Here is a 246,726-nt window from a genome sequence, read left to right as displayed (position 1 = left end):
TGAATGATTGCTAAATAGGCGTTTTTTTTTTTGTATTGTCTCTACATGCAAGATTAATACAATAATAAATCAAATCTGTTCTAAGTATCATCCTACCAGCACCCAGTGATGCACTAAAAGCTGTAAGCAGAAAAATTCTAAAAAATAAAATAAAAAAATAAAAACTGAGCTAAGTCCAAAGCAGCCCTCTTAAAACACTGTACATGTTTCTGGTAAATATGCAAAAAAAACAAAAAAAACAAAAAAAAAAACAACAACAATCAAACAAAACAAAACAAAAGCCCGGAAGACGACATCCATTTGTAAAAAACCCAATGGGGAGGATGCGTGAGCTTTTCCCAACTGACTTTTTCTACCAGGAGGATCAATACAAACTGATGGCTCGTCGTGGCTATACTGTACAGTACTGACGGGATTTTGGGTGGGATGGAGTGAGACGGTTTGCGCCCCTGCAAGTGGTGTGCTTGAAAAACAGTGCTGTCAACCAAAGACCTACAGGAAGTGCGTAGAAAAGATCCTGACGATGCTCTCGGATTCCCTCCCGCCGTGTCCCCGTGGCGCGTCCTAATCTAAATCCGGTTATGCTGCTCCGCGTTAGGCTGGGTTAATATTCTCAATGTCAGCACAGATATACTTTAGAGAGGGTACCTTGGAAGCACAGACAGACATCGCAAACACACGATAGAAAACAGGTCATCTCCAGTTCATTTTTGAATGTCACAAGTCTCTATTATTTGAGGTTATACTTCTACTTTTTTTTTCTTTTTCTTCCAGTATTGTCTATCACTGTCGTCACACCGCGGTGCCGTCACGATCGAGGACCTAAAGAGTGTCTCTACCGTAGCGAGTTCAGCTGTTCGAACACACTCGGGGGTCCAAAGAGTTGCTCGTGGGAACAGAAAAGAAGAAACAAAAACTTTAGACCTCTATTCTACAGCACCACAAAGTTAAACATAGCACCAAGTCGTAATGTTTCAAAGCAACTATGCCCTAACGCACCTTTTTTTTTGTATTTATTTTTTTCCTTCGGCAAACTAATGTAAACACAATTGTTCCTCCGCAGCACGCGGTTATTGTACGTGACTAGATCACGTCTCTCCGGACAAAAAACAACAAAAACAAGTTTCCTTCAGTTTGTTCGCTTTGGACACGTGACGGCGAAGAGATCTGGAGTGAGTCTACATGTGCGGGCAAAAAAAATACAGTATTACTTTGTTCCAGGAATATTATAGAGGGTAACACACTTGTTCTGCTTCTAAAGCTGTTTCCAGTGGGCATTCACGTACTATACACCAGAGAAAATACTACTCCACTTGTGCAGCCAGCGGGCTATGGCGATAATACACTGTACGGTACTAACATTAAGTTTTTCTTTTCAGGTAAAATAACGTCTGCTAAAGTATGACAAATTAGGCACCTTAAAATGTTTGAAAAACGTTATCCACTTAAAGCCGTACTGTAAGCAAATACTTTCATATATAATCTAATTTCTTTTTAGGTGGGATCCTTCCCGTCTTTGTCGTTTTCATACATCCTTCGTACAAGAAGGTCTTCCTGTAAAACATGGTTCGGTTTATCTTTACAAATACAATACACACCATGTACAGTACATAACAAATATAGAGGGTTTTCTTTTTTCTTCTTCCTATCTTACACTAAAACCAATTCGTTGAAGTAGAAGATGCACTTTTGTCGCTCACTTTCAGGCAAATCACCGCTTTTTGAAAAAGATTTCAGGTATCAAGACGTCGGAGTCGATCCGTTGGCGTGGACGTCGGGAGGAACGGCTTCGGGTTCGTCGGGGCTCTGTTTGATATGTCTTTTGGGGTGATTGAACTGGCTTTAACAACACAAGGGGGGGAAAGAAAATTTTAAAAATTAAAAAAAAAAAAAGGAACCTGTCTGGAACCAAATGCAGGAATTTGGACTCAACGTGCCGACTGGTCGGATCGCAGGTGAGCAACGCACCGGGTCATTCAATGTACCGTGACATTGGGACATTCATCTCCTGTACAGCAAAACGTACATTCATTATCGGTTAGTGTCAAAAAAAAAAAAAAAAAAAAAAAAAACATACAGAGAAGTAGCTGGCAAGTAATACACAGGTGTTAAAGATAAACAGTCGGGCTGGCCGTTGTTTGAGTATTTTCCCATTGCTTGAAGCTGCTGTTAATATCCTCACTTGCTCTTTTCATGTGCAGCGCTTCAGGATTTTTCCACTACAGCAACATTTATTCATTTATTTGTCTTTTTTTCTTCCCCAAAATCTAAACATCTGTATTTTTTATTACTTATTTTTACAGGTTTTCTGTCTTTACTTAATGTGGTTATACACAGTTGAAGCAGGAACTCGTGTTAAAAAAAACAACAACAACAAAAACATGAGTTATTTGCATCTTCTGTAAGCTTTTTCCTCTCATGTTGTCCTTGGCTCAGAAAGTAAAAACCACACACAACACCGGAGTCCCTCACTTCCCCCAGAGAGACACGTATGAGAAGGCGAAGGAAAAGGCAGTTCATGTTAGAAAAAACAAAGGCAAAAAAAATTTAAAAAAAAGGCACCTCGAGAAGTGCCACATTTCACAAATGATTCCTTGATAATGAAATACACGCTACAGCACATTTCACGCGTTCGTCTGACCCTTCGAGTCCAACCTCTGTCGAGCATTTAAGTCCCAAATCCGTTTGAGAGATCTTAACGCGGCGCCGCAGTGATGAGTGTAAACGCACCACGCACTCAAATTAAGACACTGAAGTCCCTCTGGTGGTTGGCATCGGATCACAAAATCAAAATAAACACAATATGCCAGCTGTTACTGATCATAAAAAGCTTCTAAATTAGGCCATATCATCTGTTTGAATGAGAGCGGCGTGTGTCGTAGAAACCTTTTTCGTCCACACGTTTGCGGTGTGAACAAAAGGTCAAGTACGTACAGTATACCACAAGAATTACAGCAACTCTGCGTTTACTCTGAGGTATATTTTGTGGTAAGAACCCTGTGTTGAAATACTGACACTATTTGTATTGTAGGAAAGGTGGACTCATGTCCGAGGACGCACCAGGCTTAACAGTACGCTGCATCGCTGAAAAACCTAAAGATATGGACCCCTCTACGACCAGTGAGTGAAAAATCGTTAACGTGTTGTGACGTACTCGACCAACACAGTTTTATTACTGGAGGAGGAAGCTTAATTCCCTTGTTTTGACTATTTATATACATTATATATTTTCAAGTGAAATTCCTCAGATACGAGTCGCCGCGGCGACTCAGAAAAAAAGCCATTGTTCTTGTCTTCGGGTGATATTTCCGACCCCCCTCTCTCCCCTCCCCCACCCACCCACCCCTGGAGTGTCCCGCTCGATGTTTCCCCCGCTTCCCCCAAACGCACGCGAACTTTTAGAGACGATCGGAAACGTATCGGTTTGGTGCGGCGGTGGAGCAGGGAGGGCTGAGGCGGAGGTCGGTGTCGTACGAGTCCAATGGCTTGGTGGGCAAACGGGTCAGCGTAGAGTCCCATAATTTGGGCCCTCGGAGTCAGCACCGTCCAGGATGCCTGTCTGGTCCTCCTCGGACTGCCTGCGGCGCAGGAAGGACGCCAAGTGGAGATAGGGGCTCTTCTTGTTTTGCTTTTTCCTCTTTCTGTGGAAGTTGAGGTCCACTCCCTCCTGGGGTGTCTGAGATTGCTGCTGGGTCTGAGAGGGAGACGCACCTGAAAGGGAGGCGCAGGAGTAACACACCAGCCACGCATTTTAACACGGGCGCTCCGATCTACCGGCCAACGATCACAACCGGCCGATATTAATATTACAAGTTTGAGAGGCCGATCACAGGACGCGAAACTGTGCGCGCGGCTAAATTCACCGGTTTCGCCGGTCTGCTGGAACATCCAGGTGCCTGGAAACGTTTTTATTACTCTTATTAATAAATTAAAAAAATAAAAAGTATAAAGAGAGATGTTTCCGTGGTCTGTTTGCCGACATCCTGGCAGATGAACTTCAGCAGCAGAACTGCGACGTAACTGAAAGGAGCCACAGAGAAAGCTCCACCAGCTGCTCCTTCACGCTGCTCTGTATGCTGAATTGTTGGATGACGGTGGGGAACAGAGTGTCAGCCACATCAGCAGCAGATGAACCTCTTAACTATCGGAGCCGGTGGTCACACGAAGCCGACAGACGCTTGGGTTTTTTTTGTGTGTTTTTTTTTAGCGCGACAATAAAAGCCGCGAGCGAGCGACTGTTCAGCGCTGCAGGGAATATAATCGATGAGAAGAGGAACAAACCGTCTGCAGAGACGCTTGTATTCGTACAGAACAAAATGCATCGACGCTGAAGAAGATGTCTGTGCGTCCGTGCACCCTGTGTGTCTCTCTCTACTGTCCCCACTGAGCTCTGGCTCTGAGGCCGGAGATATACTCGCTTTAAACCATCCTGCGTCTGTTTGGAGCGTTGGTTCGCGACGCAGAGAGTTGTTAACGTGAACGCCCGGTTCAACAGCCAAGTGTGTTGCCTGTCAATAAATATAACATCTGTCAATTCATATTACTTTATTATCTCAGTGTTGTTAAGAATACTTGAATAAATAAATAACGCTGCACGATGAATCGAGAGTTTGAAATAGACCCTGCGACCGGTGGACAATCCTGATCGGAGCACCCTCACATTTTCACATCTTTTGTGCGTCTTCCTTTTTACCGTCGGACGAACCTGTTCTCCTCGCGGAGGTTGCGTTGTTGTTGTTGTTGGCAGCCACTCCCTTGGCTTTAGTAATACAGTGGTGTAGCAGCGCTGGTAAACTCTCAGACCCGGCAGTATCGCTAGACGCACCTAGAGGTTCCCTGAGAGGACGAGACACAGCACAGCACACGGCGTTCTGCATTAACCCGGCACTCGCGTTCGGCCTCGTCTCACGAGTGAACAAGACAAAAACAACACTCTTTCATTTTTCTATCTCCACATGATTGGATGAGCTCTTGAACTTCTACTGATTTCCACTTTCTATCTGCGGTGATGGATGATAAAAGTTAGACACAAAGAAAGACAGACGAAGAGGGAAAGAATGGCAAAGAGAAAGAAAGGAGGGTTGACAGAAGGTGACAGGTGAAATTGGTGAAATTATTGAATATACATTTGTTTCTTAAACAATCAGTATGTTAAAGACCCAGTCCAGGATTTATCAGAAATACGGTGATACGGAAGACATCTTTATTCTTAAGGTTTATTTGCTGTTTGTATAATTTGAGGTCCAAAAACAGCACTTAAAATGGGAACTAACACATTTCAGGTTTCGACAGTGATCATTATACCTCATTACTCATCAGGGTTTGGGTCTTTAAATAGTGACTGCTTCAGAAATGCGGGCAGTATCGGCCTCTCTGCTGTATAAAACTCATGAAATGAAAATAATTTCTGGAACTGTAAAATGACTGTTCCCATAACAATGAATCAACAATTTCTCTTCCAAAATCCTCGGAGACCATTATTTGTATTAAACTGTTGGTCAGGGGTCGCCAGCCTTTGACACAGGAGCCTAAGTGGAGTACGAGGAAGCAAATAAAACAATAAAATATAGATATCAAAGTCGAAAATATATTTGTGGTTTCAAGGAAAATTTAAAAAAGAAAATTCATCTCAATTTAGTTTTACATCTCCAACCTTCGCCTTTCTCTGAAATTCGACCAACGACCGTCTGTTTTGCGGCCGTCTCTTTAAGGCGCCTTAATATGAGTGATGCTCTCTTCTGATTGGCTGAATTTTTTTTTTTTTTTTTTTTTTTTTCTTGAGTGACACACGCCCAGACCAACCACAGGCTTTCTTCGGTCTCGCTATCTCCGCGACTGAATGAGCGCTTGGTGTTTAAATCCACGTTGAAAGGTTGGACCGCGGGCCGTACTGAGGGTGGACACGTGACGTGACGCCCGAAGTCCAAACGGCTCAGGCGCCAAACACTGAACGTTTTTAAAACCTTGACGGTAGTTGTACAGCACCCAAAGCTGCTCAGTGATCAAAACAGAAGTCTGATTTTGTACGACACGGGACCTTTAAAGGAGGCTCACGTCAGCATGAACTTCAGCACGCGTCATCATTACGTGTGTGAATTAGTACGAGAGACGGGATCCTGTGCATGCAACACACCTACAACTTACTGCAAATGAGCTCAAATTTAAATTTCCCACGAAACTAACTACCGCCGCGGGCTTTTAAAGCCGACGTTGATCCCAGAAAAGGCTGCCGACCCCCTCGTGGTCTGCGCGTTCAGCCAGCGCCTCTCGGACCGTTAGCTCAGTGCGCCAACGTGAGACAACTGTATGCGTGTAGGAAGGTGTTTCTGAAACCTGAAGAACTATTTTCATTTCATGAGTGATACATGCTAAGTTGGATGAAAATAATCAATGTTTAATCAGCACAAAATAATCACATCCAGTTGAAGAGTGTTTTCACTTTCCGTGGTCTGTTTTAGAAGCAGTTTTACCTCGTACCGAATACTCAGGTTTTGTTGTCCATCTCTCATAGAAAGATGCAAATAAAGTTCAATAAATAAAAGTCCTCACAAACTCTTTGACATCTAAGTTCAGGTTCATGAGGCTCAGTGTTGGATCAATGTCTTTGCCTTTCAAAGAACTGAATACAAACAGCTTCATAAACCTGACTTAATGCTTTCATTGAGTCATTGAGCCGAACATGAACTGTTTCAAAAGGAACACAACGCTTTAGAGATGCTGTCCATCATTTGTCGCTGTGGAGAGAGAGATTGAGAGCCATTAGCAGAGAGGGGGGGAGACAAATCTGAGAATTACAGTCCTGCACAGATTGAGAGCATTTCCATTATCACATGGACTGTGTGCAGCAGAAGCCGCAGCGTAATAAGGTACATTACATATCCATAGACATAAACACCGTACAGCACACTTTCATAAACATGAACACTGCGTACAGAGGCTTCACCATGCTGACGGGAGGAGATGGCAGGAAGAGGAAATGGCCGTTAAAGAACAAGTCACATGACAGGAAGAGGAAATGGCCATTAAAAAACAGTCACATGACAGAGAAAACGAAAGCACTAAGGACAACAAATGTGACAAAGAATTTAGTTTGAGAATCGTTGTTATTTGTTTGGTCGTAGAGAGAAGTTTAGAGAATGCATGCATGGCATTTTGCACATGGAACAAAACTTTAAAGGGGAATACTCTAGTCTATCATTCATGTGCATCCTCTATTGATTCAAGGCTTCTTTTTTTTTTTTTTTTTTTCTTTTCAGTTTTTTGTTGTTGGTGCGGGGAAAACATGTCTGTCTTCAAACAATGATTCTCCACAGTCCAAAACCACTCCTCCAGCTTGCTCACAAGCCTAATTACTGCAGCCTACGCCACAGCAGGCTACTTACTGTGCCTGGGAACTGTATTGACAAATGTGTCCTGCAGTCATTATCACCATTAGTTGTAGTTCACTTGAATCCAGCACAGAGGCACAACCCAAAGCGATTCCCCTTTAAAGGAGAGAGTGATTAGAGCCCTCCCCCTGCTGACCCCTCCCCTCTCAGACATGGGTCCGACCCTTACCTATTGCGGCGTAGGGGACCGGGTCACAACAACGCTGCCCAGATAGCTGAGATCAATCAAAAACAAATCAGGTAAGACCCTTACCCTTCTATAAAGCAGCAGCCCTATAAGCTACTTTCCCTGAGAGGCCGGTGACGGCGCAGGAGCAGGTCTCTGCTCCGTGGCTGTAGCTACCGTATGACTGTAGCTGCTAGGGTTGTGAGGTGGGTGTGAGGGGGCGCAGGAGTGTGTGCAGTGCAGAAACTCTGCGGGGCGTAAATGCAAACGAGTCTCAGCTGTGTTTTTATGGAGGTGTAAAAAAAAGCGTAAAACATACACAGGGGCCATTGATCTGTCAACGTGTTGGATGTAATGGGGGTAAAAACAAAATCGTCTTAGTGTGTTCCCTGTTGAAAAGAGTTTTTTATCTCTACGGGTTTATAATAATGCACTCTTTGTTCAGGGTTTATAAGTTGTAACTAATTTGTTAGATAACTTATTAAGTTACTGCCTTAATGGTTGATAAATCATGAACTAATGCTGTCGAGAACAGTTGCGTTTTAGCTCTTAAATTTCATGGAGAAGGCCCCTCCCTCCAATGGATCGAAAAAGGCTCGGTAGCGCCTGAGCATGACTACGAGGGACAATCAAAAAGCGCGAACGGAGCGCAGCACCGCGACGCAGCGGGAAGCAACAACATTCGCGAGTATGTATTGTGACCTGCAACCGGCAGCTTCGGTAAACCTGTTTTTGAGACCACTGGTACTTGTGTTGTTACCGTGGACCTGAAACTTCAGCAGAGAAACAGAACATTTCCTGTCAAATTGTTGGGGAACAGAAAGAAGTCGCAGGAGCCAAATCTGGTGAGTACGATCGTGTTGCTTAGAAACTCACCTGTTTTCAACACAGTGAGCGGTCGTGTTCACATGTTGGAGATCCCTGTTGCCATGGCGCCACAGTTCAGGTGGTCTGCAGTGAGTGTTTTCCCTCAGACGCCTCAGAAGGTCCCAGTGGAACTCGGTGTTGTGACAGTCTGACTCTGAGGGGACGAATTCACGGCGACACAAAGAAAACCCACCTGGTGTCTCCTGACCTGACGCACCTTCTTGGGTCTTGGACAGTGAAGCTCCGCCCCTCTTGAGACGTTGGACGTCACTCAGAACTTTCAGACTTTCTGAAGCATTTCAAGGGTCTCTGTCGACCGTTTACACAGTTTGACCCAAAATCTGATGTTTCTCTGCTCCAGTTTCAGGTCCGCGGCGAAATCACAAATGTTCACGAACCAGTGGTCACAAAAACGCGTTTAACCAAGTCGTTGATATTTATCAAGCGACGTTAACTTGAAATAATTCCCCCTGCTCCGTCAACTTCTCCGTGCTGCGCTCCGTTCGAACGCAACAGGAACTGTCTCCGACCCTCGTGTGTAACAGCTTTATCTTTGTTTTTAATCAAAGCACAAACAAAGAAGCTCCTCTTTATGGCTTACTAACGTTATAAATTTTTTTTTAAAAAAGATCAACATTTACAGCTACAGATCTGATGGTTTGTTACCGAAGCTTTATTAAGCATTTATGAGCTGTAACTATATTAACGGTTTATAAAACTGATAGGACCTGTTTATAAAAACAAACTTTTGGGTTACTAGTTTGAATGCTGGGTCAATAATTAAGTGAATGCATTAACTAAGTCATCAATTAACAGCAACAAACCATGAGGTCAGCAAGTATTCATATTGACATTGTATTTAAAAAGGGTCAAAAGTTTCTTATTTGCTAACAAGTCGAGATACAAAGTTAATAAATCATTTGTATGGTATTTATAAATGTCAGTAAGTTGTTAATAGATGGCCAACAATAAGTATACAATAGTTCAGCTGTTAATAAATAGATTTTGGTCAACATGCCAGAAATAAACTTTTCAAAAAAGTGAACTCATAAAAGCCATTAATGATAATAACAGGTCTATACAGCATTAGTAAACAGTTTATTAACCATTAATGACTCCACTAGTTACACCTTATGTATTCCTTATAGTAGGTGACTTATCAGAAGGTAAAAGTATAAATCTAAAGATGTAAACATTAAATTATATTATTAGATTAATAAAGTTGAGCCTGAAAAACTTTTACTTGTGTCTCACATCAGGTTTTCACTTCTATCAGTAATAAATCTGATCAAATTTTATTTATATCCAGCTGTGGAAAATATTTCAGTGTTTTGAGGTTCGAAATGAGGGACAGAAAAAAATGTAACAGTTTCAAAAACAGTAAATTTAAAAGGTTTCTTTCGCTAGTAGCTTTGGTTTTCATCAAAATCTTCCTTTTTAAAGTGGATTTTAATTTGCATTGAGATTAAATATGTGTTATTAAATAATAAAGACAAAAATACATGATCTTAAAATCAAATTGAGCTTTCACATGCCATTACAAGTTTTAGAGAGCTGTAATTTTTGAACTGACACAATGTGTGCTAAATGCAATTACATGCCTTCTGCATATTAAAATACAATATGCACCTTAATTATTCCTAAATGGACACATCAAAGTAAAACTGTGGGTAAATTACTGAGGAAATTTGGAATAAAGAGCAGACGAGGAGACAAGTCTCCTCCTTAAATAAATATGTGACTATTCTCTACTGGAATGGATCACCTACCCTGAGGCTGATATCTGGAGCTGGGAGGGCTCTGAGGGTAGCATCTCCTCCTCTGTCCTTCTCTGGGATGGCCTCTGCCCGAAAACATCCCTGCCCTCCAGAGGGGGGGAGGGAGACTGGGAGGGGTAACTGGCTGCAGTGGAGGCATAGGACATGTGGGCGTGGTAACTGGGGCTGTGCTGCCTGCCGCACTGGCTCTGAGTGGGGGAGGCGGTCAGGGAGGACCTCCGCGAGAAACTGACAGTGGTCGAGGGCTGCAGGGTGATCTCCTGCATCTCCAGAGACCGAGAAGTGCGGAGGATGCTGGGCCGCGGAGGAGGCCGGACTAGAATATCTGGGGAGCCCGGCTGGGTGCTCAGGGGGCTCTGAGACAGCGGAGAGAGGCGGGAGGGCTGGAGGACTAGCGGGGGTAGGCTGGGGTCTGCCCGGCGCCCCGCCCTCGGGCTGAGCCAGGACTGAGGGCTACTACTGGGGGCTGTGCTTGGGCTCCCTGAACGGGCTGCCGGGTCAGGGTAAGGCAACACTGGTACACCCACTCCGTGGGCCGTGTGTCTGAGCTGGCCGAGACTCTGGGCCTGTTGCATAGCTAAACGCCTAACCGGAGGCCCCGGGGGCCTGTCTCTGCCTGGAGGAGCCACAGGGACCTCCAGCTGCAGGAGTCCAGGGCTCATTGGATCCTTCAGAGAAGGGTAGTGCAGGCGACTGGGGGGGAGGGAGTGAGGAGGGTATGGGGGCGGGTCGGGGAGGTCCTGTGGATGATGTAAGGGATGGTGAGGTGGGTATATAAAGCGCGGGCCCTCTAGACCCAGGAAGGGTAACTCATGGGGCTGCCAGCTTTCAGGCGAGCGAGGAGGAGGGCTGTGTGTGTGAGACAGAGAGTGGCCAGAGGCGGTGTACTGATGGTGCTCCATCTCTCCGCTCTCCTCGGGGATGGAGGGGTAACCGAAGGGCCCCTCGGCGGTGCCTGGGGGGGAGGACAGCGCGGAGCTACGCGGGCTGATGTCAGGCATGTAGAATGGAGGTGGAATCCCTGATTCACCGCGGCTGCCTAGATACCCATAGAACGGGCCCTGGGGAAAGCCCCTGTAGCGGGAGGCCGGCGCCTGCCCTGAGGCGTGAAGTGCACTGCCCTCTGCAAAGCTCATACCTTCCATGGCCCTGTGTAGGCGGGGGCTGTAGGTGGGGGGCTGCGTTGACTCCAGGCTGGAGGACGTTGGGGAGAGCTGGGGCCGCAGCGTGGGCATGATGGGCGGCAGAGGCCCGGGATCAAAATCATTCTCCTCATCGGACTGCCGGAACTCAGGGTACATGTCAGACTCCTCTGCGAAGGGGAAGCCCTGGATGCGGCGGGGAGGCGGGCTTATCTCCATGACGAAGCGGCCGTCGGGACCGCGGCTTATCAGCTCAATAGGCGTGGTGACCTCCGCCTCGTGTTTGGACACGCTGTATTTCTTGCTGACTATGGCACGCTTGGTTTTCTTGTAGAAGGAGAGCTCTTTGTCTTTTTCTCTGTGAGGGCTGGGCAGCCTCCTGACGTACAGGCCGGGACCGTGGGAGTCCTCCGATGACAGAGAGCGAGGCCGAGACGGAGGGGAGCTCTCCGGACTTATCTTCCCCGACGATAACCTGATAAAAAAAAATAAAAAAAAAATGCAGACACAAGGCACTGGCTGTATTTAAAACACACCAGACAAAACTCAAAGGGAACGTAGGTTAAATATCTGAACCCCCCCCCACCACCCAAAAAAAAACAAAAACTGATGCTGAAAATAAAAAGGCATGATTTCATTCTTAAACTAAACAGACACAAGACAAAGCCGAAGCGCTCGATCGAGGCAGCCGTAACAAACTACATTATGATAATGACCAGCAGCATCCGGGTAGTGCGGCAGCTAATGAACCAAGCCACAGTGACGGGATGATGAGAGGAGAACCAGCGACGCAACCATGACAACCATATCACAGATCTATTGAATCTACATCCTCTCGAGCAGACCAATCTCCATATGCTGCACCGAACTGTGATGTGGGGGAAAGCAGATGACATCTAACCAGGCCTCATCTTGCCCACACCAGGAGCAGCATACTCGACACTTACTGTACCGGGTCACTGAGGGTAGACATAGATCACAGTGAGTGCATATACACAGTATTGTCCTGTACATGCAGCCGAGCTAATGCAACTTAAATCCCCGCGCGGCGCATGAGCGTCTGTGCATGCAAATAGGCCGGGAGTGGGCTCCGACTACAACTACAAGGAGTCATTGTCAGCTGATCATTTTCTATGCAACGCATAAACCATGCAGCCAAGCCGGTGCAGTGCAGCACGCTCTGTATTTCTGGTGCAGGCAGGCACTCACAGGGGGCTGGCCGGCGGGGGCAAGAAACTGCTCCTGGCTGGCTCGTCCCAGCAGGGCTCTACCCCTGGCAAGGGGGTGAGAGGAGGCCTGCGGTGGGAGACAAACGACACGGGCCTGGTTCATCTCTAACTACTGTATTTGCCACTCGCAGGAAGAGCCGAGCGTAAAAAGTCCCTGACCTGCCTGGACCATGTCATGAAAAATAAAAAAAAAACAAATGATTTTACCGAGAAAAAGTCACAAGCAAAACATCGACTCTGAAATGGGATTTACACAGATTATTGTCAGGAATGGGCTTCTGTTGAGATTGAAATGCAGTCATACATGTACACGAGATTTACACACAGACAGACACACACACACACACACACACACACACACACACACACACACACACACACACGAGGAGCTGATACTGTACAGGAAAACAGCATCGTTAAACACCGAGAGTCATGCAGAAAGCACACAGCGTTTGAGGTTAAAGAATACAGATGGATCAAAAATCAATACACATACTGCAGCTCGGGCACTCTGGGTAATGTGCCTAAAAATGCTGACTCTGCTGCTTTGTACTCTCCGTGATATGCCCGTGATCCGCTAGAGGTGGCTACTGTGCATGTTCTCCAAAATTTCAAGAAGCCCCGACGTGTAATCGGTGTTGTTGTTTTTTTTTTTGTTGCCGCGTGTCATAATCTGTTCCGAATGTATTGTTTGTGTGTTTTACCGCCTCGTCGCAGCGTGCGGGGCTTCGGCAGAAGGTGTCAAAGAAGATGAACGGCGGTAGCCACCTCTGGCCGACTGCAGCAGGCTCCGGCGCGGCTTTACTTACGGCGACTCAATGCTTTTCCTGAAGTGTGTCACAGACAACGGAGGATCTGAGAGGACAAAACACATTTACATTTAGCATCGCCTCCGCTGGACACCACAGGCAAGAAGTCAAACATGTGGGCGGTTTGTGTGGAGAAAGGCGTCCCCACCCACCAACACAGAAGAAGCAAGACAAGAAATGACTATAAAAAAAAAACCTTCAACTTCTTTTTGTGGTCTTTTTGTGTCCAATCGAGAGCCTGCGGGCGCTTCCCTAACCCGTCCACCATCATGCATGAAAGACTACGGATGTTAAAAGCCGCAACAAACCTGGTTTACGCTTGAGTTTGCGGCGGTGTTGCTTATTGACAAAGCAAGCTGCCAGAGTGCTGAACAGCACGGCCGCCGCCAGGAAGCAGATCGTCGCCACGACGCCGGCCACCACCGGCCGCGCCAGCCCCTCGTCAGGCAGCTCGGCGGGAGGGAAGGGATCTGAAGGGGCAGACGAGACGACGAGGCGGTGAGCTCGGTCACAAACCTGACCCTCGCACGGACCCGGTTCAGACGCTGCAGAGACGCTCACCTGTGCTCGACACTCCCACCACGTTGCTGCTCTCGCTGATCAGGTCGTCCATGACCGCCATCACTCTGAACTCGTACCAGGACTCCTGTCAGAGAGACGCAGCCGTGATCGGATCACACTCTGGCGTGTGAGGACAGCTCACTGAGTCGTGGCTACGCAGGCGTATATCCCAAATGCTTTTGAGAAATGGGACGTCATCGGATAATTTTATTCTTTTATTTATTATGTTTGCATGATAATTAGAGAATTACGATTCCCACCAGTTATGAATCTACTAATTAAAAGACAAAAAAAACCCCGACCTTTTTATAGTTTTGAGCTCGAACTGAACCCTCTGAAAACAGGACAGGCGAGCCCTTACAAAGAAAACACACGAGTTTCCCGTGTTTTCCACACAGGACACGTGATCACATGTGTAACACATGTTTATCACATGTTGCAACATGATAACATGGGGGAAGTATGTGGAAAAGTTTGCGCGTGGGAATCTACATGGGCTTCACACGATGCACCATGAAAATGTTCCCAAACCGTTTCACATGTTCACAATCACACGAGTTTAGTTTAGAGTTTTTACACGTGAAATTCCCGTGTTTTTTCTGTAATGTCAAAAATTAAAATTCTTTTAAATTAACTTTTCAGTTTGATGTTTCTCCATTTTTGCCCGAAGTGCCACTCAGCAGTCACAGAAATAAAAAGCACTGCGCCACACACTCCCGTGTTTCCACATCCAAACGTGTGTGTAGCTGACCTGAACCAGGTCTCTGGCAATGAGCTCGGTCTCAGTGGACGGGATCAAGTCATCCAGAACCTCCCACCTCTCCCCGAGGCGGAACTCCATGATGTAGCGGTCGATGGGCGAGGAGTGGTTGGCCGGCGGGAGCCACGTGAGGAGGACACCGTGCTGCGTGCGGTTGGCTGTGAGGCACCGTGGTGGAGTAAGAAGCACCAGTGGTTCTGGGGTACCCAGAGGAGAGCCTGTGGACCACAAAGGTTCTGATTACAGAAACCAAATTCACACAAAACTTGAGCTGCTTTGAGCTAAATGCGACGGTAACGTCAGCATGGTAACCACATGGTGATTGCCATACATCCGCTGGCTGTCATCAGGGCGTGGGAATTAGGTCAATGTTCCACTTATCCTTTGTTGAATAAAGAAAAGCGACACGATCCACGGCATTTAACACACCCGTCATTAAAATCCTTCACATGTTTTTCCGGGTTGATTTTACGGCTTCTCTGATTAAAAAAGTAGAATCGCGGTTTCTCCGACAAACAAATGTTGTTTGGTTGGTAAACAGACAACTTGATGAGTTGATTTTCTGTGTCCAAAGTGTCTGAATTAGTGAACATGAGCAGCAGCGGTCTGTCTGTCCGACCTGCTGCAGCCCTTCAGCCCGTCATTGGACCGTCGGCTCTTTGCCGTTATTAGATGTAAACTGACCACCGGGGCTGACCGAACTTTCTCTGTTGAAGCTCCAAAACTTAGGAGGCACCTCTCCCTCCAGATTAGAACATCAAATGCTCAAATCCTATTTAAAAATCTGTTTGTTTTCACTGGCTTTTCCTAGCAGAATTTTAGGGCCAGAAAGTTTGACTTTTTGTAGATTTTTGTGAGTAAAATCACATTTGATGATGAAACTTAAATTATTTAAAATAATAAAGTCATTATTTTATGTCTTTATTGCTCATGTTCTTCGGTTCAAGGCTCTCTGGTGGTTTAATTCTGTTAGATTATGTGCAGGACTCCTCTGTTGTGATTCGGAGTTGACTTGTTTCAAAACATGGTCTCGCACTTTTCTCTCCTCTGGCTGAGACATCAAACGCTCAGAAAGAAATTGAATGAATTCTTTGTGGTATTTAGAATCAAAGACTGAACAGGAAACAAAAAAACAACGCTTCATTTCAAAACAAGGATTTGTTAACCGCGGCTGAATTCGCAGACGAGCTGCTCTTTGAAACCATCTTTCTCTTGACAAACACAGGTGGAACTAATGACATTCATAATCCCTCCGGTATTTTTACAGGCCGCCTTACCGGCACACCTAAATGAAAGCGAGCCAATCATTAATGTCGTTCGTCGTCTTTCCCTTTGTGACAATTCAAAAATATTTACAGTGGGAATTATCTCTGGCATTACTCACTGCACTCTCTGACACAACCTTCTTTTCTTACTGAGCCTAAAACCCTCTGGCACATACCAACATGCCATACAATCTTTATAATGGTGTTGAATATAAAAGGTTTTCTGCTCTGATCCTTCCTGACAGACGAGCTGTTTGTAACAGGAAGGTGGAGAGGACTCGATTTATGAACAGTTTCGATGTGTAAATATCAAATAATGATTCTTAAAGGTTTGAATCTGATTCTTTTCCTTTAATGTGGCGTGGACGATAAAGTGGAAAATAATGCATTTACGTACATTTAAATCAGACTGTAATAAAACATCGTCTGAAATCATTTTATCCGTCGTTAAAATCAAACAAGCAATTAAAAAATGATAAAATTGCTCATCTTGTTTTTCATTAATAATAATAGAAGATACAAAAAAAATACCACATAATGACAACATAAAGAGATCTGTGCTTTACTACATTGTATTTGGATGATGTTCTATCTGTTTAGGGAGAAAACAACTGTAAGTCTCTAAAATGCAAATTATATTATGATTCTTTTAATTTGAAAAAGGGGAAGGTGGGAGAACGGTCAGCGAAGAATGTTTACAGAAAACAACCTGAAACAATAAAAGTGAAGTTTGCACTTTATACACGAGTTTAAAAATCAATAGAGGGCGGTGTGTTCAGGTCTGTTGATACTCTAAAATTGTATTGTTTTATAAGCTGTGTCTTATCAGCTCATTGGACCAGCAGCTTTTAAGCCTTGTTCAGACTCACAGCCCAGATCTGTTCTTTTTTTGTTTTTTTTGGCAAATCAAAATCGATTTTTTTTTTTAAAGTCTGGACAGAAAAAACCCCAACATCAATGTAGTTTTTTGCAAAATTAGATCCAAACCACATTTTGAGGTGGTTTGAAATGTAATTCCAATCGTATTTCAAGAGATGTGTCTCGGTCCGGACGCTCTGCTGGCTCAGATCGGATTTCGTCATTTTCAGAGCGAGCAGGATCTCTGCTTCCGATAGCAGAGCTATCAGAGAGTGGACAATTTGGCACTGCGGAGGACAACGACGACAACAGTCGGTGGACAGACGCCGAAATAAATTGGGTGTGTACCTCGTTACCGCAGCAACCCACGCAGATACGTTGCTGACATCTGGACACTTTATCCTACAGATCTAATCTGAGAAACAAATCCTGCAGTCTGAACAAAGCCGGTCTGGTTCCTGGATCCAGATCGCCTCAAATGGCCGACCAGGTTTCCTGAGTCTCCTCCTCCAGATCAGGTCGTCATCTTCACTATCAGTGTTCACATCTCGATTGAAAACATATTTATCCTCAATGGCATTTAGGCCATATAAGGCCCAATCTGATAAAAAAAAAATTAAAAAAAAATTCCCAGCAACAATTACTTCTCATGTATATCCATGTGTGCTGTTTTGGTTTAATATTGTTTTTTATTTAGTGTAATTTGTTTTTAATGTCTTTACGGTTTCAGCCCCATCCTTGTCTGTTTTAAGGTGGTGCACATCTGATGTTGTGCAGCACTTTAGCTTATTTGGGTCTAAACGTGCTCTATAAATAAACCGACTTCATTTTAAATTATAAATAGCTTCTCGGCGCATCTCGGCGCGTTGACTTTGAAGTCAAGAAGCAGCGAACGCGGATGGAAGGGCCTCTGACGAGCGGCACCCACCTGCAGTGTTGACTGTCACCACTTCACTGAACGGGCCCGTGCCCAGCTTGTTCTGTGCCAACACACTGAATTGGTACTCTGTCCCAGGCTCCAACCCTGGCACCACCAACCACGTCTGAGCACCAGAGACCGGCATGGAGTGCCAGTCGTGAGGGCCGAAGTCGATTCTCTTTGACCTGAGAGGAGGAGCGAGACGGACAAACAGTTTTTGTTTTTTTATTAAAGTAGGACTGTGAAACCATGAAGAAAGTCGCCACTGTGATTATGACCGTTTGCAGTTAATTCTGTGTCAGGAGACAAACAGAACATATAACACTTGTTTAAAGCACTTCACAGTCCTGGACCAGTCCGACACGGTTTGCAGTATTTGAGCCAGGACGGCCCCTCGTGGATCCGCTGCTCGAGTCTTTGACTTGTTTGAGTTGCTACCTTTCATTTTATGCTGCGAACCGTTGGGGCCGTCTGTCAGCGGATCGCAGAGCAGCTGAGAGTCTGGACGTCCTTGAACGCCTCCTCATTACACCGGCTTTTTATCATAGTGCTTAATACACATGATTCAATTTGTTTAATCTTAATTTACTAGATCAAATTCAAATTTTCAAATGGTTTATTACATCCTATCAATTCTATTTATTGTAGTCTTTTTGCTATTTTATTGTTTTTTATCCAGATTTTAATCTTTTTTTTTGGTTGTACTGCCACATTTTCATCATTTCATTGATGTCATGAGTCTAAAGCTGTTTAATTATTCACGTTTTTACTCTTATTTTCAGCTTGTCAGTCATGTGAAGAGCACTAACCTGCACAGACTCACTGGCATGTTCGAAAACGAGTTTAAAAAAAAAAAGGTTAAAGGTTAAAAAATATTGTGATATTCAGTCTGGAGTTCCCACTGTATACTAGTTATCAATATCCTCGTAAAAACTGGACATAAATAGTTTGTGCAACTGGATTAAAAATGTCTACATGCAGCGTTTTCCATATCTGTTGGAGGGTTTTATTGTGAATATTATGCTCCATTTCCGCCAATAGATCTCCTGAATCCTTCACGCCGGTCCTATAAGCTACTTCAATGATACACTTGGAAAATTATGTCACTGGCGACATTTTAATTTGATGTTTTATGTTTATTTTTTGCATTTATGTTCGGTAAGTGTAAAACTCTAATTTAAAAAAAAAAAAAAACATTTGACAGGATGACAAAACCGTACGAAATTAAACCACCTTCTTTTGTGAGTCACTGTGATTTTGTTGCATTCATATCCACTTTACTTTTATCATCATCATCATCAGCGATGAAGGGCTCCAACTCTGTGTCAGACTCGGCTGCAGGTAGCGTTTCCAGCTGCTGCGGCTGTCATCGATTGAAAAGGAAACGAAGAGCACTCACACTGGGCCGTACCACACGGAGAACGTCTGCTCGAAGCCGCCATCGTAACCCGGTTCCCAGGACACATTAGCAGAGGTCGTCGAGGGCAATACGTGGATGTTTCCGGGAGCGTGCGGGCTGGTGCCTGAGCGGTTCAGAGACAAGAGTGGAAATAAATTCATAATGCACACGTACTAATTCATTCATCACATAAATAACTACTTACACTCGTCTAAAGCCGCATGCAGTAATTAAGCTACAGATATCCCGCTAATAGGAATATGGTACAGATGTGTATTTATGTCTGACTGACTCGTACTGATCAGGTTTAAGTGTAACAATGAAAAATGATGAGAATTGTGTTGTGGAATCTCGTGCTGCGTGACGTGTCTCCCGGCGCTCGGCGGATAACGTGACGCCGGCTGAGGTGGCGACCAGCGTGGGGGTGAAGTTCGAGAGCAGCAGCGCTTCCTGCGGCCCTGCTCATCCCACCGAGCGGATGTGCTAAAGCGCGGCCCGGAGACGGGTGCTTCTCCCAAATGAAGGAGAGACCTGAGCCCGGTCCGAGGAGCGCAGCCGTCCTGCGTCACCCGTCGGCTGAGCGCCGCCAGCTGTGCAGCACCGGAACGACTGCGCAGGAAGTGAGGCCCTGAGGCAGACTTAGTGACCCCACAGACTACCGGGTTTAAAGCAGTAGTTCAACATCCGGAGATTATTCATTTGTACAACTGCTCGCGAAATGTTCAGCCAGAACTAGTTAGCATCGTAAACATGTGCATATTTATTTTTCACTAAACAAATTTGACATAACATGTCAAGTGGTGAGCTGATTTTCAGCTTTTTGATTGCTGAACCTAACAATATGTTTACTGAGGTTTGGAGGCACAGCGAGGCGAACATGAACTGTGAAAAAAACATTTGCAAGTCTTTTATTAAGATGCTATAGTAGTAAGAGCATTTAAGAAAACAACAACAACAATATTGCAGTATTATATAAGCAGGGCGGTCTGGTAGCCTCGTGTGTGAGGTACAACGCCCACAGTTTGATTTCTGACCCTTCTTCATGTCATGCCAGTGTCTCTCTACCAAAGGCAAATTGCCCCCCCAAAAACTGTATCTTTAAAAAGTTACTGCACAACTACTGGTTTTCTCTGTTCAGATATTTAGTGAAACTGCATCTACTTTAGCAATTTTATATAAACTATATGTACGCCACCTTTCTGCCCCTGCAGTAAGTTGTTGTTTACTCTTTTTTTGGTATTCTTTAAAAAGCCAGGACTATAAAATCTGCAAATAAGACACTAGTCTACTAAATATTTTAAGAAATGTGAGTACAGTGAGTGATAATGCCAAGCAACACACATAACCTCACAAGTTTCGTTAGAGAGTTTCGTTACTCTCATTGCTATCAAGTGTGATTTTGCGAAGTATATTTTACATAATCCTCAACCTTTCCCATCATAATTATAATATGTATGCAGTCCATTTTGTGCAAGTTACTCAAAATGGCTGATATTATAGCAGTAAATATTATGTAGCAACAAATGCAAAAAAAAAGGCGTAATTGTTGTCACAATATCAATTTGCATCACAGAAGGCCTCAATTATAAAGGGCACTTAAAGGCTACACGATCTGTTATTAAAATCGAAATGCTATAAACTGCGTTTTGTACATTTACACACACACACACACACACACACACACTGGTTTTTCCGAATGAATAAGACAAAAAACTGAGGATGTGAAGATTGCTCTAACAATGTAATCTTTTTTGTGCATCTGGACATTCAGATCCCCATCTCAACTTCATAACCCTGTTTGCCTTTGTCAACACTTCAGTCAATCAGTTTAACGGTAAAAAGATGTCCTTGGTCTGATGACTCAACAGACAATGGACTGCAGTGGCAGTGTCTTCGCAGAGGGGTGAAAAAAATGCACACCGCAGCTACAGATTCAGGCTTTAAATTAACAGTGTAAAGCTATTACAGATAAGATCAAATTAAATTTTAATGATGCCCAAAGGGAAATTGGGTGGAGGGCGAGGAGTTTGAGGGATGAGGGTCACTTCTTCTTCATGCAAATCACTCAAAGCACGCAGCAAAGTGGGATCCCAGAGAACTCAAAATAACTACAAAAAGGTCAATGGTTGAGGAAACTGAGCAAGCTGAGAGCGGCTGTGCAGACAGTCTGTACCGATGACTAGGATACGTGTGCTGGCAGTGATGCTCGTGACCACATTGGTGGCTACACACTCCCACTCTCCGTGGTCCTCCTTGCTGAGCGACAGAAACTGTAAGCTGCCACTGGGTAGGATGTTGTGCTTACTCCTGCTTGGCTTCCCCACCTTCAATTGACATGAAAATCACAGTAACACGGTTAAGCAGTGGGCAAATACATATTTTAGTGCACGACAGGTAAAAGAAAAAAACAAACACACGAAGGCCCTGTTCAGACCTGGCAGTAACATGTTTCCTGCCCATTCCTACTAAGGAGAGGTGTAGCTGCACCGAAGACACATTGAAATCTGATGTACTCAGACCACATTCAGAGGTGGTCTGGGACGTATATATGACCACATTCTTTCAGCAGTGTGAACGCAAATGTGTCCTGTGCTACATTGACAGACCACCTACTAAATTGAAGCCCTCTTAATAAGCAATACAAATAGAAAATAGCAAAAAATATCCTGCGTGAGTCTGCCGAGCTCAGCTGAATAGAACAGGAAGTACTGCATAAGAGGTTTACCTGCAAACTAAACTAGTGGCTATAAAGCCGCTGAAAAAAAAAACACAGGTTGTCCACCTGACGCTTGTTTCACCAGAGCCTCCTCTTCATTAATCTACCGCAGTGCAGTGACCGACCCTCTCAATCCTGCTGGAATAACTAAATAAAGTGAGCCTGAAGTGACGTGGTCAGGTCGAGTCTGACGGTTCAGGTTGTGAATTATAATCTCGAGTGTTTAGACATTTAGAAATTTGCAATATGTCATAATTTCAAATTAAATTGAGGCTCGATGAGAGAGGATGTCCCATTTTGTTAAGTGCCTGTTGCTTCAACTCCACTGCTTGTGTTTGCTTACTTGTTTATTGATGTTTATTTACGTGGTTATTTGCATTTATTTGACATCCAATCAAAAGTGGGCACATGGAGATGCTTGATAATAGTGTGAATGGACGTACTGATAGCTATCCCTTTGTGATCGGATCACCCAGAATGCATTTAAGTACCAGGTCTGAACGGAGCCTCAGATATGATTTACTTTCAGGACATTTGTAGGTGTGTGTGTGTGTGTGTGTTTCTACGGCACCTTTCTCCAGGTGATGGTTGGTATATCAGGGTCTCCAGAAGCAGCACAGGGGATGACGAGCTCTCTCCCGGCCTCCTGACGGTACTCCCCCCCAGGCCTCACATTAAAGTAAGGGGGATCCTGGATAAACACACACAAGCTCACATCATACCGATTCATTCGGAAGGAGTGAGAACCGAACGACAGACACGACACAACCTGAGCGGCGATGTACCTTTAGCACCAAAGTGGCAGGGGGGGACATGCCCATGGTACCCAGGGCGTTGTAAGGCACACAGGTGTAGGTGCCCAGGGAGTCTTCTGTGGCCTCCGCCACCCGGATGCTTCCATCTTGCATCAGGCTCCAGCCGGGGTACTGCAAGACAAGGGGGGCAGCTGAAACGCTTGATTTCAGAGGTTCTCCTGAAGCCAAATGATTTTTAAACTGCACCAGAAAAACAAAGATCCCCAAAGTTTTTTTTAAATCAGATGAACAAGAGATGGATGTTTATTTAATACAGACCTGCCCTCAACAGTGGCAGAATATCTGATAAGTAGAGCAACAGATAGAGAGCAGAGATACACTCTTTACACAGACAGGACAATACTGCTTCAATGATTAAAAATATAATGTTAATATATGTAGCTGTTGTATTTGTTGTATAGATTGTGGTGAGAGTTTGACAAAAGTCCTTTACCGCAACAATGCAACAATGTAAAAAGGACGCAACTGAAAATCCTACTTAAGTAAAAGTACAGAAGTATTATCTGCAAAATGTACTTAAAATACGCAAAGTAAAAGTAATTATAATACAGAAAATGATCCCTAAGAGTGACCTGATATATATGATTATATTAGTAGACAGTTTATGCTGCTGCATTAATGTGCAGTCTTTAAATCAAGATTAAAAACCCATCTTTACTCACTTACTATCGTTGTTTTAAAATTTGAATATTTTATTGTTTGTTCTTTGAACATTGATGTTTACTGTTTTATTTCCACTTGTTTTAACTGCCTGCTGTATGTTTGTACGATGTGTTCTTTTTTAGGGTTTTATTTGTATCTAACTGTATTTCACCATCTTCCATAAATTGTAGGTTTTAGTCGCTTTCATTAATTCATTGTAGAATTGCCTTTTTTCTGTTTGTTCATCTCCTTGTTTAAATAAACATTTTCTCAGTCTATGTAGTTTCAAATCACTGTTAATGAGTAGAAATAAAAGATGATGATGCTAACACTGAGTTGAACCTTCACAGGCGGAGATTTGTGAAAATACGTGAAGTGCACGTTAACATGTGACGTTCGTGTCTTTTTTGTCATCGTGGTTATTTTCCAAAAGATTGTCCTGTTGTAAAATAATAAAAATAAACAGAAGATTATGAACCTGAAAGTTTGAAAATAAGAAAAATATATGATATGTTCGTAACCTTGAAAGCAGCCTGTCAATCAAACAGCGTAATAATCCTGTAAATGTCCACGTTCGTTGGAATAAATCTCCTTTAAATAGCTGTCAGAATATTTAAAGATCTGCTGTGTGTGTGTTAAAGTACAAATAAAACACAAATCTAAATTTAACAACTCAAACTGAAAAAAGTTTTCAGATAAAATATCACCCGTCGGGTTAAATTCAGACTAAATTGATCAAATTCATCAAAGCTGAATCAAACCGCGCCTCGTGTGAAACTAAAAACAATTTTAAACAGACCATTTTCTTAAATTTTACAATCAGGCATATGAAACTTAAAAAAACAACAACAAAAGACTGACCTTCTCCACTCTGAGCGAGTAGCCGTCTTTCTCCCACTTCACTGATGTCACAGGCGGGTTGGCGTCCACCGGGCAGCGGATGATGCCGGGCAGTTTCCGGGGCACATAGATGACCGGGGGCATGTTGATCACCCGGGCGGGGTCTGGATGTAAAGGATGGATCAGGGTTACGCAAATATAAATGTGTCTGAGCAGAATGTTTGTGTGAAGAAATTTCACAACCACTCGTTGGAAAAGACTAGAAAACGTTTCTGAAGCTTCTTGCAGTCGGGAATCAGTCCTCCGAAAATGTCTCCAGGACCAGAAGGATTAGCGTCTTATCTTAAATTCAGGAGCGCTGCATAGGTATCCTTCAGATTCAGAGAGTCTGAGGAGAGATGTTTGACTGCAGTGAGCTTACTATCAGATGTTTTTCATAAGAGTTTTAAACAGACTTTTATATGATTTTTGGAAAACAGGAAAACAAATTATGTTTTCTGTCAAAACTAAGATCTTCTGCAGTGAGAACAGCCCACGCCGTCTGCATGATGAAGAATATTTCAACTTAATTACAACAAACACAATTCAAAATCCAGTTTTATCTCCAGCTAAATCGTTGTTTTTTTTTCAATTGTGTTAAAGAACAACACCTCCAACATTTTTGGAGATACGATCGTGCGGTTACAGAGAATTTTTTCAAGACCGGGTGACACTGCGGAAATATTAAAAAAAATTCCTTGCATGCAGGAAACATAAAAGAGGTGCTGAAAGGGGAATTAGTGGGAGAGGAGATGAGGCAACAGCCAGCGAGAGAGTGGTGCAGTAGTGCAGCCTGTAAAAGGTGTTTTTTGGGGTCTAATACAAAATCGCCAAAAGGAACAATACTAATTTGAAATCTGATTAATGTTATCATCATATTTCTGCAGATATAAACTTTGTAATGTACCAAAGTTATTAGTCTAGACGTATAAAACCCATGAAACTGTCAAAAAAGGCGTCTTCATTTCTACTCTGCAGTATCGCCCAGTTTTGCATCCGCGACACCGGTTTGATTTGGGTCTGCTGTACAGTATGTGAGACCAGTGATGAAATCAATGCCTGCAGTGCTGCGAGTCCCTCTTCTCTCTCTCTCTCTCTCTCTCTCTCTCTCTCTCTCTCTCTCTCTCTCTCTCTCTCTCTCTCTCTCTCTCTCTCTCTCTCTCGTACTGTAGCACAATAATCAATGACCAGCAGCAACTTGGGAGCAAATTAGCTCGTACAGTAAGGGCTGCCGACGGAGCGTCAGGTGGCCCGGAGCGGCGTTCCTCTCTCTCATCAGCCGCAGAGGAAGCACAGGAATGTCACTGTTTCAGATTGAGGGGGACCAGAATAAAAAAAATATTTAAAAAAATGGAGTCTGTCTCCATCTTTGTGCACAGATTATGATGCAATGATTAGGGTTAAATGTAGGGGCTGAGTCAAAGCGTCGAGGGGCCGAACTCTGCCGCCTCTGAAACACGTGACCTTGAAATCCAAGAAGGTTACTTCCCGTTACAGTCGCGGAGCAGCGCTGCCAAATTACTACAGCAGCCTCCATACTGCTGCTGCTGCTGCTCCCTGTGCCGTACCCCCCCCCCCCCCACACACACACACCCTCCTCCTCCTCCTCCACTCGGTTGCCGTGGTAACACTCACACTGAACAGTCAGGTAGGCTGATGCTGAGGGCGAGATGCCGAGGCTGTTGCTCGGACTGCAGGTGTATTTCCCGGCATCCTCCGGCTTGACCCGGAAGATGATGAGGGTGCCGTCGATGAGGATGCGCACTCGGAGCTTCAGGTCGCTGCAAGAAACACACAGATGTTTTGTCACATCGTGCTGCTGCTGAAACAGGACAGGGAGCACATCTAGTTTTTGGTTTTTTTTCTTTTCCTTTTTGTTGTGTTAAATTACATCAAGGTGCCATAAGAGAGCAGCAGAGAGTCAAACAGCAGCCGACCGAGAGGGATTCAAAGAGCACAGAGCCTTCCGGCCTGACACCCTATAAAATCAAACACACTGATGACGAAGCAGAGAATCAGTTTGAGTTCTTTCCTCACTGTCCACGCTGTATTTCCACATTCATCACACAGCAGAACTGAAGCTCAAACTGAAAACATCTTTAAATAAAGCGGTAACACTTTCCAATGACACCCCCTCTTATGTTGTAACTTTCATATCAATGCTTAAAATAATGAATTCTGCACAGATGTTATAGAGCTTATTGAACTGATTGTGAAAAGGCCTTTGCCAAAATCCATTCATCAACAATTGTCATGTGTAAAAGGTATGAAGCTCCCCCACCACCTCTACTGTTCTCATATAGAAGGGCAAATCCCCACATCTTTCACATTTATATACCTATATATTGACTTTATTTGATCCGTTTCCCTTGTGTTGCACAGACTTCAATTGTTTTCTTTAATTTCGTTGGACCCTGTACAATTCCAAAAAAACAGAATTCTGCATTTACGCCAATGAAACATCAGTAAAGGGAGGCGAGAACCGCAGTGAGATATTGAACGCGCTCATGTCATAACAGGCTTTGTACTGGATGGTTTCTTTTTTTGGGGGGTATGAGCATAGCATGCATGGTGTTAGCATAGCATGCTGTGAATTAGTGAGGTGTTTGGTAGGTGAAGGCAGGAAGTAATATGGAGACAGTCCACCCCTGCGGTGTTATTCTCAAATAATATGGCACGATGTGTATCTTAAAACTGAATGGATTACAAACATATTTTTCACACGCTGCCATCACAAAGGATTGTTTATATTAAATTTCACGAGCTACCTCCAGCCTTTAGTTTATTTTACTTAATGAGGATGGAGAGAGAAATGCAGTACCACCTGTCAAAAATTGATGTTTGGTGACCTTAGCCCCCTTCCCCACCCTTGTTAGCCTCACCACTTTCTAACCCCACCCCTTGGTAACCCTGCCCCGACCAATGGGAGCAAAGAGGTGGAGTTTAAACCAAACCAATGAGAATGAAGTGGGTTTGATCAATGAGGTCGTATCAGATTCACAGTTCAAACCCTGGACACCTGAGAAAATGCAACTACTAGGAGGTCAGAGGTCAATTCAGATGATAAGGAGTCGAGCATCTAATTATCTTTTCATACAATCTGTCGTCCGGTTCAACTAAAGGTTTCCTTGGGAAATGAAACCACTGGGAGGTCAAAGGTCAATTTACCAAACCCTAACCCTAATAAGTGATGGTGTCTAACTAACCTCCAGAAGAAAGGTGTCAGGGATCTGAAAGTTGGTGGGTGTGAATGTCTTTAGGCCTCCCTTATGCCTGTAAACTTTCTCGTGTCTAGCGCCCTCCGTTGCCTGTAACCCTGAACCCAACCCTAGAGTTAGGATTAGGCCTGATAACCAGCCTCCAGCACCATCCCATGGCATAGCTGCCTTAGACACCCATTCAAATAACAATACCAGGGATTTATTAGAATCGTTTGCATGTGTGCTGTTGTTAACATTAAGCTGATCACAGGTGTGCTGGTTTTGTCTTCTACATGAAATCCTCGCTATAAAGAAGTAAAGCAATTCTTTACTAATATTCAAAGCTATCAAAACTTTGAATTTAAGAGCGGTAGAGGGGCCTCTGATATCCATCCTGGATGATGGTGAGCACACACCTGACACGTGTTTTGTTGCTCACAAAATATCAGGCGTCAGCTGAAGCAATGTGAAACCCTGTTTTCAAAAAAGTTATGACACTCTGTAAAATGTAAATAAAAACAGAATGCGATGAATTGCAAATCATGTTAACCCATATTTAATTGAAAATAGAACAAAGACAACATATAAGATGTTGAAACTGAGTTTCAAAAAGTTGGGAGGGTGGCATGTTTACCAGTGTTGCATCACCTCTTCTTTTAACAACACTGTAAATGTTTGAGAACTGAGGAGACTAGTTGCTGCAGTTTTGAAAGCAAAATGATGTCCCATTCTTGCCTGATATAAGATTTCAGCTTTTCAACAGTTCAGGGTCGTATTCTTTGTTTCATGATGTGCCAAATGTTTTCAATGGGTGACAGGTTTGGACTGCAGGTGGGACAGTTTTCTGAAGTGTTCCTGAGCCCATTCAGTGATTTCCACTGCAGATTCATGTCTGTTTTTCATGCAGTACCGCCTGAGGGCCCGAATATCACGGCCATTTCTCCCGATTTGCTAAATCTTTTAATGATATTATGAAATCCTCAAATTGTCAGTTTCAACATTTGATCTGTTGTCTTTGGTCTATTTCCAATTAAATATGGGTTTACATGATTTGCAAATTATCACATTCTGTTTTTATTTACATTTTACACAGCGTCCCAACTTTTTGGGAAACGGACTTGTACAACTCAGAGAGAGGAGAACGTTCAGCCTCTTATTAATATCTACTTTGAAGATTTGATTGGCTGTTAACCCACTTTTTCTTTTGTTTTTACACATATCCAGGGTGCCACTGCAAGAGGATAAAGCGCCGATGTACCTCAACTACCAGGATATGTACAGACATGAATAGGAAATAAGATATTTATTATTAAGGATTAAAATCACATACAGTAGGGTTTTGTAGAAAAAACATGTCACTGAGTAAAGTAAAAAAAAAAAAAAAAAAAAATCAAGATTGACGCTACAAAAGGTCTTTAAAGTCACTTTGCACTCTTCCTCTCTGATAGTCCCTCTGACGCTTGTTTTCACCACCAGTCTAAACCCCATTCACTTGTTCTTCCTTGCTGCTTGTTCTGTCTGTCACTTGTTTGCTGTAAAACCCTCTGAGACTCTAAAGACTTGCTTTGGGGAGCCCGCGGAAGTCCTGGCTACGCTTCAGATCATCGCCGCATGAGAGGCATACGATGACACAAGGCCTGAGTCATGCGATGCTGTCATCAGAGTGCACTAACTCGCCTGGCACGCTCCAGACGGACCCCCAGCAGGCCCACTCTTACTGCCCACAGGGCTGCAGCAGGACAGGGGCGCACACACAGATATGGACACACACAAACACACACTCATACCCTTGGACAGTCACTGAAAATACAAAACAGCAAAGGGCTCAGAGACACACAATGTCACTCACATCACAAAAGCTGTGGGATAAAGGCTGCTTGGCGATGATTTAAATGAGTCTCCAAGCGAGGGGCTCTTAGGTCTTAAACCTCACCAACATGCTTAACTGAGAAGTTCCCACACGCAGAGAAACACTGCAGCTACAGTACAGAAGTGAACCCGATCATAACTTTACTTCTTGAAGTAGACGTTGTCCTCTTCCCAAAACCAGGTGTAGGTCAGGTTGCCGGGATACGCCTCCGCTTGGCAGGTGAAGAGTGCATTCTGGGATATGTTTACAGTGATGTTTTCGGGTGGTGACACGATGTATGGAGGCCCTGAGAAAAACAAAAACAGGTGTTGGATTATTTTAACTCTGTAAAGCTGCAGAAACAAACTTTTGCTTTCACATTTTAAGTTGATATCTTGTTAGCAAACAGTTGCCTTTACACATCCAGCAGTTACATTATAATTCATTTTGTCATTTTTCAGGCAACCTAATCAATGTTAGTGCATTTTTAACTCTCTTTTTGATCTCCAGAAGAGTACCTCGTATTAAAAGCCAGTAGAGTCGAGTGGAGTAGAGCCAGCAGTGGGAAAGGGGATACTTGTTATCTTTGTCTGTATGCTGTTTGGTGATGAACAGATCGTATTCAGTTCAAAATTTATCTCCATAGAAACAGCTGTCCCGGTGAGAGTGACACAATATAATAAAGCTGGGATTCATAAAACCAAAACAATGAACTTTAAGATGCTAAAAGGTTCCGTAGGGTTGAGTGCAGCTGCAGAAGCAGGTGGTAATTATCTATGTTCCCTTTTGCACATTATACAGCGATTTGATCAGTTACCATTTAAAAGAAAACACCAAAAAGCAAAACATACAGTATATTCATATTTATTAATTTGATAGGCGGCCAAAAAGATTGATTTTAATTGAATTAAGAACTTCTAACATGTGGGTGTGATGTCCTTTTTCAGTGTCCAGTACATAAAAAAGTATATACGATGAGGATTAAACATTCAAAAACTACCAAATGGTTATATAAAAATAAAATAAAAATTCATAATGTGAAGAGTATTCTTTGTAAAACTCATATTATAAGATTAATTTATTTTGTGGTTTTCTACAAACATTTGCGGACTTGTATCTGACTTCCTGTTTATTTCAGTTGAGACAAATGCTTTGCATTACCAGCAATGCTCATGGTAAAGTGACTAAAATCAAAAACGGATCATTTTTACTATACATTATGTCAGGATTTAGCTCATTACTTTTATTTGAAACAGGGTCAGATAAAAAAAGAACAGTAATCAGTTCAACAAATCAACAAATACTGTATACATTGGAGCAAAATTATTGTTTATCATATTGACAACAATTAATTAACAGAAAACCTTTGTAAGGCATTAAGACACTCAGCTTTTGGTTTTAAATGCAGTGTCCTGGAATCTTTTGTTTGAAGTGAAGTGTCTGAAACTCTTCTATATGAAGGAATAAAGGAGACAGTTACAGTGATAAAAAAAAAGTACTATTAAATTAAGATGAGTTCTGCTCTATGTACCGGCCTCCCCTGCTTCTACTTTTTTCTTTCAGGAACACATCAGGGTGAGAAAAAGAACACGCGAAGCATTATTTACAATATATCACCACAGTGTGATGTAAAACACAGCGAGCAGACAGTTATCGTAGCCTTAATAGTAGCCGGTGTTGAAGCTCATGCGTGCTTCGCATTGCCAGCCTCTCATCCCCCGAGGTGCTCGAGGTTTGCTCCTAACTCTCAATAAAACAGCAGAAGTCATGAAAGGTAAGCTGTCTTTTATGAGCGGGCCCAGATACAAGCCTCCTGCTTATTTCCCTCTCAGCGTGCACAGCTTTATGTACGTCAGGTGGGGCCTTTCACAGAACAATTAAAAACAGATCATCGCAGTGAGAATCATGACTCCACAGATATCTGCGTGTTATTGCGCGTTGAGCGTGAGTAGTAATCATATCTTTTATTTCACAGCCATTTACATGGTAATAATCAACCCAACTCGAGAGTAGATTGTTTTTTTTGTGGGTTTCTTATTCCTAGGCTCCTGATTTCTGCATGTACAGTCAGCGGTGTATCAATATTATCCTCCATCACACACCCTACTGCCATTATTCTGGTATTAAATGAGCACTGTGTAGGATATAGTGGCATCTAGTGGTGGGATTACAGATTTGCAAACCACTGGACCCCTTTACCTTTCCAAGCGTGGAAAAGGATCGACGGTGGCCACCATTGGTTTATTAGCTAGTTTCACCATCTTGTTTTTTGGAACCAGAAGTGACCATATTTGGACGAGCTGTGGAGGAGCATGGGGGGGATATGAGACCCCAAAGACACAACCTGACTGCACCCCAGGTATGTCAATAGAAACCAGGCACACCCCTAAACATAGCTCTGTTTGACACCTAAAACCTAATTAATGATGAAATTATTATCTGAAGGATCAACAGAACACTGATCAGAAGGAGGGAATTTATCTAATGACACCATAATGACCTTTATGAATGGGAGTCAATGGAGCCAGGGTTTTTTGACAGCCAACCCTAGTGGCCTTCACTTCTGGTTTCAAAATAGCAAGATGGCGTCGGGCAAAACCCAAACTCGAGACTTTGGAACAGCAGCTCACAAACTGATGGGTGACGTCACTGTTGGTTGCCTCTCGGTTCAATGTGATTTTACACTAATTAAAACATTACATTCCAATAGATGCTCCTAAATCCTACAATATGAATGGTTAATATGACAGCAGGTCATGTTCACATGGCCAGAAAGACCTCTGTGAAAAGGCGAGAACACCTTATAACATTAAGAAATCAAGTCGCTCGAGAATAAACACCATTACAAAACCTTAATTTTCCAAAAACTTTCCCTCCGTGCCTTAATTTTAAGATCAATAGAAAGACAAAACAGCTGGATTTATTTCTACCCGTTTTCTCACTGTATACAAACCGACTTCTCCGTCCCTGCAGATTTCTTTTCTGAATGGTTGGTGGACAAATTCCCTCTCACATACAGCTTTGATGACGGGAACACTGCTGGTCAAGAACTGACTTCTGTTTGACATTTAGAAGTGAAATAGTTCTAGTCCCCGTCATCCAGGGCTGTCCAAAAACAACCATAGGTGCCCAATAAAACTGATAAAGAAATCAAATTTGACCATAATACTCAACCATATATAGACCATATATTTCTACAGTATCAGGGCCGCAGTAAGGCAAACATATTGTGATATCTTCAAGAATGATGTTGAAACATTAGGAAAATAAATGTAGTATTTTCATTAGAAAGTTGAAAAGTATATCTTTCATTTATCATAAACAGGTAATTCAGTCATCTTAATCCACAACATACATCAATAATTAAGTAATCTATGCAACATTATCCTTCTCGTAATATCTGTTATAACTTTGTTACTGTTACAGTATCATGACTTTTTTCAAATATAATCCCTTTATTCTCTAAACATTTTCTTATAATTTATCAATGTATAACAAAGATTTTTCTTGTTTTTTAATCTCAAAATGATTTTTTTTTTTCATAACATTATCCCTAACACTGCAACATTACTGCCAGTACAACGGCCCAGTTCCACAGAATAACGCAAAACCAGACTATATCTGGTCATGCGGTCCAAACGTCGTCAACAAAACACTAAAAAGGTTTTAGTTGACTAATATGTCGTCGCTTCATGTAGCTGGAAATCAAAGTGACATAATCCTGTTTTTACGAGACGGATGCCTCACACCCGAACAGCCCACAGCTGCAGTGTGTCGTGGTCCAGGGTGCAGGTATCGACTCGCTGCAGGCCGGAAACCTTAATGCAGCTGCATCACATGCATCAATAGTTAAAGTCCTCACCGGGTTACAGACAGTAGATGTGTGTGTGTGTGTGTGTGTGTGTGTGTGTGTGTGTGTGTGTGTGTGTGTGTGTGTGTGTGTGTGTGTGTGTGCATTTACTGCACTGTGGAGGAAAAGAGGAGTAATTCCTTCGCTGTGTTTCGACGTACAGAAGTCGAGCGTTAAAACAGACCTCACTCTCAACGCCACCGTAAAAGCGAGATGCTCTGCTGCTTGTTAAATACACACTGTTAACTCCCCGTGGCCTTGCTGTATCAGGAGCCTGAGAGGACCTGGAGGCTGCTATCACAACCATCTATCTGATCTGTGTCGAGCAGAGAGAGTCTGGTTAATGGACCGGAGACAGACAGTGACGTTCTCGCAGACGGATCCCGCTGTACACACATGCACGCACACACCGAGAGAGAGAGAGAGAGAGAGAGAGAGAGAGAGAGAGAGAGAGAGAGAGAGAGAGAAGCCCCAGACTGAGCTATCGACTGCCTGATACAGACCCAGAAGGTGTGTTACATACATCAGTACACCAGAGCGCTGCATGCCTGTAACTATAAATAATGAAACTTAACTGCCACGTCGATGCAAATGCAACATTAGGGCCGCAGGTACCGAGTGGGAAACATGTTTTTCCATTTAAAAACCCGGCGATCCGTGCAAACGCATTTGTCAACTTATTAATAAACGGCTCGGCAGCGGCTTAGCGGATGAAGACGTTACCTTGAACCAGCAGACGGGTAGTGTGGAGCACTTCTCCCTGGTCGCTGTGGGCCCGGCAGGTGTACGCCCCTCTGTCATCTCTGGTGATGCCTAGGATGGTCAGGCTGCCATCGTGTACCTGCAGTTCAACAAGCAGGGGTAAACATGCAGACACAAAATGATGCGAGAAACTCAGAGAAACTCAACGCTGCAACGACGAATCGACTGAGAGAAAATCAATTGGTAACGACTTTGGTTCATTTTCTCAGAAGAATACCCAAACTTCTCTAGTTCAAGCTTCTCAAGTGGAAAGATATGCACGTTTTCTCTGCCTTTTATGATAGAAAAATGATTAATTTCAGAGCTTTAGACGTCTTTTAAGAAATCTTTGAACTCTGACAAATTACAATTCTTATTTTATAGGCCAGAACATTTAATATGTTGAGAAATAATTGGCAAATTAAGGAATAATAAAACGTCCTGGAATGAAAATGTTTCTAAAAGTACACAATCAAAACTCAAAACTGCAGATAAATGGTAAAACAAATTATTATAGATAACTTTTATCCTTTTATTTCATACGTGAATTATCCTATTTTAGCTTGTTTTTGTTTCTTTTATTTTAATGTTTTCATCACTATTTTTATTGTTTGTAAAGTACTTTTATGGTGTGTTTCTTTTGCTTGGTGCCTTTAATGTTTAATGCATTAAAGCACTTTTAATTGCCTTGTTGTAGAAATGTGCTATACAATTAAATTTGTCTTGCCTAATAATGTATAAGCACAGTTTTGCTTTGGGTCAACCTGATTTGTGCATCGAATAATTATTTGAATTATTGATTAATCAGTTTATTGTTTGGTCCAAAGCAGCAAATTCTCCCATTTGAGAAACTGGAAAGTATTCAACTAAAAATTACTTCAACTGATCAAATATAAAAATATTTGCTGATTATTATTATTATTATTTAGTGGTCGTCTGTTAGGTCGTTTATTTTATAACATTATTTTTCCAAGCGTCTCAGGTCAGTATAAAGCACATTGAAGCAACATATATTGACAAAACTGGTGCACAACATCAAACAAATAAAACAAATCGAACAGACTTGAAACAATCGATCTATTGAAAACAAAAAAAAACAGCAATTAAACAGAATGTAAAGAAATTAAATACAATGTAAGCATCTATATGTTTTCTCTGTTTGTTTGTATTTTAACTTGGACAATAAATGTAGAGAAAAGTCAGTATAAAGTAGCAGAAAATGAAAATACTAATAATTTGTACTTGAGAGATTCTTAGTTAAACTCTTCAGATAAAAAAACACCCTCCGTTCCTAAATAGAGTTTGTGGTGACAATCTAATCAACAGAAAATAAGTCACACGCTTTTAAAGTCACAAATGTGTCCCGCTTTAATTAACTCAAGGTCTGAGTGGTGCATATGGTAACTATGGAAACATGTATCTCTGTGCCACTGCGCGTGTCCGCGTGCAGGCTCTGATGAGAACCGGTGGGAGCGGCGGGGAAACGCATTAACCAAACCTAATAGAAACGGCCTCATAAATTATGCAGCAGGTTGCAAAAGGCTCTGTCCATTCAAGTCACACACAGCTGTAGTCGGTCCATTCACACAGCTGAAGGCCGAATCTGCTGCGCCGGCACAATTATTCCTCTTCATCTGTCTCTCAGACGATTCGTAGCCAGGGAGACGCTTCCAACGAGAAGATCAAGCGAAGCCGCGTTGAACTTTTGCTCGTCTGTGGGCTTCATCGTGGTAAAGAGAGGCTGTCCGATGACACTTGGTGTGTCACTGCTGATGTGCGCATGCTGAGCGAAAAACTCATCCCTGATTTGTTGTGAAGCAGCAGTTTGAGGTTTGGAAAGCCGTTTGCGCTGATTAAAAAAAGTTGGAAGAGATTAAAAAAAACTGTCATTATTTAAAAGAATACTGATTTGTTTTCTGTTCTGTGTAAATGATCTGCTCTCATTGAAGGTTCATGTCAGGCCTTTCAATGAATTATATTCTTGGTGAGAGCTTCGGAGTGAGATACCATGTCAATATATATATAGTGTTACAGCACACACGCTGCAAAAACTGTTGGTCTAACCCAGTAAAATTATTTTGTATTATTATTATTATTAACTTTTATTTTGATTTGAAATCCAGTTACCCTGGTTTTTAGTTTAAACGGCTCATCTAGTTGTGTTTTAGGCAGATTATTTATCTTAATGCATGTAAATATAACTTGTCTTTTCCTGATTTGCATCTTTGTCTTTATTTAAGTTGCTTTACTTTAGTTGCAAACACCAGCAGTGTAACAAGGCGCTGAGCATTTATTCTCCGTGAGCGCTGAACGTTCGGCATTTTTTTCCAGTCACAGAGTTGAATAATATTCAACTTTGGGCAAAACGCCGCAATCGTCACTTGAATTTTTTTTTTTTACCCAGCCGTCCAATCACAGCGACGGAGGGGCGGGACAAAGCACTCAAGCACCGACAGTGGTCACTGATCGGCCCGCCCTTCAGTGTGGCTGAGCGAACACTAATACGAGCCGCGTACCCAGGCTGTCATCACAGTAAATCACAGTATATGAACTGAATTCAACTCATCCGATCAACACCAACACCAACACCAACACCACCACCGGCGCACCACCTCAACCCTTTAACCCTCGTGTTGTCCTCGGGTCAAAATGACCCGCAGCTGTGTTCAATCAAATTTTATTTTATTTCTATATTTTCGGGGATCATTGGTGACAAGGATGCTGTGAGGGTTTCTTTAAACCAAAAAAAAAAAAATCACACACACACACACACACACACAGCTAACTTGACATTGCTAGTTAGCTAGCACAGGGATCATCCTGTTTTTCAAATATTGAGATTTAAAGTTGCATTGAATCTTCCATAAGTCAAAGAATCGCTGTTGGATCAAGTCATAATACTGAAGTAAGTGTAAGTAACAGATTGTGATGGTATGTCACAGTCATCCGTCTGTTCCAATAGTTTTTCAGCCATAGCTGAACTCAATTCAAGGTGAGGGAGAGAAGATTAAGGTAAAGGAGAGAGAGGAGGAGGAGGAAGGAGGAGGAGGAGGAGGAAGGAGATAAGGTGAGGCATGCGTTGGAGGCAGAATCTCAATTTTATGTGACGTGCACTTCACTGACACATCCAGCGGGAATTATATCTGGTTCTGTTGTTTCTGTCCTCTCCTCAGCTGTTTCATTTCGTGTCAGTTTTTTTCCCGTGCATGTGATGAAGAAGAGTAAAGAGAGGAGGAGAAGGAGGAGGAGAAGGAGGAGGAGGAGGAGGAAGAGGAGGAGGAGGATTCCTGCTCCTCTCTAACCCTGTCTGTCACATTCCTCCCTTTCTCCATGATGTCTCCATGGATCTGAGTATGTGGGTGAGAAAATATGCCCTCATGCGCGCGCACGCACACACACACACACACACACACACACACACACACACACACACACACACACACACGCACACACACGCACACACTGCTCACCACGAGATGGGGCTTTTCCCCAAATTTGAGAGGAGACTCGCTGAGAAACCGATGAGGGAAGAATGTAAATTCATATTAGCACTCATGTAATATTGATGCACGGGGGGGGGGGGGGGGGGGGATTAATAATGCATCAGAATGTTGTCTAATCATTTACTGAAGGCGACGGTGTTAAAAAGAGGCGACTGGAGGCAGCAAAAAAGGCAGAAAGCGAAAGCGAAGGAGCCGCTCAGCAGACGCTCCCGTACGCTGCCGTCGCTTCGTCTGCAGCGCATCGCACACGGCGAGTTGATCGCACCCGCAGCAGACTGCAGCATCAGGGACATATGAGAATGTGAAAAGGCACGCAGAAAAAAAGGAAGGCGGCGAACCACCTCTGAATAAAAGTCTCCAAAAAAAAAAAAAAAAAAAACTATTACGAGCAGCATGAAGGATGCCCCCTCGAAGCTCTCGTACGCGGTCGACATATTCGCCAATCTGTTCCAGCCGAAGCCTTCCAGCAGCTCCTTTTTTCTTTTTTTTTTTCATTTTCCCGTTTCTCCGCGCCGCCCTCGTCTGCTTCCGATTGCGAGTTCTGCACGACGAACTCGTGACGCCCTCCCCGACGTGACCTCGTTGCATCCAGCCGTCAGCGAGACGTGTAGGTGGAGAGAGGAGACGTGTTTCTGATCGCACAGTGAGTTCTCCAGACGAAGTGACACTCGCAGCTTCAACTCGGGACGCAACAGCCCGCAGCTGCGATGCATCAGCGCTTGTTTCTGAGTCACATGTAATGGAGCTGCACGTTAAAACGACTTTTGATTTCGCTGCAGCGGAATCAGCACCGCGAGCCTGAACGTTTCGGGATGTTGGAGACATTTTTCTTTTGCCGTTATAAAACCACGCCGCGGCTGTGCCAGAAATATCTCGTCGTGACATCAGACTGTCCACGTTCAGTCTACGTTTGGGAGTTTATCCACAGGATTAAAAAAAAAAAAAAAAAAATCAGCCATCACCACGCAACAAAGGAGGCTCAGAAATGTCCTGAAGAGTGTGAATGTAAAAGTGACTCAGGGTGTGTTTTTAATTTCTATTTAAGACATTACAAGGAAGCAGAATTAGCCTGATATTCATTCATCCTGGATTGGTCACAAATTTGGGTCCTAATTTCACCAAATATCTGCAATTTTTAACTTCTTTTACACCAAAAACTCCCCAAAAAATTATTTTTTCCCCCCCGTCATGTTGTTTAACGTAAAATAATTTACTGCTGATATTTGTATTGTTTTTTGGACAAAAATCAACTAAAGTCACATCAATTTGAACGATTAAAGTACTATGTGACCAAATTCAATTTAAAAGAAACGATATTTCTGCAGCACAACAACAGAATGAAGGGATATAAGTCCGAGAGAGATATAGTCCATAACATACTGGCGGTGCAGATGGACTCAGTGGATGACACCATCTGTGCACAAAACCCTGCTTCTATTTTTGAACACAATCATAAATCGCAGTTATGTTACGCCACTATGCGTTTCTTACCGAGTATTTTGTGTTGGTGGCCAGCTCCTCCCCCTCCCTCAGCCAGCTGATCATTGGTTTTGGATTTCCCTGGGCAGAGCAGCTGAGCAGAGTGCTTCCCCCTTCCTTCGCCTCCACATACTGCGGCGGCGTCGCAGTGAATGAAGGCGGAGCTGTGGAGAAAATAAAGGAATCATTTTTTATAAACGACCACAGTCACACTTTATATCGGCGTAAAATATCTCAACAACTGTTCGCCGGAGTGCCATGAAATGAGGGTTCGCTTTATTTTTCTCGGTGGGTCAAAGGTCAAAGTTTTTACTCAACATGCACAGAGGGGGAAATGAAGGATTCTCAGATGATATTTTTACAATCCCGTCAGCGATCGTCTGACTTCTCCCGTGGTGCCACGATGAGACCGACAGCTGTTCGATGCTAACTGAATGTCAGCATGCGCAGTTGAACAGCTTCCCATTTCAATGGAGGTATTGAAGTAAAACTAGATCAGACAGGTGTTGTTGCTCAGACACTGCGTGATGCGACTGCCGGTTTGCGCACCAGCTGACATTTACCAGTGATGACAACAACCTCCCCTGCAACGCTGCTTTTCTTTGTTGGTTTTTTTTTTAAAACCTAGAGAAACCACTTTGCAAAATCGCTGCATTTCCACCTGATGTTCCTGAGCTTCACGAACAGCCACGAGGGAGCTGTTCACCACCTCCTACAGGCCAGTAAACGGCAGCTCCCCGAGCCAGCTGCTGTCGGTGTTTTCAGCATGATACTTTAAATATAAATAGTGGCGCTGTGTTTAGTTAAATCGAGAAGAAAAAAAAAAAAAGGCACCGATATTCAACTGGGTCACTGTTCGCCGCTGGGAGTCCTGCCATGCTTCAGACTGCACACAAGCACCTGGCATGGAGCAAACAAATTGCCCAATTAGCACATTTAGACATCTGTCTGTCCACGCTGCCCTCTCACTCCCCAACACTCATTACATTATATGATACGGCAGATTAATGAAGATTCTAATAAAACGCACGACTGATTTATGCATCCCGAGCTCGTGCGGCTGACGGGTCAACGGCTGCATTAAACGGATCATGATGCATCGTTTTAGTTATTAAGAGGCAACGTTGTGCAGCTGCTTCAATAAGAGTTGGAAGCTTTAATCTCAAGATTTACTTCACTGATTTACTGACACAGCAACATGTACGTGTTGAGTGTAACCAAGTGCCTTTACTCAAGCACCGTGCTCAAGTACAATTTTACATAATTATAAACTCTATTGATACGGCACTCTTCGAAACAAAGTTACGAAGTGATTTACACGGAGGAACCGGGATTTTTTTTTTTTAAAATTCAAGATTAAAGCAAATAAAATCATACAAATAAAATGGGACAACAACAAAAAAATCCCCAATAATAAAAGTGTAAGGCATAAACAGGAAAAGTAAAACGTCTAAAATGTGCAGGGAATGAAAACGACTTTACAATAGAATACAAAGCATTTAAAAAAAAATGTAACTAGTGGATCCTTAACAAAACAGGCGTATAGTTGGGGCTTCTTTTCACGTTTCGGAGTTGTAAAAAGTTCCACCAAGAAGAAATCTCACCTCTAAATTATCACATATTTCAGATCAGAATAGGGGAAAAACTGAAAAAAATTAAGTTTTTATAGCAGAACATGAATTATGTCATGACAAATGACAAATGAAACCTGACTGCGTCACAGGCCTGTCAATCAAACAGATCAGATAAGTGAGGCACTGGTTTATGGTACATTATACGATGTCTGCACTTATGTCTACGAATAAATGATGGAATTATTTGCAAAGGGAAGAGGAAAGACTTTAGTGAATGTCACCATTATGATTTATGGAAAACATTTCTTGACTTTTTATTTCAGGAGAGAAGTTGAATGGGAGTCTATGGAGCCAGAACCTTCTTGAAGCCAGCCCCTAGTTGCCCTCAGTGGTCTTGCAGTTCATGGCTCTTCGGCAACGGCCTCATTTTTTACGCGAAAGCTACGTCCTCTTTTATAATCTGAGAACTGAAACTGTTTCTTAGACATTGATGCATCAGTATTACATAAATAACACCGTATATAAAAAAATATATCGACCCCATAGACTAATTATCTGTACATTTTTGACGTTAATTTGAATACTTTCAGTAAAAGCTGATAATATTTTTGCACTTTTACTTCACTGGACTTTAAATGCTGGACATGTTATGTCTAACACGTTCGTATATATATTTTGTTTCATTCATTATTTTCAACTGTGTTGTTTCGTGTTTAATTTGATCTGTTCTTCTGCATTTTATCTTACATTCTAAATGACCTTTTAACATGTTTTAATGCTTCTTTAAATCTGTTATTAAGTGAGGCACTTTAAGTGCATGCAATTTTCTTGCTGCAAAGCAATTTAAGCTGCATTTCTTGGAAGAAAGGTGCTACGTAAATAAAGATTATGATTATTATGTATAATGTTTTGTTTGTTTTTTTACATTGTGTTGTTGATTTTCCTTATAAGTACAGGAATTGAGTGCTTCTTCCAACACTCTCAGTGCTGTTATTAATTCTAATCCTAATTCAGATTGTTCTCGAGGGAATGAGCATCAGTTGACAGGAAGTAGGTGTCACGCATGGCGGCGGTTGCTGGTGACGGCAGCAGCCTCGTTGGTCATCCTGGGATTTGTTTCACACCGTCAGGTATTGCTCATCACACAGGAAGTGTCACCACGGTTGGGAAACCTGGGAGTTGCTCTACAAAAATGTAAAGTAAGGTGAGCATTAAATTCTCGCCCTACTTTCTGCAGCTCTTCATCAATTATATACATTAAAAGATGCTTGAAGATCCCAACCCCTCCCACTGCTCTCCTCTGCACACCAGGCAGCACGTCAGCAGATGGCCTGGATACTAAGACGCAGGCTTCGGACTGCTCTTTGAAGGCTTTCGTTTTTCTGTAATTTCTTCACTAACTGAAGTGTGTTTCCGTGATTTTATTCCCTCGCTCGGTTTTTCTTTTCTTGTCTCCGCTCCTCAGGGAACGCGACTACATAGAGTACACATTTTTCATTGATTTCACATCATAAGCCTCAAACGTTTCAGTGTAAACTGTTAGCGAGAGAAGAAAGAGCCACTCAAGGACACTTTCCTCCCTCTTCTAATGTTGGCACACTCAAGGTACTCCACAGAATCTCGATTAGAATAAATTATAATTAAGGGAACAAAAAAGACTTATTTATTCACTGCCACATTTGCTGCCTCCACCTTTTCTTACAGGGCTGGTTTAGATCACTCTATGACATCAGGCAAACACAGAGTCATAAATTCTTATAACCCAGTCAACAAAAACTCAAAAACATCACAGCCTCACCCAAAGGTTTGTTAACTGCAGTTTTAAATCCTCCTTTCTGTCATTTTGGCTGTCGCCATCTTGTTTTTTTTAGCCGTAGAAATCATATGTGGATGAGCTGCGAAGGATCTGACCATTCACTGAATATAAAACTGGACGTAACTTTTGGGTCTTAAAAAATTAGGCCAATGTGGAAGAGCTATAAACTGCAATATCACCGAGGGCCACTAGAGGCTGGCACCAAAAAACTTCAGGCTCCGTAGACTCCCATTCAACTTCAAAGTCATTATGATGTCATTAGCTAAAGTCCCTCCTTCTTATTAGTTTTCTGGTGGTCCATCTAAAAATATTAATTAGATATTATGAGTCAAAAAGCATCATTTTTGGTGCCGTGTCTGTTTGATTGACAGGCCTGTGGTGCAGTTAGGGTCGTAGTGTCCTCGTGATCCCAATCAAGTGGCGACCAACAGTGACGTCATCCATTGGTTTGTGAAAGGCTGTTATGAAGCCTCGAGTTCGAGTTTTGGCGGTCGCCATCTCTCTAGTTCGGAGCGGTTCGAAGCGGTTTGGAGCAGGAAGTGACCATATTTGGAGCAGCATGGGAGGCGCGAGCGGTGGACTGATCTGATTGGAAATCCAGCGATACTACGTCCACCCCACTGATAGCCGTAACCTGACTGCATCACAGGCCTGTCAATCAAACAGACATGCCTCCAAAAATGGCACTTTTTGATGCTTGGAATATATGGAGCTGCCATTTGGGCCCCTGTTACGTCGACCAAACGGGACAGAAATCCCAGCCCATCACTAGCCCGGTGACACAGTTGCAGAGTTTAATTTCTTACGTCCGACTATGGATGGTTAACTTAAAATAATTTCTTAACCGATGGTGTGATGTTAAATTTTGTTTTTAATGCTTGAGACGTAAAAAGAATGGGCGGACAAGGGAGATGAGGCTGGTGAGAGGGAGGACGGAGAGAGAGAGAGAAAGAGAGAGCGAGAGAGTGGCCTCAGTGTCTTTTTCGGGCACAAGGCCTTGCCATCTGACACCTGCCACTGAGTGGGCATGAATCCCCCTCTCCGCTTGGCAGGAAGTTAAGGCCAGCGAATAGGAACTCAAAGGAGGAGTGTATGCAAATACCAACGGCCAAAGGAAACGAGTGCGTAGTCGTCTATGTGGACGCCAGACGAAAACGGCACCTGCTTCCTTCACAGACTCCCATTTAGAGGACAGCAGAACCAGAAAGTCTTCGTATGAACTCCCCTGTTAGATTGTCTAGACACCGAGACAGCTTGTGATATTTCCACCAACGTCTGTCTGCTATTTACATAACAGCCCCAGAAAAATTTAATATTTGTACCAGTTCGACACGTCCACCTGCTCGCGAGACGTTACACACGAATGAGGTCACGCAAAATGCCGTAAATTAGAAAACGGGGAACGTATGCGACGATATTGTTAGTTCTGCTGCAGCCCAAAGAGCTCGGTTTGTGTTGAAAGGCCTGACAGGAGTGGAGAGCAACAGTGGAGGGAGGGAGGGAGGGGGAGCGAGAGAGGGAGGGAGGGAGCAGTTAGGAGTGAATATTGATGAGGCAGCCACAGAGATGCAGCATGCCTCTGCAACGAGACATTCACGCACTCGCGACTACAGACGTTCGCAGACTCCGAACATGAGGAGAGTGTGCAGGTGACACTCGGCGGCAGAGTGCGGCCTATTCAACCCATTCAGCGTTAACCGGCAATCAGAGATCTCCTTTAGCGGCACACAAACACGCGTAATGAGACGCTCTCATGTCAAAGTAATGCGCCGCACACAAAACCCGGCAAAGTAATTTGCAGTGTGCGTGTGTGCTGGCGCACAGGAGAAAACATGATGTTGTGCATTTGGTAATAACCATTCATACACATCAGCATTTTTATTCTGCGGTGATTATGCAGCGCAGTGGACTTTATAAATGGTTCTTTACACTGTATTTCACACGCCGCGCGTTCCAATTATTAATCGAATACGAGTATTGCAGCCATCGTAAAAACATGCGCTTGGCGAAAAATGTAATATTCATGAGTTTCACGCAGCACTCGCAGCAAATTTACAGACCTCAAAAATATACATGGGAACGAGCCCTGACAGTACTGTGTTCCCAAAGTCTCACAGAGGACTACAGCTTTCTGAAGTTTGACACCTGTGAAGCTCTAACAACAGAAAAATCATCACTTTTGGCCTGAATATTTCTTCTTCAAACCTGTTTCGGGAATATTCCAGCCCTCACGTTAACTAGTGACCAAAAAAGACAGCTAGTAGAATTGCAAATAAGTTCAATAATACAACAAAATTTGTCTTATGGCTGCAGTTTCTTTACTGAATCATGCATGTGCATGAGGCAGCGGCTTAGCACGGTATCTTTCTGACATGCAGTCCTCATGAAACAGATACAGGGTTTAAAAACATGAAACACAAAGACATCATTGTCAGCGGTGCTGTGCAACAATATGAAGACACACTTCCCCCAGGAGTCTCTGAGCCAATGGGGCATTCCTGGGAAATGCAAAGGTGCAGATTTTTTTTCCGCCTGGTCATCAGTTTGATGGCTCTCAGACTATCGCAGACGATCCCTGCCGGAAACTGCCTCAAACTAGCCACGATCAATTCTCTTCTAATCGGCCTCTCATCCTTTCCTACCCGAGGAGCTGCAGGTGTGATCTAAAACAGGGCATGGTGAAAACTTACCACAGACAAACAACTGGACCAGAGAGGCAAGTCTTTCACCTGAAGAACCCACGAGACTGAAAGGCTTATTATCAATTTCTTTATCGAGTGGTCAATTCATTATTTTGTAAATATAATCTCAGTAAAAGAAGATGGTTTTGGCCAACTAAATGACAATAAAAGGGGAACGCATTAGGATCCACTAAGTTCAAAGTTTAAATCTTTAAATCAAACAAGAGTAAAATAATTGACCAAGAAAAGATATTTCTATATAAAGTCTCAGGAAAGAGTGGGGATAATCAAAGTGTATTGCAATTTCCATTTGTTCTGAAAGTATAAAAATCCAAATGAGATGAGTAAAGCTGCAAATCTTTACATTTAAGAACCAAAGAATAGTTAGCATTTTCCTTTAAAAGGTAACCTAAACAAGAAAATGATGAAGCACTAAAGAAATACTATATTTCATCCTAAAAATCAGGAAAACATAATAATAATAATAATAATAATAATAATAATAATAATAATAATAATAATAATAATAAAAACTCGGTCAATAATCGTTAAAAACGTCTATAATAGACCTGATTAAAAATGTTTTTTAAATACATGCAAACAGTAAAATAAAATAATACAATTATTTGCATCTCTACTGATTTTTGCAATAAATTAATAAATGTTAATGGAATTTAGTTCCTTATGATTGATTGGAATTAGCTGAAATCTATTTAATGAAAAAACAAAACAAATCCCTGACACTGAGTTCGGCTTTAAAAGGTTTGAAGCTGTGTCTGAAATTCCCTCAAATAATACGTATGGATTAAGTGTGTGACGCACGATTCTTCGCCCAGACACCCCGGTCAGAGAGGAGGCTGTAGGGCCGGATGACTCACCATTGACGGTGAGGTGGACCCAGCTGCCATTGTGGAAGGTGTCGTACTGTTGCTCCAGCATCAGGACCCTGCACTCGTACCAGCCCTGGTCCTCCGAGCGCACTGGGTCAATCTGCAGGGAGGCCTTCCCATGCAGAGAGGCTCTACCTGCAGACAGAGGGGACAGAAATGAACCACTTCAGTGCTGTAAATGTATCTTTTAAGACATGCTCTTTTCCTGCACACATTTGCACACACCTAGCGGCTTCGCTGGTCGCCACGGAGATCCATCATAGCAGTTGGGGGTTAAGTATTTCAGGGCAGCAGCGCCGTTTGGGTGAGGGCTCCTTTTGCACTAAGAGTAGCCTACAGGTCGCAGTGGTGCAGCATTCTCAAATGTGGGCTAGATGCTAAAAATAATGCATCATTAAGTGCAATGAATCCTTGCTTCTGCCAATTTTTCTTTTCTCAGGAAGGGCTCAGACTTTGAATGAGTCATTTTTAAAATATGAGCACAAGCACCAGCCTATTCTAATGCACAAAGACCAAATTGAATGTGACAAACAATTTCCTTATTTGGTTCTTTTTTTTTTTTTTTAATGACTTGTTCCTGCTCAGGCAGTGCAACAGTCTGGAGCCTTTCCAAGCACTGGATAGAGAGCAGGAAAACACCCCGGGACCGGCTGCCAGACTCACACAGAGCTAACAGAGACAGACAATCCTTGACGCTGACTGTACATTCAAACCTACAGGCAATTTAGAGCCTTCAATCAACCTGACTTCCACGACTTTGGACCATTGGAGTAGACGCACACAGTTACAGACAGCCTGCACAATCTACATACCCCACAAACGCACAGGATTACTTGCAAAACTGTAGATTTAAAAGCAGTTCATTTGGGAAACGTGTGTATTTGCTATCTGTGTTCGTGAGTTTATGTGTTGGTTTAATCGGTCGTCAAACTGAAATGCATCAGGTTTTGTGGGTTAGTGATGCACTGGTCTATTTCTGTGCTTTTCTGTTGCAAGATATATGCTAAGCTAATGTTAAACTATCTGCCTCCCAGCTGTAGCTTCATATCTAACAGACTTCTCATCTCACTCCACGCAAGAAAGGAAGTGAACACATCCCCAAAACTGAAGTTTTTCCTTTAATTGTTAAAATGTCACAATATTTAAACATAAATGAACTCCCATCTGGCTCGAAGTATTCGGATTAATGCATGAAACTGCCTGACGGCCACACCTTCAGAGGAATTAAAAGTATATTTGGTGTCAAAGTGGAAAAGGACCAGCCAGCCTTCTAACTTCCCGGAAATCATATTTCTTGTAAAACTTCTCCATCCCCGGCTCTTTTTTTCTTCAAGGCTCAGGATAAATTGGAATTCTAAAAGGAGGAAATCACAAGGGATGAGAGACGTTCAGGAAACCAGGCATGGTGAAATCTTCAGCTGCTAGGCTGTCTGCCTTCAAGCCTCCAGCCCGCTGCTCACATGGCTGCCTCTGACAGCCCAACAGACTAAAACATTCGCTTCTGCTCTGTCTGACAAGTATTCAGAGATGGAGCATTTTTCCCAACTTTGATGTGTAGATGTACTGTAAGCACTGTTTCCTGTTACTGCAAACTGAGTGTCAGGCAAATAGATTGACGTTGAGGGCGGGCTAAATTGCTCCACCAGCACCGTAAATGCAATAGATAGATACCCAACCCCGGGATTGCTGCCGTAGTTGGGGTAGAAAACTGACGTTATTTTGTGAGCAGAAAATCAATACAGCAGCAAAGAGGAAGTGGGGGGAGTGAGGACTGCAGTCTTGCAGTAAAAAGGTAGCTTGTCTTTAAAAAGTCAGGTCTATTTCTGCCTGGGCATTGAAGTGCTGAGTGGGGTGGGTGATGGCGTGAAGGGTAGGGATCAACCTTAGCTTCCATTTGTCAAGGAGTGAAAGGGGTGCTGCTGTAAACAGAGTTAACAGCACTGTATCCACGTCAGGACAGGTCTCCTGGGCATACAACACTTGCACTGTACGGGGTTCTGTCTACTGTGAAAACACAGGGGCTGACGCCTTGTTCAGATCACATTACAGGCTTTGTCAGATAGGAAAACTGTGTAAAGTAAATCCTTAAGATGCAAAGTGACAAAGTTGGCAAATACAGTGTGAAAAAAAAACCCACTTTTAAACCCAAAGAGTTTTAATTAAAAGAGTGAACAAATGTAGCTAATAGGCAAAGTTCATGTGCTTTATTCAAAGAAGCGTTAAATAAAGACACATTTTCTTCATTTAGTTTGAAGTAATTATGAAGTTGTTAGCAGACATGTCGACTTGTTAAAAGGAAAAAAAAGTTTTAAAAATAACTCGCACTCAATACTGCACTCTTGAATCTTATATTGCACCGTGAGATTGTTAGAAAAAAGCAGCGTACATGCCGTGTTGTTTGTGGACTGTTTTTATGCACAAGGTAAATACAACCCCATTTGAACGCAGCATATGTGACATGAACTCCTTCTACGACCGTGACATTGATACGGTACCCTCCAATGGATATACGTGAAGAAGAAAAAGGAAAAGGACGAAGAAAAGGGCAGCATTTTTCAGTCTGCAGCCTTCTCAGGTGACGATAATAACATTAGCTACATATCCATATGATTCATGTGCAGGCTGTGGATAAACCTGGTGGCAAGAGAGATATGACTTAGTTTTCCAACAGCTTGTCCCAAAGCGGGAGGATCTGACACTAAAATTTCACAAGCTGCACATCTGAATTATTGATTGCATCTTTGCAAGAGCAGGCACAAAAATAGATGTTTTTAAATGTTATAATTTCCATATAGCTGCAGGACAGACTGGCAAAACGATCCAGCGTAGCAGGGAGATATATAACATTTCTCATTTTGCATGAAATTAGACAGGAAAAATACACAGTTGTAATGAGACCATGTCTTCTCTTAGGTTTAAATTACACACTAAAATTAATATCCTGATGCTGACATACACAGACAAACTAATGCAATAAACTTGAATGGATTTCTGAAATCAAAATACAATCTGCACAGTGAAAACGTCTGGATTTGTGGATACTGTAACTACAGTATTCATGAGTAATCTTCTCGGTTTTGGTCGCAGCTGTGCAATGGAATAATCACACATTTAGTCTATTCATCAATTTTGTTCATACCGAGTGATAACAATTCAAGGGAATAGCCTGAATGAGCTCCGAGACCCATTAGCCGCCCTGACGGGCTTCTCATAGGCTACAATCCTGTGTCATTATCACACTGTCAACATGCACATGCAATCCCCAGAATACACTTTAATCTATGTAATGACACCGGCCATATTCATGTTGCATCTGTTCACTGGTAATTCCTCAACTGGGGACTTGAGGCCACATGGCAGCGGGCTCACCCGCAGAGTCCAAGTTAGCGCAGCCGAGTGTTTAAAAAAAAGTGCTGTTCGTTTATGTCCTGCTGATAGTCGGCAGGTTAAAGTAAACACTGAAACGCTCCAGCAGCTGCAACATCCACTGTGGCCACTACAAAGCAACAAGGAGGGCTCCCACAAGACCGAGTCATCGCCATTAGGCGTCTTTGCAGTAAAGACCCTGCCTGAAAAGCCCACAGAGAAAGGGATTTAGCTGAATTCCATGTCATTCACATGCCTTTCACACAATTCATATCAATAAAAAATAAAACAAAAATAAAAAATGTGTTGGGCACTCACGCTGGGGATCTAAATCCTCCAGGAGACAAGCTGTGAAGTGCTTTAAGGTGACAAAGCGCTGTATAAATGCAGACCGTTTCACGCTCGCTGCTTTCAGAGCATCATTTTGACCACAACATCACCTGACATCTGAACCCCACTGAAAGCTACCTGTCCAGCACCGAACAGCAGACTGACACCGCTAACAGTGAGCTGGTGTTCACCTTGTTAATGCAGGTTTAACAAATCGAGTCAGTCATTCATTTCTCATTTACATGCCAATAATTTGTTAATAATTGTAAATAATAAACACACAAAAAGGATTTTCATGGTGCATCACCTCCATTTTTCCATATGTTGGTAGGATGTTTCAATACAATCCACGGACTGTGTGTTGTATGTGCCCTGTGCTATGGGAAGGCATATACAATGCAGTAGTAAATTGCTGAGACACGGTTATTTCCTTCTATGCACTCAGACGCAGCGGATGCAGCCCTGAATGCTGTGTTGGAACAGGAAGAAGTGCAGTTCAAGAAGCAGAACGACTTCATAAAGGCAGCAGAGTCCTTTTTGTACACCACACAAAAGGCCTCAGTTTACCGTAATCGCCTTCTGCTTACAGCTCAAACACATCCGAAGTACCGTTCTGGGGTGGGGGGGGGACCAGTGTGGATCAGGCAGAAATTGCAGTACAGTCTTCTCAATAAAATTGGATTTGCACTGCAGTCTATTTAAAAACCTGGTTGTCAGAAACGGTTCTGCTCTCAGCCATAAGCTCATAATTAGGTCTGCAGCAGTGCGGTGAAATCTGCGTCCAGTACAATCACAGAAATGTTTACAGGATGATTATTGTTATGCAGCTGAACTCTGTAATGCTACTGTAGTAATATATCATATCTACTTTTTGAGTCAGATGTCGGGTACTTGTATTTATATTATATCATATTTAATAGAATATTGTCACTACTTATTAATATACAAATATATACCTCACATTTTATTTCATACTATATTCATTTTTTTTCTGTATATTCATACTATACTGTATAATATATATATACCCTATGCACTTTACTCATAAAGCAATCCATATCACGGATGTGCAATTTCTGTGCACTATACAATATACCCTACAATTAACAATATATTTTGTATCACCGACACGCAATAATTGTTATTTTTTATATTTCTCAGTTCATATCAAGGTGTATTTATATATTTTGTGTATATAGCTTGTGTGTGTGTATTTATACAATTGTTGTTTTTTTTTATTGCATCCTCATTTGTAATTTTTTCTTCCTGTGTACGTATCTTTTTCCTACCTGTATTTTCAAGTCGTTGTGACAACTACATTTCCCAATTGTGGGATTAATAAAGTCTTATTTTATCTTATCTTATCTTATCACTGTAACCATCAGTTTGATGGACTCACAAAGGCAGATTTACGATGGATTGAGACATGCTCCTCACTTCACTGGTTCCTCAATCCAATCCGCACTGAAACAAAGTCAACATCAGACATAAAGGTGTATTTCTAGCAGGGTTGGCTAAGAAGATAGCAGAACCACTGGAAACTAAAAGAGAAAGTCAGTTTGGTAGTACCTACATCAAGGTAACAAAATCTACCTGCCGGCACCGCAACAGCTCACTAATTACCACGTTATGTCTCGTTTGTTTAATCCCAACTGAAACTGAAGTGTCAGAAAGACACGTGGTGGTTATGTGAGGGATCGTGTGAAGGACTGTGTCTTTGAGAGGGAAAGTGTCTCACTGTTAGCATGAAGTTTCCAGGCACCCAGCAAGGACTCTGGAAGTTACTGTGCCTAACAAAGAAACACTCAATGTTTCTTTATGCCTTGTTTTTTGTTTTTATGGGTCATAACGTGTTATTTAGCGAGTGCTAGTATGTGGATATTTTTAAACTAAGCAATGTGTTTCATGTCTTCAAATTGATATTTAATGTACAGACATGAGAGTGACGTCAATCTTCAAACAATTAGAAAAATGCCAAACTACTTCTTAAGGTTGCTCAGATCTATTTGAAACTTTTTGTTTATCCTGTAGAATGATCTATTTATTCAACTATTCTTAATAACACAAGATTGTGTATTAAAATCAAGAGATAATAAAGTATCATGATTTGACAAATGTTTATTTATTGGCAGGCAACATGTGCAGCATTATCCACTCTCTAAGCAGCATCTGCTTGATGACTTGATGCTGCCACCATGTTCTCCATCTTTATCCAACAATTCAGCAGACAGAGCATGAAGGAGCAGCTCGTGGTGCTTTCTCTGTGGCTCAGAGGTGTTTCTATGTAACTCATGTCACCGTTCAGCTTCTATAGGGTGTCAGAAAGCAGTCCATGTATCTGGGGCTTGAGTGCGATGGGGAAATATCTCTCTATATTCTTTTATATTAATAAGAATAATAAAAAAAAAAAAAAATCTGACACCTGGATGTACTGGCAGACCGGTGACGCCGTTCAGCTACGCCCAGAGACTTTTATTTTTTTTGATTTTATTTTTTTTGATTTTATACACTTTATTAATCCCCGAGGGGAAATTTCTTCACTACAGCAGGGGGGCTCTCAGGGGGGAGATGCTGCAGCAGGCTGCCACTAGCGCGGCGCCAGGTAACCTGACCTGAGGTGCATGTTTTTGGATGATGGGAGGAAGCCGGAGAACCCGGAGAGAACCCATGCAAGCACAGGGAGAACATGCAAACTCCGCACAGAAAGGCCCAGGACCGGATTCGAACCCGGAACCTTTTTTTTTGCTGTGAGGTGACAGTGCTAACCACTGCACCACCGTGCCGCCCTACTTTTTTTTTTAAACTGAACTTTTTTTTTTTTTTTTTTTTAACATCATGTGCTTCGAGATAATATCTCGGTGTCCGATTGATTGGAGCACCCCAATTATTTTCTACTTCCATTATTAAAATCTGAAGGAAATGTTATGCATCTTTAATTGTCATTTTACCAGCTTTCACAACTTTTGCCTGAGCTGAAATCCAGTTCAAACTGTAGTCACATCAGGTTTTCAGCAGTGATAGGTGTAGCTGTACAGTGTTGTACATTATATGCATTTTAGTCCCACTTGATGTTCCTCTATTTGGCCATGGTTTATCAGTATGTCGTGTGAAATTCTCTTGTCAACTTGGTTTCTGCTGCCGGGTCAATAAGACAAAGTCCTGTGGATTAACTGTGCTTGGCAAATAAAAATTCATCCCAAGATGCATCCAAGTCCTCATTAATTCAAAAGTGTGAAGGCTAAATCCGCTACAGATCAAACTATCTTATTCACAGTGTCTCTGTGTTCTCTCGGCGCTGGATTACTCTCGTCTTACCAGTGTACTCTGGATCCACATGAGGAGGGTAGAAGCGGAAGTTGATGAAGAAGGGAATAGGCACTCCGAACTTGAACCACTCCACCACATAGGGGGGCTGCTGGCCGTCCAGGGGAGGGGACACGTCACACCCCAGGATCACGCTCTCTCCGGCGCGCGCCGTCACAAACCGGGGCTCCTCTCTCACTCCGTGGGCACCTGCGGGAAGGAAGAAGCAGCTTTGAGTCCGACATGGCAGAGATCAAGGTGAAGGAAAATCCTCACGCAAACCAGGCAGCGGTATCTCATTGCATTCAAGTCATCCAAGACTAATCGAGAAGCAATAATTAAGTGGCAATTAAAGGTTATCGACCAAACTAATGGATTAAAACTACATTTTGCTGAAGGTCTACTGTGCTGTACATTGAGATGGCAGTGGACACTCTGAATGGGTAAACCCTCTCCCTTTCATCCGCCTCCCTCATTCCGGCGGCCTACCGTCATCTGTCACCTGCATCTGCCGGTGAGTGTTTTGTGGCGGTGCCATACTGTACTATAAACGAGCTGCCAAGGGGTTCCATTGATCATCCCTGGCTGCTGCTCAGATGAGCTTTACTATGAGCACCACCAGGCCTGGCGTTGAGCCACGAAATGTCCAGGCACGCTGCCGAGCGTTGACCTATCAGATGACTCAAAGGTCGGCGTACCTGCCTCAGCAGAACGTTCACCCTGGGAATGGATTTTCTCCAGCTGCCACCCCCGCTCTCATTGAGCCGGCCACGTCTCCACCGTCAGAGGGAGCAGGACCGCCCACCCTCGTCCGGGGGGGGAAATCGCTCAGGGGATCAAGAGACGTGCTGACGTTTCACTCCGGAGACGCACCAGCTGAATAACTTAACGCTTTCATTAGCAGTATCATTTGCATTATCAGGGATCATCTTTACGAGGGGAACAAATGCGGGAGGGCTTGGAGGTATTATGGCTCAAAGCAGCTGCCGTTAGTGCCTCTGAAAATGTGCGGCCACCGTCACTGTTGAAAAGTTGCACGAACGGCAAGCGCCGTCTTTACAACTGCACACACTGAAATCATAACCCACATATTTTCACCCAGTTCTTCTGTCTAAAAAAAAAAAAAAAAGAAGCTTTGGCTCCGCCCCTAGGCCGTATGCACCACTCAGAGATTGTGTTTACCAGTTTAATCTCCATTATCCTGTGACAGACTTAATCCACTTTATTCGTTTCAGCACAGATTTGAGACTGAAACAGAGCAGATTTAATCAAATTACATTTTTTTTTTAGGTGGGGATGTGCTCGGCCAGTTACGGGCCTCACTGCTGGAATCTGATTTGCTATTGTGGCTCTTTAATATGAAAAAACAGCCATGGTACTGTACCCTGAGCTCTAATGAGCAGCACAAATTAAATGACACAAGTGTGCATGACCCAATGAAACCCACGTGACCGCTGAACGGCCTCAGATTGACCCGCACAAGAAGTCTGAACAGCAAATATTCTATTCGATTGACCGCCACAACAAAGAACAAAACTGAATGCACCTGTTTGTAGCATCTAAATCCTGCCAGTAATAAAAGCAACGTTTTCCATGAAAATGAAACTGAGGGGAATTCTGTGTTTGCACATTGCAGCATGTCTAAATGCTAAATATAAAGATCACTACGACTGAATGACACCGGAGCTGATTGTTGTAGAGAGATTCTGTCGGCATGACGCTGCCCTGCTGTTCGTTCCTTGTGAACTCTGACCTCTTAATGCACTCATGAGCAAACCTGTCCCATCCAGCTACAAGCCCAACAAATTCAATTAAACTAAACCTTTCAGGCTGAGCCGAGAGCCTGAAATTCACACCTGAGCACGCTCCATTGCAGCCTCTTTAATAACACCTTTAAAAGCCATTATGATAATCAACACCTCATGAGGTGCTGATTCATATGACACTCTGTTTACTTGTTAAAGTTTATTTAGGAAAGAAACAAAAAAATTAATTTTGGATCAGTGAATCCCAAAGTGGTTTGCTTAAAGGAATAGTTAGACATTTGACAGTTAAACTAACTGTCTGCTGGCTGTAGCCTCATATTTATCACACAGATCGATCTCATCTGACTTGTGGCAAAAAAAAAAAAAAAAAAAGAAGCCAATTAGGCATATTTCTCTGCGAAATGCAGCGAGACATTTTCTGGACGATTATCAAAACGTGTTCGTGAATCAAAAACAAGTCAATATTTACAAGCAACACAATTTTAACACCGTGTTATATTTTGAAAAGTGTCAAAATGTAATAAAAAGAAAAATAATTTTAAATGCCCTGCTAAATATACAGCTATGACTATTGATGACAACTCATAGTTGGCTGTTGTCATAGTAACGCAACATGCTTTTCCAATAGTTTTCTGTTGGTTTGTGAAGTGCCGCTGGGTATTTTGTACATCACCATCTTGCTATTTTTGGAGCCAGAAGTGACCATATTTGGACGAGCTGGGCAGGAGCGAGCGGTGGATCTGACTCGATCTGATTGGGTATCCGAGGACACTATGCTCCGCCCACCGCAGGGCGGTCAATCAAACAGACAAGCCTCCAAACATGCCACTTTTTGAGGCCTAATATCTGATTGATGATGGTATTATAATAAAATTGACTGCCAGAAAACCAATAAGACGGAGTGACTTTAACGAATGACGCCATAATGAAATGTCCTGACTTCATATTTCATGAGAAAAGTTGAGGGAGAGTCTCTGGAGCCAGAGCTTTTTTTGGAGCTAACTTCTAGTGGCCCTCGGTGGTATTGCAGTTTATGGCACATCAGCATCGGCCTTGCCTTTCAGACCTGCAGGCTACGTCCACTTTTACATACACTATGTTTCCAAGGTGTAAAGCTGCCAGAGCCAGCAATTAAAAAGTGTACCAGAAGTCTGGGAGTCTGTGACCAGCTGTTTTCAGGAGACACATCACACACGAGCGGGGGTGTCAGATAACAAATGATGGCAGAGACGTCAAGTGTCTTTTGTGTCAACTTTTTTGGGGGTCCGGTACTTTTGTTTGGGCCGGCTCCCATCTATAATGAAACACACTGGACACATTGTTTGGTTTGAGTAAGTAGAGTCACTTGACAGGAAGCACAGGCTCAGACCCTGTGGAACAACACGCTGCTGAAATCCATTGTTTTTCTCTGCAGACGGTTCAGGTTGCAGAAGTTTAGCAGCTCAAGTTACAAGCTGACATTATTTTTGGATCCTCGTGGTGGAGGGAGACGCGTCGTGGACGCAGCACATACTTTGAGGACTTGAGATAATATATTACGGGGCTCATAATTCTCCCATTTTTTTAAGAGATCCTCATGGAGGGGGGTGGGGGGGGCAATCAGCACAGGCTTGGTTGCCGCTTTTCATTTCCTTAATGGAGACACAGTTACCCAACAAGGTTTATGGGAGCTTATTCAGAGGAAAATATTTATGTGCTCAACAAGTCATAAATGCAATACATGCTCAAAATCCTCCAAACATCCCTGTAGAAATAAAGGGATGAATGCAGTTTGAGAGCTCAACCCATGATTGCTTTGGCACCGTAAACATCAAGACGGAAACTCTTCAAAACCCACAGTGGCAGAGATGTGTTGAGTAAGATCTGCATAAATCAAACATCTAATAAATCCCGCGCAGACACACCCATATGTTTTGTGTATCTATCCTCGGGCCTATAGCGGATTTACTGCCATGATCATGAATTCCTGAGGGGTAACAATTCAGTCACCTGTCAGATAATTCACCTGGATGGCCTGCAGTTCATGTACGAAAGCAAAGCACAGAAGGAAGAAGACCTCACTGTACTCAGAGTGAGAGCTGCGGCTGCATGTAACCATTATTATCCATCAATCTGCTAATTATTTCTTCAATTAATCATTAGTGCAATAAAATGCATGTTTGTCACACAGCCAAGGCTCATGTCCAACAACATCTCGATTTGTCCACAATATCAGGGCGTCCCAGGCCTTGGAGGTTGAGAGTTTAGGATTGAAAGGTTCAATTCTGTGGACCGTCAAAGAAAGATGTTAATGGTTAAGGTGCCCTTGAGCAAGGCCTCAATGCCCCAACTGTTACCAATGTGTGTGTGCGAACTAAAACCTGAATACACACCAAACCATGAGGACATGTGCCACTGTGGGGACAAGAATTAAGGTCCTCAGAGGTAGCGTCTGCTTTTTGAGGGTTAAGATTTGGTTTTCGGCATTTATTTGTAATGGTTGAGGGAAATGCCGAGGTAAAATTCCTGCTAGTAAAAACATGTTTTATATATAAAACATGTTTTACATAATAGAACAAAGCAAAACAGTCCATTGCTCAAAATACACTGGAGAAAAACAAGTGTTTTTGAAGTTTATAGCTCAATTAATTTGAGCAATCCACATGTCAATAATACAAATGGCAATCCAAGTTAGTTTAAAAAAATTATAAAATACTTAAAATTACCTTTTGTGACTACAATTCACCCCCCTCAAAACATTCCAGTATTGAGGGTTATTTTTCAGGCTGTTTGAAAAATGAGTCTTCAATCTGAAGAAAAATCTGAACTAGTAAACCAACTGGGTTTAGAAAAAATAGTTGCAACATAACTAGGAAAAAAACAAAATGAGTTTTCCTTTTCTATCTAGTGTCCCAACCTTTTTGCCACATGACACTTTGAAATAATGGTTCTCAACTGATGAGCCCAAAAGTGATGTGCACTGAAAGAAAATGGAGGAGAAAAAAAACACACTTATATTTTGAAGTCTACAAAATGTCTGATACTGTGCTGTTATTATGAAGGACATTCGCTTCCCATGATGCAGTAAGTGTTTGCTACCAAACCAAAACTAACGTCTTCACATCAGCAGTTAGCTCTAATTTGTGAACAGGGTTAGAATTAGATAAGTCTGACTTAGTCTGTCATTTTTTTTTCATACAGTTCAATTTGGATTCTTGAAACTTGATGAGCATCACCAGTTTAAACCAGCGACTGTATATAAAAGTGTTTGTTGCTTCCGGGACTGGAAAAATGAGGCAGATGTGGAAGTGCCTTAAATTGCAATACCACCGAGTGCTTCTAGAGGTCGGCTCCAAAACGTGTCCCGCTCCATAGGCTCCCATTCAACTTCTTGTGAAATTCAAAGTCAGTAAATTTTTTCAACATGTTATTTATGTCGTTCTAGCTATAGTCACACCTTCTTATCGGTTTCCTGGTGGTTCATCTGAAAATAATCACGTCATTAGTTAGAAAATACGCTTCAAAAAGAAGTGTTTTTGGGGGCGTGTCTGTTTGATTGGCAGACCTGTGGTGCAGTAGGGTTACAGCTATCGGTGGGCGGGATGTAGTATCGTCAGATTTCCAATCAGATCAGTCAGATCCACCGCTCGCTCCTCCCCCAGCTCGCCCAAATATGGTCACTTCCTGCTCCAAACCGCTCCGAACTAGCAAGATGGTGATGGACAGAATCTGAACTCGAGGCTTCATAACGGCCGTTCACAAACCAACGGGTGACGTCACAGCTGGTTGCCCGGTATGAAAAGCACATATATCTGTAGTTCAAGGTAATTCTGCCTCTTTATCTCACAGGATTTTTGGCCCTATTTGAACTTTTTTATTTGATGTTTTTAAAAGTGAATAAAGGCATTGTGTGATATTGCACTATTTTTTTATTAAATAAATTTGAGTGGCTAAAAACTTTTAAACAATTTTGGGTCACCACTTAAGAGCCTTAACTCAGATTTAACTCATGAGACTTTAAAAGGGTCTCAACCCTCAGGTTGGGAAACAAGAGCAAACAAAAGCATCAAACTGCCACATAATAAGCAGGAACCATTAAAAAAAAACAACTTCAATAATAAACTAATTACAGACGTAATTGCAAAGAGGTAACCAATTATTTTTCTGTTGACTGGGCTGATCGATTGATCAACTAATTCTTGAAGCTTTAAATGCTTTTCTAACGGTACAGCAGTCTTTATTTTTAGAGAGTGTTTTACAGCGCTTTATAAGATAATCCAAAAAATATTAGAAAAAAAACATAAAAAATGGAGTGAAGCAGCCGGTACCAAACATCATCAATCAATAGCTGTTATATCATCAGAGCAGAACATCAGGCAGGGTTAAATTCACGAGAGATTTCAACTTGTTTTTTCTGTCTTAAAATGGCCCTTTGCACAAACACCACGGTACATCTTTAGAAATGATTACAGATCTGTGCAGTAAATATCCTCTCAAGGCAATTTTGGCCAATAATCAGGCCGAGTAGAGCTGGTACTTAGATCCAATAACACCAAATATGAAAGCTGAGGGAGTTCAGTGAGAGGCACTTTCCATCCAGCAGTGCTGGGCTTTTCTGATCCAGGCTGCCTGAAAACAGAACGATATTTCACCCAGTTAAAGTAAAATCTAATATTTGTCTCCTGCTTGGATTTGATTCAGAGCATGAGGGATGATAACCGCTGCTCACTGCTGTTAGAGATTTTATAAAGGATACATTAAAAGTTAAAACGCTGTGTGTGTGTGTGTGTGTGTGTGTGTGTGTGTGTGTGTGTGTGTGTGTGTGTGTGTGTGTGTGTGTGTGTGTGTCTGTGTGTGTTTCACACAGCGAGGGTATGAGTGCTGCCGTATGCCGGACAGAGCTCCTGATGTGGAGGATGTAATGGAATATAGACTGGACGGAGGCCGGAGAGAGAATCTCAAGGACGTGCAGCCACTGGGCTGGATGGGCCACTGACAGGGCGGTAATTGAATGCCAGCCTGCGTGTGCTGAAGGTCAGCCTGAGTGTGTGTGTGTGTGTGTGTGTGTCTATACATATCTGTGTATCACTATTAATGTAAGGGCTGTAAAATGAAAACGAGCAGCACCTGAACAACACAACAAAGAAATACACACAACACTTTGTTGTCCCATTTTTCAGGAGTTTAAAGTAAAAGATCTGAGACTTCTTTTATGCACACAAAAGGTTTAATTCTCTCAAATTTTGTTAAAATCTGTGTTAGTAAGCACTTTACCTTTAATCCATCCACCTGACAGGTGTGGCACATCAAGATGCTGATTAACCCTTTGGACCCTATAGGCTATTTTCAGGGTAATTTCACTATCTTCACCTTTAAGATCATATCTTGGTCATTTTAGGGGAAAACCCTTCATGCTTTATCTTTTTTTTTCAGGACAGTCTAGGCTATCCAGATCTTTCACCATTTAATTTGTTAATAGTTAGACCGCTTTAATATTAGCTTTTATGTCAAGGAAAAAAATTATAAATTTTTTATGTTTTCACATACAAATTGTATGACAAATTGTTGTCAGTAGGGATATCTTGATTGTCTAGAATGTGGCAATATCTGAACCATGTTTGTGGGACACTGTATGACTCAGCAGTTAGAAAACAAAATGTGCTGAGTGCCTGATGGAAAAGGAATGTCATGAATGACTCCGGGTAGCCAGGGGCCCAATCGGGGACTAACTAACTCCGGAGAGGTCCATAAATGCGTTATTTATGTATTTATTTCATACAAAGTGGGATGTAATATCACCCCCATGTTGAAGACAATGCAGAAGTCTGCTGTGATTTCAAAACCAGATCAGTGGAAAACCCTTTGTCGTACAGATAAACGAAGGGTGTCATCAGAGAGTGTAAGTTCTGTTGTTTATTTCGATATACAGTATGTTGTGAAGCGATCGGGACTTCTGGTTATTTCAATCAAGAGAAGCGGGGGTGGAGACGGATAAAACTACACCTTTTAAAGTGGCCTTCTATTGTTACCAGTCCAACGTCCCCCTGTACAACAATCCTGCTGTTTATTCAGCATCTTGATGATCCACCTGTCAAGTGGACGGATTATCTCGGCAAAGTTGAAGTGATCTCTAACACATATTTTACCAACTTTGTGAACAAAATTTTAGAGAAAATAAACCTTTTGTGTGCACAGAAGAAGTTTTAGATATTTCACTTCAACTCATGAAAAGTGGAAGCAAAAGTTTGTGTTTATTTCATTCTTTTGAAGGACAAAAGCCATGTAAACTGCACTCTCTTAAAAGAGAAAGAAAAACAAATATTTTTCACAAACTACAGGTATTCAGACAGCTTCAAGGTCATCCATAATTAATCACCACTGGTCAGTTTCCTCTCTTAAATCTGACAGAGAACACTATCTCCACAAAACTACTCAACTGCAGAGACTCCATTCACAACCAATATGTTCAAAGTGTCCTCTGAAACATTAGCACACAGTAGTCAGGTTTAAATGTGAATGTCATGCAAATATTAACTGAATTTATGTGCACCACTGTTGAAATAGAAATATAGGAAGTTTGTGGCGCTATCAGTTTAAATTCATCCATGAAGACAGTTTTAGTGCCGAGTCTGTACAAATATGGTCCCAAAGCAACACAACACAAGAACCACAAGTACTGGAAGGAAAAACTGCCTTTTAACAGGAAGAAACCTCCAACAGAACCAGACTCAGAAGTGGGTGGCCATGTGACTCGATCGGTTGGAGTGAGGGGAGAGGAGGAGAGAAAAGAACAGCATAGAGAATCCAAGACAATAAACTGTTGACTACCAACAGGTGAAGCCTCGATTATCTCTGGTATCTGATGCTGCATTCAAATGAAACTTGCTTTTGGTTACAACATGGAAAGTCGTGTGCGCCGAATGCTTGTCCTTCAAATGGTGAAGTCATAAAAACACTGTTGCTAGGCAACAGCAACATGGACGATGTCTAAAAGCCACAGAGGCTAAGATGTTAGCAAGCCAACGGGAGGATAATGTAATGTAGAAAAGTCAAAGGCACAGAGGGAAAAGACGAGGCCGCTGGGAACATTTTCCTCTGACGTAGGATATTATCGAAGTTATGAAGACACACTCTACGAGGAAAATTACAATATATTAGCTTAAAATCTGACGAAAACGTCCATGTCCTCTGCTATTTCTGTTGATGTCAGCAAACACGTCACAACTCATGAACTCGAGGTTTATAGAAGATTTCAAGTTCTGATGTTGTGAATACCAAAAGAGGCCGGCGTTCATATATATATATGGACTTTTCTGTTGTACACGATAAATACGACGTCCATTTGAATGCAGCATCAATGCAAACCAAAACCTGTCCATTTGTTGTGTATTATTTCCTCCTAACCTTTTAAACATCTGGATTAAACTTCTATGAATGCTCGTGGTTGGTTTCCTTTTCCAGACCCACGGTCTATGAGACCAGTCTACTGATAAACACTCCACTGAAGAAAACATCTGGAAAGGACATTGAACTATATCTTTATCTGCCCAACACGACACACCACCTTGTATGCCTAAGCCAAGCATAAAAACGTTGTTACGATAGTTTTATTTCTTCTTAAAGGTGGATGGAAACGCACCTTGTGTCTACGTTTGTACAGTAACAATCCAAGATAGATCTGATCTCTTCATTATTTGATTTGACCCTCTTCAATGGCAAACTCCCTCCACCCACCCACAGACAAGCAATGCTCAGTCAGGGATGCAAAGGATGTGCTGACACCTGCTCGAAAGTGCAGCGAGGAGAGAGAGCGCAAGGGATGTGTGAAATGGGGTTGGCTTGCCAAAGGCACGAAAGGGCGAAGCAACACTGGTGGGCACTGCGCTGCAAGAGGTGCACATTATAGGGTGTCTTTGGCAGGAGCGGCAAGTCATAGAAATTCCTCAATCCGGACGTGATTCAGTCCTTTTTAGAGTCGCTCGCAGCAGTTTTTAGACGACTTATAAACGCTTCAGCCAAGGTGTTTAAAGTTAATTATACAAAGAGGCATAACAGCGCTTATTAGTGCTTTCACACAGCTCTTCTAATTACAGCTGCTTATGAGATTGTTTATTCAGCATCAATAAATCATACCTAAGCTCCCCGACTGCACACGAGCTGCTTAGAAGTCAACCGAGTAACATCGGCTTCACGTATCAACACATCTACTTCCATGTTAGTCCCGTTCGCTTCGTCGTTCTATGACGCTCACGCTGAAGCTGCAGCTCGGAGCGACACGAGTGCGCTCGCTGTGGGTTCAACAATTTTCTCGGGAAAGAAACACTTCTTGGACAGATGTCAAGAAATCTGTCTGACCCTGAGGTGACGTACATCGAGCAAAGTGCTCGGACAAAAGACAGAAAAAGTTATTATTGTATTATATTATATATATATATATAAATAAATACAAATGGTTTAAAAAGTAAGTTTATATTCTTATAGAGGAACAAGTAAATCAACTCATTAGCATTATTCAACGTCTGCCTTTTTTTTTGTCTTATTCTCTTTTATTAATTAGTGTTTGGCTATTTTCACACTTTTAACACATAATTAAGGTTAAATACAAAACACTAATTCTATTTCAATTCCAAAAAGTTGTATTCCATCAATCGAAAACTAACTAGATTGACTGATTATCAAAATAGTCAATTGAGTAATCGAATTAACTGACAATCATAACTTGAAAATATACAAACAGAGTCTAAAGTAAATTGGCCTTAATCATGATTAAAAGAAGCAAAATTGGCACTGAGTCTGTGATTTTATTGCTGTTTTTTATAGGTTGTGAAATTAATCAATATTACACATTGCATTTAGGCTATACAACTAAATAAAATATGTAATCAAAATGTATTCATATTGTGGAACAATTCGCTCTCAAAATATAAAACTTTTTGTTAGTGTGATCTACGTTACCATGGCAAGTAGTAGGCCGACCCTTAGTAACGACCTAGCAACAGAGGATTTCCAGTCTGTTTTAATGTATATACATTATATATATAGGAACACAAAATTGCTTAGCGAGCTCAATCTTGTTGTAACTAAGATATGTGTAAGATAAAATTCTTCAAATATTAATGTCCATGTAAAAGACCACTTTAATGTATAAAACTTCATACAAGTAAACTGCACTACATAATCTGAATTACATGACAGTAATCCACAGAATATTGGATTTCTCTCAGTTTAAATCATTAATTAATTTTTTTTTGGTTTACTAATTAATCACAAGTCTATGCATATGTATTTTTTACTGCCTGTGAGGATAGACCGACTTTAAATCTTTGGTGTTCAGATCATTTAATTACTGTGCATGTCATATCAACATGATATAGATGTGGATCTAGACGCTGTATTAATCCATCCAACCAGAACCACATGATCTGAAATACTGGCTTTCCCAGAATGCTGCAGGCTTTATTTGCAAGGAGACTCTGCTGGGACTGGACTGGCTGAGAGAGGAGAGAGGAGAGAGGGGAGAGGGGAGAGGGGAGGAGGGATCACCAAAAAGAGCTGGCACATGCCCAGTGCTGAGAGTCTGCCATCCACAGCATGAGCACAGCCCCTCTCCTAAGCTCATTACTGAGCTCTACTCTCACAATCGTGAGCGACGAAGTACGGCGCACCGAAAGAAATGAGTGCCAGAGAGGAAGTCGTACCCTGTGTCTGCTGGAAAACTGTAAACTGTTGGTACTAGATTAGATCAGCCACAGGAATGCCTGCTCCAAACTGTAGGCTGCTGTGATTGGTTGATTTACGGTCTCTAAAACGTAGTCCTAACCTTAACTTTAACTCTCCCGTTTGGTGGGCATGTTAAATATGTTGAGTACACCTCCACTGAAATCTGGACAGGTGAGCACAGAAATGACACAGTGCTGCTAAAAATTAAAATCAGTCAAACTGGCTGATATGCTTTCTTAAACACAGTTAACTGATATTAAGTCTTAGTTCTTGCAGCTCAGGTGAACCACAGACTGTCGAGTGACCTTGTGTTCTTAATTTTTGTCCAGTTATCCATCTGTCCAGGATGTTTTAACCATTGACTGTATGTTAAAGTGGACGTAGCTTCAGTGCATTAAGAGAGGGGCGGAGCTTCACTGTCCAAGACCGAAGAAGGTTCCTCAGGTCAGGAGACACCAGGTGAATTTTCTTTGTGTCACCGTGAATTCGTCCCCCAGAGTCAGAGATTATCAACATCGTGTTCCACTGGGACCTTCTGAGGCGTCTGAGGGAAAACACTCACTGCAGACCACCTGAACTGTAGCGTCATGGCAACAGGGTTCTCCAACATGACAACACGCCCGCTCACAGCGGTTGAAAATGGACGAGTTTCTCACCCTCAACAACATATCAGATCCCCACTACCCGTACAAACCAAATCTGGCTCCCTGCAACTTCTCTCTGTTCCCCAAAATTTGACACAAAATCTGATGTGCACTTTGTGTCAAATTGGCTGTGGGTCGGGACCAGCACTCAAAAATGTTTGTAATATCAAAAACTTAATCACATCAAGCCAGAATTGAAATCCAAACCAAATGCATTCTACAATTATTGTTTTATCTATATTAATTTGCTGCATTGATTGCTTTTAAATACATAAATCATCAAGTGGCAAATCACCAAATTGTGACTCAGCCAGGGCCTTCGTTCTTGTAGATGTTGAGGGCCAAACAAGAAGACATGTCAAATATTTCTAAAAGAAATTTCCCAAAAATGTCCATCTGATTGTGCTCCATAAAGAGTAGATCTGTTGAGAGTTTCTATTGCTGCAGTTTTATACGGTTTGCAATTTACTTCTTAACAAGCCCCGAAAAGCAGTCATCACATAAAACATCATTAAGCTGCACTGCAGCAGAAGTTTAAAGAAACGCCACTCATGTCCCTCATCCATATCATTAAAACTTCTGAAAACACTGCAGATGTCAGACAAATTAAAACTCCGCTGTAAAACGCTTTCTCAACCATCTCGTGAACAGCAGCCTCACTGAATGTCCCAGACGGTCCCAGTATTGAGACAAAAACCGAAGACAGACGCATTTATCTAAAGCTGGACCCACAGAAGCAGTAGGAGGGCTTTCAGACGCCGCCTCGCTACCACTGGGAAGCCTCCGATATGACGTGAGTGACATTTCTGACACCTTCACATTTCCCGTCTGCTTCTACACATCTCTTTCTTTTGGGAACAAGTGTGCCAAGCCTACGGCTCACGAGGGAGCTCCAGATCCTGTGAAAACATCAAGGAGGCGGCTCACAAGAAGGGAATTACAGATGAATACCATCTGGCCAAAAGCCAGCGCGACAAACGCTTAAAGAAACAAAAGAATCCGAGCACCGGACCTGAGGAGAGTCGGTCTGCCGTCAGTGACTCTGCCTGAAAATAGTCCTTCAAATGCACCACTCCTCGACACTTGCCAATGACATTTAATTACTTCTATAGTGCCATCAGCATCCCTCTTGCTTTACCTTGATTGGTGGCCAAGTCACAGTAGACTTTGTTGAACTAACCTCGGGTCTCCCTGACCATATGCTGCCTCCCCGATGGGCACTTGGCACAAGAAAACTTCTTTAAATGTCCATTTACGGTAACTGATCATGCATCCATCACTGATCTGATGTGGTTATGAAAAGAGTTCAACACGAACATTTGCATGATGAGGGCCATATATCTGATATCTGCTTTAGGAAAGTTGTAACTTATTTCCCATCTTGAAAGTTAAGCTCATGTTTTAACCAAACACCTACTCTGCAGGTTAACACAACCGCCACCTCCTCACTGCCCACCAAGAATATAAACACTGACAGATTCATGACATTATTGACAAGGCCAACAGGACTATTCACGTCACGTTTACAGCTAACACGGTCCAGATTTTAAAGAGATGCAATGACCTGTGTGGTAGTGAGACAATGAAATAAACTCGAGAAAGGTTGCTTTGAGTCATAGATCCCGGTATTTCAAGTCTTCTTATATGCATAAACAATGCACAGGGATTTATAATACTATGAAGAAGAGTTTTACAATAGTGGATTCATTAAATAAATTACTACTTTTTATAACTCTGTGCTGTTTGGCCTGATAACTCTGCACACTGCAGCAATCACAAGCAAATGTACAGTAGCATTTCTTTCAGTTGCAAACACACATTTTTGTCAAAAACACTCCAACAGCAATGCAAAAAAAGAAAGCGAAAGAGTTGCCGCAGCGCCTTTCAGTCATATCACAGGCGTCTGACAGAAAAGACACACTTCGGTTTAAAACAATACATCCGTCTACACGCATTTTACTCGAACGGTACGAGCCCGAGTGCCACCTGAAACATGTTCTTGTACTTTGCGGTGATGCAGTTTTGGGCTCTGAGCACTGCCACAACGCAGGTGACCTACAACATAATACTGAGCCTGAATGCGTCCTGTGTTAAGACACAGACGGAGGACTGAAGCTTCTGCTGCTGCAAACGTGCACCAAAGATGGACAAGGTTATTTGAATACCATCAACCCTCTGAGCATGTCTTACTTTTAATATGACATTTCCACTGCTTAAGCCTCCTGTATCCAGTGAATTTGATACAGTCAGTACAGATTACTCTGGGCTTTACCTTCCACTTCAAACACCGTCGTACAGCAGCTTCACAAGAAATAGTCCTACTTTAACTTTACTGTTTCGGTGACTTTAAAGTTTTCTGACAGATGATTTTCCTTTGTTTTTCCAGAACAACTTTGATACAGACTTCCAGCTATTTAATCTGAAAAGATATTAAATGTTTTCTGTATTAAGGGTTTTATCAGCTACTCGTCGCAGGATAATGAGCTCCTCCGCTTCTTCTGTTTCATTTAGATCACTGACTGTCGTATCCTCACACAGACTAAACATGTTTGCAGATGACACCACGTTTATGGCTGTAAATGATGATGAAAGTCAGCGTCACATCATGTCGTGCCGCGAATAAAACTCAACGTCTTCTCTAGTCCAGCTATCTAAAGCATCTTTCAGTGCATGTTTGTATGAATTTTATGACCATTTTTAACTTAAAAGAATGAACACAGCAATATTCTGAGAATTAGATGGTAGAATTGATACCACCCTTGTGTCTCTGTGAAATCTGAGCCAGCAGCTGGTTAGCTTAGCTTAGCATTAAGACTGGGAACAGGGGGAAACAGTTAGCTGTGCATCCTACCCTACAACTCTAAAGCTAAATAAATAACACATTCTATTTTTTTCTTGTTTAATCTGTACTGTAAACATTATTGTATGAATGAAACGGCTTTAAATGTCCTGCTGGACCAAACCAGGCTAAATGTTTCTCTCTAGTCTCCAGTGCTTATGCTAAGCTAGGCTAATTAGCTGCAGGCTATAGTCTCAGATCAACTGAGCTGCTTTAATCGAACCTTCTTCTCTTCGTTTTGGAGCGAGATCGTTTCTGACCATCTGTTTTAATTTGTGTCCATTGGAACCTGAAATCTGACGCGCAGCTCCCACGCATGGAAAAAAAAAAAAAAAAAATCCCATTATCCACACCAGCAAACACACAAACTTGTTCCAGGCTGACCAGGTGGGCCAACAGGTCAAGTTCAACAGGAAAGCATTTGGTTACAGCTTTGTATAACATAGCAGCTTAAAAGATGAATATGCCATTTTTCAGAAAAATAAATACACTTATTTATTTTCCCTCTGAGAATTTGATGTGAAGATTGATACAACTATCGTGTCTCTATAAAGCTAAATAAATGTTACATTTTGCTTGTTTAATCCGTACTAAACACATTTTTGTTAGGATGAAACAGCTTTAGAGGTCCTGCTGGGCAGATTTTAGGAAAGCCGGGCTCGTTGTTTCCCCTTGTCTCCCCCAGTGTTTATGCTAAGCTAAGATAATTAGTATGATTGCATACTAGATGGACAGACATGAAAATAGTTTTGTAAATTGAGCTACTCCTTTTTTTAAATTATTATTCTCTAGTGGGCTGCCACAGTAAATATTTCATCTTAATATTTTAACACGCAGCAAATAGTTTTGAACTGCACTATTTTGTACTTTACTTACTTGCATCGTCTCGTCTTCCCTCCGACTTTAAACATTTATGACAATAAAATTGCATTACTAATGCCTGAAATCCTTAAATTCTGATGACAGGTTTGTGCGCTGCCTTTACCGTTAGCAAAAATGGATTAAAAATCAGCCACAGCTGGTGTTATCATGATGTTTTCGGGTTCTGTGTAGCACCACGCTGAAATCAGTGCCGTATATTCCGGGACTCTATAATATAAGAAGTAAACCAGCTCTCGTTTGTGACTACTAATAGGCCGTGTTGTGATTTGTGGCTCTGTGGTGCAGCTTGTAAGACTTAAATCACCATCAGTGTCGTGCCGATAACAGACAACACCTTTGAATTTATATCATTGAAGAAGGTGGCTAATTTGTGCTTTAAAAAAGTGACACCCCAGAGAGGTTCTCTGCTCCTAAATCAAATACTGCCTCCCTGCACTGGAGCAAGTTTTTAATACTGTGCTCATCTTGGACCCGGCTGGCACCACAGGAGGAGCCAGACCTGTGAGTAGACCGGTTTTGACTGGGTATGTGGGGTCATTGGGATCAGTTACTAGGCGACAGCTTGGCACATGTCTCCCTCATCTGGACACAAGTGGGAAAGCAAGGTTAAATAAGTACATGGGTCAATACGGAGTGCTCTGAAAAAAATATGAACAAAAGGGATATTGTGCAGTTTGTAGCTGCAGGAGTGACTGGTTTGTGAAGCTCTTAGATCAGCAGCCTGTAGGTGCTCTGTGCATCACACGCAGCACTCTGACCCCATCCATCCATGTGCAGTGTGGAATTTACAGCGTCTGAATCCCGTGCATGCAGCATTGGAGGCTCTATCAAATTCAAGAGTGCATTTTATCTGACATGTGATGCATTATTTAGTTACTTTTCCATCTTGAGGGCTGACACAGTCACACCCCTCTCTGGAGAACTCAAATGGGACTGCTTGCTATGATACAATGCACACATTTCCTCCTCTTCCATTCTCCAATTACACCACTATTTTATCACACAAATGAGCCTCTCTCACACACACATCACACACACGCCGACCTTACCCACAGCCACGCCGATCAAGCTATCTTCGTCATGATCAATCACTGTGGACACGTGGATTTGTAAAACTGACATGTGAATTATCCCATTTCAGACATCAAGCATACGAGCCAGGCCGTTTCTAGACAGTTGTCGTTTTCCCTCATACGATTTAACCAGAGCTGAACTTTCACGTGACTATATGAGATATGCAGCCATTTGTTAGAATGAAATTGCCCCACAGTTCATATGACCTAACGTGCAGAGGGGGAAAAAAAAAATGTCATGCGATTGCAAAAAAAAAAGAAGCAGCAAGCAGCACACGAAGACACAAATCATCAGCTATGTGCGGCACAAGATATATTGCACTTCAACTCACCTTGAGCGGCCGTTCCTCTGGTGCTGAATACACTTGCTATCAGAGTGGCCACATACCAAATCATAGTACTATTGCCGACCAGCTATTACCACGCAAAGTGCCCCGTTCAACCAATCTCTCATATTCGACCTTGCACCTCGCGGTCTCTTAGCAAAAGCCCCTTCTCATATCCTGTTTGCTTTCCTGGTGGCGTTTCCCTTCATCCCTTCCCTCCCCCGTCCTTCCATCCGCATCCTCTCCCGAAGAGACAGAGCACCTGCACCGCCGCGTTTGTAGTAGACGGAGCCGTTTTACGAGCGCATAGTGAAACCAAGTGTGAGAATGCAGCCACAGGTCCGCCTCTTCTGTCATTGGATTGGCTGCTGATTGAGGCTTTGGGGCGTGTATTGGTTCTCCGTACGGCCCCGCACCCGAATGACAGGATAGCGGGCGTGCGCCGATTCAAGGTGAGTTGGAGCGTGCCGTAGTAGTGGAACCGCAGTATCATGCGCATTGACAGAGAACCGCGTCCACATCTTTAAATACCTCTCCTAAACTGGCCCCACGTGCACCGTCGCCGCCCATCATCCATTCATCCACACAGCCCTTTTGCGTTATTCCTCGTATCGATATTGGCCCCGTGCAGCTGTTTAAATTGAGGGTGTCGTAATGAAGGGGGTGGGTACGCTGGTGGAGGCGTGTGACTCATCCACCCACAGCCCCGCGGCTATTGTCATGTCGCTGTCGCCGACGTTAAACACTTTTATTTTTTTTCCGCCGACGCGCCGCGTCTGGCTTCATGCGTTGGGTGTGGCGACACATACAATACGCCTGCTTTTTTTTCCTCGACGGCCGCGCGAGCGCGAGGATGCGGCTCCGTCGCGCTGCCCACTGCGCACACATGGTTACCGCCGATAAAGGCTGCTTCGCATTGCCTCCCTGTGTTTTCTAAATGCATGACCACAGAGGATTCATAAAAAAAAAAAATTTAAAAAAAAAACTGCGCCTCTGGCTGCTCGACATCAGCCCCACAGCTCATCCAAATAACGCCGCTCGCACTGCCTGCCGCTGCCGCTGCTGCCTGGCTGGAAAATAAACATGTAGGCGATGCATCATTTGAGAGATTTGAGTCTCGGATCATATTTTTTCAAATCCAGCAGAATCGGTCTCATTTTTGTCTCAACATTTGTGTCAGTCTGTCTGTATATGTCTGTCTGCCACCCCCCCCCTCCTTCAATTTTTTTTTTTTTTTTTTTTTTTTTGGGGGGGGGGGGGGGGAGGGGGGAGCTGTCACGTCTGAAATCAAAGGAAATCTAAAAAAATGTCACCAAGAACCTAAATAATTTCTGTCTGCAGACATTTATCAGTTCTGCAGTTAACTAGTATTGTCAGACAGTTTAACAGTTAACACTAGATATTTTTCAATACATTGGGACTAAAGTCAGAGTCACAACTCAGGTTTCTGTAAGGTAAGGATGGAAGGACACTTTAAAGAAAGAAGTGCCCTAAAGTATTTTTGTGAGGTGCAACTCCAGTGCTCCTTGACATTTAATCTCCAAGACTCTGGACCTCCACGGGGGGGGGGGGGGGTGACTACCATTCCTACTAAACATATTTCCTCAGTGTATGTGTTGATGGTGGGTGGTGAGCGCTGTCAAACATGTCGGTCCATATAGGTGACAGTTTGAGGTGACAGTCAAGGCTACAGAAAAGGATTTATGTCATTTTCATGCCACTCAATGACCCCTCTTGTGATGGTGTGGAAACATTTGCAAACATAATTCTTCAGGTTTTTCTTTCATATGTCGCCTGTCTGTGTGTTAGAGTTACTGTTAACAACCTCTCCTTAAGTTGATGCCCTATGAATCTAAAGGGGTTACGACAATATGATTTACAACATAGGAAATAAAACCCAGTTTTCCAAAAAGCTGCGTAAAACGTAAAAAAATTTAAAAATTTAAAAAACGGAACACTGATTTGCAAATCATGTAAAAACATTTAATTGAAAATAGACCAAAGACAACGGATCATTCACTGAAAACTTGTATTGTTTTATGAATATGCTTATTTTGAATTTGATGGCAGCAACATTCCAAATGATGCACAAGGTCAAAAAAAGACTGGAAAGGTTTTGTAATGGTTCAAATACACCTGGTGTAACATCTCACAACTAATTAGGTAACAGATCAGTAACATGATTGGGAATAAAAAAGAGCATTTTAGAGAGACAGAGTCTCTCAGCAGTGAAGATGGGGAGAGGTTCACCAATCTGTGAAAGACTGAGTGGGAAAATAGTGCAACAATCTAAGAATAATGTTCCTCAACGTAAAATTGTAAACAATTTGAGGATTTCATTATCTACGATTCATAGAATCATGAAAAGATTCAGAGAATCTGGAGAAATCTCTGTATGCAAGGAACAGGGCTGAAAACCAATATTGGATGGTGGTGATCTTCGGGCCTTCAGGCAGCACTGCATTATATACAGACACTATTCTGGAGTGGAAATCACTGCATGGGCTCAGGAACACTTCTGAAAACCATCGTCTGTGAACACAGTTCATTGCTGCATCCACAAATGCAGGTTAAAACTCTCCAAAGAAGAAACCAGATAGAAACATGATTCAGAAACACCGCCGCCTTCTCTGGACTTGAGATTATTGAAGATGGACTGAGGTGAAGTGGAAAACTGTCCTGTGGTCTGACAACTCAAAATTTGAAATTATTTTGGGAAATCATGGACCCCACGTCCTCTGGGCTACAGAGGAGAGGGGCCATCCAGTTTGTTATCAGCGCACAGTTCAAAATCCAGCATCAATAATGGTACAGGAATGCATTAATGCACATGGTGTGGATAGCTTGCACATCTGGAAAGGAACCATTAATGCTGAATAATATATTCAGGTTTTGGAGCAAGATATGCTGCCGCAAAGACAACGTCTCTTTCAGTGGAAGATACAATTCAAGCTTTTAGTCATAAATTATGAATTATAATTATGGAAAGCTGTGTGGCAGGGAGTTCTTGTTTAGTCATACCCTTACGTTTTAAACTCCTCTCCACAGAGGGGAGGAATTGTTGCCGTCACCAACCGAGCCATTAGGAAGGCGGAGCATCCATCAGACTCTCACTGTTGTGGCTGCTGCACGGCAAAACAAGGTCATATTACCGACTTACCCCCCTCCAACCCTCACCTAAAGTTACAGAAGTGCTGACACAGCACCAGAATACACTATTACTTTAGCAGCCTGAGCCTCGATGAGCCGTTTTACATTGACACACACATGACATTTGCTTCATAAAACCACAGGGGCGGTCATTTTCCTCTTTTTCCCCATGGTAGAATTAGATTTAGTATAAACCAGTGCAGAGAACAGATAAGAACAGTTAAGATAATCTCTTATGTAACACGACTTCTATTAGTTTTACAGCTCTGTTCGGGGCGTCCGGGGACGGCTGTTACTAAAGAGCAGGGCATGAAATGTTTCAAAAATTTCAAATGGAGCTGGGACTACTGCAGCTGGCCAGAAAAACAACTTTGGGATTTTTTTTTTTTTTTTTGTGGGAAACACTTACATCCCTCGTTAAACGTATGACTAATCAGATTTCTCTTTTGCTGTGCAGGATGTTTGTGCTTGCGAGAGCCAGTCATTGATCTGATGAAGGACATTCCCGTGATGAACAGGATCTGCCTGGTTGTTTTCATATTTAAAGGGATGATCAGTTCTTCTTCTGCTCCACGACATTCACAGGGAAATAATGGACAGTTTTGAACCTTTGAGTTCCACTAAAGTCAGATTTCCCCCTCAGATACTTTGTCAACAGTTTTATTTGAGTAAGTAAATCTCTCCAATGTTTTACAAAGATCAGAGTAAAATCCAACAAACAAAAACAGATTTGTATACCAGAACTTTATCCTCATTTCATGACCCTTCTGATTTGTCTTCTGACTTTCAGGAGGGGCCCGACCCCTAGCTGGGAGACTACTCGGCAAAGATTTCGGACAACATAGTATGACTTTTTTTTTTTTTTATCATATTTTGGACAATATACTTTGGATGATTTTTTTTTTTTTTTTTTAATCACTCTTTATCACCTCCATGAACCACATGGAGTATGACCTTTTTCTGAACTGACATGTATGCCTCGAGTTATACTCAAATTATACTCTCACTGAGGAGGCAACTGCTCTAACCAGTGCACAATGAAAAAAAAAAAAAAAAAAGTCTCTTGTTTGAGTTTTGTACTGTTGTTTGGTATTAGTATGACTGCACGTACAAACCCGAACCCGTGTGGCTTACCCTTAGAGGGACTTGCCTTAGGAGGTCTCACCCTCCGTGAACCATGTGGTTTACCCTTAGAGGGATTTGCCTAAGGAGGTTAAAAATATATTTAAAAGGTTTAGGCCAACAGAACGCAGCACAGTAATAAGAATGAGTCAGGGGGAACCGGTTACCATCATGAGGAAGTATTCAGATCTTGATCAACATCAGCACCTGAGTTCCACACGTTAACGTGACCACTGGTTTGTGAACATTTGTGATTTCACCACGGACCTGAAACTGGAGCAGAGAAACATCAGATTTTGGGTCAAACTGTGTAAACGGTCAACAGAGACCCTTCAAATGCTTCAGAAAGTCTACGGCAGAGGTCTCCAACCTTTTTCTCCTCGGAGAGCTACTTTGACAAAATGAAAGTGTCCCAAAACTACTCATGTTATGTAACATTTATTCACATAGCTGAGCTCCACCCTGACAAAAATAATGAAATAAAACATTAATAGATAATTTGGTTGTGACTGAAGTCCATTTTTGTTTTTAGGGTCCTCATCCAATTGTCCATAATTCCTACTGTTCAACCAAAACCACAGTAAACTCTCGCACTGCTCCCTTATTCCTGTATGCTGTAAATCCATACATAGGCCTCCACAGCCTCAGATGCTTTGGTGACAGAGACATATGGATGTACAGTATACAGTGAGAGCCCCATGCAGCATCAGTCAGTCATCCTGCAGCTCACTGACCTGCCCAGCACCATAGCTGCTGAGCAGATGTGCTTCTGCATATCTGTTTATGGTGTTTTTATAAGCTCTCAACATCTCTCTGAGGACGATTTGTGCTTTCGGCCGGTAGTGGTCAGCAGCGTTTTACACCACAGAGCAGCTCTGCTTTCCTGTTTCTGTATGTTCTGCGAATGTTGGTGAATTTTTGCATTTTTATGTTAGTTTGAGCAAATTAAAGCTCCATAAGAATATGCATTGGGCAGGTGATTTGGACCAGATGGGAGGATTATTTTTCAAGCTATTCATCTTTTTTTGGTTCTTTGTTCTGGGTGCTATACATAACAACCAATTCAGAGTACTGATTATCCTGCCTTTCCTTTTCATTTTGATATACCTATAATAATAATAATACAGAACTTTTTTTAAAGTGTAAACATTTTCTTTATACTATGGAAGAAATTTGTTCTTAATTATGACATTGTGGGTGAATCATTAGATTTACAGACTAGCTGCTGGGGCTCAGAGTATTTACTGCAATTATCCAAAATATAATTATATCTATCTATAATGTTTGTATATAGACCTAAAAGTAACTAACAACTATTTTAAAAAGAATCGATGAGCTGAAAAGTGCCAAAAAATGTCATCATTGAATGTCATAAATATCTCAAATATCTTTGGGACTCGGACCATTGCGGGGATAAAACAGGACATTTTCAAGACTCCAAATTGCATTTTAACATTTTATCCTTCGGGCTATGTGAATGGGCTTGTCATACGTGCGTGTACTTTGCACGCCTAGGTGAGACATTGGCATGGTAACCTCTAGTTGGCTGACAGGCTGGAAACCTGGTGCCAGGCTAAACTTAAAAAAATATTATCAACGTGAAACCTGAAATGAGAATGTTTGGATTATGATAAAGGGAAGGAGTGTCAGTATCTTGGGGTCTTTTTCAGGAGTAAGGGTAGGATGAAGCGAGAGACTGAAAGGCGGATCGCTGGGGCATCATCAGTGAATCATTGTACCGGACTGTTTCCCAGAAGATTTCGTGATTTACCAGTCATTCGACATTCAATGAGTTTTGGGTAATCAACGAAAGAACGAGATCGTGGATACGAACGACTGAAATGAGTTTCCTCCACAGGATGGACGGGCTCAGCCCTTGAGAAGGAGCTCTGATATCTGGAGGGAGCTCGGAGTAGAGATGCTGCTTCTTCACGTTGAAAGAAACTAGTTGAGGTGGTTTGTGCATCTTATTAGATTGCCGACTCCCGGGCGCCTTTAATTGTTTTTTTTGGGGGGCACATCCAGCTGGTATGAGACCCTGTGGTAAACCCAGAAGATGCAGGAGAGATTTTAGGTCTCATCTGGCTTGGGACCGCCTCGGGATGCCCCAGGGACGTCTGGGATAACATGCTTGACCTGCTGCTACCGCAAAAGGCCCCAGATCAGCAGAAGAAAATAGTTGGATTATGATGTCCAACCATAGACTGTATAAATAAATAGGCCTAAAAGTGTTCATAGCTTCCGAGTCTGAAAAATGAGGCTGATGCGCAGGTGCCTTAAGCTACAATACCTACCTACGAGAGGTCGGCTCTAAAAAGCTTCTGCCTCCATAGACTCCCATTCTACTAGTTCCATAAAATTCAAAGTCAATAAAATAATAATATATTATTTCGGTTTTGCCAGATAAAGTAAGTTCATCGAATTGTTTTTTCCATCTGAAAATAATCCTGTCATTAATTAGAAAGTAAACTCAAAAAAAGCCTGTGTATTTTGGGGCGTGTCTTTTTGATTGACAGGTCTGTGGTGCAGTCAGGTTAAAGCTATCGGTGGGGGGGATGTAGTATCGTCAGCTTTCTAATCAGGTCAGTCAGATCCACTGCTCGTTCCTCCCCCAGCTCGTCCAAATATGGTCATTTCCTGCTCCAAACCGCTCCAAATTAGCAAAATGGCGCCGCAAAAATCTGAACTCCAAACAAAAGTACTATCTTATTGGATACAGTCCTTCACCGGTATACGCTCCTCTGACATGCAGAGTAAAGGTTTTTGGCGCTGACGTCAACAGTCACACCAGTCTGCAATGAATTAATTCACACATTCAGCTTTTCATCCGATTCACTGCTGCAGTTACATTTTGGAAGAAGTCATTGTGCATTAGTATGTAATTAAAACGGAGCATCAAATGTTAAAACATCTAACGCCGAGACTAAAACGAGGTAACATCACTGTTTCTTTCGTCCCTCTTTGTCTACAAAGCAGCAGATGCGAGTGACACATGCGATTGTCGGCAGCAGAGCTCAGGGCCTCAAAGTCACTTTGATTCTCCGCCGTGCTCCTCAGATGAGAATCACCTGTCATGTTCGGTGGTCATCAGTCGAGTCTGTGAACAACCCAACCAAATGGTGGATGTGTGGTATAAATGAGTTGTGATCCCCGGTGTCCTTTGTCTTTTTAAGTGCACTGCATGAAATAAGTGGTCCTAGAACATGTCATTATTTGTGGCGGTTATAGGTTTGGTTGTCATGGTTTCATATGTCTCTGCAGGGTTTGTGGGATATAGAAATAGCCCCTGTGATTGCTTACAAGGTAAAGAGAAGTGTAGAAGTTGAAGCAAAAAAAAAACAACATTTCAACCTGCCTGCCAACCTCGACACGGATATCTTGCTCTCCTGTGCATCATCACCACGTCTTTCAGCTCACTTGTGAAATCTATAAATACCTCGGTGCCAAAAGAGCTGAAGACGCTGCGCCTGTTGCCTCTTGATGTGATCTGTGCTCTCAGAGCATGATGGTCCTCAAACTCTGGTGAGAATCTGTGTGTGAAGGAAAGACAAAGAGAGAGCGTGTTTAGAGTCAGTTACCGGTTTAGACATTTTCTAATCACTTTCAGAAAGTTATTCCCATCACAGCAAATATGGAGACCTACTTCTGATTGAGCCAGCAGATCCATACACTCCATTTCCAAGTGGTTAACGTAGTGAACTGAGGTTAGACTGGTTCTGTTTATTACAGCTGAATTTAAACCGCCACCAATCACCGACTCAAAATTTACATTTATACTCAGCGATTACATTTAGTGAATTACTCAAATTTGGAGATGGTGTCTGATTACTTACTGTTGATACATTTATATTTAAACTTACTCAGATTTATTAGAGTAGAAACAAATGTGAGAGATTATATTTGAGAGGGAAACGAGAATTGCTTCGTGGTGGTATTCCTCCGCCAACCAGTTTGCATCCATGTCTGTTTACACTCATATAGCATATGAAATGAAGACTTTGAAGGAATCCTTAATGTGTCCACATGTTTGGCCAATAAAGCTGAGTGACAGTAGACAATGCTTCAAATATAATGTCTCTAGAAATTCCTGAAATCATTGTCTGTTTGTCCTTGGCATATCTCCACAAGCCTTTGTCCCACCTGCTTCAAACTCAGTAGGAGTTTTGTCGGGGACCCGATCTTGTGCCTTTTGTGCGATTTGGACACACCACACAATAGGTTCGATATTAATACATTTTCATAAAAAGGCATCTGCAAAACGCATGAAATAAAAGCAAACCTGGTAACCCGCTTTGTCTGGATGTGTAGGCGGAAATTAAAGGACGAAGAGACACAACCAAACGACGAGGAAAAGACAGAAAGACAAAAACTAAACAATGAGGACAGACTGAAATGAACAGGAAAAACTGATAAGACAGAAAGACAACAACAACAAGGACGAACGGTGATGGCTTCATACACATCCCTGCACTCCGTTTATACACAACAGGAGCAGTCTCTGAAATGTTTGATCACACCTCATGAAGCCTTAGCAATACTGTGAAAGTGTCAAAACAACTCATACAACAATTTACATATTCAGACCCAAGTTTGTGATGTGACAAACACACTCATATCACACGTCTGCCCTCAGTACGGCCCACGGTCCAACCTTTAATTTGAAAGAGGACATAAAGTGTTAAATCTGTCGTAGATTGCAAGCTACAAGACTGAAGAAAATAACCAATCAGAAGACATCAGTGGGCCTTTAAGAGGCAGACGCATACCAGCCTGTTGTTGGTAGAGCTCCAGAGACAAGCTAAATAACGAGATGGTATTTCAAACCACGCAAAATTATTCTTATGGAGATCAAGACTGAAAAAAAAAGCATTAAAAAAGACACAAAAATAGCTTAATCCCTCACTCAGCTACTATGGTGTGATACTGTGACCTCCTCTGCTTCGTTAGCCTTTCCCATCTGATCGTCAAGTCCAGGAACTTAAGCCTCCTTCTCATCTGAACCATAAAGCCCCCCCCCCCTTGCTCCAAGGAGCCTCACTGACTCTCCGGGCTGCAGTTTTTTTTAGTTTTTTTTTTAATGAAAGCTGCAGCCGAATGTGTGTCAGCTGCAGTCTGCAATATGTAAAATACAAATCAAAGACCCCTCCCCCCCCAAAAAAAACCACATCCAAACACATCATGAGAACTCTCCACAGTTGTAGGTGCAGACTGCAGCTTACACATACTTACATTACATAGATACTTGAAGAACAATGAGCAGCAGAAATAATGAGAAGAAGAAGAAGAAGACGACGTCGCAAGCACACTAATACATTCTGCGAGGAGGTGGGGGGCTTTATGGGAATCTTCAAAGGGGAGGTTTTTTGCCTCTCGCAGAAGGTTACTTAGAGATAATAATATCCATCAAAGGAAGTGTGACAGTTATGACCAATATATGGCCAGATATAGTAGACATTAGCATTTCTTAAAATCACTTAGGACGACATGGAGGGCCATTATCCATATATCCAACCTGCGTGTCCTTTGTTTTGAGTGTGGAGACCATGCCACCAGAAAGCCCCGAATCACATATAATACATGTATAGAAAAGAATAAGTTGATAAGGTAAAAAGTTTAGTTGCAGTTGTCCAATAACCAGAAAAGGTTTATAATGATGCACCTCTGTGCAGACGTTTTGTTGTAGTTCTGCCGCAAAGTATGTTCTTCACCTATTTTTGACAATAGATTCTACAAAATAATAAACATTACGCGGATTAATGAGTAGGATTTCAATTATTTGGAAAAAAAAAATTAAATTAACAATGTTAATTTACTATACAACCCCCCAGGAGTGTTTCCTAAATTATTGTCCCTCCTGGTTGGATTTATACGCAAAAATGTCATGGTTACTGAAAAATAATGGTTTAGATTAAAATGATGACTTGTACCATGTTGTGCATTATGTTGAAACTTCCTTAAAATTTATGCAACCTTCGTCATTATGGCAACAGTTTAAAAAAAATAAACGGTCTCCATTCACTGTTAGAAACGGAAAGCTAACAGCCTGCTGTTGTAACTGGCCATCCACCCAACCAGGAAAACTAACATTCGCAAACAGCCACCTCTTCATGTCCCCCGATTGTCACTATATACATGACCACTAGATGGCGCTTCACTTCAAAACTGTGGGTTGTGATAAACTGCTTGTGCAAAAGACCTCTGGAGTGTTCTTGGGTGTTTTTCGCTGGAAGCACGTTTTTATTTTTTATTTTTTTTGCTTCATTTCTGTGGCATCAAATTGATCAGAGTTGCCGTTCAGAATATTTTGAAGGGGTTCAACAACGTCAGTCTTTATTTTTGATTAGGTCGATGAAGAAAATTCTCCCACGTGTCTTTTATCAACATCCAAGGTTGTTAATTTTGTCCTAACAGTTCTTAAACTGTCAGTGAAAAGGCTCAAACATTATTTTTTTTTTAATCATCTTTGTGTGAGCTCCATTTAATTTATCAGACTTTTTCCCACAGTTTGCACTGATAAAACTCCACATTTAAAAAAAAAAATTGTATTATGTTTCTTAATATGCTGCAAAAAAATGTTGAAACTCATATAGCACCTCTACCTGCTGCACCCGAGTGTCATAATCATCTTTTATGTAAAAGAAATTTGCTCTTTCTATTCAGCGAAGGTTCGGAATAACGTTGCCGGCTGATATAATTTAATATCCTGTGCTTATTTCAACACCTTAAATAGCTCGGCTGACGTTAGACCCGTCTGTTAGGCTTGCAGGAGCGGGACTCATGGGTCAGAGACCGGATAGACGAGTGGATATTAAATCCAAAACTAACAGTGCGTCAGTCACATACTGTACATTTACAGTGCAAATGATGCAGGAACAAACCGTCACGACCTCCTACGACAACAACATACCACAGGACATGTAGGTGCCAAGAAGCAACACTTGTAATATGACTCACTAATTCACCTCAGTTCCCTGAACAAACTGAATAGTCACCATTTCCTGTGCACAGTTTTATTTCTCCAATGATCACATTCAATTTATGTCCTTGAATGAAAATTGCAAAAAGCAGGACAGGATGGGTCCGATGATGCAGGAGGAGTCGAACAGGGCAAATATTTAATCGATATTATTAGCGTTTTATTTCTCTTTCTAATATTTCAGATGATGAAGCAGAAAGAGGACACGTTTTACTCCAAACATCACGACAGGTTTACTTCACTGTGACATGCCATTCAGCTCATAGTTTCTGATTATGGTGAACACTCCCTCAAGGAATTTTGAGGAATCACAGAACAGACTACTATGAATATCACAATACATTTACATAAGATGGTGCTGTTACTTGGATGTGTCTGATGTACTGACAGATGTAATGATTTCTGGTTTTACACTGCCACCTGCTGTTCATTTGCAGGACTACAAACAGCTGCTGATTTTTTTCAGCAATGACAGCAAATTAAACTCAAAAATTGCATTAATTCAAATTACAATCTCAGAAGGGTGTCTTCATGTCAGTGGTGTAAACCTACTTACAGGTGATATGTGCATAATTCTAGATTTGCAAAAATGTCTCCATTTGATTTTGCATCCTCTGATTGTAGGAGTGCCTCTGTAATATTTGTTTTGTGAATGAGTGTTGGTCCAGGGGAAAAACTACACTGTTGACTTAAGAAATTAAAAAAACACATTGCTACTATGATGTGCAGACATCTCCTGTCTGTGAAGGGTGCATCTTCCCTCCTGATGCCCTTGTAATGATTATTTATGCAGCTAGGGCCCTCAACGTGGTCTTACAGGCAACAAACTTTTTCCATAGATAGATAGATAGATAGATAGATAGATAGATAGATAGATAGATAGATAGATAGATAGATAGATCTATCGATCGATCGATCGATCATCAATATCCACGATCCATTTCCTATGAAGAGTCAGAAATGAATCTGCATGGACGACCACAGGCCAAAAATAAATGTTGTGTTGTGGTGGGACAAAACAAAGACAGCGAGGGCCAAACTTGGCCCGTGGGCCCCAAAATGGGCTGCTCTGTTTTAAATTCTTAAATCTCACATTAACACTGTGACTATTCTATAACTGAGTAAGTTGTTAGCAGTTCCACAAAAAAGGTTTAATTTCATTGAATAGTCACGGGACCAAAGAGGTAGATTATCCAGGAATTGAACCCCAAAAGTGCAAAGAGAAACTCTGAACGTAGAAAATATAGCCTATATGATAACTTGTAAATATGGCTGTGCCTCAAGTTTTCCGCAGAACAATGCTGACTACCCAGTTTTGTGATAGTCTGAAACAAAAGGCGTCTGAGTGGAAGTGTCAGAAGTCAGATTGTTATTCTGAGCAAAGAGGGGCTTTCTCAGCATCAAATCATGGCCAGATTGAAGGTTTCTGAGGGACCAGTGCATGACACTCTGAAACGCTTTGCAGAAACTACGTGTTTGTTTTCAAAGCACGATCGAGCAGACCAACACCATCAGAACATCAATACACCAAGTTTGTTTACTGAGAAATGGAGAATGTTCTACATGAAGAACACGAGACTCCAATTAGCAAAAAGTCCTTGTCAAGTGAAAGCTTTCTAAAGAGAACAAGTAGCATCTGTAAACCACTTTTCAGGAGGGTGAAGATTGTTATTCATTATAAATGGGTTGTTTACATACGTACAGAGGCAGCTGCAGTGTGTTTATGATTCAACTGATGACGCTGACTTTGCGTCAACGGGCTGCTCGCTGCTCACGGCCCGCATTACCTCCTGGTTTGGAAGGATTTGACCGTCGAAGCTCTGCTGTGTCTTCGTCTGATCGTATTCGTGTTTCTTTGCGCCCTTTTGGAGGCAATCCAGCCTTATTGCGAGGGTAATGTAACGTTACTAGACCCGTTAGCCACAAACAGTGAACAGTGGACAGGTGAGGATGTCGTAGTGCTCCCTGGGTAATGTAGTTTATTTAAGAATTACCCAGATAACTCCATATGGAGGAAAAAGCAGAAAAACAGCTTCAGAGAAGTGTCAGTGCTCAATAAAAAAAAAAGTCACGATACGCAGAAGGAGTAAAATGTAGAAGAGCCAGTACAGCACACTGACATTCAAAGGCTTTGAACAGGAGCATTGACTTAACTCTGCTGTTAACACACTGCTGGAGGATACTGGAACTATAGGCCTAATTATTATTGTGGAAGAAATATTCAGATCCTTTACTGAAGTGAAAGTAGCTACCAACACAGTAATGTAGAAATACTCCATTACCTAAAAGGCCTGCATGAAACTTCTTACTTAAGTAAAAGTACGCCTACATAACCATTTGTAGGAAAATATAGTCAATGCATTAAAGTTAAAGTATTGGTCCTTCTCACTGATATATTATCATGTATTACAATAGATTGTTAATACTGACGCATCAGTGTGTAAGCAGCATGTTACTAGCTGGTGGAGCTAGTTAATATCCAGGTTTATATCAGGGGACAGCAGATAATTGGGATAGGTTCTCAAATGATTACTGGGAGAGGAAAGAAAAAACAAAGTTGTGATGCACAAACGTGTTTTCAGTTTTTTTTTTACTTTTTCTGTAATCTCTGAAATCACAAAAATCATAGAAACCTGAAAAGTTACGCCTCCCGCATACTGCTTTATTTAAGACGTCTGAAGACAAATAGGTTGGAGACAATTGGTTTAATCTTCAACAACGTGATGCATTTAAAAGCTTGTTAAATGATCAATTGTGTCAAATTCAGAGCCATATAATCATTTTAAAAGTAAATCTGTCAAATAATTGTAGTAAAGCAGAAGGCACATATTTCCCCCTGAAATGTAGTGGAGTGGAAATATAAAGTACCATCAAATGGAATTACTCAAGTAAAATACCTTAAAATTGTACTGAAAAACATACAAAATCTCTGGCATTGTCCTTTAAACTCCCACTGAGACACAAAACTACTAGAGGGTGTTCGTTGCAACCGCACGATAACGTACACCCCGGGTTGCAAATGGAGCACAGAAACTGCCAAAATCCGAAATGAAAATATTAATCATTAAACGACTTAATAAATAAATCCATCCGCCATTAAATGCGTAAAAAAATTAATGTAGCCATAACTTAATTGAATTTTTGTTCACATAAATTGATATTTCTGTTTTAATGTATCCTACTTGTATTCATTTCCTGTATTATTGACTTTTCCATTTTAATTTTTCCATTAATTAATTTTTCAAATGTAGCCTTTTTTTATGGGGGGAGTGGCTTTTTGGAGCCAGCCCCAATGGCCCTCGCTTGTATTGTACTTTATGGCAACTTTTGAATTGGCTTCACTTTTCTGACCGACAGGCCACATTCATTTTTTTATGTACAGTTTATGAAATAAATAGGGGATTGATATAAAAGTAAACAAGTGCAAATTACAACAAAGATACCAATCTATATTGCATTTTATCAATCAGTAATACCTGCATACATTTAAAAACAATATTAGCGGTGCATTTAATGTCATATACATGTATTTATTGCGTCTCCTGTTTTTCTTTATATATATATATATATATATATATATATATATATATATTGGTGGTTTCAGTCCTTGATATAATACTGTATAGACTGTATATGCTGTGCATTTTATATTTAATATTTAATATTTTTTACTGCTATTTTATTGCTTTTCTATTCTTCTATTATTATCTTATTGCTTTCTGTATGTTGCTGTAGCGGAAAAAAAAAAAAAAAAAAAAAAGTCCCCTCGGGGATTAATAAAGTAACTACCTAACCTAACCTAATGAGTGTTTTCTGGGAGGACACAGGCATGTTTGGCACCGCCTACCGCCTGTCAGACAGCGCTCAGGGCTCCCCCCCCCTCCCTCCCCTCTCAGCCCTTGTAGCTATGGAAACTCGTCCATGGCAACATCCACCAGTCTGCTCTGCCCCCATCCTCAAACCTTTCAGGAGGTGCCGAGTGTGTGCAGCTGCAACCGACTAATGATACGCTGCAAGATGGCGATTGCGCGACTCGTGGCTTGTTTTATTCTGTACAGCAGCCTCGGTGAGTTGTTTCCCCCTTTTTTGGGTTTGGTTTTTTTTGGTTTCCCGCCCCCCCCACTCCCTCAAAGCCGTTACAGAAAACCTAACGAGGTGCCGTTAAATCCGAGCCGTGACGGAAAGCTGTCGGTGCTAACGTTGGAGCAGACGTTAGCTTCCCCGCAAACAGGCTGAGGGTGTCGGGGAGGAGGAGGAGGAGGGAGCTGTGGTGTTTTAACGGAGGGTTTAACTGTCGGGGAGAGGTGTTTTTTTGTTTTGTTTTGTGTGTGTGTGTGTGTTTTTTTAAAAAACACCGTAGCAGACGTTACATCGGAGCCGGAGTTGTGAGAGTCACGTTTTGAATTCACCGTCTGCTAAACGTTTCAGCGGCGCTTCGTAGAAAGCCTCGACATGAGCTAGCTCATGTCTTTGCTTATTTTCTCAGGAAATGTTCTGGAATAAAAAAAACAAAAAAAAACAAAGCGATACTTACTTCAGAGTAAAAAAAAAAAAGAAAGTGCAGCTGTCATGACCTGTGAGGGTTATCAGACGTGCAGGCCTTGGATTTACTCTGTGTGCAAACACACGCTTTAAAAGCACTCGGCTTAAGTTGTGCGTCTCTGACAGTCAAATCCAAAGTACAGATAACCAGCTGGAATCCCCATATTAGTTCAAATTGACCTCTCCTGATCACGTGGTAAATCATCATCATGATGATGATGATGATGATGAGTGGGGTTGTTATTAGGGAGGCAGGTGGATCAGCTGAGCTTGCGTGATGAAGATGTTTGGCCACAACAGCTGGAGATTTGGGCTGACGTGATGCACCAGACTGTCCGGTGAACCCTTGACCTCGGCGGTCATCTCTTGACGGGCAGAGCTTCATTTGTTGTGCTCTGAAACTCACCTCACGGTATCGATGCAGAGTAAACTAATACCGCAAGCTCACAACAGCAGAAGCAGGAGAAATTGTGAAAAATGAAGGTGTTCAGACTTCGCGTCACCGCTTTTAGGCTCGAATGATGAACGTGAAGGAGAATTAGCTTTGTTTAATTGGAACATTAAGCTGAATTGTTGTGTTTGTAGTATTATATCTATATATTCACATTTTCCCCTTTATGTAGCTTGAAGTCATGTTATTCCCGTACAGAAAAAAAACCAAACATGTTTCCCATGTTTTCTACATATGGCAATCACATGTATGACACATGTTAACGCCACTTTGCAATATATCATAAAATGGGGAACATTGTGTGGGAAAGTTATCACATGGGAATTTACATGGGCTTCACACGTTACACCATGTTTCACCATGCAAAACACAAGTTTCACATGTGCACGATCGAATGTGTCACATGAGTTTTTGCGCATGTGACATTCATTTGTTTTTTTTCTGCAAGGGATTCCACACCGACAGTATGAGGTAATATGATGTTACTGCAACTAATAATTGTTTTCTTGCTCATTATTTTTGCGATTGTTGAATACTTTTTTTTCATTTAAAAAATCTTAGAAAACTTTGAAAAATTATTGTGATTATTATTTCTCACAGAGAATTTATATGGTCCAAAAACCTTAATATATTCAGTTTACAATCATACATGACAAAAAAAAAAAAAAAAAAAAAAAAAAAAAAAAAAAGGCAGCAAATAATGTTTAAAAGTGTTTAAAAAGATTGTCTTTGCAGACTGATTATCAACTCAAAATTCTATGAAAGTGAAATAATCCCACTTTAGACTCGATGTTCTTGAATAAATGATAAAAGCTGTTGATAAATACTAATAGTTTGGTGTCATGTGTCCGTGCAGCCTGGTTTCTCACCAGGACAACAACACTGCAGAGCTCAAATGTGCTGAAGCTTCATTTTGTCTCTGTTTTTTTTTTTTTTTTTTTTCTACACCCGTGTCATATAACAGTATGAAAAAACAAAGCACAGTTCACGGGTCCCTTTTCTTACATTTCCCACACGCTCTTGTGACACCACGACTGCCTCCGCTGGAGCGATCGTTCTTATTTACTCGGCCGCGCCGGTATGCTGTGAATCCCAGTGGTCCTCGCTCCATCCCTCCGCCTTCATCATGTTTGCAGCGACAGCACTGGAATGTCTGGGAAAAAGCTTTTTATAGACGCACTGGATCAACAACTTTTTGTTGCAGTGACGAGGTGCTTGTTTTCATATTTAGCGCATAAGAGGATTGCAGAATGTGGCTATTTAAAAGGAGCACGTTTCCCCCCCAGAACGGGCTATAGACCTACTTTGCTTAAGCGTTACCATAACAGAGGGATTAACAAGGAGCCGGTGTTTGCTTTCCAGCAAGCGCAGACATTATTTGAATAATTCCGAAATATTGTCTTCTCCTCAGCCTACGTTGTCACATGGGCGACGGAGCATTGTTGTCTGAATGCTTTTATAGCTCGCATCAGTAATTAGTTACACATTGTTTCGTTAATAGACTGTGGTTATTCTTTCCCACGGCCCACATTTGGTTTTGTTTGTGAAAAGATGAGACGAACCTCAAATAAGGTCACGGTAACGCTTCTTCGCCTGCTGGTGGAATTGGTGCATTTACATCAGGTTTTGGTTCCGCTGCAACCGCAGCATCTGCTTTTAATGCAAATAAGAAGGGCTGGAAATTGTTTACCGTGTTTGTTTTCTGTCCAAGTGGACATTTGGGGAGGTGACGTGCAGCAGAGGTCATCTCCAAGGACCTTCTGTCAGTGTTATGAAACCGGATGTACTCCTGCAAATCTTCTCTGTTAACTTGGAATAACACATTACACACACCGTGATGTTGAAACAGGGAGTGTGCTGGGTGATTGCAGCAAATTTAATTAAAAGAGAAATATGTGAAAGAGCTGTAGCTGTTATTTTGTTCCTGAGAACCAGCTCCTCTCCGAACCAGTTCACGGAGCAGCGTTAAAGCCCAGCGTACGTCTGGGGGGTGGGGAGCATTTGTTGGATGTCTCTAAGGATGTCCAGTCACAGCGGGGGGCGGTAAAAATAGCCCTTCCATTTCCAGGGTGGGAAAAGTCAGCAGCAGAGACGGAAGCCGAGACCTGGGAGTCGGATCTCATCAGCGTCCGCAGCTGCGCTCGTAGAACCGGACGCTCCGGCAGGATCCGCGTTTTCACCGTATTTCTTTTTTCAGGCCGGAGCGTCGGCTATACGCTCGCTCCCTCCGGCTCAGGGTCACACCGTAACGTCTCAGGGTCACCCGCAAACGCCTCGGGGAAACAGAAGGGAGGGACGTCTCGTCGTATTCGACGGCTGCTCCGATGGTTATTATTATTGTCTAATCAACTGCAACCCTTCATCCCGCCCCCACCGGGAGCGGGCAGGCCTTCATTAATCAGCGTGGGTGCTGTTGGTTTCATGTGCGCCCAGCAATTACTGCGTGTGGAAGTGGCACAGACACAAATTGTTGAGTATAGTGTATCAGTGGAAGGCAGAAACACCACAAAGAATCATTGGCACACGCTGAACTGTAATTTTCACATTTTCCTAATTTGTTGCCCCCCCACACACACACACACCCTCAGACTCACTTATTTTCTGCTTAAATTGGCATTCTGCTGGCCGAACATGGTACAACTTGTGAATTGATGCCTGTTGCCATTTAAATGTGACATTTAGAAAATAACACTGATTGCTGTAAGGAGCTCACTCGAGCAGGGAACTTAAAAATAAATGCATCTCATGTGTTGTGTTTATGCCAGAGGGAAACCGAGACGGTTGATTAAGTGCAGTTCAAATGTAAGCACATTCCCACTGTTACGTTAGTTTTCTGCCTCTGACTTGATTTGTTTCGGGATGACGATTAATTATTTATTTGTAAACTTCAGCATCAATTAGTGTCACAATTTAGCGAAGAAGCTTTTCCAACCAAACCTGAAAGAATACATTAAAGAATAATCATATTTTTTTTTTAGGGTGTTTGGCTTTAAAACAACAGTGTTGTAGCTAAGTGGGAAAAACTGCACAACCCTTCAAACACATCTTTTCTTTGCTTTAAAAGCACTTTGGCCCAAATACTTCACGAGATTTGTTGGGAGAAATGGATGCTCTCTGCTCTAATGGGTGACACATCATTGACCAATTCCTGCTCTCCCTCAGAGGCGTATCGTCATCCAAACACAGAGGTTCAGAGAGCTAGTGATGCAGACACTCACATTCAAGCGTGGACTTTGGTTTTGGGCAGAAATCAAGCATCCCCACCCGCCCTCTGTCTGGTCTTTGGTACCGGGACAGTTTCCAGCATCAGTCGTTGAAAGTGAAAACTCCCGTTTTCATATCAGGTTAAATAATTTAAAACCCTCTTCACTAACGTCAATAAAATACCTTATTGCAGGATTTGGTTTTGGTGGAGAAACAAAATTTAGTTTGAAGACTTGAACAAGAAAAAGTTCCTTGAATTGATTATGCATCCTCGTGTAGAACAGATTTTATGTAATCTAAAATGGTTTTTTTTTAGCTACTCCTTTTTCTCAAATTTTTATCTTTGTGTATTATTGACACGTTGTGTACTTAAGTTATTTGTACTTTATTCTTTTTCCTTCTCACCCTCAAGTTAAAATGGGAACGTCATGTAACCGTGCTTTACAGGAGGATATGTACCAGCTTTGTTCCAAATGAAGATTTTGAAACAATTTTTTTAAAGTCCCTTGTTGTACTGCAGTTCTGAAGAATGTAGTCTTATCTGGACTTGTAGCCTGTTTCCAAAACTTTTGGCCTTCAGTCCTGGTCTTCACTAACTCAAACTGTTTGACTTGAGGCCAAACAATCCAGCTGCATTCTCGTAAAACTGGACGCAATCACCCTCAAACAAAAACCAAAACACTTGAACGTCATTCTGGGTTTCATTTGGGTCACTGTCCGAATATTTCATTCACTTCTGTCTTAATCTTTTTATCGCGGCAACTTCAGATTTAGAACTTATTGTCTCCCACTGATGATTTGTCACCACCCAAATTATTTTGTTAAGTACTGAAGTCAGAGTATTTGTATTGGGAGTTTATTCTATTCCAAAACCGGTGCTGTTGGCTGCACGTGTTTGATAAACTTAAATGTTTTGGCCCGGGGCATCAGTCTTCTCAAATAGAAAGGGAGGGTAATTAATTAGATGTGTTCACCCTAAATCAGGTCCCTCTAATCTGCTGTTTATTAGGCAGCATGCCCGCTTCATAATGTCTGCTAATGAAAAAGCGTGTGTGTTGTGTGTTGTTGTGTGTGTGTGGTAAATCATGGTTACTCAGCATTTAGAGTCTGTTTTCCTTCTTCCTCCACAGGCCACATTCCATCATCACTTGGGGTAATCCTCCGAACCATGGACAAGATTGTGTGGGCAAATGAGTTTGAGCGTAAGTAGCTGCAACATCCGTCTCTAACCTATTAAACCAAAGCACCTTTTCCTCTTGCTGATTTGGGCTCCGTCTCTCACGCACTCTCCTGTTTTTTTTTTTTGTCTCCCCTAGCCATCGAGCTGACCTGTTTAATAGAGTCCATCTCAACAAACAACCCGAGGATTGAATGGAAAAAGATAAAACATGGCGTCCCCAGTTACGTGTACTTTCAGAACAGAATAGCAGGTAAACCTCTCGGAAACTCTCTTTGTGAAAAACCCCACCAGCCAGTAGACCACAGCGTTTGAAAGTGCCGTCTCCGGACTGAGAGCTCAGCTGAATGAACAGTACCTTGAAAGAACTTGGCTGTGAATCCTGTTTTTGAACTGTGAAGTCACGCTATGTGTTTGAATGGGCAATTGTAAAGTGGGTTTTATGTGGGGTTTTTTTTTCTTCTCTTCTCTCTAAAAGGGGACTTGGAGCACAGAGCTCAGCTCAGAGAGCCGGCCAACATTCTGATCTACAACACCACTCGATCAGACACCGCCGAGTACCGCTGCGAGGTGGCCGCCATCGACGATCAGAGGGACTTTGACGAGATACTTATTAGTCTGGCAGTGAGAGGTGAGCAGACGCTGTGTTGTGGTGCCACATCACTGACTTGCCTGTGACTGACTAAGATTTACTGCACACCTGTTTTTACATATGTTTAAGACAGACTCCACCTCAGAGATCTGAGATTCAGCTGCTTGTCTTTGTTTTTACGTCGACATTCTTAATTACTCTCTAACTGATGAATGAAAAGATCAATACTGCTGTCATATTTATCCCTCAAATATGAAGCAACAGCCAACGGTGGTCGTCGCTGTGTGGTTGCCAGAGTGGTTTAACAGCCAGCCCTGCAGCCTCTGAATTCACCCTCCAGTCTCAGGAAACACAACATTTCAGAAAAGACTCAAACCTTTGTTTATTTCTTGAAATAAATTATACAAATGGAGGGGAATACCCGGGGCCTGCGATGATGTTGTAAGTATTTAATTATTTAAAAAGAGGGCAGCAGTTAATGTGACTTTAAGTAGGAAGGGAAGGCCTGGGACACACCGCCCAGCCTGCATGCCGTGCGTGGCGGCTACCTCGCTGTACTGCTGCGGCTCATTCATGTGCCTGCAGGGGGGCTGCTACTGCCAGCCATATCTTTCAACATAGAGCTTTCCTTGGATGATGACCATCAGTAATCGAATGTTTGAGGTCCAACAAGTGAAGAGTTGTAACCCAAAAGCAGTAATGTGGTTTTAGTTCACCGTCGTAAAGAGCAAGACACAGACAGACAGACAGACAGAGAGCACCTGGAAAATACTGCACTTCCCCTGTTAAATGACTGATATAATAAAAACTATTACATACTAATTGATATTGCTTTTGCTTGAAACGCGTAATGCGTAAAAAAGCAAGGAAGATGCTGAACTCCAGGTGACACACTGCAGCAGTGAGCTCTAACTTGTTAACATGAGAACTAAAATTAAAATCAAAAGATGTTCTGTGACTGCAACGCACATGCAGGCAGCATGTCCCGATGGTAAACCTAAAGGTCTGCTGCACCTCAGGTTTGCCTCATCACGGTTAGTAGGAAACTTTTTACATAAGGAAGCCCAATGTTGCCAGGAGCAAACACTGCAGCAGACACTGCAGCAGACACTGGAGCAGACACTGCAGCAGACACTGGAGCAGACACTGGAGGAGACACTGGAGGAGACACTGGAGGAGACACTGCAGCAGCCACTGGAGCAGCCACTGGAGGAGGCACTGGAGGAGACACTGGAGGAGACACTGGAGGAGGCACTGGAGGAGACACTGGAGGAGACACTGGAAGAGACACTGGAGCAGACACTGGAGCAGACACTGTCCTGCACACACAGAAACCCAGAAGATGGAGGTCCCGCAGTGTTCACTGGATGTTGCATAAACAGACCACACACATGACCACAGACAATCGGTGTCAGGTAGGTTTGATACAGGTCCATCCAGTTACAGTGATATCAGTCCTCCAACTCCAAACAAAAAAAAGTAAAAAAAAACCACATTTCCTTTTAAAGTCAGACTAATTTATGACAAAATGGAAAAATCTAAAGTTTCTGGAGAAACGCCACGTTATTGTCGCTGAAACAATACGTTTTGGTCCTTTAGAAGTAGTAACAGTAGTCGGATGTGTCATTAACCTGCTGTAGATTGATGACTCTGTGTCTGTGTGCAGTGAAACCTGTCGTCCCACGGTGCAGCGTGCCGGAGGCCGTCACAGTCGGCACATCGACGGAGCTGCGATGTCTGGAGAACGAGGGCTTTCCCGCTCCTCAGTACCGCTGGTTCCACAACAGCGAGGAGCTTCCCCAGGATCCCAAAAACAACCCCAAGTTCGTCAACTCCTCCTACAGCATCAACGCCGACACCGGAGGCCTGGTAAGAAAGACGGAGGGATTTATAACTTCTTCACTTTGGATAGCTATCAGTCAATATTCATTATTACTAAATTATTAGAAATCAACATCCTCTCCTTGGCTGAATGTTCTGTTTGTGCATGGGAGTCTGTTGGTGTCAATCATGATTTATGTTATGTAAATGTGAGCAGCTTAATCTGAATAAAACCTTAACCACCATATGACTAACAGCAGGATTAATCCCTGCGTATAAAGATAGCCAGCAAGGAGGCTTAACCAAAGAACTGACATATGAAAGGAGGATCATGTTGCAGGCAAAGCCAACGGACATGTTTACGGTTTGCCTTAAAGACAGTAACCAGGTCGAAGTTTGATACTGAGAAGAAATACATAAATATGATCAAATGTCACGACACGTCATAAGGTTTATTTACAGCCTGACTTTGGCATTTTGATGTCAATCCAGCTGCGTGTCACCGCGATGAAGATTTTTTTTTCAACATGTCTCTGCAGAAATTTCGAAGGGTGAGGAAGGAGGATGCGGGGGAGTACTACTGCCTGGCAAAGAATGACGCAGGACACGCACACTGCTCCCCGCAAAACATGGAAGTCTGTGAGTGACAACAAACAGAACAATGAAAGTGCTGGCTGCTCTGCTCTATGATCTGAATATGATTTTTCAGGGTGAAGTCCAGGACAAAAAAAGACACGTCCTTTGTTCCTCGAAGAATTCGGCTGCCGAACAAGCTCCGATCAGACAGTCGAGATTTCTTGAACGTCAAATCAAATCAAATCAAATTTATTGTCATTTCACCAAACATCTCAGTGCAAGACAGAATGAGAGAGCATTTCTGAGATTACGGTGCAGTAGTAATAATAAATAAGACTCATCACATAAAACATAAATACAGCACACTAGTCCTTGAGCCTGCAGACCTAAGATATAAGTAGAGCTTTTAAAAATAGTTGGAGTTCCAAATGCTTAACTACAATAAAAAACATAGGAGTTTTCAGCCATGAAATGGAAGGAATGAGTCAAATGTAACAAATAGATTATTCAGGTGCAATGCAGTCTGCAAATCTGCAATTTATATGCAATTTAAGATGCTGATAGTTTGATTGTTCAGCAGATTGCTCAGAATGTGTGCTTTATGTCTTATTGATATCCCAAATGATGCCTTTTATGATGTTTTGATTGATTATGTGTTGTTGTGTGTGGTTATTGTTGTGAAAAGCAAATTCCCCCTTTGGGCAATGAAGGTTTCATTCATTCATACAGATATACATTGTTTTCTCTGCACAAAATCCCTGTTTCATAATATAGTATGTTTAAGATGTCAAAATGAATGACTGTTTTCCATCCGTGATAATCAATCAATCAATCAATCCAACTTTATTTATGGAGCACTTTTCGTACATTTTGGTGCAGTTCAAGAGTGTGTTACAGATGATTGACAGGCCAATAATAAGACTGTATACCAGAAAAATAAAATAAATTTGGGAACAAATTCAAAACATGATTAAAAGGGAAATAAGATGATTTATAAACCACTTTGAGACCAATACACGCAAGACAATAGAAATAAAAGAAATGTAGAAGATAGATTAAAAGGTAAAACGACAATAAGACATTAAATAGAGTGAGATAAGAACTAGAAACTAAAAACGAGTACAGAAATAACAACAATGCATTAAAAAGATAAAAGTTACAGTTAATCAGAAGCTCGGATAAAACGATGGAATATGGAATAGGTAAGAGGAATTAAAAGTATGTAAGAGCAGCTAAACGGATGATAATTGGTAGGAAAGTGTGGAGGACATGCATAAAGAAAAGCAAATAGATAAAAAGACACTTATAAGAGAAGTTATAATAAAATTAAGATATGTCTAAAATCCATTAAAAGCAAGGCTGAAGAGGAGGGGTTTTTAATTTAAGTTTAAAAAGTTCGACACTTTCGGCATCTCCGATGAAAAGATATCAGAGAAAGTGTATTTATATGAAGCTGTCTGACTTTTGATTACTGAATATAAAATCCTTCTCCTGACACGAACTGAGCTGTTAATCAAGTTAGGATTTCAGCACCATAAAGACTAAACGTAAACACAATATACAAAAGCTAAAATGTTAATGTTCTACTACCGGAAGTCACAGCATAGATATGTTTCAGGCAACCGACCCGTGTTCGGGTTTCCTCTTTGTGTCCCCTCGCAGACGACGTCGACGTCCTCGGGATCACCCTCAAGTCGTTTGGCGCCGGCGTCATCATCTTCTGTTTGACTGCTTGGACCTATCACTGCTTCAGACACGGATGCTTCCACAAGAAAAGTCACAATGAACCTGAGTGAGTAAAACCTGCAGCTACGAAGGAGGTCAGAGGGATCCTTCATTCTGTGTGTTATATTTTTGTCTTTCTTCTTGTTTATTTCAGCTACAACTGGCCAGCACAGACTAATGCTGTTGACTACGGTGATGCAGATGAGGTAAACAAAACTGCAAAGCACACATATCATTTATTGCCTGAATTACCGTAAACAGTGGCGGCTGGTGATGCAATCAAACTGAAGCCGGATTTCAGATAAGCCAAAAAAAGAAAATGTGAAAACAACACAACACACTAATGTTGCCTAATCACTAGCCAGAGGCACTTCTTGAAATAACATAAATTTGACCCTCTTCTCCTTCTGGCCTCCCAATTTCTCAAAGACTTTCTGGTTAAAGTCAGTCATCTCAGTCAACATCTTCTTTTCCACTGACAGCATGGCCAGTGTGTCCCAGTCGGTGGAGATTGTGTGTAGCTCCCCCGATGTGTGCACACAGCTAGTGTCTGTTAGAAGCCTTCATCAGCATTTACTCCGATGATACTCGTACTCGTCAAAACCTACACTATCCGTACCGGATACTCGGTTCAGCTGAGTACTCGTCTCATCGTTGTCGTTCCACTGCCGGTCAGATAGAAAGAAGCAGGAGTCACCGTGTGATTACGTCATGGCGGATGTGAGGCAAACCTGAAAGACGCCATCGAAAGTTATCCAATCACATTAGATAAAGAAACGTAAAACAATACCGATTCGCTGCCAGTTAAAGAGGGAGGGCCTGAAACAACCAATGGAAGAGCATCCTCAGGTTCTGTGGTTGACAGACGTTGAATGACTTCATTAACTGTCTTTTGTAGATGTATTTACACAGAAATGAACGAAATACAATTTGCAAACAGTTTTTATTAACTGCTCACAGACAGACTACCAGGTGCATTTTACCAGCAAACTATTATTATATAATTAATTTATGTTTCACATGTTAAGGTAGTATTTTTTTTTCTCTCACCGTTGGAGGGGGCGGGGCCCCAAATTTACAAACCGCCACTGACTATAAACAAAATAAAGGTTCTTTGAACTCATTTTCTACATCCTGTTTCTCACAGGGTCATTTCCGCCACAAGTCTTCATTCATCATTTGACAGCTGACACGGAGGAGAAGACAAAAACAAACACCGTCAAGGTTATCAAGCAACAATGACGCACCAGTTGGGAAAGTTTGAGGTGTAACATGGCACATTACTCTTGATGCACATCAAAATTAAAATCAACCAACTTGCCAAAGTAATTTTAACATCTTGTGGCACTGTTTTCTGTCACAGAATTTATAAAAAAAATTTCTCTAAAGATTGGTTTTTGTTCTTACACCTTATTTATTAATTTATTTTACTCATTTTCCAGCAAAATTTTATCCTACAGTAAAAACCATTTCAAATCTGTGTAATTTGATATTTGGCCCACAACATGTGTGTCATCACAACAGAAACTGTAAGCTACATTCCTTCACGGTTTTTTGGATGAATCCTCTTTTATAACTCCTGAATTTTTTACAGTGTACACTGAAATTATTTTACAAAACTCCTCCACTTTATCTTTGTTCATAAGATAACATGTTCTTGGTTTGTTTCACATGCAGAGGAGTCGACACTTGTTTTTGTATATACTGTAGTTATACAGGCAATAAGTAGCCGACTGCAAAAGGCTGATCAGCTCAGATTCATAAGGCACAATTTATCAGCCTTTTATTATATTTAAAGTACAGACGATAACAAATATGTACAAGATTAAACCTTGAATTTGAATATCATATATCCCACTATGCTGCAGAGTCAAAATGTACTATAAAGGTGGTGAAGTATGATTTTTTAGAGTGCTGTTTCTGTTTATAAGTGACCTTTTGTGCTTTACTAATTATTTTATGAGTATTGGACATATTGTCCAGTTTTGGACTCCGTGTTAAATGTACATACTTGCATACATTTTTCGATCTCTTCATTTTAACGCGTGGCACTCCATACCTTATTGTAAATACTGCAATAAACGGTTTGTTGGGAATAAATTCACAGTATTCACTGTTTGGTGTGTATCTGCAGTGTTGAGCCTGTCTGTAACAACAGTGTGTCATTTCAGACATTAGTGTCAATGATTTGTGTAACAACTCAGGAACTGTTGTAAACTGTCCACTGTTCATTTGATATTAATGCTCTATGTTCATGTTATTTTGTTACTATTAAATACATTTGAACTGTACTTGTTTTTGGGACCGAAATGTTTTGTTGTGAGAATGTATGCGTAAAATAATTTTTAGAATAATTAACTATACCGAGGGAAATAATGGTGAAAACATTCATTTATAAAAACATAATGAGGTTTCTCTGCAGTGAAGGAAAAACGACACAAAAACTTTTCAACCAAATCTCGATGTCGACAATTTTTTAAAGACAGGCTTCTCTCTTGATGTAAAGAAGGCCAGGTTTAACACATTTTTGCACAGTTATTGCAGCCTGAAGCATTTTGTTAAAAACACGTCTCACTTTATGGTGAAATAATTATTTAGACACTTGTATAGTAAAGATACTACATTAGAAAGTCATGCTTTCAAAAGTGCACTGCAGTAAAACACACGTATAACCAGAACAATTGACCTATATGTATCAGTAAATGTCAGCAGCATTTTAATGTTCATATTAATGTACAGAAAGATATTTAATATCACTGCAGACCCCCTTGAAAACATGTATATCTACTATCCAAAGAATGTCTGCGGCTATTTTGGTCACATTTGAATGAATATTTGTGGACGGTGGAGTTATAGATTGCAGTGAGCCAAATATTTGTCACAATGCTAATAAATTCCTGGGAAGATTGGTGGTGCAGTGATTAGCACTGTTGCCTTTCAGTTGGAGGATAAAGCCCCTCCTTTCCATGACTTTTTTTTTTCATAAATATGTACATAATTTATGTATATAACATGTTGTCCAAATTATGAAGAAAAAAAAAAAAGTCATACTTTAACAAAAAGTGACCCAAAAGTCATTTTTGGTGTGGCGCACATGTCCACCGAACTTCGTGCATGTAGGTAAATGTAGCTGCCGGGGCATCTCTTTAGGGGGCGCTAGCGAGCCATTTGGCCACGCCCACTCGCGACTCCACTAAAATATGCAATTTGTCGCCGGGAGAGACGCGTGTACCAACCTTCAGGAGTTTTTGAGTATGTTAAAGCCGCTAAAAATGCAGTTGTTTACGGAGAATAATAATAATAATAATAATAATAATAATAATAATAATGATAATCGCGTGAATAACAACAGTGCTTTCGTTTTTTTTTTTTTTTTTTTTTAAATTTATTAATATCAAATTATATAATGTTTATATAAAATAATATAATTATATATAATTTTTTATAAATAATAAAAAAATAATGATATTTATTAATATCATTTTCGGGTGCCCTAAAAAAAAATAGTTGTGTCGCTTTCCACTGAAAAAGCACTTTACGTCCGGTTTTATTTTGAAAATCGTCACCCGGAAGCAGTTACGTTAACGCAGGTAGCGAAAGCTAACGGTTTACATCCCGGTCGCTTGACCAACATTCGCCGTTTTCTCGAACAAACATGTAATATATATTTACGCAGCGAGGGTTGTGTCCGCTGCTGACTGATTGTTCATCGGTCACGTTTAAGGTCAACGGAGGGACACGGAGACACGGCCGATCAGCTGACGGGACATATTATTGTGCGTTTTCGCGGTTGCCATCGTAATGCTAGTCCGCGCGGGTATGGACGCGAAGCTAATGTGGAGTTTTCTGTGAAATATCTCCACACTTTTACTCGTGAACCGAGCTTAATGTGTGTTTGTTTTCTACTTAGAACCAGCAGCAGGGTTTGTTGTGTTGTTGTTGTTGTTGTGGATTAGTTCGCTGACAAGTCGGGAGTAACGCGAAGGTAAAAGGGGTTTAGCGCACACGCAGCGTTAATCATGAGTTTCTTCAGTTTCGGACAAAGTGCAGAAATCGATGTGGTCTTGAATGACGCCGAAACGAGGAAGAAGGTCGAACACAAGACGGAAGATGGAAAGAAAGACAAGTACTTTCTTTTCTACGACGGTGAGACCGTCAGCGGGAAAGTGAACGTGACGCTGAAGAACCCCGGCAAGAGGCTGGAGCACCAGGGCGTCAAGATTGAATTTGTCGGCCAAATAGGTAAAATTAATCTGGTAACAGCTGAATATAGGCAAATCCAAAAATGTTTTTATCTGAACAACCACACAAAACATGGGAAAAGGCAGATCAATTCAAAAAGTACTGGTGTGTGTGTGTGTGTGTGTGTGCAACAGGGGCGTTTCTAGGATGTTTTTAGATAAGGGGGCCACGGGGTGATTTCACACCTACTTGCATCGTAAACACTTAATTGGTTCGTTTTTTTTTTTTTTTTTTTTTTCTAGCTTCACGTCATGTTGTCATCATCTACGTGGGCTGAGGCTAGCCATAGGCTACTTATTTTTTAGGACATTACTAACAGGCACTTATTTTCAGAAAATACGAAAATTTGATGTTTTTTTTTTTTTTTTCTAGTTTACTTTCGTAAAAGTGGACGTAGCTTCTGGGTCCATCTGATAACAATCCCATTATTAATTAGGCCCACAAAAGCAGCAGTGTGTTTTGGGGTGTGTCTGTTTGATTGACAGGTTTGTGGTGGAGTCTGGTTTTGGTAGTAGGTGGGCGGGTGTAGTGTACTCGGGTTCCCAATCAGATCAGTCAGATCCAGTGCTCTGCTCCCCAGCTCGTCCAAATATGGTCACTTCTGGCTCCAAAATAGCGAGATGGCGACGGACCAAAGGCCGAACTTGAGGCTTTAAAACAGCAGTTCACAAACTGACGGATGATGTCACAGTCGGTTGCTGCTCAGTCAGACCCAAATTACAGCTCATTAGTTTTGTCAAATTCCTGTAGTTGATCCGAAAGTCCAAATCATCGAGGAAGTGTTTTCCCGCTGCAGACGGATTAAACGATGGTTTATTTTTTATCCGAACTCAGAAAATAACTTTTCGTCTGACCAAACTTTGGTCCTTTAGACTGGACTGTGGTCCAAGGCTTGTTTCACATCTGATATTTTGGATCACATATAAGAGTATATAAGTATGTAAAAGAGAATTCAGAACTTGTGCTTAAAGTTAAAGTTAATGCCTGGTGCACATTAGAGGATTCTCAAATCTTAACTGGGGAGACCACAGATACAGAGACAGATTTAACCGACTTAATTTTTCAATCATAAAAACGCACAAACCAGACGATTCATAATAGTAGTGGAATCAGTGATTAACAAAGTTATTTGACCTGTTTGCTAAATATTCTTTATTATTAAACCAACAGCTGTCACTGTCTCTTTATTTGATCTGTAGACATTTATATTTGTTTGATTTTACTGCAGTTATGCTTTCAGGGGAAAGTTTGTTCCTACTGTCAAAGAAAACTTAGGTAACCCTCTCCCACTAATAATTTAATACAGTTCTGTTAAAAGTTCTGCTTTTCCTCTAAAGTAAGTGAAATTTATTTGATATGATTCCAAGATTTCCCAACACACACACACACACACACACACACACACACACACACACACACAGTTACTGTTTCATTCAAATTAATTTTTAATCCCTTTTGTCACATTTGAAACAGAATGCCCAGTTTTATTAAAAATCAAATGTCTAAAACGTCCTTGACGAGCAGCAGTCATGACACCGATGAACAGCCTCCAGACTTCGACTTGAAAATGTATATTCATCATTTAAATCAAACAGATGTTTTTGTTAGTTAAGGAGAAAACGGCATATTTCTTTTAATTTATCTCTTAACGTGTGTTTTTCTAGAGCTGTATTATGACAGAGGAAACCATCACGAGTTTGTGTCTCTGGTGAAAGATCTTGCGAGACCCGGCGAAATAACTCAGTCGCAGACCTTCGACTTTGAGTTCACTCATGTTGAGAAACCTTACGAGTCGTACACAGGCCAGAATGTCAAGCTACGGTGAGTTCGTTCATTCACTTTTTTAAGAATTTTTTTTATAGGCAGTGAAATGTGCGACTGTAAGTGTCACTCTTTAACCTGCCCGTCGTGCGGTTACACTTCAACCGAGCATTTCCACCCTTCGTGTTGCCTACATCTCACTGCAGTATGTGTACTTGGTGGAAAGAACGCCTTTGTCAGTCTGTGTTTGTTCCATTTTCAGATATTTCCTTCGTGCCACGGTGATCAGAAGACTAAATGACCTCAGTAAAGAGCTGGACATTGTTGTCCACACACTGAGCACCTACCCTGAACTCAACTCCTCCATCAAGATGGAAGTTGGAATTGAGGACTGTCTCCACATTGAGTTTGAGTACAACAAATCCAAGTAAGACTTTTAGGGATGCAACAAACCATTTTTTTTTTTAAATTATTCACTTTTTATTAAGTTGATTATTTTAGAGTATATAATGTTAGATAATAGTAAAAAATGTCCACAGTGGAGTTTCCAGTTAGTTATACCTGACGAATCGAAAAACTGTCTAAAACAAAAAGTAATTGTGTGAAGGACATGATCTTCTGCAGACAAAAGGAAAAAAAACAGTTTTTTGCTTTTGTTTAATACATAATTTTAAGTTGGTAAATTAAAGAAACTCAAAACTGTTGTTTTTAGCCTGATTAAAGAAATAATTAACTAATCTTTCCAGCTTTTAAGACTTGGCATTATTATTTCATTTATTGTATTTTTTAAAGTAAACACACAAGTTATAATGTTTACTTTACGCACTTAATTTGAAGACAGGAAATCAGTGGATTAAAATATAAATGAACCACATCCAGGCAATAAATCAAATTAAAATCCAACAAATCTCCGGAATTTTGCAAAATTCCCACGACTTCTGTCAATTATGGTCCTCAACAGAAGCTCTGCTGAAGGCTTTACAGCACAAAGTCGTTCTAAAACAAAATCTGCTTCATCAACAAAAATAACTTCCTCATTTATAGTCAGCAAGGCTCGTCTGTTTTATTCACAAAACAGTCACTGACTTTTTGTTTTGGGATGTTAAATCTTTGTAACTTTGAGCCAATGGTTACACTAGACAACCACAAAGAAACAAGGAAACATGGGCGGAGGGGGTGTCACAAAGGAAAATAATTTCCTGTTGATGAATTAATTAATTAATCGATTGCGTAACTGTTCAACGGCAAAGTGTCCAGTCACTGCAGAAACCATCAAAGAAACAAAGCTCTCTCATTTTTTATTATTTATTTTTTTTAACGTTTGTCGTCCTCTGTTTTCTCACAGGTACCATCTGAAAGACGTAATTGTGGGGAAAATTTACTTCCTGCTGGTGAGGATTAAGATAAAGCACATGGAGATCGACATCATCAAACGTGAGACAACGGGCACCGGGCCGAGTGTTTACCATGAAAATGACACTATTGCCAAGTACGAGATCATGGACGGCGCTCCGGTCAGAGGTAAACGTCACTTATTCATGATATCATAAAGCAAATCCTTACCCAGCCAAAATATGTATCGTCAAACCTCTAAGAATACAACATTTGATATCTAAGGAGAGTCCATTCCCATCCGATTATTCCTGGCTGGCTATGACCTGACTCCCACCATGCGAGACATCAACAAGAAGTTCTCTGTGCGCTACTACCTGAATCTGGTGCTGATTGATGAGGAGGAGAGACGCTACTTCAAACAGCAGGTGGGCTACAGATAACAGATTAAAAAGTCCGACTGACTCGAGTTTAATATGTGCAGTTGAAACCTGAGTACGCAGGCTGGTGTAATACTCCTGGCGTGGTTTTGACCATGTTTTCTAAGACGATGCATGCACGATAGGACAAAATACAGCCTGGTCCCAATTCTATGCTACATGCTAATTTGGAGTTTGCAGTTTGGACATAAAAATGGACGTAGTCTTCTGGGCTAAAAAGTGAAGCCAAAGCAGATGTGCCTTAAAGTGTAATACCACTGAGGGCCACTAGGGGCTGGCTGCAATAGACTCTCATTCAAAGAGTCAACTTCTCATGAAATACAAAGTTAATTGTCCTGATTGACAGGCCTGGGGTGCAGTCAGGTTTCTGCTACAGGTGGGCGGGGCATAGCCTTCTCGGTAAGATCCACCCCTCGTTCCTCCCCCTGCTCGTCCAAATATGGTCACTTCTGGCCCCCAAAAAACAAAATGCCGACGGCCAAAATGCCAGACTGGAAGCTTCAAAACATCAGTTCACAAACCAGTGGGGGACATCAGGGTGGGTCACCAATTGCATTTGACTATTGAGCAGTAAATAATCAAAATAAATGCAGGGTAAGATCTAAGATACAGGAAAAAAAAAAACTGTATGAAATACTTTGGGAAGACATTTAGCTTTCTCTTGAAGTTTAATTGCCATAAAATGGTGAAATATATTTTTTGAGAGGGTATGAACTACAATTACTCAATTATTGGATTGCAATTGGAAAATTAACCCTCAACAGTCCTTTATGAAGTTATTTGCCAACTAAAAATACCAAACTAAAAAGTCACTCTGGGGATTTTTCTATTCTGGATTACACTCGCGTCAACTTTCAAAAATATTTGCATATTTATGTGTTGGTCCGCTCCAGTTTTAACACGCTGCCAGTTTGGGTAAACACACTGCAAGACACAGAGCGGAGAGACAATGTGTTCATTACTCATTTAGAAAGACCGATCTCCAACAGCACCCAACTGCCGGTCGCGAGCACACGTGCACCTCGGCCCGGCGGGACTGCCGAAGCTGTGGCCGCTACATTATGTGCCTGTTGTTGGGACTTTGGCTGCTGCGGTTGAATTCGGTGCTGCGGATGTCCGGCTGTCGGTAATCGAATCTGCGTTGCCAACATACAGCAGGAGTTCAGGAATACAGCAGCTTCAGCACGAGGCTCAACCGTCGCCGCACACACAGAGCCGCCGCACGCAGTCAGTGTTACGAGCGCTCGTGTGGACGGACGCGGACACAATCGCAGTGACAGCTGTGTCATCCCAAGGCTGCAGTCAGAGCCGGAGCTGCAGCCTGTCTCGGCAGCAGTCAGCCAGAGAGCTGGTGACCCAGCTCCTCTAGTTTTTATTTAGGAATGCAGGAGTGCACGTAGGGCTGTCACAGTCATGACATTTTAAACATGGATTCATTCTCGTACCAAAAAAAAAAAAAAAAAAAAAAAAAAATGGGGATTAATGATTTGATTCTCTTTTTCGGGTTCATTTTACTTCGACAAATCACCGTGACGTTCTTGAGATCTCCTTTTTTCCTGGCTTGAAATCAAACACGGTGCTTCTACAGTGTTTGTCTTTGAAACTAAATCCATCAATGCGGTTGGGTAAATATTAAAAAGTTAAGCGCCTTGTGGTAAACAGTTGGTTTAACGTGCCATTAAATCAAAGCAGATGAAGGATGACGTTATTAAAAGAGCACCAGTCAAACCTCAAATGGTGGAAAATGACATGGAAACAGTGAAGGAACTATTACATCTCTATTAGATTTATCCTGCTGGTATTACACAGATGAATAAAAATGATTCAAAACATTATCCAAAATGACTGCAGTCGGTTTCAAATAATCGCGATCTGGCGATCGTGTAATAATTGTGACGGGTCTCGGTACATGTTTCTGCCTGACAGACACAGCAGAGGGTGCGCTGACTCTCACTGTAGTCGGAACTCCTGTGTCATAATAACACAGCTCTGCCTCTACGGCTCAGAGGAAGTGCAAACTTTACTGTGAAGTAACACAAAAATAGTCCAAAAATAAAATCCCACAGAGACTCTGTTGGTTAACAATTTGCTTCTGTTCTGTCGTTTGACCATTTTTAAATAATTGTGAAGATGTGTCCCTGGACTGCGGGTGTGGCATATTGGATCGGTCACAATAATCACATTTTTAATATGATTAAAAAAAAAGGTTGGGTAGGACACGACAGTCGTGGCTAAACGCCGCTCCAAGGCGGGGAGGTTAGTTTCAACATAATAGTGACTTCAGTAATGCGGGAGTGGTTTGGCGACAGAAGATCAGATGATCAACAAACCACAGCGATGTGTTAAGTTTTTACTGAACATTCGACGGCAAACCGTCCCGTTTATGCCGACATATAAAACTATAACACTTAATTATTCTGCAATTTCTGTCCTTTTGAATGAATAATATCATATTTTTCTGTATTTGTCGTATCTTAAATGATGGGAATAATATATGGACAAAAGATCACGATAACAATAATTCCGTGACCACAGATTGTATGATTTTCTCGTCCGTCTCCCCCCTCCCACCCTCCTCCCCTCCACCCGCGCTCCAGGAGATCACACTGTGGAGGAAAGGCGACGTGGTGAGGAAGAGCATGTCCCACCAGGCCGCCATCGCCTCTCAGAGGTTCGAGGGCTCTGCGGCTTCGGAGAGCGCCCTGGAGCAGGCGGCGAGGGAGGAGAGCGGATAGAGCAGCTGCCGCCGCCGCCGCCGCCGCCTTCCTCCCACGAGGCTCGCCGGCGTCTGCGCTTGGAGGGGGTCGGTGGAGGGGGGTGGGAGGGGCTGAGGTACCCGTCAAACTGTGCAACATCTGGCCGAGGCAGCTGTGTTAATGTGCAGCCGCTGCTGATGAAGGGAGGAAGAAGGGAGACGGACGTACGGTGAAACTGTACGAGAACAATGAAACAGTTTGCATGAGGCATTCAAAGTGGCTGCAGGCTGCTGGTCTTTGTCCCTTCCTTCGTTCATGCATTTTGTTTTTCTTTACGGGAATCAAACTAGTCATGTCGCGGTCTCCGCTCGGTGAGATCAAGTGAAACTCAAAAACATTTTTACGCCTTCAGTTCGTTACATTCTAACGCTTTTGGGATAAATTGATTTCTAACCTCGTAATTTTGCAAGTGAATTGTCACGAAAGTTTGTTTCCCACATTCCACGTTTAATAAACGCATTCCTAACATCGTTACAAGGTGGAGAAATCCCAGATAACTTTGCACTGCTTTATCTTGCTCAACACATTTTTCTCTCTTTGTTCGTGTGTGTGTGTGTGTGTGTGTGTGTTTGCACAAAAAAAATGGTGGAAACTGGAATCTCTTGCTGCTACGTAAGCGAGAGGGCTAAAGTATTATCCCACGGTTTGTTTTGTTTGTTTTCAATCTGTAAATAAGACCAGTTAAAACCTGTTAAACCCTTCCAGCTCATGTACGTTTGATTATCCAGTACACGGCGCTCCAAAGTGACCCCTCATGTGCGTATGCTTCACCTCAGCGTTCCAGTGGTGTTAGGAAAGAGTGTCCAAGTGTTTGTATTAAGGTCTGATAGTAGGAAGTCTGCTGTATCCTCTTCGTTAGAGACTTGAAAGTTGTGCCTACGTGTATCAAGCAAATGAAATCCTCCTGCCTCTAACATGATTTTAGTCTTTTAACCAGAGAAAAGTTACAAGTATCTATCTTTTGCAAACTGCTAATCAATAACTCTCCCTTGTCCCCAAATTGTTGAATAAATTGATGCCAAATGGAGAAAAAAAAAACCAACCTCTCAGCGGGTTTTGTGTTGCAGTCGTGAGTGTTGACAATCTGACATGTTAAGCCTGAACACACTTGAAGAAGCACTTCTATTCAGATGATGTCGTTAGTATTTTTCTACACTCGTCGGTATGTGTGGATCGTTAGTGTCAAAATTGGTCAACAGAAAAATCAATTGTATCAGAAAACCCTCCAAAATGTAATGTTCTCTTTAAATGTGAATAATTAGGGGTGGGAGTCACCAGAGGCGCCACAATAACATATGGCAAAACCCAAATTACAATATTATTGGGATTTTTAAATGTAAAATTAAACGGCCGTCATGTTTCCATTGATATTATCAACGGGCTGCATTCGACCCAATAATGGAAATTTCGCAGAGAATGTGAAGTTATTTAACGTTAAACTCGCGTCGAGTCTTGAAACGAATCGTCTCTAAAACAACATTACACACTTCAGTTATTTACAGTTTCAAGATCTCCTATGAAGTTTTCCGACAAAAAAGAAACTCAGATAAAAATCAGAGTGATAATTTCACACAAAAAAAAAAACCCTTTAATATTATTAACACATAAGATTGCCACAGTTAAATTTGACATAACCTCTGAACTGACTAAGTGGCTCTTTGATGACCTCCCTGCATCAAGATCCTCACAGCGGCTCTTCGTCCTCCAGACTCAGGATGAAGTCGAACTCCTCTGCAGAGGAAGAAGAACAGAGTTCACGGTTCGGGACATCAGAATGAAACGGAGCGACGGACTCGTTCTGCGCCGGTCTTTACGTACCGGGTGTGAGCGGCTGGACGGAGAGCCGGGCCCTCGTGAAAAGCGCCGAGTCCCTCAGAGGCCCTCCGTCAGCGCGGTGCTGCAGGTGGAGCTTTTTGAGCTCCGACAGCGGAAGAAAACGCTTCATCATCCTTTGATACTGGACATCCACCTGAGAGAGAGAGAAAGAAACAACAGTTCAGCCTCCGAGCTTCGTCTCTTCCAGCGGCTGAACTTCACCGTGTGTGTGTGTGCGTGTGTGTGTGTGTGTGTGTGTGTGTGTGTGTGTGTGTGTGTGTGTGCGTGCGTGTGCGTGCGTGTGCGTTTCACCATGCTCCACTTGGGGTTGTCCGGTTTGCTGCTTGCGTCGTAATGAACGTCTTTCTTGTCGAACTGAGTGTGGTCCACGTAGGCTTCCTTCACGATCTGGGAAAATGAATCCGGCTGAACGTGTGGTCTGTCTGGAGATGTATTTAAAAGGAGAGAAGAGGCACTCACTTTCACGACTCCCGCTATCCCCGGCTCCTTGCAGTTGCTGTGGTAGAAGAAAGCCAGCTGCCCTTCTTTCATCTGCCTCATGAAGTTTCGAGCCTGCAGGTGACGGAACACAACAGAAACAAATTCATCGTGTTGGCGAGAACAAGACAAGAAAGAGCTTTTTCAAGGGAGGCATTGCGTTGCAGTCTCACTTTAAACCGGAGGTCTCCAAACGGTAGCTTGCGAACTACTTTCTTCTGAGGTTCTGAGTGGATCGTGGAAGGTTCGAACAATCTGCAGCGCTTCCCGCACATTGACTTACTTGGGCGGGACGCGCAGGTATAGTCAGCGATCCACTTCAGCATTTTTTTTTTTTTAACTATTTCTTTTTGAACCTGTCCGAGAGAACGACGCTACCAACGCGATGGATTAACGAGTGGACATATATATATTTATTATATTAAAATGCTTTTTTTTTTGGCACTTTTCAAACCAATTTGGCGACACAAGAGTTGTGTGCATTACAGTAGCCCCCCCCCCCCCCCAATTTAAATGTAAAGAAATGCATATAGGAATAAAAATCACGCACATGCTGTTGAATTGAAGCTGTTGTGATACAACATGTGTTTGTTTCGGTTTTGTGTCTCTACCTGATAGTTGCGGACGCCGTCCCAGCAGTCGGTCTGGTCGGGCAGAGCCTTCAGATCCTTGATGCCAAACTGCAGAACGGACCAGGAGCGTCAAGACAACAGCGGCCGACTCACATTTCACAGATCTGCTGCTCCGTACCTTCATGTCGACGCCGGTCTCGAAGCGGCTCTCGGGCTCCGACTTCATCAGCCAGTGGCAGAACTGTGGAGGCGACGCCGAGCTCTCCTCGGGGGCTGCGGCTTTCCTCTTCACGGTAACCGAGGAGACCGTTTCCCCGCCGCCGTCTTTGTCTGTGTTGTTGTTGTTGTCGAGGCGCTCATTAGAAAATAACATCAGACAGAGAAGTGTGACTTGTGTGATTTCTTTTGGCTCACCTGCAGCTCTTTTGCTGACTCTGGCCTTTTTCTTTGGTGACATCTTTCACACTCTGTTAAAGAAGCAAAACAAGTCGTGGTGACTTCACGTTACAAACAGGGACCTTTCTGTCAATTGTGTTATGATTGAGAATCGCTTTTTCGTTTATATTTCTGGAGATTTGTTTACATTACCACGAGCGGAATAAAAATTAAAATGGAAATTCAGGCGGTCTCAGTGTCTTCTGTCTCTTCATGTTAATCACAGACTGTCTCTCATTACGCTGAACTCATTGCTTGGTGGGGTTTAGGACTCCCTGTCCTTTATGCCCTTAATGCCTCTGATTGTATGTTTGAGGTCGTCGACCTTGCTGCAGGATAAATCAGAGACCGTCCAGATGCCTCCCTGATGGTATCGCACCAACTGGGACATCTTCGGTGCCTGAAATGTTTGCACAGTACTTTATATCGACACAGTCATGTGATATGACATTCACTGTGAAACAGAACTGGATATTTGCTGCAATTAAAGCACTCTTTTAACGATGAGGATTTCTGCATTGGAGAATATTTTCTCTAGTAATTGATTATTTTGTCTATTAAATGTCAAGAAAAATAGTTGTCCTAGGAACAGAAATAAGAGATTGAAAACCCTAAACTGTAATTTTATCAGCCACATTGATCAAGCTAAAAACCAATACAACTGCCCTGCAGTAAAAATCTGTGTATATGAAGGTTATAATCTGTAGTTGTTTGTTGTTGTTGTTTTTTTTTTGGGGGGGGGGGGGGGGGGGGAGAGAGAGACTGCAGTTTACTGAGAAGTGTTACTGATATTTTGTCCAGGTCATTTACATCAATGATGTCAGATTAAATGTCCAGAATGAGATAAAACAGGACATTTTAACATTTAATAAACTATCAAACAGTTAAAATCTAAGCTCCTGAGAGTCTTACCTTTAGCTTGGTGGCGACCGGTCCCTCAAAACCCCGCGAAAAGAACACACCGCGTGATGTCAACAAAGTTATCGGCGCGCTTGATTTAAGTACCGGCGACCGCCGTCTGCCAACAGTTACCTAACAGTTCCTTATGAAGACTCATTGGCCGCTGCCGTTCAGTGCAGCGAGCGTCTACGCTGGTCCGAGGTTGCCTAGCAACGCACAGGATTACTGGGATAAATTAATCAAATTCAACACGTTTGGTTTAAAATGTTGTAAAATACTTTTTCCTCCGCTGTTTTATTCCCTTTGGAATTTCCTTATGTAGAAAAAGAGACACGAACGTCGGACATATTCTACTTTTCATTGGCTGAGGCGCTAACAACAACAACAACAAAAAAAAAAACCGGGAGAAAACTCCAATACCCAGCAGCCTCCGCGGCTGAGTGACGTAACTCGCCAACTGTGGAGGTAAACATGGCGGCTGTCGGACCTCTGGCGAGAGTCGCCCGGCTGGGCCCGAACATCTGCCGGAGCCGCCGTTTAATAGTGAACAGAAGCTCGCAGAGACGAGGAATAGCTTCAAGCATCGACCGTAAGTCCCGGAAAACACAAGCGTGAGCGCCAGTGTACGTGACAAGAGTGCTGTTTTAGCTGAGAAAGTATGAAACGGCGCCTCATTTTAACTTGACTTCTAACAGCTCTGCGGCACCCAAAACAACAACAACAACAAAAAAAGACTTATCGGTAAAACAAGATAAAATACATTTAAAATACCCTTTAATATGAGTTCTTCGTCAGCGAGCTGTCATTGGATGGTTTTGGTTCCCTGGTCCTCCAGTAGAGAGGCAGGGGAGGAAACACACCCCTCCTTAACACCGCCCCTCTCCCCAGGAAGGATGTTTGATTTGTGACATCTAAACTAATTTGATTATTTAATCCTTTAAAAAAAAAAATTTTTTTTTTTTTTTTTGGGTACTCTGTTTTAATAGTCTGCAAGTTCTCTTTATACGTGTTACAGATAGCATCCAGCTGTGTGTTGTTTATTTTGTGCACCCAAATGCTTGTATTTTACAGTCAACTTTAAATGCTCCTTATTATCTTATTTCTGCATCTGTTTGTCTCTGCAAAGCACTTCGAGTTGTCTTGTGTCTGATTGGTGCGACACAAAAACAACGTAATCTGTATCCGACTGCTGTTCAGAAATAGGTTCATCGGCTTTAACTACTTTTATATCCAGAGACAGCAGATCAATCCGAGAGGTCAACCACTGGTTCTTTTTGTGTGTTTTTTTTTAATCTCTAACAATATGTGGTAGATTAAAAGTAATCTTCTTCTTTTATCGATTGTGTCAAACCTTCATCTGAAAAGTAAATAAGTTGTCAGATATATGTAGTGGAGCAGAAAGTACAATATGTCCCTCTGAAAGTGGAAGATAAAGTAGCATCAAATATAAATACTCAAGTACAAGTACCTTAAAGCTGTAGTTAAACACAGTCCTTCGGTAGATGCGCTTATTTACCGTCCACCACTGGACAGATTGCATTTCCTTTACCTTGTGCTTTATGCGGCGTCATTCACTCTGTATACCCTCTCTGTCCTCTGCTCTGTGTCCACAGCTGCTCACGGACTCACAGATGAACAGAAGGAGTTTCAGAAAGTGGCCTTCGACTTCGCAGCCAATGAAATGGCTCCTCACATGGCAGAGTGGGACCAAAAGGTACGTTTCAAAGAGGCATACGGGATTGTTATTCATAAAATGTGAAGGCAGCGCATGTCGGGCTTTATAATCCGTTGTTTTTCTTAATTAATCACTCGGTCAGTGAGACTGTTCCTTGTCGGGCGTCCTTTGGGACAGAGTGACCATGCAGAGCATCTGTAGAAGATCCAGTGTCCGAGATACTTTATTAACTCCTCAAAGGGAAATTGTTTAAACAATTCTAAGCCAGTTTGTTTCACAGTGAAAGGTGTTTTTCAGGCTCATTGTTCTGTGCAGGGTGATACATTTCAAGAGCTCGCTGCACATTAATACCAACTTTTCCAGCAGTTAACACTCATGTCGATTTTTAAACTCTTAAATGTCCCAACGTACGGATAGATTTAAGGAAACGGCGTCAAGATTTCTTGAAGTTGATAGATTGTCATCAGATTTTTAACCCCGAAGCACATCAGCACCTGCCTCGTAAATCCAGCGACTGGATAGACTTTAATTGTTTTTACTTTTTCCATTTTTTTTTTTTTTTTAACCCAGGAAATCTTCCCGGTGGAGACGATGCGGAAAGCCGCCCAGCTGGGGTTCGGCGGAATCTACGTTCAGCCGGACGTCGGAGGATCGGGCCTCTCTCGTTTGGACACGTCGGTCATCTTCGAGGCCTTGTCCACGGGATGCGTGAGCACCACAGCCTACATCAGTATCCACAAGTACGGACCCTTCATGTAACTTCTGTTAATATTTGACGAAAGGATTCGCGGCTTATTAGAGGAGAAGATGGCGCCCTTCGATGGATGTTCGGGTCGTCTCAATTAACAGACTAGACCTGTTTTGTTTTTTTTCCCCCCACTTTGCGTAACATATTTATTACTTTGCTTTTCGTGGCCGAGACCGGTGAATAACATTCAGCCGTGACAGCGATGACATGTTTTCTCTGCAGCATGTGTGCCTGGATGATCGACACCTTCGGCAACAATGAGCAGAGAGAAAAGTTCTGTCCGGATCTCTGTGCGATGGAGAAGTTTGCGTCCTATTGTCTCACAGAACCAGGTCAGTCTGCGTAGCCTCTTCTCCGCTGACAGCACCGGCTCGGCTCGCTTTTTTTTTTTTTTTTTCCCAGTTTTTCCGTGGTACGGTGGCAGGGGACCGCAGAAATCGGTCATATCTGCCATTTTGTTTACGAAACCTAAAAACAAACCGAAATGTCATTTTTATTTACATGATAAATGGCTCTCCTTCTTCATAAGCTGTGTGTTTATGAGTATGATTAGACTTGTATTATTATGGCGGCCAAACATGAACAGGAAAAAGACAAAATGAATTGGTAATCACTATTATTTGTATGGCAGTTAATTTTCAACAAAAATGTCGCGGTCAAGACCTTTCTGTGTGCGAAAATGAAAATAATTATAAGAAAAAAAGTTCTCTGAAAAATCATTTCAAATTCAGAATCATTTTTGTAAAAGTGTAAAAAATAATTCATCGTGGTTTGTGTGAGATTTTTTTTTCTGATGTTGTTCCAGATGTGCGAAGTTCAGTACAACAGCTGGGCAAACCCGTGACGTTTGCGTTTGTTTGTTTCAGGAAGCGGCAGCGACGCCGCTTCGCTCCTGACGACTGCTCAGCGGAGAGACGACCACTACGTCCTGAACGGCACGAAGGTAACTCAAACCTGCGCCTGCGCTTTTAGACCCGCAGAAGTCGAAGACGTTTCTTTTTGAAAGATCACTGAAGATAATTGTAAATCCTTGTTGTCAGGGTATCCAAACTTCCTCATTAAAAAGCCCGCAGCTGATCCAAAATGCCGCGGCGAGAGCACTGACGGGATTTAACGAGAGAGATCGTATTAGAACAGGATGGATGTACGGAGCTCTTCATGGCCAAGCTCCATCTTGTCTCACAGAGCTTTATTGAACCACATCATCCACGCTGGCCTGATTCTGGTTCCCAGAGTTTCCAAAAGTAGAATGGCAGACAGACTCTTCATCTTTCAGGCCCCTCAGAGGAGCCAGCTCCCGGTTTGGGTTCGGAGGGCAGACACCTTCTCGAGCTTCCAGATTAGACTTTAAACTTTCTTTTTTGATAAAGCTTACAGTTAGGGCCGGCTCAAGTGACCCTGAATCAACCCCTTAGTCGTGCTGCTACAAGCCCAGGTTACTGCCTTTAAAAAAAAAATAATGGATGTTATCAGTGTTTTTTTTTTTTTAAATTGTTTCCTTGCTGTGTGCTGTATTGTGATTGTGAAGTGTTTTGAGATCACGTTTTACATTTAAAATAAAACTGCATTGAATTGAAAAGACTTTGTGATCGCTCAGGCCTTCATCAGTGGAGGAGGAGACGCGGACGTGTACGTCGTGATGTGCAGAACTGGAGGTAAAGGCCCGAAAGGCATCTCCTGCCTGGTGGTGGAGAAAGGAGCGCCGGGCCTCAGCTTTGGGAAGAAAGAAAAGAAGGTAAAAGAGTTCAGATTTGATTCCCCGACCTGGTGTTCAGCTGGAAGTGTTGGCAGGTGACCACTAGATGGCAGACTTAAGTCACGGTCGCTGTGCTCACCAGGTGGGCTGGAACTCTCAGCCGACCCGGGCGGTGATATTCGAGGACTGCGCCGTTCCAGTGAGCAACCGGCTCGGGGAGGAAGGACAGGGCTTCAACATCGCCATGAAAGGCTTGAACGGAGGCAGGATTAATATCGGTGAGGAGCAAGACGCCGTCGGAGTACTCGGGAATCTGCTGCGCAGCGGTTCAGTGCGCATATAGATTCTATAGCGACGGAAGTCCTGCCAATCAGAGCACAACGCATAAACGATGTGCACATTGTTATAGGACAGTGCAGTCCCGGAGGTGGTCAATGCATGACGAATGGTCTCGGTAGCTTCGGATGAACACATTCTTCCCTTTTTTTTTATTTTTTTTTTTTTACAGATGAAATGTTTGAATTCCAAAGCAGTGAAATGTTTCAGTTCAGTGCACTCGAAAGCTTCTGCAGCTGTTTACACAAACTCCTCGGTTTGTCCTGCTGTTTTACATTCAACACGTTTTCATAATCGCCGCTTGTAGGCTCGGTGGCTGGTGTTTAGAAAAAAAAAAAAAAAAAGTCACGCACCGGAAACCAAACCAAAAAAAAAAACGTACCCGTGTGACGGAGGCCTTTCTGTGCCCTCAGCGTCCTGCTCTCTCGGGGCAGCTCATGCCTGCGTGCAGCTGGCGAGGGATCACCTGCTGGTGCGCAAGCAGTTCGGAGAGACGCTCTCCAACAACCAGGTCGGTCGGTTCGCTCGCGGTGGTCTCGCAGCCCGCTTCAACGTAGGAATCTGAAGTGTGAAGCCAACTGATAAACGTGCTCCCCCTCTTCCCCCCCTCCCCCCCCATCCCCCGCTCCGTGTTGTGCAGTTTCTTCAGTTCAAACTGGCAGAAATGGCCACCAAGCTGGTCGCGTCGCGCCTCCTGGTGCGCGAGGCTGCGACGGCGCTGCAGGGGAAGCGCGCCGACGCCGTCTCCCTCTGCTCCATGGCCAAGCTCTTCGCCACAGACGAGTGCTTCGACGTGAGTGACCGCGCTGTGCCGGGACGGCCCGTGACACATTTTTCACAATAAAAGTCTCGACGTGATCGCCCTGCTCGTCGCTCCCAACAGATCTGCAACCAGGCCCTTCAGATGCACGGCGGCTACGGCTACCTCAAGGATTACGCAGTGCAGCAGTTTGTCCGGGACATCCGAGTCCACCAGATCCTAGAGGGTGAGCTTATAACACTGACCTCCGTGTTTGTCTTCACTTAATCCATCAAATCTTAATCTTTGTCTACATTTAGGAAGGCTGTCACGCTTCACTCTTATTTCCCTGCTTTCGTTTCCTTCAAAAGGAACCAACGAGGTGATGAGGATGATCATTTCCCGAAACCTGCTGACGGAGTCGTGATCGATCTTCAGCCGACCCCGTCGTTACGGTCTCCACATCGAGTGTGTTGCTGCATGACTGGTCCTGAAATGACCCGTTCATTATAGTTTTTTTCAAATTAATTATAGAATTTGGGGTAAAACGTAGGTTTTTCTAGTGTGACATCGGATCTTTGTTTCATTTTTAGCCACACCAGGCTCTTGGGAAGTCTGACATTGATCCACGGTGAAATATCTCGGTAACAGCTGCACGGATCTCCAACAAAAAAATATATATATATATATACACTGTGCGCACAATTATTAAGAAAGTTGTATTTTTGAGGATTCATTTTATTATTGAACAACTACAGTGCTCTCGGTCAATCCAAAATGTTAATAAACCTCAAGCCTGAATATTTAAGAAAGTAAAAGTGAGGTTTTGACTTTCTTCGGAGAATATCTGTGTGCGCACAATTATTGGGCAACTATTAGTGTGCACAATTATTATGCAACTGAATGAAAAACGAAAATTTTCCCATCTCACTTGTTTATTTTCATCTGTTAAAGTGAGAATAATAAACAAACAACTCAAAATTTACAAATGAACATTTCTGATGTTCAGTCAAATATATCCATATATTATATATATAGGAACAAAAGAGCAAATCATGGCCTCAATCTAGTGTTTCTGCGCACCCTTAGGCCGCACCCTCCCTCATTACACAAATACACATCACCTGATCTGCTTCAATCCAATAGGCATTCAAGTTTATACAGCTTGGAGTTGGAAAATATGCATAAAAATGATGACATGGTCAAAATACTCACTTGCCTAATAATTGTGCACATAGTGTATTCATAGTTCATAGAGGAGGAACCCAATCACTGATACTGGAAATCCCCTGGTTTTTTTTGGTTTTTTTTTTTATTTGGTAGCGCCACCTGCAGGCCAAAACGTCCACATACGCAACCATTTAAGGTCGATGGTTAGCGTTTTACACTGGCATGCCAACTTTAGCATTCAGCTTGTAAGTCCAACAAAAAGTAGACAAAGCACTTCGCTCTTCAAGATTATTACGCAGTTTACGAACACTGACGACGAGTCTCGTAACGCCGAGTACGAGATCTTATATCATGGTGACGGCAGGACAGAGAAACATTTTTTATTTCTGTTACTACACCAGTATTTCCTCAAGCTAAACCTGCAGCAGTGGGAAGAATCTAAATATATGCTTTTTTTTTTTTCCATCTATAAAACGTGACTCCCGTGAAGCCTTTAATGCAGAAAAGCTTGTTCCTTCTTTGCAACGGGTTTCACGCATTTTTCATTTTTTCTTCTTCCTCCACCGTATCATGCCGTCTCTGCGTATGGGGCCTTCCAGATCTTATTTACATCCGGTGTTTTGGTGTTTCACCCTTTTTTTTTTTTTTTTTTTTGTGTGTGTCCTTGCGAGATGACTGCGTGCAGAAAACACTCCCAAATAAATGATCTCAGCTTTCCCAAAAGGAACCCGACTATATTGTAACTTTAGTCGTGCGGAGTTTTGCCTTCATTAACTTGGACAACATCCTACGTCTTGAGGAAAACGTCGGTCTTCCCGACGGCCTCATCTTTTTCCCCCTGTGCTGCATTTCCTGCGTTAACGTTACCCGCCCGTCGGCTTGCTAAATTGCCGGCCTCTGTGGCTTCCAGTCGCCGTCGGCAACAACTCGAACGGCAAGCGCACGGCGGTCCGGTCGTCTTTTTCCGGGCTTCGGGATTTGGTGCGCTTCGCGAAGTCCCGTCGGCAGCTCTTGCGTCAACGACACCACGACTCGCAACTCCAGAACACTTTATTTTAAAAAAAAGCTGTCAACAATAAGAACTCCTTTTAAAAGCGCTAGATCGATAACTCACCGCCACGTTATTTCCGGAGTTCGGCATAACAACAAGAAAACAAAGCAGACATGTTGATCAAATATGGGGGTAAATCTGCCGCGCTGTTTTCTTGACCAAACTCCTGAACAAACGGTGCCGCAAACAAAAACAAAAAAACCATCAACTTCACTATTTTGGTTACATTCCAGCTACCATAACAGGCAAAATACTCACAAAGTATGTACTCTCGGTAGACATCATGAAACTGCACTGACACCGTTACAGCAGGTTCAAGAAACAAACCCGAAAGTGAACACAAAGTAAAACGTGGGTCAAAGAAAAGTGAGATTTTAAAGAGTTTGAACTACCTGAATCGTGGGTTTTTCGCTCTGAACGAGCGCAGTTGGCCTGAGAAAAGTGATCCGTGCAGCCGGGCGACGTGAAATAGAAAGGAAATCATCGAAATCTGTTTATAATATCGGGTTATTCACGTCTTTCAAAATGTAGACAAAACATTTCAACGGTAAACCCAAGCGGTCGTTATGGTTTGCAATATCCAGACAGGCCGCTGCCTAAAAAAAAAAAAAAAAAAAAATCATAACACAGTTGGATCCTAGTTTGAAGATCTCTTTCTAAGCGTGTAAATAAAAATATATCCGTCTTCGGTGAGCCTGGACGCTGCGTTAAAAAAAAGAAACCGAAACGGAGAACGCTGCGCTGACTCGATGATTTCGTGAACATACCGAAGGGAGAGTTTGTGCAAACGAAAACCACCCGCAAGACGTTTTGGGTCTCTCGCAACCTCTCGGGTCTTCACGGAGAGGGTGCTTTCCACTTGGAAGGCGCGCTCCCTCTCGGTCCCTCAGTGTCCCGTCCGGTGGGGGGACGGGGGACGGGGACGGGGACGCCCCGCCGGCTACACCAGCGAGCCGGCCTGGTTGTGAGCGGGCACCGTGACGGCGACAGCTCCCATGCGTGTCAGGTTGGAGGAGCTGGCTCGCGGGGACACGGAGAACGGAGGCGGCGGCACCTGAGGCTGAGCCCCTTCGGTCCGTTTGGGGACGACGACGACGACGGGGCTCCTGAGGACCTGCGGGGGGGCCCCGTTCGTGCTGGGAGGCCGCTTGTGTTTACGCGAAGGAGTGCCTCCGGTGTTGTAGCCGGGAAGTCCCCGCAAGGTGGCGGCTTCTCCCGGTCGCAGCTGGTAGGCGTTGATGACGGAGCCCGTGTCCGACGTGGACGCGGGGGAGTACGGGTAGTGGAAGTCGGGCTGGTGGGGGTCTCGCGGTCGAGGGCTGGTGGCGATGGAGGACAGGGTGCCGTTCTTGGACACGACGTCGGAGCCCGTGTTGCTCTTCGCCCACGACACTCGCTTCGGCGCCTGAGCGTCCTCCCTGCGGCGGAGAGACGGGGAAACGGGGTCAAAACTCGACAGAGGTCGTACAGAGGAGGAACACGCGACACGTTTTGCCCTCAGACGCGCCCCGTTTCCACCCGGTGCACTCGACGTGCCCCGGCGTGATCGGATCCGCCAGTCCGAGGACCGCACCGGGGACGCGCTCGCGAGGCGGACCCGAGACGCTCGTGGCCGCGTTGGCTTTGCGGTGGAGGCGGCCCGCTCGGCTGACGTCCTCTGAATAAGGACTTAAAAAAATAAACCCGGCTGCTGTCTGTTCCGACGTGTCGCCGTCACATTACAGCGGGTTCGTTAGTTTGGGATTTGTTTTTTGTTTTTCCCCGTCCGTTCAATCTTTCGCGTGAATATTTCTGCCTGCTTCTCTTTTATCTTTTTTTTTTTTTTGTGTTACCAGAAAAAAAAAAAACAACTCCTGCGTGATTGCGCTTGAGCCCAGCCGGGCTGTACAGAAAGCAGGAGAGTTTTACTTCAAACCGGCTCTGTAAAGCGTCCTTTTAGCGATTTTCACCAAAGCCTCCTCCGGGTTTAGGTTTTTTTTCTTTAAGTTTTTATCTCGTATAATTTCCGACGCACGTCAGACACCCGCGGCGGCTGCGAGAGAGCTCCGCCCCCCCCTTGATCCAATCTGACCCGGCTCATCTTGGTTCTGACGTTCAGGTTCCCGTTCCTCTGCTTATCTGTTCGTGCATTTTAGCCCACGAGGATCGTTTTCGAAAGTGTTTCTAATGCTCTGCCTCCCTCGTGTATTCAAACGAGGACAAAACTCGGAAGCGCCTTTTCGTCCGACGTGCACGGTCCCGTATGAGAAGCGGATCCGACTTCGACAGATGTAGAAAATAAAATTGCTTGAAATGGACCGGGCGCGCCTGATAAAGCGAACTCGGGAGCTCTCACTTGATCTCGTTGGCCATCTCCTCCTCCGTGTCCCGTCTCCTCTTCAGTACGAATACGAGGAAGAGCACCACGGCCACCAGCCCCGCGACGGACCCCAGCGTCGCCGCGGCGATCAGGCCCGCGTTGGAAGCTGGGAAAAACACAACAACGGACGGACAAGCGTGTGAGTGTTTTACGCTCCCCGGGGGGGGGGGGGGGGTGCGTCGCGGAGTAAAAACCGTTTCCGCCGCGTACGTACAGGTGATGACCTCCAGGTTGATGGAGCAGCTTTCGGAGCCGGCGGTGTTGATGGCTCGGCAGATGTACTTCCCCGACACGCTTTTAGTGAGGTTGCTCAGCCTCAGCGTGCCCTGCCTCTCGTCTGCAAAACAAACACGCAGCAACGCACGTTTCGTGAATCGTACATTTCGCTGCAGGGGATCTGTTGTGGGTACAACAAGGCGGGGGGAGCAACAGAAACAGAAATATTACAGCACAAAATGACATGCTCGGGAACTATTTTGTCACAAACTTGCTGCACTAAGACGATATTGCGATAGACTGTTTGGAAACCGCGGACTGTCCGTAAAAGTGTCCGTGGCCTCCGGGTCTGAAAAATGAGGCCGATGGATGCGTTAGAGCCTTAAGCTGCGATACCACCGGGTGCCACTAGAGGTCGTCTCCAAAAAAAAAAAAAAAAAGGCTCCAGCTCCATAGACTCCCGTTCAACTTCTCATGAAATTGTAGGTCACGTTTTCTCGTCATTAAATATAAAGTAAGCTTCAAAAAGCTGTGTTTTTGGGGGGGGGGGCGTGTCTGTTTGATTGACAGGCCTGTGGTTCAGTCAGGTTACGGCTATCTGCGGGCGGGACGTGGTATCGTCGGGTTTCCAATCAGGTCAGTCAGACCCACCGCTCCCCCCCCCCCCGCAGCTCGTCCAAATATGGTCACTTCCTGCTCCAAACCGCTCCGAACTAGCAAGATGGCGCCCCGGCCAAAATCCGAACTCAAGGCTGCGTAACGGCCGTTCACAAACCAACGGGTGACGTCACTGTTGGTCGCTGCTTACTGGAAGTTTAGATATTTTTCAAAATAAAATACCTTACAGGTCATTATTTCAGGTTTTGACCTCAGAGCTTCAGGGAGAAGTAGAAATATTAGCTTTTCTATTTCTGCTGCAGCTTTGCCAGGTTTTGTCCGGTTTTTTTTTGTTGTTGTTGCTGTTTTACACTTGAATTCTGCATTATTTTTTGTGTTTTGGTGTGATTGTTAAAACAAGCTCAGCCTAGTGACTGGTGGAATAAAAGAAAAAAAAAAAAAAAAAAGCAACAAATAAATAGAGTAATTTCACATTTTTGCTCTTTATGTATACCATACCATCATCTGCAACATATCATCGCAGCGTTCATTCATTAGTATCTGATTCTCCTTAATCCAGAATATAATCCAGTATTGGCCCATTTCCACCAGCTACTGGATGTATTTTGACATCGATGCAATCCCTCAGCAGACGGCTCTGCACATGATTCTGCAGCGTTGGAATGTAATGACGCTGGTCAACAATTTTTGTTTTAATATTTTCTCACACTGCGGTCTTGACACAGCAGCGCGCGCGTGTGTGCGCGTGCGCGTGTATCCATCTGTCTCACGATCTGTTCCTCTTAGCACATCTGGCTTCGAAAATGCAGTTTCAAACAGAGGCTGTAGGAAAATAAACAAGCTTCATGAGGGACTTATTTCAACAAATCCTCTGGAATCCAATCTGAGACGTCACATCGCAGCGTGTCTTCATCCGATGTGTTTTTGCTTTCGTAGCTGGAATAAGAAAACAACCCTGGGGCGTTTGTCTGTGTTGGGGAATCAAACTCTTGAATGTGTCATTCGAGTGTCAAGCCCGCAAAGAGAGAAAAGTAATGATACCAAGGGACTCATCCGAATCATACCAGATGAAAAGTCGAAGGTCACATCGTGCCAGGAAGCGGCGTATTGATGTAAGAGATCAGAAAATCCTCCACTGTGATTGTCTGCAGTCTTTGACTGAGCTTTGTGTTTTGTCTGCACCAACAAAAGGGAGATGTGTAGAGTTATAAAAAAAAATAAAAATACAGTAAATCTCTTCTTTGGCTATTAATTAAAACAAGAACTCGTCCAATCTGCTGTTGAAATGTAAACCTGCCTCTGCGGGTGTCGAGTACAAAAAAAAACAAAAAAACGTTATACAATAAAATCATTAAACACCCAAAGAACAAATAGATGACACCTAAATTTTGTTGTTAAAAGTTCTACCAGATTATCCAAATCCTGTCTATGAAATCAAAATAAACAAGAGCGCCGATAAAAAAAAACAGCTGCAGATGAGTGTGGTATGCACCTTGCCCCTCTCTTGATTATTTAATCGGCTGGCTTGAAAACCAGCTGTGAAGGACCGAAACCCAATTGTGACAGATTAGCAGCGCGTCAGCTGACTCGGAGCTTGGAGCGGGTTCAAGCAGGCGGATCTATCTGCTGCCTCCCATATCAAGACGGGAGCCTCGCTCACATTACGCTGCCATCACTGCAAGGTCAATGAGCAGCATTTGTCAAAACCTTGACACATGCGATTAATATAAATCAGCAGATTTCCTGTATGCAGCTCCCGGGATAGTTAGCTACCTCACACGACACATGGGATGATCACTCCCAAACGGGATCAGGCTTTCACAATGAAAGAACCAGTGTGAAGGATTTAGAGGGATCCATTGACAGAAACGGGATATATTATCCATAATTATGTTTTCATTTGTGTACGATCACCTGAAACTATAAGAATATTTGTGTTTTCATTCTTATTTAATTAACCTCACCGCTAGATGCCACTAAATCCGACACACTTGTCCTTCAGGGTAAACGTCAACTCACATAAAGAATATCAGAAAGCTAGTACTTACTGTATGTTTTATATTAACGCTAATGCAGTCTCACAGGGCTAAGGGGTTTATTTTAGTCACTACAGTTATACCAAACACTACAGTGGAATTTAAGAAACTCACCGAAAACAGGCTGATTTATTCATTTATTAATTATTTTTCTATATTTATGTGACATTCTCAGTTTTATATTGTAGGCTGTAATAATGACACCGACTGATGCCTTCAAAACACTTGTTTTGTCCAAACAACTATCCGCAACACAAACATATTTAGTTTATAATTACGTCAAAAAAGCTAATCCTCAAATTTAAGTAGTTGGGTCCAAATAATATTTAGCTCTATCATGGAGTCTGTTATGTTTGTTTTTGGTAAACACTAACACGTGTAAAAAAATATTCTTAACTAAAAAAAGCTATAATAAATACAGCACACGGTGAGAAGAGGAATGTAAGCATTAGCTAAATCTAACACAACGCACATATTGTGGAGATTTAAAGGACAAATTCAACCCTTTATTACAAAACAACAAGTCTGAAAATCCTACATATGGATATATACAGGAAAATATTACAATGTAAAACATCTGGTCATTTTCCCATGTGGTTAAATTTAAGATTAACTCCAGATTTAGTCTATAAAAGTTCAAGGAGAGTGTGAATTTATAAAGTTGAGTGGGATTATCTTCCACCTTGACACCTATCTGCTAATGTGTATTTTTGATGGCATCCTGAAAAAACATAATCCTATAAGCATTCTCATAAATTGGGTTGATGTTTTTCCTTTAAAACTTTTCTACGGCTCATGGATTGCCATGTTGGCTCCAGAAAACGTGATTACTCGTGATGTCACGGTCTGCAGGTGAAGGAGTGGGATGGGGGAAGTTAAGTGGGAAATGTATGAGTGAACACCCTTACCAATGAACCCAAAGACAAGCAAGGGCTGGGGGCAGGTTCTCCACTCTGTGTTTTTGTTTTTGGCAGGAGGAAAGATGGCAGAAAGAGAGAGTGAGAATGAAGGAGAGGTAGGGAAGGAGTGGTACAAACTGGTGGGGAGGAGGAGGAGGAGGAGGAGGAGGTTGTAAGAGCCCTAAATGTGCAGCATTCGCAGTCCCAAATCCAACTTATGCCTCTTAGAGGGGTTGATCAAGTAATGACATGGGGCTTGTTAGATTAGGCACCAAGGGTCAGCAGGAAATGAGGAGTGATGTGAGAGGATCAGCAGAGTGAGAAAACACAAGACACAGAGAGATTTCTGAAAAAGATAAGCAGTGATGGCAGAGTAAAGTTCAAGTGTCAAAGTAAGCATACAGCGCAGATACAAATTTAAAAAAAAAAAAAAAAAAGATGATGGGGTGGGGTTGGGAGGGGATCGGGGTGGGGGGGGCTTGGACTCGAGTGTCGAAGGCATGTGATGCGGGCGTGAGTGTGCATACGTCGGCACTCAGCCCCGGGTCAGGGCACAATCAAAGGGAGTAGTTTTCATACAATGAGTCGGGGGTATTTTTTTTTTTTTCGCCGTAAAGAGATGAGGGACAGAGATCAAAGCAGTTAAGTCAATACTCAATCAATCAGCCTGAGTCTGGTTGCTCAGAAACAGATGGTGTTTTCTCTGCAGCATCATTTGAAACAAACCCTGAAAAAGATAATTCAATAAAAGTTTTTTAATTTTTTTATTTCTCCCCCTCTCTATTGTAGCGGCAGCAGCACGAGAAGATGACGCTGTGTGTCTCACTCTGTAAAGAGGATTTCATGCTGCTTGTTGCAGCAGGATCGAGGATCTTCCTCTGAGGTACATTTGGGACATTTACTGCTGCAATTAAAATCATTTAACAGCCTTATTCTGCAGGACCTTCCGGTGTTGTGGATAAAATGTAATGAAAACACATCGGCTAAAGTACAAGATTGATTTTTAAGGTAAAGCTTATTGTAAAGAGATTTTTCCTCAATTATTCGACCACCAAAAGTCAATATTTGATACTAATTTCACCTTTATGATTTGCAATAAGCGTTTTTGTAGTTTCGGATGTCTCTGTTTTAGTATTTTAATACGCTCCTCCTATTCTTTGGCGGTCCTTAAAGAAAGAAGAGGCAGCACAGAAACCAAAGATTTTCAGTGGGATTCAAACTGAAAGATATACAGATTAAATATTTTCTTTAAGATCAAAAACGCTGTGAAGAAGTTTGTATCGCTTCTTTTAGCTGTGGTTAGTTCAGCTTCATTCAGCCCCTAAAAATGCTTTTTGACCACTAAATAAAGTTATCGAGACCCTTATCAACTCCCTTCATCTGGATTCTTATATCTGGACAGCGAGAGAACCATATATAGAGATTTTATGCCAGAAAATCAAACAGAAGGTGTAAAAGTAACGTTAAAAGTTGTGATATCTCTTTGTGGTAAAGGAATGTGAATAAGGTCTTCTGGTATTAAAAATAAATAACATCCAATTCAGTTTTTTTCCTGCTTTTGAATTTTTACTTTTGGGATTTCTGCCTCCGTCCCAACAGACAAGACATTTTGACTCGTCATTAAAGCGCAGGTGAAACTAACGTTTGTTAACGATGGCTCAGCTCCACCAGCGGTCTCAGCGAGCAGCAGGAACAACAACAACAACAGGATGCTGAAACTGGCTCGTCCAAACGGACTGAAGGCGCTTTTAAGGTCTGTAACACCGGGACAGTTTCCTGCTCCGACATTTCCGACCTGCCTGGACGAGGAGTTACTGCCTGGAAGAGGAGCGACGTCAGCGGTGTTAAAGCGGTTTGGTTGCAAAAGATCCGATGCAGAAGAAATCACAGTAATGTGTTAGTTCATACGGAATATGTGAAGTTTAAGCCGACACAGGATTTTCTCCGCCGTCGTAAGGCTCAGACGCGGCACCAAAGGCAAATCACGGTGGAGAGCATCAAATTAACTAAATGACTTGTCCCAGATCTGATGATCGCATTTGTTCCCCCGGAGGACTCCTTGCGCAACTTGTGCCTTTAGGCTTTTCGGAGGTTGTTTACACAAATATGGTAAAAAAAAACAAAAAAAACAATGGTCAGAACTTAGTGTTTTGCTGGGTGAGGATCCTCAAGACTCCCAACAAATATGTGAAACTAAGTCTTCCACAAAGTTAAAGGTAAAACACTGCATATAAATAATTATTTCATTTTATATGTGTTTTTCAAATTTGTCTTTTTAGTATTTTGTGATGTTAAGAATATTAGCATCGCAGAAATACCCTCACCTATTGTGAGATTTTTTTTTTTTAGAGCCATATCGACCATTAATTTAAAGAAATCAGATTATCAGTTTTCGGAAAGAGCATCTCTTTAAACACGATTGCTAATCACGCTTTTTTTTAAAGGGACTTTGCCGAGACTTTCCGGACATCTGACATCCCGGTCATGTGCTCGGAGAATACTCACTCTGCATTGGGGAGAAGAAGACCTCGGACATGGGTGCAGCTTTGGTCCACTTGTACTGCGGGACGGGTTTTCCGTGGCTGGACTTGCAGCTCAGCGTCACGTTGCCATTCACCACCGGGTTCCCCGTCATGGTGCACACCGGGGGGGACGGAGGGACTGTGCGGAGGGGCAGGAGACATTATTAAGTTAACGCATGTCGGGATAAGAATGCACGATTTACGACTCCTTTACTGAACTAGTTCGTTGTTTTAATCCGCTGCGGAGTTTTCTCGTTGCAGCGGTCGTATTGGATAAAAACCAGTTTCCATCTGCTGCTAGAGGATGACATAATGAAATCAAAGCCCAGCGAATCCCTAAGCAGCAGATGAGTTTTATTTGAAAAGAGCTTTCTGACATAAATATATGATCTTCAACAGACTGCTTCGAGTCTGAAATCCTTCAAAATATGCTCAGCATTTACTCTGCCAGACTTTTTCACATCCGAGGAAAACGCGCGAGCTGCACGGCAGAGCGCGCTGATTAAAATCTAACCTTTGAAATTCCTCTGATGTGGCGGACGGTTACCTTTGACATTAAGGCGCATCTCTCCGGAAATGCCAGGACCTCCGGCTACGATGACGTTGCAGATGTAGCGGCCGGAGTCAGACTCCTGGGTGTTGTTGATGTAGATGGAGAGGTTGGCTGAGGGCATGGCCGCGCTGAAGCCCGCCCTCTCGGTGAACTCGTTCTGGCCGTGGCCGACCTCACCCGAGCTGAAGTTTATCACCTGCACGGAGAGACGGAAACACCTCACAGCTGCGTACGGGGTTCCCTGAAACCTGAAACTCAGTGACCTGATGGAAAAATAATAGCCGCTGCGGTGCCGAGCAGATGTGAAACAGACACAATATTTTAATCCCATCAATTTGCAGTTCAAAACGTTTCACCGCTTAAACCTTCTGCACAATTATGATCACACGCAACTTGGCCTGTGCAGCCTCATAAACACACCGAGTCTTGTGCAAAAAAAAAAAAAAAAAAAATCGTTTCAAACAGGAAGGATAAGAAGCCGTCATGCTTCTCGCCGTTGTCGTGCCTACGAAGGGCTCCCTCTGCCATATTTAATAGATCTATAGAAGTTTTACAAACTTAACATTCAGCTTTTCTGCTATCTGTTTTTATCACCCAGTCTTCGAAGTCATCGTTTCGTAGCCAACGTTTTTAAAGTCTACATTTTCCTGCATGTTTGCCTTCCTAAGCAGCTACGAGAAAACACATCTTTACTGAAGTGCTGCAACTTGATGAACTGAAAGGGAATAAAAACCGATCAGGCAGTACGGGAAACACGGGAAATAACGCGATTAAAAAAAAGAAAGACAACATGGAGAATATTGTATTCTGACAAATGGCAACTGAATTTTAAACATGCGAACAAAATTCCCTGATATTTCAGGATTTGGCCCAAAATAAACAATCAAATCCCCTGATTTTCCCGGTCCGGAAAAGAGTTTTTTAAAATTCCCTGATATTCCATGACATTCACTGACACGTGGGAACCCTGTGTAAAGGAGCACTGCACTGTTAATTCCAACTAATCCCACTAACATTTAGGTTCATGTATGTTTCCGCTGGAATGAATTTGATTTGCTGCGTCCATACGAAGATGTGCAGATTAAACTCAGGAAACAACGTCCTTCATAAAGATAATCCTGACATGTACAGATGGTGGATGTGGACTTTTTAGGCTGATTTTCTGCTTGAGACGAACTCAAGGGCGTCGGACACTGAAACTGTTTAGATTATATTAATCAGGCAAACACGCGGACACATACACGTGCGGTTATGTTGGCTTTGATTGACGGTTCGTGCTACATGCAGGAGGTGCGGCTAAACGTGGAGATAAAATGTAATTAGTGGCCTCCTGCCGTTAATAACGTCCCTCCGCCAGTCGGTGAATCAGACGGCGGCGGCGGCGTTCGCTGTAATCCTAATGTGTGCGGGCCGTCATCTCGCACCTCAGACGAGTTTGTCTAGATATGACATGTCATGCAACACAAAAAGACGAGTACAGCACGTAAAAGGGAGATTTCAATGAAACTAATTTAAATGAATGAAGTATATAGTTGAGTTTGAGCTGCAGTGCTTTTGTATACGATGCGAGTCGTCCGCTGCAGCCGTGATAGGATCAACAAACACACTCCTTCGCTGTAATCCCGTTATAGAGGCTCTCTTTTCTGGTCTCCAGCAGAGGTGACAGCGCAGTCAACATCCAATCATCATCATCATCAACATCATTACACTCCGTTTGACCTTCGACCTTCTCACCTGCTTGGACTCGTTCCCCGAGAAGTGCCAGATGACGGCGTTTTTGGAGATGTCCGAGCTGGGGCTGTACCAGGCGTGCAGCATCGCCATCTGGCCCTTCACCACCTCCATCTCTTTTCTGGGGATCTCCACCTTCTCCGTGTCACCTGAAGCAACAACAACAACAACAACAACAACGACGATGACAACAAAGCAGGCTTGTGTGAGTTTAGTTCTGCATGTCACATTTTTGTATTTATGAAGCAGCAGCTGCCAGAGACCACTACGGAAAAAAGTTAAATGAACTTTTACGGTTTTTGCCAAAATCTTTCTGCCATCATATTAAAGTTACAGCTAGTTTTATTTCAGTTGATTCCAAAGGCTGGATTAAATCTGTGAATTTTGCAAATAATAATCATAAAACTGCTGATTAATTTCCTGTTTAAGACATCAAAAAACAGTAAAAGAAGACATCTTTGAACACCTTTGTTTCATCTGACTAACATAAAGCAGCAGGTCTGCACATGTGAGGCGCTGAAACGAGCAAATATTTGGTATTTTTCTTGAGGAATAACTTTAAAAATCAATAGATGCTGGCGATTTTTTTTTTTTCTTCTGTCCGTTGACAATTAGCTCATCGGGTAATAGTTTCAGCTCTTGTTTCATGATTTCTTTTCCTATTTCTGCATCAAATCTGTCTTTTTACACACTCTAAACAAAATTATTCACATGGGAGTCGACTCTGACGGGCTCAGGACAAAATAGCATGACGTGAAAATGCAGGAAAATTCAGAAAATTGTGAAAAACAATAACTCCAAAATATTTCGTACAGATTCTGTGATTGAGCTGCCAAAGTATCAGCTGCTTTATAATCAAAGAAATCCTCACTGCCTTTCCTTTAACATCTGAACGTGTGTGTGTCCTTTTGGCTTCTGTGCACTCAAGAACCAAAATAAAGGCAAGTTAATCACGCAATCACATTACATTATGGAGTCAAGTTTATTTTCTCGACCTCCATCGGAAAGAATCACAACAAATCAGATGTAAAACAATTAAGAGATTAAAAACAAACTGAGCAATAAAACAAAACAAAAAAAACAACAACAAAAAAAATCAGAAATTAAGAATGATTTTAGGCTAAATAACACAGGGATATGAACGACCAGTAATCAATACTGAAATGAATTATGAATAAAAAAAATTAAATTGAGCCCAATCTTTAAACTCACTTTGAAATAAACATGTTTTCAGTGGAGATTTGAACACCGGCTGTGAAGTTGACTGTCTGATCTCGAGTTGGAGCCCGTTTCAAAGTTTCAGAGCAGGGACTGAACTGAAAAGGCCCGGTCGGCCCTTCGGAGCCGATCCGGATCCAGGAGCTTTTAAAAGCTGGCGGTCCAGTGCCAGAGATCAGACGGATAAGCCGGGAATGCTCCATTTAAGCTCTTGTACACAAACAATAAAATGTTTTAAGTGAAACAGGCAGCGAGTGTAAACAAAATTAATATTGTAGAGAGCAGAGACATGGAGGTACTTTTACTGTAATATTGGTGAACTGCTGGACTGGAGGGAGGATGGTCGGACAAGATGATCCGCTCAGGCATTTATTTATCAAGCTCAAGTCAACTGAGTCCTCTCACAGTTTGTAGATGAAAAGAAAACCACAAAAAAAGAGACCGTCCCTTCATTACCTTTAAACAAAGTCTTCCTGAACAAAACCCTTTCATATTTTTGTTTTAACGTCCAAACAAAGCTGGAGAACATGACGTGTCTTCTATTTTGATTGTAAAAGTGGTTATGAATTAATTACTATCAGTGGATAATGCTGCTCCGTCTAAACCTAGGATCCCGTTTCGGACACCGAGCCGACATCTCGTTAAAGTTCCACAATAAGCACCGGCTGACTCTCCGATTACGACTTCACACTTCAAGCTGACTGCTCTTTCATCATGTCGCACTCTTCTGTATAAAAAAACAAGGTTTGAAAAACAACTTCATCCTGGAAAAATCCCAGCAAACAAGAACAAAGTTTCTAAGAAGTAAAAAGATAAATGAAAAGCTAATCTCCAAGGAATTCAGTCGCATTCTCGCACATGTCAACAAACTACAAAGCAGCTGAGATACCCCGGTCTCACTGTGTCCACTGTTGGCTCACTAGGGAAGAAATTGTAGCCCAAACAAATGCGCATAAATCAAAGAAACACTGTTGAGAAAAGGCTTCATTTTCACACAAAAAAACAAGCAGAGAGCTGATGAAGAGAAACAACGACAGCCGAGATGATGCGGTCACAACTGATGATGAGAGGAAGGATGATGAGAAGTGAAAAAAAGAAGAAAGGACGTCCAACTCACAGGGAGCCCAGTCACCTGAACCGGACAGCTGCAGCTGGATCAGCTGATCCCAGCAGCTGGAGTCCGTCTGTGTCTCCAGTTTGAAGCTCGACTCAAACAAAAAAAAAAAAAACTACAGCAAGGACTGAAAAAAACAAAACTTGTGCTGCCACTAAATCCTTCAACAAAGCTGAGGAAAGTGTCCCTCATGTGCGCGCATGGATGGACGGAGAGGATCAGGAGGTGGAGAGGAGAGAGAGGAGGAGAGAGAGGAGGAGGAGGAGAGAGAGAGAGAGAGAGAGAGGAGAGAGGGAGGAGAGGGGGGGCGGGGGGGGGGGAGTGTTGTGATCCACAGAGCGCCAGCTGAGATGTCCACATCTGTTCGGGCAGCTCGGCACACCTTCTTCCTTTTCCAGACTGAGAGGAGAATTAGACCGTAGTGGTGGTGGTGTTGGTGTTGGGATGGGCTCGAGGGTGCGTGGATAGAAGAGGAGGGAAATGTGTGTGTGTGTGTGTGTGTGTGTGTGTGTGTGTGTGTGTGTGTGTGTGTGTGTGAGCCAGACGTTGTTTTTCACATTTATGTTTTTTTTTTTGCTGCAGTGACTCAATCGTTTCTTATTCCTCCCGGGACAGTGTGACCTCCTCACTGTGGCGCTCCTCTCCCTTAATTTCTGAGTCTGCTAAACCCTGCTGACTAATCCTCAAACAATCCTGGGCTCAATCCACCTCACGTGAGCAAAAAGAGCTCAGCTGGACATGGATATGATGTAACACATGGTCGTTTCTCCGAACTCCACGCCGCCATCGGCGCACACTCTCTCCCAAACGACAATTAGCAGATCGCAACATTTATGTTTCGTCATGCGTGCCAATGCGATCTCCGTTGAGCCTGTTGAAGTGTTAGCGGCTTGAAATGAGGCGTTAAGGATGCGTTCAGGAGCATTTGATGGCAGAAAATCAAAGAAAAAGGCAGAAACTGACGACAAAATTATAAATATGACGTTTTTACAAATTGTAAATATTTATAAGGAACTTTTAAAAGGTAAAGTACAGGCATTTCTTGTTAAGGAGGGAAATCAGAAACAGATGACGGTGTACGAGTCAGGCTGTCGTTTAATAAACTCCCTTTTACAAACAGCTGTGGCTTAGATGGTAAAGCAGGTTGTCCACTAATCATGAGGTTGCTGGTTTGATCCCTGGGACCTCCTATCCACATGCCGAAGTGTGTTTGGGTAAGAAACTGAACCCCGAGTTGCTCCTGATGCCAGCTCAGTCGTTGTTGTGTGAATGTGTGTGTCAGTGGGTGAATGCAGACCAAACACAGGGCAGTGCTTTCCAAAGTTCAACAAAGCTGAACTCTGACCTTCAAGTTGTCAGGATCCCTGTCTGACCTTTGTTCATCCCGATGTCCTCTCCTCGTGTGTTCTGTCATTCCCCGTTTGTTGTGGTGTGCCATTGTGTTTTGTGTTTTGTTCCGTTTCTCCACTTCCTGCCTCCAGACGTCTCCCACGGCCACGCCCCTACGGCCCTGATTGGTCTGCACAGCTGCTGGCAATCGAGTTGATCGCCTCCTGGGAGTATATCAACCCTGGTCCTGCACTCCGGCGCTGTCAGACCTTTCTGTCTACTCACCCGGTGTCACCGGTTTTCATCCTCCCTCCCCCCCCCTCGTCTGATTCTGTCCTCAGTTTTGTCTACCTGTCAGCGTGCCCGCGGTCTACCTGACCCGTCCTCTCGTCTGGCCTCGGAGACTTACCCGATGTCCTGCGGAGAACCACGGAGGACACCAGTCAGCCTGTAAGTCCTGCTTCAATGCACGGGGATCGTCATCGACCGTCAAGCCTGCTGCTCCCACAGTCCTCCCTCTGGTTCCTACTCATCCGTTTCGGACTCAGCCCCAGCAGGAGAAGTCTGCCCTGTCTCTGCCTGCCCCTGCTGGCCATCTCTCTGTCTCTCTCTCTCTCTCTCTGTCTCTCTCCCCCACCCCCCCCCCCCCCCCCCCCCCCCGGTCTTCCCCTGCCTGCGTAGCCCATCTACAACTCACCGTTTCAATAAAACATTAAATTAGATTCTCACTATCTCGCTCTGTGTCTGCTATTGGGTCTTATCCTGAGCTCTCGCGACACAAGTAGATCAAAATGAAACAGAACTTGGGTTGTTGACTTGCTTAGCTGCATTCAAACATGCTGATAATGTCATGCTGGCCAGCTTAATTGAGTGTGTGATTTAGCTAACATTTGATAATTATAAATTGGGTATGATGGGAATTTCATTAGCTTTTGGCCTTTCTTTATGTAAGGAATGGAGAGATGTAAATTTGGACCTGATGATGGCGCTACATGAAAACTATCCATAGACTGTGTATAAATATGTTCATCGTCTCCGAGTCTGAAAAGTGAAGCTTACGCAGAAGCAGAAGTGCCTTAAAGTGCAGTACCACTGACGACCACTAGGGGGTGGGCTTCAAAAACCTCTGGCTCCAATAGATTTCCATATCAAACGCACCAACTTCTCTCATGAAATACAAAGTCAGTAAATGTTTTCCATGAGTCATCATGGTGCCATGAGGTAAATTCACTCCTGATCAGAGGTCTGGTCCTTCTGGAAATAATTCCCTCATTAATTAGGTGTTAGGCCTCAAAGAGAGGTGGGGGTGTGTGGTTTGATTGACAGGCCTGTGGTGCAGTCAGGTTTCCTGTGTTAAGTGGGCAGGGCATAGTGTTCTCAAGTTCTCAGTCAGATACATAGATCATGTATAAAAAGGTTGTAGCTTCCTGGTCTGAAAAGTGAGGCCAGTACAGAAGTGCACTACCACCGATGAGCTATATCTCAGAGCGCTATATTTGGGGGCATGTCTGGTTGACTGACAGGCCTGTGGTGCAGTCAGGTTTCCTGTATAGGTGGGCGGGGCATAGTGTCTTCGGGCTCTCAAGCAGATCGACCTAACTCCTCCCCAGATCGTCCAAATATGGTCCCTTCTGGCTCCAAAAAAACAAGATGGCGAAGGACAAAAAGCCAGATCGCAGGCTTCAAAACAGCAGTTTTTACAATTAGTCCCCGAGTTGGTACCAAATTTTGTAGAAATACACGGAATAGATAAATGTGAACCCGATGGTGGCGCCGTATGAGTCCACGACAGCACATTGATCATCAGCACATGAAACAATGCAGAGTCCTGTGATGTATGCTATGAGATGTCAACGCAAAAATCTTCCTCCATCTAATCATGTAAAGCCACCTACTGGACATGTATGCATGAGATTAACATCTTCATCATCATCCTCCTCCTCCTCCTCCTTTCAGCCGCCATAGTATCAGCCTGCCTGCGATTGGTTCAGAGAAATCGCCTTTTTTCAGATTTGAAACAAATCCCATTAGCGCTGTGGTTTTATTTCCACCGCCGATTGTCTGCCGGCACACCGACCAATCGAGCGTGCTGTAAGAATTGCATAAAAACAGTGAGAGGCAGGTCTGTGAATGATGGATGTCTGGAGTCCTTGTTTTAATGTTACGATGCTCCACACTTGTTAATATACGTCGTGTACAAGAGCCACAATCAGGAAGGATGAGGTTTCTCTGTGGGTTGGGGAGACTCTCGACGTGAATGGATAAGAGCTGCAGGACGCCCGCGGCACTGCATGCACACAGTAATTCTGAAGGATACACAGATTCCCTGTGATGAAGCAGGATAATGCCCTGTAGTCTCCCAACCCCAGACTATTCTTGTGCTTCTTTGGGCAGGTTTATCCTCAGAACTGTGTCATTCAATTGTTTATTAAATGAAGGAAAATCTTCACTAATCCGCGGCCGTCTCCATCTGGGGGTGTGCGTGTGCGTGTGCGTGTGTGTGTGTGTGAGGCTGCAGAAAACAGACTGTTCAAGATGTGAATATGGACAGAAAATCCACTCAAATCCTTCAGAGATAAAAAAAAAACAAAAAAAACAAAAAGAAAGCTGCTAATAAAGAGGATACAGATATGATACTACAGCCTCAGTTAAACTCTGTCCTAATTATATCTCGCCAAAGGCTATTGTTCAGCCGAGTCACGCTTTATATCTGCTAATTGGATTCTTCTCTTTAGAATAAACACTGTTTTTTTGTGTATTCTTGCAGGGCATCCAGGCTGTGAGATGTTGGCCGAGTCTCAGCTGTAAAAGCGTTTATGACGGCAGGACCCCCAAACCTACACAGGACAATCACAGGCAAGTCCAACCGTGTGATGCACGTCTGAGCTGGGGCACAATTAGCAGACCGCTGTGTGTGTGTGTGTGTGTGTGTGTGTGTGTTCGCTGCAGTATCGCGATTCGTCCGTAGGGGGAGGCACGCTCACGTGAAAAAAAGAGGGATCATTTGATCGCGAGAGATAAAACCACAGCGGAGGTCATCACATCATCAAAACAGTTACGTCTCTGGGTTTAGGACTTAAAAAAAACAAAACAAATGAATGAAGGGTAAACAGATGCGACGCCGTGAGTGTAAATGAGATTTTAAACACCGTGTTGTTATTGATCGAGTGAAGGATACATAGAAGTCTCAAAGCCCTGAGGGAGACGTGTAGGCCTGTGTGAAGATAAACTGATCCTCTTTAACCAGCCCCGCTCTATCTCCCCGAGTAATCTCTGCTTCCAAACCTATGTCGGTCTCTCATGTGAGTCCCTCTCTGCAGCTAAAGCTTTAGCTCAGATTTACTCTCCATGTACACCTCTCCACCCCCAACCTCCTCCTTCCCTCCCCCACTGAGACAACAGGGTGGGCCTGTTTCCTGAAAAATAAAATGAACCGATAATCTAAAGCAAGTGAAGGCAGCTGCCTTTCACTCAGTGCTCGCTTGTTCGGAACTATTTAAGAGTCGCACTCGCGTGACACGTTCGTGGAAGGATGAAGTTTCTCATGCAGCCTCATTCAGATCAGACCTGCGTCACAGTGCTTATTGTTGTCATAGAAGCAGATACATTTGTTGATTTTCATCTTCACATACTTGCTTAACTATTTACTCGGTGCAATTTCAGAAACGGTAAACATTTGTAAGAGCCAAAAAGCGACGTCTTCAAATTGCTCGTATTTCATTTGCAGCAATAAAAAAAATAGAAAAGCGGCGTACTTTCATATTTGAGAAGCTGCAAGCTCTCACTGTTTGACGTTATTGCTCGATAAGTTTCATGAATCACATAAATTCCATTTGAAATTGAAATGAAACTGAGGTGCACAGGAACTAAATAAATAAATAGTAGCTACTGGACGCAACTGCAGTTCAATGAGTACGTTCATACTTTGTGTCTTTGAGACAATGGTGGGGAAACACTGCACTTCAAGGGTCTCTGTTGACCATTTCCAGAGTTTGACCTAAAATCTGTTGTTCCAGTTTCAGGTCCGTGGTGAAACCACAAATGTTCACGAGCCAGCGGTCACAAAAACGTGTGTAACTCAGGTGCTGATGTTGATCTAGCGACATAACTTTAAATATCATCACTTTCACCATCTTGGTTGTGTTGGCATGCTAACATTTGCTAATTAGCACTAAACACAAACTACAGCTGAGCCTGCAACTTATGGAAAGAGCAAATCAAAAGTTATGTACGGAGATTTTTTTTTTTTTTTGAGAGCAACTAACAGCCAAATAAGCAGAAAAAAAAAATAGTCATGAAGCATTTTAAATGACAGAAGCAAAAACCTAAAACTAAACCACGCAGCTCAAAGACAGGCGTCTGGATCTGTATGTAGAGTTTAACGTGAGCAAGAGTTTGACATCAAAAAGTTGCAGCTGCATCTGTTGTATTAAACACACACACACACACACACACACACACACACACACACACACACACACACACACACATTAACATGTTGACGCTAATGTAGCAATAGCTCATAACGTTAGGTTACCGTCATTGTTGTTCAGTCTGTGTGTGTTAGCATGTTGCATGTGCAGCTGTGTGTGTGTGTGTGTGTGTGTGTGTGTGTGTGTGTGTGTGTGTGTGTGTGTGTGTGTGTGTGATTGACTTTCTTTTTCTGCTACAGAGAATTGTGCGATTTCAACGGTATTGTTTCTGACTAACCTGAAAGGACAAACAGAAATTTTGACCGCTAGATGAAAAGACATGAGCTCACCCCGAACTTCACAGCAGTCCATCCAATAATTGTGAAGACATTGAAGACACACAAAAAAAGTCAACCTTTTGCCAGGGGATTACGAAGGTCAGCAGGATTAATCCTCCCAGATCCATTAATGTCTTCACCAAATTTCAAAGCAATCCATCTCATAGTTGTTGGGCTATTTCAGTCAGGAACAAAAAAACAACAACAACAGGCACCTATGTGAAGAGGCTGTAATAGCCACACTGTTTAGGGGAATCAACACTTGAATACGACAATGGCTCATCCGATACGTGAAATACAAGAGAGGCGGAAAATAAGACGAATAAGACAGAATGATAAAATCTGTACAGCCGACAGATTTCTATTATCTCAGAATATAGTCATATTGTTGAACCTCACGCTGCATGAGATCAGCTTTGTGCTCACAGTTGCTGTGGATGATGTTATTCATGTTTGAGCTCCACAGCATGTTTCTGTGTCAGACTGGTGATAACAAAGTCTTAAACTGACCCCATAAATGCACAACTCATCCAAGAAAAGACAAGACGATCATAAATTATTGAAGCATCGGATTCCTTTTAGCTCATTAGTCCAGCTGCTTAGGAAATCTGGATAACCTTGAGTTTTACTTTTATTAATGACTTTAATAAACGAGAAACTGATTGCAAAAGGGATTCTCCACATCTGTCGATGTCAAACGAGGACAAACGTGAAGAAAAAGATTTGAACTGTGCCAGGAAAAAAAAATAAAAAAAAAATAAGGTTTCTCTTTCTGACAGGCAAGAATTTAGGACAACAAAATAGCCTTGTTGGTGTAAAACTGCACATTGGACTGACCCTACAGGCTTCAAGCAGATGGTGCTTCAATAATAAATATTTGGGGAAGGCTCCTTTAAATTGGATTACATTAGTGTAATCTCTGCAGCTATTTTAAACCATTTTGAGTGTGCTATCTCATCACAGTAGCTTTAATCCCTCTTAACTTTTTGATTGTGTTCAAATTGATTCTCCTCGCACACACGGCTCCAAACTCCCACCACCTCCCTCTGGTTCTTGGAGCAAAGTCGCACGATTACAACTGTCAAACAGACACGCGTAAAGTGCTGCACATAATATAAATACACACACCTAAAGATTTGTTTTTACAGGCTCACCTTGAGGTCGTAGCAGATGCAGAAGCCCACTCACGACAGAAAGGCTTGACTCAAGTGGGAATAATTGGCTGTACTATTATGTGGGAGGATCGTCAATCAACTCAAATTGAGTTTGAGTACGCAAAAATGTTTTGGTAAAAAGAAAGTAAATATTAACATCTGGTTCAGGAATATTCAAGGTCAAAGCAGCGTGGCTTCGTAGGAAAATCACTGTGAATGCACAAAATATTTAGTCAAATAATGGCTACAAATAACTCTTACGGCCTAATGTTAATACATTGGCACAGTCAAGGGCCAATTCATATATTAGCAGTATCTGGCCCAAGTGGCAACCGACCGTTTCGTCACATGTTGGTTTGTGAACTGCCGTTCTGAAGCCTCAAGTTCGTTAATTCGGCCGTCGCCATCTCACTGTTTTGGAGCCAGAAATGACCATATTTGGGTGAGCTGGGGAGGAGCTAGCGGTAAATCTGACTCGATCCGATTGGAAACCAGAGGACACTATGCTCCGCCCACCTACAGAGGACCCCGACTGACTGCACCACAGCTTTATGAGGGCCACCGGAAAACTAAGAAGGAGTGACTGAAGTGAACGACACCAAAATAACTTATGGAAAAAATGTAGTGACTTTGTATCTCATGAGACTAGTTGAATGGGAGTCTGAGGAGCCGGAGGCTTTTTGAAGCCAACCTCTAGTGGCACTCGGTGGTATTGCAGTTTCAGCCACTTCTGCATTGGCTTAATTTTTCTGAGCAGAAAGCCACATCCTCTTCTATATACAGTCTATGATCTTCTTGTTTGTCAGCCACAGAACACAGCGGGAGCTGAGGATGAATGAAGGATACAAAATACCCTTTTTTTTTTACAGAGTTTCTAAAAAACAGATTGTGGGAAATCACTTTCTAAAGTGTTAGATGAGGAAGTTGGTGGCGGTGTGACGTCTGCGTTGAGTGCAGAGCTACAGGCAGCAGGTGATTTGTTTAGTTTGTTATAAACACTGAAAGCATGTCTCTGTCTAAAGTTCACATATCTTCTTCCAAGCTCCTTTAAAGCTCACAAGAAAACAACATTTATTTATTCTGTGCAAATACATAAAAGTTAAAAAGAAAATGATTTGTGGTTTAATGAGGTGACTTGCGGGAAGCCTGACAATGGAAACACTTCATTCACCCGCCTTGTACTTCTGAGTATCCCTGACTATTGCACTGGTTGCTTGGCAACAACTACAGCACCAGGCTGTTTCCCAAGAAATAGTTAAAGGACGAGCTCCAAGACTTCAAATTAACCTTTTTAGATTTCGGTTTTCGACTGAACAAAGAGGAGCCGGTGGGCAGATATTTGAACTTCAGACAAAGCCAGTCTGAGGCCAGTGACACACAGGCTGTGCGTTACCTCTCCGGCACTGCAAAGCTGCGACTCGCTTGCCTGCACGAGTCCATACCGGCGGCGTGTCTCCTGCGGCACTACGTCTGCCAGTCCTATCATTGACTCAATGAGTTTCCCTTTGATAACAGCCATCAGCATCAAATGTCTGAAGTCTGACAAGTGTTGAGTTGTAGCCAAACACAGACACTGACGAGAGAGAAACAGATGAAGAGAGCATTGGGAAAACTCTGCCCATCCCCTGTTAATTATTGCCATGACATAATTAAAGCGTACAGTGTCACACGTGAAAAATAGGCATTGGGTCCTTTCTCTGGATGATGCAACAAATAAAAGGCAGAAAGATGGAAGACGTCATGTCCAATATTTATTTACTGTATGTACGAGAGCAGTGTCAATCTTTTATTTTTTAAAAGATAATTATATTGTTTCTAGATGTTTTCAGAGCCTGGCACTTTAACTTCAGGTCGACTCTTCACTAAGAAGAATGATGTCAATATTAACAAACCCACCGTTGAAACACTAAGCCAGGAAACATTAAAAAAAAAAAACTACGCTGACTCTTCATTTCCTCAGTGACGCTGCAGTATTCAGGCTATTGTCTGATACACCAAGATGGACAGATGAGGCTGGGCTGAATGCTGCATGATATATTATAATGTTCAATAAAATTTAAAAGATAACAGGCTGTAATTGCTGTCAGAAATATAATTACATGAACATTAAATCATCAGAAATAAGATTACTGCCATCACAAGCTCTGATAATCATCTTCATTCAAAACGCTCACATCACTGAAAACAAGCGGACCACACATTTGTTCAGTGTGTTGTCAACTGTGGGGTACGTGGGTGGTTAAAGAAGTTCAGAGGCACTTTGTGTTGCACACAAATGGAGAACAGCATAGTGATGTGCACAGAGAGGGGGAAGCTGTAACCTTCATGAGCAAGTTATCCGAGTAAAACAGCAGCACCTGAGTTCCACGTTAACGTGACCACTGGTTCGTGAACATTTGTGATTTCGCCACGGACCTGAAACTGGAGCAGAGAAACATCAGATTTTGGGTCAAACTGTGTAAACGGTCAACAGAGACCCTTGAAATGCTTCAGAAAGTCTACGGCGATGAAGCGATGAGCCGGGCGAGGTGTTCTGAGTGACGTTCAACGTTTCAAGAGGGGCGGAGCGTCACTGTCCAAGACCCAAGAAGGTTCGTCAGGTCAGGAGACACCAGGTGAATTTTCTTTGTGTCGCCGTGAATTCGTCCCCTCAGAGTCAGACTGTCAACACCGAGTTCCACTGGGACCTTTTGAGGCGTCTGAGGGAAAACACTCACTGCAGACCACCCGAACTGTGGCGCCATGGCAACAGGGTTCTCCAACATGACAACACGCCCGTTCCAAGTTTCTCACCCGCAACAACACAATCATTGCTTCCATCCACTCCTCCTCACCGGAAATTTGATGTGTGCTTTCTGCAAGTCTCAGGTCCGATGTGAAATCACAAATGTTCACGTTACCAGTGGTCACGTTATCGTCTGTAACTCGGGTGCTGATGTTGATCAAGAGACGTAACTTGGAATACTTCCTCACCAAAGTTATAGCTTCCTCCTCGTCACTGTGCTGCACTCTGTTAGTGTTCAACAGTCTGGGAACTTTGTGATCACATCTTTTGTGTGCGACTTGTCTTCTTCTGATCTTTCCCTCCGCTCTAAAGGAGCCGCCTGCTGTTCAGCAACTTTTTGAACTTTTTGAACACGCCTCTACTTACAATGTTTATTTACATGCATGATTTACAGCAACAGAGGCATGCGTGCTTGTGTTTGTGCTGAATGACTCACGCGTCCTCTTTGCAGCTCTGACATCCGACAAATTTAACCACAAGGCCCTCTGAGCTGAATGCAGCAGCAGACAGAGGAGTGGGAGACAGAAGCAGGAGGGAGGGTGCAGTGGGCTGAGGCTTTGATCACATGCAAATTCCTCACACACACAGGGGATATAGGTGTTTACGTAGGAAAACAAAAACTCCCATTGTAGATCAACTTCTGCGATTTACACAAGTGGGATAAAAGGATCTGTACGTTTTGAGATTTAAGTATGAACGGTCTAAATATTCTGCACCGCAGCGACATCGGCTAATCAAATCGCCACATGAGCTGATCTCTTCTCTGGCGAGTTGGTCAGTTGACTCGTACATCGGTGGATGCCAGAGGCCCTCTCTTCCCAGCTGTCCATCACAGGTCCCACAGTGCCCTTCGTGACCCCTCTTCCAGCCTACTCCTGGGCCCTCATGGCAGAGAATGAAAGGCAAACTGAGAGCTTAAATGGGTCTGCAATGTTACACCACAACAGAGCCCATAACCACCACGCCACCCCGCGCACCGTGTCGGGTCTTTGAAGAAGATATTTATAAACCATTAGTGTGGCAGCGGGGCAAGGGGTTGGCTGTTTAATCCCCCAGATCTGTCATGTGTTAGCGAGCAGGAGGCGAGCAGTGCTGACAAGAGTGACAGAGTGAGGGCTGATGTGGGCCGCTGCTCGACCCTGGACGGGAGCGGCGGTGGCTGAGCCCCCCCGGCTGCCTCGCCACTTTACTGCCTGTGGGACATGGGGAGGGTTTACGGCAGCGAGACTGTAATTAAGGAGCTCTGTGATCTGATTTAAGATTTCCACTGAGCTCTCATCAGAGAGGAGTTACAGGATGAGGCTCATAATCTGTATACAAGTACAGAGGCCTCCCAAGTTCATCAATATGGAGGTGTCGGGTGAGAAGTAACTTGGATGAATGTTTAAACTTCTGGACAGTGGAACAGTTCTTTTTCTTACATCTTTATTTAAAGGAATAGTTTGACATTTTGGGAAAGTGTTAATTCACTTTCTGGTAGACGGTTAAATGAGGAGACTGATAACACTGATATCTGTAAGAGGGCCTATTATTCTAAGTTTAGTTGAAAAAAAAATAAATGTATAGGACTCCACTAGAGTAGCTTTGCATGAACAAGCCTTAAAAAAAAAAAATCTAAAAAAAAAAAAAAATCCATATTTATCTTATAATGGCTGTTGATGCAGCCCCTCAGTTCATTCTCCGTCTGAAATGAGCGGTTTTAGCTTCTGTCTCTTTAAAACCCACCTCTCTAAAGCCCACTGTCCTCTGATTGGCCGATTTCCAGGAAACCTGTAGAGCGGAAGCACTCAGTTTTTGTGAAACCGTACACGTTCGAACCAGAGACTGTATATAGAAGTGGACGTAGCTTCCGGGTCTGAAAAGTGAAGCCGATGCAGAAGTGTTTTAAAGTGCAATACCACCGAAGGCCACTAGAGGTTGGATCTAAAAAGCCTCAGGCTCCATAGACTATAAAAAGCAAGATGAAATGCTTGATGCATCAGAACCGAAGTTCACAAACCAGTGGGGGACGTCACCGTGGGTTGCCGCTTGCTCTGCCTCATCGTGTTGCCGTTGTGAACATTATGAAATGAAACCGTAAACCAACCAATGAACATAATTTATTGTTCTTAATTAGAATTCAAATCCATCCGTATGTGTTCGAACAAGAATCTGCCCCGTTGTAAACAAAATTGGCGGCATTAAAGGATACATTAGGACATGTCTGTTTGGTAAATATTATGATCTTTATCTGCTTATTTTGTGAAATAACAATGGTTTTAGTCTTTTATCACAACTCTGAAATGTGCTAACGTAGTTAAATATGGTAGAATATTTACTGAACGACTGTAAGTCATATTATCTCCTCGTCTCTGCATCGCCAGTCTGTACTTGGTGGCGCGCCGTACTTGGAGCAGCTGATCATTTAAAGACATCCGAGACGAAACTAACATCAGCAGTCGTGAACCGAGTGTTCAGATCAGTCTGAAATTTGATCTTTCCTCTCAAAACGAATTACTTTTACATCATTCATTAAAACCTTGGCCACGTTTAGTAGGAAGATCCAACATTGTAACATTATAAATACGACAGAAAATACAGAAAAGCACAACTGTTTTTTTTTGTTGTTTTTTTTTTTAATATGAGGACGCAGCCAGCAGCCAATTAGCTTAACTAAGCATAAAGACTGGAAACGAGGGAAAAAGGTAGCCCAGCTGATCCTGGACTTTTGAGGTTGATACCAGTCACAATATATAGACTTTTGAAAAGTCTTGCAACAATTTCTTGCTCCATAATATTTTTTTAATAGATGATTGTTTTTCAACATTACAACAATCATGTTTACTCAGTAGACATTTTACAGTTAAAAAAAAAAGTTCTCTTTCAGTGGTCTTTGTTAATGCAGACAGTTTCTAAATGACCTAAAACAGTATTATTTGCTGTTTTACAGTGGGTTATTTGCCAGACAGTTTCTTGACCAAGCACAGTACATTTCTGAAGTCCCAGCTGGTTGCTTGGCAACTACTCAGAGCCTCCGCATGACAGCAAATTGTTGGATTTACATTTAGACTTTTGCGTAGTTTAAAGCAGCCTTTCACTAAAAGATGTGTTTGTCCTACTTCTAATGCGTGTTCACAGTTTGACACTAAATGACTGTTTTCAAAGTCTTCTAGTTGAAAGTGAAAAGTGTCTCTGAGTTTGTAGTGTGAACCTTCTAGGCTCATTTGTGGATCAGAGGGCCATTAACAGGCTCTAAATTTAACTTTTACCAGGCACTCTGAGATAAAGTCTCAAAGCCCACGTATAGATTTTATGGAGTAAAATTCAATCAATATAACTTAATTTGAGATTCCTAATCAATATGATCAGCAGGCTTCTTCTTCATTGACTGAGCCTCTTGTTTGGTGCAAAAACACATATTAAGCCATCTCATTTTTGCTCAGTTTTTGGTCCCCACCAACTCCTGAACTTGAAATACCCAATTATAAACACAAGATGGATGCTAATTTTATCTGTATGTCAGTAGCAGGTAGTATACAATGAGTTTTTTGAGTTTTATTTGTGGAAAACATTAGGTTTTTAAGTGCGGCGAGGGTCCATAAAACAAAAAAAAAGCTAAAAGACCCTAAAACTGAGAGGAACTACGGGAGTTGGCTGACAAATTTCTGTAGGTTTATCACTCCACGTGGTCGTTTGATCCACTAATAACAGCTGATTATTATAGCTGTTATTTAAAAAACTGAAAGCCTGAGAACCCCAAAATTAATTCGCTCGATAATTTTATGAGGCAAAACAATACATGTAATGCTAAATTTGTGGAGATCTTTTATTGTATTCTAAGTAATTTAACACCCAACCAAGCAACTGCTTTCTAATTAGTTGAAAAAGAAGTTATATCATAGACAGTATTAAAATAATCCGTTCTCAAGCTCAGATATGCACAGCACTGTAAAGGATTTTAAACACAAAGTCCTTCTTGAATCCACTAAAATCCAGCCGATCCTGGTCAAACTTAAAATACGGCGAGGTCTACACCTTATATCTCAACGTCTATCTTTACCTTAAGCAGGGAAATGAGGTGATTAATAATTAACATCAGCAGGTGCAAAAGCCATTACACAGGCTAAATCAATATTTAAAAAAAAAAAAAAAATCCTAATAATAGCATGCTAATTTCACATGTATTTAAGACATGGAGTTCACTACACGTATGCTAACGGAGCAGGTGTGGGTAAAACAGTGAAAAATGTCTACTATTTAATGTGATATATGAAAAGAGAAAGCTTTAAAGACAGTCTTTGTAGATTCAGAGATGCTGTGATGAGCTGCAGTATGTAAATCCTCAAAGAGACAGACATCCAGAGGAGTCAGGTTCTGCTGGCCCTGATCCGCGTTGTTCATTATAACCAATTGTTTGATGGAGATGAACCCGACCGACCCTCTGGAGTTTATCACTCACCAAAAACAGGATTACTTTGCTGCTCTAAGAAGGAACGAAGTAGTGTCATTGCAGGAATGTTACAGGAACTTTGCACAGATGTGACTGATGTTGTCTCAGTCCATTGCGGCTAACGTTGAGGCATGTTTAACTTTTTGTGAGACGACCGGACTCCTGTGCACCGGGGCAGCATGGTTAGTCACATAGGAAAACGTGATTCATGCTTCTGTCATCATTTCTAAATGATGATGCTGCATTTTCATAAACCTCATCAAAACAGGTGCTCCTACTTTCTCCTTTAACGCAACAATGAGAGAAAGAATCGTGATTTCAATTCTAAGCAAGAAAATCCAAAATGGTGCAGCTCTAATCTGAACCGCCGCTGCTTCAGCACATCCCTCATCAAATAATAAGAAGACTATGTTTGACACATTGCTGTTTGACAGTCTAAACCTAATAATTTCTGATCGTGCAGGTAGCTTAGCTTTTTCCTTGCAGTTTCATAGTAAACACATTCATTTTTGATGCAACTGTCCCTTTTTTTTTTTGTGGGGCTCTTACAGTAAAAATATGTGCAGCACATAAGGATTCAACAAGTATGTGGCCTTACAAACAACTGAAAAGGTAAGAAACAACATTTTGCTGTTTACACAATGTTATTACAGAGTGAGGAACCACAGCTGCTGCTGCTATTCTTGTTGCTGTGGGACTGACAGTGTTCACTCACTCTTAACACCCGAGTTAAGGCTGAAGGGTCAACAGTCACTTTATGAGTCCACATGGTGCTGCTTATCTGCGCCATGACACATTGTTGCTAAAATTGCAGCTGTGTAGAGTAGAGCTGCTCGATTCTGGATTAAATAACAATCAGGATTTTTTTTTTTTTTCCTTAGAATTGAAATCAAGATTCTCTCACGATTTTTTTTTTTCAATATAAATGTTTAGTGCAAAGAAAAAAAAACTAATCTCACGGCGTCTTATACATAACTGGTGTTGTTCCAAATTCTGCCGCCCCAAAAAGAATTACATCCACTTCGTGAGACGTTCCTCATATTTTGGTCCGTTTTGTCTCGACAGTGTGAATTTATTACATTTTATAACGACCTCAGCTGAAATATTGGAGGCTGCATTACCCATCAGCTACGATCAGTTCTGGTGAAAAATTCTTGGACCCCTTATCTGCCAACAATGACACTTCGAATCCAAGTTTGACAGGAATCAGATGGTTTTTTTAAGTACAGTTGATCATCACTGATTAACCTGACAGTGAAGCGGACATCGTTTCTAAACAGTCGACCTGTCTGCTAGTTTTTCTTGCAGCTGTGCGCGGTGCTGCGAGCTGCATGCGGTTCTCAGCGGGCGGGCAGAACTTTGGACACCAGGAAGGGAACGGTCCTGTTTTAAGCTGATGTGTTGAATGAAAATGTGGCAGAATCGTTTGCGTATCAAATTGAGATCGTTTAGAGGTAGGAATCGTGATCACGATTTTAATAAGATTAATCGTGTAGCCCCGATGAACATCTTATTTTCCGTCCAGGTTAGATGTTTGTCTCTGAAATGTTTAGACTGGGGTATCTTCCCTCTGAAGAGGGGAAGGAAGTAAGTGTGAGTATCATAACTACATTTTTACTTTGTTAGCTCGATGCCGGCCGGGATATTAAAGGGACATCAAATTAAACTTTCTGTGCATTCCCATACCCATACTATAATACTTTTGTTTTGTTTTCCCCCAAAAGGGGGCGGGGACGTGCTACCACCCAAAGTTCCCGGTTGTGCCAGTCTGATGTATAAAGCCATTTATTTGGGTCCTCAGTGTTGCAGCTCTGCAGCAGATTCCACTGTAGCAGCCAGTTTGACATTTTTCTGCTGAGTGAAGTGGCTCGTAGTTGTCTGTTTGACATGCTCGCAAATCACAGGCGTGACAGTAATTTGTACAGGTAATTTCAGTCATGCCTTACTTCCCTGCTGTGCATTACTGTGCTAATGTGACACTTTATTGATCTCTTTAGGGAAATACATTTTCTCCTCACAGCAAGATCTAAGTGCAGGGTCGGTAATAGGAGAGCAGCCCTGCAGTCTGTGAAGATTCAGTGTCGTGTTGAAGGATGTTTGCCGACATGGGGGCTCAAACTCGTGGCCTGTGGTTGAAGGACGGTCACCTGACTCAATACGCTGCCAAAAGCTACCTGATGCTTCAATTATAGTGTATTTTCCTGGACGTAAAAGCAGATGTCTTATATTTTGACTGCTTTTTAAATGTAAAAATAAATTTACATGTAGTAAAATACACAACCTACTATTATCTACAAATCTGAGCTACATTAATCCAAAAGAAAATGTATATTTTTACACAACCTGAGTCCTATGATCATCCTTTCAGCCATCACTCCTCTAAGATGTGACAAAGTTTGACTAAAACACCTCATCGATGTGCTATAGAGACGCAGCAGCATCAATAGGACGTGAGTAAAAAGTAAAACTTGATAAATTAAGAAAAATAGACAGATTAATCGACAATAAGAATAACTATTGGTTGAAGCTCTACAGTCGTTGTCGGGTGAAGAATGCTCTGCTGGCTGGCAGCGGTTCATGGCTCAAGTTTAAAAAAAAAAAAAGGGATTTCCTTTAAATTGATGAAGAGCATGATGGTTATCAGTGAGTGAGGGGAGCGCAGGCGGAATGATTAACGGGCTGAAAAAGCCTTTTTTCTTTTCAACCGCTGACTGATTGCCAGCAAATCACAAATAGATGCATAAACACACAACTGAGAGAAATTGTAGCAACATGATGGGCCATGTAATTCAGCTATAACTGCAACCTTTCTATTTCAAAGAGGATTAAATGAAATGGTTTCAGACTGTGACAGAGAAAAATATGGTACACAACATAAAGGCAAACTCTATGCTCGCTTGCATTCAACACAATGAAGAGCAGCAGTAATTGAAGACAGGTGAGAGGAGTGGAATCAACATGGATTATATCAAAGTGTGAAAGGATTCAATGGCTCCCACACCATAACATGATAGATTTGGCGAGAGAGACTTTTAAGGCCTCTCGGGGGTCCGCTTGCGAAAGCATTATAAACCGTGCTTTTGTAAAAGTGCTCCCTTCAGTGTCGGGATTAGACGGAGAACAGTTGCTCCCCAGAGACTGACCGTGTGGTGTCAAATGGCCAAAGACATTTGAAAGAGATTTATTCTGGTGTTTGTGCAATCCTCTTGAGCTACTTTACTTTTATCAAAGTTGATAGATAAAAAGCTGCTGCCTTAATAGAAAGCAGGTTTGCCAAATGGCATTTAATCTAATCCAAAGGGAAAGGACAAAATTAGCTTCAATCCAAAATGCATCTAATTAGAAATGTAGATTATTCGGCTGAGTATCAAACTGGTAGCTTCTGTAATATTGACTAATACTACTACTACAAAAAAAAGGCAGGAAGATAATGAGAAGATGGAACATTTAAGTATTTCTGTTTTAAAAATCCATTTATATTGACAATTTACCCTTTTAGCTTTGCTAGCAACAAAATTCGAACAATTTGTTTTCCTGATTTGATTGGAAAAGTGTAGATACAGACTTCATGCTCATTTGGATTCCTTTCTGCTGACTTTCGTCATATTTAGTTTTGGCTTTGTTTCGTGAACTTTTTCTATTATTTTGATTTCTTAATTAGGCAATTTCACAAAATAAAAAGCCGTAATTCCCTGCTGTGTATCTTACACATGGCTTTGCTTTTTTGTCATTTCTTTACCGTCTTTAAAGTTTTTAAATCCAAAAGCATCCAAACATCTGCATTTAAACTTGCCGGTGTCTTCAGTGGAGCAGCACCCGCCATGTTTGTTATCTCTCAAATCTTGTTCCACGAGGAGGTTGGTAACGCGAGATTAACGCGGTTAAAGCTTCATGCATCCACGGTTCAAGGCCATAGACTGTAAAAGGCACATATTAAAAGATCTGTCTCAGATTTTAATCAATATTGAATTATTCAAGGAAAGATCGATTTGATTTGAAAAAGATTTTTTTTTAAATCTAGCCCCACTAAATATGATACATAAGCGTTTCACATTTGTATTGTCATGCAAAAACGCCTTTGCTCTTTATAATTTCTCTGTAGCTGCAGACATATAAACAGATGTAAACAAAACTTTTGTCACAGACAAGCTTTTTAAGTTAAAAACTAATGCAGCTGCCTCACTGATTTACAGTCTAAATCTTATAGTTGCAGTATTTTCATGCTACTGAATGAGGCTTATGCTACACGATACACTTTAGACAGCCTTCCCTTGATCCTTGCATATAGTTGGCAGCTGAGGGGTTAAGCCTTTAATTCTACCACAGTTCAACAGAGCATCGATTAGTTTGGATGGACGAGGCCACTGGTGGAGGCGAAAGTTGTGTTTGCTGTGGAGGAGGTGATCATGGACGAAGAGGTAAACAGATCGTTTGTATGCACATATAATAAAGCGTTTAATGTCGTTGTTTTTATGCATCTGTCAGTGTTGCATGCACACAGGTGCTCAGAGGTGTTTATGGAGATAAATGTCGATACGCTGAGAGTTTTCAGCTACCGTAATTAAAAGCCCCGCACACAGGTTTTATGGACACATTTGTCCAGTGACTGAATGGCGCCTGTTGCCCTTTAACCTCCAGAGCCTCACACCCACTTTGTGCTCTGAGATCTCTCTCCCCAGTCATGTCAGTGTGCAGCGGCTTTGCAGATAAACGAGCACTGTTTCTTTGGCCAGGTCGCTAAGCTGCCTCTCCACGCTCTAATCTTATTATCGGCCCAAGCTGGTTTAGCACGGAGGGAGACGGGATAGACAAAACTCGTACACAAGAAGACATCATAACACGACCGCTGTCCTTTGACTTCAGAGACAATCGCATTACAGCGGAAAGAGACAAACCTGGTGGCGAGCACTCGAGGCTCTGTGAAGGTCTCAAAGATGTTCAATAACTACTCTGTGCACTGGATAGATGACCTGTTTGTTCAAAAGAAGGAGAGAAACATAAATATAACACTGTAATGTTGCTTTTACACCAGGTGTTAGCAGAGTTGAAACCTCTGACATTTATGCAGCTTCGCACAACATGCAAAAACAAGCCATTACTTCTGGAAACAACTATGTTTTTCTGACCTCAAACATTTAGACATGAGACACAAAGCTGATGTCATTCTGGTTTTTAGTATCATTTAACTCTGACCAGGTAGACAAAATTAAACTGCCTTTCTAACCTTTGTGTAAAAGCCATTTCAAAGAAAACAATGTAGTCGGAGGAGAATTGAGCTCCTGAGGGCACAAACAATTGCCTTCAGTTAAACCAATTAGGTCTAAGTGTTGGAAGACAGCTGCTGTCCTCTCGCACCACCTGTCATAGAAGAAGATAATCTATTTCATTTACATTGTTTATAAAGTGAAGATTCCCACTTTAAACTGACGTCGTCCTCTTTAGTGTATATATATTTTTTTTATATTTCTAAATCACTTGAAACTCCATTGATGAATGAAATATTCTGCATGGCCAGTAATTATTGGGGTTAAGGCATTCTAATGTAAGTTCCTTGATTTATTTGATGTACTTAAGTAGGTCTTCATCTTGGCAAGCGGCAACCAACAGCGACGACAGCCATTAGTTTGCGAACAGCCGTTACGAAGCCTCGAGTTCGGATTTTAGCCGTCGCCATCTTGCTAGTGCGGAGCAGTTTGGAGCAGGAAGTGACCATATTTGGACGAGCCGTGGATCTGACTCAATCTGATTTGGAGCCCGACGATACTACGTCCCAGAAAACTACTAAGGAGGAGTAACTTTAGCAATAAAATCTTGATAACCTGAGGAAAGATTTCATTGACTTTGTATTTGATGAGAGAAGTTTAATGGGAGTCTATGGAGCCGGAGGCTTTTTGGAGCCGATCTCTAGTGGCACTCAGTGGTATTGCAGCTTAAGGTACTTCAGCATCAACCTCATTTTTTAGACCCGGAAACTAGATGCACTTTTAAAAACAGTCTATGTATGTTTGTCAAAAACACACTTAATTTGGATTGTTTTTATGTAAATTGTTGACATGAATCAGATTTTTTTAGACAACAAATATTAATATCAGTATCAGGCTAAAAAAAAAAATCCAGTCGGGGGAGCTTTAATAACCACTACATACATGGTCACGACAAGTAAGCAAAACAACAAGAAATTCATCCTAAGTGTAAACGCCTTCATGCTCACGCTGTGCTGCAAACAAGGAAATGTATTTATGAAGTCAGAAGGCATACGGAACAATACAAGTGATAGAAAACAGAGGTTCTCATCCCAAACATTTATGCAAGCTCAATGCCTGTAGGGAGAAACAGATACATGCTGCAAATGATTCTTCACCTCCTCACTAGACTCATGTTGTAATGTGAGAAACACAACAATGATAAATAATAATAATTATTCACTGCTGTGCCGAAGGGTGAGACTCCAATGAGTGTTCTGCTCCACTAAGGAGGAACCAAGTGTGAGATTTTCTGTCACACTTTGTGTAAATATGACAACTAAATGAATAAAATAATAAAGTTTAACTATAAAATATTCAACTCCACAACTTCTCTGTGACTTCTCTGAAAGTTGAGTGTCCTTTTAATACCGCAGCTCTATTTCTGTGACAGCAGCAGTTACATTTGAGCTCTCATTTCGAGGCGGCGAACACGTACCAGTTTGCGCTGATTAGAGGATCGAAATGCACAACGGTCATCTCGACTCCGTAGGAAACTCAAGAAGCATCTCTGTCAGTGGTAATTAATCAGTTTGAGTGTGTAGCAGAACAGATGAATAATTCAAATGAAGTCTTAACTGAAATCAGGAGATATTTTAGTCAGAATTACTGATTACCACTAAATACGTAAGATTCGCTGCAGTATGAAAATAAAACGTTTATTTATTATCTATTATTTATACGAGAACGTTTTTTTTTTTTGTAGCAACTGAGAATTCTTCTTACGACCCCTTAAAAGCAGCCGTTAATCTGCTTTGTTTTCAGTCAGCACTGTGACTCTAAATGAAAGTCACAAAAGAGGGTGAAAATTTCAAAGAAATTTCTAAATTTATTTAATGCTCGGAGACGAAGAGCTAAAAACAGAAGTTTTTTTCTTCTCTATTCTGCAGGATTCTTTTTTAATAAACTAAGCAACAAAGACCATGTAGTCATTAATAAAAAATGACACAATTAAATGCAATTAAGAGGATGCTCAAACAACACAACAAAAACAAACAGCTACAAACAAAGAAAAAACTATCTCGGATGAAACCCACTATTGTTTTGACTTTACTTTTAGGAAGGGCTGTCAGTAATGATTAGTTTCTCACTGATTTGGCTGAATCTGTTGAATCAAACTGAGGCAAATTTACAATCATTCAATCTATTAAATGTAGGAAACTTTTTAGACGTTAAGTGTTGGACCACACCTTTGGTCCAGATGTAAATGTCTCAATAACTGTTGAGTCGATTATAATATTATGTCATTTTGACACATTATGTCCCCCTTGGGATGAATAACTTTGGTGTCAGCTGGACTTTTCACGTGGCGCCATTATCAGGTCAAAAATTGGTCCAATACTTTTTAACTGTATTGATAATAAAATACGTGCTACCAGCCTTCGCTGTACGAATGTTTGCATGCAAACGCACTAAACTAAAAATGTGAACATGTTCATATTATAGCTGATTTCTTTAATTCTGTCTGATGTTGTGCATTTTTGACCTTATATTGTGAATAAATGTGCTGTATAGATGAACTGACTTCAACACCAGCTTGTTAGCGATGCCACTACTTTCCACATATCATAAATGTTTTAGAAATGTTTTAGTTAAGACGCTTTATTAATATGAGCACACGCCACCACATCTCATTCAAGAAACAGATAACTGGTGGAACAAGCAGTCGGACGATCTCATAAAGATTCATACAGGACTCTTGATAAATATTTCAGATCTGGTGATACAGGTGAGCCCGTCAACACAGAAGAAGCTGTTTGCTCTGAGGAAGTTACAGCGAATGCACATCAAATTGTCAAATCATCCTGGATGGCCCACGAATGCCACTACATGTGTGCTTCAAGTGGAGCATCGGAGCAAATATTCAGCACAGCAGGGGACACAGTCGCCTCCCAACACTCCAAACTCACACCAGACAACGTGAATATGCTCCTCTGCATGAGTCATTCCTCATATGCGTTAAACCAAAGGAGGATCCATTACTTTTTCACTGGTTTAGACTTAATTAGGCAAATTATTCAGCCTTTTTCTTTATTTGCGGCCTATTTTTCTATGTTGTGCAGCCAGAACTCTTGAAAAACAGTTTATTTTTTTGTTTTTTTTAAACTGGAACATTATAAATTCTAAAAAGCTGGTTTTAGTAACAGACATGGATTTTACAGAATGTAAACACGTCGGGATGTTTTAACAAACTCAGCTCCCTTTTAGCTCCACTGTACTTTCTCTGGCACTGGGCTGAGTCTGACTAATACATCTAAAGTGTGCAAACAGACGATATGCTTACACAGTGACTGGGTGGCAAAATCATCAGTTTTATATCCACGCCAAAAAAAAAGCCCTGCGAGTGTTGAAAATAGCTTTTTGAAACATTATATATCTTGAAATTAAATTAAAAACATGACCTGCTTTGTCTAGCACTCTCCTGTAAGTCTGTCAGCAAAGCAGCTGCAGGCAGTCATGCATTAACTCACATATATTATGATCTATAGAGTCTTACGTATTTTTTTTATTTTTTTTTTCCAGCAAGGGAATTTGCTCATTTCTATTTCAAGCCCAGAGGTTGGTTGGTCTTCTAAATTGATCTGGCGAATACAGCTGCTTCTAAGAAACCTGCTCAGGCCTGATAAGCACAGTAACCATGGCACCTTTTTACCGGCACAGCTCAGACATCAAATATGCTTCATTTCAGATGGGAGGGTGAAGCCATGAACTTTCTCAGGTATCAGGTCTGCCCCCCAGACAAAGTATTCGGAAGCCGGTGAGACAGGAGAAATGATTCAGCCCCTGTGTACAGTAGCTACAGTTATATTCAGCATGTCACCGCTTCCAATAACAGACATGTTGCCCCAAACTCTACCACGCACAAGATATTTAAAGACATTCATGTTTCCTGACATGTCTTTCCTCTCAAAACATGTGCCAAACCTTCTTGTATTTGGAGATTCATGTTTTCGTTTTTACCCATTTGATGAAGTTAAGCAGAGAAACTTAAAGCATCTCCAACTAGATTCACTGAAAGATAGTAAAATCTCATCTGGTCTTCGTGCAGCCCACGAAAATGTCACCACCACAGGTTATTATCTCCATGTTTACACCTTATGATGACAGTCATTTAGTTAATATTAAAGTCTTGTTGTGGAAGTCTCTCAGTTTAGGCCGGATACAGAACTTTGGTACTTTTATAGCACAGACTAATTTCCTTCAATGCAACCTAGTAACAAAAAATGCCTTGAAATTTGTCATCAAATGTTAATACTTAAGCTACATCCACATGAAAGCGATTTTGTTTACTATATTTACACAATTCTCATCAGTATAATTGGTGTGCAGCATGCATATTATCATAGGAAGTGATTACATATTACTCTTTATCAGGCAGTTGTTAAAAACCTTTTTTTTTTTTTTTTTTTTTGCAAATTCCCGCAAATTTACCTCAAAAAAGTCACGCAAATTACGGTGCAAGCTTTGAGGAAAGCTGCCACAAAATCTCGTCTGTGTGCAAGATTTTTTTCTTAAAACGGAATTTATTAAATTGGTATAGAAAAAATTAACAATGTCGTAGTCGAGGTGTCTGAACCGTGACTCTAAACCTGAGGAACATACTGTGACTGTTGTGTACCGTTACCGTGGTCGAGAGTTAAAACATCACTGATATGACTGCACGGTGCTGCGTTGGCATTTTCAACAATGGCTCCATTCAAACACTCTGCCGGCCCTGGAGAGTCCATTTCCATACAAACAGCTTGAATCTTGACCTCGACATACTAACGCAGGCCTGAGGCCCTCCGATCAGGGTTTTTGAGGCCGATACCGATCACAGTGTCTATCTAAAAACAATGATTTATCCTGTGGCATCATGGATTTATTCAACTATTCTAAACAACACTGTACAACATGTATTAAAATTAAGAGATGATAAAGGGTCATTAATTGACAAATGTTTATTTATTGTCATTTTTCTTTATGAATTGAAGCAGTTTGTTTGTTCCTCTTGTCATTGATCATTTTCCCTGCTGAGCTCTATCTACACTTACACGCACATGTTGCTCGAGTGTGGCTGGAAAAGCGACTTTTATCGTCTTGCGTAAATTCATGCGGCTGTCCGCTTTGTTTGATGACCGGCTCCGATAGTCAGCGCTTCATCTGCTGCTGATGGAGCTGCCACTTTGTTCCCTACAGAACATGCAAGGAGCTAAAAAAATATATTTTCTGTGCGGAAGTGTAACGCCGATCTGCTTCTCGCCAACTGAGAAATGAACGAACAGCAATTTTCTCCCGAACTTGTCGGTGTGCGGAGTAAGAGATTACCTCCTGTGATAGGAATCTCCTCCGCACAGGCACGCAGTCCTTCCTGATGGTGCAGAGGAGAAACTTCTCTTATCAAACCTCGCTCTGGTCACACTAATGGCACCCAGAGAGGCTTACAGACACGAGTGTCGCTTCAAGTGATGGTTATGTCATTACTCTGCCCGACTGCAACTCTCAGTCATCCCTGAGAGCCAATTATTCCAGCGTTTGACAGATCTCTGAGATTATAATCTACTTTTGGGCCTTGTAGTCTGCTTGGTAGGTTGTTTCTATTTTCAGCGTCACCACCCTGAGGTATTAATTCGAATGGCAATTGCCTCACGACCACCAGAGGGACCGAACGGAGTGAAAATTTTATCCACAAACTAAATTGATGTTACAGCTGAACTAAACACTGGAGGGCTCAAAAGCCAGGCGAGAGGATTCATGGAAACAAGAGAGCCCGTTTCAGGAGGATTTGCTGTAACATACAAAGCAAGCAGATGAGGTGAAGCACAGGAAACCAAGACAATTAAAATGACTTCATTTTATTTTCACTGCTGTGTATTAATGGCCTTAATATTTAAAATAAAATAGGGTTCTGTATCCAGCGTCATTTGCTAACTTCGCTTTGCTCTAACTGTAAGGAACCAATCAGTGCTCAGGATGAACTCAACTTGTAATAAAAAACACTATGAAGGACACTGATACCAGCTGCAACCAAGCGGAAAGTCAATAATCCTGTTTGAAAAGAATGATCTAACAGAGTTAATGCTACTGTTGGCAAGAATTAAGCTTCTGTGGTTATTGAGTTTACTGTACCATGGGATCAAAGAAACAGAAATGATACTAGAGGCTCTATTTTCATCAATCTGAACCCCCATCGTACCTGTGACGCACCTGAGCACAGAGGGTGGAGGGGAGATATGGAGTAACGCATTACAACCAGGCGCAAGTAAAAACGGAAAATAAGAAAGAACAATAGTCGCATATACTGATCAAATTACATTATTTTAATGACTGTTCAAATATTCAAAACTCATCATCCGTCCCTACTAACAACTCATTTATTGAATTCTAATTGCACTCCATCCGTTGGATTTCTCGTTATTTCACACATCACCACAAATATCCGGCTCACGGTGGCGCTAGAAAAGACGATTAACCTTCTAACTCCACAGTCAGTACATGTTCAAGACAGTATTTAGGGAAAAAAAAGGAAAGGTAATCTTTCCTTGAGAAGTGCATTAAATGAAACTGAGTAACATTACAGGGGCACAGTGTAATACACTTTTAATCTATGAGGGGGAAATAACAGCAGCATGCACCACTGCAGGATTGACCCGAGGGGCCTTCTTTAGCCTCACATAACCATGCCTGAAGTCTGTAAAGCCAGGTTACACCTCAAACCGGATGACAGCTTTAATCTGTCCGCAATCACCCTCCCCTCCATCTGGCGAGAGGGTCGAGCAACAGGAGAGAGGAGCATGGATGCCTCTCACTCCTCAATGAATACTAATCTCTCACCTCCGCTCAGACAAAAACCCGTCCTGCTTTCACCATTTCTGTGCTCCTACGCGGCTTCACGGGCCATCAGCCACCATTTTAAAACTAACCTATCACCACTACAGCCAGGAAGAAAACACATCCTACCGTATGAAAGAAAAAGTCCCCTATTGCTTTTCTATAACAGCCAGACTATAATCTTCCAGCGTCTTAGTGCAAAACTCATCTGTTGCCACCAGACAACCCGTCTCTACAAAGTCAGAAGAATAAAGGTGTTCAGTTTTTTTCTTTTTCGTTACGGACTAGCAGTTTTTACGCCTTTTAGCCTTGAAAAAGAAAAATCAATCTTCCTCTTCAGATAAAAGCAAACATTTTAAAATGCTGATGAAACAGAGCGGAGTCCCTCCGCCACTTGCAATCACAGTTTGCTTTTTGTGATGAATTGCAGAAAGTGTCTGAAAATTAATTTCAGTGGTCTGAGGCTGCTTTCTCGATCCACGAACACCAGCACTAACGGTTCTCTTTGTCTCCGACCTCAACATGAACGCGTCTGAGCAAATCGAATGTCACCGCAGCTGATGGCGGCCTGGCGCATGTGTGAGTGTGTGTGTTTGTGTGAGCGTGTGTAGATCTTTACATTCGACACATTGATTTCTACCGCGAGCAAATGTCTCATTTAAAGAGGGAATGCGCCTCATTAGTGAGTGCCATTTTCCCAGAGTGCAGATGGCCCGAATCACAGCGACCCTCGCCCACGCCTGAAGTGTAAACGACACACTCCTCCGAGATGCATCGTTTATGGTTCGTGACCAGCGGGGGAAACCGGCGGCGAGTACAAACACAACAAGCCTCATTTGGGTGCTTTATCCTTCGCAGAGCTGCGATTCAGAAGCTGTGAAAGATACGGTATCCGCGGTGACGCAGAAGAGCCAAGTCAGCATCCAATTGGCCAAGCGGGAAGATTGAAAGGTGTCCTCTCCCCGCTGGATAAAGCGGCCGGTCACCGGTGGCCGCATCGTTAGTCACATGAAGATGGAGCATGGATGGTGAGGTGACGGGAAATCACACCTGTCAGGGTTCAGCTCTCACTCAGCCTCAGCTTCTTTATGACTCACTGTTTAATGCTGTGTTAAAGTCACAAGCAGTGGGTTTAAAGGAGCTGAATAAACTGAATGTACAGTGACTTGTGTGCCTGATAGATGCATCTCAATGAGCGATGGGAGTTAATGAGGGGAAATTCTGACTGCTGTTGTAGCAAACCTAGCTTAGCTTTACTAATGATTCACGCATGCTTTGATCTAATCCTCGGCGCCTGTGTATACTCCATGTATATTCATCATTCCCCGGGCTATTATCCCCCTTTTTACTATTAAAGACTGATGTGTTTTGTTTGTTGGACTCTAACAGAGAAAATAATGAACAGCACAAAGTGACCCAACAAGTCTGTGTCCCTCTAGAAGAGAGAAGAAAGTACCTTTTTTTTCTGTTTACTCTTATTACAAACTAAATAATTATTGTTATTGTTGTGTTTTTGTCTTGGTTAAAATACAGAAGCAGATTTTTCACAGCCCCCATTTGGGTGAATACGTTGCAATATCAGCAATATCGTGTTTCCTACTTTGTGCTGTAACCAACGGACAAAATTAATACTAGAGTTAATACGAGAGTTTTCGAATATTCAAAATAAATAAAAGTAATAATAATAAAATACAAATCGATGAGTATACATGTGAATCCTTTTTTTAAAATTTCCCCAGCTTTTACCGCCGACTGGTTGTAACGCGTTACTCCCGTCAGAAGGTGGCGGTAGTGCGCCTGAAAGCTGTCTGCCAGCCGCCACTAAACAACATAAGGAGAAGAAGAACACGCTGCCATAATGGCCAGTGAGTCCGTCCTTCTCTTTGTGTGTGTGGGCGAATATTCGATTAATGATTGAACAGTTCAGAGCCCATTTCGAATAGTATTTAATAGTTAATAGAGCTGCTTGGGTTTCAGTTTTTTAGAAAAACATTCATCCTCCAAAGTATTTCGTAACTATATAAACGCTGATGTAGTGATCTGATAGCCAATCAGGAGTCTGCATTGAGAGTTTTTTTTTATTTTTTTTATTCTTTATGGCAATCTTCTGTCTAACGTCCTGCCATCAAAAACAGACAACACCTGTATTTTTAACGAAGCAGAGCAGAAGCTGTGACTCTTTCTAGAAGTACCACGGCACGACACGTGGAATCACGAGCATCAACCAGAACGGCACCGATCGGCTTCGGCAGTTGTGTGGCAGCAGGAACACGATGCAGAACGTGATGCAGAACTGAGGAATCAATCTCTCAAGCGGTTAAAACTCATTCACTGCTATTGATCCTCTCATCGCACTCGATTGGGTTTTCGCCATAAGTGATAACACTCCTGCCCTCCTGTAGAGCTCTGCTGCATGAGATTACAGCTGAGGTCAGAGAAGTGAGCCGGTGATGTTTACACGAGTTTCTCTTTCTGCCTTAAAGGTTCTGAATCATTCCTCTCTCAGTTGCACAATGATGAGTATTATTGGACTGGTTAAGTGTGCTGCGGATAGCAAATCCCTAATGCAGCAAGTGTACCAAACATCAAAGCGAGTCAGTCACCAAGCAAAATGCTGATTAGTGTGTGAGCATAATGACCAACATTGTGCGTCGTATTTTTCTTTCCGATCAGGGCGAAATTTGGAATTTGTTTAATGTGCATCAGATAAAATGTGCACGGCCAAAACATGATATTAGTTTCATAACACAACCTGCAAACTGGAACAAACCACTGGAGACAAAAACAAAACAAACAAAAACTGCGTGTGCAATGTCAGCATGTAAATAATTCTGTCTGCAGCAGGATGAACGTTAACTGTAAGCGAGCGTGAAAATCTGCACCGCATCGGCGCGAGCGTACGGCCACGTCCATCAGAGTTAGCGCTGCAAGTTAAGATTGTTTTGATCACCTGCCTCAAAGTCACATTAGCTCAGTGAGCCGGCACGCCGAGCTCCATTCAACACCTGTCAGCTTCCACCGCTGCAACTGTCCACACACATGACTTAATGTTTTCATACATCCACGTCAGTCTGCAGTCCAACATGCAGCATCAGCTGTGTGCACCATCATAAAACTGTGTCCTCTTTATTGCGTGGCGAGCGTGAGCCAATTAATTTGACCTAGTTTTACATGAGAGACTCCTTTAGGTAGCTTTCTGACTCCAATCAGTGTCTGTTCTCTCTGCGTGGGTCTGCCGGGAGTTCATGGTACACAGAGTGGACTCCGGTCAATTAGGCTCGTCGAACACCCACGCTAAGGTATGTGTCAGCCTAACAAACGCAACTGTGTATGAAACTGGTGGCAATTTACCAGTCTGAGGCAGAAAAGATGAATTCAGCTCAAGAAAGAGGCTCAGAAGACGTGCAGCATCGGGATGTTTTCTCAGCAGCTGACGAGGAAGACTGATGGCGAACGTCAGTTTATTAGTCTGCAGTAGAGGAGGAACTTTGACTTCTTTGAAATTCTGATAAACAATATGGATTCAATCAATCAATCAATCAATCAATCAATCAATCAATCAATCAGCAGGAAAATAATCAGCAACTATATCCACAATCAATTGAGGGCCATTTTAAAATGAAAGCTGAGATAAAATAGTAAATGTTCTAACTATTAATCAAGAAGTTGCTCGACAGAAAATGAACTATTTTGATTATTGATTAATTGTTTCGAGTCATTTATTCATGAAAAAAAAAATTATTCTCTGAATCCAGCTTCTTAAATGTGAATATATTCTTCTTCCTTTCCTCTTCCACAATAATAAGGTGAACATCTTTTGGTTGTTGATTGTCAGTCTGGAAATAATTTGACATTTCAGGCTGCACTTTTGGCTTTGGGAAACACTGCTCATCATTTTTTACCAAATCGATTGATGGAGTAAATAAGCAACAGATCAACTGATAATGAAACTAATCATCATCAGAAACAAATACAGGGATTAAAAATTTCCCTCTGAGGGATTAATAAAGTATATATCTATCTATCTATCTATCTATCTATCTATCTATCTATCTATCTATCTATCTATCTATCTACTGACAACTGAATTTCAAATTCTAACTGCCGTCACGCTTCTTGTAACCAAAAAAAGTATGAACGTCACCAAACATAAACACAGACTGTAATAAACATGGGGGTAGTCTCCAGGTACGAAAACAGACAAGTGTGTCACGTCATGTTTGTTAGTTTAACAGCACGCATGTTTACTTTATTTATTTTTTGTCACATGTTCAGCCGCGGACATTGCAGAAAAAAGAAGCATCACACAACATTATTTAAGACCGAGGACGAAAACTAACGGCATTAGCAGCTCTAGCAGGGGGCTTGCTAAAAAACACTAGTTACTAATTTAACATTTTGACGCAAAGATTTGAATTTTTATTGCAAATATATATCGGCTCCAAATATCGGCTATTTGGCTCCTTGATAACCAATAATCGGTATCGGCCCTGAATCGGCTTGCTATAATATCCTCGGTGGAGCTTTTCTGCGTGCTGAGGCTGTCCCTCTGGTCTAGACTGAGGCCGCGCTGATAGAAATAAACCTGCACTGCTGTCATTACTTCAGTTAAAACAAAACTTTTCTTCACATTTCACCGAACATCTGCAGTTTCCCTATAAATAACTTTTACCTCACAAGGGTCAAGCCAGTCCACCCAGCGACAAAATAACCAAAAAATAACCAATAAATTACACAACAAACTATTCAGTGAAGTTTCCGCATCCTTTTCTCTATTACCTGCTTCCTCCTTTTACCTCTGAGATTATTGACATGTCGACTGACAAGAACAAGCTTCACTTAAATGTGATCGTCCTACTGGGACTGATGAAGTTTAAAGTGACTTCATGAACACTTTGACTTTGACTTGAAGACATCGTCTTGATCTCTGGGTGACTGCGACTCTTTGTGGCCGCTCTCCTGCCAACGCTCTACCCTCACAGATCGTTCTCATGCAGCAGCCTGCCGGGAACGCTTTTTGTTCCAACGTTGGACCACGACCGACTAATTTCTTGTTTAGTTAATCATGCGATACATAATCAGAATTACCCTAAGCTGTGCGAGTTATTCTCTGAAAAGGGATATAGCTGGCGCGCAAACATCATCTTACACCCGAGCCAAGTGGCTCCCGTCTCATTATGAACCAGCCGTCAGTGAACACAATCAGCCGATGACATGACAACATTTTAATAGCCGGGCCACAGAGGGAGCCTTTTTCACAAGAGGGGGGTGAGTCTGGCACGCCGAGTCACCTTGTCACTGTCCTCGAGGCAATCTGATGGGCAGCAGCAATGTGTTTCAGTATGAACACCCCGAGTGGTCCAACTGGAATGTGATTTATTTCTCTGTTGTGGGCACAAAACATTCTTCAAAATATTCAGCATCGGTATTCGTCAAAATTGAAAGCATCCTGAAGGCAGCGAAGTATGAACAGATTTATTTAAGCGGCCAATTAGCTACGGGTCTTCTCGCGTAAAGCCAACGAGCTCATTTCAAGTCATATCGGACAGACGGGTGTGCGACGGGCCGGACGGGCTCATGACAGGCTGCTTAGCGGCCAGTCCGAAATTTAAAAGAGAAAGGAGGCAGCTGAGGTCGCGCGTCGGTGAGCCGCGAACTGAACCCATTCGTTTTCATTCCATTTAGCAGTTACACAAATCAAAGCACGGCAGATGTAGTCATGCCACAGCGCCTTCAATTCAAAAGCCCCTTAAAAAAGACACGGATTTAAAGTCAGGTGTCCTCCTAAAAGACAACGCAGACGTTTTTGAATCACTCAGAAGTGAGTTGCAGATGGACATAACGTTCCTGTTCGTCTTTTTTCTAACGCTGCTCTTCAGTCATTAAACAACAAGCTGTGACAGTCTCTGATTTCCACACTGGGAGGAAGCCGGCAGCTGGTAAGAAACGATGCAGCAGCACAGCTGACGGGAACAAGATCGGCTGAGTAAGAAGAGCCTGAAGGGCTTTTCGGAGCAGAGCCTGAATGATGCAGAGTGAGTGCGCTCAATAGAGGGGGAAACTAATAGTATTTAACGCATCTGTCCATTCATACCAGCATTTTAGGGTTTGCTACGTGGAGTGGGTGGAGATAGAAGAGGATTTCTGGAGAATCTGATTTTTCCAACTATGTTTGGGCTCCATCGACGGAAAGCGAAGTCCATCAGCCTGAAACCCTTATTTCAGTTACAAACGGACCGACTCCATCGTTGTCGTGGCTGCATGTGATTCACATTTTTGCCTCACGGAGGTGGACGTGGGGATCTCCAGCTGCGAAAGTGATGGTGGAATATTCAATCAGAACGATCTCGAAAGGACTTAAACACCATGTGTGTCCTTTACTGTTTTTGGACCAACAAAGAGTTTTTTTGCCAGCTCGGGGCGCTTGTGAGTGCTTTGGTTGCTATGATACCAAATATATGCGGAAGCAACGGTTAATTTATGTGTTTAAAGTACGTCATTTCACAGATAGTTTGTGTTATGAACAAATACCGAAGCTCGTAGGGAGGGAGGACGGAGGATTTTTTTCTGCGAGGAAACATCTTGTCGAGGACCATCGTTTGGTTCAGGAGCTGAAGTTGGACGGAGCCCGGTTCAAGGAATAGTTTCGTGAGCAGGACAATTGAAAATTGGACTTTTCATCTCAAGGAAAGATTCAAATTGGCGGGAGCCCGTCAGCTCGGAGGAAAGTCTACCCGTTTATCTGAGGTGTCCACTGTGATTGGATGGCTGGGTAGAAAGAAGTGACGAGCGCAGCGTTTTACCCAAAGTTAAACATTTTCTAACTCTTGTTGACCAGAAAGAAAACCCACAGCTCAGCGCTTCATCACGTTGCTGGTGCTCCCGTTAAAAACAATTTAAAAAAAATACACTGTTCACAAATATTGAGCTCCATCTGGACGTCCATTAGCCTCTCTGCGCCGACTGTCGCTCGCAGCTTTAGTTTTTCTTCTCTGTGAATACAGTCTGCGAACTCGGCTCGTATTAGCGTTTGCGCAGCCACTCTGAAGGGGCGGACCAATCAGCGACCGGTGCCTGTGATTAACTGCGTTTGTCCCGCCCCTCCTTCACTGTGATTGGACGGCTGGGTGACAGTGATGAGCGCTGTTAAAAAAAATTTAACTGTCTGTAACCAGAAAAAAAAAAATCGCAGAACGTTCAACGTTTTTAGCACAGAATAAAAGTTCAGCACCTCGACACGTTGGTGGTGTTCATTGAAACAATACAAAATATAATGCTGTACTCTTAAAAAAAAAAAACGCTTGGGTGGACAAGGGCCGTGGGTATTGCAGCAGTGGCAGAGTGCTGCAGGTTCAAATTAACCTGAGCGATGGCAAACACTTCCCTATGGAGCGTGACCAGACCCAGATTCATGCAGTGAAACTTGGGCATGTTCGCACCAAGGTACACGTTCACGGAGATTTGGGCACATGACGAATTTTTACGCCACGTGGACAAATGAACAACCTTTACGCTGTAATGTTTGGCTCCAAATATGAGAAAAAAAAAATCTCCTTATACCAAATCAACTTGAAGCGGTGCAAAACATTTTAAATTATGAAGCTTCCATTTGTCAAACATTATTTATGAGTTATCCTCTCAACTTATTTGAATTTTTTTACATTAACTGCTGAAAGCCACAGCAGTAAAAAAAAAAAAAGCCCATGCTGGCTGCAGGACTTTGTATGAGCAGTATTTTTAAGTAAGCCCCTCTTAATTTGACAGCTGGGATTTCTTGTCCAGACTTCTTTTTTTTACAGGACATCCGGCTCCTTCAGGTACACTCCTGCTTTTATGTTATTTTTAACTTCACAGGGGACAATAACCATGAAAAGAAGTAAAAAGAAAAGAAAAGAAAAAAATTGCAACAACGTTTGACTTCTTTTAAATTCATTTCAAAGCATTCAACCATGTAACGACATTATGCCCTCTTAAGATGAAGAGTACTCTGCTGTGTGCTTAAAAGGGGACCTCTGGTACAAACACAAGCTGCTGCAGCCTCAGAGGAATTCACAGCAATAAAAAGAACATATTTCAGGAATTGTCTGCCTCTTGCTGCATTTCAATTCAAACTTTCCCCCGAGGGATGGAAAAAGAAGAAGAAATTAGGCTCTCCAAGACGCATGTCTGGAATGTGAGCGGGCTAATTAGGTGTTTATAACTGCCAATAAATCCTCTTGAGTATTAATCCCACGATGCATCTCAATGCATTTTCAGTCCATCAGGGATTAAAAGAGGCGTGGATTAAAATCAGGTTTAGAAAGCAGCAAGTGTGAAAAGGTCACAAAGGTCCTTTCTCTGAATGGAGTTCTACTTTATTCATCACAACTAACCATTAAATATCGCTGTTCTGTGGGGAGGGAGTTAGTTAAAAGCCAAACTGTGTTTTGTTTTTTTTTGGACTGTATGAGGTTTAAAAAGTGGAGTTTAGTGACAGGAAGAGCTCTTAATAGGAAAGTCGTGTCCCTGACTTTGGGTACAGATCGTCTCCCTTCAAAGATAAATATGAATTTGTCACTTTTCGTGATGCTAACAGACTGCCACGCGGCTCCCGAGTTAATTCATTCATTAGCCTACCTTGAAATATCCCGATGAGCATCAGCATTGCTCGAAGTCTGTTGTTTATCGCCATGGCGCAACATTCACCGGCTGCTCCGGCCGCGGCAGCTTGGACAAACCCAACACACTCCGCGGCACTCCTGCCGAACTGCTGCTTTAATTGTCTTCAGGCAGCAATTAACTGTCCGCCGCAAAAAACCTGCGAGGCGACGTGTGCAAATAAAGCTCCCTCTCGTCTTCCCATCCCGCCAACAGACCGCGGCTGACACGGCGGAGCGCACCGCGCACCGGCCGGCTCCGCTCCGCTCCTTCTCTCCACAAACCTCAGGAGGCTGCGACGCATTCAACTTCTTCCGGTTTGAACTTCTCCGTTCTTTCTCTCTGCTTCCGAATCCAGTTTGTGAAGGCTTTTACTTCTCCTGCCGGTCCTCGCCGGAGCGCGCGTCGCTGCCTCTCCTCCTGTCCTCCGCGCAGCAGGAGTTTATTCACCTGGTTGAGCTGCTCGGCGACGCCCCCTGGCAACGATGGCGGAGAACTAACACCAGGCATTTACAGGCAAGTCGCTCTCTTCAGTGCTTGACTTTTCTCGACATTACCAGCACGATTGTATTCATGCGTAATGATAAGTGAGGTTTGTGCTGTACAGCAAAGGAAAAAAAAAAAAAAAAAAGCCAAGTATAAGGACGAAATAAGGTGTCATTTTCTTTCTTTGCATTGTTGTAACCTTGATTAACTCGCATTTACGTGTATAAAACGTCCACTCAATGACAGCAGGGACCCCACTTATCACATCAAATTGGACTAAATTAATTCCTCCAAAGTTTCTGTGTGACTGAAACTCGGAGCAGTCTTTGAACCAGGTGACTCACTTTATGAAACACTGCACAGCACTTCTGAACACCTTTTCCCACATGTCTTTAATTTTGACTGGGTGTAGTTCTGAACGTCGGCCACAAACCTGGACATGCGGCTGCAACAAAGAAAACGTCAAACATCTCTTTACTTCAGCCTTCATATGAGCTATCTTGAAAATGCATTTTGCTTCATTCTGTATTTGAACTCTAACCCTAACTTCATTGAAAAAATGTTTTCTCTTGTGCTTCATTTTATCGAATGCATTTTTATTTGTAATTATTTTGCTTATTCTTATTATTCCCACTGAAACCCACGGATAATTGACACACCAATAAGGAAACAGCAGCAGAAATTACTCAGGTTTACCAAACTGTAGCTGCAGCTCTCTTCATCATAGAGGTCATCAGACAATGGTAGTAAACTGGCACCACTTAAGACCATTTACTTGCTGTATTTACTTTACATGAGAGTTCAAAGAGTTGCTTTAAAACTAAATAGATTTGTTCAGTCCTTACCTGTAATCTGCATGATATGTTGTTAGAGCATTGCTAACGTGTCCCACACAAACAAACTCTTTGCCCCACATTTGGTTCGTTTTAATCTGGTCATCACTTGCGAGTCGACTTAATGGTTTTCAAGCTCTCCTTTATGTTTCCTTGTTGCAACGTACTGTATAAATATAGTTATTATGATCGTCCTCATTGGAGGGATCTTATCTGAGGTACAGCTGAAATCCACCACCTGTCTCCGGTCATGTTTTATGAACTATACATTGTTCCTTGACATCACTGAAAGAAGCCACAACGGCATTTACGGTTTATGTTACATAAACAAACCAGCATGCGCTACATTGTAATGATTTCTGCATGTCTGCACGGGTTTACTGCGGCTTCCTCCTGAAAGACTTTATCTCCGTCTGTGCAGGTGACACAAAGAAACAAATGATTTGAGAAACATATTTTAACACGAGGCGGAGAGGCTCTTGTGTTGTGTCACCGCCCGTCTGAGTAAAAGTCGCAGCACATTTGACAGTCAGAAGTTTGCTGTGCGTTCTACATCACTGCAGCAAGGGCAGAGGTCAAACACTGGAGGTCACACGTGCGTATAATCTAATAACTTAGAATGTATAAATACGATCACCTCATCGTTGTACAGTATATCATTTATTTATTTAGAGGCACTTAAAGCTGCTGTTTTCTGAACATGACCACCTTAAATGACAAATAAAATTTCAGCTGCCGTTTAGTTGCTCATTAACCTTCACTTCGCCTATTTAGACATCCGGCACATATTAGGAAACATTCATTCGGAGAGAGGGAGGAGTTTGTCACTTCAGCTGCTAAATGCTCCACCAGCTGGTCGATGACTGCGACCACATAAATCGTTTGTTTCCGACCCCCAAAATCAACCGATGGTCAGAAGTTAGCGCCTCCTGGTTCGGTTTAGGCACAAAAAAAGCACTAGTTTAAAGAGAGATAATGGTTTGGGTTTGTGCTAACAACAGCATAACGACTGGTGGAAAAAAAATGTATTGACTTTATATTTCATGACAGAAGTTGAATCTATGAGTCTATGGAGCCGGAGCCGACCTCTAGTGGCACTCGGTGGTATTGCACTCTATGGCACTTGAGCATCGGCCTCATTCTTTCATTCTTTCTTTCATATAAAGTCTCTGGGTTGTAGTCATTCCACATAAAGGTAAAGGTCATTTGATGATGAGACATCTGAGATCCTTGAGTGTTGTTATGGATACGACCACTAGAGGTCGCCTAACTTTAAATCGTAGCTGTGGGTCGTAATAAAAAGACCCGTGGGGTCGGTTTTTGGTGGAAGAGAGTGTGGCTGATCGTGTCTGTGGAGCTGAGCCGGTGGTGTGTGGTGCGTTCTTTGAGCTTTTTCACTGAAAACACTGAAACAGTAAAGCTGCGGATTAGAAAAAGAAAACAATCATCTAAAATGCTCTGTAAAGCTACAAAGGCTCACTACAAGCAACCTGTGACATCGTCACTTGATCCATTGAAAATATAAAAGCAACTTTAAATAAATTCTGAGTTATAACAGGACAACATGACATTATATGCTACCTAGAATAATAAATGATAATGCCGTCATAACCCTCAAAGTCACTCATCATTTATTGTCCACATAAATGTAAAGCCAACTCAATTATCCTGCACTATAAAGTCTAATCAAGAGTTTCGCAGTGCAGCCACTTATGGAACAAGAGCTGCCATTGTACTGTGATGTGAGTCTGAGGTCCCGGCTCAGCTCGCAACAAAGACATTGTCGGGTGAAATATTAATGGATGTGGGTCGATGTGTTGTATTTTTAATGGAATATAATGGAATTTATTACAAGATATTAAGCTTCACATGTTTTCTGAGAGCACCTTAGCGTGTGCCACGGTTCCCAATTCAACACGCCACCGAGCCTCATTCAGTCACATGACGACGGATACGTGAGGCTGTGTTGTTTTAATCTTTAATCTTTTCAGTAGATTTACAGTCAGACAGGAAGTTATGGCCTTGATTCATTCATCTTACGCTGGTTTTGAGGGGCCTGCTGTACCTTTAGCCTCTTCTTTGTTTTAGATGGTTTTACACCGTTTAAACAAAGTCAACTATGCTTCAGTCCGATTGAGTGAATTATACTGCAGGTAAAATGTGCTAAAATACCTGCGAAACAATTTAAACCACAAATTAGAGTTTGATTATTTCAAACTTACAGCGTACACCTGGTTGTAATACTGTGAAAAATGAGAGGAGACAATATGAAACTTGTTCTTAAGGAGAGCAACATAATACAATATATTCATTATGTTGACCATACGGTTCTTGTGAACACCACGATGGAATTTCTTCAAACTTGGCAAAAACATTCACTTGGTACCAACGGTGAACATATTTGATTTTCGGGGTCATAGGTCAAAAATAAAGGTCACTATAATGCCAATTTGACACATTCACATTCACATGAAATATAAGGAATGCCTGGATGGAATTTCTTTAAACTTGACAAATATATTCACTTGGTACCAACGATGAACGTATTTGTGACAGGAACGCGATATCTAAAGAAACACCTGCATGAAATGCACACAATTGTTAACGTGGCCTCAGCGATGACCTGATAACATTTTGGTGGTCAAAGGTCAAGGTCACTGTGACCACACGACCCTCTCATTTGTCTGTCCCATTCTAGTGAATGCAATATCTGAATAACGTATTGAACTTGGCAAATAGACTCACTTGGTAAGAAAGATGAACTGAAAAGATTTTGGTGGTCAGAGGTCAAAGGTCAAGGTCACTGTCATCTCAGATTGACCCATGTTCATGAATGCGATATCTGAAGAACACAAGGAGGGAATTCCTGGCAGAAATGTTCACTTGGACTCATGGATGACCTGATTAGGTCAAACGTCACTGTGACCTCATCCCATAACAGGAGGAGAGCTCTGACGATATTTCACATTTGGTCAGATACCGAATTGGTGACACTAATGTTGGGTGTTCACCTTGAACCTGTGCAGATTGTAAAGATCTCCAGTACTGTCGGGTTGAAGATGTGTTAGAAGAGGAAGTCAGAGCTCTGAGGAAATGCCAGGTGTGAAATAAATGCTCCAAAAGTGAACAGAAACAACATAAATATTTATTCCTGTAGCGTTAAATATGGAAGTGCAACTGACTCACTGTTGAAACTGACGACATTTGGTGGTTTGTATCTATTCTGTATGTTTGTAAAGAAACTGCCAGAGTACGCATGGTGTTTAGTGAATGTGTGGAGACATCGCCAACGTTAATTACCACCTGAGTTCATCTCAGGCCATAAAGTGCACCCCCCTCTGTGTGTGTACTCAACGCTATAATTCATATCTAGGTCCTCAGTTAATGCCAATGTGTCTGATCTAACGTGTTGCCTGTATTTTTCAGATAAAAAATATGACTTTTGTGTTCATATTTCTGTGTGAGTGTGAGTGTGTGAAAACTGAGTAAATCACAGACGTGTGAATAATTGATTAAGTGTGAAGGAGCCGCTGATATGAAACTGCACAGCATGCATGTTCAGGGCTCTCCAACACAGTTCCCCTTCGATGAGCCATCTAACAGAAATGTTAAAGACTCCTCCACCACCAGCTCACCTGTGAATTAATACAGAGCGCACACACGATGAACCGCTGCACAAAACACACTGACAAGACAGAATTTAATCTTTAGATTCTGGCATTTAGTCCGACTAATGTGTCTGTGGCAGATTTCTCCAGTATCTCTGTGATTTGTGTCACTTTCATGGCTATCTATACGAGGAAACACACTCCCCGCAGTTTTCCTGAATGTGTCCATTGTTGACGCCGGCAGAGATGCCTTTATCTGGCTGGCAGGTGGTGCAGGAAGAGCGTAGCCTTGACAGTCCGCTCCTAGATAGCATGACCGGACTTTCCTCCTCTGCACTTTGTATTTTACGGTGTCTGAAGAGAACAAAATGATGGATCACTGGTTTGCCTGCAAAAGTGCAAAGTGTTCAGATTTATTTTTGATCTTTTGTGCCACCTAGTGGTGGGAGCCTGCAGCACCAGAGCAGACTCTTCAGCGAGTGCATCACCTGTTTTTTGTTTTTTTTGGTTTAGTTTTAGTGGGGGTGTAGTGGTTGTTTGGCTGCAGGAGGAAAACACCATTGACAGGTCAGCAGTCGCTCACGGGGCTCGTGCAGATTGACAGACAATCATTCACACTCATGCTTGTACCTGTTGGCAGATTTCTGTCTCAGCTCCCTGACCTGCGTGTCTTCGGAGGGATGAAATAGCCAGAGGAGATCCACGTGAGATCCACTGTGAAAACATGCAATGTCCTCTTAGAAAAGGCCACAGCAGGGAATCAAACCTGTGACTTTGCTGTTAGTTTTTGACCGTTGAGGCTGAGAAATCAGGTCTGAACACATTTTTAACAGCCTGAACCTTCATGTGAAATTGGATAGACTTTTTTTTTAATAAGTGTTATCAGAAATCCATTCTTTTTTTCAGCTTCCTTACATGTTTGTTGCTCACGAGTCCTGAACTCAGGGTTTCAACTGGTCCTGGAATTCCTGCAATATCATGGAATTAGAAAAAGTCTATTCCAGATGTGGACATTTGATAATTTTTTTGATGCAAATTATGGGATATCTTAGTTTAATACAGATTTCAGTTTCCATCTCTCAAGATTGACTATTTTCCATTTCGTATTAACTTGTTTTTTTGAATGGTTTCAAACCCCCCCCCCCCCCGCTCGCCAGCAATTACTTCAGTCAACATGTGCTTTTTGCTGAAACTGCTGACAAAGGCAAAGATGCAGGAAAAATAAACATTTCACAAATTTTAGCAACAAAACTATGACTTCAAAGACTCAAAGACTGTTAAAGACTGTGTTAAGAGTAGGCGACAGAAAAGCCAGAAGTAAAGTTTGTAAAACTACTATTGATCTGTTATAATACGGGAGATGGAGCCCTTTCACAGCCATGGCCTCTTAGATTGCCAAATTATAAATTAAAATATCACACCTCAGGGATCACAAACTTTCACAACAATCATCCCAGATAGTTTGTTTAACCAACAAATATATACACATACTGTTTATCAGGCTGAATTATGGTTTTCTTTACACAACAGTGCAGATATACTGTAAATAACATGTTGTTTTGGCTTCGAACATTACATTTTAAGTGGTGGAACAAGCATATAAGACAGGAAGTGTGTGTTTTTACTTGAATTGAATCTGAAATAATTCAAAAATACTGTGAGTTTAATGTTTCTGGAACATTTCATGTTTCATATTAACCTCAAAACAGACACAATCACAGAAAATATCACAAACTGAAATGTTTACTTAATTCACACATAATCACATTTACAGTTTAGCACTACTGATAAACGATAATGATTTTTTTTATTTTTTTTTATGCTTTGTCATATTGCTCTTACGAGCATTTTTTTTAGTAATGCAGCTTTGACCTGCGTTACAAACAGAGAAGCTGCTCGTCATTTGGCTTTTCTGACCAAAAATGCCCTGGCCGCGCTTCCATTTCAATTAAAAAAGCATAAATAAAGATACTGATAACAGCTTTGTGAGGGATGTGACATTTGGATGAATGACATTAAAATACACCCACAGTTGCTTCACTGACCTCTTCAGTAAATCATGTCTCCTTCCCAAAGTGGAAATTCACGCTGCATGATAAAACTTAATTTTTGACACCTCCTCACAGGAAACCGTCAGCAGCATGAAAGTAACACACACAGGAAGTATTGGTGAACTTATCTGAGACTTAAATTAGAAATGTGCATTTGCATAAATGCCAAACAAATAAAAGAGAGACTGTCCTTGATTATGAAGCGAACTGGAATTAAATCAAAAAATGTAACCTGCATATCTTGAATTCTGTTAATTGAATTTGTCCCTCTGATGCAGGCGCCTTCTTTTCTCACACATAACGTGCAGGAAAACATCAGTGGCGGCAGTTCGGTGAATCCTCACTGTAAAATCGGAGCTATTAGTTTGCTCTGGACGCTGTCTGCTTCCATTCCTGCATTTCCATTAAAAATGTAGCCGTCACGCTCATATTGTGCAGCACGGACAGTCGGCCGGTGAATAATCTCAGAGGCTGTGTGTGTGTGTGTGTGTGTGTGTGTGTGTGTGTGTGTGTGTGTGTGTGTGTGTGTGTGTGAGGCTGGATATCTGCCACACGTTTGGTGATATGAGCCCTCTATAATGGGCTTCCTGTCATTTATCGCTCTTTGCTGTCACTACAGAGGAGATTAGATTTGGACGAGCATAAAGAATATGAAAATGACTTGGCCTGAGCCGCAGACATGCATCAAAGTTTGTTTTCGTTTGTTGTCGTTTTTTTTTGCTTGCATGCATCTCCAACGTGTCTGTATGAGTCTGAATCTGCATATTTACGCTGATTTTAGTCACGAAGCGTCGGCCCTTGTAGTGAATCAGCAGGATCATGCTGTTCATGTGCACCATCCTCCTTCTGTTTCTCTCCAAACCCCCAAAACATTCAGATTTAATCCTAATTACCAATTTGCTTCATGCTAGCGCTGCATCTGTTTTATGTTCTCTCCGTGGTGTTGTACATGACGACAGTTTCAGCGTGACACAGAGCCTGAAATTAAAAAAAGTAGCTGTCTGAGAATCACCTTCCTTAAATGTGTCATTTGTAAGAAAAAAAAAATCACATTTCTTCAGTATTTTAGGTAGTGAGTCACTGTAGGGTTCAGGCCAGGAGTCTCCAACCTTTTCTCCTCTGAGAGCTACTTTGACAAAATGAAAGTGTCCCAGAGCTACTCATGTTATGTAACATTTATTCACATAGCTGAACTCCACCCAAACCAGCTGAATTTAACTTTACGTTTTCAATTGACAGGGGGATATTTTCTGTATCAATTATGTTCCCTAAATGCATACCGCAGTGAACACAACTCTTGTGTGGCCAAACTGGTTTGAAAAGTTTCAAATAAAGCGTTCTAATATCAGATTTGTCAGGCAAATCCAGTGTTCCCCCTTCAACTGGGACCCCCGGCACCTCCTGTAAAAAAATGCGGTGTAACTTTATCTCACTCACTCAGTGACAGGCACTCTTTATAGCTTCGCCCCCTCTGTTGCAGTCCACCTGAAAGTATTGTATTTATGTTATTTAGCTAATTTATGAGCAGCTGTTTGTTTCCAGCTCAATGCGAGAGTCTCTGATGTGTTTCTGTCCTCTGATCTCTGTGTCTCACGATGACCTATCAGATTCTGACTGACAGTGTTGGTTAGGTTTAGACATGAGGAGTGAGGGTAAGAATATCAGGCAGCTCACAAAATCTGATGGGGGACAGATTTCAGTGTAACACCGGCTCTCAGGGTTTCTGCAGTTTTCTCTATGTAGGAAGATCATAGAAGAAAAAAGACAAAACAATATATCAACTGCGTTTAGAGTGTTTTTTCAGTATGATGTCCGTTGTCATCAGCTGCTGCACTCGAGATCAGTTTTGAATTTGTCCAAACAAGGTCAATACATAAATTGTTAGCCTCTGTGAGCTGTTTCTCCAGTGGTGGATGTTAACTAACAGCCAAAAGTTTCAGCCATCGTTGTGTTTAAGTTATAGTTGTGGTGCAAAATGGTATTACAAGACAGGCCAGGCTGGGGCTAGCTGGTTAGCGTGCTAACTTCAGTAGATATCTCTGCAACACAATACTTAAACACATCTGACAAAACATCAACACCAATATTTCTACATGTACTGTGGGAAGGTTTTGTCAATTTATTTATTATTATTTTTTTTTTTAACTAAACATCTTCTAGATTAAACATTTAAACTGAACCCAAGTCTGTGTCGGAGAAAAATGCGTTTGGATCAGGAACAAAAAGGAGCATGAACAGATTTTCAGAATATGAGAAATTGCAGCTGAGTCTCGACACTGATCTCGGTACATCTCAAACAAGATGTTACTTTTTGAATAAAAGCAGCCTGGACACTCTGACTCGCTGCCTCATGATGTGTTTCATTGGAAAGAAGGTGGCAACATGCTGAGAGAGATAATGAAAAAAAAAGGTGCATGTACCAAAAGATATCTGCTGTATATGTTGATGTGCTCCAAAAGCAAGACAGATGAGAGTCCAAATGATGATGTTTTTCTTCACTGATGGAGGAGAGGAACATGAACTGCTTGTTGTGCCCATCCAACTGTTGCCATTATGTGTCATTATTTTTACAATTAAGCCTAATTTTGTCGATAAAATTACACTGAATGGTGAAATATGTGCGTCCTAGTTTCCCCGAATCCAACTTGACATGTTTAAATCTCTTGTTTTGTCCGACCAAAACCCAAATATGTTCAGCTTACTGTTGGAAAGCAACAAATGTTCACATTTTAGAAGCTCTAATCAAAGAATTTTCAAAATTTTTACCTAAAAAGTGACTCAAAGCTACTATTTATCAGCCATTAGTGTTACTACTGTTTAGTTATCTGAAGTAAACACTCATATTTTAATAAACTAGTTGGAGGCATGAATACGAATAAATGATCGATCATTTGATTGTTGCAGTGATGCTGTATGTGGCGTCACCAGTTCTGCCTTTTAGTTTGTTGAGTTTCAGGTTTTTCCACTTTTTGTGCTCACCTCTGCCATGCTGTTTGCCCATCAGCGCTCCGTGTTTGTAGGTCTGCCTCTCGTCCTTTGCAGCAGTCCGATTGTCACGTCTTTGCTCTCCAGTGGGAATTCATTGGTTAATCTCCTCTAGTGTGATTTTTGCCGGTCCCGGAGTTTGACCTATTTTTTCCTGACACTTATTGTTTGCCATAAAACCGTGGAGACGTGAGTTGAGCTTGCAGCTTCGTCGTGCATTTGGGTGCTCTCTCGACCTGACGGTGACATGCAGATGTGTGGTGATCACTCACATTTACCAAACGGACAATGAAGCCTGGCTTGATCTTAAACTGAATTGTTGCAGCTCGACACTGATACCAGTTTCAATACTTTTAAGTAACCGGTAGTCGATTTAAACCAGCCAAGCACATGTGCTTACAGTTTTAAAAAAAAATTGTTCAGCACCAATATTCATAATAAAATAAACCGGCTGTCGCTTCCTGACCGTGTCACCACATTTCCTGCTTCGTAGCCAAGATGGTGACCGTTGAGTGTGAAAAATGTACATTGTAATGTCCAACATAATACATCTTTTTCTGGCAAACTAAGTAGTATGGTAGCAGGGTTATTGTAATGCACATATGCTCAATAGTGTGGACCGGTGTGAGTGAACTATCTGGGTAGTTTTGGTGCACGGCATGTTTCCACACATTACAGTGTTTACGCACTAATTACACTCAAAATAGTTCATGTGAGTATATCAGTACACAGCATTAGTCTGCTACTTACATGTTTACCACATAGTTGTGGTATTCAGTTTGTCACCTGCCTGTTCATTGGAAAGTGCCTCTTTTTTGCTTTTGCATGTGTTTTGTTGCCTCTGGTTTTTATAGTCGTGAACCTTCAGCTGGTAAGTAAAGCTCGCTGGTTCTTCCACTTCCTGCGTCTGGTGTCGTCCGTTAGGGTCCCCTCCCTTTGAACCTGTAACACGCTGGATTTCGAGGTATGATTTGGGTCACAGTCCCGTCGTAGAAGCCGTCGTAGAAGCCGTCCTCTTCGCGCTTTCCTCGCGCTTTCTTCGCTGATCGCATTACATTTGCATCCCCAAAGCAGGATATTTCTGCCATCATGCTTCACAGTTAGTGAGACGGTCTTTACATCAAACTCTGCTCTTTGTTTTCTCCGAACGTAGTGGTGCTGATTGTAGCCACAGAGCTCAGTTTTTACTTCATGTGTCCACTCATTTCTAAAACAAACGGTCTTATCCAGGTGTTGTTTTGCACACATACCCTTTGTGATGTGGCTGCAGATAAGGTTTTCTGTGCTGACTCTCACATGTCGACCCTGTTTCATCCCCACTCCGGTATCAGCCTGACCTTTACAGTCAGTCAGGGTTTATCTTTGCCTTTCTGCCCCGAGGACGTAAAGTTTTATCTGAATGTTTTCTTGATTCTCCAGATCTTAACTTCCACGGTTCCCCTCGCCTGACATTTCTTGAGGACATTTCGGACATCGGAAATTACAAGTTGAAAGCACTTTGATGTGTTTTTAAATCCTTTCCCCTGCTTTGTGTTTTCGAGGAGCTTTGAAGGGTCTGATTTAAGGAGGTGTGGAATTGACATCAGCTGACTCCCACTGACCTGCCTAACAAGCTTGAATTAGTCAAATATAGCCGAATTAGCAAATGAAGTTCAGAGACACATAAAGTGCTCAAACTTTTACACATGCCCACAATAACTATTTCATTGTTTCTATATTTTAGTTCATGATGTTCATTTTTATTTGAAAGCCTGTATGGTACAGGTGTTGAATTTACTTCTGTAAAATGCCCAAACATTCACCTACAACTGTATTTATTCTCGTTGTTCCAACTTTCCGTTGAAGCTGCATGTTTGCACCAAATTCAATGTTCAATTCCCAATATTTAAAAAAAATATCTTCACACAAACTCATTAAAACAAAGGAACAAAGTGCTCAATGTGGAATTGTAGATGAGAACACACAACAATAAATGCAAATTAAATGAACATTTAAGTGAAACAACAGCAAAAAGAACAACATGTTATGGTTACAGTAAAACTCATAAAATAAAACTGGAGTAAATTGTAAGAAGGCTAAAATCTTGGGGATTTCATGGCGTCACATTTCTGTAGAATAGAAATATTCTCAATACATTTTGCTCAATTCTTTTCTCAAAGATAGTCAAACTAATTCGATATATTTTGAAAGTTTGTTTTTTCTGCTAAAACTTTAAACAGCAGGTTTGATCAAAGTGTGGCTGCAAAGCATGAATTTACGCTAACAGACCTGCTGCCAGGTTTAAACTTTGTGTTTGATTGTAGCTCGAACAAAACACATAAGATGAATGAGTCAATCTGATCTTTCTGCAGAGAAAGCATTTTACCTGAATCTATAATGAAAGTAATATTTACATGTTATTCGATACTGTTAGATGTTGGAGCTGACATGGAACACAAGACTCAGTTTAAATCCTGTATTAGTGTCGACAAATCTGTTGACTTGGTGTCTCCCAGGAAATATGTGCAGTTTTGAGGTCTGGCCGGCAGAGGGCTCCCCAGACTCTGCTGGCATCAGCTGCTGCATTCTTCAGTCTTAGATGATCCTCCTTTGTCCTTTAATATCTCTTTTCAACACTCCTGCACAGATGAAAACAACAAATTACATACACAGTATGAGCACAAACGAAAACGAGGACAGGACGTCTCCGCGCAGCAGCTGAACTCTGTTTTAACTGCAGCAGAAACACGGAGGAGAAGCAGCATGGAGGCCTCTGACGTAACATGGCAGAAGAGATAAATGGGCTCTCAAGCATAAGTGGCAATTACATGAGAGATCTATTTGTCCCGAGCAATCACTGGCTAAATATTTGGAAAGCCAGAATATATTTTTATTTTCTTTGTGTGTGGGTAAATACTAGAATCAGTGGCTGATGTTAAGTAGAGTTCATCTCATTCAGTCTGTTTCACAAAATTGTTTTAATTGCTTCTCCATAGAATGCAATTTTCCCCCAAAATAACAAAAAGAATTCCTTTCAACAAAGTTTAAGAAATCCGCAGACATGGTCGCCTGAAGATGCCAACATTTTCATGATCAAGTTTAAAAAGCACTTATCACAACGGGACGTTGATGAGTTGAAAGGTTCACAAAGTAACTGATTTAAAGAAATACTTCATGCCCACTGCCATGCACACCACACAATAACCTTGTTCAGACTGCCAGCACAAGTCTGTTTTTGTGTCATATCCAGATTGATTTTTGAAAGTCTGGACAGAAAAAACACATCTGGAGTTGGTTCCTCTGACAATAGAAGATTTGATTTGCTACAGTTTCCAGGTGGCTTGTGGGATGGAGTTCCTGGCCTCAAGAAAGGTTAATTGTCTGTACTGCAATGTTGACAATCAGTGAATGATCTGTGGTAACTGGTGAGCAGAGGTTTGCCTCAGAGGCAGTGGGTTGTAGTCTGGATCACTGATGTGGGGGCAGCTGTGGCTCATGCGCTGCAGTGGGTTCAGTCCACTGGCTCCTTCTGTCATGTCTCCACGGCCATCGGGTATGTGTTGATGGGGGATTGACAGGCACATTTTTAAGGTAGAACTGCACTGTGAGTGGAGAGCATTTAACATTCAGCTGTTCAGTCCTTTGTGCATCAATATTATTCATGTGACCATTGTACAATTCCCTCCTACAGTATTCTGTGTACTAAAACTATTCCGACTTTTACCTTGAATAGGTAGCACTTCAGTAGCACTTAAAATGGCACTTACTTATAGCACTTTGAAGTTTGGCTTTCTTGAAGAAAATTTGACTTTCTTGATTGTTGTTGTTTTGAATTTGTACCCTAATGGTTGAAATGCACTTATTGTAAGTTGCTTTGGATAAAAGCGTCAGCTAAATGAAATGTAATGTAATAATGTAATGTTTGAAATGCGATTTCATTCCGGATAGTCTGCTGGCTCAGATCAGATTTCTCGCTTCACTTGCAACACAATGTGACAACGTCATTTTCAGAGAAACGGGGTGAGCAGAATCTGTGCTACCGCTATCAGAGATATCAGAGAACAGAGACTTTGGTGCTGTGGAGGACAACAACAATAACAACACTCCACAGACAGAAACCCAAATAAATCATCTGCTGCCACTTCCGTGCCGCCATCTTCCGTGTTGGAAAGCCTCGTCACCAACGTAGCTATGTGTATATCGTTACCACAGCAACCAGTGCAGATAGCTTGGTGAGGCCTGGACACACTAAATCTGATTGGCTTACATGCAAATAACAACACAGAAAGTCTGTCCTAAAGATCTGATGTGAGAAACAAATCCGATTTGCCTGCAGTCTGAACAAAGCCACAGTCTACAAACTAAAAGGCATAAAAGTGCAAAGCTGCGAATACCGGCGTCCTGTTTGTCCCTTAATTTTAGTTGTGGTAAATCACATGAAAAACTACCAATCAGCACACACGAATTAAGTTGAAATGGATTTTTAAGTTCTAACAACTAACACAGGAGTTGAGTGAATTAATTAATTAAAATAAAATCAACAAAGTTCAAAATCCGAACAATTTTAATTAAGCTGAAATTGATTCATTACATTCAGTAAATTAACAAATGAACCCAACATGCAATATTTGATTATTTAATGCAGCCCTTTCACTCGTATTATTACGTTGAAACAAATTATATTTTCAGTGTACATCAGTGGTGCCAGCAAAATTAGGACACAGTCACTAAAATTATGATGTACAATGTAAAATTTGATCAGATAATGCCTCGAAAATATTCAAGGCATCATTATTCTATATGCTAAGAAGTCAAAAAAAAATTTAACTTTTGACTGATTTGTTTAAATAACTTTCTATCTAATTGGAGATATTAAGAGTTGGGAGGAAGTAGATCTGATAACAGCAGAAGAAAACTCTTTGGGAAAGTTTTTTACTTCTGCACTAGTGACTGCCTTTCATGCATGAACCTTAATTTGGGCAAAACGACAGTACACGTCGAATGAGCAGAGAAGAGCAGTAGAATTTATCACGCAGTGTAGTGTGTACTGTAAGCAGCCTCACACAGGCTCATTATAGCAGTTTATCAGATGCAGCAGGAGTTCAGGGCTCCTCCAGGGCTCCTCCAGCCACGTGCACTGCTCATTGTCAAACAATGTGACACTGCCATTTAAGAGCCTGACAGAAGAGGAGCTGCACTGGCATGTAGGGCTCCCTCTGCTGGCCGGGGTCCCAAAAGATTTTATTTTTAAAAAGCTGAGCCTTTGAGTCAAATGTTGCAGGAAAAGCAGCTGCTTACCTTCGCAGCATTCTGGTGCATTGAATGTAAATTAGTTTCTGCGACTCTCGGCCTATAAATAAACTCTGGAGTCCTCGCGGCTATCCGAAGGCCGTATGCACTTTCTCACACACCACTAGAAAACAACACCCCTGCTCCTGTGACTAATTAAAAGTGCTGACAAGATATCTCAGCAGGTCAGCAGCGGAGACTCTCCGTCGTGTAAATAGGAGCTCAATTAGTGACAGAGAACCAGGATGCGAACATCCTGAGAGGAGTGTCGGCGTCTGACAGGTCTGGAAGTTGTTTTGCTACGCGGTGAGAGCGAAACAGTATGGAGTATGTCAGTGAGACGGAGGCGGACGGCTATCAGATCCACAGAAGGTCGGGGGGGTCTGAGAAGCCAACAGCTGAATCTCACATTCTTTACCGCAGTCAGACAGACTGCCACATCCAACCATCTGCAGCTCGCTGTACTGTCAACACACACACACACACACACACACACACACACACACACACACACACACACACACACACACACACACACACACACACACCTACAGCAAAGAGAGAAAAAAAAGACCAAGTGTCACTTTAAACCTGTCAGATCCTGAAGCTCAGACTCACACAAAGGGGGAAAGACACAGTTAAAATGTTGCCGTATTGTGTTTTATGTGCTGCAGAGATTTTAAAAACACAATTTAATTCATAGTTCATCATCTGGAGGATTATATGTATTTGCAAGGACCAATCAGGTCTCATTGAAGGAAATCAATACTCCGGGCCAAGAAATAGTCCGGCAGAAAAACTCGCTGTACCAACCATAGACTGTTAATAATAATAAAAGTGTTCGTAGCTTCCGGCTCTGAAAAATTAGGCCGATGCAGAAGTGTCTTAAACTGCAATACCACTGAGTGCCACTCGAGGTTGGCCCCAAAAAGCCTCCGGCTCCATAGACTCTCATTCAACTTGTCTCATCAAATACAAAGTGATATATTTTTTCCACAAGTCATGATTGGTGTTATTCACTAAAGTTGCTCCTTATTATTTTCCTGGAGGTCCATCTGAAAATAATCCCTCATTAATTATAAAATAAGCCCAAAGAATATATTATAGTTTTTGGGGGCGTGTCTGTTTGATGGACAGACCTGTGGTGCAGTCAGGTCACAGCTATATAAAAGTTCATCCTGATACAATTTGGATTTGACAAAACACAGATTCTGTCTGGTAGTCTGAACTGCCTTCGGTTTAGACGCCCAAACCGCTGGGTCAGGGTTAAAAGATCGTGTTGGGGTTAAAATATGTAATTTCATGTTAGTATACTACGTAGTTATTTAACATACATTAGTATATAAGTTGATGTATTGATAAAATCAAAAAGCCCTAAAGTGCAATGGAAAATAAATCCGATCTACGTGAAACAGGACTTAAACGTCTTCGGAAATTTCTGCTTCACTAGAAAGACGAGTTCTGATCATATCTGTGTGGAGCGATTAAGGGAATGATAATGATCCACAAATTAATATTCAACACATTGTTTTGCATTGACTGAGTTTTGACTGATGCTCTCATCGTGGCCTCTTCTTCTGCATTCATTGTAACGACCACCAACTGTCTCCAGGATTGTGAATTTAAATGCTCATTGTTCACCTTTTCTTTTGCAGATTTTCTTTTTCTATAAAAAGAAGTGGATGGAAACCTGGCCAATGTCAAAATAATCCTTTAAAATGGCTTTTGTATTGATTCATTTCCAGACTATGGGGCCTAACAGGCACAATACTGGACTCAGATTGACTGACAACACCTGCTCCTTTTAATTGAAATATTGCAGCGCTGCTGGGTTTTCCAGCAGGGAGATGCCTGTCCAAATGACTGGAAGGACTTGGTTGAATGTTTAATGATGACGTGTCCACTTGGTATGCACTGACTAAAGCTGGACATCATACAAAGGCGTCAGGTCTGATGTAAGATGCAAAATACGGAGCAGGAGGAAGCTGCAAAACTTCTCTGTGGAAATATTTTGAGAAAAAAAAAGGAAAACTGTGGGCTTCCGTTAACAGTAATGTTAAAATACATGTTACCGCCTTTTTATGTGAAAAAAAAAAAGGAAATTAAAATACACGTCTTGCACATCTAGATTTTAGGTTGATGAATTTGTTGATGTTTATGTTTGAACAAACGACCCCCGTTCCCATCTGACACCTCCAAGACTCCCTCCACTCTCCTGATGAGATGCCTCTATTTTATGCCTGTTTAGCCATTGTGGCCCTTAATAGCTCCACACTTCCACTGACGCTGGCATTGAAGCCATTGTGGTGCCCCTCTTTGGGTCATGCCTCGCAACAGACATCTGGATCCTCTTCCGTTGCCCAATTTCCAGCCCTATTCAAGGGCACAAAGGAGAGCAGGCGCCTGACCGTCCAACAGTCACTCTCCATCATGTTGGGGTGTCGCAGCCTGACACCGACACAATGAGGAGGAGGGAGGAGAATCAACAGCACCGAGGAACCGGTCTGGTCTGCGCTGGAGGAGGGGGACTAAGTGAAAATAGATCTCGAACCCCCCGGGGAGCTGTTTGTGTCTACAGGTCCCAGAGAGGACGACCCGGCCGGGCAACCGGGGGCCGCAGCGGGGCCAGATTGTGGAGGAGTGGGTGTGAAACAACAGCTGCTGAATAAATCACAGCAGAATCAGAGGGTGGAGGCTGAACAGCAGGACGATGTGGAGCGGTGAGGACGCGGGACAAGGTAACGCTCCCCGTTAGCAGCGGTGATGATGATGAAACCGAGGGTGGTTGATGCAGTGATTATAAATAAACAATAACTGTTGGCAGAACTTTGAAGTGTCACGTTTATTTATGCAGAACAATATCACATGTTTGCGTCATAAACGGCTTCTATCGTTAGAGCTTCGTTGTGTAAAGCAGAAACTCACAGGACAGCACACGCACGCATGTCACCACTACGAACGAGGAGCACCGTGGATGATGTGAGGGTGTTGTTCATGAAAACCCAACACGTGTGTTGTGCTGTATTTAGTTTTCCTGACATGGAAAAATATATCTTGCCGAAGTAGCAACCAAGAGTCTAATCACAAGGAGACGGTACAAACTGGGAAAAACTTGTAATACGTCCCTCATACGATACCGTGTCAGTGTGTTTTGGCCTCGCCCAGGCGTGAATAGTAAGGTGCCATTGGTTTAGCCATTAAAAATAATATGGTTAGGTCAGGATTTCTTTGCAGAAATTTCTTGGATGAAAGTCTTTGTTTTGATCCATCCAACCACCCCCAACCTGCCTCCCTACGTCACATGACCTTTTTCTTTGTCCCCAAGCGGCATTTAATAGTGACGTCACCCTTCGGTTTGTGAACGAACGTTCTGAAGCCTCGACTTTGCCATTTCCTTCGTCGCCATCTTGCTCGAGCGGTGGATCCGACTTAGTCTGATTGGAAACCCAGGGACACAACGCCCCGCCCACTTATAGCTGAAACCTGACTGTACCTCAGGCCTGTCAATCAAACAGACACGCCCCCAAACATGCCGGGTTTTGAGGCCTTGTATCTAATCAATAATGGGAATATTTTCAGATGGACCACCAGAAAACGAATAAGAAGGTGTGCAAACATGGCATTGACATTGAATTTCAGTATTTTGAAAAAAAAACAAAAAACTGTAAATAGTTGATTTACCGTAATGTAACTTAATATACAATCAGGAATCCCTCATTAAATTTCCTTGGATATTTGCAGTCTTTTCATGGACTTTAATTTCCTCAAAACAAAAGATTTTAGACTTAACCGTTAATCTTTATCGAAATAATCATAACCCTCAGATTTGACCTCTAACCCAGTGGTTTCCAACCTCTTTGACTTGTGGTCGCTACCAATCTGGCCTCCATCACAACAAATGGTGCTTTTTTTCCTTTTCAGAAATCAGATTTTCAGATTCTTTTTTTCTCTTACTTATACCAAAAAAAAGATACATAGAAAAAAGATAATTTCATTATATTTGAGACCTAACACCATTTTTAAGGTCTCGCCCATCATTTCTCATTTTTATCAGGAGTTTTGCTTATAACGTTTTAACCACTGACCCTCACTCTATTCAAACTATAACCCAGAAATATCTCCGACTGATAAGTCCTCCTCCCCTCGGTCTCAGTGGTGCCTCCGGTGAAGCAGGTGTCGTCTCTGTCTCTTTAAAGCTCAGACTCCGGGAGGTCGGCGGTGATTTGTCGCTGAGAGCTGGGAGTGCGCAGCTCGGCTCGGCTCGGCGGCATGTGCAGCGCTTCATATCCGCTCCACAAGCCGAAGCCGCAACCTGCAACCGGCCGGATCATAGCAGAGGAAGAGGAGGAAGAGGAGGAGCTGTTTTATTCATGACCGGGACCAAATATAATTAAAATTACCTCCTTTTTTTTTTTCTTTTTTTTTGTTTGTGTTTTTCGGCCGCAGCAGAGGTGCATGTTCGTGAGAAGTGTTTGTGTGTGTGTGCGTGTGTGTGTGTGTGTGTGTGTGTGTGTGAGAGAGACCATGCGGGCTGAAAGAAGTGATGCTGCTGAGTTTTAGGTTCCTCCGGGGCGGTGCTGCTGCTGCTGCTGCTGTTCATCCCGCTGCTGTCACGGCTCCATGGGACTGACATCAAAGTTTTTCCGGGGTGATTTTACTCGCTTGACATATTCCAGCTGAGGCTCTGTCTCCTTCTCGGTCCAGTTTAATTTAGTGTAATCTGGGCTTCATCTAATGACTGGAGGTTTGCTTTGACTGGTAATTTTTTACCAGAGGCTGCACACTCCGGAGGATTTGGCACCCGGACAGCGAGGAGATGAACTTTGGAAATTTACTACTTGTGACGACCTCATTCATCACCATCGCTTCAGGTAAGATATCTTTTACAGAAGTCTCTTATATAAGTCCTTCTCTCTGTTCTTTCCTATTTCTCTCTCTCTCTCTCTCTCTCTCTCTCTCTCTCTCTCTCTCTCTCTCTCTCTCTCTCACACACACACACACACACACACACACTCGCAGTCCATATGGCGTGACTGCCTCGCAGTGTTTTGGACTTGTCTTATCGTGTTTTCTGTCCCTCCAGATGGATGTAAATGTTGTTTCGCTGCATTTCAAACAGGTATATCTTGACTGCTTCGTGCTCCTAACAACAAAATGGGTTTACAAAGGGAAAATGTCACGCATGCATTTTAAAATTTTTTTTTTACTATTAAATACCACTGGTGAATGCCAAGAAAGATCCACATTTTGTCTTCAGAGTGTCCCTGAGGACCGAGGTGGCCACACAGAGATGCCACCAGGCAGCAATGGAGGTCAAAAGAGGATCCACTAGTGGGAGAAGTAAAACCATTTAACTCTCACTTTTAGTCCAGCTGGGAGCTCAGAAACTGAGCAGCCTCCTCCCGTAAAACATGCTGATGGAGATGTATACATATTATTAGAGAAAAATGCTTTTAAAAGCTCCATTTTGATTACCTTTGACAAAAGGATTAACTGTTTTAACAATTGCTCTAATAACAGCTTAAATGTCAGAGCCTTAATCCAAACCATAAATAAAAGCAGGGCTCAGAAAAAGCAATTGATGAGAGTGCAGATGTTTTTTTTTCAGTCTCGGTTCTGAATATTTTAAAACATTAAGGACATTTAATTTAACTCAGTGAATACGAAAGGAAAATATTACCATCATTGTCATGAATTAAAAACTGATTGATGCTGGATTTTCAAGGACAATGGAGATATTTGAGAAAATATATTCATAAAAACAATAGCTTATCTGAGATAAACTTAGTTTTGCAAACACGTAACATGAATACTATTTTCAAATGAATGCCTTAAAGGTGCCCTGTAGAGTTTGTGACCACTAGTAGTGCTATTGAGTCATGTTTTTACCCATTTTGTTGCTTAATTTATGTCCCGCTGGTGGTTTCATTGCTGCTATACCTGTGACTGAAAATTATTGGCATCCAGGAGAATTTAATATTGGACTAAAAAGATGGTGTTGGAAACCTCTGTGGATTGAAAATGTATAATAGGAAGGCTAAAACGCAACCATGTTTGCAGTTTGAGGTGTCCTGTCGAGAGTTTTAGAGATGTTTCTTTTAATTGTTTATTGGGGAACACAGAACTCTTTTTTGTTTACAAGAAAATCACATGGGACACCTTTTATTTTTGTTTCTGATTTTGTTTGCCACATGCTAGTGGAGTTACCCATCAAGACGTCCCGCAGCTGCATTAGCAGCATTAGCATTCATCTGGAGTCATGTTTCCGGTTTAATACTTACTCTTTTCTTCTTTTTTTTTTTTAGCTGTTTTTGGTCTCCACCAACTTTAAGGCTGAATATCTGTGTCTTTAGCTGCTAAATACTCTTGCTGCTATTCTAAGAAGCTGGTTGCTAAAGTTATCCGTTTGTGCTGGGAAAGTCAGAAACGCAGGGAATTTAGGGCAGTGACCGTGAACTTAAGCATTTAAAGTTGTGGGCTGTAAAACCAAAACAGCGCTTAAAGGCACCATTAAGCCCTTTGGAGCTGGACAATGACTCTCTGTGAGATCACAGCTATAAAACTGACCCCTTTGTCACAACAGTAGAAGTAGTCATGACGACTCGTTGCTCCTTCGTGATGTTTGTACTGTTTCTAAACGACCTTAAACATATTTCTATGCGGTGTCATGTGGTGTATTCATTGGCTGAAAAACACAGTATTACCAATTTGGGGGAAACAATTTGATAAATCAACACAGGGACTTTGTGACTGCAGCTCTATTTGACGTGTAACTGTAAATCTCGGCGCTCTTTGGCCCTTGCGACTGCTCTCACTGCACTCACACTTCTTCATTATTAGAATCCGGCAACACCTCTCAACATTAAAGGTGGCTTTCAACACCATCTGCCTACATCCATTAATCCGGAGTGGGTGTTTCATCTCGTCCCCTGCATCTATGTTCCCTTCGAGTGGTGTTTATTCTCATTAAAGTGCTTGGAAAAAGAGGATTCGAACGGGGCTTCATGGCTTCTGCGGTGACTGTGGTGAGACACAAACACCACCTGTTGATATCATCACGTTGTTTTTCTATTATAAAAAATATAAAAAAGCAGAAGAAATGTTTACAGCGAGATGAGCCTTGTATGTGTTGGTGTATTCAGCCAAGCGAGTTCTTCTGTTGCTGGTCTTGAGATGGGCGGTGGAGGGTTTTTCGTCAAACCTCCGTGTGTGTTTGCGAGGAAAACAACAACAGTCACACATTGCATGTAATTCCTCGCGGCAGCTCGGCTCCTTCACACACGCACACACACACACAAAACAAATCTCAATTAATATTTATCTCATTTAAATTTCAGTTATCTTGACTCAACTGTTGTGGAACTAATTGCTGCTAAACAATCCTTGGCTGGTGATTTGTGTCCGCTCCGTCCCCGCGGTCATTACTTAGTGACACATGTGGATGAAGGCTGACCAAAGTCTTTCCAGTCCCTCTTGATGTAGAAGCCGGTTGGTCGTCTAATGTGCTGCAGCCCTGAGTCATATTGCCGGATGTTGATGATGTCCCACTTCTGGTACAGAGGCTGATGACGTCATTGAGAGATTAGATCGTGAACGAGGAGAACAGTTGCTAAACAAAAGGCTCCAAATTCCCCGACTGATGACAGAAGAAAATGAAACCTGACTCCTCTTGCTTTGAAATTTCAGCTTGCTGTGGCACATTATCGCCCCTCCGCAGAGATTACTTGGCAATGTCACAAGAACTCCTTGAATGTTTTTGGCCTTTTTAAGTATGTAAATGATTTGGAATTGAAAAAGACACAACTAAATCTCAGCAGACAGCCACCAGTTTTCTGCTACTGTCTCACTTAAACAAATCAGTCTCCGAGCTTTCTGCAGGTTTGTTGTCGCTCGTGTTTTTCAGCTGATATGAAGCTGTGAGCGCAGACAGATCCAGGTTCTCGCATGTGTTTTTACTGTTGCCGAGAGGCACGGCGATCTGAAGCAAAGCAGGACGTCCCTTCTGTGGCTTTGTTGATTTCGCACATTCGCGTGACAGCGGTACACTTCTGCCCCCGGGGGTGGATGCAGGGTTAATAGTTGTAAATACTAATTAATAAAAGCGCCCCATCTTCCCCTCGGTTATGTAACTCCTCAGCTCGGAGCGAAGAAATGCCAGATGCAGCCTGAATCAACAGAGTTTTTAAGACATGATCTTGATCTTCCTCTTGGCTCTTGCCCTGCTTCGTCTTTGTGTTAGATGGGGCGGAAATGCCGGAGACGCCACGAGCAAACATGTGGGCGTGTGTCAGAGTTTTGCAATTAGGACCAATGCAATAACTTGTCAATCAAAGCTGCGTGTGGCACTTATTTGACTGCGGATTGTTTCATTTCCTTTGCAAATAAATGGAGAAATTTTCATAGATCAGATACAATCAGTATGTAATCATCATAACACATAATCAGCTCATAATGAGTTCGGTCTGTAGCTGCTCTGAATCTGCTCTCATTTATTTATTCCCACTGAAAAGGAAACAGAATCCTTCACATCGTGTTTGTGTTGTTTCCTCAGATGCTTAGCATGTAAAGTTCTGTTAGACAAACAGCATCACACATGCAGTATAGAAGTTATAGTCTCAACCCGGAAAAATTAGAGGAGCGCTGTGTATATTGCTATATATTTATAATATAGAAATGGCAATTAAAAAATTCAGTGACTGCTCCTGTTGTGCACGAACAGACTGAAGCTGAGTGAAGCACACAAGAAGAAGCAGGCAAGCACAGAAACTAGGGATGGGTCATGATGTTTGAATATTCGAAAAGTCATTAAAGTCTAAAAAATAGATTAGTATACGTGACTATTGGTCTTCGTTCGTTCTGCAGGAAACTAGGCCACATAAGTTATTTATTTCTTTTGTCCGTTTTATATTTATTGTTGTTGTTTCCTCCTTTGTGCTGTCGCCTACAGAAAAAGTTAATACTCGAATATTCGAATAGTCACTTAAATAAAAATCTATTGGTGTATGGGACTATCGTTCTTCCTTATTTCCCCTGTTTTAACCGGCGCCTGGTTGTAATGTGTTACTCCCGTCAGAAGGTGGCGGTGATGCATCTAAAAGCTGTTCGCCAGCCGCCATTAAACAAAATAAAGAGAAGAAGAACACATTGTGATCGGACTCTGGGCTTCGATTAATAATCGGTTAGTTCAGAGTGATTATTGAAAAGTATTTCTGCTTGAGATGATCATCCCTAAAAGAAACACGACTCCAAATGCTGCTTCATAACCACTTCAGCGTAAAGAACCAACTGTTCATAAAATGTTTGACATTCATAACATAGGAACCATTGAAGCATTGATGAAATAAATCATAAATTAGCAGATTAAAAGAGAATAACTCAACCTGTATTTAACTATTGGAGCCGTTAAATTGAATTACCTGCATGCTTTTTTTTTTCTGTGAAAGAACATCTCGTTCGTTCTGACACATTAGTTGGTACTCAGGGTACCCTTGACAACAGTAACATTATATGAGGTTGGGACACTCTCCTTCATAAAGCTCCTTCCCTATTGGTCGACGGCTCAAGGTTGACTGGCATTCACTCTCACCCAGTTTATGTTGGCTCTGTTTTACTCGTCACTGTCGGAGAAGTTAATGTGTGTAAAAGGGCCTCTGTGATTCGTCCGCTCTGACAGCAGTGTAACAACGATGAAGTGTGCTTTGTGGCTCCAGATGGGGCGAACAACGATTTGCTTTGTATTTCAATATTCGATGCAAGATTCTTGAAACAATACGCACGTTGAATTGGACATTTTTCTCCCTGTTCAGTTGAATAGAAATCTGTTTATAGCTCAGGGATTATTGAACTGTTATGTGTTTGAAAAAAAAATACATCTAGCTCCATTTGTTCATTGCAGATTAGTGGTTTGTCTTTTATTTGTTGCTGAAGCAGTTTGAAGGAATTCTAGTCTTTTATTCTGAAAACTTTGAAATAAATGTGCGTGTGCATTCATTTAAAAAAATATTCTTCATCCTTACTGTGCGGCCCGCCGATGTCCTTCCCTGCTTGTTCAGTCCTTGTAAAATTTTGAAAGTCATTTCATGCCAGAATGCCCTAGATTAAAAATTTTCACACCTTTTTCATATCTCTAAGGACCCACCACGGGCTCTAATGGGCCGTGTTTACGATCCGACTAAAAACATACCTTCACGGAGGTCCCCATTATCTCCCATGACATGTATTATTCCGCGACACAGACAGGGCTGACAGAGTTTCTGTTTGCTGAAAGGTGCTTTCAACCGTCCCTCCACAATCTTCCTGTCAGGAAGCAAACATTACTGTGGAAATCTTCTCGCAGAGGAAAATGTGTCGCTGTCGTGCTCAGTGACGTCGACTTTTCACTGATTGCACACTTGTCACAGAGGCAGGTTGCTGCTTTGTCACTTTGGCCACCGGAAGATGTTTGATATTCTTTTTTCTCTGAGAATACTATTTTGTCCGTAGTACATCAGCCCTGTGCCACATTGATACCACTGCATGATCGCTGTAGTAAGTGTCCAGTGACCCCTCATTAATAATTATAATATCGGCTGTACCGGTGGAATAAAAGATGTCTTAAATCCAGTTTTAATACGCAGCTGGACTGTGTCTGGAGGCGTTAAAATAACTTTCAACATTTCCGAAAGTTTCTCTCGTCTCTTTCAAATAAGAACTCATTAAATAAACAAGTACACAAACATTTGTCATGGTGACATTTGTGCTATTTAAACCATCTGAAAGCGATGAAGACGTTTCAGCATTTGTTTACTTGAGTTAAAGGACAACCGAACATGATAAAACAGAGAACCTCAACTACAGCCACAATAAATACGTAAAATAAAAGGATTGAAATGACTTCTTAATGGTTGATGGCATTGTTAATGGCAGATTATTGGCTTAATTGGGTAGTTGACCACTGACATTAGCCTCTATCCCTGTAATTAAGTATAGTGTCATTTGTCTCTATTACAAAGTTTGTTTAAAAAAAAAAAATTATTAGGAGAGAGATCAATGACTGTAAGATACAAATAGCCTAAGTGTTTCAAACAAAGCTTAATTCATTCAGGAATTTTCACTGTGATCAAAATCTCAACCATTCGCATGAAGCAGTACCTGAAAATCACAAATATTATTACGCATATAAGCTTGTTAAGTCCCAAAGAGTAATTAATGCTGTTCTTATTAAATAGAAAATACAAAATTAAAGCGGCACTGATCATTCTTTTTATGTAAACAGTGGATGTGTAACGTTCAATTTGTAGCGACAGTTCAAATCAACACTACGGAGCGTTGCAGTCTTTCAGCTCATAGTTTCGTCGTCCGTCCCACAGCTTTACAACTCTCATCAGCTGTCCTGAACCTAAACCAGCCAAACACCGAGCTGCAGACTGACACCTGTAGTGACGAGCTGGTGAACAAAGTGGAGCATCAAGCAGTGAATTAGCCAGATGTTTCCCTCTAGAGTTGGTGGAGACCAAAAACAGAGCTAAAAGGAGAGTGAATACTGGACCTACACTCATCCGGTGGACAGAAACAAATTTTAATCTTGTAAATAGTAATTGATTTTGACATCAGCTTTAGGGTTATAATATTTACAGTTTTAGATATATTTCGATAAACATCAACACCACTAACAGTAATATCAAATGGTTTGTTAACAGTGTCTGTCTGTAAAGGAAAATCTGGCGCGTTCCAAAGCACCAACACTTTGGTGTTCAAGGTGCTGTGAAAGTATGCTTCGGGTTGGTAAATATTTCTTTTGAATACCTTTCCACAAAACATCTAGAGTTGAAGGTCTGACGTGTACAGTTAATCGTAATAACTACTACTGGCATTAGTAATGCATTACTTCCAGGTAGATTTATCATTCTTTGTTCCAAACCCCGTCAAAAAACTCATCAGAATGTGATCCATCTGGTCCAATAACATGAAAAATCTAAAAAGGCCGATTATTATTATTTTCTTTTTCACTGCTCATGTGTCTGGGACCAGAGGACTGAGAAGGACACTTCTGGCTGGGTACCTCGTGGAGGAAGCTTTGAAAATTTTGCAGCACTGAGAAACTTGGACTCGCAGACCTTAATAATACATCCATGTTAAAAACCTGCGTTACAATCTGGGGATGTGGGGTTGGACATATGTGTATAAACCAGGCAGCGAGGAACTATTAAAAGAGTTGCATCGTGGGAGGTGTAATTTTTTTTTTTTTTTTTTTTTTTTGAAGTTGTTCATTATCAGCGCTTCAGCTTTAGAGAGCTACTGCTATAGGTTTGGCCTTTCTTATATAATCTCTATTTCCAAGTATACAAACTTAATGAAAATCCAATAACACACTACTGCTCGAGTCTTTTAAGAGGTTGACTCTCTCTCCCTGTTTTTTTTGTTTTGTGGGTGTGATAAAATCGAGTTATCACTGAAGAGGCAGGCAGCTCAGAGTGATGTAACTGTATTACAGGAGGTTGGGATTTGAGCTCCGTTGCGTGCGTTGAAAACACGGTTTAACGCCGGGACATCGCTGAGCCGCAGAGTTTCTCTTTATCAAATACATTTTTCTGTGGACAAACACAGTGAAACGTGTCAATATGGACTCGCGGCTGTTTCACACACATCATACAGATGTGACAAAATATTATGATATCTTAAAGGATTATCTCGCAGGCCGAGCATGACGTGATTTACACTTTGTTTTGGTAAACAGTGATGATGTACGATGTCTCTGCTTCAAACCAATAACAACGCAGCATCACACCACATAATGTAAACTGAGCGAGCGAAACACACAAAAAGACAACACTAAACGAGAGACTGAAGCAGATTGGTTTTATCTTCAGCGATTCATTAAGTTTAAAACAGAGCGTTCCCTTTCTGTTCTCCAGAAATTATGTGTAGGTATCATGACAGGTATCCTGCCGAGTTCTGCCCGCCCGCTGAGAATGACATGCACCTCGCAGCACCGCAGGCGAAGCTGAAGGAAAACTACCGGACAAAGCGTGTCAGGACCTGCTGAAGGTGCCGCGGCACATTTTAACAGCTCGATTGATTTCCATCCACATCCCGCTTTAGTGCCGTCCTGGTTTTTGACCTCTGCGCTGTTAGCTGAGAGCACTCTCTAGATGTTTGCTCCAGGTCGGTGCCATCATGGCGACATAAATCTGCTTACAGCTGAAAAAGTGCGGCTTTATCCTGCTGCCTCAGATTTAAGTGTAATGTAACAGCAGAATGTATGTCATTAGGTTACTCCTGACTGCTCCTCTCCCATGATGAGGGGGGGATTTTCATGGCAGTCTAGATTATGTGCTGAAAATAATGCCTGGGACAGAGAGAGCACAACAATCAGTGGCACAGTGACCATTTCATTTTCCTTCTTTCTTTCTTTTTCTTTTGAGGGGGAGGGAGTGAGGGCGACCATCTGTTTCTCAGAAGCAAACTAAAAGCAGCAGCAGCAGTTTGAATTATTCATTTCTCTAACTGTACCACATTGTTCGAGATATTTGGTCGTGCTCTAAAAGCTTACCTTGGGTCTCAAAGCAGTGTGCCTTTTCCTCCCAGCCAAGCGAAGATAGTAATGGATCCCCAGAGAGACGGGATATGGGAGTTATCTATATCCCTCCGCTTCGCTCATTCCCTAAAAATCTTTCTCCCCCTTCAAATGCAAAGATCTCCCTGTCTCATTCTCAGCTATCATCTCCACATCTGCAACAACCCTGACTGTCGGAGAGATCGGCCATTACCGCATCACATGACTGGTTGCATCCTCGGAGCAGGTGGTGGCTATACTGTACAGCATATAGAGAATATAGGAGGAGGAAATAGATGTGTTTATTTATCTGAAAGGAGCAGAATATGATGTCTTACTCTGAATGGAGAGTCAATCTTTAAAGAGAGATTAGCGATGATTCGCTGCTCGGCTACACACTGATTTATCCAGCAGCTACACAGGAAGATATTCTTCACTTTGCTTTTGTCTGCCCTCTCACAGACAAATTATATGTTTGCTGGTCAGCCGGATCGGTAACTTCCTCTCTGCCCCACAGGGTCCCGGGCTCGGTTTGAAGACAGCGCGCCTCGGATCGTGGAGGACCCCTCGGATCTCATTGTGTCCAAGGGGGAGCCCGCCACCCTGAACTGCAAGGCGGAGGGCAGACCCGCTCCCGGCATCGAGTGGTACAAAGATGGCGAGCGCGTGGAGACCGACAAGGACGACCCCCGCTCGCACCGCATGCTCCTGCCCAGCGGCTCCCTCTTCTTCCTGCGCATCGTGCACGGACGGCGGAGCAAACCGGACGAGGGCGTCTACACGTGTGTGGCCCGCAACTACCTGGGAGAGGCCATCAGCCGCAACGCTTCGCTGGAAGTCGCCAGTAAGGCTCCGAGTTATTGATCACTGTCCTAAAAGTATACTCTTCTGCACTTTATCCTGATGTGTGTTTACAGATGCTCCACAGTTGTGTCCCAGATCTTTTTGCAGCCTGTCTGGTGGAGGTCCACCGGAGAGCTGCTGGTGCTTAAAAATAATGATTTGAAAGAACCAAACGGGAGGGAGAAAGTACCGAAAAACATTCAGCAATAAGTAATGGCCTGTAGATTTGTTTCCTATTTTAGGCTGCAATGGTGACAGTGATGCAGTGTGTGTGTGTGTGTGTGTGTGTGTGTGTGTGTGTGTGTGTGTGTGTGTGTGTGTTCGTGTGTTCAGTATTAATTCCACTTTTAGAAGAGTCTGCTCAGTAAATGCAACAATATACATCCCATAAATACGATTACAACACTATAAGCTATATATGACTTTTCTTCATTAATTTAGAGGAACCTCTGGTATGAATGTTTATTCTAATTGGAGATAGGATGATTTTTATTAACTGAAGAGTTTTTGAAAACAATATGAATTTCCCAAATTGTGATCAGCTACCTGTTTGTGAGCTGCCTCTGTTCACGCACCTGTTCCTTTCACGTCTACACGACGCTCGGCGTCTTAAAGAGACACCTCCTCTCAGTGGACAGGAGGGTGTATCACCTGCTTATTCCACTGAACACTGGTCTGCCGTGTCGTGTGCGCGCTGTGATTTTGTTCCGTCCTCTGCGCGACCTCTTATCCCACAGGGAAGTGCTTCAGAAGCGTTTTGTCTGCCCGTTTTAAATTACTGCCTGATTTGGTCGTGTTCCCTTGCTTCCTGCGCTTCTATCGTGGGTTCACGTTTTGTGTTTATTGTCGTCATTTCTGACTTTGTGCCGACAAAGTTGAAACAGCTTGCCGTGTTGCAGTCATTAAAAAAAAACCTGAATCCTTCTCTTGTCCGACCAGCTATGAAGGTATTTTGCGTCTTTTTTAATGCGAGCCAAAAAAATAAACCGTTTTGAAAGCAAATTTCTTGGAAGCACTGCAATAAAAAAAAAGCAAGTTTGTAAATAAAAATATATAAACTGATAATAAAATGATTTGTATTGCGAACAAACTTGCTCTTAGGGTTTTGTTAGTTTTGGTCACAGAATTCAGAATTTAGCTTGTTTGGCTGCGAATCTTTGCATTCAAGTCATAAAATACCTTCATAACCGGCAACCTAAATCCTCACATATGAGTAACTGCAGCCGGTGAAAATAAACCACCACTGATCAGTTATGTTGGAGCAGCCATGTTGGATGTTACTGACCGGTTCACGTCACCTGAGAGTCACCGCTCATTTTGTACCCACGAGATCACGAGAGCATTCACCATTGTTGTATTTTTCAGTGGGTGTGTTGTCTGCTGCTGAGGAGCACATCGGTGGGGGGGGGTTGAGTTCCTCGTACGTCGGTGGAAGTGCACTGAAGTAAAAAAGCTCCCACTAGGTGCTGCGTCTTATGATTTTCCCTCCTCGGTCCAGGACACGTAGCATTGTCTTCCTCCCCTCCTCGTGGAGGCGGTGCAGCTTGGCTTGGCTCGGCCCGGCCCTGGGCTGAACTGCAGCTCCCTTTGGCACGAAGAAATGGATTAGTCAGTGGGTTGATTAGGGGAAGGAGCATAACAGATTAGCAAGGTCGAATTGTCCTCGTTAAGAAACACAAAACAGCAATTTGAACACGGCTTTATCTTCCACCATGTTGGCGCTTCCTTATACCGGCAACGTGCACGTGCGCGTGCGCGTGCGTGAGCGCTCATGGCTGGCTGACCTCAGCTGTCATTCGTGTCCAAAAATAGGGAAATACTGTGAATTGGGAACCATAAGCAGCGAATGCCGATATCCGTGCTGGGAGAGGAGGTGATGCACGCGACTGTCATTTCACCTCTTTTGAAAATTGTTGACAATGAAATTTATCTTTGTGTGCTGCTGCAGATTATAGTGCAGGCGTACCGGTGAAGGGAGGATTCACCTGCAGGCACCGAGTGACTAACAGTATTAATAAGTGCCTGTTTTCCTTCTAATCTCACCGCCTGAGGCAAGACGGGGCATATGCTAAGACAGCATGGTGGTGGTCTTCGACTCCCCCTCCCTTCTCTCTGTGTGTGAGGCTGTGCTGACTGTGGGGTAAATAGTGACCCAATTAGCTCTGGCAGGGAGGCGGGGGTGTGGGGAGGAGGGAGTGGAGGGGGTGTGCAGTGTTAATGAGAGGCCAGGCTTTAAGCTGGTGGTCTTGCAGAAATGTGGCTGTGTGTGAGGCAGGAGTCTGAGGGACAACAGGTGGGAAGAGGAAGGAGCTTTAAACTCCCACCGAGCAGTAATTAATACCGATGCATCTGTTCGACTGTTGCGGCTCAGAGTCGGAGTGCTGACACTAACCGGGGCTTTAACCACATTAATTACTCATTTATTGCCCGTGAATAATGCAAGGCTGCATGACTAAGACTTTTATCTGCAGCGCTCCGGCCACGTATGTCGTCTCGTCTGTGATATTTTTGCGTGAATTATTGGACAAATTGAACCTTTTCTCACCGATCTGGTGTGTGTGTGTATGTGTGTGTGTGTGTGTGTGTGTGTGTGTGTGTGTGTGTGTGTGTGTGTGCGTATGTGTGTGTGTGCGTGTGTGTGTGTGTGTGCGTGTGTGTGTGAGGGTTACCTGGGAGTGCTTCTGCAGGCTGACGGCAGATTGCACAGGCTTGCAGAAGAGCGTGTTCTCAGCCTGACGCATATTGGGAAGTTTTCACAATTTATTTCTTTGGGGTTCGGGATGAACTATTTTATTATAGTTCTGCCTCATGTGACCTTCAAGCAGACCAAAGGAAAAGATTTTTAAAACTGTTGATTCTTTCCCGTCTTTTTGCAGATGTAGTGGTTTGCTGACAGGAAGGTTAAACCTGATTTTCAGTTTCTAATTTCTTACACATTTTTTTTACACTGTGGTTTTATATGCAGCACAGCTTCCCAGTGGATTAATTATGAAAGCTCAATAATTGGCAACCTGATGGTCGAATGGCCCGTGGGCACGTGCGCCAAAATGCCCATGAGTCCACGATTTAACTCCCAGCTAACCTTTACTGCATGTCACTCTCTGCCAACATTTCCTGTCTGTCTATACTGTGCACCGTAAGATAAGGACTAAAAAGCCAAAAACAATCTATGAAATATATTTTTTTTAAAGAAATATGGGATGCCATTGGTTTGTGAACTGCTTTTCTGAAGCCTTGAGTTCGGCATTTTGGCCGTCGCCATCTTGCTGTTTCGGAGCCAGAAGTGACGTGCAGGTAAGGAGCAGGTGGTGAATCTGACTCGATCTGATCGGGAACCTGAGGACACTTTAGTGAACGTGTCGTTCACTAAAGTCATAATGACTTAAGGAAAAATATATTAACTTTGTATTTTATGAGAGAATTTGAATGGGAGTCTATGGAACCAGAGCCTTTTTGTAACTAACCTCTATTGGCCCTCGGTGGTATTGCAGGTTAAAGCACTTGCGTATTGGCTTAATTTTTCAGACCCGGAAGCTACTTCCATGTTTATATATAGTCTATGATGCTGCCACTCAGCCTTGCTGCTAATTTGTCCCAGTGGTCATTTGTGGTCTTGCAACAACAAAAAATCTCTAGTGGCCCAGAAAAACATTTGACAAAAGAGACCTTTGTAAAACTGTTGACAGGAACCCTCCAGTTGGAGGCAAGATTTTCTATTATGAATTTTTTTAAGATGGCTGTTTCATATTTGTAAAACTTGCCCATGTCTATAAAATACAGTTTTTTGGATGAATGTGATCGTACGGATTCATTTGCAGTTAGCAGCTCTGAGGTTTCACACTTTAAGGAGGTGGGACTCAGTCTTGTCTAAATCTTTTGCCGATACAAACTGCACCATCATCAACATTAAACAATCCTTTTCTCTGTTTTCGGTTTGTGTGTTGATGAAGCCACGAACTCAGCTGAGCTTGATTGTTGGTGCAGCTGTGAACACTTCTCACTGAACTCTGTGGTATTTGTTATAGCTGCCATCATCTGTGGCCGCTTCTTCACGTCGTTCTCCCAGCTGACGAGATGCGATCACAGTGGCTCGTTTATGGCGTGACCACGTTCCCACATCTTTCATTTCCCACAAAGCTCAGAGAAAAAGCAAAGACACTCGAGCAGATGAAGGTACGTGGAGATAAATGAGACAGGGAGAAAATCGAGCTGGAACGAGCGCTGACTTCACCTCTGAGTCATGAGGTTTACGTCGAAACATAATTGCTCAAAATGATTCAAGAACATGGATATATTTCTTTGTTCGGTACAGACAGTCCCTGCTTGCTGCACATTTGTAGTGTAAGTAATGTTTTTCATGCTCTGATGCATTTCGTGCACCCCGAGGTCCACAAGTTACCACCGCTGTTGTTCCCTTTTAGAGCACCTCGTAGGAAAGAGCTCAGAAATGCCAGCAGCAGTCATTATTCTGCCTTTTTTGTCCCCTTGCCTTCTCACTGTTGGCTCCAGTGAATGTGCTGCTGAAAATGTATATGATTAAAAGTAAACCAGAACGGGGGGTAAAACGGGAGTCGTGTCGGTTTCAAAACCATGAATGTGACAGCCAGGAGACGGTCACATGGTGCGGCAGGATTAGAGTAAAGTAGGACAAATAAAACATAAAAGTTGCTTAAAAGGCTTCAGAGCCAGATGTTCCTCTTATTTCTGATGAGGGATTACGAAGGAATCAAAGTTCTGGCTGCGGCTTGTCATGGCTTCTTTATTATCCCTGATCATTATGGTTTGTATGTGTAGCTTTGTTTATGTGCTCATTAAAGTGTTTGTCACTGTTAAGGTTTATTTGAGTCCTGTTAAAGCTTACTGATATTGCAAAATGTTTGTCGCCATGTGGCTTCTGCCTGTGATTGAAACGTCGTCGGATTTTTTCGAACATGGAGGAATTTATGACCGAGACTTTCTCATAAAGGCTGTTTGCCCTGCAGGGCCTTCTCGTCTCGCCATCAACACAATCAGACAATGGGTGGATTAAAGCAATCTCTCTTCTCTGTAGGCAAAGCCTCCATTAGCTATGACAGGGCAGTATCATGGCAATGGGATTAGACCACCTCCCTAACGGGTTTACTGCTCTCTGAAATAAAAGAACAACAGGAGCCGAGCGGCTTGGGCTCTCCAACTCGTGCACTTTAACCTCTTCTGTCCGCCCTCCTACCTGTCAGCCACGAAGACACGCAGCCCGTTCACATGTCAGCCCGGCCCACGCTGTCTGCCCTATCTGCTTCCTACGCTCTTGTCACCGTGTGTTTAGCACAAAATTCAAATTTTTTTTTTACTTCCCCCCTTGTCTTGTCTGTCACACTCACCCGTCAGCTTCAGTTTTAACTTGCCAGTCATGTAAAATGGTCTGTTTATCAGCTCTGTGCATGCAACATAAAAAGTGCAAATGCAAATACTTTGCCGTTTTCATATGATTAATCTCTTGTCCTGTAGATGTTCATTTTTCCAAAAACACTAACAGATGGCCTTGTACTGCAGTGTTTAGCTCCTGTCTGCTCAGCGCTACAATACAGAGATAAATATCACTTAAAAATCAAGTGATGAATATTCTCGGGGAGATTAAATCTCCTAATCTGTATATCCCTGAAAACAAATGGGTGTTCTCGGGATGGCACCTGCAGAAATAATGATGAAAGCGCAGAGAGTCATTTGGGCCTGCTTTGCCATTGTTTAAGCTCTTAGGAAGTGCTGAGGGGAAAATGAGGATTTGTCTCTGCAGATGCAGGGTCGGACCTCAGCTGCCCTGCGGTCGACGCACCGCCTGTCTGATCCTTCGCGTGGACGGACAGAAGCGGGAGCGCGGTGCCTGGTTTAGGAGATTACTCGGCGGGACTAGTCGTATTATGTCTGCAGAGTTAAATTGGGGACAGCCGACCCTCGGGAGGTGGGAGTTCGTCTCTCTGCTTCTGAGGAGATTGGTCGATTCTGTGACACAAACATCCGTATGAAACTCTGTTTGGCGTGGCAAACTTTAAAGTCGGAGCAGGGAAGGATCACATTAACTTGAACACAGCTTCAAAGAACATTTTGGAGCTTGGGTTGCAGTGTTTGTGATGTCAGGAATATTCTGCTCCCTGTTATGTGTTTCAACCCTCAAATGTCCCACTTTCTGAGAGTCTGCGCCCGGGGACTCTGGGATTCAAATGTTAAAGGTGTGTGTGTGCATGTGTGTGGGTTGTTTGTGTGTGTTTGTATCTGTGGGTGTGCAGTTCAGGGATTAGCTCCCTGCCCATAACTTTTTCACTTCAGTCACCATGGCACTGAAACAAAGGTCTCTGCGCGCCCATCTAACCAGGCCTTACAGCCCGAAGTCTAAAAATAACGCAGTGCTTTCAATTAGCTCTTCAGTGCTGCGAAGCGTTTTGAAACAGGCAGCCAAGTGAACAGGGTTGGGTTGACTCGGTGAAAAGACCTTTGGGAGGAGTGTGAGTGCCCTTATTGGTTACAGTCCAGCCATGTCTTTGCTACTACTCCTGAAAAGGCTCCTTAACTTTTGCTTCTCTTCTCTGTGGCAGATGTCCAAACGAAGTATGACTCCAATGCTCTGTTGACACATAATCACCTGCTCCGACATGTAGTGCACTCTTTGACTGTGAAGGATAATTCGAATATCAGTGCAGCATAATGAGAAATTGAATGATGTTGAAGAGGTTAGAAGTCTTCATTTTGTAAACATCTCTCCCTTTTGTTTATCAGATAGGACAGCATTTAAAAATCAGAAAAGAAGAAACTAGAATTACCGCCTCACGGTTGTCTGCCTCCCAGTCTGCCAACGGGTCAAGTTGCAATCTGTTCTGACTCATCTGATATATGACGTGATGACTGAAGGAATTTGTCCAATAAATCTGATTCTGATATAACATAAAGCTGTTTCCACGACAGCAGACGATGCTTCAAATATGAAAGTTGCTGCAAAGAAGCCAGAGCTAGCACAGTTTCAAGGTGGACACCCAAGATTTGTGTCACCAATTCACTATCCGACTATATCTGAAACATGGTCACAATCTTCTCTTCCTGAGTTATGACGTTACCTACACAAGAATCTGAAAAAACATGAGGTAACTTTGACCTTTGACCAACAAAGTGTAATCAGTTCATCAATCAAATTCTCCTAAAACCTCCCTGAGATAACGTGTTTCTTAGAATCGCACAGATGGATGGGACAAAGTAACCTTTGACGACCAAAACTTAATCAGTTTATCGTTGAGTTCAAGCGAACATTTGTGCCAAGTTTGAAGAAACTGCCTCAGCTCATTCTTGAGATAGCATGTTTACAAAAATGTGAGGACATGAGGAGACTTTGACCTTGACCTTTGTCATATGACCTCCAAAATCTAATCAGTTCATTCTTGGGACCAAGTGAGAGATTGTGCCATATTTGAAGAAATTACATCGAGGCGTTCCTAAAATAACACATTCATGAGAATGGGAAGGATGGATGGGACAGATGCAAGGACACAGTGACCTTGACCTTTGCCCTTTAACTAAAAAAACCTAATCAGGTCATTGTTGAGTTCAAGTGAACATTTGTGCCAAATGTGAAGACTGTACCCCAAGTCATTCCTAAATAATCATGATCACAAGAATAGAGGGGCGTGAGATGACTGTGACCTTGACCTTTGACTTTTGACCCCAAAATCGAATTGAGTTCATCCGTAGGACCAAGTTTGTGCCAAATTTCAGGGCGGTCTTTTAACAACCCGGTCATGAAATTAGGGGAATGTGAGGTCACAGCGACCTTGACCTTTAACCCCTGACGTCCGATCAGTTCGCCCTTGGGACCAAGTGAGCATTGGTGCCAGATTTGAAGACTTTCCAACAGGGTGTTCATGAGACTCTACTTACTGACAACCTGGGAACATAATGCCTCCGGCGTTGGCTATTGTCAGTGCGAAGGCATGGAAATCCCATTATCCCTGTCAGTACAGAGTGTAGACCCCCTTTTCATTCCAATATAGTTCAAATATATCACAGAGAGAGTTAGAAAGATGAGCTGAGGAGGTGAACTGATTGACTGATGTGCTTTTTCGACCTGAGGGAAAATTGTCTGCCACCTCACCAAGTTTTGGAATATTTATTGCTGTTTACCCAAGACAATCACTGCTGTCTTAACAAAAAGGAGAAATGAGTCTCCATCTTTAAATAGCTGTGATGAAGTCATTCCAGAGGAGATTTTATTCCAACCCACTGGGTCTGAATATTGATGCTGTTTTAAAGGCCAGAGCTGCCAAGTAGACACAAACCTGTCAGGCACGCAGGTGGATAATTAATGTAGCATCAGTAGCTGTACGTATATACTCAGAGTAATTGGCTGTGAATGAACTCAGTGCTGGTTGATTTAAAGTGGATTACTGAAATATCACTAATTCTTAATGAGTCAGGACAAACTTAAACTACACCAGTTAACAACACAAATTGACTATTGCTGTGTCGGGGCTTTCTGTAGCTCATCACATATGCAGTTTACAGTGACGAAAAGATTCAAATCAAAATTCACCGGTTTATTTTTATGTCTTTAATTTCACACAAAAGTCAACAAAAAGCAGGCTTTTTAATTTTTAGCTGAAGATCGTGGACTAAAACGCTAGCAGTCACTAGCAAACTTTAGCTTGTTTGAGCTAATGCTAAAAGAAGTTGTGATTTGGGTAAAAAAAAAAAAAATGAACAACTAGATCTAAAATATGCGCGGGAAGGATGAATACTGTACTGCTAGTACTGCTAATGGTAGGTTACTTCTACAAGACTTCACAAAAAGTCCGGACTTCCACCAGTTGATGATATATTTACAGCATTGTCTATTTTAGATTAGAGGTAAATACCAACAGTATTCTTGTATTATAATAACACATTCCATTAAAAAGCCATTGAATGGTTGATGTGGTGAATGAGATTGGGGTAAAAATAGGAGGACAGTTATGAACTGGCGATGTTTAAAATGTCCATAATCCCTAAAGACTTTTCTATCGTCTCATCTGGATGAAAACATGTGTTTTTCTGCTCTGCTGCAAGTTTTTAAGTGACTCGAGGGGAGACCCAGGCTTTAACCTCTTGAGGGGTCGTTAACACCTTGACAGCCGTCGAGCTCACGCCTGAGGCGTTAATAACCTGACGACAGGTTGAAGCCTGGGACTCCCCTCCAGCCAGGCAGCGCTCAAACTACACTGTATGTGTCTTAAACAATGGTAGCAATGTGAGATTATTCAATCAAAGTCACATAAATTATTGCACCACCATCGTTCACGTGGAGTTCCTGTGTCGTTGGGCAGGAATGTTGTCAGTTATGGCTACAGAGCCAGTATGTGTAATTCTAACGCCGCCGTCATCCTATTGGTCGACGTCTGAAAATGAAGCTATCATGATGTTTTAGCAACATCTTTCCAGAGAGAATTTATCTTTGCATCGGTTAAAGATGGCTGAAATATTCCTGGATGTATAAAATGAGAATGCATGGATTGATTTTGCCAGAATAACACACGTTGGTTATGAAAAGGATGGTGCAGGCTGCAGCTACAGAATGTGGTCCAACAGGACGAGTGAAGCCCTTTCTGTGTGTGTGTGTGTGTGTGTGTGTGTGTGTGTGTGTGTGTGTGTGTGTGTGTGTGTGTGTGTGTGTGTGTGTGTGTGTGCGCGTGCGTGTGTGTGTGCGTGTGTGTGTGTGTGTGTGTGTGTGAGTTTCCGTCATACAGGAGGTCTCATGAGAAGGCTCAGTTCACGGTTCCCGCTGAGGCTTTCATCTGTCAATCACAGCAAGAGATTAGAAGATATCAAAGGTTGTTGTGTCAAACTCCTCATCCTGTCGTCATCCGCAGTGTGAAGGGAGCCAGAACTTCCAGGGTTGACACCAGGGCAGGCTTTGCTGCTCGTTCGGGGGAGATTTCACTCTGAGCGGTGCAGCAGATTCATAAAATAGAATCAGAGACAATCCTTTCATTAACGCAGAGACCGTTTTTTTCTCCCTCACAATCCAGCTAAATTATGAATGCGCTGTTATTTGCTTACTCCATGTTGGACCGAGACACGTGCATTATTCATCGGCTCTGACAGGAGAGACAGCAGAGTAGGACACAGGCTTGGGAAAACATTAAAACCAAGTACAGTCTAACAAGGATGTTGCCGGAGATTTGAGCAGTCATGCACATGCAGACACGATAATTGACTTTCTCTGAATAAGCTAGTTTTCAGTCGACTCTCTGCAAAAACGTCTTTCACACAGGAATAAAAAAAACAACAAGTCTAAATTATTTCCAAGAGAAATAGGTGTTTCATTTGATGCTGTTGGTCGAAGGGCTGAGCTGCTGCCCCATGATCCGTGGATCTGATTCCCAGACTTGGTTTTAAATACATCAGACCGACAGGGCCTCTCGGAGATAATTCGATTTCTTTGTGTTTTCTCCTCAGTCCTGAGAGATGATTTCCGGCAGGCCCCGAGCGACGTGGTGGTGGCTGCTGGTGAGCCCGCTGTGCTGGAGTGTGTGCCGCCGCGCGGCCACCCCGAGCCCACCGTGTCCTGGAAACGCAACAACGTCCGAGTCAGCGCCAAGGACGACCGCATCTCTGTGAGTTCAACGCGAACGCTGAAGGAGTCACCTTTCAAAGATATTTAGAGGCTAAAAAACCCCCGCAGATGTTTAACCCCGTAAACTCCACCGGCTCCATCTTAACAAGATGTTGTGCAGCCATGCATGTTGAACTGTCGTGGACACGTCAACATTTCAAAGAATCTGTCTTCTTTTTTTTTTTCCCTCTTCCTCTTCTCAGTCTTCTTTCTCTTTTTCCTCTTCCTCTTCACCTTTTTTTTCTTCTAAAGGGCAATATTTAAAAAAAAAAAAAAGAAGCATACTTCTAGTGATACTCTGTTTATTTCCTATCATCAATAGATCCAGTGGAAAAAAAAAACATGCAAAAAATCATCGTCTCTGTCACTGAAGCTCGATATATCCTCCTGCTCTGTGCTGCAGAGCTCCATTGCTGTCCAAAAACAATTACAAACACCTTATAGTCATACTTTAAATTGGCACTGCTGCAGTTTATTTTGAGTCAGTCCCACATAAACCACACCGCTGAAAATACTTAGTAGTGCATCAAATGTGTCAAAATCCACGGCACAATTCGCTCCTGTTTGAGTGGTGCTTCCTGAAGTTTAAGGATGTATTCATCACCAGTTGATGAAGATGAAGGTGTGTTTACACCGGCTAATGTTAAATATTGTTTTTATTGTTCTGGATACTGGGATTAAACAGTAACTACAATACATTTAAACAATGTCTCTAGTTCGTACTTCTTTCCAATCCAGGAGAAATGTGTTATGCAAATGGGGGAAATGCCAGTTTAGACTGATAAAAGTTTTAGTAGATCACGATTGAATGCAGACACCTTGGTATGCTGTGGACCGGAAAATGTCTTCAATCCTGCTGTCTCTTCTCTTTCTGTCCTCTCATGTGTAAAAACCAACAGCTGGACGTAGTGTCTGCTTGTTGAGAGGCCTTTTGTGGAAAGGTGGGAAGTCAGGAGCTGAAGCCGATGATGGATAATGTTTACATCAATTCTAGAAGCAGTGATTATTTCAGAAAAATACTCCATTACAAGTAAAAATCCTGCAGTAAAAACTGGTATTTCAACAAGTACAAGCACAGCACCTTCTACCACTTTACACACGCGCACCACAATGACTCATACAGCGCTCTGCATATCCAGCATCAATGATTTATAACAGTGAAAGCATATTTAAATGTGGATTTTGCCATCAAAGGCAGAGACGGTAGCGTGAAGTTGTGTCCTCTGGTGTCTGTATTCAGGGGACGCTGCAGACTAATGTCCTGAACTGTCACTGGGGTGTTTTTCAGATGCGTGGAGGCAAATTGATGATCTCTCACACCAGGAAGAGCGACGCTGGCATGTATGTGTGTGTAGGCACGAATATGGTCGGAGAGAGGGATAGCGATCCTGCAGAGCTGGTGGTGTATGGTGAGCCCTGGATATTTATGTAGTAACCCCCCCCCGAGCAACACGAACCGGACATGTTGAAAGCCTTCTCTTGTCCGACAGAGCGTCCCGTGTTGGTACGGAGGCCGGTGAACCAGGTGGTCATGGAGGAGGAGACGGTCGACTTCCTGTGTGAGGTCCATGGGGATCCCGCTCCTACAGTGCGCTGGCGGCGGGAGGAGGGAGAGCTTCCCCGCGGGAGGTGAGAGTGACGGACGTGACAGCAAAACACAGACCGTACATAAAAGTGTTCGTAGCCTACGGGACTGAAAAATGAGGCCGATGCAGAAGCGCCTTAAGCTGCGATACCACCGAGTGCCACTAGAGGTTGTCTCCAAAAAAGCCTTCTGGCTCCATAGACTCCCATTCAACTTCTCTCATGATATTTGAAGTCCGTAAATTCTTTCCACGTGTTATTTAGATGTTGTTAACTAAAGTCACTCCTTCTTATTAGTTTTCTGGAGGTCCATCTGAAAATAATCTGTCATTAATTAGACAATTAGCTTAAAAAAAAAAAAACGTGTTTTGGGGGGCGTGTCTGTTTGATTGACAGGCCTGTGGTGCAGACAGGTTACAGCTATCGGTGGGCGGGACGTAGTATCGTCGGGTTTCCAATTAGATCAGTCAGATCCACCGCTGGCTCCTCCCCACCCTCTAGTTCATCCATTTATGGTCACTTCCTGCTCCAAACCGCTCGGAACTCGCAAATATGGTGACGGCAAAAATCTGAACTCATAACAGCCGTTTACAAACCAGCGGGTGACGTCACTGTTGGTTGCCGCTTGCCGCAGACCAAAAGAGACAGACTGGTGATGCAGCTTTCCCAGACGCAATTCTATATTAGATTATTAACACGTGACTCAGAAAACACATGTGGAGTTGAATAATTAATATCTTTCTACCAGTCTGCTAATATAAATACATAAAAGGAAAAGACCAAAGAGGATTCATTAGCTGACAGAATCCTCCAGGGGCCAGTTTCATCCTTTTTTCCATCTAAGCTCAATATAATTCACATTTAGCTAAAGCCCATTAAATAATTACATTTTTTTTACACTTTCCAAAATTAATCTAAAACCTAATTCTATAAAACTAATACTTGCATTGAACTCATAACTCTTTCAGCCAACAATTCTACAGTGTTGTAACCTCCCTCCTTTACAAAAACAGCCAGGTCATTATCTGGTTTGCTGTAACTTTATTAAATATGATACACAGGCTGCTGTGGAACATTGTCAGCACCAGAACAGCACTTATTTTTTGCCTCTTACTAGTAGTTCTCAAACTAGCGTCTCGTGGTCGGCTCACACTGACCCCTGACTCTCTGCCGATCACACCGAGTTGTTTCACACACGTCACTGTCACAGGTGACAGAAGTGACTGACGGGCTTCTGTGTTATGTTCAAAGACGTTCTGTAAATCGCAGGATGTGGGTTTTTTTCTGAACAGATTCTGAAGACATTTATAATAAACAGTCAAGATGAACTTGTCACCCCAGGCTGTTACAGTTTTACACGCTTATAAATTTTGTTTTACTTCATTTGTTTAGATAATTAATATAGAAGCAGGTGCTGCCGTACAACAGCTGCTCAGGAGGCTATGTTGTCCCACTGGGACGCTGATACTGTTAAAGGATAATTACGTAAATGTAAAGATCATTTAAGTGTTTTTAATTTAGTTTTTAAATTCAATTTAGTTATTAACAGCCCACAATTAGATGGCTGCATTACTTCTAGATCAGCTGTTTTGTCTCGATACTTTTCATACTTTGGCTGACCGTGATTGTGAAACAGGTAATAAATTAGATTTAATTTGGGATTAAAAAGGTCATAAATTAAATGATCCTTGCAGAAACCTCCTATAGGAATGTTTATCTTTGCAGCAGGACTGTAAGGTGCATTATTATGTCCACATAATAGGAAAAAGAAATCAATAAATATAGGTAATGAACTGTTTTCTCTGCCAAAACCTGCACAAAAAACACTGTAAACAGAGTCATGGTGACGGCTGTGTAACAGTTTATTTCTCCACACTGAGAACAGGTAATTGTGTTGATAAAAATGTCATGCAATTGTTGCTTTTCATGTTGGCATTTCTGTCTTTTATTTGATATTTAATCTTCTATTTCTTTAATCTTTTTCCTCAGTGGCGTATGAGTCCAAGAAATAAAGTGAATTAAACCGATTTTATCCATCGCATCGACAAAGACTGAGTTATATGTCTGTATGTTTTAGCTAATTTGAATAATTCTGCTCTGCAAAATCTGCCTTAACTTTGTATTTAATCTACTCTCAGGAGATAAAATGCTGTTTTTACAAAAACCTAGTGAAAAAAATCCCGCAGTGCGTTAAAATAATCTCACTTGTTTCTAATTGATTTTCAACTGTTTCAAGACTTTTTACTGGAGCCTGTGACAATATCTACGGCTGATAAGGCCCACATATTTTGAGATACTGCCACATGATTGGGGAGCAAAAAAAAAAATCCTAGCAACAGGTTGATTGACAAGGAAAGAAATTACATTATCTTGTACTACTGGCAGATTTTTTTTCACCTTGTGCCGATTAGTATGGTAATTTTGTTTTGCTATGCCTCTCAGTTAGAGCCTTCATTATCTCTGTTTTCATTCCCAGGTTTGAAATCCGCAACGGCAACAGCCTCCGTTTGTTCCGCGTGAAAGAGCAGGATGAAGGGACGTATACCTGCACATCTGAGAACAGTGTGGGCAAGACGGAGGCCTCAGCCATGTTGCAGGTCCATGGTAAGAACCCCCTAATGCATATTGTATACGAGCACACACACACACACACACACACACACACACACACACACACACACACACACACACACACACACACACACACACACACACACTTACCATGGCACCTAGGCATGCATAAAAAAAGCTCTCAGTCTACAGCCATGTTCGTGCACAAGGTAGAAAACAAAGTCACATGGCAACAGTGTCACACAAAGCCTGCTCCCACTCGGGTGTCTGGTGTGCTTTTATATCAGTGCATCTTTGTGTGTCGCCATACAGTGGTGCTGCCAGCAGCTTATGCTAAACCATATGGATTACGCCATTTGACAGATGTTTGGTAGATGTGTGCTTTAACTCTGCCAGAAAGCAGTCCTGGTATTAATAAGACATGACTCTCCCGCTCTCTTCCTGTCTCTTTATCTTCCTCCATTTCCACGCCACGCTCTCTGTGCCTTTTTTTTTTTGTCTTCTCCACTCTCTCTCTCAGTCTCAGACGACTTCATCCACTAATGCTTTTATCAGTGTAAATGAAATCCAAAACCGAGCAGCTCTCTGTTCACTCTTTTCTTTTTTTTTCTTCTTTTTTTTAATGATATGCTTTTTGTTTTTTAGCGCAATGTTTCATCCATCTCATTAATTTTCCATTTCTCTCCATCAGATTTCAAACCCTATCATCATTCCAGCTCCGTAAATTCATTTTCCATCTAATTGTTCTCTAAGAAAAAAATACATTTATGGTGCTCATTTATTCATAGAAAAAAAAAAGAAGATACTCTTTTCTCTATGGTAACCTGAATGTGTTTCAAAATCGACAATCAGTGCCTCATGGTGTAAATAATTTCCTCCATTAGGTGCTGACATGTTGACAACATGCCTGTTGCTGCAGTCAGGCATTAAGTAAGCCTCATATACAGTGACTTAATGTACACCAGATTACGGGCTCCCATCAAACACACATCTGCTGTTTGAAGGGGAGTGTGTCGGGATAATGTGACACCATGTAAATCCTGCTCTCAGCAGTTCAAAATGCAGCTGAAAGGGTTTTAATTACGACTGAATGGAAGTCTCCGGCTTAATTAAGGACGTGGTTTGACTTCATGTTGAATTACTGACCACTTAACCTGAAACTCTTATTTTGGATTTTACTCTTACTGTATTTATGATTATTAATACTGCTGTCAATCATTTTGATGTTTACACACATTTACATAATACAAGGTTATTATTAAAGGGGCATTCCAACATTTGAGGGTTTGAACGGAAAAAATAAAGCTGAGATACTCTGCCAGTAGGATATTCCTAAAACAATGGATCCTATATTTCCCATAATGCATCTCCATGATTTTTTTTGTTATACCTTGAAGGTAAACAACTGAATCTTTTTTGTTTTTAACTCCCCATGTCTTTTTTTTGCCATAAATTGTAATCTCGGGCTCAAATCAGGATAATTCCGATGACATCACAATGACATCATCAGGGTAACGTTCCTCCTTCATCGTTCAGTGGCTCACGGGTGCACAGACAAATATGATAACATTAAAAGGAGTGGTTAAACATATAGAAACAAATCAACATTTGAAGTAAGAACACACATAGAAAGTATTATATAATGGAGGAATAAAACTAAAACAAACAAAAAGAAGAAGAGGAGGAAGATATTAAACATGTTTTTTCAAGGGTGTGTTACTACTCGTAACGTTCATGTGTAGACATGGTGGAATACCCCTTTAAATAATATTTGACGTAGTAGTAGCCATAGTTGTTGTACTCTTCTGTTAATTTTACAATTCTAATATTGAAAATATTTGGCGTTTTTTTTTAGAAATTAATTTTACTTGAAAAAGGGGAAAAACATGACGCTTTTTAATCAGAAAATAGTCCAGAATGTCCAGGGGAAAGTACACATCCCCTCAGATGTGCCATTCGAACACGTTTCATCAGATAATGTCCAGAAACAGCAGATAAGAAATAAATCAGATGGAGAACGATAATCTGTCCCACCGCCGGCATCGTTTTTCATCAATAATTCTCAAATTGGGAAAGAAAGCGAACGCTGCATGCTCCAATAAAAACATCCTCTCTGCCACACAGTCTGTTTTATACCAGCTGCTAGACTAACAAGCTAGACAGCATTTAACTCAAACACTACATCTCAATATGTTGAACATTTAATGTAAATAATACGATTTCCAGAAAGAGTCACGTGACATGATTGCATCCTTGTGGAAACAGAGTGAAGTAACACCTGGAAGACCGTCCAAGATCTCAAAACTATCAAATAAACAAGTGAAATCTAAAGGTATTTGTGACTAACACGTCGGTTTATTTGAAGATGTTATTTGAGGGACAGAAAATTCACAAAACCATCAATACTTTGATGCTGATGAAAGTAGGAGTTGTCTTCTGTGTTTGGGAACACGCTCTCAGTGAGAAAAAATCAAGACGCGGCACAGATGATTCAGTTCCCTCGCGGATTGAGCCAAAAAAGTGTGTGTGCTCTTCTGTGTGTGTGTGTGTGTGTGTGTGTGTGTGTGTGTGTGTGTGTGTGTGTGTGTGTGTGCGTGCGTGCGTGCGTGTGTGTGTGTGTGTGTGTGTGTGCGCGCGCAGAGATTTGTACGGAGGATGAATCCAGCAAAAAGGGTGATCTGACCTGAGCTGGAAATTGGCAGCTCTGCCAAGACCTTTCCTAAAATAACCGAGTAAATGTCATCAGGATGGCGCTGGCTTGTGCTGCGATGATCTGCCTTTTTTTTTCTTTCCTTCAGAGGACACGGAGGTGATTTCTCTCATTAAAGATGAGAAAGCGATGCGGCTGCAGCGAAAGATCAAAAAGCTCAGAAGGTTAAAGAGGCAACTTTTAAATCTCGCTTGTTCGGGGGTAATGAACAATTCGAAATCAGAATTAACAGCAGTGGTGGAAATAAGGAAACACCACTGTATGTTTTTCATATTTCTTTATTATAACATTTTATACCTCTACTCCTTTAATTGAGAGTTTTATATGAGCTGTTTGCCATCCTCCTCTGAGAGGAACACGTTAATCATCTCCAGACAATGTGTGTTGTTACCCTGTGAAAGGTCCTCAGGTTGGAAACCACTTGACTCGACATCAGAACTCAATATAAAGTAATTATAACTCGCTGCACCTTGACCAGCTACACCATTAAAATTCTGCTTACACATTAAAGATTCACTGTTAACTATTTAATAAGATCATCCAAAAGTCTTCTATGGAAAAAGTACATTTATGGTCATTTTGCTGCTAATTCTTCTGTACTTTTGCCCAAATGTCCCATATTTGACACTTCTCCAGTGAATTATTTGCAGTCTTGATATCCATAAGAAGATATTTTTGTGGTTTTGAGTGCCAAAAACTATGTTTTTCACATCTCCTTTAAGCTTCTCTCTGAAGCGCTGCCAAGAACAGGATGTTTTTGTGTCTGTGTCTTTAAGGCAAATTGATATCAGGAGATTAAGACATGTTTATTGTCATGCCCAGTAAAAACACAGGCGGTTACAATGCACAAGGATATTCTTTGCTAGTGCCCCTTTCACTTGCAACAGAATAAAAAAATAAAAGCTCAAAACTTGGAACGTAGAAGTATAGAACATAAAAAAAGAGTAAGAATAGAAATGGTTAAATAAGAATGTAGAGCACTGATCCAGGAGTGACCGAGACCCGTAGGTCATTTAGTAGCAAAGTTAATGACATTAATATCAACGACTCTCTCTGACTGGCTGACTCTTTTTTTGAGTGACACACGTCCAGGCCAATCATGGTTTTTCTTAAGTCTTGTTGCTCGCAAGCTTGGCGAAGAAATGACCCCTTTGTGTTTACATCCTCACAAAAAGTTGGGACAGTGGGCTGTGCTGAGGGCGGATATACACCGTGAGTTTGTGACATCACAAACTTGAGGAAGTCGAAACAGCACAGCAGCTGAATAAAGGCTGTGTGCATTTTTAGATCAAGTGTTATGACATTTATTTATTTATTTATATTCATAGCACCTTGACCTGCTTTATAATTGAGAAAAAAACAGAAATCTGAATTTATATTTATATATAATACGGGACTTTTAAGTATTATTTTTCACTTGTGTTGTGAATTTCACGTAACTTCAACATTGCTTTCCTTTTTTAATAAAAAAAAAAAGACTAAAAACTTGGAAGCATTGAGTTTGTAATGGAGAAAATAATGTGCAGCTCTTCAGCATGTATGAGCCCCGATAGACGGCAGAAAAGGTAAGAAGGTGTTTGCTGTGCACTCACTCCTATTACCAAGTAAGGAGCCGTTGTTGATGTGGTCTCGGTGTCTAAAATTTAGTTGTGTGGCTTTGTGCTTTCAAATAATGTGGAGCCAGATCTGGTTCAGCAGCAGAAATTTCACTAAAAATGAAATGAACACTTCTTCCACTATCAATTAAAGGATCCGGAAACTAAAGTTGGTTGACAAACTTCAAAAAGCCGGCATTTTCATGCAGAACTACGGCTTTAAATGATCAGTCGCACTCCTTCTCCTCCTCCAGTGCCACCTCAGATTTCTATGAAGCCTCGAGACCAGATTGCCACCCAGGGGAGGAACATCATCTTCCAATGCGGCACCACAGGAAACCCTCTACCTGCCATCTTCTGGCAGAAAGAGGGCAGCCAGGTAAGAAACCGGACGGTGAAATCCTGTTTATGTGTTACAGGATGAGTGAATATTAAAAACCCTCGCAAGCCTCATGAGGATTTCTGTAAACTTTACTCATACTGTAATAGTCAATAAGCAGAATTTCACACCTTCTTTGTTTTAAATGTGAGTCTGACTCACCACAACAGGGGTCTGATTTAATCCTATTTTCTGTGACACCTTTTATTTTTATTGACTTGCCCACACTCTCCAAGACACATTTTTCCAAACTAGAGTGTGCAGCACATTTGCATTTGGCTCTGAGAGACGAGATGGAGACAAAGCGTTGGAAAAAAGTGCGGTATTGTGTTGGCGGGGAATGTCTCTCCTGTTTGTGACGGCGGTCTGCTGATGGGAGGAAGAAGGAGAGCTGAGCGGGAAGTACACCAGGTGTGGAAAGTGCTTCTTCAGGGCAAACCTGGCAGACAAACGCTGCCCTCCTTCCACATGATAATCAGCTAAAAATACCGTGTTGCTCAACAGCAGCTGGATCACTGACGTGGAGGAGGAGCTTCAGATGTTTTCACAAGGTTGTCGGAGAGCGAACAGGAAGTCCAGCGGCAGATTTTGTGAATAAGCTTCAGCCTGCAGGAGGGTAGAAGCACGGCTTGGCTGTTTGTAGAGCTTTTTTTTTTGCTGTATTTGGGGGATTATCTGTGGCCTTATAACCTTGGTCCCTCCACTGAAGTCTAAGCCTCTTAGAGGAATGAAATGGATGGCTGAATGGATTGATGCATCCCTTCCCCCTTGTTCACATCCATCTCACTTACAGAAAAACAAGATGGGATGGCTATAAAACATCAAAACAACCAATTTCCTTCCGTGTCTATCTTATTTTTTAAAGTTTGTGGTTCAAAGTTAATGAGTTTTGCGCTGCATATGTATGTCAACATGTAAAGTAATCTGTCATACAGGGCTGGAACAATTAGTGAGTTAATTGATGAGCTGTTCAAAACTGATTTCAAAGCAGTTTAGAAGAATGATTTATTGTTAAAGTCGTTTATCAGTGAGGAGTCAGAGTCTTCAGCCACACTGGCTGCTCCATGAGGCTCTTCCTAATGAGAGACGTGCTGGTGTTTATCAATGCTTTAGCCATTTCAGATTAGCATGTTAGCATCAAGCAGCAACCTTCAGGGTCGAAAAATTAAGCCAACGTGGAAAAACTACTTCCTCCAATGAACATGGGGAACTTTGGGGATAGAGTTGTCTTTGGAGACAGATTCAAGTGACCCAACTTTACTACAGAAATTTAATCAAAGGAGAGATCATTAGAAGTGGAAAACTATTTATTGAAGTCATGAAAGTTTGACTTATACATTTTGGCGGTTAGACTCCAATGATGAGATACTGCTTCCTGGAGCGATGTCCCAAATGGATGTGTAAACAGGACTGGACCCCCACGGAGCCGAGACCCTGGAGGTGTTGGAGGAGATTTTTAAATGTCTTGTTTATGTAGCAACAAATAACCACATAAAGAATCTCAGTGTGCTTAAGACAGGAACCCAACAATTTAAGGATTCCTACATGAGCGCCAGCTGGAAGGAAAAACACTCTCCTAACAGAAGAAAACCTCCAACAAAAGGAATCAAAAACTCCTTTTTAACAGGAAGAAAACCTCCAACAGCAGCGTCTTTGGGCTGTAAAAAAATTCAAATGAAACATTTCTACACTTATTTTATATTTCTATAGAATTTCTATAAACATTTGTTTAAAATCACTTGAATAATTCTTCAAAAAATATGTTTTGAAAATGTGAATTTTCTAATTCATGTCCATTTCTGTGTTAGATGTTGTTGTTTCCCGGGCAGCCGCCATCACAGTCTGGGCGCTACTCTGTCTCCATGAGCGGGGAGCTGACCATCGCTGATGTCCACCCCGAAGACTCGGGCTTTTATATCTGCCAGGCCATCAGCGTGGCAGGAAGTGTGTTGACCAAGGCGCTACTGGAGGTGGAGGGAGGTGAGACTTCAGTCATGTCTGAACCTGTGAGAGGTTCATCCTTTATTCTGTACCATGGGCCAAACAGGGAAATACATATTAATTACTTAGTAGGTGCTCGACAATAAAGCCATAAAGACAGTGAAAGAACAGAGCTAATGCCCTCATGCTGAATGAGCAATGAATTTAAGGCTTAATGTTCTTCCTCCGGCAGCTTGAAAGCACCTGATTTAAGTTTTGTTCTCCACGCAGCCTCTTGTTTCCTGCCTACTTAGCATCTTAAGCATTTTCTACCTTTGCACTAGGTAACTTTATAATCGTATTTTCTGCAGACCTTTTGTGCACCTTCCAAATGTGTTTTTTCACCGCTCTATTCCGCCGTACAGTTAATTGGAGCAGAGATAAGACCCCCAAACATAATGTTGTGCCTCCTCTCTGCTCAAACTTTCAGGTCCTTCAGGTCGTGTCCCGCCGATCATTCGCCAAGGCCCGGCCAACCAGACCGTGTCTCTGGGTGCGACGGCGCAGCTGCACTGCCGCGCCATCGGTGGCACCACCGTCAGGATTTCATGGGAGAAGGATGGAAAGAGACTTCAGGGGAGTAAACCTCGGCTGACCTTGCTGGAGAACGGCACGTTGCAAATCACAGACGTAAAGGTTTGTGTGTGCGTGTGTGTGTGTGTGTGTGTGTGTGTGTGTGTGTGTGTGTGTGTGTGTGTGTGTGTGTGTGTGTGTGTGTGTGTTATTGGAAAGGGCATGAAAAGACTTTTAAAAACCGGTCGCGCTTAAATGGAAGGAAAAACAGACCGAGTGATTGATGGAAATTACAGAAAGTGTATAAAATACTGTAAAGATTTCTGTCTGATCTCCGACCGTGCATCACCTTCTCCACACCCCACGTAGGAACACATTTATTTTTTTTATCATTTCCATCAGAAATTCCATTTTCGTTTGTAAAATTAAGGTGAGACTGAGCTTCAAAGAGCGATCTCTCTGAGGCCGAGCATATCTCTCCCGCGCAATTATGTGCTCCTGCGGTGTATAATTGTAATGTTAATGAAGGTGCTTGTTTGTAAATTCTAATGTGTTCTGCTTTGATGAAAGAGCAGTCAGAAACCCCTTTGTGCTAGAACCCCATCTGGAGGTCAGCGAGTGTGCGCTGGACAGCGCAAAAGCGGCATCATTTCCATTAATTGACCGGCAATAGATGATTAATCATCTAACCAGCTTTTAATTAAATCTCCTGGCCGGACTGTGCTTTTTTTCTTTTCTTTTTTTTTTTTGCCTCCTCTGTCATCCTGTTTCTCAGCAGTGGTGCTCAGCAAACTTGGAGCATTAAGGTTCGGTCCAGTGCACCGCTGAGGCGGAGGAAGTCTGCCATGCCAATGTGCTCAATGGAACAGAAGAGATGCATTAGTGTGGCATCAAGGGGTTGACATAGAAAAAAAACAAAAAGAAAGAGGGGAAATGGAGATGACGAGTGAGGGACTAAAAATATTTACCCTGCTGATGCCCCTATCCGCCATCAATATTTCAGCAGTCGTTTGGAGTCATCTAAAGAAGTTCACCTGCCCACATGCTGCGCTCACTGTCAGCCAGAGGTCAACGCTGCGGCGGATGATCTCATATGGTCCGATGGTAGTTCCAGCAGACTGGCTCTCAGCCAGGAGGGGGCCGCGGCGAGCAGCCAGAGCATCAGTGAAGCATGCAGGCCGACAGTCTACAGTTCATAATGCAAACAGGAGGGCAGGTGGAGTGCGGCGCCGTCTCAGGGTTTGTAGCAGTGGAGCTTGGAGAGATGCTGAGGACGAGGTGGGAACTTCTGAGCAGTTTAAATTGTTGGGATCCTTTACATTAAGCTGCTAAAATCAATATTTTTCTAACAGCAATCGATCAAACGTCTGTGTCTAGAGAGACGAACCAGCAGAGAAGCGTCACCTCGCTCTCTGCGCAGCATTTTGGTGTCTTTCAGCTGTTTAGTTTTCATGCCTCAGTGTTTTGTTTGAATCTCGTCGCCCTGCTGCTGGTCGTGTCAATACAGAACTACTTGGGAACAACGTTATGAGACTACAACGTGTCAGTGTTGTTTACAGCTGCGGCTGTAAACAACACTAACATTTTAGTTGACGATTAATTGACATACAAATAATTGCGATCGTTTTCTGGTCATTTTAACTTGACAGCGAGCTTTTTGCTGCAAATCTGACATTTCGCCTTTTATTGAACTCTCCTCTTTTCACCAAAATGTTCCCACAGCAGCTGTTTGGCTTCCAGCATCATAGAGAGGAACCCAACTATTTAACATTTCCCACATGAGCAATAGCTGGGAGGAAAAACTTTAAGAGGAAGAAACCTCCGATAGAACCAGGCTCAGAGGTGGGCGGCCGTCTGCCTCGACCGATTAAAGTGACGGGAGAGCAGAGAGAGAAAAGAGCAGCATAGAGATTTCCAAGACAATGAACCAGTAATTGCAAACCAGAGATATGCAGCTTCAGGGCCGGAGATGTCTGCAGAAAAAAAAGCACAAAACTACAGAAGCGAGGGGAACTGCAGAGAGAGATGACTAACAATAAACAAAAAGTATGGAAGAGAGAGAAGGCATGCAGTTATTAAGATGTTATGGTGTCATACAAATGCCAGTAAGTAAACTAAGGGATGGTTCAAGGTCACCTGAGCCAGCACTAAATATAAGCTTGATCAAGAAGAACAGTTTAAAGCCCATTCTTAAAAGAACAGAGAGAGTTAGCCTCCTGAACTTCGGTTCAGAAGGTTCGGCTCTTATACAGATGAATGGAAGTGATTCTAACGATGAGGCCAAACGATTGCAGTCACCTCCAATAACTGTGATTAGGCGATTGTGTAATAATTGTGACACATCCATTGACAGCTTGTTTGTGCTTCCTTCAAGTGGCCAAAATATCTGTCACAGCAGATCTAAAGTGTAACACCGTGTTTTTTTCATTTTATCAATAATTTTACCCAAAATGTCAGAGACATTTGATGGAATAACCATGTATGTAATTTAGTGATTGTTAAAAGTCCCACTTGACATTTACATAATTCTGGTAATAACAGCAGGAAAGCTCGACTTCACTTGATAATCACACCATTTTTATCATATTAAATTTATAAAGAAAGATGAATTGCCTCAGTTTAAATGGAAGAGTTCTGTCAAGGACGTTCTAATTTTCTTTAAAAACATTTTTACATAATTCTTCACTGAAAACATCATTATAGACATTATTTGGAATTTACAGACTCACTTTTATTATGATGCAGCATTTTAATGTTATAGCGACATGCTACTTTATATAACCTGCTTTATGTGTAAGTTCTTGATCTGTTAGTACAAAAGTGATATGAAACTAACTGAAAATTAAAGTATGTTTAGTTTCTTTCCCTATCTGTTGGACAGATTGAGAGTCTCTTCAGTAAAAACTAGATTTTTCTGTAAACATTTGTCGGCTCTTCATTCTTTCAGTCGACTAAAAAGATCCAGAACTTCCTTCAGAAGTTAACACCGCTCGCAGCGTTCACTCTGTCTCGTGTGTTGACTGCTGTTTAACAGGACACGGACTCGGGGATGTACACGTGCGTGGTCTCTAGCACCACAGGGGAGTCGAGCTGGAGTGGGATGTTGACTGTCAAAGGTACTTACTGTAGACCGAAACTTGCCACACTCTGTCTCTCTGTTACACTTCACACTCTGTCACGCTCACATTACACCTGTGTGCTCACACTCTGCCCGTGTTCCTCCTAAGAACTCAGTCTGTAGCGTCGACCAGATGAATGTTCATCAGAGTCGGCCCACTGATGCGGCTGTTTTTCCCGTTTGTGTATCAGAAGACGGAGCGTCGTCAGGATCCCGGGTTTCAGAGTTCCTCCAGCTTCCAGGACCTCCGCAGAAGCCCGTGGTGACCGAGGTGACCAAAAACACAGTGACCCTCACCTGGCAGTCCAATCCACATGAGGGCGGGGCCGCTGTCACCTCCTACATTATTGAGGCCTTCAGGTAACTATGCATCATCTCACCAAGCACTCAAATGTGTTGCTTATAAAATAATCAAATTTTTCCACAAAGTTAATCTAGTTAAAAAGAGCACTCCACTAATTTAATCAGAAAATACATTTTGAATTAGCAGGAAATTGAAACTTGTTTCATACTATAGACTGTAAATAAAAATGGCCGCAGCCTCCAGGTCTGAAAAGTGTAGCTGGCTCCCAGAAACCTCTGGCTACAATTGATTCCCATTCAACAGTGATGTCACCCGTTTTGTAGCCAGAAGTGACCATATTTGGGCAGGCTGGGGACGAGCGAGCGGTGGATCTGGCTCGCTCTGTTTCGGATCCCGAGGACACTATGCCCCGCCCACTTACAGAAGAAACCTGACTGCACCACAGGCCTGTCAATCAAAGACACTCCCACTAACGTATCACTTTGAGGCCTAATATCTAATTAATGATGGAATTATTTTCAGATGGACCGCCAGAAAACTAGTAAAACGAATTGACTTTAGAGAACGACACCGTAAAGAGTTGTTGAAAAAATGAATTGACTTTGTATATCATGAGATAAGTTGAATGGGAGTCTATGGAGCCGGAGACTTTTTGCAGTTGACCCCTAGTGGCCCTTGGTGGTATGACACTTTAAGGCACTTTTGCATTGGTTTCATTTTTCAGACCTGAAAGCTACGTCCACTTTTATATACGGTCTAAGGTCAGATCCACTGCCTGCTCCTCCACAAATAGGTGCTGTCCTCATCCTCTACTGGAAAAAAATTATCTGCATTCAAATACAATCCGAAAACAAAACTGGGAATAGGCATGTTCATCTGTTCTGACAATGTGACATCAAAAGGGAAAGGCAAAGTGTAAATATTGTATTTGCATGTGTTAAAGGACAAATCATCCACTCAATGCATGTTAATGTCAGTAGGAATGAATAATATTTGACAAATCTAATTAAGTAATAATGGATAAAATGGATCCAAAATTGATAAAACTTCAAAAGGTTTTAATAATATAAAATGAAGCAAGACTATGAAAAGCTTTACAAGATACATAACAATAAAAATATTAAAATAATTCCTATAAGTAACAAATTAGAGGTCATAACTTTTAATGTTTGTATTTTAAAGGAGTGGTTAGAAGCAGTCCAAAATATCCCTAATTATGCATCAAGCTACATAAAAATGTAATGTATAAAGTCTGAATAATTTCTTTCTCACATAACAAAACTCCTCCAGAGCCGTAGGAGATGATATACAACAGGCTATGTAGTTTGTACCTAAGCAGTAAACCTTCTTTTACATGTGAAATTGGTGGAATTCCCCTTTACCATTAGTCTTAAATTAGTTGACAACACTTTTTTCTTTCGTTTTCTTGCTTGGTTGCTTACCTGGATAGCAAAAAATAAACATGAATTCAATTTTTTTTTTTTTTGTATTACTTACCTTTACTCTAATTTTTCATCTCCGTGAGTTAAAGTTCAGAAGACATCCTCCATTTAAACTTTCCATCCCTGATAAAGGTCTCTGTGTCTGACTGACTATTCCCAGATAATGAAGTCTTCTTCATTTAGAGTCATTAGAGTTTGGAAATGACTCATCTCTGCCTGAGGGGGAAGACAGCTCTGTTATGTGACGTCGGGAAGTGAAACCGTGACACTTGCTGCATCAGTATTTATCCGCGAAGTCTCCAGGAGCGCTGCAGCAGCTCTAACAACCAACCAGGGGCTTCAGCGAGACAGACAGGGAGTGAAAGAGGAGACAATTACTTCAGTGGTCAGCTTGGCAGCTCTGTCCTGTCCTGGGGCGATGGAAGGAGGGGGATGCTCGCCGAGTTGGAGAGTTCACTCATTACAGAGGCAGGATCGAGGGTACAGAACGAGTGTGTAGGCACACATTTCTTTATGTGTAGACGGAAAGCTCAACGTGGCACGCAGAGCTGGTGATCGAGATCCACTCACCGCTGCACGCTCCACCACCAACAAATTGCTTGAAAATGTTTGTATTCAGGCATCGGAGGGCACAAAGAAGTAAATACCAAACCCTCATTTTCAGTTGTAATATCCCTTCTCGTGTTCCATACATAGCAGAGCGCACATTTATGTTTGTATTTTAAAAGACAGTAAATCCAGATGGAGCGCTTGTATGAAAAGCAGCTGCAGCAATTTCCACTTGAAAACCCATCTGCAGATCAATCTTTTTTTTTTGAAGAAAAAAAATCAGTTCGACACTCTTTAAATGACAAAACGGCGTCTGTAGAGAACATTTAGTGAGAAAAGTGGCACTGATAATGGGAGAAATCTGTGACCTGCCTGATGTAATTACCTCGCCATTTTCTTCTCCAAGGAGTTGAGGAAAATGTTAAACTGCTCTCATGCAGTTTGATGGTGCTCGTCCCAGCTCAGCATTGAGCTCTTTTGTGTTGTCGCTGGAGTCATTCACGAGCTGTCACCATAACCTGCCGCAGTAAAACAAGGGAATAAGGATTTGTCCGCAAGCTGAGAACCGCAATTTTATTTTTAGATGAACGGAGACTCGGATCCAAGAAGCAGTCGATAAAATCTTTAATTTGTTTGCTTTTTCATTCATTCAGCAGAAACTAAAAGACTGCTATGGTAACTGAGCATAGGGGTTTTACACTTTACTTTTTTACTGATGAAACAAACAGGAGATCTCAGACCTGCTATATGTGTGATTATATATGTACAGAGAGGTTCAGATCCTAAACGCACAGCATTGGTCACAGAATTAAGCCAACAGGTGGTTAGCTGACTTAGCTATGCATAAAGATAAGATGGGTGACTTTACTTTTTGTACTGATAAAAGACACCCGAGACCTGCTGGGTGATTTTTAGATTCTCACATATCCAAGAAGTAAATGATAAATTATTTAATTTGTTTGCTTATTCATTCATTCAGTGCAGGCTAAAATATTGCTCAGTTCAACAAAGGCAACAGGTGGTTTCACACTTTAGTTTTTCTACTAATTAAAAAAACAAGAGACCTGCTATGATTTTAAATGAACAGAGTTTCACCGAACCAAGAAGCAACCGATAAAATCTTTAATTTGTTGGCTCATTCATTCAGTAGAGGTGAAATTGCTCTGTTCAAAATATTTTGTGGTCATACAGCTAACCTTCAATATTAATATATTATATTATAATAAATAGCCATTAAGTCGCCAGAAGGCAATTAGCATAGCTTAGCTCGGCATGAAGACTTTGGTTTCACACTTAGATTTTTCTACTGATCAAACAAACAAGAGACCAGAGATTCGTTTTAGATGACAGAGTCTCACAGATTCAAGAAGCAACCGATAAATTCTTGGTTTGCTCAATCGAGTCTTTGCTCTTTTAAAAAAGAATTTGGTCACACAGCTAAGCTAAGCTAAGCTAACTGCCTGCTGGAGACTAGTAAATGGTTAGTAGTCTTAAAGACAAGGTTTTTTTCTTTAGTTTTGTAAACAAACGAGATACCTGAGATCTGCTATGTGATTTTTGTCACCATTGGACAGAGCAAAGCTGTTTACCCCTTGTTCAAGTCTTTATGCTGGTGTTTGGAGCATCATAATAGAAAGTTATGATGCTGATCTGGTCTAATTCTCAGCAAAAAAGTGAAAAAGTTGTACAGTAAAACTGTTGCTTGAAACAATAAGTTATAGTTATTCGTGTCCTTAATTGAGTGAAAATAAATAACTGGTCATTTTAATTTCAGGTCATTTATTCGGGCCAAATGTCAAAAATGTAGTTTTCACCTTTTTAAATGGCTGTTTTTTTTGTTTGATGACATCAAAATCTACTTTGTTTGGATTTTACACAATCAATCACTGAATCAAAAAACTACTGATCATTTAGAGTGACAGTAATATATCTGCAGTCTTTTCTCCAACTCATTTACGCCCCTGCCGTCAGACATTACACTTTGTTCTCTAATGCTCTTGAGATCTGACAAAAAAAATTTGAACGATTACTGTAACTGCAGCTGCCATATTGCATAAAATTGAGATCACTTCACTTTCATCCGTCTGTGCTGTCAGGTCAGCAGCAGTGGGCCTAGAGTTGTGATGAAACCCATCACCTCGTTATCTCAAGATAACTTGACAACAGGATTGAAGAGAGCACATTTGCCTGGTGAAACTGCTTGTCAGTCTTTTTAAGGCAGCAAACATGCTGATAAAGATCTGACCCACCCAAAACCCTCTCCAGTTTTTTTAGTCACAATCTTGGTGTAGTTACAGTATTATCACAACAATTGATATTTCCATAGTGTTGTTCCTTCACATAATGACTCACTTTCTGTCCTGCAGCCAATCTGTGGGCAGCACCTGGCAAACCGTCGCGGACCAAGTGAAGCAGGAGAGGCACACGGTCGTCGGACTCTTCCCCAACACGGTTTATCTCTTCATTGTCCGATCAGTCAACTTGTACGGCCTCAGTGACCCCAGTCCGATCTCTGAACCTGTCAGGACGCAGGGTGAGTTACATTAGCAAAGAGAAAAAAGAAAAAAAAGAAATACAATTTTGATAATACTGTTTTGAGCCCCGCTGTTTAACTGCGGTTTCTATTTTTGAAGAAAGAAATTAGAGATACTGGATTTAGGGCAAAGATAATGTGCTACATGGTTTAGAAAAAGTTGCTTTGCATGTGCAGTCTCCAAATTAATTGGCTCTCAGTGTGGTGCTCCTCTGCCAGGAGCAATGCGGAAAGTTTTCTTCCCTCTTTTTTTTTCCCCTTTTTTTTTTTTTTTTTTTTGGTGAGTAGAAGTTATTTTATTATTCTTTTTGGCCCGGACAGAATGGATGTGTTTGTTATTTCAGATGGGAGTCCGACAGAGCAGGGTGTGGACCACAGACAGGTGCAGAGGGAGCTGGGCGAGGTGTCCGTCTACCTGCAGAAGCCCGTGCTGCTGTCTCCCACCAGCGCCAGGATTTCTTGGACTGTGAGTTCAGTACTTGGCTGATGAAGACGTCTTACTGTTCAAAGTCGGCTTGTGTTGCGCAGGGGGACACGCTAATCTCCAAACATTAACTTCAAAAAGCTCCTCCAAACAACGCGTGACAGAAACAGATTAACTCAAAGTACAAACACAGCTGCTGACGCTTCTCTGCTTTTGATCGTAAATGTAAATGTGGAACTCTTTTTTTTCAGGTTGCCCGTCAGTCCCGCTACGTTCAAGGTTACCGTATATTTTACCGGACGATCGGCAACTCCTGGTTGGTCCAGGATGTGGAGGCCACGTCTGACTACAGCAGCATCGTGGTAGATCTGCACAGCAGCACGGAGTACGAGGTCAAGATAAGGCCCTACTTCAATGAGTTACAGGGACATGACAGCCTCATGGTTCTGCTGCGTACCCCAGAGGAGGGTAAGACATGCTGCTGATTCTCTGTCAGGTGCATACCAAAGGTTTTATCAAGTGAATCTGAGTGATGCTCAGGGTTAAAGGAATTCAAGTGCAATTCCACGGCCAACTCTAAAGCTCCCTAATAAACATATGATGTCTTGTTTGTTTACTGTTTTACACCCACATGTTAGTTACCGAGCTGTAAAGGAGCTGGTAGGTGGATTTTTGGAATCATAGTTGGCTGTTTCCCATGTTTCAAGTCTTTGTGCTAATTAAGCAAGAAAGTGAATGAGCATATTTCACAAAATATCAGACTTTTCCTTTAAATGGTAAATTACTTCAAAAACAGCCCTAGACATCTAGAGTTTATTTAGATGTATTTGAATTATTCAGCAGCATCTATCACTGTGAAGGCATTTATTGGTAAAGCAGCTGGATATAAAGGGAAACGGCTAGTTTAGCTTTGTCCAAAGGTGAAAAATCTATGAGGGCCTCTAAAGCTCCCTGTTTGTTTACTGTTTTACACATGTCATTTACTGAGCTGCAGAGGTGCTGGTAGGTGGATTTTGGAATCATTAGAAAGATCCAGGCTAACTGTTTCCTCCTATTTCTAGTCTTTGTGCTAAGCTACGCTAACGGCTACTGCCAAGAGAATAAATGTTTATAGTTCCCAAAATATTCCTTTAAAACCATCAACAACGTCAATAATAGCATCAGACTTCCAGAGTTCACTTAAATCGATTTGAATAATTCAGTAACATTTATCCCTGAAGGAATTTATTGGTAAAGCACCTCAAATATAAGCTAAAAGAAAATGCAGCTCTTAAAAACACAACAAAGAGAAAGATAAATTAAAAGAAGTCAAGCTAAATTAAAACAAATAGAAATAGATCAAAAATAATAAATAAATGAAAAGGAACTAGCTCATAAAAGAGTGAAAAAGGAGTATTTAATTTGAATTTTTTTCCAAGATTAAAACCAAATTACATCAATTATTTATTTATTTATTTTTTACAGGAAACCTCTTGTAAATTATTAATAAATGACAGACCTGTAAATACAGCATTACAACAACACTGGTGTCTACTAGTAGTTTATATCAGTGTCTTCCTTCTGTCCATCTCCAGCTCTGAGTGCTGCTCCGCAGGCTGTGTCGGTGGTGCAGCTCACCAACAGCTCCAGTATCGGCGTGTCCTGGGAGCCGCCGCCTCACAACACTCAGAGCGGCATCATCAGAGAGTACAAGGTGAGAGCACACCTGACTGCCTGTCTTCTTCACTGGTGTTCGTTCCTGCTTCTAGCACCGTCAGTCGGCGACACAGACACATAATGTTCTTGTAATCCGTCATGCTTCTGAAAAATACACACTTTGATTAACAATTAGTAACCACTCATTGCCTCTGATGTGCTGCCAGTACGAAAGAAACTCTTGTTTTGTCATCAGATTGTCGGCTGAACACAGACTGTCCTTGTCATGTTTGCTCTGTGAAAAAAATGCCCAGTTCTGATGATGGGTCTCCTCATAGGAGCACAACAGTGATTACTAATCATCAGGCTGCTTTTACAGGCACAAAAAAAACCACAAAAAAAAACCCACTTTGAATGTACAGCTCTATTTTTAAGATTTATTCCTTCTACCTGCAGAAAGTTGGGAATAAACGGTACGCGTCTGATCACGAAAAGCCAAATTCTTTTGAACGTGGCGGCTCCTCAGCTGAATGCGAGGATCACACTTAATCCCTTAAATATTTCATTTTCTGAGAACTGCACGCAACATTTTGTACAAGCCTGAAAAGGCTTAAATGTGAAAAATTAAATATTGAATCAGTAGCAGGGTATGACTGGACAAATCTTTATTCCAGCTCTGTGTCTTTATCACAGAAGGTTAATTAATAAACATTTCGCTCGCTGTAGATGAAGGTAGACATGAGGATTATCAGATGCCCTGCTGATAAAGTTGTGAGAAACAAAACAAACAGCATGCTCAGTTTAGGATGATTTGCCTCAGACTAGACTTCTCATCTGCAACACTGAAACACTACTCACAGTACTTCTATTTTAGGAATAGAAGTCATTTTTAGAGCGTTATTATGTGAGAAGAACTTGAACATTCTTCCTCTCACAAAGTTGAATTCATCAGCAGGAAAACATTCTCACACACTGTGGGTTTTGTTGCTTCAGCCGAGTAAATGTTGGCAAACTATTATTAGGAACAGTTAATAATATTAATAATAATAATATTGATTTATTTATTTATAAATACCACAGTATTTCTGATCTGAAAATCAGCTACACATGAGTTTTAAAAGTGATCGTTGATATTTTAAAATCACTTCTAAATGGACGGGAAGTCGATGAAGTGATTTTTAAACCGGTGTAATGAGCTGTCTCCTGTTGGACCTGGTGGATGCTGAAGCTTTTCAATCAGTTGGAATTTATTTGTGTCGCGCATTGTGTGACGCGTTAGTACGGTGCAATTAGGTTATCTAACCGGGACGAAGTGGATGCATGAATTACCGTTTTGGCAGATAGAAATGACCTGATATAATATTTGTCTTGGTTGTAAAAAGCTTTAAGATTAGACAACAGATTTGGCTGCGTGACAATTAATGTCACAACACTTATTGTTCCTCATTATCGTGTACAGTAATGATCACAGAGCACACAGGATTCAGAGTAGCTTTATTAAAAAAAAAAGGCTTGTTTATTCAACTTTAATGAGCAGTTTCTTTTTTTATATATATATATATAAATCAGTTTCTAAAGTACATATGGACATTTATCACTATTTTTGATATCTAATAAACAATTAAATGATAAAAACGTATCAATCTTCCTCCTCCCGCAGATGGAAGGTTGAATTCATGAGCATTAAAACACTTTCTTACTCACTTCATCAACCTTACTCTGTGCTGGAAAATGTTAACAAGCTGTTGATAGATTCTGCTCTAAAAATAGCTTTACTGAGTCAGTCTGCTGACGATGTTTACTGCCACAACAGTTTTATTATTCACCGTGATCGCGTACAGTAAAGGGTCACAGAGAACAGTGGTCGGAAGAGCTTCGTAATTAGCAGTTTGTTCAACATTGTGTTGACGAGCAAATCTGTTCAGCACGAATGAGTTAGCTTGTTAGTTAATCAAGTAAATAAAAAAATATTTTCGATTAGTTATGGTTTTAAAAACACGGGTTCTTTTGATAATATGACTTATCATGGACATTTGTCACTATTTCTAGCATCTTATAAATCTGCTCAGACTAATGAGTCCTCCTCCTCCTCTCAGATAAAAGGTTGAATTCTAAGTAGGAAAACAAATTCTTTTTCAGTTGTGTTTTGCTGCTGCAGCCTTCCTTTCTGTTCAAATCACACGCTGTTCATGACTTCTGCTGTTGAAATAACTTCCTGGCAAAGTGCACTTACATGGCTCATTTTCTTTTGTGCGAGTGTCACAACAGATAAAGCTTTCTGTGTTATGTAATGTTAAAAAATATTAAAGAACCAAGCTGTTTATTCCACCTTGTGTTGATCAGCAAAACAGTTTTCAGTTTATTTATCATGTAAATAAAAAGCTGGATGTAATTATTTATGGTTTTGAAAACATGAGTTATTTGAAAGTAAGAAATTAATACATTTTTGGGTTATTTTTATGAACATTATTTGCAGTTTTTAAAATGTTGTGAATATTTATTTTTTTAAATATTTGATTTTGAATTAAATTGGTTCATTTTGATGTGAATTTTTTAAACGCGCTATCTTAAGAATACTTTGAAGGAATTTCTTAAAACTTGGCAAAAACGTTAACTTCAAAGGGAGGATGAACTTCATAGATTTTGGGAGGTGGAAGGTCAATTTTAAAATTCTTTCAAGAAGAAACGGAGTCAGTTGATAGTTTTAAGAAGTTTTTAAAAACTCATTCGTTTTGTCCTCAGATGATTTCTTGCCTTCTGTGTAGTTTTTATGATATTTTGATATTGTTTTAATCGCTGTTATTTCTTGTTTTTAACTTTCGTGCACAGCACATTGCACCCTTGTCTTTGAAAAGTGCTTCATAGAAAAAGTTGACTTACTTTCAGCACATCTTCAGAGCATTTTAACATTGTAGAGCAGCTGCTTTTACTTCATCCAACATGCATGAACTTACTGTTCATAACACGAACTGTGATGCCGTCAGACAGGCACATTTGCAACATCAGGATTTTAAATGTTTTACGGTCTCTTTCATCTGCTTGCTGTCGTTCTGCGCTCAGAAACAGCTTCACTGCCAAAAACTGGAAAGCTGTGTTTTAATCAGAGGCTTTGTGTCGTTTGAAGATCCAAACATTAACTGTGTGTGTGTGTGTGTGTGTGTGTGTGTGTGTCTATCTATCTGTCATCGGTCAGGTGTGGTGTGTGAGCAGCAGCGAGGAGAACCAGATAAACCGAACTGTGGACGGAGCGGTTCTGTACATCCTGCTGACGGGCCTGCTGCCTGACGCCCGGTACACCGTCGTGGTGGCTGCTGTCACCAGCCTGGGTGTGGGCGCTGAAAGCCCGCCTGTCAGCCTGCTTCTCAGTGAGTCAGTCAAACTGTTACAGCCACTGCGCCGTGATATGGCATGAGTTTGGTACACGGGGGAATCTGTGTGTGGAGCGTTGATTGTGGTGCGTGTGTAAAAGGCATGATGTAATGCGTATGTTGTCAGTGTGAAAACACGAGCAGTGGTGAAGTGGATGAGTTTGTTAGCATTTATTCAGTTGTGTTGTGTGGCAGAATCTTCAGCCTTATTCTCTCTGCTTTAATTCTTTCAAAGTAAAACTTCCTGTCAGTGATGACGGGGTGATGTTAGAAGTCAAACACGACAAAATGCGAATAATGTGAAGTTTAAAAAAAAATGTAAGTTTAATGAAATGAAGAAAATAAATCTCATTTATGTTGGGTTTTTGAAGAAGAACATTACAAACAGGTGGTAAGTTTTTGTCTCCCCTTTTCAGTTTATTATTTTATTTCATAGTCCTTTCAGAAACAACTAAGAATGGAGAAAGGAAATAAAATCATCTTTGGAAGAAGTACAAGTTTTTCCTTTAATAGACAGTATTCATTTACCTATATTTCTTTCGAGCAACTTCTTTTCCTTTTGGAGATTCGTTGCCTGAGATTTGATATTTTCCTTCTCATTTTAACTGTCGCTGCATTTTTTTTTTTTGAAGGAATAGTTTGGGAAATATACTCGTAATGCTAAAAATCAAATGAGAAGATCGTCTCTTCGCTTTGTCTTTTCTTTCAGCTGTCCCGCTCGACAAGTCGTCAACGTCTGTGAAGAAAAGCAGCAGCCTCAGCATCGCGGAGCAGATCACGAGCGTGCTGCGGCAGCCGGCCTTCATCGCGGGGCTGGGGGTGGCTGCGTGGATGGTGCTGATGGGCTTCAGCGGATGGCTGTACTGTCGCCACCGCAGGAGGAAGCAGCTGGGCCACTACACCACGTCGTTCGCTTACACGCCGGCAGGTGAGACAGAAACACGTCTCGGCTTCACTGGTTTTCAGTCTGATGACCAGAAGTAGGGAGTGGAAGAAGTTGAAAAAGTTCCAGTGACAGCAGGATTTTCACACGGCTTTTGATGCACTCTGTCACATCTTCTTTGTTATATAAGGGAGAAGTCACAGTGAAAACAAAAAAAGCTCCAGTTGCTGCAGAGCAAACCATCAGATTTGAAGCAGCGACAGTGACAAAGTCTTTATGGACCTCTGGGGATGTCTCCAGAAGTGATGAATGTCTTCAATTTTAGTTTTTTTTTTTTTTTTTTTTAAAAAGCTGCTCTTTAATCACACATTCGGTTAATTCATCCCCACTGGGTAGTTTAAGGCAGGAATCAATGTCAAAAAAAAGACACGCTGAAGCTTATGTAAACAGTAACTACAACATACAGTTTATTTTGGATCGTGCCCTTTGGCAGGCACACGAACACATCAGTTGTTCTGTGACTGGGAGACATGTTTGTTCAGCGGGCTGCCCGGCGCCTTCAGAGAAAAACAGAGGAATCCTTTCTGCAGCTTTACAGGATGAAACAGTGGACAAAGATATGACTACTCAGATTACAGATGAAATCATAGTTTAAAAAAGCTTAATGAAGGCTCTATTAATATCAGACATTGTGTAATGAAACTCAAAATAGGTTGCCCTTTTCCAAATTTAAGAGGAAGTAGAATTGTCAGGCTGACCTGCATTGTTTTGGAGATGGGATGTTGAGGTGGTAAGCTGAAGCTAGATTGTAGGAATTAAATGTGATAGACATCTTGACATTTAGTTTAACTTTATATCACATGTTAAATAGATCCAGTGTATTATCAACATCCAAACTGGCAGTGTACTTCGTGCTCCTTAGCCGTAACTGTTCCATAACCAACTTTCAATTGCAAATGACAGAATCAAATCTAAATCTGAAATCTAATTCCGCTGAATACTGCATGTCTCACCACATTTCCCCCGGAACTCGGAGAAGAGGACCCACTGTCATGGTCAGTCGTGGAGCTCTGCAGCTGTTGAAATGCAAATGCCCAGATGTGGCAGAAAGCCCGTCGGCCTTTACCCGACATGAAGCCTTTTACCCACATTAGCATAAAGCGATCATCATCCATCAGAGATGGATACTTTACATTTCAGTGTGGATTCTGTTTTTGTCTTGTTAATTCAACCACCACTGAGCATGACTAACGACATCTGCATCCTTATGTATTGCTGGCATACTGTATATAGATCTGCCGCGTGCCTCTGAGTGTATGTAGGTCAGCCGTGTGTCTTCATAAAATATCGATTCCAATCTGCTTTCCAAAACCATGTGTGGGATAAACTGCTTATTTGGTAATGGAGCATAATAATGCAGTCCAAAACGTCTTTATCCACCAAAAGCTTTGAGGCAGAAGCTTTATCTTCTGCAAAACCAGATTTATAACTTTGCTCTCTTTTTTTTTGTAATACAGTTGGCTTTGCTCACGGCGAAGGATCGGGAATCATCAACGGAGGGTAAACTCTACATTTAAACGATTTGCCTCAGGTGATGAGTGCCGCTGTGTGTTTTATGGGAACAGCAGTGATTGAACGTCACCTCTCCTCCCAGGCCGGGTTTGTTGGGATCAAATATGGGCAACTACCCCTGGCTGGCGGACTCGTGGCCCACTCCAAACCTCAGCAAAGACTCGGTGAACTGCTGCCCCAGCAAACTGGACTCCGACAGATTCTACAACAGTAAGAGCTCCCTGATGTAAATGTCTGGTGAACTAACACATGTGGGAATGCTTTAATGTAACGTAGTTCTTTGCCGTTCAGGTGTCGGGATCATCAACTACCCGACGCAGTCCGAGAAATGCAGCACGACGTCCAACGACAGCCCCATCTACAGCACCATCAACACCACTGCCGAGGACGACCTGCTGGCCTACTACGACACCTACTCCAACACGTCCTACAACCAGGGTCCCGATCCGTACAGCAGCAACCCCGTACTGTCCAATGGGGCGCTGGTGGGTCTGGAGCTGGACCTGGACCAGTGGACCATCCAGTCCGGTCAGTCGGGGTCTGAATATGCCAAGCTGCAGTACACCAAGAAGAGCAGTGGTGAGGGTTTTATTCTCCTTCTCTAATCTACTAAAAGGCTTTGCACACCATTCGAAGACCTTATGTCATAATTATGACTCAGTGATAGTGATAGTCGTCAAGACATCCAGGTATAATGTGGCAGTAGAGCAAAAAGGAACTGTTAATAGCTAATTCTGCATCTTTAACTTCAAGAAATGTTAAAAAAATAAAGGCTAAAAATTTTTAACTAACGTTGCTGCCCACAGTTCAACTCACTGTATCCATGGCAACATTATTCTTTCTGCCTACAGTTTCCATCTTAGATCGTATATAAATATGGACATAGTCTCCGGTTCTATAAACTAAAGTGCAATACCACTGAGGGCCACTAGGGGCAGACTCCAAATTTGTTTATGTTATGTGAGTTTTGAATGAAAACATACTCTAACTAAAAACATGGAACACAATCAGTCCTCAGTGCAGCGATTGTAAGAAACCTTAAGGTGCTCTTGAAAATAATAAACATGGTCAAAAGGAAACGTCCTTCAGCCGCTCAGATTGCATAGATCGAAGAGGTTTTAAAAGCGGTAATTATATCACCTTCATTTACGGATTTTACTGCCACGGTTCAGTTCAAAGGACATAAAAGTACAACACTAGAAGAGTAAGAAGCGCTGCATCTGTAGGATAGTGTATTCAAGGTTACAAATCCAGGCAGTTGATCAAAACATAAGAAAGCTGGCAGAAGCAGAATCCTGATCACAGACGAGGTCCAAAAAACAACCACAGAACAAAGAGGGAACAGAAGCTACTAAGCAGGATCTGTTATTAGTGAAGTAATTTAAGGTTTACCTCTGGATTTTTAGGACTACAAAGGTGGTTCACTTTTTACCACAATACATCGCCATGGTAACTTATGCTGCAGACTGTTCAGGAGCAGGTTAAGTTCCAGATAACAGATCAGATCGCCTGACCAATCCATTCTCTTGGGAAAATGTCAGCACCAATCGTAGAGGATCCCGTGGAGCTCGGTGCACAGAGTGAGACGGTCCTCTGTGGAGTGAGACGGTCCTCTGTGGAGTGAGACGGTCATCTGTGGAGTGAAACAACATTATAGAAAGGACAACACAATTCCCTTTTAACAGGAAGAAAAGCTCCAATAGAGCCAGACTTAGAAGTGAGCGGCCGTCTGCCTCGGCCGGTTGGATTGACAGGAGAGCAGGGAGAAAAGAGCAGCATAGAGAGACATTAAACAGCTGGTGGGGCCAGTAATTGCAAACCAGAGACATGCAGAGCCAGAGATAACTCCGAAAAAAAACGGATGACAAAAGACAAGCGAGGAAGCGGGCAAAAAGGCATGAACTTAATGAGATGTAATGGTGTTATATAAACGCCCAGACAGTGAAACAGAGAAGAGGAGGAGTTCAGTGCATCATGGGAGCAGCCTTGGCCTACAACAGCACGATGAAGGGGCGACTCTAATAACTATAAGCTTTGTCAAAAAGGAACGTTTTGAGCCTGATCTGAGAAGCAGAGGTATCCTGTGTGTGTGTTCCAGTACAGACCTCAGGTGGGTTCGTCTGCTCTGAGTCCATCCTGGAAACCAAACAAAACAGACCGACTGAATGACTGAAAAAAAAAAAAAAGCCCCAAAATGTGACGTTGTGCTCTTTTTTTTTTCTTTTTTTTTTTTTTAGACAAAGTGATGAAGCAGAGGTCAACCGAGTCGTCTCCCAAGGCCCCTCCTCTCACCTGGGTGGCTGTTTTGTCACTGCCTCTTCCCGCCAACAAAAGCAGAGGTCACATCAAAACAGACAAAGAGGCGCAGCACAGGTGAGGCCGAAATGATCCGCTGCTCGAATATATCAGGACCCCTTTTTCATCCTCCTCCAACATCGCAGTTGCTTTTTGTGGCGTGTAATATTTGTTCAGTCAGTTTTATTAATAGCATCCAGGCCTTTGACTTCTCCTACGTGACAGAGGGAGTTAAGGCAGATGGATACCGAAGCTGCCCCTGCAACTCCTCCAAGGCTGTCAAACCAAACTTGAGTGAAGTTGGGAGTCTGGGGAGTTTTTGAATTAACAGTAGTGTCTGCGGGCAGTGAGTCGATTGGGCTGCGGGGCTGCAGAGGGAAATGTCTGCTCTAACCGCTTCTGACACATTAGATGGCGGACATAACGGGGTGGCATCGGAAGGGCTGTTCTGACTGTGCCATGTCTTTTGTAATGACATTAGCCACCATCTGACAGGCCAGATTAGTACTTTCCATTTTCAGTGACACGTCCGTCATTAAATGAGCCCCGACGGCGCTGAAGTGACAACAGAAATCACGAAGGTGGTTTTCATCATCTGTGACTCTTCCCTTTTTCAGAGGGAATTAGATTATATATTTTTTATTAATCTTTCTTAAATTGTCTGTACATTTATTTTATTTAATATGTATAGGCATGTTAGTGTTATGTCATCCTGCAGGCCCGTGTGACCCAGCAGGTTAAAGGTCACAGATTCCAATCCTCAGGCCTCTCTAACACAAACTTTATGCCCTTTTTGATTGTATGTTGGCAAAGTGAGTGAAATTTTTGGTTTCATAATAGTTACCTTTAAAACATTTACATTTCTTTTATATATTATATATATAATTCTGGAAATGTATCTGCTGTGGACCCTTTAAAGAATATATAAAGATAAATATGGTAATTCTATATGATTTTATTTCCCTTTGAGGAAGACATCTTTCTCCGGAGGAATAAACTGATCACATTTAGGGATTTTAATAAAAACAATCTATTTTTTTCGATAAGAAGTTGAATTTTTTTTTTTTGCTCAAAGCCAAAACAAGCCTTCAAGCTTCTAGAAACACACAGTCACAGTTTTGATCGTATCGTTGGGATTAAACACTATTAATAGAATTTATTGAAGAATTAACGGAATTTACTGTAAAACAGCAGCTCAGTTGTTTTCTAATAAATGCAATTAAAGTGAAACTTTTTGGATGCCGTTGAAGGTTTTGTTGCATCAGTAATATTTGTAAATACGAACAGTAAAACTGATCAAAACTCTTTGATAAACATGATATTTACATTTTTGTAGAATACCCACAACATAGACAACATCATTTTAGAGTAAACTTCTTCAAGTTACTGCCCACAACAGCTTTTAGTATCCACTTTATGAGCTCAGCTTTTCTGACATCCTGCCGTTCAATTATTCATGCAGCCCGCTGTTTAGCTGTAATGCTAATAATATAACGTTTTAAAAATGCAGGGTGTGTTTTTGGGACCGTTTCCACGTTAGAGAGTTCGGCTGTCCCCCTCACTGTAGATGAGACGCTTTCAAGACACACACTCACGCTGCTCTTACTCACGGTCCGTCCTGCAGCTCAGAGGACGAAGATGACGACTGGTGTCCTCCGCTGCCGGCCAGGACGTACCTGATGGACGCCTCCAGGGAGGAAGTCTCCAGCCTGCCCTCCAAACCCGAGGAGCTGTCCTACGCAGCCTCGCTGATGTCCTCCCCCCGGAGGGACCCGGCCAAACCCGGCAGTCCACGGCTGCAGCACTTCGACCTGTTGGCCCGTCAGCAGGTCTCCCTGTCCGACCCCGATCTGTTCACCAACAACAAGGCCTGCGACGGCACCGAGGGGTACCACACCAACCAATGGGCGCAGGACTTCCAGGGAGGCAGCCTCAGCAAAGGTCAGTTTGAATTCATTCCTCTGAGCAGGAAGCACACAGCCACACAGTGTCATGTATAATTTAGTTTATGGTGTTACTTAACAGAAAGTATTTGAAAGTGAAAATCACGTTGCATTTACTCAGTGAAGATCCGTGTTCCCTGTAAGTATCCTCGGGATGACACCGGCGTGCTTTTCTTGTCAGGACAATCTCCTGCTGCAGCTGCAGAGTCGAGCCTCGCGGCTCAGGCGCACAGATCAAGGAGGAAGAAGAAAACGCCCAAGGACGGACAAAACAGGCGAGAGAACAGCGAAGCAGGTATGACACTGTTTCTCATCCAGAAAGAGAAAAACAATAAGTCTACTCTTTGGGCGGTTTTCAAGCACTTTATTATTGTTAGGCTCGTAGTCCATCACTTTGTCACCACTGAAATATCTCAACAACTATTTGATGGATTCCCATAAAATTGTACACGGACCTTCATCGTCCCCAGACGCTGAATTATAGTGACACTTTCAGTTTTCATCAGGTCACCATTTCAAAAGAAAATGTTCTTTGGCAAAACATTCCCATCTGCCACAGCTGCACTTACAGTGGTGTGTGAAAAAGTGTTTGCCCCCTTCCTGATTTCTTATTTTTTTGCATGTTTGTCACACTTAAATGTTTCAGATCATCAAACAAATTTAAATATTAGTCAAAGATAACACAAGTAAACACAAAATGCAGTTTTTAAATGAAGGTTTTTATTATTAAGGGAGAAAAAAAATTCAAACCCACATGGCCCTGTGTGAAAAAGTGTTTGTCCTCTAAACCTAATAACTGGTTGGGCCACCCTTAGCAGCAACAACTGCAATCAAGTGTTTGCGATAACTTGCAATGAGTCTTTTACTCATCTTTGCAGAGTTGTTGTAATTCAGCCACATTGGAGGGTTTTCGAGCACCAACCTCCTTTTTAAGGTCATGCCACAGCATCTCAATAGGATTTGGGTCAGGACTTTGACTAGGCCACTCCAAAGTCTTCATTTTGTTTTTCTTCAGCCATTCAGAGGTGGACTTGCTGGTGTGTTTTGGATCATTGTCCTGCTGCAGAACCCAAGTTGGCTTCAGCTTGAGGTCACCAACAGATGGCCGGACATTCTCCTTCAGGATTTTTTGGTAGACAATAGAATTCATGGTTCCATTTATCACAGCAAGTCTTTCAGGTCCTGAAGCAGCAAAACAGCCCCAGACCATCACACTACCACCACCATATTTTACTGTTGGTATGATGTTCTTTTTCTGAAATGCGGTGTTACTTTTACGCCAGATGTAATGGGACACACACCTTCCAAAAAGTTCAACTTTTGTCTCGTCAGTCCACAGAGTTTTGCCCAGTCTCTTTCTTATGGTGGAGTTATGAACACTGACCTTAACTGAGGGAAGTGAGGCCTGCAGTTCTTTGGATGTTGTTGTGGGGTCTTTTGTGACCTCTCGGATGAGTCGTCGCTGCGCTCTTGGGATAAATTTGGTCGGCCGTCCACTCCTGGGAAGGTTCACCACTGTTCCATGTTTTCTCCATTTGTGGATAATGGCTCTCACACTGTGGTTCTCTGGAGTCCCAAAGCTTTAGAAATGGCTTTAGAACCTTTTCCAGACTGATAGATCTCAATTACTTTCTTTCTCATTTGTTCCTGAATTTCTTTGGATCTCGGCATGATGTCTAGCTTTCGAGGATCTTTTGGTCTACTTCACTTTGTCAGGCAGGTCCTATTTAAGTGATTTCTTGATTGAGAACAGGTGTGACAGTAATCAGGCCTGGGTGTGGCTAGAGAAGTTGAACTCAGGTGTGATAAACCACAGTTAAGTTATCTTTTAACAGGACGGAAACACTTTTTCACACAGGGCCATGTGGGTTTGGATTCTTTTCTCCCTTAATAATAAAAACCTTCATTTAAAAACTGCATTTTGTGTTTACTTGTGTTATCTTTGACTAATATTTAAATTTGTTTGATGATCTGAAACATTTAAGTGTGACAGACATGCAAAAAAAATTGGAAATCAGGAAGGGGGCAAACACTTTTTCACACCACTGTATGTTAATAAGCATATGTTGGCATGCTAACATGCTAAGCCAACATACAGTACGGTGAACATTAGAGAAGCCCAATGTTCAAGGAATGTTTTCAGCAGGAAGTTTTTTATTGTTCGCAGGATGATCTTAAAAGTAGGATAACGTCCTCTTCCCAACATGATTTCTGGCCTTTTCATTTGGCTGTTGTATTCTCATGTGAATGATGTTTCTTTTTTGTTTGTTAACTTGCTTTTATTGTTTATATATTTATGTTTTTTTTTTTTCCCTCGTGTTCAATAAAGTGATTGATTGATTGAAAAACATTCTGAGAATGTCACCACAAAAAATTAAAAGCACTTTTTCCTTCTGAAACAATGATATTAAATGAAATAATTCTGCTAACATTTTCAATAATTGTAAAACATTTTTGTATGTTTTTAGAGAACGTTATCCTTCGTTCCAGAAGAACATTCTGGGAACAAAATATTTTAAAATCCTGCTCAAAACAAAAAGACTGCATATTATTCTCTGAACGATTTTTAGAGCAATGTTAGCATTTAGTTCAGCATTATAGAGGTGCTGGCGTGGCTGCAGTCTTCCTAAAGCAGAGAATTTAGCTTATTATTTCTGATCATTTTATGATGCGAAAAAAAACCCATTCTGGAGTCTCCACTGGTTGCCTGGCAACCAGTCATGACCAGGAAGTTTTTTGTCTCCTAACGACCCTGCAAAATGTCCATTTGTCCGTTTTACACTTGAGTTTTAGCACTGATTAAATAAACAACATGTTTGTCAGGGAGCTGTGGAGATGCTGGTTGGGGGATTTTAATGCAGAGCCACATTTAACTGCTTCCTCCTGTTTCCAGTCTTCATGCAAAGCTGCATCGTCATGCGGAGCAAAACAGAAATGAGAGTCATATCTTACCTGCTAAACTCTAGAAGCATATTCCCCAACATGTCAAACTGTTACTTTAAAGCTAAGTTTCTCTGTGTGGATTATTTAACGATCATCGACGATCAATCATGCGCAGAACTCCCTCCTCCACCAGCCCCTCCCGCCACAGACGACTCGCTGCAGCTCCTGGCGGAGGTGTTGATCCGCAGCCGAACGGACGGCGACAGGAAGGAGGGCAGCGACTCGGCCACGCTTCAGAATAGGGGCGAACATTTCTCACCCCAGAGGAGAGGAACGGCGAAGTGGTTATCGCAGGGTGAGTGTGCGACGCTCGCCTCGTTCGGGAACAAAGCGATTAAAAGGACAATATCTGTCCCAGCAACACATGCCGTTCTAACAGCTGGACCGCAAGTGTCTGTGGGTTAATATTATTGTGGAGCTTCATACAAATCCCTTTAATCTCAGAAAGAACCAGTACACACTTATTATCCCCCAGCAGTAGCTCTGCTTTTAGTAGCAGGGGGTCTATTCTCAGCCCGCTCCATCACTTAGGGTTTAACCTACATAAACACAGCTGTAACTTTGAGCGCTCTGTTTGTCGTCTGCAGATGAGAATGTAATCCCGTACGGACAGCCGAGCTTCCCGCCCGAGGTCCAGATGTCAGGGTACGGGTCCCTGGGTGGAGTAGTCCTCCCGCGGCCCTCCACTGCTGGTCGGAGGAGAGATCAGGTATGTGGAGACGGACAGTCGGAGCTGCTGGAGGAGACACGGTGTCAGCACCAGGAAGGTCAGTGAGTTCAGCTGCACACTCTGGGCAGTTTGAGACAGCGAGTGGTGGAAGTTTGCTGAGGGTTTTGGACAAGGGCCAAAAAGTAGTTTGAAAAAGACAGCAGTCCCTTAGTTCGGTCTCTTCTCGCAAAACAGGGACTTAAAGTTTTCTTGGGAGGCTGTTCTAGAGTTTCCGTGTGTGTGTGTAAATATACAGTATACACACGCACAGAGCAGGGGGAAGCTATAACTTTGGTGAGGAAGTATTCCAAGTTACGTCTCTTGATCAACATCAGCACCTGAGTTAACAGACGATAACGTGACCACTGGTAACGTGAACATTTGTGGTTAAATTTTTTTTGGAGAACCCTGTTGCCTTGGCGCCACAGTTCAGGTGGTCTGCAGTGAATGTTTTTCTTAAAATCTGATGTTTATCTGCTCCAGTTTCAGGTCTGTGGTGAAATCACACATGTTCACGAACCAGTGGTCACGTTAATGTGTGGAACTCAGGTGCTGATGTTGATCAAGAGACGTCACTCTGAATACTTCCTCATGAAGGTTGTTGCTTCCACGAACATCACTGTGCTGCTCTGTGTTGACCCCCTACAGGAGCAGTCTCAGACCTTTACGCATCAGGGTGGTGATTTTAACAAATGTGCGCTTTAACAGACAGAGATGAAATAATTTAATGAAGACACCCTGTTCTCCACCTATAATGTGTCTTTTCTGAATGGAACTCACTTCCTGTTTGATTAAAAGTTGGATGTTTATCGAAGCTGGAAACTCTAATGGGCTTAATTTTGAAGTGGGCAGTGAATAAGTGTTTTTGCAGCTGAGGAAAAAAATACTTCAAAATTTCCATTAAAAACCTTTCCCTGCAACATGACTCACTGCTCTGCTGTTCTGCTGTTGGTTACTGTACTCGTCATATCAGTATCACGTTTAAAGTTTATTTTAATTAGTGTGGCATCTGTTTTGATAAATTAATTATCAATTTAACTGGTATATTATTGAAAAAGTTTCTGAAAATGTTTTTGTTTTTTTTTAATTTATTTTTTACATTAATAGAAATATAATTTCAGCAAGAGAGCGGTGTTGCCTGGTTACTGCATTAGTTTTTTGCTCTTCACTTATGTATTGTATTGGTTTTAACACTGTGACAAGAAAATGCAGAACAGAACCATCACGAGTAAAGTTTCTGTGTAAATTTAGTCAAAAGTTCTATAAAATTTCAAAAAAAGATTCACAGATGATGTAAATTAATGCTTGTGTATTCCACTAACCGTGAGACAACTGATGAATAAGAAGGAGCAAAGACATGACGTGATGAAAAGAGCATCCGTCAAACGTGGGTGGATGACGACAACGTCTTTGTTTGTTTCATGTAACTTAACTTGAGGAAGGTTACATTCTCCTCGTCGCTCCACGCATGTCTGATTCTGCAGTATCTGGGCACAAAAACAAAATAAATATTGATAAGAATACAAAATTTATATCAGCATCTGTTAGAAAATGTAGCATCAGTCTGTTGAACATCGTGTGATGTGAATTTAAATGACGGAGTCGTCACATGACTCTGTGTCGTGTGTTTTCTTCCCAGAACCTGATGTAGACCGAAACTGATTACGCGATGAGACATCTTCCTCGCTTTCCTGATTTCCTGTCTTTGCGAACCATCAATCTGTTGCCATGGTTACTTATGAAAAACTGAAGATAAAAGGGAAAAGCATCAAGGCTTGCCATCTGCTTTTTTACAAACTATTTGTATTGGTTTTTTTTGTATTATTTTAATCTTTATTTTTTTGTGATTTCCATCACCCCTCCTTCTCCTGTGTGAAGACATCTTTGCAGTTTTTTTAAAAGATGTGATCAGATATATTGCTAAAAAATTATTTGCAGGGGGGGATACTGTATTTTAAGTCAATGGGAAGTAAATGTAAGTATTACATTGTTGTACAGCAGATTATTGAATGTATCTTCTGTTTACTCCCGACCATGAAACCACAAAGATGCGACGAAAGACGGGAAACAAACACGAAACAAACACGAGGCAGAAACTGTTTTCGTAACCCATCATGTTGTGTGTGTGTGTGTGTGTGTGTGTGTGTGTGTGTGTGTGTGTGTGTGTGTGTGTGTGTGTGTATGTGTGTGTGTGTGTGTGTGTGTGTGTAGTGTTTGTGTGTTACTGTTTTTATCTCTCATCTCCGTGTGGCTGTGTACTGTGGTACTCCTGTAGATCACCAGTGTTCATTTTTAAACTGACCAATAAAGCATTTGTTACAAAAAACGTTTTCTGTCCGTGTGTGAATTAAACTGAATACAACAGAAGGAGAGCAGTAGCATGTTGAGCCGAACTGGCAGCACAGCTCTGTTTGTCTTGGCCATTTGTGAACATTATTTACTAAGTCCTCTCAATTTAATAACTTGTGTGCGCAAATGAGTAAATCCTCCTCTTGATTTGCTTGAATAAGACTTGGAAGGCATCGACAAATTTTCTACTTCCAAATTCGCACAAAACAAAGTGTGTTTGGCCGTAAACACCTTAGAAAGTCTTTATCCAACCACGTAGTTCGTCTGGATGACATAGCCTTGAATCTTGGAGTCATTTTGATGATGATTTGTCCTTGGAATGCGCACGTAAAGTCAGTCTAATAAAAGTCCTGACATCATAGAGAGCAATTCAAAAATTCAACAATTCAACAATTCCACACGAGCGACAGCCGGAAAGAAAAAAAACTCCTTTTTAACAGGAAGAAAAAAACCTCCCGACAGAACCAGGCTTTAGAGGTGGGCGGCTGCCTGCTGGGGTGAAAGGAGAGCAGAGAGAGAAAAGAGCAGTATAGAGATTCAAGATAATAAACTGTTAGTGGGTTCAATATCGCAGACCAGAGACACGCAGCTCCAGAATCAGGGATACCTGCAGAAAAAAAAAGACTAAACTACGGGAGAGGGAGCATAAAAGAGAGAAGAGAGGAGCAGTGCATCGTGGGAGGTCTCTCGGCAGCTTACAGCAGCATAACTAAGGGATGGTTCGGGGTCACCTGACCCGGTTCTGACTATAAGCTCCACTTGCCTCCAATTCTACTTTTCCAAACTCTGGGAACAACAAACAGGCCATCACTCTGAGGGCAAATTGCTCCAGTAGGGTGACTTGGTACTATAGATCTTTGAGATAAGATGGAGCTTGGCCATGAAGAGCTTTATACGTTTGGAGAAGAATTTATCAAATTCAAGCCTTTATTTTACAGGAACCAGATGAAGAGAAGCTAAAGTAGAAATATAGTTGTTTTTTTTAATGTGTTTTTAAATCCTGTCAGTAGTCTGGCTGGAGCGTTTTGGATCACCTGCAGGCTTTATGTAAGAATTACTGGGAAATCCTGACAAGAAGGAATTACAATCGTCTGCTTGGAAGTAACAAAAGCATGGATGAAGTTTTCTGCATCATGCTGAGGCAGGATGTTTGTAAAATATGACATACGATAGCAAAAATGTTGTGTACTTTTTCTACTGATATTTTAAGTATATTTTGCTTCAAATACTTACTTATTTTAAGCCAGGTTTTATTTGGGATTTTGAAAGTATAAAAATGGTCTCTTAATTGCATTTAGAGCTTCAAGCTTTATCTTTTAGTACATTTACTGTCAATAGTTATTTATGGTAAACTGGTAGCATGCTAACTCATTAAGCTAAGATGACGACCATCGTAAACATGACATTATGCACTGTGTCTTAAACATGAGCATGTTAGCATGTTAGCGCAACACACTGCTGTGTCTAAGCACACAGACACATGCATTTTTACTGGAAACTGAGTCGCAATTTAAAGATATCCTAAATAATTGTTGCTAAAGGGATTCTGGGATGCTTGCAAAGTGAGCAGGAAATGTTTTTGTGACGTGAAAAAGCAGAGCACCACAGGACATCCAAGAGCAGAGGGAGAAGCAAAGACAGAGGAATGAGCTCCAATTCCTTCCACTTCAGTGAAGTTCCCTGAGGTCTGAACGAACTGAGTTTGTTAAATCATGCTCCCAGGAAAATGACTTTTCTGACAGTAGATACTGTGCATCATTTGAGTCCGTCTTCAGATTGCAGTATTGTGAGAAGGCCTGTATTGGAATGTAACTTAATGAGACGAGGACGCCTTCATCTGCACTGTATGGCTCCTGAAACATGACAGCAGTGGGATATGAAAGGCTTTTCGTCGTGTCATCTGCTGCATGTGCCTCTTGTGTGCAGATCTTATTAGTTGAAGTACTACAGCATTTTGCCAGAGAGGCAGTTGAACAGTGAGGAAAATGAGTTGGACTCTCCTGCCTTTGGCAAATACCCGCTGGGTTCCACCAGGCTGGGAGGATAATGGTAATCCGATGCAATTTGAATGGGTTATGCAATTTTATGCTTTTAGGCCCGTAGCGTGGATTAGAGTCTCTGTGGTTGACTCACTCCTCCCTCACACAGAGGACTCAGCTCGACACTTCACATCCATCTGCAAATGTACACCACTGGGTCAACAGGTTTGTTTTTATTGTGCTGTAAAAAGTTGTTGTAATCAAGCAGTGTACTACCCCGTTTCCAAAAAAGATGGGACGCTGTGTAAATACCATGATTTGCAAATCATTTAAACTGAACGGACCAAAGGCAACATATCAGATGTTGAAACTGAAGGATGTTATTGTTTGATTAAAAATATATGCTCATTTTGAATTTGAGGCCAGCAACAAGTTCAACAAAAGACTGGAAAACTTGTGTAATGCTAAAAGAAACACCTGGCTGAACATCTCACAACTAAATTAGATTACCTGGCAACAGGTTAGTAACATGATTTGGTATAAAAAGATCATTTCAGAGAGGCAGAGTCTATCAGCAGTGAAAATGGGGAGAGGTTCACCACTCTGTGAAAGACTGTGTGGGAAAATGGTGCAATCAAAAATAATGTTCCTCAACGTAAAATATCAAACTATTTGTGGCCGTGATCTTTGGGCCCTCAGGTGGCACTGCATTAAACAGACCAGATTGTGTAGTGGAAATCACTGCATGGGCTCAGGAACACTTCCGAACACCATCATCTGTGAACACAGCTGCATCCACAAATGCTGGTTAAAACTCTAAAAAGAAGAAACCAGATAGAGACATGATCCAGAAACACTGCCGCCTTCTTTAAGCCCGAGCTCATGTCAGATGGACTGCTTGGAAACGAGGTTATATTAAAATGTGTCAAAACAGTGCTCTGATTTACCTTGTTAGAAATTCAAATGTCCTCCCTCCTTCACCAGCATAAAAAGAAATTCACAATCTAATTACATTCTCGGTGAACCTGCTTCATGTGTTGCTGCGTATTCAGCCCTGTTTGTGGGATCAATAAATCTATCAGAGGTGGCAGGTGTCCTTCACTGAGGAATAACAAAAACATGTTGTGACACGTGGACGTCGTCGACTCTGATGAAGCTTTCTCAGTCTCTGCTGTTGCGTCTGTAAAATGGTGGATAAATTGTTTTAAGCAAAATTACTCAT

The 246,726-nt window shown here is 42.1% G+C and overlaps 7 protein-coding genes across 17 annotated transcripts; 4 read left to right on the top strand and 3 right to left on the bottom strand.

Moving 5' to 3' along the window:
* Window positions 1-3,350: 3,350 nt before the first annotated feature.
* igsf9ba (immunoglobulin superfamily, member 9Ba) lies at window positions 3,351-70,619 on the bottom strand. Of its 4 annotated transcripts, none has more exons than XM_069148357.1 (21): window positions 70,011-70,619; window positions 52,788-52,985; window positions 45,765-45,911; window positions 38,828-38,979; window positions 33,816-33,933; window positions 29,408-29,549; window positions 25,829-25,974; window positions 24,176-24,318; window positions 22,643-22,783; window positions 22,429-22,548; window positions 21,315-21,465; window positions 19,142-19,265; window positions 17,752-17,927; window positions 14,692-14,918; window positions 13,941-14,025; window positions 13,688-13,849; window positions 13,380-13,425; window positions 12,551-12,637; window positions 10,191-11,816; window positions 4,706-4,836; window positions 3,351-3,711 (listed from the first exon to the last, which is right to left on the bottom strand). In XM_069148357.1, exons 1-21 carry the CDS (start codon window positions 70,072-70,074, stop codon window positions 3,503-3,505), a joined length of 4,395 nt encoding a protein of 1,464 aa, XP_069004458.1. In that variant the 5' UTR covers window positions 70,075-70,619; the 3' UTR covers window positions 3,351-3,502. The 4 variants fall into 4 exon arrangements, with proteins under 4 accessions (XP_069004458.1, XP_069004459.1, XP_069004460.1 ...); XM_069148359.1 differs by lacking the exon at window positions 3,351-3,711 and adding an exon at window positions 7,558-7,603 and having other exon boundaries at window positions 4,751-4,836; XM_069148360.1 differs by lacking the exons at window positions 3,351-3,711; window positions 4,706-4,836 and adding exons at window positions 5,723-6,734; window positions 7,558-7,603.
* Window positions 70,620-85,199: 14,580 nt separating this feature from the next.
* Window positions 85,200-97,631, top strand: jam3a (junctional adhesion molecule 3a). The gene is made up of 9 exons (XM_069148356.1): window positions 85,200-85,318; window positions 90,580-90,651; window positions 90,766-90,879; window positions 91,105-91,257; window positions 92,885-93,087; window positions 93,579-93,678; window positions 95,278-95,407; window positions 95,495-95,546; window positions 96,488-97,631. Exons 1-9 carry the CDS (start codon window positions 85,255-85,257, stop codon window positions 96,521-96,523), a joined length of 924 nt encoding a protein of 307 aa, XP_069004457.1. The 5' UTR covers window positions 85,200-85,254; the 3' UTR covers window positions 96,524-97,631.
* Window positions 97,632-98,932: 1,301 nt separating this feature from the next.
* On the top strand, window positions 98,933-105,930 carry LOC138197482 (vacuolar protein sorting-associated protein 26B-like). Its single transcript, XM_069148350.1, has 6 exons — window positions 98,933-99,582; window positions 101,247-101,403; window positions 101,606-101,770; window positions 102,689-102,864; window positions 102,961-103,103; window positions 105,713-105,930. The coding sequence occupies exons 1-6, from the start codon at window positions 99,360-99,362 to the stop codon at window positions 105,848-105,850; spliced, it is 1,002 nt and encodes a 333-aa protein (XP_069004451.1). The 5' UTR covers window positions 98,933-99,359; the 3' UTR covers window positions 105,851-105,930.
* A 1,494-nt stretch (window positions 105,931-107,424) lies between these two features.
* thyn1 (thymocyte nuclear protein 1) lies at window positions 107,425-126,158 on the bottom strand. Of its 4 annotated transcripts, none has more exons than XM_069148354.1 (8): window positions 126,140-126,158; window positions 109,171-109,223; window positions 108,935-109,086; window positions 108,796-108,864; window positions 108,167-108,259; window positions 107,999-108,094; window positions 107,690-107,840; window positions 107,425-107,602 (listed from the first exon to the last, which is right to left on the bottom strand). In XM_069148354.1, exons 2-8 carry the CDS (start codon window positions 109,211-109,213, stop codon window positions 107,556-107,558), a joined length of 651 nt encoding a protein of 216 aa, XP_069004455.1. In that variant the 5' UTR covers window positions 109,214-109,223; window positions 126,140-126,158; the 3' UTR covers window positions 107,425-107,555. The 4 variants fall into 4 exon arrangements, with proteins under 4 accessions (XP_069004455.1, XP_069004452.1, XP_069004453.1 ...); XM_069148351.1 differs by lacking the exon at window positions 126,140-126,158 and adding an exon at window positions 110,863-110,966; XM_069148352.1 differs by lacking the exon at window positions 126,140-126,158 and adding an exon at window positions 110,104-110,800.
* acad8 (acyl-CoA dehydrogenase family, member 8) lies at window positions 110,542-125,154 on the top strand. 2 transcript variants are annotated; one of them, XM_069148349.1, is made up of 12 exons: window positions 110,542-110,680; window positions 111,705-111,805; window positions 112,337-112,506; window positions 112,737-112,846; window positions 113,381-113,457; window positions 114,112-114,249; window positions 114,353-114,488; window positions 114,960-115,057; window positions 115,187-115,339; window positions 115,430-115,532; window positions 115,657-115,753; window positions 124,424-125,154. In XM_069148349.1, the coding sequence occupies exons 1-11, from the start codon at window positions 110,563-110,565 to the stop codon at window positions 115,710-115,712; spliced, it is 1,260 nt and encodes a 419-aa protein (XP_069004450.1). In that variant the 5' UTR covers window positions 110,542-110,562; the 3' UTR covers window positions 115,713-115,753; window positions 124,424-125,154. The 2 variants fall into 2 exon arrangements, with proteins under 2 accessions (XP_069004450.1, XP_069004449.1); XM_069148348.1 differs by lacking the exon at window positions 124,424-125,154 and having other exon boundaries at window positions 115,657-117,182.
* On the bottom strand, window positions 117,490-165,972 carry esamb (endothelial cell adhesion molecule b). The gene is made up of 7 exons (XM_069148347.1): window positions 165,889-165,972; window positions 128,444-128,589; window positions 126,704-126,905; window positions 126,140-126,295; window positions 120,080-120,202; window positions 119,842-119,971; window positions 117,490-118,924 (listed from the first exon to the last, which is right to left on the bottom strand). The coding sequence occupies exons 1-7, from the start codon at window positions 165,941-165,943 to the stop codon at window positions 118,447-118,449; spliced, it is 1,290 nt and encodes a 429-aa protein (XP_069004448.1). The 5' UTR covers window positions 165,944-165,972; the 3' UTR covers window positions 117,490-118,446.
* Window positions 165,973-185,375: 19,403 nt separating this feature from the next.
* On the top strand, window positions 185,376-243,502 carry LOC138197478 (roundabout homolog 2). Of its 4 annotated transcripts, XM_069148343.1 has the most exons (27): window positions 185,376-185,788; window positions 185,914-186,011; window positions 195,192-195,518; window positions 205,970-206,127; window positions 207,415-207,535; window positions 207,617-207,755; window positions 210,187-210,314; window positions 214,841-214,965; window positions 216,774-216,945; window positions 217,376-217,581; window positions 220,493-220,574; window positions 220,768-220,936; window positions 225,238-225,404; window positions 225,749-225,870; window positions 226,080-226,296; window positions 227,403-227,521; window positions 230,657-230,828; window positions 231,541-231,759; window positions 233,232-233,274; window positions 233,369-233,496; window positions 233,563-233,865; window positions 235,524-235,659; window positions 237,206-237,522; window positions 237,706-237,819; window positions 240,583-240,762; window positions 241,055-241,234; window positions 242,816-243,502. In XM_069148343.1, the coding sequence occupies exons 2-27, from the start codon at window positions 185,957-185,959 to the stop codon at window positions 242,836-242,838; spliced, it is 4,122 nt and encodes a 1,373-aa protein (XP_069004444.1). In that variant the 5' UTR covers window positions 185,376-185,788; window positions 185,914-185,956; the 3' UTR covers window positions 242,839-243,502. The 4 variants fall into 4 exon arrangements, with proteins under 4 accessions (XP_069004444.1, XP_069004445.1, XP_069004446.1 ...); XM_069148344.1 differs by having other exon boundaries at window positions 185,376-186,011; window positions 233,578-233,865; XM_069148345.1 differs by having other exon boundaries at window positions 185,376-186,011; window positions 240,601-240,762.
* The last annotated feature ends 3,224 nt before the right edge of the window (window positions 243,503-246,726 follow it).

The sequence above is a fragment of the Embiotoca jacksoni genome, unplaced genomic scaffold (genome assembly GCF_022577435.1).
Source record: "Embiotoca jacksoni isolate LCO1_2020_lvr unplaced genomic scaffold, fEmbJac1.0.p SCAF_14, whole genome shotgun sequence".
In the NCBI taxonomy this organism is placed as follows: domain Eukaryota; kingdom Metazoa; phylum Chordata; class Actinopteri; family Embiotocidae; genus Embiotoca; species Embiotoca jacksoni.
The sequence above is the reverse complement of the archived record's forward strand: the minus strand, read 5'-3'. Positions and strand labels throughout refer to the sequence as shown.

Bases quoted from the DNA above. Each gene is read 5' to 3' on its own strand.
- acad8 (XM_069148349.1), top strand. From the start codon at position 110,563: ATGGCGGCTGTCGGACCTCTGGCGAGAGTCGCCCGGCTGGGCCCGAAC. The intron at 114,489-114,959 runs GTGAGGAGCAAG...CTGTGCCCTCAG, and splicing joins CGGAGGCAGGATTAATATCG to CGTCCTGCTCTCTCGGGGCA. The intron at 115,533-115,656 runs GTGAGCTTATAA...TTCCTTCAAAAG, and splicing joins AGTCCACCAGATCCTAGAGG to GAACCAACGAGGTGATGAGG.
- LOC138197482 (XM_069148350.1), top strand. From the start codon at position 99,360: ATGAGTTTCTTCAGTTTCGGACAAAGTGCAGAAATCGATGTGGTCTTG. The intron at 99,583-101,246 runs GTAAAATTAATC...GTGTTTTTCTAG, and splicing joins TGAATTTGTCGGCCAAATAG to AGCTGTATTATGACAGAGGA. The intron at 103,104-105,712 runs GTGGGCTACAGA...CCCGCGCTCCAG, and splicing joins GACGCTACTTCAAACAGCAG to GAGATCACACTGTGGAGGAA.
- igsf9ba (XM_069148357.1), bottom strand. From the start codon at position 70,074: ATGATTTGGTATGTGGCCACTCTGATAGCAAGTGTATTCAGCACCAGA. The intron at 13,426-13,687 runs GTTTGTTGCGGC...TTGTCCTCTCAG, and splicing joins CAAACTCAAGCGTAAACCAG to ATCCTCCGTTGTCTGTGACA. The intron at 3,712-4,705 runs GTTCGTCCGACG...CCTCCCTTTCAG, and splicing joins AACCTCCGCGAGGAGAACAG to GTGCGTCTCCCTCTCAGACC.
- jam3a (XM_069148356.1), top strand. From the start codon at position 85,255: ATGATACGCTGCAAGATGGCGATTGCGCGACTCGTGGCTTGTTTTATT. The intron at 93,088-93,578 runs GTAAGAAAGACG...ATGTCTCTGCAG, and splicing joins ACGCCGACACCGGAGGCCTG to AAATTTCGAAGGGTGAGGAA. The intron at 93,679-95,277 runs GTGAGTGACAAC...GTCCCCTCGCAG, and splicing joins CCCGCAAAACATGGAAGTCT to ACGACGTCGACGTCCTCGGG.
- esamb (XM_069148347.1), bottom strand. From the start codon at position 165,943: ATGGCGATAAACAACAGACTTCGAGCAATGCTGATGCTCATCGGGATA. The intron at 128,590-165,888 runs GTAGGCTAATGA...TTGTTGCTTCAG, and splicing joins GCTCATCGGGATATTTCAAG to GTGACACGGAGAAGGTGGAG. The intron at 118,925-119,841 runs GTGAGAGCTCCC...TCTCCGCCGCAG, and splicing joins GAGATGGCCAACGAGATCAA to GGAGGACGCTCAGGCGCCGA.
- LOC138197478 (XM_069148343.1), top strand. From the start codon at position 185,957: ATGAACTTTGGAAATTTACTACTTGTGACGACCTCATTCATCACCATC. The intron at 227,522-230,656 runs GTGAGAGCACAC...GTCATCGGTCAG, and splicing joins GCATCATCAGAGAGTACAAG to GTGTGGTGTGTGAGCAGCAG. The intron at 235,660-237,205 runs GTGAGGCCGAAA...TCCGTCCTGCAG, and splicing joins GACAAAGAGGCGCAGCACAG to CTCAGAGGACGAAGATGACG.
- thyn1 (XM_069148354.1), bottom strand. From the start codon at position 109,213: ATGTCACCAAAGAAAAAGGCCAGAGTCAGCAAAAGAGCTGCAG. The intron at 109,087-109,170 runs GTGAGCCAAAAG...ACAACAACACAG, and splicing joins AGTCAGCAAAAGAGCTGCAG to ACAAAGACGGCGGCGGGGAA. The intron at 108,865-108,934 runs GTACGGAGCAGC...TCCGTTCTGCAG, and splicing joins AGACCGGCGTCGACATGAAG to TTTGGCATCAAGGATCTGAA.